General features: G+C 42.7%; 1 non-coding gene and 1 pseudogene across 1 annotated transcript; one reads left to right on the forward strand and one right to left on the reverse strand.

Annotated features, from left to right (window-relative positions):
* Window positions 1–124,518: 124,518 nt before the first annotated feature.
* Trnat-ugu lies at window positions 124,519–124,592 on the reverse strand. Its single transcript has one exon. It is a non-coding gene; the product is annotated as a tRNA-Thr (tRNA).
* A 148,132-nt stretch (window positions 124,593–272,724) lies between these two features.
* LOC124597179 lies at window positions 272,725–272,842 on the forward strand (annotated as a pseudogene).
* The last annotated feature ends 15,516 nt before the right edge of the window (window positions 272,843–288,358 follow it).

Raw genomic sequence — 288,358 nt, forward strand, 5'->3', positions numbered from 1 at the left:
AATGCGTTGGATTGTTCCAGATGTCGCAGCGCTCGTGTGTGGTCTGACATTGACATACTGAACGAGAGGGTGTTCCATGTGCGGAATAACTCTTCTAAACTCGATTATAGCATGCTGTTTCTTACTCACTCACTTACTTACTCACTCCGTTACACACCGCCATGTTACATGCTACAATTCGGAATCCTCTAGCGGCAGACGGCGGCAAATATGTAGACATGAAGGGTAAACATGTAGAATTTTAATAACGTATGTTTCATTTAAAAAGGTTTAAGAGTTTTTACATTAAGAAAATCAGAGGAATTACTTTTCAGCACGCCCTCCTAGTTCAAGAAACAAAGTTTTCTTAGAGAGATCTGTAATCTTGATCCGAGGTTTCTCTTTCGATATTTACACAAACCATTGTAGCTTCATACCTCGAAGACGGCTTGCAATATTTGTACCGTAACAGAACCTGATATTAAAAGACTATCGGCGAGACTAATTTAAAGCTAATTATTGTGTTCGGAAACTTGTAGCTTTGCGCAGGAGTGAAAAATGGAGGATATACAGTGTAGACCAGAAGTAAACCGAGTCTTTTGAAATGTGGTGCTACAGAATAATGCTGCAGGTTGGCTGGGTCGATGGAGTAACTGATGAATTACTGAATCGAATTGAAGGGAAAAGAAATTTGTCGAACAAGGTGACTAAAAGAATGGATGAGATGACAGAAGACATTGTGACATATTACGAAATCATCAAACTGGTAATGGAGGAAGCGAAAGTGCGGGACGCAAAAATAGTTGACTGACACCTAGGCTCGAATTCAGAAATGCACTACAATAGTTTAAGAGACATGCACAGAGTAAACTAGCATAGAGAGCTGCGTCAATCAACAACCTGTTTGAGGCAGAAGTTCGTAGTGTTTTTGTTCTTTTTTGCAGTTGTTAAGCGTTTATTTATCGATTGTCATTTTTTATCTGTAGTTTAGTGTTGCTATTTGAGATAACATATTGTCATTTTGTCATCTGGACATAGAAAGTGCAGTTTTGGACGACAGAAAACGGAGTGCCAACTGGAGAAATCGGAACATATCAGACCTATTCTTCTGTTTCGGTTCTGTTGAGTGTTAATTAAGTAAATAAATTAGTGAAATCAAAGTGAACTAAGAAATTAGAATATAAATGGAAAACTTGGTTTAGTTTAGAGAGTTACATACTGGCATTCAGCGGGCAGAACAGAAGAAACAATGACCGTGGAGTCAGCGAGTTCCACATAAGCGGGCGCTGTCGATTCAGCCGTCAGGGCATCGCCCGACCGGCTCACGTGTTTCTAAGTTGTCGCATGAGCAAAGGCCCTCGCCTACATTCCAAGAGCCAATGACCGACGTTAAGAAGATTCTTCGAGAAGCCTTTCAACGTGACGGAAGAAGCAATGACCGGCTCACGTGTTTCTCAGTCGTCACATGCGATCAGAGGCCCCCGCCTACATTCCAAGAGCCAATGACCGAGGTCAAGAAGATTCTTCGAGAAGCTTTTCAACGTGACAGAAGAGGCAATGGCCGTGAAGTCGTTCACCCCCAGTGAACTGAAGTGAATAAATACGCGAGACGCGGTGGGCCCGAGATGAAGACAGATGAAGACAGACGGAGACGAAGACGAGAGACGAAGGAAGAAAAGAAGAGTAGCAGTAGTTTTCAGTCAGTTTCGGTGCAGAAGACCGTCATGCAAGAAGAGACTGCATCATGCACAGACGCACCAAGTCCGCCGCTGTAATGGAATAGCAAGCAGCAGCCGCGGCGCCAGAAGACAGAAGTTAAAAGGTATTGGAAGTCTGGTTTTTACACACCCGGGTGACTCGTGAGGACGGGAAGGAGACGGCCTCACATCAGTAGTTACCTGTGAGCTGGGATGAAGACCTGACAGCCGAAGACTGGCAAGCGGGAGTCCGTGGTTCGAGTTCGGGACACTGGCCTTCCACCGCCGCGCCGCTCCGCTGGTCGACGCTCAACACACGCGGCCGCTTAGAGAAGAGAAACACTGGGACGCCACATTCAAGGTATCACCATCCGATGCACGACGTCGCTCGCAATAATTAAACGGGCCACCTCGCGCTGCGCGTCTCCGGTCAGCTGGGCGAGACGGCGACACGAGATACACACCGCTACGCGTAATCAGACGCCGCCGCCGCCGCCGCCGCCGCCGCTGTCGCAGCAGAAGGCTACGCAAACGACACGGCTGCCGCTCTCCGAACCAGAACGTCCCAGTAAGATACAGTTGTACGAAACTTTCAATAAAAGTTAACTTATGTAAAAATGATGTTTCATTCGACCTCATACCCGAGCCAAGGAAGAACCCACCCTGCCCACATGTTGTTAAGAGAGAAAAGTTAATTTATTTAATATTTTCACCCTGACAGAATGCTTTAGAATGCTCATCCTGACAATTGACAGCATCAAAAGAGAAAACACAGTTACATTGAGTGACAGAAGTGTCACATTTAGTAACACAATTGTTACATTTAGTGTCATAAGCCGTCATAGTTGTTACATTTGGTGTCAGAGAAAAACCCCTTGGCTCAATATGAGGTGTGAATGACAGTCACTAAAGGTCCACAGTTAGTATTTTTTAATGTGTGAAGGGATAGAGGTTTGCATAGCAGTCGTAATATTTTCGTTATTTAGAAGTGTATTTTCTCTCGTGATTTTAAGAGTTTGTCGGAAATATTTAAACATCTTTTAAATTCAGTATAGGAAGATTGTGTAACTAACAGTTTGTAAAATGATGACACGAAATCGTACAAAGTCAGAGTCAGCACCACAAGCGGTTTCTACTGATGAAGCTATTCAGAGCTTAGTTAATCAAATAGCACAGCTTAAAAATGATAATAATGCATTATTTAAACAGTTGAGTGAGGTTAGGCAAACCAGTTCAATCCCTCCCACCCTAGATTCCTCAGCAGCAGCCTTAGTAACTCCTTTTTCAGGTAAACCTGGCGAGGACATAACAGCCTTTTTTGATGATTTAGTAGCAGCTGCAAAGTTAGGATCATGGTCAGATGAACAGCTCTTACAAATGACAAAGTTAAGATTGACAGGAGAGGCTAAAGCACACGTCTTATACCATGAAGAATTACGGCATGCTCCAACATTTGAGGAATTGAAGAAAGGATTGCTTAAACGTTTTCAAAAACAGAACAGCTGTAGATTTTATAGGGAACAGTTACACACTATCACTCAGAGGCAAAACGAGTCGTTAGAAAGCTTTGTAGATAGGATTAGAAAAGTTAATATGAACACCTATCAGTTGACAACTAGTGATGAAGCAAATAAGGTTATTTTACAAGAGGCAGAAGATAGAGCTCTGGATACATTTTTACGTGGGTTACCTCCTGAAACGTCCCGTCGTGTCAGGGCAGAGTTTCCTAAAAATTTAGCAGAAGCTGTATCTGTGGCGACAGCTTTTGAAGAAATTGACATTGCCACCAGATACAAGGAGAAGCGAAATATATTTTCAGCAGGAGTACGATGTTTTAGGTGCGATCGACACGGACATATAGCAAAAAACTGCAGACAACCTCAGTGCACTAATTGTCAAAGAATAGGTCACACATTCAAGGAATGCAGGTCTAAGAAAGTTTTTGGAAATGGAAATCAGTTAAACTCAAACGGGAATGTCGGAGCCGCCGCCAGGCGTTCCCAATAAAATTTCATGCCATTAAGGCGAATGTGAAGGCGGAATGCTGGTTATCTGCTACTATACAGGATAAAGAGGCAAGGATACTGGTGGATACAGGCGCAAACGTATCAATAGTAAGTAATGAATGTATTGGAGAAAAGAAATATGACCCTCCAAGGTATAGATTGAGTGGAGTAGGAGGAGGTACAGTTAAGTCATTAGGATGGACATCATTGATTTTCTATATTCACGGTGTACAATTTCAGGAAGATGTAGAAGTGGTAACAAAGGTAACTGACGGGTACGACGCGATCCTAGGGTTGGATTTCCTGAATAAACATCACGCTAAAATCGACCTCAGACAGCAAACTGTAGAACTTAGCGGAATAGTGTTTCAGCTAGGTGACACCGCTGCAAAGGGCCCTCTGCCGCAAGATTTCCCTAACCGGAAGGCGAAATCAACTATACTGCGTGCAACGTCCTTGAAGGTTGATTCGCGGGATCAGATACCATCTGGCTCAGGAAAACTTCTCTGGATGACCGTTGACCACGAAGTACCTACAGATACAGTGTGTCTAATAGAGCCATTAGAGGAAAATGAGGAATTAGATGTATCACATTGTTTTGTACGCAGGAGTGTTGTACGGGTTCAAGACGTTGAGGGAGAAAGAAAAGTACCGGTACATATTGACAATTTCGGAGTGGAGGACAAAGAGTTGCATAAGGGAATATTAGTAGCTACAGTCAGTACTTTTGAAGAAGAAGATTTCATTTGGTCAGATATTAATGATGGTCAGAAACCAGACGCCTATAAAACCGCATTGCGCCAGAAGATTGAGCATTTGAAAGGAAAGGATAGAGACACGATAGAAGCAGTTTTAGTTGAGTTCCAAGATTTATTTAATGCAGATGGTCCATTGCCAGCAACAGACATCACACAGCATAGGATCCCAACAGGAAATAGCCCCCCAGTTTATAGGAAGCCTTATAGAGTTGCGCGTCACTTACAGCCAGTACTGGATGAATTTATAGAACAGCATCTAAAAGATGGAATTATAGAATATTCTGATTCGCCTTATAATTCAAATATCGTAATTATTCCAAAGAAGTCTCCCGACGGTACGAAACGATATAGATTTTGTTGTGACTACAGACACCTTAACAAACAAACTATCTCAGATGTTTATCCTCTTCCAAACATTACAGATATCATTGACAGTTTGGGTAACAGTAAATACTTTTCAACAATCGATTTACGTAGCGGATATCATCAATTGGAAGTTGCACCTGAAGATAGGCATAAAACAGCATTTTCTACCCCTGGAGGCCACTGGCAATTTAAAAGAATGCCTTTCGGTTTGAAAAATGCACCAGCAACTTTTCAAAGACTACTCGATGGAGTATTGCGAGGACTCAAAACTCAGCAATGTTGTGTATATCTAGACGATATTATTGTATTCTCCAGAGACATTGATGAACATGCTGTGCGTCTGCGTAACGTTTTCCAGAGACTTAGAAAAGCTAAATTAACATTAAATATGGAAAAATGTAGTTTTGCATTGACAGAGGTTACATACCTAGGGCATGTCATTAGTGAAAAAGGAATTAAAACAGATCCTCGATTAATTTCGGCAGTTAAGGACTTCCCAACACCACAACGCGTTAAGGAAGTACAAAGTTTCATTGGTCTCGCATCGTATTACCGAAAATATGTTCAAAATTTTGCTGAAATTGCCCGACCCTTAACCCAATTATTGAAAAAGGGTGCAAAATTTCATTGGTCTGAAGATTGTGAATCAGCATTTCAAACCCTTAAAGATAAGTTAACACACAGTCCTGTATTAGCCTACCCAGATTATAATAAAGAATTTATTTTATCCTGTGACGCAAGTGGTCATTCAGTAGGAGTTGTTTTGAGTCAGAATATTAATGGCACGGAACACCCCATAGCCTATGCTTCGAGACAACTAACAACGGCAGAAAGAAATTATTCCACAACGGAGAAAGAATTGTTAAGTGTTATTTATGGTATCAAATACTTTAAATGCTACTTGTATGGTAGAAAATTCAAGGTCATTACAGACCACGCAGCTTTAAAATGGTTACTTGGATTAAAGGATCCATCTAGTCGTCTTACCCGTTGGGCCCTATGTCTTTCCGAAATGGATTTCGAAGTTATCCATAAACCAGGCAAAAAACACACGAATGCAGATTGCCTAAGTCGGAAAATAGCACTTTTGGAAGCAACAGGCCGAGATACTGAGGACTGGAGAAAGGCACAAGATGAGGATACAGAATGCAAAAAATACGCAACTCAAAAACAATTTTGCTTTGAAGATGGTGTATTATGCCGTAAAACAAAACTTGGACCGCGAATTGTTGTTCCCCAACACCTTAGACAAGAAATAATGGCAGAGGCCCACGATCATATCCTTGCAGGACACGGTGGACAGCGGACAACCGAAAGACGAGTAGCAGAACGATTTTGGTGGCAAACCAGAAAGCAGGATGTTGCGCAGTACGTTCGTAATTGCATTGCGTGCGCACAACGAGCTGAACTTTCTCGTTCAAAAATACCCTTACAGAGGCTCCCCGAGGCTTCATGTCCATTTCAAATCTGCGGATTGGATCTCTACGGGCCATTTCATAAAACACCTGCTGGTAATAAGTATGTTCTTACAATTATCGATCACTTTTCACGCTATCTAGCTATGGTGAGTCTCCCAGATCAGCAAGGAAATCCAGTTGCCCAAGCTTTAGTTAACAACTGGATACTTAAATTTGGCGTACCTGAAGCTATTATCACAGATCAGGGATCTAATTTTATGTCTGAACTAATGAAACAGCTCTGCCACTTATTAAAAATACGCAAATTACGCACAACTCCGTTACACCCTCAGTGCAACGGGCGCACAGAAAGAGTTCATCGGACAATTGGCAAGATGCTTAGTTATTATATTAACGAACAACATTCTAATTGGGATACGTATTTACCAATAATCGTGTCGGTATACAACGCCAAAACGCATGAAGCAACTGGCATGTCACCTTATGAAGTGGTCTATGGAAAAAAAATGCCGTCCCCTTTTGATGTAATCAGGCAGAAAAACGGAAAAGTCGGAGAAACAGTAAGAGATTTCAGTCGAATGATGAAGGAGGTATGGAAAAAGGTTCAAAAATCTAATACAAAGGCTTTGGAACGACAGGAAAGATTAGGTAATACCCAAGCTAAATATCCAAATTACAATATCGGTCAGTGGGTTATGCTTTCAACTCCTTACATAGCTAAAGGAAAAACGAAGAAATTTGTAACAAACTACAGAGGTCCTTATCAAATTATTGAGATCACATCACCAGTCAACGTTAAATTGCAACTGCCCACCCGAACTACCATTGTCCATGCAAGTCGTTTAAAACCTTTTAAGGGCGCTCCAGATGTAATTCCTTCAACAATAGTGTCTGCTTTTCCGAAGGGTGGAGGAAGTTCCCGTAAAGGAAAAAGAGTGGCCACGCCAGCACAACATACAGACATGGCACCATACAATCTTCGTTCAAGGGTGCGAATGTCCTAGTTGAATCTTAGTAGACTATGGACAGTATACAAATGTAAATAATTAATAAATGATAATGGTTTATTTTTTAAGAAAAAGAAAGTTGAACGTAGAAACATGTAGATCTTGTAGTTAACAATGTATTTCCTCTTTTCTTTGTTTTTGTTTTTACTAGGTTGGTAGGTTCATAACCATGTTGTTTCCTTTTTTCAGAAAACGCCATGCAAGCATTTCCTACACAAAACCTGTCCTACCTCAATTACTCCCTTGATAGTTCCCTTCTGAAGTCATTAGATATGTCATAAACTCACAGCAAGGCAAAATTGATGCCAATGTTATGATGCAACATGTCTTAAAATTAAAAGGTGAACACAAAACTAAAATTATAATGCTAGGAACGGGTATATCTGGAACCTTTGTGTTGGTGTTTCTGCTTTGTACAGTTTCCTGTTATTTAAGACGAAAAAATAAGCCAAATAATAATATACCACTTCATCAAATCCCTGTTAACTGGATACCACACTCTTAACTGGTGTACTTCAGCAGTTACTTTTGAGCATTAGTGTATTAATTTTGTTTAAAGTACTTCATTCTTTATTAAACAGTCTCTTGTTAAAATAAACAATACTGTAGAATAGATATTCTTGCATTAGTATAGGGTAGATTAAACAGCTGTTGCTATGTAATTTTCTAAGTGCAAAATCTGTTTTTAGTTTATTCATTGTCATCAAGATTTGTTACACTTATTACAACCATTTATGTAAGAACTATGTGATTCATGACCGTACAGTGCTTTTGTAAAGTGATAAAGTATTTTCCACGTACTTAATGTGAAGCGTGTGCAATCTTCTAAGTCGAGAGTTTTCAGTGCTTGTGCTTTTTCCGTGTGAAGAGTGGAGGAATGTTGAGTGGTAAATTCGAGGGCGAATTTCTCCGAAGGGTTAGGAATGTTGAGTGTTAATTAAGTAAATAAATTAGTGAAATCAAAGTGAACTAAGAAATTAGAATATAAATGGAAAACTTGGTTTAGTTTAGAGAGTTACATACTGGCATTCAGCGGGCAGAACAGAAGAAACAATGACCGTGGAGTCAGCGAGTTCCACATAAGCGGGCGCTGTCGATTCAGCCGTCAGGGCATCGCCCGACCGGCTCACGTGTTTCTAAGTTGTCGCATGAGCAAAGGCCCTCGCCTACATTCCAAGAGCCAATGACCGACGTTAAGAAGATTCTTCGAGAAGCCTTTCAACGTGACGGAAGAAGCAATGACCGGCTCACGTGTTTCTCAGTCGTCACATGCGATCAGAGGCCCCCGCCTACATTCCAAGAGCCAATGACCGAGGTCAAGAAGATTCTTCGAGAAGCTTTTCAACGTTCAGTCAGTTTCGGTGCAGAAGACCGTCATGCAAGAAGAGACTGCATCATGCACAGACGCACCAAGTCCGCCGCTGTAATGGAATAGCAAGCAGCAGCCGCGGCGCCAGAAGACAGAAGTTAAAAGGTATTGGAAGTCTGGTTTTTACATACCCGGGTGACTCGTGAGGACGGGAAGGAGACGGCCTCACATCAGTAGTTACCTGTGAGCTGGGATGAAGACCTGACAGCCGAAGACTGGCAAGCGGGAGTCCGTGGTTCGAGTTCGGGACACTGGCCTTCCACCGCCGCGCCGCTCCGCTGGTCGACGCTCAACACACGCGGCCGCTTAGAGAAGAGAAACACTGGGACGCCACATTCAAGGTATCACCATCCGATGCACGACGTCGCTCGCAATAATTAAACGGGCCACCTCGCGCTGCGCGTCTCCGGTCAGCTGGGCGAGACGGCGACACGAGATACACACCGCTACGCGTAATCAGACGCCGCCGCCGCCGCCGCCGCCGCCGCTGTCGCAGCAGAAGGCTACGCAAACGACACGGCTGCCGCTCTCCGAACCAGAACGTCCCAGTAAGATACAGTTGTACGAAACTTTCAATAAAAGTTAACTTATGTAAAAATGATGTTTCATTCGACCTCATACCCGAGCCAAGGAAGAACCCACCCTGCCCACATGTTGTTAAGAGAGAAAAGTTAATTTATTTAATATTTTCACCCTGACAGAATGCTTTAGAATGCTCATCCTGACAATTGACAGCATCAAAAGAGAAAACACAGTTACATTGAGTGACAGAAGTGTCACATTTAGTAACACAATTGTTACATTTAGTGTCATAAGCCGTCATAGTTGTTACATTTGATGTCAGAAGCCGTCTAAGTCGTTACAGTTCAATAATGGGGTAACAGCAGCGTAGGAAGCCACAAACATTTTCACCGTGTATGAGGACAATGCCTTTGGATAGAGCACGTAAGAAAATGAGTTTCTCGTTTTAAGGAGTATCGTTTTCATATCAGTGGCTCTCAACGTTCTGGAAGATCTTTGTCGTTTGATGAAGACCGTTTTACCTCATAAATCCACAGTGATATACGTCAGTGTACTCGAGAACTGGCGAATGTGATGAAATGTGATCATTCCACCACTGTGCGGTATTTGCAATCAGTGTGGGAGGTTCAAAAATCGGGTGTATGGGTACCGCATGCTCTAAATCAAAATCACAAAAATCAGTGGGTACAGATTTGTGCATCTCTGCTTACTTGTCACCAATTGCCTCGTGAACAACACCTACCAATCCCATTCTGTATCGCTGCCGGTGACGAGATGTGGTGTCTGTATTCTAACATGAAGAGAAAAAAGGAATGGTTTAGCCAAAACAGAGTAGTAACTTGCTGTGGAAAGACCTGCACGCATCCACAAAAGAGAATATTATGGATCTGGTGGAACAGCGACGGTGTGGCGTACTACGAATTGCTTCCTCGAGGTAACCATCACTGCTGACATTTATTGCCAACAACAGAAACGTTATACAGACGCAATTCAAGAACAACGACCAGGAAGACTGCGTGAGAGGATGCTACTTCACGGCAACGCCCCGCCCCCATTCTGACAGACTGACAAGAAAGGCTGTACAGGAGTTGGGCTGAGAAATCATTCCGCACCCACTTTATTCATCCGATCTCGATTCTTCAGATTTTCACCTTTTCCGCTCTCTGTCGAACAACGTGCAATGAACTTGCTTTCCGCCTTCAAATGCGCTCCTAACATGGCTTGACGAGTTCTTAGCCTCAAAACCAGGTGATTTCTACAGTCGCGAAATCCAACAGTTACCTCTGATTTAGCATAATCTTGTAATTAGTGAAGAGGAATATACACACATCAAAGAAAGTTTTGCATCAGTCTGGTTCTCAGAACTCCTGAAGGCAGACGTTGAGTGTTGTTATTGTATCACAGACACAATCCCTTTGAAAATTCAGGGATGACTCTAAACCCGCCCAAAGATATAAACAAACATGCATGAGCAGCATGTATTAGACAGAGGGGCCCCGACAGCCGATCAGTTCCAGTCTTTCCACCAGGAAGGATGTACACAGCTCGTGTTGTCTGTAGTTCAACCATACGTAGACGGTCAATACCGCGGTTCGCTCGCGTCCGCATTGTTACTTTTTGCCAGGAAGGGCTCTCAACAAGGGAAGTGTCCAGGCGTCTCGGAGTGAAAAAAAGCGATGTTGTTCGTACATAGAGGTGAAACAGAGAGACAGGAACTGTCGATGACATCTTCGCTCAGGCCGCCCAAGGGCTACTACTGCAGTGTATTACCGCTACCTACGGATTATGGCTCGTAGGAGCCCTGGCAGCAACGCCATCGTGTTGAATAATGCTCTTCGTGCAGCCATAGGACGTCGTGTTACGACTCAAACTATGCGCAATGGGCTGCGTGATGCGTAACTACTCTCCTGACGTCCATGGCGAGGTCCATCTTTGCAACCACGACACCATGCAGCACGGTACAGATGGGAGAACAACATGCCGAATGGACCGCTCAGGATTGACATACACGCTCTCTTCATCGATGAGTGTCGCATATGCCTTCAACCAGACAATCGTCGGAGACATGTTTTGAGGCAAACCGGCCAGGCTGAACGCCTTAGACACACGGTCCAGGGAGTGCAGCAAGGTGGAAGTTTCCTGCAGTTTTGGGGTGGCATTATGGGGGCCGACGTACGCCGCTGGTGGTCAGGGAAGGAGCCGTAACGGTTGTACGATACGTGAATGCTATCCTCCGACCGATAGTGCAGCAATATCGGCAGCATATTGGTCGACAATTGACACCCCCATCGCGCACATCTTGTGAGTGGCTTCCTTCAGGATAAGGAGAGTGGCCAGCATGTTCTCCGGACATGAACCCTATCGAGCATGCCCGGGATAGATTAAAAATGGCTGTTTATGGACGACGTGACCCTCTATTCACTCTGATGGATCCACGCCGAATCTCCATTGAGGAGTGGGACAATCTGGACCAACAGTGCATTGATAAACCTATGGATAGTATGCCACGACGAATATAGGCATGCATCAGTGCAAGAGTATGTGATACTGCTTAATAGAGGTACCGGTGTGTACAGCAATCTGGACCACCGCATCTGAAGGTCTCGTATGGTGGTACAACATGCAATGTGTAGTTTTCATGAGCAATAAAAAGGGCGGAGATGATATTTATGTTGATCTCTATTCCAATTTTCTGTACGGGTTCCGGAACTCTCTTCGCCGAGATGATGCAAAACTTATTTTGATGTGTGTGTTACTGATAACTAAAGTGTCTGTCATGCGTACCTGTTGTGCGTCTTAAAATTACGAATACACGCTAAGATCTTAGCACCAACCGTAGACCACAACAACAATATCAGCTGTCGCAAACGAAACGAGTGGATGAATGGAGTAGCACAGTGGATTGAATCTTTATCACGAAGGTAATGACCGCTGTCAAAGCTGCGAGAACACACAGCATATACCTACGTATGACAACGCGGTATCGGGAGAAGACAGTCTCTGTTGTGAATTAGAAATGTCACCAGAAGCACTTCTCTGTGCTACGTTTAACGCTAGTCGGACGGTGGCAACGGGGCGAAGCGATCCCGAGCCCAGAGCTGAGAGCGTTTGGCACGTCACGCGAGTCTAGCGTCGGCCGCGCCAGCGAGCGGCGCCGTAGCCGTTAAAATATCGGTTATGGGCAGCAAATTGCGTGTTTTACCGCAGCACTGCCGGCCGGGTGATAATTGAATTGCATTTATTGGCACATTGCCCGCCGGCCGGCCGCCGGATACGCACGGGATGAAAGCAATACCGCACTGATGCGATCAAAAACTGATACATCACCGGCGGCGCTCCTTCGCAGCTCGTTACGCCAGCAGACCGCACACGCGCGTGCGTGCGCGATGCGTGTGGCCCGCGCCGCCGCCGCACCATCACCGTCCGCGCTGATTGGTTGGCCGCTGCGGTGCCAAAAAAGAGCGCAATAAACGCACCGTAGCGGTTTTGTTGTACTTTTTCTTCAATCTGTCGACCTAGTATTACAACGCCCCCCATAGTCGAGAATATTAAGTACTTGGTGCAGTGACACAACCCAGCACCGCGAATGAGTATGGGTGACCATTTCGCTGCGTCGCCAGTTACTGGCCTATCGAATGGAACCTGGGAGTCACGTTATTCAAGACAAGCCCTACAGTCGCACTAGGCATTAACCTTTCTTGCTGTATCCTTTTTGTTTCTGACTTATGCATGTAAAAGTGCAACTACGAGTAAGTGTGTGAACTATCATTGTCCTTTCATGCAGTGTGCGTTCTGTTCCTTTCTTATGTACTGTATGCCTGTGTGCACGTATGTGTTCATGCACCTCTCTCTCTCTCTCTCTCTCTCTCTCTCTCTCTCTGTGTGTGTGTGTGTGTGTGTGTGTGTGTGTGTGTGTGTGTGTGTGTGTGTGTGTGTGTGATTGTGTTTGTGTGTGTTTTTGCGTGTTTTTGAATCGATGCAGTCCTGGAAGAATTCTTTTTTTTCCCTCAGTCTTCTGACTGGTCTTTTGCGGCTCGTCACATCTTTCTCTCATATGCCGAACTTTTAATCTCAGAGTAGCATTCGCAACCTACGTTCTCAATGTTTGCTGCATATATTCCAGTCTCTGTCTTATTCTGTAGATTTTAGCCTCTGCAACTCCAAAAAATGGTTCAAATGGCTCTGAGCACTATGGGACTTAACTTCTAAGTTCATCAGTCCTCTAGAACTTAGAACTACTTAAACCTAACTAACCTAAGGACATCACAGACATCCATGCCCGAGGCAGGATTCGAACCTGCGACCGCAGCGGTCGCGCGGTTCCTGACTGTAGCGCCTAGAACCGCTCGGCCACCCCGCCGGCTCTGCAACTCCCTCTAGTACCATGGATGTTATTCCGTGATGTTTTAACAGGTGTCCATTATCCTATCTCTTCTTCTTGATAATGTTTCCCATATGTTCCTATCTATACCGATTCTCCGGAGGGAACCTCATTCCTTACCTTACAGTACACCTAATTTTCAACATTCCTCTGTAGCACGTCATCTCAAATGCTTCGATTCTCTTTTGTTCTGGTTTTCCCACAGTCGTTTCACTACTACAAAATGGTGTGCTCCAAACTTACAGTATCATAAATTTCTTCCTCAAATTAACACCTATGTTCGATACTAGAAGAGTTTTCTTCAGCAGGTATGCCCGTTTTGTCAGTGCTGGCCTGTTCTTCATGTCCTTCCTCCGTCAGTCATGGGTTATCTTATTGCCTAGGTACCAGAATTCATTAACTTCATCTAATTTGTAATCACCAACTCTAATGTTAAGTTTATCGGTAGTCTCGTTTATGCTGATCCTCATTACTTTCGTCTTTCTTCTATTTACTCTCAATCCACGTTCTGTACTCATTAGACTGTTGATTCGGTTCAACGCATCATGTAATTCTTCTTCATTTTCACTGAGGATAGCAAAGTCATCAGCGCATCTTACTGTTGATATCCTTTCACCTGAAATTTCATTCCCATTCTTGAATCTTTCGGCCGGCCGGAGTGGCCGAGCGGTTCTAGGCACTACAGTCTGGAACCGCGCGACCGCTACGGTCGCGGGTTCGAATACTGCCTCGGGCATGGATATGTGTGATGTCCTTAGGTTAGTTAGGTTTATGTAGTTCTAAGTTCTAGGGAACTGATGACCTGAGCAGTTAAGTCCCATAGTGCTCAGAGCCATTTGAACCATTTTTTTGAATCTTTCCTTTATTTCCGTTACTGCTTCTTCGATGTATAGTTTGAGCAGTAGGTACGAAAGACTACATCTCTGTCTCATACCCTTCCTAATCTGAGCGCTTCGGTCTTAGACTTCCACTCTTATTGTCACCTCTTAGTTCTTCTACATATTGGTTCTTTTCCGTATTTTGCTCAGAAATTCTAACATCTTGCACCATTTGACACCGTCGAAAGCTTTTTTCCAGCTCAACAAATCAGGTGAACGTGTGATGATTTTTCTTCAGTCTTACTTCGATTATCAGCTGCAATGTAAGATCTAACTGTCTGGTACCTTTACCTTTCCTGAAGCCAAACTGATAGTCATCTAACAGATCCCCAACTTCCCTTTCCATTCTGTGGTACATTAATCTTGTCAAAAACTCCTTAAAGGTAAGGTTGTCGCAGCTTACTTTCAAGGATGTCGCTCCTTCTGCCGCCACCAGCAGCCATAATGGCTGTCAGAAGCCGGAAGCTGGTCTGAGGAACCAACCGAAACCGGGTACAAACAAATAAAAAAATCTGAAAACGCGATCGAGTACGTTTTTATCTGATTTTTAGCATTTATACCGATCGCTGCCCTCTAGAATGGTTTCTAAAATTCCTTTAATACTTTCCAGTTGTTCGAACCTACGGGTAACAAAGTTAGCAGCCCGTTTCTGAATTGCTTCGATATTTTCTTTAATGCGAACAGATGTGCATCCCAGACATTCGAGAAGTACTTAAGAATATGTCATACCAGCGTCTTTATGTGGTCTCTATTACTGATGAATCACACTTTCCCAGATTTATCCCAACAAACAGAAGGCGACTGAGCAGTGGCGGCTTCAGTGTCAGCGCTCCGCTGGCGCCACAAACTACGTGGGCTGTCGGTATCAATACTGATCAAATGCCAGGAGCTAGAGTCTTCGGTCGACGTGTGTCTGGTCGGTTTGCGGCGGACCCCAATACTGGAGTTAGTTTGGGGGGGGGGGGGGGGCATGTGGCGTGCATGTTCTTGGTTTTGGAGGACTTCTGCTGTTCCTCCTCTCTGTATCTGCTCTTTAACTACTCGTTTCAACCTTGCACCATTATTTATAATTCTGGAGTGTGTTAAGATTTAAACCCTCTTACTTATGCGTGTGAACTGTTGAGTTTTTCCTTTTTATCCACAGTCATTAGCTAACACCACACATTGCAAAACTTGCCTGCTTGTTGCCCGTTGGTTGCGATAGCCGCCTGCTCTATTTGCCAGCTTAGCTAGTATTTTGCGTGGTTTTATATTTGCTCAAGGCTCATTGTCAATGTTTCTGCTGGAGTGTACCAGTTGGGAGTGTCTTGCACCTTTAAGTATGGTTTGTATGCTGTACAAAATTCATCGAAGGATCTCTCTTATTTATGAAGAAAAGTATACCTATAGCAACAAATGCTGCCATTAATAAGTGAAAAAAATGATGAAATTTCACATCAAAAAAATTATTTCGTTATTATTTTCGAAGTTACACTGCTAAGAGTGGGAATTCTGAATCCATCCTGGACATGCTGACAAAGTTTTACGAATTTATTTGTAAAAGTAAATACAGTGGAAATTAAAATGTCCTGTGGTGCCTCTCCTGCTCCAAGTCAGCCCGTTTGACGTCCTACCCCCCTTAAGGGAAGTTTTACTACCTTTTGGTTCAAAAACAGATTTTTTTTTTTAAATTGCATTTGTGGATCCATAAAAGTGTTTAGAATCTACCCTGAAACGGTGTTTCAGAATACGGACGGAAATGTTTGTTATTCGCTGTTGAACAAAAAAATGCACCTGCCTGACCTTCGTCTTTTTCACGCACCAGTTTTCTTCTTTCGGAGGACGAGATATTGCACCGGTGCTTGGGAGGAAACACACAAAATTCAAATGAAACTTCGAACGCGTGCTGCTTGGAAGTTAGCCCTCAAGCATTTGCATTCTGGTGCGAAGACTGTGGAGATTGCGACTTTCCTGGCAGTGAGCAGCTTCAGCAAAGCGTATTCAGTAATTCTGAGGACCATGACAAAGATGGACTTCTATTCGACGCAGTTCGCCAAGCATTCGGACGACCACCGAATTCAAGCGGCCGAAAACCGCTTGTCACCGGCCGTCGAGCGGCTCTGGAGCAGCACAGGATGGCCCAGATCAAGCAGTACGCCGTCTGTGAGGGAGAGGAAAGACTAGTTTATGGACTCGGAATAGCAGATTGAACGAAAGTTTCATAATATTGCATTTATATGTATTCAAAACTTCAAACGATTTTTTCTCGAAATGACCTATTTTATCGCGCGGTATGGTAACTTGAAATCTACTGAATGGATTGGCATGATTCTTTGTTTCCGACGAAGCTAACTAAATTGTCTAGGAGTTTTACCACTTTTATTCCGATCCATCAACTATAAATATTTTAACTTGGCCGACGAAGTCGAAAAATCGATGAAAAAACCCTATTGTTTTTCAAATGGCCACCATTCTGTTTCCTATGGTCCAAATAACTTAAGCGAGGTACTACTCCTAAAGAATGTTATATACTTCGCTAACGTCCACTCACTTTTGATTTCAGACGAGACGACTGACCTGTGACAGACCGCGAGTGGAGGTCTACATCGAAATTTTGTTTCGTTCCGTCGGCTCTTTCGCCTTTGCTCTTCAACATTCGCGGTAGAAAAAATTCCAGTTTGTAGAGTAAATATCAATAAACATTTTGACCAAATTTGACATTAACATCTATAACACATCGCGAGAAAAAAATTCTCAAGGAACATGCTTTTTCGGGTCAAAGACAGTAAACCTCCCCTTACGAAAATTTATTACATTCGAAGTGATAATACGTTCAAGAATTCCGTACCAAACTTGTTTTAATGATATCGGTTTGTAATTTTGTGGATCGTTTGTTTTGCCCTCCTTGTATGCAGGATTCACCTGCGCCTTTTTCCAGTCGCTGAGCGAAAGATTCGCGATAAATGCAAACTAGGTAAGGGGCCAATGGCGTAGAGTAATCTCTGTAAAAACAAATTGGAATTCCATCCCGAACTGGCGCCTTATTTGCTTTCAGCTCATTCAATTGTTTCTTTACGCTGTGGATGCTTATTATTATATTATATAACAATATGGGATATAGTGAAAGAGGAGACTGGTAGAACCAGAAAGGAACAGGAGCAAATAGCATTAAGGGTAGATGACACATTAGTAACCGATGGGCATAGTGCGGCAAATCTATTTAACAAGTACTTTACATCTGTTACTGATAGAATGGGATTGTCAGGATCAGTAAATAATGCCCTTGTATATCTGAAACTAGCCTTTACAAATAGCTTCAGGTACATGAATATGTCAGTCACTTCACCAAAAAAATAATAACTTCCATGATAAAATCTTTAAAAACAAAGCATTCTAGTGGTTACGATGAAATATCAACAAAGTTAATTAAGGCACGTTCTTGTGAGTTTACTACAATTCTAAGTTACTTGTGTAACCAGTCAATTATAACTGGGACGTTTCCTGACTGGCTAAAATATGCAGATGTTAAGCCACTATTCAAGAAAGAGGATCAAGAGATACCATCAAACAACAGACAGATTTCACTTTTGCGAGCATTCTCAAAAATTTTAGAAAAAGTAATGTACAGGCAGCTTCTCAACCATCTGACCACAAATAACATATTATCAAGAACACAGTTTGGATTTCTGAAGGGTTCTGATATAGAGGAGGTTATTTACACCTACAGTGAAAATTTACTTAATTCGTTAAATAACAAATTACAAGCAGCAGGTATTTTCTGTGATTTGTCAAAGGCATTTGATTGTGTGAACCACAACATCCTTTTAAATAAATTAGAATTCTATGGTGTCATGGGCAGTGCTGCAGAATGGTTCAAGTCATACTTCACTAACAGGAAACAAAGGGTGTCAGTGCAAGGGACTAGTGAATGAAGTCATCAGTCATTATCAGAATGGGAAGAAATTACATGTGGTGTCTCACAAGGATCCATCTTAGGGCCATTGCTTTTTCTTGTGTACATTAATGATCTCTCATCAGTTACACTGCCAGAAGCAGAGTTCGTTTAGTTTGCAGATGACACAAGTATTGCAATAAATAGTATGTCGAGTGTAGTTCTAGAAAGATCTGCTAATGATATTTTCATGGATTTTAATAAATGGTTTAAAGCCAACTCACTGACATTAGACTTCGAAAACACTCACTATATGCAATTCAGAACCTGTAAGAGGTTTCCACCCAGCATATGCATAAAAATGAAGAAGAGCAGATAGAAGAGGCTGAAAGTCTTAAATTCCTGGAATTACAACTTGATAAGAAATTCAGTTGGGAGGAGCACACCACAGAACTGCAGAAACGCCTTAACAAATCCGTATTTGCAATTCGAGTGTTAGGTGACATAGGCGACATAAAAATGAAAAAGCCTGCATACGTTGTCTACTTTCATTCCATAATGTCATATGGTATAATATCTTGGGGTAACTCTTCAAGTCAAACAAAAGTTTTCAGAGTCCAAAAGCGTGTAATACGTATTATTTGTGGAGTAAATTCACGGATGTCATGTAGAAACCTCTTCAAAGAACTGGGTATACTAACTACTGCCTCTCAGTATATTTACTCCTTAATGAAATTTGTCCTAAATAATATATCTCTTTTTCCAAGAAACAGCTCAGTTCATACATACAATACCAGGAACAAAAATGACCTGCACAAGGACTTAAAAGCACTTACTTTAGTTCAAAAAGGGGTCCACTACTCAGGGACACTCATCTTCAATAATTTGCCAGCAAACATAATCAATTTAGCTGCAAAAAAAGATCAGTTTAAAAGGAGCCTGAAAGACTTACTAGTGGACAACTCCATCTACTCAATTGACGAGTATTGTATATATTCATACTATTAGTAATGACATGTTCCACATCCACGAGGATCTCCTCAGCACGGATCTATGGAATGAAAAACTAATCTAATCTAATCTAATATTGTTCCTACGGAACTCTGTTCGACGGTCAAACGACATTTGTACGCCCCCAGAGGGACAAGCCTTCGGCTACAGGAATAGGCTTCCACTCTATCACTGCTGGACGCAAGGCCAGGGGCAGTACGGAGCGTGTCAGCCGGGCCGCCCCCGCAGCCGCCGCCTCCCCCCTGCCCCTGGAAGTCAATTGCAGCGGCGTCGGGGTGGCGGCGCCCTGCGGCGTCGGCTGATGGTGCTGTACGGCGTCGCGTCGGCGAGGCCGCACGGTGTCGTCCGCAGGTGACGCCGCGGCCGGGGGAGGCGTCTCTTAACGAGGCACGGGCACGTAACGAGGGGCGCTTCGGTGAAAATAGGTCGCTACCTGCACAGTTGTCAGGTGCCACTATCACGAACACCGGCGATCTACCGGAAGAAGGAAAATCGACAACTAGGAGAGCAGTCACAGAAGATAGGTCAGTGGCTTCCAACATTTCTTAGACCATTACTCCTGGGTGCAATCTGACGTTACCTACTAACTCTCCCTCCCCCTCCCCCCCCACCCGCTATCTCTTGTCTCCCCCTCCCCACACATAATCACTAAATTTAGCACCTAAATTCAGACTGATATTCATTGGAAGAATCCTAAGTAAATGCAGTCCGAAAACGAAGGAAGTAGTTTATAGTACACTTATTGGCTCACTGCTTGTATACTGCTTACCGGGGTGGGATGCGTACCAGATAGGGTTGATAGAAGAGATAGACAAGATCCAACGGACAGCAGCGCGCTTCGTTACAGGATCGTTTAGTAATCGCGGAGATGATAGATAAACTCAAGTGGAAGATTCTTCAAGAGAGACGCTCAGTAGCTCGGTACGGGCTTTTGTTGAAGTTTCGAGAACATACTTTCACTGAGGAGTCCAGCAGTATATTGCTTCCTCCGACGTATATCTCGCGAAGAGACCATTGGGGATAAAATCAGAGAGATTAGAGCCCACACAGAGGCATACCGACAATCTTTCTTTCCACAAACAATACGAGATTGGCAAAGAAGGGAGAACCGATAGAGGTTCTCGAGGTAGCCTCCGCCACACCCCGTTAGGCGTCTTGCGGAGTATGGATGTAGATGTAGATGTAGATGTATATGAAAATCAACAGTGGATGAAAGACTTTTCTTGGAACACTTCTATTTTTAAAATGATGAAAGACGAATGGTATTTAGTTTGTGCGTGTGTGTGTGTGTGTGTGTGTTTGTGTGTGTGTGTGTGTGTGTGTGTGTGTTTGTGTGTGTGTGTGTGTGTGTGTGTGTGTGTGTTGGAACAAATGAAAGAATTCGTGATGCATCGCAGAGGTACCCACAACTCCTTCTCAGAAAAAAAACTAACTATTCACAGTGAGGGTACACACTTGTTACAAAATATGCTTCCCCTAAATTACTCCTTTCCAATACTGCACTTGCTTCACCTGCACACTCCAGTCCCATTTAAAATCAACCAATAAAATTTCGTAAATCACTTGATTGCTGCACTCCTTACTTCTGAACAGGCAGAAACTGGAGGACTTCAGGTTGTTAATGCTCTGTGTGATTACAGCCACTAATAGTAGTAGTAATAGTAATTGTAATACTACTACTAATAATAATAATAATAACACTGTATAGAGCGCTATAGTAGCCGTTATGAAGTTACTTCTGTGTCGTGCTGTCAATTCATTTATCTGTTTCGAATCGAGCAATGAAGCTGATCTGGACCACTGCAGATACTATCTGCAGGTTGGAGAAGACATTTTGTTGAGATTTTTAGCATCTGTTAGGTATATGTCTCACTTTTATCATCAGAGATGTACGGGACAAATCACAACCTACATTGGTGTCCAAAATTAAAGCAACAAGCCGCTATTTCACCGTGTTGTGTCTAATTCTGGATATAATCATACAAAATATCAACTGATGTCCGTACAACCGAGTTGTTCAAGGAAGATGGCATTCCGGTCAATGGACAACCACGTCAACGACGACTTAGGGCATCTATCAAACGGGGTAGTTTTTGCCGGGTAGTCCTACATCCACCGTGTATACAGTCACAGGCGGTGCAGCTTGGTTCCAAGAAGACGTTTGCCAGACTCTCTGTGGTGGATTGCCACAGGAACAATAGAAGCAGGACAGTCACAAACTGATGTGGCCCGAGGGCTTAATGTGAGTCGTTCTGTTGTTTCTATGATGTGGCGACAATTTATAGAGACCGAAACAATATCCCAAAGGCCAAGGCATGGTCGACCACGTGTGATATCAAAAGGTGAAGATCGTTATTTGGGCGTAAGGGCATGACGGTACTACCTTAGTACTGCACGGCAACTGGTATCATACCTCGCAGCATCCACTGGACGTGTTATATCGGGACGAACGTTGCACGCAAGGCTTCGGCAGAGTAGCCCTTATTGTCGGAGATCTTTTGTATGTGTACTTGTGATGCGTCTTCGCCGAAGGCTACGTCGAGAGTGGAGCCATCAACATGTCGCTTGGACGGTCGAACAGTGGGCCAATTTCGTTTCGCACATTTCGATTTAGTCTGGAGAGTGATTCTCGACGCATTAGCGGCTGGAGGGAACCTCGTGCACGATTTCGGAATCCAAACGTTGTGGAAAGAGATCGATATCGAGGAGGACCCGTAATGGTAAGGGGAGGGATTGTGTTGACCACTGGAACACTACTTCATGAAATTGTACGGGTCAATCGGCAAGGTTTAACTGCCCTCAGGTATCACGACGAGGTCTTGGGACCTCACGTGTGATCGTTGCCAGACGGTGTGGGCCCAGACTTCGTACTGACGAAAGATAATGCTCGACCTCGCAGAGAACGGGTGGTTGATGTTTTCTTGGAAACGGAAGATATTGCACATATGGCGTCGCCTGCTCGCTCTGGCGATTTCAATCCCATAGAAATGTGTGGGATGCACTAGGTAGACAGGTTGCATCACATCAGCATTAACCAACCGCTGTCCAAGACTTACGAGCAGCACTGCAAGAAGAATGGGCGTTATTGCCTCAACGTGAGACTGATGATATCATTCACAACACGCCCCGTGGCTGTCAGGCCTGTACTGCTGCCAGATGTGGTCACACCCCATACTGAGCACATTAACCAGTTGCTGGAATGTGTGTGCAAATTCGTTAAGTTGGAAAAAAATACAACATTTTTGTCTACCGTTAAGCATATTGCAGTTGTTTACGTTCTGTATTCTTTACATCGTTTCTACTTTACTGTCACCTGTTTAAGCTGTTTTGTGACAAAATAAATACAACCTTGCAAAATGTCTGTTTGTTGCTTTAATTTTGGACACCAGTGTATGTGTTTAGTGGGTGGACTATGTGAGAAACCTGTAAACTCCACCACGTTAATGTCGATAATCGAGAAAAAGTAATTAATGAGAAAATATCTACTCAGTATTAGAGTCTTCGTTGAAAATAATTTACATTCGTGACTGAAACAGAATACAATCGTTTCGTTTTATCCCTCAAAAAATTTCATTTTACACTTTGTGGGGTAATTACCGGTAACTGGGAACCACTGAACTAGATGAAATGAATAGGAATGTGAACTACAGTTAACTGTCAAAGCAGAACTTCATCTTTTGTCCTTGTTTGATCTCTCACATTCTCCACACATAATCTGCAACTTGCAAAATTTTTATCACTAGGATCTTCTGGCAAATATATCGGTGACGAACTAAGTTCTTTAATGCAAGAGTATCACGCAGTACTACGGTTATCTTTGGTGATCGATTCCGCCGTAAGCTCTAAATGGAAAGTGAGGCGACTGCAGCCAATCATAGGACGGGACTGAGAACTCATAAAGCTGGTGTGGATGCGACGCAGAATCTGAGGAATGGTTAAGCAATGTAATGTGGCTATCTCCACAGCCAGCAGCTAGTTACTAAAAAAAAAAAAAAGAGAGAGAGAGAAATATAAAATCGACCACATGTATCCTACCTGGACTGACAAATTTTGCTTACCCTTGAAACGTCACCTTAGAAAAATTATAAATGACTGTGCGTAAATTGACACACAATATTTTTAGCCCAACGCAATCTGACTTTTAATAATCCCTACAAAAGAATGGCCCTGACTAACAATAACCTATACCCTTCATGAATCACTTACCTCACAAAAATCTTCGTTACTTGAACTACTTCAATACAGTGAGCGCCACTACTGCCAGCTAAATAAAAGATTCTAGCTACAGAAGGGACTAACTACTGATAGGCATAGTTAGCAAATGAAAGATTTTGATAACGAACAAACAATGTACTGTATTTACCTTAATAGTGTTCAAAAGTCATAATATATATATCAGTTCATGACATCCAGTCTTACAAATTTACTGTCTCTGATGGACACACATCCAGATCATCCACTCTCAAAACTCCGCCATCTCTCTCCCCACATCCACCACTGCTGCCAGCTCACCTCCAACTGCGCAACGCTACGCGCTGTTAACAGCCACCTGCCCAACACTACAATAGCGACTATTCCAACAATGCAAACCAGCCACAGACTGTACACAGCACAGTCAGTGATTTTCATATAGAGCGCTACATGACGTTACCAACATAAAAACCTAAACAGCCTACTTACATAGCCCCAATGCTCCCCACAAAAAATTTTACAAATTGTTTTGGGCAGTGGACAATACATATTTGTTAAAAAAATGTTATATTACCGCTAACAAATATACAAAATGCATACACTTATCGATACAATGTTGGTCAAAAGCTAAAATTTTCTCACAGTCCATAAAGACAGTCCTGATCATTCATAACAGTAAAATTTCAGTGTTTTTGTTCTCAAAGTCTGAGCAGTAAAAGAAAATGCACACGGAAGTAGTGGATTTCCATGCAGTATTGAAGAAGTAGCGTTGTCCTTCCAACGGAAAGACAGTGCTGACTCTTGACATGCAGAAAGGTAATGGGCCGCAACAGAGCAAACCCACAGCAGAGTCAATCGAAGTTTTAAAGAATATTGGTATATAGGTCATCATAGAGCAGACCTACTGTAGTCCTGGTAGAGATTATGGTATTGGTGTGCCACCAGAAGTGTAGACCCACAGCAGTCCTTGTAGAGATGGCCAGCAGCCAGCTGTTGTGACTGTGCAGGTGCACAATCACCATCGAAGAGTCTTGCGGACAATATAGCAAGTCCATAAACCACCACTTGTCCACTCACAAACCAGTTCCTTGCTGAATTATCAACACACGTGCAAACACTAACAGTCTCAACTTCTCACATATTGAGCATATACTATGACCAACAGAAATGTGTGCAGTGATATGTAACTTAATTTGAAGAGCTGGTGTCTATAGAATTACAAATTTACATCATAAGAATACAATTACAAAGGTAAGAAATACATCATTAAGGAACATAACAATACAGATAAGATTTGTAGTAATATGGGCTTTACAAAAGAATAGAAATAAACATATACATCAGTGTTACAGGAATTACGTCATACGTAATTACATCAAAGACCAGAATAGCTTTAGAAAATAATGTCTAAACATCTTTACAAAGTAAATAACATATTATTAATGCAAATTTGAGTATAACAGTATTCCTCATCATAGTGAATGTAGCTTAGTATTAGAAAAATTCTACAACATAAATCATGTTAGCTAAACACATAAAGACAGAAAAACACAAATGCACAAGGCTACACAAACACATAGCAGAACAACACAAAAGGAAAGGACAGGGTTTGTTTTCAGTGAGATGTCTGGTACTGCAGTCTGACGCAAAACTTCAATCCATAGATCTTTTCTCTTACTTCAACATTTGTTTCCAATAAAAAAAAAAGAAAAAATCTATCCAAGCATGCTTTCTGTATTCTATTCATATCCTCTTTGAAAATAGTTATTCTCCACTGTACACTACTTTTATGGCCAAACCATTTTATTATAGCTTCTCAATTCATTTCTTCCAATTCATCACAGTTAGTTTCTTATATAGTCCACCCCCTCTTAAGCTAATTTAAATCTACTGAGCTCATATATATATATATATATATATATATATATATATATATATATATATCAAGGGACGCCCCCCATGAACCATGGACCTTGCCGTTGGTGGGGAGGTTTGCGTGCCTCAGCGATACAGATGGCCGTACCGTAGGTGCAACCACAACGGAGGGGTATCTGTTGAGAGGCCAGACAAACATGTGGTTCCTGAAGAGGGGCAGCAGCCTTTTCAGCAGTTTCAGGGGCAACAGTCTGGATGATTGACTGATCTGGCCTTGTAACATTAACCAAAACGGCCTTGCTGTGCTGGTACTGCGAACGGCTGAAAGCAAGGGGAAACTACAGCCGTAATTTTTCCCGAGGACATGCAGCTTTACTGTATGATTTAATGATGATGGCGTCCTCTTGGGTAAAATATTCCAGAGGTAAAATAGTCCCCCATTCGGATCTCCGGGCAGGGACTACTCAAGAGGACGTCGTTATCAGGATAAAGAAAACTGGCATTCTACGGATCGGAGTGTGGAATGGCAGTTCCCTTAATCGGGCAGGTAGGTTAGAAAATTTAAAAAGGGAAATGGATAGGTTGAAGTTAGATACAGTGGGAATTAGTGAAGTTCGGTGGCAGGAGGAACAAGACTTTTGGTCAGGTGATTACAGGGTTATAAATACAAAATCTAATAGGGGTAATGCAAGAGTAGGTTTAATAATGAATAAAAAAATAGGAGTGCGAGTTAGCTACTACAAACAGCATAGTGAACGCATTATTGTGGCCAAGATAGACACAAAGCCCATGCCTACTACAGTAGTACAATTTTATATGCCGACTAGCTCTGCAGATGATGAAGAAATAGATGAAATGTATGACGAGAAAAAGATGTAGAGGCTTGTCTCACTAGGGGTAAGATAGATACTGCTTACAGGAAAATTAAAGAGACCTTTGGAGAGAAGAGAACCACTTGTATGAATATCAAGAGCTCTGATGGCAACCCAGTTCTAAGCAAAGAAGGGAAGGCAGAAAGGTGGAAGGAGTATATAGAGGGTTTATACAAGGGCAATGTACTTGAGTACAATATTATGGAAATGGAAGAGGATGTAGATGAAGACGAAATGGGAGATAAGATACTGCATGAAGAGTTTGACAGAGCACTGAAAGACCTGAGTCGAAACAAGGCCCCAGGAGTAGACAACATTCCATTAGAAGTACTGATGGCCTTGGGAGAGCCAGTCATGACAACACTCTACCATCTGGTGAGCAAGATGTATGAGACAGGCGAAATACCCTCAGACTTCAAGAAGAATATAATAATTCCAATCCCAAAGAAAGCAGGTGTTGATAGATGTGAAAATTACCGAACTATCAGTTTAATAAGTCACAGCTGCAAAATACTAACGCGAATTCTTTACACACGAATGGAAAAACTGGTAGAAGCGGACCTCAGGGAAGATCAGTTTGGATTCCGTAGAAATGTTGGAACATGTGAGGCAATACTAACCTTACGACTTATCTTACAACAAAGATTAAGAAAAGGCAAACCAACGTTTCTAGCATTTGTAGACTTAGAGAAAGCTTTTGACAATGTTAGCTGAAATACTCTCTTCCAAATTCTGAAGGTGGCAGGTATAAAATACAGGGAGCGAAAGGCTATTTACAATTTGTACAGCAAGCAGATGGCAGTTATAAGAGTCGAGGGGCATGAAAGGGAAGCAGTGGTCGGGAAAGGAGTGAGACAGGGTTTTAGCCTCTCTCTGATGTTATTCAATCTATATATTGAGCAAGCAGTAAAGGAAACAAAAGAAAAATTCAGAGTAGGTATTAAAATTCGTGGAGAAGAAGTAAAAACTTTGAGGTTCGGCGATGACATTGTAATTCTGTCAGAGACTTGGAAGAGCAGTTGAACGGAATGGACAGTGTCTTGAAAGGAGGATATAAGATGAACATCAACAAAACAAAACGGGGATAATGGAATGTAGTCAAATTAAGTCGGGTGATGCTGAGGGAATTAGATTAGGAAATGAAACACTTAAAGTAGTAAAGGAGTTTTGCTATTTAGGGAGTAAAATAACTGATGATGGTCGAAGTAGAGAGGATATAAAATGTAGACTGGCAATGGCAAGGAAATTGTTTCTGAAGAAGAGAAATTTGTTAACATCGAGTATAGATTTAAGTGTTGGGAAGTGGTTTCTGAAAGTATTTGTATGGAGTGTAGCCATGTATGAAAGTGAAACATGGACGATAACTAGTTTGGACAAGAAGAGAATAGAAGCTTTCGAAATGTGGTGCTACAGAAGAATGCTGAAGATAAGGTGGGTAGATCACATAACTAATGAGGAGGTATTGAATAGGATTGGGGAGAAGAGAAGTTTGTGGCACAACTTGACTAGAAGAAGGGATCGGTTGGTAGGACATGTTTTGAGGCATCAAGGGATCACAAATTTAGCATTGGAGGGCAGCATGGAGGGTAAAAATCGTAGAGGGAGACCAAGAGATGAATACACTAAGCAGATTCAGAAGGAAGTAGGTTGAGGTAGGTACTGGGAGATGAAGAAGCTTGCACAGGGTAGAGTAGCATGGAGAGCTGCATCAAACCAGTCTCAGGACTGAAGACCACAACAACAACAACAACAAAGGGACGAGGCAATGCAGCAACACAAAACAAATTAACACAAACAGCAATGACAAAAAGATGCAAATTGGCAAAGCAGGCAGCAGTACATCTAAATTAGCAAATCAAATGCAACATGTCGACTAATATGAGCCAATGTGCAGCAACAAGAAAAATAAATCAATAGTAAACCTGGCTTAACAGAGTAATACAAAGTGAAATTTAGTAGCACTATGCCTGGCAAACAGCAGCAGCAAATGCTATAACTTTTACCCAAACATGAAAAAGCTCAAGCAGAAGAAATATCACAGTGAAAATGGCAATGTCTAATACCTATGTCACATCTTAACACTAGAGTGATGCATCACAATAACTTAGACAAGTTACCAAACCGTTAAAAAATTATTTACGCAATTCCTGTGAAGGGAAATGTCTATTTGTGTTCCCTTTTTTTGAGAAAGTAGATCACAAAATTACAGTTTATTGGATCTGTAGACAGAAAATATTTACATTACTACATCTATTAAATTTTATTTTAACCAATGCTGCAGTGCAGCTAGAGACTAGATATTAAACAAAATGAGCAAATAAATAAATAAAGCAAGGTGTGAACGTCATTAACTAGGGAAATGGCGTCTCCAAAGACAGTAAAAAAATCTCTCGACTGGAAAGACAATAGATGTAAAATGTTTCTCATCATTTCATTAGGCATTTTAGTAAATATCATAAATTAAGAGCTCCACAGTGTAATCATATGTTTTCAAGTTTGAGTGTGTCGTGTTTGCGATGCTTTCTACAAAGAAATGTCAATAGCGAGGATAATGGCCTCCTTTTTTCTCCACCTGTGCCTCTGAAAGGCACACACTAATGGCTTTTTTTCCAGGTGACTGTCGTGCAGATGGGCCTCCACAGAACATTATGTCAAGGTCATCTACCTTCTTTACTGAAATATTTATGGCAGCAGTTTCTACTACAGTGACAGTCACATATAAAATAAAAAATTAAAGGTTAGAAATTTACATTAGAAATGTGTAGAAACAAAATCTCATATATAACAGTGCCCAAAAAGTTTTGTCAGCATTGTGGTAACTAACATTCACGCATGTACACACATCTCATAACTCTTAAAGTACGATTCTTGGTTTCCAACATCCTTTTCATAAATCAGAGTCCCTAACCACTACTCCTTATTCCTTACCTTATTACACATATACATATTAGTCGACACTTCTTCAATATTTCATCATAATAAATACGTAGCATAATCAGATTCCTCATATAGCATCATCTCATTGATCATAAACATACCTCAACAGCATAATACACATCGTCGTCATAATAATAACATCATAACACCCCAGTCAAATCCCAAAAACGTCGTAGCTTTCTGCAATAATTTCAAAACCTAAAAAAATTCTCTGCTCATTGCAATAGTGTAATCTACCTCAAACGTACTTTAAAAATCATGATTCCATACCAAACACATCATTCAAAGCTCTCATTGTATCACAATAGTTCTGAAAAATATGAACAGTACACAAAGTACAGACAAAATACAATTTCGTAAGTGTGAAGTTATCCAACTGTGTAATTAGATAAACATGTGTCACTGACGTAGTAAAAAAAATGTTTGTCTCTCTCAGTGAAATGATCAGATAGCTGTGTAATTATTTTTTAGAAAAATATGATACTAATGTGTAAAGTTGTATAAGCAAATACCGTATTAGCTAGGGCTCCATGTGCTTGACATCATATGGTACACAAAGTTGGCGTGTACCCCCTGAGGATTACTGTTAAGTAGGCTGTTTAGGTTTTTATGTTGGTAACGCCATGTAGCGCCCTATATGAAAATCACTGACTGTGCTGCGTGCAGTCTGTGATTTTCATATAGATCGATACATGGCGCTACCAACATAAAAACGCAAACAGCCTACTTACACCCTAAACTAGATTATTCTGCTTTATATACTGAAAATAAGTGAATACAATGAGACGCAGTGTTTGTACTGTTAAAGGAAAATGTATCACATGTTTATTCTCTTACTGAATTTGCATTCCAATTAGTGACGAAAAGTGGGGGCTATCAACATGGATATTTACCTTACCACGATACAGAATATTAAGAAGTAGATTTACAATTGACACTCACAAACTAGGATAGTTGTTTACTCTTTGGAATTTCAGATTTTAATTCAACTGCTGGACGAAGGACTTTGTGCAAGTGAGGAATATTGGGTTACTAGTTTAGGTCCTGGTCACATATGAAATGCAAGTAACGTTAGCTTTTTCCAGGGGTGTTTCTAGTGATGGCCCCTAAAAGCATATTTCTGTATACAGATCTAAGTTTTGTATCGAATATTAGCGCTTTCGGTTGATGTTATCCACGGAGAGTCGTTCAGTAAACGTTGCTCAGTTTTTTTCTCAGATTTATTCTTGAGGGTCAGAATCTGTGACAGTATCAGATAACATTTCTCTTAAGCGTACTGTTTTTGTGCATAGACTCCATCACATTCCCTGGTCTTGTGTACGAGTATGTATTCACCGTTGGTAAGAGCTCTTGTCCTGTGCTCGTAGCCATGTTTTCACTCCATGAATTACGCTCTCATCATATCCAAAATGTGTCCCATGTAGAGATTCCCAAAGTGGCCCAAAATGACGGAATAGGGAGTGCACTAGATCTAGAATGTACAATGGATTCTCTTTTGCGATGTGATCTCAGGCTCTGAGATTTGTATGTTGGTGTGCATTGTCCGGTTGGATCAAGATCTATTTTGGATTCTCGTCTGAAACTGTTCTTTGTTCATAGCCCTCCCATATGGCTCTTTATTACCACTATCTCGTAAGACTGCCACAATGACTTTGCCAGCATTTCTTCTTTTTTGTAATTACGAACAGCGTCACTCTGTAATGTAATAAAATAAAATATGGTCCATGACTTATATAAAAAGAAACACACATTGAAGCAATATCTCAGCATAAAAGAGAAATAACTAATGTAGGAATATTATTAAAAGTGTAATATGTTGTTTAATTTAGCCCGACGTGTATAAGCACTCAGTAAACCAGCTCAGTTCTCAGGGTAGTTACGTAATCATCGATACTTAATTGTCCTTTTCTTATTTATTCAACACTAGAGAATATTTTCCAAGTCTGTTCGATGTACACTACTGTAATACGTAACTAAATGTCGTGGTTTCGTCTCGATTCCACAATATAAGATAACAAGAGTAGCATCTACAAATGAAATCCTATAATAGAACTGGAATCCTGTGACCGAAGCCTGGGATGTTATCTCGTTATATAAAGAAAATCTGTAAGTAAAATTGTTAAATTATTAGTAGCTGCCTTTGATCTCGTGGGATCTGAAACAAAGTTAATTGTCCTAACCGACGGCACATTTAGTGGATGAGCTAAAAGAAAAATCTTAAAGATTTTCTAAGATGGCGCCTAACAATGAAAATTCTGTGTTAAGGTATCAGATTTACAATAGATTGACCACACACTCAAATTCTTTTGGCGAAATAACCATAATATTTTTCGGGTTTTAAGTACAACTTACATTATCAGCTGGTACAGTAAGATGAGCTTTAGACAAGAACGTCCTCTTAGGTCCGAATCCAAGCAGATAAGATAAGCGAATGACAAAGGAAAGATATTTCATGCATAGAAGCGCAAGAGTCCATGGAATATCATGTCCATTGTAGTTCTATCTCTTCTTCTTCGGCGTACTTGTCGATTATTTATAAAATTTGTCGTAATATTTAGTTTTCATTTTTTTAAACCCAAGTCCACCCATGAGAAACAGTACAATGGCCCCCTGGTATGGCTGTGCCGAAGGATGATTTTGGACCAGACATACCACAGTACTGTTCAGTTCTTCCACACGATTGTACATGCATGTTTATTTAGTTAATTTCTAAAAGTAGTTTGCGTATATTATTATTTAAAATGCATGTTTCTACAAAGGGTAAGGGAGAGCAAGTATAATCTCCTTATTTGTGTGACAGAAGTTTCTGTCCGGAAAAATGGTCACTAAACTCACCAGAAAACGACTTATGTTACCCCCCCCCCCCCGTCCCCCCCACCCCACCGCCCCTATTCGGGTTCACGGGCATGGGAAAACTGGGAGTCAAAAACCGGCGCAGGGTCTTCAGACTATTACAACATTTATCCAGTGTCTCAAAAAAAAATCAAAATCTGAATGTTGTTATTGCTTAAGGACATATTAATTGAATGTTCACCAAGTGAATTTGGTCAGAGAAAAGATACAGTCAAAGAAAATACAGTGACAGTAGTTACTTATTGATATATATTACATGCATTCCTCATATGTGATATTCGGAGCACACTTTTGACTTTCCCGTGACAGACAGATTAGATTAGATTAGATTAGATTAGATTAATACTAGTTCCATGGATCATGAATAAGATATTTCGTAATGATGTGGAATGAGTCAAATTTTCCAATACATGACTTAATTAAGTTAATTTAACAACATAATTAAGTTAATATAACAATTTTTTATTTTTTGTTTTTTTTTATTTTTTATTTATGTTTTTTTTGTTTGGTATTTTTTCTTTTTTTTCTTAATTTATATCTAAAAATTCCTCTATGGAGTAGAAGGAGTTGTCATTCAGAAATTCTTTTAATTTCTTCTTAAACACTTGTTGGTTATCTGTCAGACTTTTGATACTATTTGGTAAGTGACCAAAGACTTTAGTGACAGTATAATTCATCCCTTACTGTGCCAAAGATAGATTTAATCTTGAATAGTGAAGATCATCCTTTCTCCTAGTATTGTAGTTATGCACACTGCTATTACTTTTGAATTGGGTTTGGTTGTTAATAACAAATTTCATAAGAGAGTATATATACTGACAAGCTACTGTGAATATCCCTAGATCCTTAAATAAATGTCTGCAGGATGATCTTGGGTGGACTCCAGCTATTATTCTGATTATGCACTTTGTCCAATAAATACTTTGTTCCTCAGTGATGAATTACCCCAGAATATGATGCCATATGCAAGCAATGAATGGAAATGGGCTTAGTAAGCTAATTTACTAAGATGTTTATCACCAAAATTTGCAATGACCCTTATTGCATAAGTAGCTGAACTCAAGCGTTTCAGCAGGTCATCAATGTGTTTCTTCCAATTTAATCTCTCATCAATGGACACACCTAAAAATTTTTAATATTCTACCTTAGCTATATGCTTCTGATTAAGGTCTATATTTATTAATGGCGTCATACCATTTACTGTACGGAACTGTATGTACTGTGTCTTATCAAAATTCAGTGAGAGTCCATTTACAAGGAACCACTTAGTAATTTTCTGAAAGACATTGTCGACAATTTCATCAGTTAATTCTTGTTTTTCAGGTGTGATTACTATACTTGTATCATCAGCAAAGAGAACCAACTTTGCCTCTTCATGAATATAAAATGGCAAGTCATTAATATATTAAGAACAACAAAGGACCCAAGACCGACCCTTGTGGAACCCCATTCTTGATAGTTCCCCAGTTTGAGGAATGTGCTGATCTTTGCATATTATGAGAACTGCTTATTTCAACTTTCTGCACTCTTCCAGTTAGGTATGAATTAAACCATTTGTGCACAGTCCCACTCATGCCACAATACTTGAGCTTGTTTAGCAGAATTTCATGATTTACACAATCAAAAGCCTTTGAGAGATAACAAAAAATCCCAATGGGTGGTGTTCGGTTATTCAGATCATTCAAAATTTGATTGGTGAAAGCATATATGACATTTTCTGTTGAAAAACCTTTCTGGAAACCAAACTGACATTTTGTTAGTACTTCATTTTTACAGATATGTGAGGCTACTCTTGAATACATTACATTCTAAAAAATTTTGGATAAAGGTTTTAGAAGGGAGATTGGACGGTAATTGTTGACATCAGATCCATCCACTTTTTTATGCAAAGGTATAACAACAGCATATTTCAGTCTATCTGGAAAAATGCCCTGTTCCAAAGAGATATTACACAGGTGGCTGAGAATCTTACTTATCTGTTGAGAACAAGCTTTTAGTATTTTGCTGGAAATGCCATCAATTCCATGTGAGTTTTTGCTTTTAAACAAGTTTATTATTTTCCTAATTTCAGAGGGAGAAGTGGGTGGGATTTCAATTGTATCAAATTGCGTAGGTATGGCCTCTTCCGTTAACAGCCTAGCATCTTCTAATGAACACCTGGATCCTAGTGTATCCATAACATTTAGAAAATGATTATTAAAAATATTTTCAACGTCTGACTTTTTGTTCGTAAAGTTTTCATTCAATTTGATGGTAATACTGTCTTCCTGTGCTCTTGGTTGACCTGTTTCTTTTTTAATAACACACGTTAACTCCTTGCTACCATAACACACACACACTCATCACACGCAATAAATGTCGCCGATAGTCGATTCTCCGCAGTTGCGGCGCTGATGTAACGAAGATGGTGGCGCAGCGATGCTGCACGTGGCGAAGCTGCCTGGCGCCCCCCATCACGCGCGGACAGGCGATTGTTGAGCGGCGGCCGTTGGCCCCCCGGTCAGCTGTTTCGCCTCTGCTTGCGAGCCGCCTCCGCGTCGTGTTCGTTGAATGCGCATGAACATGAAATAACCCATACTTGCATTAGTGTTAACTAATTCCGTAACAGATGTTACCGGCTAGGGGAAAAGAGAGTTATTAGTAGTTCATTCATCCAATATTCATTCACGAGTGTTTGTTTCAATGTTCTGTAACGTATTCGAGTTTCCGAGTAACTTTTAGTTCAGTTTTTGGGACACGATGTGTTTTCTGTCAAATTCCTTAGAAAATTATACAGTTTATTACTCCGTGACTAGCGAAGTTTGGCGCTCTTGGGAACGTCCTGTGAACTTTTGTAGTCACTTTACATAAACTCCAACTCTGTACCGTCGTCCGCAACACGCATGTACACAGTTGTATAACACACACTGAGTTTTTTACCTTGTCACTATGGTTGGTGTCCAAACGTAGATTCACTTTGGTTCACACTTACTACCGCGTTCCCCGTGTAAAACATCTAGCTTCACACGATATTACCATTCATATTAATTTGTGAAGTCATCTTTGCTGCACAGCTATAGTCTTCACACATTAACTATTTAAAACCACTTTTTTTCTCTCAGAACAAAATAAGTTACTATGTCAGTCGTCAAACTCCAATTGTAGTCCTTTTCTCCTGAAATTGTTAACTGATAAATAAAATGCACATTGACACGTTCTTGATGCGTTTGCCAGTATTTTTTTGTTTTCTTACATAGCACACACTGATACTTCTACAACTGACATTGTTTCACATATATTGTCTATTGAAACATTATTTATCCTGTTAAGACTGACATAACATTTTCAGTTTGACAAGTAATGACATTAACATTTTGTCCACGTACAGCACAAAAGCGATCAGGCCGATCTCATCTGTTGACTGACAGAGATCACCGACAGTTGAAGAGGGTCCTAATGTGTAATAGGCAGACATCTACCAAGACCACTACACAGGAATTCCAAACTGTATCAGGATCCACTGCAAGCACTATGACAGTTAGGCGGGAGGTGAGAAAACTTGGATTTCATGGTCGAGCGGCTGCACGTAAGCCACACGTCACGCCGCTAAATGCCAAACGACGCCTCGTTTGGTGTAAGCAGCGTAAATATTGGACGATTAAACAGTGGAAAAACGTTGTGTGGAGTGACGAATCACGGTACACAATGTGGGTATGCTGAATCACCGATGGACGTCATTTGCCAGCGTATGTAGTGCCAAAAGTAAAATACGAGGCGGTGGCGTTATGATGTGGTCGTGTTTCTTATGGAGAGGGCTTGCACCCCTTGTTGTTTTGCGTGGCACTATCACAGCACAGGTCTGCATTGATATTTGAAGCACCGTCTTACTTACCACTGTTGAAGAGCAATTCAGGGATGGAGATTGCATCTACCAACACGATCGAGCACCTGCTCGTAATGCACAGCCTGCGGCAGAGTGGACACGACAGTAACGTCTCTGTAATGGACTGGCCTGCACAGAGTCCTGACCTGAATCGTATAGAACACCTCTGGGATGTTTTGGAACGCGGACTTCGTGCCAGGCCTCACCGGCCGACATCGATACCTCTCCTCAGTGCAGCACTCCACGAAGAATGGGCTGCCATACCCCAAGAAAACTTCCAGCACCTTATTGAACATATACCTGCGAGAATGGAAGCTGTCATCGAGGCTAAGGGTGGGCCAACACCATATTGAATACCAGCATTACCGATGGTGGCGTTACAAACTTGTAAGTCATTTTCAGCCAGTTGTCTGAATGCTTTTGATCACATAGTGTATCTAAAGAATTTACAGGATATAAGGCTGAGGCAGTTTTCAGTCCATGGCGGAATGAAATATCCCATGCTAGTTCGTGTGTCATCTGCAAAGCAAACTACAGCTCTCTCTCTCTGTATGGAACGATCTTTTCTTAAAATGTATTTCAGGTCAGCCTGCTGCTAGTTTTCTGACATCATCAATTTGTGTGTGTGTGTGTGTGTGTGTGTGTGTGTGTGTGTGTGTGTGTGTGTGTGTGTGTGTGAAATAGCTATGGCCTCGCCTTATATCCCTAATCCGATCATGTGACCAGGAATTAATTATTTATTTTCCGTTGGATATTCAGATCGATTCTCAGTTAGGCATTTGCTTTCGAAGGAAGGCATCTCTCGTGCGCTCTGGTATCTGACAGGTTGATTCATGCATACAGACTACTTGAGATGGTGGGGTGCGCCGACAGGAATTTCTCAGGTATCAAATACCAAAGGGTGGCTAGCATCTGAAGCTTTTGTTCCCAGGAGTTAACTCACTGCTGCTTGCAGCGGCTGGCATGGAGACCAGCGCTTAAGTCCTTCCAGTGGAATCCAGCTCCAGGCAGCCTCCACGGGTGACCAGACTCAAGAATTTTTTTCAGATATGTTTAAGCGATGTGTAACAGTGTAACTAAGTATTTTCTTACCTGATATAAACGAAAAGCTCTGCAGTTGCTTAAATATTCTACACAATGCAATGGATTTCCAGACAACTTCTTTAAATAAACTGTATTCCATACACCACAAAGTATCCCATAAAATGTTTAAATAAGCAGTATTCCCTGCCACAGTCTTTTTCCCACCAAATTTATTAAATAAACGAATAAACTATATTAGAGACGCTGCAACCTCTCAATCAAAATTTCCAAAAGGTAGGGTCAAGGAAAACTGAAGGATACCGATTTAATTAATTAGTCAATCAAATTGATACAGTTACAGGGGTGGGGCCTATTTTAATAACCTGAAGCAGCTCGTTAATACTGAGACGGTTCTGCGACCGTGTGGGCTGCAGATTCCTCGACTTGCGCCATAGGGTGGTGGGGTTTCGGGTTCCGCTGGATAGGTCAGGAGTCCACTACACGCAACAAGCGGCTACACGGGTAGCAGGGGTTGTGTGGCGTGGGCTGGGCGGTTTTTTAGGTTAGATGGCCTTGGGCAAGTACAGAAAGGGCAACAGCCTCAACGGGTGCGGGGCAAAGTCAGGACATGCGGGGACCAAGCAGCAATCGGTACTGTAATCGTCAACTGTCGAAGCTGCGTTGGTAAAGTACCGGAACTTCAAGCGCTGATAGAAAGCACCGAAGCTGAAATCGTTATAGGTACAGAAAGCTGGCTTAAGCCAGAGATAAATTCTGCCGAAATTTTTACAAAGGTACAGACGGTGTTTAGAAAGGATAGATTGCATGCAACCGGTGGTGGAGTGTTCGTCGCTGTTAGTAGTAGTTTATCCTGTAGTGAAGTAGAAGTGGATAGTTCCTGTGAATTATTATGGGTGGAGGTTACACTAAACAACCGAACTAGGTTAATAATTGGCTCCTTTTACCGACCTCCCGACTCAGCAGCATTAGTGGCAGAACAACTGAGAGAAAATTTGGAATACATTTCACATAAATTTTCTCAGCATGTTATAGTCTTAGGTGGCGATTTCAATTTACCAGATATAGACTGGGACACTCAGATATTTAGGACGGGTGGTAGGGACAGAGCATCGAGTGACATTATACTGAGTGCACTATCCGAAAATTACCTCGAGCAATTAAACAGAGAACCGACTCGTGGAGATAACATCTTGGACCTACTGATAACAAACAGACCCGAACTTTTCGACTCTGTATGTACAGAACAGGGAATCAGTGATCATAAGGCCGTTGCAGCATCCCTGAATACGGAAGTTAGTAGGAATATAAAAAAAGGGAGGAAGGTTTATCTGTTTAGCAAGAGTAATAGAAGGCAGATTTCAGACTACCTAACAGATCAAAACGAAAATTTCTGTTCCGACACTTACAATGTTGAGTGTTTATGGAAAAAGTTCAAGGCAATCGTAAAATGCGTTTTAGACAGGTACGTGCCGAGTAAAACTGTGAGGGACGGGAAAAACCCACCGTGGTACAACAGCAAAGTTAGGAAACTACTGCGAAAGCAAAGAGAGCTTCACTGCAAGTTTAAACGCAGCCAAAACCCCTCAGACAAACAGAAGCTAAACGATGTCAAAGTTAGCGTAAGGAGGGCTACGCGAGAAGCGTTCAGTGAATTCGAAAGTAAAATTCTATGTACCGACTTGACAGAAAATCCTAGGAAGTTCTGGTCTTACGTTAAATCAGTAAGTGGCTCGAAACAGCATATCCAGACACTACGGGATGATGATGGCATTGAAACAGAGGATGACACGCGTAAAGCTGAAATACTAAACACCTTTTTCCAAAGCTGTTTCACAGAGGAAGACCGCACTGCAGTTCCTTCTCTAAATCCTCGCACAAACGAAAAAATGGCTGACATCGAAATAAGTGTCCAAGGAATAGAAAAGCAACTGGAATCACTCAATAGAGGAAAGTCCACTGGACCTGACGGGATACCAATTCGATTCTACACAGAGTACGCGAAAGAACTGGCCCCCCTTCTAACAGCCGTGTACCGCAAGTCTCTAGAGGAACGGAGGGTTCCAAATGATTGGAAAAGAGCACAGATAGTCCCAGTCTTCAAGAAGGGTCGTCGAGCAGATGCGCAAAACTATAGACCTATATCTCTGACGTCGATCTCTTGTAGAATTTTAGAACATGTTTTTTGCTCGCGTATCATGTCATTTCTGGAAACCCAGAATCTACTATGTAGGAATCAACATGGATTTCGGAAACAGCGATCGTGTGAGACCCAACTCGCTTTATTTGTTCATGAGACCCAGAAAATATTAGATACAGGCTCCCAGGTAGATGCTATTTTTCTTGACTTCCGGAAGGCGTTCGATACAGTTCCGCACTGTCGCCTGATAAACAAAGTAAGAGCCTACGGAATATCAGACCAGCTGTGTGGCTGGATTGAAGAGTTTCTAGCAAACAGAACACAGCATGTTGTTATCAATGGAGAGACGTCTACAGACGTTAAAGTAACCTCTGGCGTGCCACAGGGGAGTGTTATGGGACTATTGCTTTTCACAATATATATAAATGACCTAGTAGATAGTGTCGGAAGTTCCATGCGGCTTTTCGCGGATGATGCTGTAGTATACAGAGAAGTTGCAGCATTAGAAAATTGTAGCGAAATGCAGGAAGATCTGCAGCGGATAGGCACTTGGTGCAGGGAGTGGCAACTGACCCTTAACATAGACAAATGTAATGTATTGCGAATACATAGAAAGAAGGATCCTTTATTGTATGATTATATGATAGCGGAACAAACACTGGTAGCAGTTACTTCTGTAAAATATCTGGGAGTATGCGTGCGGAACGATTTGAAGTGGAATGATCATATAAAATTAGTTGTTGGTAAGGCGGATACCAGGTTGAGATTCATTGGGAGAGTGCTTAGAAAATGTAGTCCATCAACAAAGGAGGTGGCTTACAAAACACTCGTTCGACCTATACTTGAGTATTGCTCATCAGTGTGGGATCCGTACCAGATCGGTCTGACGGAGGAGATAGAGAAGATCCAAAGAAGAGCAGCGCGTTTCGTCACTGGGTTATTTGGTAACCGTGATAGCGTTACGGAGATGTTTAATAAACTCAAGTGGCAGACTCTGCAAGAGAGGCGCTCTGCATCGCGGTGTAGCTTGCTCGCCAGGTTTTGAGAGGGTGCGTTTCTGGATGAGGTATCGAATATATTGCTTCCCCCTACTTATACCTCCCGAGGAGATCACGAATGTAAAATTAGAGGGATTAGAGCGCGCACGGAGGCTTTCAGACAGTCGTTCTTCCCGCGAACCATACGCGACTGGAACAGGAAAGGGAGGTAATGACAGTGGCACGTAAAGTGACCTCCGCCACACACCGTTGGTTGGCTTGTGGAGTATCAATGTAGATGTAGATGTAGATGTAGAAAGTAACACAACCGACGTATTTCCTGAGAGTTTTATTTCAATCAATTTAATTAATTAGTCAGTTAACTTTATATCAGAAGTGGTGCTGGGTTTCAGAGAGGGGGGAGGGGGGATGAGGGTGACATGGAAAACCACTTAACTGAACAATAGATTAATGATGGATTATCGTCAGAGGTCATAATCCTCTTGGCAGAACAATAGGTTAAGGACCTGTCAATCAAAAGAGAACAATAGGTTTGCCTCTGAATGTGTACTTGCCCCTAATGTAAGCAACCCGCAATATTGGGTGATGTTCCTTTTGCCCCACTATTAATTTTGTTCCCTACAGTTCTGCCATCTGTCGGAATTGTTCTAAACGTCTCACAAGTGCAGAATAAAGATAAAATTACAAGAGCCTAAAAGGATGTTTTTCTGTATAAAAGATGTAAACGATAACAGTTACACAACATCCCGGTGCCACAGTGGTGTAGCTGTGAGTGAAACGAAGAAATTTATGTAAGAAACTTGCAGTCTTTCTGATGTGCGGGCCATGGAAATAAAACATTAATAAGTTTATTTACACTATGTAGACTTAGTAGCTTAGTTATACATAACTGTAAAGTGCTGTGGATTCTAAAAAAAATGGCTCTGAGCACTATGGGACTTAACATCTGAGGTCATCAGTCCCCTAGAACTTAGAACTACTTCAACCTAACTAACCTAAGGACACGACACATATCCATGCCCGAGGCAGGATTCGAACCTGTGACCGTAGCGGTAGCGTGGTTCCAGACTGAAGCGCCTAGAACCGTTCGGCCACAGCGGCCGGCGCTGTGGGATCTCCTGGGGTACTCAGTTACATACAATGGCAGTATTCCAGAATGAGATATTCACTCTGCAGCGGAGTGTGCACTGATATGAAACTTCCTGGCAGATTATAACTGTGTACCGGACCGAGACTCGAACTCGAGACCTTTGCCTTTCACGGGCATGTGCTCCACCATCTGAGCTACCCAAACACGACTCACGCCCCGTCCTCACAGCCTTACTTCTACCAGTACCTCGTCTCCTACCTTCCAAACTTTACAGAAGCTCTCCTGCGAACCTTGTAGAACTAGCACTCCTGAAAGAAAGGATATTGCGGAGACATGGCTTAGCCACAGCCTGGGGAATGTTTCAAGAATGAGAATTTCACTCTGCAGCGGAGCAGGAGAGCTTCTGTGAAGTTTGGAAGGTAGGAGACAAGGTACTGGTAGAAGTACAGCTGTGAGTACGGGGCGTGATTCGTCCTTGCGTAGCTCGTTGCCGGCACGGTAGCTCAGCGTGTTCGGTCAGAGGGTTAGCTGCTCTCTGTAATAAAAAAACTGAGTTAATCGATCAAAAAAAAAAAACCGTGGCAGAGCAGTTGCCAGTGAAAGGCAAAGGTCCCGAGTTCGAGTCTCGGTCCGACACAAAGTTTTAATCTGCCAGGAAGTTTCAATGGCAGTATTGCTCTAGACAGAAAAAAAAGTTTGAATTCTGATACACTTTAATAGACTAAATATTAGTAATGTTTAGTAGCGTTGTGCTACGTCGATGTATTTTCTAAAAAATGGTTCAAATGGCTCTGAGCACAATGGGACTCAACATAAGTCCCCTAGAACTTAGAACTACTTAAACCTAACTAACCTAAGGACATCACACACACCCATGCCCGAGGCAGGATTCGAACCTGCGACCGTAGCAGTCCCGCGGTTCCGGACTGCAGCGCCAGAACCGCACGGCCACCACGGCCGGCGATGTATTTTCTCACTGCAGTCTTCTCCACTAATGTTGATAAGCGTGTAGGGACACTGAATATGGAGGAGATGCTCTCAGTGGGGCTAGTTGAAATTGTGCTTTGGCCAATCAGAGTCGCGAGCAATGAGGTCATGTCAATTTAGCGCTCTCGAGGTGTGTGTGCGTGGCTCCACTCAACAGATAATAGCGAGCGATGGATGAGCGAGCTATCCCGACTGTGGTGGTGCGCGATTTAAAAGTGCCGTCTCTCGTGTAGCAGTGAGTAACGAATGGCGCACCGGATGCAGTCGACGAAGCTACTGCCGATAACACATTATCAAGCCGAGAAACATTCTCAAAACTGCCTAAAAAAACCATCTAAGCTACAGGAATTTTGGCTACATTCATTCTTGAATATTAAAAATCAGTCGTCCTTGCACTTACAGAACATAAAATAGACGTTTCTACCGGGTGGAGCAAATAAAAGTTTCATCGAGAACAGATTTCCATGGTAGAAGGAAACACAGCAAAGGAAAGGAAATACAATACTAACCTGACTATAACTGACGGTGAAAGTGACAACCATTCATCTCTTGGCACTTTTGGGCCCAGGTGAGCAAGCTGCTGAAAGCGGATCGAAGCTGGACTGTTGGAATTGCTGCAGTGTCATCGGAATTGTTCTGCTGTAGTTTCCGAAGGCTATGAAGGTAGTTACGATACACCTTAGACTTGAGGGCTCCCCGCACGAAGTAATGGCACAGTTACATATTAGGTGACCTGGGAGACCAGCCATGGCCGCGACCAGACTGACCTCCACCAACAACAATGTCAGGCGTGAGGATTGTGTAAATGTGCTCCAAGTTTCGGCTGGCAGTGTTAGCAGTTGCTCAAACTTGTTGAAGTAGCTGTAGATCTTTTCCTCCTGCATTAATACGTTAATCCAATTGTATCCACTCGTACGGGTCACCTTTATTTCCCCCATCCTGTATAAACGTTATCTCAAAATATTGACAATTTTAACAGTCTCAAATTAAGGGCTAAATCGTTTTTTTGTCTGGTCTTATTATCAAGAAACTACTGTGCTGGTAAGGGTTAAGTTTAGATCGAATTGTAAACGTAATTAGTTATTGTACTAGCGTCATGGGAATAGTTAATCTGCTGATGTCATCGAAATAGCCGACTCAGCCGCTGGCATAAGAGATGGAGAGAGCTTTGAAAATCTCACGAGAAGCACATGCGTTGTAGCTAAGGTGAGCGAGGCAAATTTGACTTTGTTTCCCGTCTTCGTAGACCGCAAGCATCCTATATCAAGCTGTTCGTCTCGAAGTTCCCTAACCCACTATGATAAGTTGCAAACAATTACCGTTTCGCCCTCTAAACACGGCGATTCAGCTGTTCCTACCCTTGGGTTTTCTGCAGCCTGCAACGCCTTCAAATATAATGCACAGGAGTTTTATATTCTCTCGCTCGCTAGATGCAAACTACTGGACCTACAGAACAATCATCAGTATCTCTTTGTAGGAAATTTAATGTGCGAGAGGTTGAAAATACCGGTTCAGTTGTAAATTTCTTTTATTAACACGACCGGCTTCTGGCTCAGGTGTCCCAACTGTGGTGTGGCCCCCGACCGCCGCGATGGTCGTATACTAGGCGCGGTATGCTACCTATGAGCGCAGAACAGGGAGTTCTGCGCTCATTGGTAGCATACCGCGCCTATTACACGTCCACCGCGGCGGTCGGGGGCCACACCACAGTTGCGACACCTGAGGATGGGCTTATGAGAGCCCGAAACCGGTCGTGATAATAAATGAAATTTACAACTGAAGCGGTATTTTCAACCTCTGGTCTAATGCTCAGTTACGGATGTTCTTCCAACAGGAAATTTAATGTAGTTAATTTTTGTACTGGAATATGTTTTCGAATTATTCAAGGAAAGTGTACAAAAGTGACCTTCAAACGCGTTTTTGTCGAATAACTCGCAAACCGTGGCATCCAGCGAAAATATACTCCCGTACAAAATTTAAGTACATTAAATTTCAATCAATGTCTGCCCCCTTAGCTGAGGGGTCAGTGCGTCTGACTGCCATGCAATGGGACCAGATTCGATTCCTTTGGAGACTTTCTCTTCTGAGGGAGTGCGTGTTATGCTGTCCTCGTTGTCATTTCATCATCATCGATACGTAAGTGGCCCAAAGTTGCACAAACTGAAAGGACTTGCTGCTTACCTGCCGAACTTCCTCAGGTATGTATTCTTGGCCATCAATTCAATACGATAATTTCATTTTTCTACATTAAAAAAAGGTCCTGTTCATTTTTTCTGTAAGACCAAAATTTTGTGAGTAGCGAGCGAGACAATATTAAAATCTCGGTCGTGGTTTTTGAAGGTGTCGTGAATTCTGTAACATCTGAATCGCCGTGTATATTAAGGGCTGAAAAAATAAACAATTTTAGCCTTATGTAGTGGCTTGACTTACGGAACCGCCACAACAGGCACGTATTCACTTTACTCTGTGTGTCTAGCACTACTTTACTTACTTACTTTACATGTGGCAAGGGCCGTATCGACCATACGCCTGCTCTATGAGCCTCTTCCACGTCTGCCTGTCCAATGCGCTGTTTGTCCAGTTGCTGCTGCTGTTCATCCTCATTGTGTCCTCCCGAATGTTATCCCACCATCTGATTCTGGGTCTCCCTCTTCTTCTCGTTCCTTCTATTGTTCTGCTGAATGCCATTCTAGGTAGTCTATTCTCTGTCATTCTTGCTATATGGCCTGCCCAATTCAACCTTCTCCTCTTGAGCACTCCTCTTAATTCTTCATTTGTTCTTATTCTCCATTCCATGTTATTTTCGTCGCATACAGGTCCAAAAATTTTCCTTAGTACTTTTTTTCGAACATTAACAGTTCTTCTTCATCTTTCTTTCTAAATATTAATGTTTCACATCCATATAACATCACAGGTATAATGGTCGATTGCTATAAGCTGATTTTGAAGTTACTGTTAAGTGATCTTTTTCTTACAATTTTGATGAAACTAAAAAGTGTCTTGTTTGCTGTTGATAAACGGGTACCTGTTTCTATATCTGTTCTGTTGTTATTACTAAAAATACTTCCTAGGTACTTGAAGTGGTCAACAGTCTTGAAGTTGAATCCATCTACAGTCAGAGGTGCATCTTTTCTGGTTTTCTTACTTATGGGCAGGTATTCTGTCTTTTCTTCATTAACATGTAATCCTGTTTTCTCAGCAATTTTTATGGAATCTTGCATCATCCCGATTAATTGTCTTTTGGAACTACTTATTAGTGCTACATCATCTGCATAGGCAAGTCTTGTAATGTTCACATCCTGTAGCTGGATCCCTTGTGGACTGGTTTTAGGAAATTCTCTGTCAATCTTCTCTAGGACAAGGTTAAATAAAATAGGTGAAATGTCAGTCCAGTGTACACCTTAAAATCTTTAATTTCTCCTACCGGTGACTTTACGCGACATAAAGTTTCATCGATACTCATTTTAACTAATCTGATTAATTTTGATGGTATTTTAAATTCCTTCATTATGTTTAGGAGTGTCTGTCGGTGTATGCTATCATAGGCCTTTTTAAAATCTACGAATAATATGTGGACATCTACATTGAATTCCCACGCCTTCTCAGTTACTTGTCTTAGGGTGAATAAATGATCTAATATGGATCTGTTTCTGCGGAAACCGCATTGTTAGTCCCCAATCAGTTCTTCTGTTATTAGTATCAGTCTATTTAATAGGCAGCTTGATAAGATTTTGTAGGTGACATCCAGTAGGGCAATTCCTCTGTAGTTATCACAAACTAGTGGATCGTTCTTAAATATGAGGCACACAATTGCAGTTTTCCAATCTGCAGGAATGGTTTCCGTCTCCCAAATTGTTTCTATTAACGCCTGTATTTCTAATTCCAGTTGTGGGCCTCCATTCTTTAATAACTCAGCGTATATCTTGTCCTCGCCACAAGCCTTGTTATTCTTTAATTTCGTTATTACTTGCTGCATTTCATTTACTGATGGGGTAGTAACTGTATCAGCTGTATCAACTGTGTCAGGTTCTTCCAATTTAAAGTAAGAGTGAGGGTCATTGCAGTTGAGAAGTTGTGAAAAATATGTCTTCCATCTGTTTTTTATGTCACTTTTGTTGGTAAATATTTTCCCATACTGATCCTTTATAAACTGTTCCCTTTTATTGAATTTACCAAAGGATCTTTTTTATATTTTGATACATTTGCCTTGTCCTGTGATGTTGGAAATCATCCTCTGCTTCTCTGATCATATTTTTATAGTATTCCCTTTTCTCTTGTCTTAAGGTTCTTTGCGTTTCTTGGCGGAGTTTATAGTATCTTTCCTTCAATGTCATATTGTCCGTTTCTTTAATCCATGCATTCCTCGCATTTCTTCTCTCCAGCACTTTTTCTTAACACTTTGTGTTAAACCAAATTTTATTAGGTCGTTTTCTTTCACCTATGATTTTGGAGGCCCCGGGAGTAGACAACATTCCATTAGAACTACTGACGGCCTTGGGGGAGCCAGTCCTGACAAAACTCTACCATCTGGTGAGCAAGATGTATGAGACAGGCGAAATACCCTCATACTTCAAGAAGAGTATAATAATTCCAATCCCAAAGAAAGCAGGTGTTGACAGATGTGAAAATTACCGAACTATCAGTTTAATAAGTCACGGCTGCAAAATACTAACGCGAATTCCTTACAGACGAATGGAAACACTAGTAGAAGCCGACCTCGAGGAAGATCAGTTTGGATTCCGTAGAAATATTGGAACACGTGAGACAATACTGACCCTACGACTTATCTTAGACGCTAGATTAAGGAAAGGCAAACCTACGTTTCTAGCATTTGTAGACTTAGAGAAAGCTTTTGACAATGTTGACTGGAATACTCTCTTTCAAATTCTAAAGGTGGCAGGGGTAAAATACAGGGGGCGAATGGCTATTTACAATTTGTACAGAAACCAGATGGCAGTTATAAGTGTCGAGGGGCATGAAAGGGAAGCAGTGGATGGGAAGGGAGTGAGACAGGGTTGTAGCCTGTCCCCGATGTTATTCAATCTGTATATTGAGTAAGCAGTAAAGGAAACAAAAAAAATCGAAGTAGGTATTAAAGTCCATGGAGAAGAAATAAAAACGTTGAGGTTCGCCGATGACATTGTAATTCTGTCAGAGACAGCAAAGGACTTGGAAGAGCAGTTGAACGGAATGGACAGTGTCTTGAAAGGAGGATATAAGATGAACATCAACAAAAGCAAAACGAGGATAATGCAATGTAGTCGAATTAAGTCGGGTGATGATGACGGTATTAGATTAGGAAATGAGACACTTAAAGTAGTAAGGAGTTTTGCTATTTTGGGAGCAAAATAACTGATGATGGTGGAAGCAGAGAGGATATAAAATGTAGACTGGCAATGACAAGGAAAGCGTTTCTGAAGAAGAGAAATTTGTTAACATCGAGTATAGATTTAAGTGTCAGGAAGTCGTTTCTGAAAGTATTTGTGTGGAGTGTAGCCATGTATGTAAGTGAAACATGGACGATAAATAGCTTAGACTAGAAGAGAATAGAAGCTTTCGAAATGTGGTGCTACAGAAGAATGCTGAGGATTAGATGGGTAGATCACATAAGTAATGAGGAGGTGTTGAATAGGATTGGGGAGAAGAGAAGTTTGTGGCACAACTTGACCAGAAGAAGGGATCGGTTGGTAGGACATGTTCTGAGGCATCAAGGGATCACCAATTTAGTATTGGAGGGCAGCGTAGAGAGTGAAAATCGTAGAGAGGGACCAAGAGATGAATACACCAAGGAGATTCAGAAGGATGTAGGTTGCAGTAGACACTGGGAGATGAAGAAGCTTGCACACGATAGAGTAGCATGGAGAGCTGCATCAAACCAGTCTCGGGACTGAAGACCACAACAACAACAACAACATGATTTTGGAAGCTGCTTGTTGAATACAGCCCTTCAGGTGTCTCCATCTGATTTCGACACTACTACGGTACGTAAATTTTTGGGCCCACGTGCTTAGAGCGAGTGGAATAATAAGTTCGTACAAAAATCAGTGTTTTCGTAATACAAGTCGATCACGTTTGCGATTAGTAGACGATAGTATGGCGGCGGTGGGCAGCGAGCGTCAGCGCGCGGGACAGTGCAGGGTGGCGGGCAGTATTGTGACAGCTGCCAACAGGTTATCGAGCGGGCCGTGACAGCGGCGGTCCTCGCGCTAGCCGCACGGCGCGCGCGGCAAACCCGCCCACAATTACTGTCGCCGAAAATACTTTTCCCCGCTGCCTTAATTACTCGGGCCCCGAGCGCGCGGCCGCTCGGTCTCGTTTGGGTTTGTCGGTGGGCCGGCGCGGGCGGGGCGACAGAGGTAGCAGGCGCCAGCTGACATGGAAGTGAAAATTACAGTTTTCCTGTTCCATTGAGGGGGTAATTTGAGCGGCGGCCAGCGGTCAGGGCGCCTTGGTACCCGCGGGCTCGTGTGTGAGGAGACTCATTTCCGCTCACAAATGGAGTCCCCCCCCACCCTCCCCCCTCTTCCCGCTAATCGCTTCCCACGCTGCTGCGTCGCAAATATCCGCCCCCGCCGAGCAGCGGCGCCACGCCGAAACCTCGGCGCACCCACCGCCCCTCCGCAGCAGCTCCCTGCGCTCACCCCCCCCCCCCCCCTCCTCCCCCGCCCCACTCCATCCTACGCGCAATTTTCGAATTTCAGAGTTGGAGATATTCGGCTGTTGGTGAAATCGATTCTGGGACGCTTCCGGGTTAAATATGCGCTCTCCGCCGTTCGCCGCCAACTTTCAGCCTAAGCATTCCGCGCGCGCGCGCGCGCTCGCGTGTATATGTGTGTGTGTGTGAATGGGGGCGTTCGGCGGTTTGGGGTGGTGTGGGAGGAGCTCCGGGGTTTGCGGATGCGTGGTAAGTACCCTGGGCAGAGAGCTACACGTGTCCTTTTCTCCCCTCGGCAGGTAGGCGACACGTGCTGCTTTTTCCATTAGTCGTGAAGTACGCGTCCACTACGTGATTACGCCGAAAAATTTCGTTCGATCCTTCTTTCTGGTAACTGCGTCCATGCGCCTGTTAGACGACTGCGTGCCACAGACTACGCAGAAATATGACACATACTGTCAGTGTCATTGATTCTATTTAGCCTCTTGCTGCCGCCAACGCTTTGTACTTTCATATGGAACAATAGATCAGTGGCTTAGTGAATAACGTCGGAAGCATCAAGAGACTATTCTCGGATGACGCTGTAATATACTGAGAGGTCACAACGCTATAAAATTTGTTAGGAAATGGAGGAAGTTCAACGCTTGGTTCATGGCCAGATTGTTCTCATAAACAGACGGAAGGCGCACTATTGTATGACTACACGATTGTAGAGCAATAATTGGAAGCAGTCATATCCATTAAATGCCTGAAAGCATACAAAAGGATCGATTGCAAGTGGATCGAGCAGATAAAGCTAATAGCAGGAAAGACAGATGTCCAATGAGTTTGACTGGAAGAACCCTCAAGAAAGAAATCGTCTTCCGACTGTGCCCCAAAAAACGCTCTTCAGTCTTAGTTCCGTACCAGGTAGTATCGACGGAAGAAACAGAGAAAAACCGAGGAAGGACAGCACGTTTGTTGCAACAGGTTTCCTTAGTAACCGCAACAGGGTCACATAGACGCTCTTATGTCACCAGAGACAACTGCTAGAAGAGAGGAGTTCTGTAACAACGTGTAGGGTACTATCAAAACTCGGAGAGCGCACATTTTAGTAGAGAAGTTTACCTGCTTATTCTTTCCTCTTATGTGCATTTCGCAGAAACTCCATTAACGTAAAATTACGCAACCTGTTATACAGGGTGTTACAAAAAGGTACGGCCAAACGTTCAGGAAACATTCCTCACACACAAAGAAAGAAAATATGTTATGTGGACATGTGTCCGGAAACGCTTACTTTCCATGTTAGAGCTCATTTTATTACTTCTCTTCAAATCACATTAATTATGGAATGGAAACACACAGCATCAGAACGTACCAGCGTGACTTCGAACAGTTTGTTACAGGAAATGTTCAAAATGTCCTCCGTTAGCGAGGATACATGCATCCACCCTCCGTCGCATGGAATCCCAGATGCGCGGATGCAGCCCTGGAGCATGGCGTATTGTATCACAGCCGTCCACAATACGAGCACGAAGAGTCTCTACATTTGGTACCGGGGTTGCGTAGACAAGAGCTTTTAAATGCCCCCATAAATGAAAGTCAAGAGGGTTGAGGTCAGGAGAGCGTGGAGGCCATGGAACTGGTCCGCCTCTACCAATCCATCGGTCACCGAATCTGTTGTTGAGAAGCGTACGAACACTTCGACTGAAATTTGCAGGAGCTCCATCGTGCATGAACCACATGTTGTGTCGTGCTTGTAAAGGCACATGTTCTAGCAGCAGAGGCAGAGTATCCCGTATGAAATCATGATAACGTGCTCCATTGAGCGTAGGTGCAAGAACATACTGACGAAACTAAAATGAGCTCTAGCATGGAAATTAAGCGTTTCCGGACACATGTCCACATAACATCTTTTCTTTATTTGTGTGTGAGGAATGTTTCCTGAAAGTTTGGCCGTACCTTTTTTTTACACCCTGTATAAGTAGTAGTCAAACGAAAGCGAGACAAATGGAAAAAAGCAAGTAAACTGCTCATTATTTCAAGAGTAAACGCCACAACTGTTCATATGTTTATCCCATTGTGAGAGAAGTCGGTCAGGGCCTTCATGGAGAAAGGCTCGATTCCCGGCCGGGTCGGTGATTTTCTCCGCCCAGAGACTGGATGTTTGTGTTGTCCTCATCATTTCTTCATCATCCGGGAACATGGCGAGAGTGGACAGTGAAAAGAATGGGAGCTTGTACGGGCGCTGATACCCACGCAACTCAGTACTCCACAAACCAAAATCATCATCGTCATCGCTACCTACGGAACCAAGACGGTGCTTAGGGGCGCACCTCTTCGCCCTAAGCCAATCGACGCCCATGAATGTCTTTCTTCGGGGCTCCAAAAGTATGGGAACCACATGGGGAGAAATCGGCAGTCTATGGAGGATGTGTAAGGGTCTTCCAGTGAAACGTGTGCAGCGTACTCGAAACAACCTTGACCCTGGGTGAGCGGGCATTAACCTGCGACAGAATGATGTCTTCCGTCAACAGTCCTGGACGATTGGACTTAATACCGCGCTTCAGTTTTTGCAAGGTGTCCACTTACAGCTATGCACTGATTGCAGCGCTGTGCTCCAGAATGTCAGTGGGGAGCGGGCCATTTCAGTCAAAGACTTTCCTGATGCTAGCGAGCCTGTTGTTTCGACTACGCTGCAGAAGTTCCACTGGAAGCTATTGCACATTCACCACATGGTTCCGATCTCTCCAGAAGCGACTGCCGTGTTCTTACAGCCCTGATGAAAGACATTCATGGACGTCGATTTGCTTCGGACGAAGATGTGCATGCCTGCGTCCTATTATGGTACTGTAAGAAATCACATATATACACTCCTGGAAATTGAAATAAGAACACCGTGAATTCATTGTCTCAGGAAGGGGAAACTTTATTGACACATTCCTGGGGTCAGATACATCACATGATCACACTGACAGAACCACAGGCACATAGACACAAGCAACAGAGCATGCACAATGTCGGCACTAGTACAGTGTATATCCACCTTTCGCAGCAATGCAGGCTGCTATTCTCCCATGGAGACGATCGTAGAGATGCTGGATGTAGTCCTGTGGAACGGCTTGCCATGCCATTTCCACCTGACGCCTCAGTTGGACCAGCGTTCGTGCTGGACGTGCAGACCGCGTGAGACGACGCTTCATCCAGTCCCAAACATGCTCAATGGGGGACAGATCCGGAGATCTTGCTGGCCAGGGTAGTTGACTTACACCTTCTAGAGCACGTTGGGTGGCACGGGATACATGCGGACGTGCATTGTCCTGTTGGAACAGCAAGTTCCCTTGCCGGTCTAGGAATGGTAGAACGATGGGTTCGATGACGGTTTGGATGTACCGTGCACTATTCAGTGTCCCCTCGACGATCACCAGTGGTGTACGGCCAGTGTAGGAGATCGCTCCCCACACCATGATGCCGGGTGTTGGCCCTGTGTGCCTCGGTCGTATGCAGTCCTGATTGTGGCGCTCACCTGCACGGCGCCAAACACGCATACGACCATCATTGGCACCAAGGCAGAAGCGACTCTCATCGCTGAAGACGACACGTCTCCATTCGTCCCTCCATTCACGCCTGTCGCGACACCACTGGAGGCGGGCTGCACGATATTGGGGCGTGAGCGGAAGACGGCCTAACGGTGTGCGGGACCGTAGCCCAGCTTCATGGAGACGGTTGCGAATGGTCCTCGCCGATACCCCAGGAGCAACAGTGTCCCTAATTTGCTGGGAAGTGGCGGTGCGGTCCCCTACGGCACTGCGTAGGATCCTACGGTCTTGGCGTGCATCCGTGCGTCGCTGCGGTCCGGTCCCAGGTCGACGGGCACGTGCACCTTCCGCCGACCACTGGCGACAACATCGATGTACTGTGGAGACCTCACGCCCCACGTGTTGAGCAATTCGGCGGTACGACCACCCGGCCTCCCGCATGCCCACTATACGCCCTCGCTCAAAGTCCGTCAACTGCACATACGGTTCACGTCCACGCTGTCGTGGCATGCTACCAGTGTTAAAGACTGCGATGGAGCTCCGTATGCCACGGCAAACTGGCTGACACTGACGGCGGCGGTGCACAAATGCTGCGCAGCTAGCGCCATTCGACGGCCAACACCGCGGTTCCTGGTGTGTCCGCTGTGCCGTGCGTGTGATCAATGCTTGTACAGCCCTCTCGCAGTGTCCGGAGCAAGTATGGTGGGTCTGACACACCGGTGTCAATGTGTTCTTTTTTCCATTTCCGGGAGTGTATTATGTATAGTGAAGAGTTGAAGAAACTGGTACACCTGCCTAATATCGTGTAGGGCCCCGTCAGCACGCAGAAGCGCCGCGACACGACGTGGCAGGGACTCGACTAATATCTCAAGTAGCGCTGGAGGGAAATGACACCATGAATCCTGCAGGACTGTCCATAAATCCGTAAGAGTACGAGGGGGTGAAGATCTCTTCTGAACAGCACGTTACAAGGCATCCCAGATATGCTCAATAATGTTCGTGCCTGGGGAGTTTGGTGGCCAGCGGAGGTGATTAAACTCAGTAGAGTGATCCTGGAGCCACTTTGCAGCAATTCTGGACGTGTGGGATGTCGCACTGTCCACCTGGAATTGCCCAAGTCCGTCGGAATCCACAAGGGACCTGAATGGATGCAGGTGATTAGGCAGTATGCTGACGTACGTGTCACCTGTCAGAGTCGTATCTAGAGGTATCAGTGGTCGCATATCACTCCAACTGCATACGTTTCACACCATTAAAGAGCCTCCACCAGCTTGAACAGTCCTCTCCTGACATGCAGGTTCCATGGATACATGACATAGTCTCCATACCCGTACACGTCCATCCACTCTATACAATTTGAAACAAGACTCATCCGATCAGGAAACATGTTCCCGGTCATCAACAGTCCAATGTCGGTGTTGACGGACCCAGGCGAGGCGCAAAGCTTTGTGTCGAGCAGTCATCAAGCGTACACGAGTGGGCCTTCGGCTCCGAAAGCCCATATCGATGATTTTAGGGTGTAAGGTCCGCCAGATATGCAAAACACCGGTTTTTCTGAGTAGCCCAATATGTTTCAGCACCACTGTGCCATCATCAGTGGGTTTCCGTTTTATTTATTCTGTAAGGTGAACATTTTTTTAAATTATTACAAAATTATGAGGATGTTTATTTCAAACAATAATTCGTTTTCTTTGTTAATACCTTTACACTTGGTGCGCATAATTTTTCCAGATCAATTGCATATTATTTGCTACAGGTAGCTTGTCATGATGTTGTTGATAAATTTTGCTGGGAGTTAACCTATCATCTAGAATGTAATTTAGTTTGTCGCAATATACTAATACAGAGTTCCTGGCTTTGATTCCAACTAACCACCTTGAATTAGCTTATGGTGGAAAGCTATGGATCAGCTCTGTCACTCTAGCGCAGATGAAAAACTGATAGAGGAAAGAAAACAGTCTCAATATGCAAGCTGCCTGAGCGGCACCCTGTCTAAAGGTTCGTGTCGGATTAAGAACCGGAAAGACCTTCCACGACCAATGTCTTAGAATCGATGGTGCGATGCTTCTGACACGATTCCATACATTAGTGTAGGCACTGTGTACGATTCAGCCCATAACGACAGTTAGAGGGAGAAGAAGGCACAATCCTAGTACAATAGGAAAATTCCCGGCATTCGTGTGACGCCAGATGGCTTCCATACCTCCACTTGGGTACAGGCAACGTCAGTAGATACACCACTGACGCCACTAGAAAGAAGCGAGCTGTAAAGTTATCTGAATATCATGGAAATCATGTTATGTAAACTCTCAACCTTAATATGAAAGTAATCAAATGTATGAAAGGTATTTTCTGCTACGAATCGTAGTAACAGTTATCAAAAGCAATGAGCTTGTTACCTGAAAACTTGTAACTGCGCTAAGAAAGTAGTCTATGAAAGTTCTCCACCGGAAATCATAAACGATGATAATGAAACTACTCTATGAAATTATACACTCCCTGAACGGTATGAAAATATTAAATACCGTGAATTACGCTCAGGAACTGTTCTAACCAAAAAATGAACCTCGCTCTGTAGCGCTAACGAATATTTTGCGCAACAGAGAAGTGTAATCTGTTCAGCGGAGCAATTCGTGGTTTCATTCTGCAGAGCAATTTTTGGTCTCATTCTGCGGAGAACTTCCACTTTCAGCTGAAAGAAAAGGCATTCCCATTGATGCTTGTGGTAGTTGGAGCGTAATCTTCTGCCAGCAGGTATGACTGTGAGCGTCGGGACTACCTAGAATAAGTACGAAAGATTTTTAATTGACCTTGTCCAGATTACTATACTGGAAGGAACGTTAGCAAGAATAATGGGGCTCCAACATGCAACAAATTGCTTAATAATGCTTAATAAAAACCACCTCGGTTGTACTATCACACATTTATTTGTGTTACGATCGGTTCCGGTCGCTGATCATCTTTAGGAACTAGGTTAAAGCTACAGCATCTTAACGAATGGAATTTTGCAACTCACTTTGACAACAGCCTCATACTAAATTCTCACCGAGTTGAGCTGTAGCCGTGACATAAACTGTCTGGTTGTCGTATTTTACGTTAAAGACAAAACCACGTAAGTACAGAACTGATATTAAAGACTGCACAGTAATCGAAACTAATGCAAAGTAGAACTCAACAAAAGTTAACAATTAGGCAGAATAGCGTGGGAACACTTGACCGTGCTTACACCAAACTACTTCGTCATTTGACGGCTGTTACAGTGCGTTAACAACTGCAAAGCATAGTGGCACGATAAGTATATTAAATATATCAGGACAATAATCATGATCATAAGTCATTAATAACATGATTACAAAAGATGCATTGTATTCGAAAAATGTAAAACAGCTAAAGTAATAAATGCTGGTTATTGTATGCTGTTAATAACATTACAAGCGAGCTGCGTTAACGCTCGTGAACATACACCAGTACCTACACAAAGCTGTATTATTGTCAAGTTGATAACACCATACGACACGTTAAACAATACTGAAGTAAGACTAAATGGCTGTACGTGTTGTCAATAAGGAATTACGAAGTATGAGTTGTTACTATTTATGGAACTAGATAATGATCACTTTATTAATAACGCTACTATAAGCCCACTTTCCGTGGCTATAATGTCAAGTAATTGGAGTTGAATTGTGCCAGTGCTATAGGGCTTCTAGAAGTTACTGTTACTTGTGACAAGACCGTGAGCCGATTTGCATACAGCGCCTTGAAGCCCCATCGCTCGACCCCACTTTCATCTAGTGGGACGTCAGGGAAAGTGTTTCCAACAGAACCATCCTCGTTATCTTTGAATATCGATAGTGGACTGGTTCATTGATTATACAGTTATCAGATTCATTTTTCCCTTGATTGAAAGATACCAGATTTAACATTCAAATTAGGACGCAGGTGGCTTCAGAGTTCATAACTTTCCTCTAACAATGTTGTTTTGATTAATTTGGTGTAGGGTTAACATGTGGTTATAAGTTGGCAAATTAGCAGCGTCTTCGCGATCTTTCGCCGCGTGAGCTGACCCGTTGACCAGAAGGTGCAACACCTCTGGGGACCTATGTTCTCAGGTTCTAAGAGATTCATCGAAACAATGGGCAGCTCCACCGCCCACCACCCACCTCCGACCGGTGCCGGGAGTAAGTTCAAATGATTCAAAAGGCTCTAAGCACTATGGGACTTAACATCTGAGGTCATCAGTCCCGTAGAATTGTTGTTGTTGTTGTGGTCTTCAGTCCTGAGACTGGTTTGATGCAGCTCTCCATGCTACCCTTTCCTGTGCGAGTTTCCTCATCTCCCAGTACCTACTGCAACCTACAACCTTCTGAATCTGCTTAGTGTATTCATCTCTTGGTCTCTCTCTACGATTTTTACCCTTTACGCTGCCCTCCAATACTAAATTGGTGATTCCTTGATGCCTCAGAACATGTCCTACCAACCGATCCTTTCATCTGGTCAAGTTGTGCCACAAACTTCTCTTCTCCCCAATCCTATTCAACACCTCCTCATTACTTATGCGATCTACCCATCTAATCTTCAGCATTCTTCTGTAGCACCACATTTCGAAAGCTTCTATTCTCTTCTAGTCTAAAGTATTAATCGTCCATGTTTCACTTCCATACATGGCTACACTCCATAGAAATACTTTCAGAAACGACTTCCTGACACTTAAATCTATACTCGACATTAACAAATATCTCTTCTTCAGAAACGCTTTCCTGGCCATTGCCAGTCTACATTTTATATCCTCTCTACTTCGACCATCATCAGTTATTTTGCTCCCCAAATAGCAAAACTCCTTTACTACGTTAACTTAGAACTATTTAAACCTAACTCACCTAAGGACATCATACACATCCATGCCCGAGGCAGGATTCGAACCTGCGACCGTAGCAGCAGCGCGGTTCCGGACTGAAGCGCCTAGAACCGATTGGCCACTGCGGCCGGCCCAGGAATAAGTGGTTGGTCACCGGTCAGCTAAGCTTTGTGTTCATGGCCCCACTTTGGCGAGGCCGGGAGAATCCTTTCGCAGAAATTTGGTAAGCGCCTGTCACACGGTCTGCACAAAATAGTGTGGGATAAAGGAACAGCTCGAACTGCACGGGACCTGAGCATTTCTTTATGCTCTGTCTTATTCAGCCGAATTGCCCCCCCGTAGTACGTGATGATCATAGGACTGACACTAGTCGTAAAAGAACAGACTGCTGGTGGACAACCCCGTAAATAACACTGATAGTCTCGCTGGAGTGTGAGCCTTGTGGAACGCTTGGCCCGTTTTATTTTATTTAAAAAAAAAAAAAAAAAAGAGTCAGCGCTTCTTTCTGAGGCAAGGGTACGGAAGTTTTTTTGACCCGTTTTTTGTTTTATGGAGCGGAAAAAACTATGACTGGCTGGTGCCTAAAAAAGGAGTCGCAGTGGGAGTAAAGGCAGTTTTCTCCAATGAAACGAGGCCTGGGTTTGCTAACATTTGTCTGACCCGTAATCTGTATCCAGAAGGGGAGACGAGGTCTAAATTGTTAATACCTTGTTTAATTTGCAAAATTTAGGGATTGGTTAGCGGCTAAAAATCTCCATCAAGTTACCTCCCATTATGGAAGTGGAATTCGCTCAACGACTATGACAAGACTTTAAAACTGACAGAGAGGAACAAACAGTCGTGTTTTTCGTTCTATCTTTATTAAAGCACATCCATATTTTGGCAAAACAAACTTTCCAGCAATGTTTGTTTCGCAGCATCACACCGGAATCTCGTCTTACAAACCAGTGGGTTATAGAGAGACAATTTTCGGTGGCTTCTGCGAGAAGCTCTCTAAGTGCATGATTCTTCAGGTCGATTCCTTTTCTTATTCTATGTTAGTATGCTTAGACTACTACCTCCCACTGCAAATATCGTTTATTCGCTGACGATCTTCAGTTATACCTAAGTGCATGCCCAACAGATCTACCATCCAGAACGTAAATGCTGATTTACTTGCTTTATCAGAACGGACGTAGAATATACACACATCAAAAACGTTTAGCATCACCCAAGTTCCCAGAAATCCTGAAGATAGACGTTGACTGTGGATGTTGTATCACAAACACAGGCCCTTTTAACTGTTCAGAGACGTCACTAAACCCGCCGCAAGATGTAAGCATTCATGCATGAGCACCGCCTATTAGACGAAGGGGGTCCGACAGCCGATCAGTTCCAGTCATTCCACCAGGAAGGAGGTACACGGCTCATGTTGTCTGTAGTTCAACCATGCTAGACTGTCAATACCGCGGTTCGATAGCGTCAGTGTTGTTACTTAGTGCCAGGAAGGGCTCTCAACAAGCGAAGTGTCCAGGCGTCTTGGAGTGAAACAAAGTGATGTTGTAGGGTCAGGGAGGAGATACAGAGAGACAGGAAACGGTCGATGACTTGCTTCGCTCAGGCCACCCAAGGGCTTCTTCTGCAGTGGTTGACCGCTATCTACGGATTATGGCTCGGAGGAACCCTGACAGCAATGCCACCACGTTGAATAATGCTTTGTATTACGACTCAAACAGTGCGCAATAGGCTGCATGATGCGCAACTTCACTCCCGACGTCCGTGGCGAGGTCCATCTTTGCAACCACGACACCATGCAGAGCGATGCAGATGGGCCCAACAACATGACGAATGGACCGCTCAGGATTGACATCACGTTCTCTTCACCCATGAGTGTCGCATATGCCTTCAACCAGACAATTGTCGGAGACGTGTTTGGATGCAACCCGGTCAGGGACAACGCCTTAGACACACTGTTCAGTGAGTGCAGCAGGGTGGAGGTTCCCTGATGTTTGGGAGGATGGCATTATTTGGGGCCGAAGTATGCGACTGGTGGTCATGGAAGGAGCCGTAATGGCTATACCATACGTGAATGCCATCCTCCGACCGATAGTGCAAACATATCGGTAGCATACTGGCGAGGCATTCGTCTTCATGGACGACAATTCACGCCCCCATCGTGCATATTTGTGAATGACATCCTTAAGGATAACGACATCGCTCGACTAGAGTGGACAGCATGTTCTCCTATCGAACATGCCTGGGAAAGATTGAAAAGGGCTGTTTACGGACGGTGTAACCCACCAACAACTTGTAATATTCCTCCTTTTGGCTTGTGTGTGTTATTTACTGTCCTGATATGTGAAACCAGACGCAGTACCTGGGTGTATTTTGTATTCTCTGAATTGGTTTACAAAACATACTGTCATGCAAAGCCAACTGTAATATTCTTATACTATACTGTTAATAATAAGCAATGTAACAAACAGAAATACAGTTACCTCTCCGGAAAGCAAAGCCCACAAAAACAAATTTAATAACCATGTGTGTTAACCTAAGGAAAAAGCATCAGACTCTAACTCGTTTTTTCAAATAAGTCATTAGTTCAGAGCTATGGCAAATAACAGTAGTTAGACTACTATTCTGCATTGATAACAATATATGTGGTTAGTGGTACACTATTATTCGCCATTCTAATTAGGCACACGTAAAGGAAGTAGGACAGCAGAAAAGATTGCAACTCCCTACTTACCTAACAGACTTCACTTTAGATTTAGATAAAATATGGTTCAGCAATACAAGAAAAGTTTAGCCACTCGAAACAAAACTACAGCACCCAATTGCTTAAGCAAACAGACTGATTTCACGAAAGCAAAAGTAAATTAGGACAGGGGGGTTTCTACATCAACATATTTGGTACTCAACATTTCATTGATATACTGTAAACTGTTTAACGTTACTATTTATCACCATTAATCATCAACTTAGTATTTCCTTTCATCAATACGTAATGTGAAATCAGCAAACAATTTATCTAATGTGGTCTCTGAATCTGGCATAACCTTACGTTATCATTTTAACACAGAAAATAATAGCAATGTTAATTATAAAATTCTTAGTTATTCTTTCCATCAATTATTTCACTGATTAATCATTGATTTGCCAACAATATGTTAAATATTTCACAGTGTTGGCTGAATACAGGTCACGCACTATAATACATAGCTAAAATGTCGTGCCCTGTAAGCTGTGATCAGCGACGGTGCCTTTGGTGGCAACAACTGCATTAATATCAGAACGGCCAAGAGCAGTTATCCATGTCGGGTTTATTTCCTCTTCATAGCGATGATCCATCTTATAATCAGTAGCCCGTTTTTCTCCCCATACCAGGCCATGATAAACTGCAGTTTCCAACCGAGGCAAGATGCAACGATATGACGCACTCCACACTGTGCTGGCGCTGTACATGTGTAACGTCCCCTTTGAAGAATTATACAAGACTGTGCTTAAACTGACACACAATATTTTGTTAGCGCAACGCAATCTGACTTTCAAAATTCCCTACAAAGGAACGACCCTGACTAACATTAAACTATACCTTTCACAAATCACTTACCTCACAAAAATCTTCGCTGCTCAAGCTACTGCAATACAGCGAGCGCCACTACTGCCAGCTAAATAAAAGATTCAAACTATGGAAGGCACTAACTACTGATAGGGATAGTTAGCAAATGAAAGATATTAATAGAGAACAAACAATGTATTTACCTTGATATCATCATATATAAATATAGCAGTTCATGACAAATTTCAAAACTCCGCCATCTCTCTCCCCACATCCACCACTGCTGGCGGCTCACCTCCAACTGCGCAACGCTACGCGCTGTTCACAGCCAGCTGCCTAACACTACAATGGCGAGTATTACAACAATGCAAAGCAGCCACAGACTGCACACAGCACAGCGATTTTCATACAGAGGTGGCGTTACCAATAAAAAAAAACTAAACAGCCTACTTACATAGCCCCCATGCTCCCCACAAAAAATTTTACAAATTGTATTGGGCAGTGGCCAATACAGATTTGAAAAATTTTTTTCATAATTACAATAACAAAGAAATCAAATGCACACACGTATTGATACAATGTTGGTCAAAAGCTAAAATTTTCTCACAGTCCATAAAGACAGTCCTCATCATTCGTCACAGTAAAATTGCAGTGTTTTTCTCAAAGTCTGAGCAGTAAAGGAAAATGCACACAGAAGTAGTGGATTTCCATGCAATCTTGAAGAAGTAGTGTTGTCCTTACAACGGAACGACAGTGGTGACTCTTGACATGCATACAGGTAATGGGCCACAACAGAGCAAACCCATATTGTCCAAATACTATGACCAACAGAAACGTGTGCAGTGAAATGTAACTTACAAGTTAATAATATGATGAATGGTGACAATTACAATTTTATAACATGAGAATACAATTACAAAGACACAGAAAACATCATTAAAAACATAATAATACTGATAACATTTGTAGTAATGCAGGCTTTACAAAAGAATCGAAATAACATATACATCAGTGTTACAGGAATTATGACATGAGTACATACATAAAAGATCAGAGTAACTTTCGAAACATCAACTTCACACATGAGCATTAAACAGAACAGAACTAATAATATCTAACATCTTTACAAAGTAAATAACATATTATTAATGCCAATTATATTCGAGGATAACAGTATTCCTCATCATAGTGAATGTAGCTTAATATTAAAAGAAGAAAAAAATTCTATGAAATTACACAGAGACAGGAAGAAAACAAATACACAAGGGTACACAAACACATAGTGGGATAACACCAATAGGAAAGGACAGGGTTCGTTTTCAGTGTAACATGTGGTACTGCAGTCCAACCCAAAACTTCATATATCTTTCCTCTTATTTCATCCTTTGTTTCCACCAAAAAAAATTCTATCTAAGCATGCTTTCTGTATTTATATGTTCACACATTTCTTACCTCAACATTTATTTCCAAGAAAATCCTACCTACACCTGTTTTCTGTACCTTTTTTTCGTATAACTTCTCTATGCATTTCTTCCAATTCATCGAAACTCATTCTCTTAGAGGCTACCCCCTCTTAAGCTAACTTAAATCTACTGAGCTCAGATGCTAAACTAAGGAATGAGGCAATGCAGCAGCACAAAATAAGTAACACAAACAGCAATGACAAAAAAAAAAATGGAAAATTGCAAAGCAAGCCACAGTAAATCTAAATTACCAAGCAATGCAACATTACAACTAATATGAGCCAATGTGCAAGAAAAATAAATCAGTAGTAAAACTAGCTTAACAGAGTAACACAAAGTCAAATTCAGTAACACTACGCCTGGCAAACAGCAATAACTTATACCTAAACATGACATAGCTCAAGCAGAAAAAATATTACAGTAAAAACAACAATGCAGATAAGGGAAATGTATATTCACATCTTAATATCTATGTAATTAAAGTGGTGCACCACAACAACTGATTGTAAAAAGAAATATTACCATGTACTTGAAAAGAAAATTATGTGTTACTGTTACTAGTTCCTTCTTTTTGTTCTTTCCTTTCCAAGTGCTCCTTTTTTAAAGAACGTGGATCACAAAATAATTATTTAATAGATCTGTTGACAGAAAGTGTTCACATTAGCAAATGCATTTCATTTTATAAAAGCAATGCTGCAACACAGCTGGAAACCAGATATCAAATGAAATAAGCAATTACGCAAACCAAAGCATAAAAATATCATTCAATAGTCATGTGGCATTTCGTAAGTCAGTAGTTCTCAACTCTCGTAGAAAGACACTTGTCATAATCAGGTGTGCAGATGTACGAATATTTCCCATCAATTCATAAGCATTTCAGTAATTAGCACAAAGTACGAGTAATCATATGTTTTCAGGTAATGAGCGTGTAATATTTGCGATGCTTTCTACAAAGGAATGTCAATAGCAAGGTTAATGGAAGTAATGAGGGTGTCGCATTTGCAATATTTTCTCAAAAGGAATGTCAATGGTGAGGATAAAGGCCTGCCTTTTTTCTTCTTTTTTCTACCTGTGCTTCCGGAAGGGCACACCCTAATGGCTTGTTCTCCAGGTGTTTGACACAGCTGTGTGCCCACGACGCATTACGTGCAGGTGGTCACTTAACTTTCTTACGGAAATATTTACGACAGCAGGTTCCGCTACAGTGGCAGTCTCATATAAAATTTCACGGATCGAGAATTTGCGTGGCAAATGTGTAGAAACAAAATCTTATGAATATAACAGTGTCCAAAAAATTTTCGCCAGCATTGTGATACATTCACGCATTTACACACATTTCATAACTCTTAAAGTACGATTCTTGGTTTCCAACATCCTTTTTCACAAGTCAAGAGTCCCTACCCACTATTCATTACTCCTTACCTTATTACACATATACGTATCCATCGACACTCGTCAATATTTTGTCATTATAAATATGAAGCATAATCAAATAACTCATATAGCCTCAGCCTATTAATCGTAAACACACCTCAGCAGCATAATACACATCGTCGTCGTAAAAATAACATCATAACACCTCAGTCAAATCTCAAAATCGTCGTAGCTTCCTCCAATAATTAAAAAAATTCTCTGCTCATGTCAAAAGTGTCATCTGCCTCAAACATACTTTAAAAATCATGAATCCATACCAAATACATCATTCAAAGCTCTCATAGTATCACAATGGTTCCGAAAAAATATGAACAGTTTACAAAGTACAGACAAAATACAATTTCGTAAGTGTGAAGTAATCCAACTCTGTAATTGCGTAAACATATGTCACTGATGTAATAAAAAAAGTTTATCTCTCAGTTACATGATCAGATAGCTGTGTAATTTGTGTGTTAGAGAAATATGGTACCAATGTGTTAAGTTGTATAAGCAAATACCATAATAGCTAGGGTTCCTTGCGCTTGCCACACACATGGTACACAAAGCAAGCGTGTACCCCCCTGAGGATTAATGTAATTATACCCTCAGGTGTTACAGATTACACCAATGGAATGAAATATATCACGGAAAAATTTCTTTGTAATTCAAAAATCATTAAAAATAAATGTTTCAAGTATAAAATTGATCACTCAAATACGTGTACTGTAGCGCTAAACTGTGCATCTTGTAACATAATCTCTGTGGAAGTGTCGTAGTTATCGTCCTCCGAAAGCTAAGTTCTGCAGAAGTCAATGTACTTACCTCATGATAAACAAAAGTGAAATGCTTTGCGTATAGATATCATAGTTATTATGCTTATTGGCGTGATGAAGAAAGTACTGTACAGTAACGTATTATTGTGCCACGAAAAAGGCTGTCTCATTGTTGCTATACCACAAAAGTTACTACTAAAACATGTTTTTCTTTCCAGAAGAATTCAGAAAACTGTGCAGATATGAAACAGATACCGCAAAACCAACATTGTAAATTGTCACTCATTAGTAGCGTCGTGATATAGTCGTGTAGCTGTCAAATAAACTAACCACTGTGTCGTCTGGTATCTCACAGAAAGTACTTTAAACCCAGAATGTATTTTCAAGTAAACCAAAATGCTGCATTAAAATCTCATTAGCACTACTGGTAAATGTTCTAAGTATGTGAGCCTTATAGTCGTTATGTAATCGTGCAACTAACAAGCAAGAATGTACACACACAATAACATTGTGTCGTCTGTTCACAATAACAATGCATTCGTAATTTCTGTTTCAATAAGTTCTCTTGGTTCTTGACTGGATATTTAACTTCAAACATTGTTGCATGTTAACAGTTTCTTAAGTCTGGCAAAGCATACTAGAAATGTGAAGTGAACAGTTTTATGGCAAAGACAAAGTTAAAAAGCAGATTATCTTTCAATAAATGGTTTTACATGTGAAATGTGGTGTAAACCTTCACTCTTTCTAGTGCGCAGTGTTTCAACTTCAACGCAATTATCATGCGGTATACGTCGTTAAAGAATACTGGAATTTTTTCTTAATGTTAGCGTCTATGTTATTTTTTCCTGAGCCAGCCGGCGCAGGTGGCTGCCTGCGGCGCGGGTCATTGTCTGCCTCTTTGTTGGCGCGCGTCGTTATTGGGATTGGGAGACCTAACTTCTACAAATTCGCCTTGCCGAGAGGGCCCAGCTCTGTTAGAGTCCCGCCATTTCTGATGAAATTCACGTCTATCGTTATGATTATATCGTCTGTCGTCATGTCGGTAGTTCCTGTAGTTTCTTTCTTGTCGGTCATGTGGTGGAGAATTTCTCCCTGAATCGTAACTGCGCGCTGGACCGTTGCGTCTGAAATTATTCTGTCTCCCTTGATAATAACAGTTCTGGTTACCATATTGTCTGTTTCTCTGATTGTCTCTGTGATAGTCACTACCGCGGAGAGGTGATCTTTCCCTGTAATTATTACTACTCTGCCAACGGTTGTCGTACGGGTGGTGTCTGTTTTGGTCACGATATGTGTTGTGAGAATAGCTTTGTCGTGTCCAGTTATTATTTCTTTCATCGCGGAATTGCGACGGATGTGATCTGTAATTGTTGTGCTCCTGCGTTCCGCGATTGTCAGTGTCAATTTCCAGTTCTTGTAACAGTCCCTGAAATGCTTCGATGTCGTCTTTGCAACGTCCTGCCAAAATAATATGTCGTAAATGTTCAGGCAGTTTGATTAAGCAAATGCGGATGAGTTCTGAGGGGCTGTATGGGTTTGAAAGATACTGATTCTTATGCAACATGTCTTCAAAATATTTCACAAGACTGGAAAATTCAGATTGTTCGAAACGTTTCATCATTATGATGTTATGTTTTACTCGATCTTGTGTGGCTTGAGACCAATATGCTGAGAGGAAGGCATGGTAAAACTCTCCTTCACTGTGGCAATCGTGAATTACCGATCGCGTTCTTACAGCTGGTTCATTCTCCAAGTAGCCACACATAAATTCTAATCTGTGCTCTAATGACCAGTTGGGAGGAAAACAATGAGAGAATTGATGGAGCCATGCTTGTGGATGAATGTCGTTGCCAGAATTCTTAAATGTTTTGAATTTACGTGTAGTAATGAACAGCTTATAGTCAAAGTCATCATGTCGGCGAGTCGCATATCGGTCATTGTTACGTCGTTTCGGCGGTTCCATTTCAAAATTCGGTGCACCTTGCCAATTTCTTTCATAACTTCCGAAATGCCCTGTGTTACTATTTTGTGGCTGTTCCGTATTTCTGTGTCCCTCTTCCTTTATTGGGGCGCGAGTATCCTCTGAAATACGTAATTCTTGTATTACCTGTGTCAGCTGATCTTGTACTTCTCGGATTTCTCTTTTGTACTGTGTATTGATTTGATTTTGACTCTGTTTGAATTTTCTAATTTGTTCATACTCTTCTGTGTCAGTGAAGGCTACAGGTCTTGTGTCATTCAGATCATCATCTACCTTTGTAGATAAGTTAGTGACCTGATCCGAAAGTTCGGCTACTTTCTCCGATAGTGAACACATTTCCTCAGTGTGTTTTTCTGAACCAAGTTTCAGAGTGTCCATTTGTGTTGAAATCGAATCTACTGTGTCCTTTAAGTTTTCCTGAGTTTTTGCAAGTTGCGTAACCGAATCGGTAGATGCAACTGAGTCAATTTTAGCCCACAAGGTCTCATGATTTTCATGAACAATGGTTTGCAGTTCTTTTATGGCTGCTTCATGATTCTGTAACGCATTTTCATGCTGCGAAAAAATAGGTTGAAAATGCTCACAAATTTGTGTTTTTATGTCATTACAGACTTTTTGACATTTCGATTCAATGTTATGTAACTCAGTAGTTAAATCTTCACGTGTTTGTTCAAGTGTGGTATCTAACTTTTGAAGATTTTGTCCCATTGCGTCTAACTGTTGCTGTGTTTGTCTCTGGTGTTGCTCCATTGTGTCTAACTTTTGAAGATTTTGTTCCACTGTGTCTAACTTTTGCTGTGTTTGTCTCTGATTTTGTTCCATTGTGTCTAACTTTTCAAGCTTTTGTCCCATTTGTTGCATTAATTGTAATAACAATGCACTGGTGTCTGAAACATGTTCCTCAGTACTTTTCGGCAGTGAATTTGCACCGGCAACATTCACATTTTGACAAGCGGAAAATGTGTCTTGACTCATTTGAGAAAACGGTGAGAACCCAAAACCTGAGTCCGCAGTATTTGCAATATTGTGTTCTGTCATTCCCGATTCCTGAGGCGAGCTGTTGCCGACCAATCGATCGATAACGCTTCCCTGTTCACTACCTGTTTCACTGTCTACACCATTGTTTGCCGCCCGCTCCATTTCCCTATTCGCAATTACCAAATTACTACTTTGAACATTAGTTAATTCATTACCCAGTGGTGCTGGCAAGCTACGCTCGTCGTCACTATCATTTCTCAATTTACTTTGGAGCCTAGTGTTACGTTTTTCACACGCCATAATTGTCACAATATTTCACACGATAACACAGAAAAGCACAATTTGAAGTGCAAAAATAGGAGAACACATTAACATAGCACTGAAAATAATATCTAGTTAATTGCAAGCGTAGCTGCGAAATACTTGTTGCAAATCTATATGCATGCCACAACTGTTTTACTGTACAACAATGAAAGGCTACAACTACAAAGGGGATTCTCTCTACAATTACGCGCTAGCAATAAACAAAAGCTACACTAAATACACAAACTACAAGAAAAAATCAGAAGATTCCAGTGAGGTATCCTAGGCTAAGGGTCGACATATGTAACGTCCCCTTTGAAGAATTATACAAGACTGTGCTTAAACTGACACACAATATTTTGTTAGCGCAACGCAATCTGACTTTCAAAATTCCCTACAAAGGAATGACCCTGACTAACATTAAACTATACCTTTCACAAATCACTTACCTCACAAAAATCTTCGCTGCTCAAGCTACTGCAATACAGCGAGCGCCACTACTGCCAGCTAAATAAAAGATTCAAACTATGGAAGGCACTAACTACTGATAGGGATAGTTAGCAAATGAAAGATATTAATAGAGAACAAACAATGTATTTACCTTGATATCATCATATATAAATATAGCAGTTCATGACAAATTTCAAAACTCCGCCATCTCTCTCCCCACATCCACCACTGCTGGCGGCTCACCTCCAACTGCGCAACGCTACGCGCTGTTCACAGCCAGCTGCCTAACACTACAATGGCGAGTATTACAACAATGCAAAGCAGCCACAGACTGCACACAGCACAGCGATTTTTATACAGAGGTGGCGTTACCAAAAAAAAAAAAACCTAAACAGCCTACTTACACATGCTGCCTCTAAGATCCCTGGCCACCGACTGACTTTGTTTGCGCCCGCCAAAGCGCGCCAAAGGTTTCCGCCCCCACCTTTTCCTACGCTTACACAGCTTTCCATTCCTGACGGAACTACTCCATCTTTAATACTACACATATCTCATACAGCCCTAAGTGAGTGCCAGTAACTACTACATACATAATTACATTGTAGCACCTTCTTATACTTAATAATTATAACAAATATATATCTTTACAATATTTAAAAGTAAATATTACACCTTTTTTCTTGATATGTACGTTCACTTTAATCTTATCAAAGAGTTTCAGTATCGATTTCGCTCAAACAAGATGTCTCTACTTCTACTTTAACCGTTTCAATAAAACATTTACAAAAAATTTTTAAAAGATGTGATCGATTATGTCACACACTCTGAGGTATCTACGCCGAATCGCCGTTGAGGAGTGGCACAATCTGGACCAACAGTGCCTTGGCGAACTTGTGGATAGCATGCCACGACGAATACGGGCACGCATCAATGCAAGAGGACGTGCTACTGCGTATTAGAGGTACCGGTGTGTACAGAAATCTGGACCACCACCCCTGAAGGTCTCGCTGTATGCTGGTATTCCTGTTCACCAAGAACACAGCTCACATCCGCTGGAAGTAGCGCTCGTGTGCGATACATTTGTGATGTACGCTATTTCCTCTGTATCACCCCAGCCTACGAACAGTTATGATGGCTACGTGTCTTAAGTGTAGTGATTATCGTACCAAGTGTTTGCTACATCGTCTACTCAATAATTCCTTTCTACTTACCTTCAACCCTTACACTACGGACTTCACGCTTAGACTTGGACACACCAGCGTGGAATAGTCCGACTTGCTACAACTCTACTCCGTAAATAATTTTTTTTTTTTGTGTGTTCTAGTAGTTATGTTGATGAGATGAGTAGACTTATTTCAAATTGCTAAATTCTTATTCATGTAATATTTTACAATGCATTACCATTCACATGATAGTTGTCAGATTATTGATGACAGCAGTATACTTATTTTCTTTGGAATTACTCTGTTTAAGGAAACATTTGCACTCTCAGAGTAATGTAAACCACGTGCACCTAAAAATTATAGCACGCTAAAAAAATTGTTTGTTTCATAATTGACGTAGGTTAACTGAAAGCCCTCATTCTCCTGTTTCAGTCAAACGTTTTACTTCAAACGTTTTACTTTTAATAAAAACTTAATATTTCAAACGTTATTCCTATTCGTAAATTTCGTTTTCTAGAATTTCCCTGTCTCAAATTGTGTAACGATCCACCTATGTCGACCGTTAATTCGCCTGTTTTACTTCCTCTAATAAGTAATGTTGCTGAGCGATCAGATTAGAGGGGAACGACAGGGTGACACACGAAAATATTCCTCAAATACAACATTTTTTTCCTCCATACTGGATTTAGTAGACAAAGGGTTTACTGCAATGAATAAAGCGCATATTGAAGTTTTTATTGGTATTGTTATTGAAAAATATTAATATCTTCACTGTGTTATTGTGATTTTCCCAAGGCAGCTCTGAAAGGAGGTCGATCGACGGTTGTAGCTGTAACTAGGTTGTGGTTATCTGAAACATGAAATTACTATATCACCTTGATCTCTACAGATGTAATTTGAGTTTATCGTAGGGATGTGAAAAAATGGCGAAATTATGGGTACCTGAAAAAAATGTCAATTTTTGGACCCCTATTTCTTGACCAAAATAAATGCTGAATATCATTAAAAAAACGGCTACGTTGAATTGCAGAGAAATCAATTAGCTTCAAAGAAGCCCAAAAGTCATAAAAATCTGATGAAAATTGTAGCATGGGCGACGACGACCATTTCGAAAAACACGGTTTCGAGAAGAACGCGTTTAAAGTTTGTTGAGTATTTATCATATAAAAAGGGAACAAAGTTTGAAACTTACGGAATATCATCGATGTCAGGTCCGTAATAACTATCGCTCTGTCTAATGGCTAGCCGCTTTCTGCTGCTTTCAACTGATAAGCCTTCATTTTCGTCCTCAAAGCCCTCTTTGTTTCTGAGCGCACCGCCGCTGGCGTCTCTACCTTCAAAGAATCGGCCCATTTCATCACCGATTTTATTTTGAAGGGCATTTGACACGTGAGTTGATGCAGTTTCTTCTATATTGAATAGACATACGGCCAAATTTGAATCAATGTTGAGGCCGGCCGCTGTGAACGAGCGGTTCTAGGCGCTTCAGTCCGGAACCGCGCTGCTGCTACGGTCGCAGATTCGAATCCTGCCTCGGGCATGGATGTGTGTGATGTCCTTACGTTAGTTAGGTTTAAGTAGTTCTACGTCTAGGGGACTGATAACCTCAGATGTTAAATCACATAGTGCTTAGAGTAATTATAACCATTTTTGAAACAATGCTGACAGTTTCGCTTCGGCTGTATTTTAGGAGCGTATCTCCAAATGAAACAATTGAAACTTTCATTCATCTTTTGAGTGAAACCACCCGAACAACGCTCCAGCAAATCATATTTACTCATATCGGTATAAATAGGGACGATGGCATCGATAACGAATCGTGGCAACTATTTCTCTAGTCCTAGGCGCGCCATGCACACACGGCTTCAAGCGCTCTCAGATCGTTACTTTTTGGAGTTAGAGCATATTTTGGGGGATAATTCTTCAATGTACATACATTCGAATTCCGTAATAAAAGAAATTTCGAGTCTTTTCGAGCGTCACCCTGTCGTTCCCCCTTAAGTCACAAGTGGGGGAAAACATCGTGTGTTCATCTGTTCTGCAACCTGTCCTCGTAAGACTGATACGCCGTCACGCAGCAGTCCAAAGCTCTTGGGAAAGAAATAACAGGCCATAGCAACGTGCACAGTGACTGCAGGACGACAATGGACCGGTCGCCAAGGAGCATCGGAGCACCATTGATGCTACTGAAAAAATGTTAAAAACAGGGCAGATCATATAATGATTGATTCTTAATTTGAAATGAAACATTTGAATTTTTGAAAAATTAAAAAAAAATTATAAAATTATTATATTTATTTATATATTTTTAATCGCTAAGGGCCACATTAAGGTAACTGTTCACCTTTCTTTCTTCCTCTTGCTCAAGCACCTATAAGTTCTCAGAATGAGCTGATTTCCTCTCGTCTAACTATTTCATACCAGTTGTTTTTTTTTTTAGCTTCCTGAAAATCTTTGAATTTTTTGACTTATGAATTTGTCTCTACTGAGTGCTTAGTAAGGTGTCCCGCATTCTTCTATTTTTGTCTTCCCTTACCATCTATTTTCTTTGTCTTTTTTTCCTGTTTTGGAAGAGCATGCGTATCTTCCCTATTAACCTGTCTTCTTTCATTCTCTCTAGATGTCTACAGAGTGTAACATGTTCTTTTTCCTGATCTTGTCTTTTTTCAGGGCATAATGAGTATATGTTCAAATTTGGTTCCAAAACCCAAATGCCTTCTTTCTTCTTGATTGAAACTAATATTTTCGTAGGATTTTCCTTCTATCTTTTCCAAATCTTCTAATGCTCTTTTGCATCCGTATAAAAGTGGTACTTCCCACCCATAGAGTACCTCTGGTATCACAACAGTATTATAATCCCTTAATTTAATATTTTTAGAAAATAAGTCCATTGATAACATTAGAATTAAGGCCAAATCATATGGCTCACAAACTGTTCTTTTTGGATCCTCTGTAATTGTTGGTGGTATTCTGAATTTTGGTCTTATTGATGTCGAATTGGACCAGCATGGTAATGGTTCATTTTATATCGCATTAATACCATCTGTATATTAAGGGAACTGTTGGTTTAGAGAGTATTAATACGCGTGATGTTATTGCTTATCGTACTTTCCATGTTGGACAGGTTTATAATTAGGATATTGGCAGACAATTTTCATTTGCTTTCAGTCTCGACATTAACTGTTCCTTTTTCGCTTTTTACATTTGTATTTTCATGTAAATATTTACAGTTGTCCGCGTTCTTGATACTGCTAAACATGATTTATGAAAGTCTTCGTGGTTTACTTTCACTGGACTTGTATTTTGTCTTTTCAAACGATTGTGTAGACCGATCTTTTGTGTTACTTGCTTCAGAAAGTCTAGTCTTTCCTTTACATTCTTTAAAGTTCCATCTGTTATTGAAGTGTCGTCTGCAAACGCCACACGATTTCTGCTTTCCATTCGCTTAGCATTTTTTCCAGCACACAATTGAGTAACAATCGTAAGACGCTGTCTCCTTGTCTGATTCCTGATAGGCGAAAAAAATTATCTTTTAGGCACTATGTTTGTAAGGGTTTCATTAGTTATTTCCAGAGTTTTTCTGTCTACTGCAAATTCCTTATAAAGCTACTGAGAAGGAGTCTCTATCTATTGAACACCTTCTTGAAATCAACAAATATTAGTAGTATCTTTTTGGTTGATGTTAACATATACGAAATTATTTGTTTAAGTTTTTGAAAGTGCTCTGGACAGGATCTGTTACTCCTAAATATAGGTTGATGCTCCCCAATCTGCTTATCTAATTGAGGATATAATCTGTCCAGAAGAGTTTTCGATAAGATTCTTTATTCAAAGGGTAACAATGAAATTATTGATATCTATTTTGCACTCTTTTTTGTGAATTAATGCATCCCACTAGTTTTTTAAATATTTAGTCTCCCAGACTTTTCTTTTATAATTGTGGCACCTTGATTTTCACTAACTTTCAGAATTTCTGCTGTGAGATCATCTTCATCTGGGTCCTTGCTTGATGTAACTTTTAATAATATCGATATTTAGTCGGTTTGAAGTTTCATTTGAAATATTATCATGTAATTCCTGTTGTTTAGTCAGTTTTTCACAGATCAATAGCTTTTCGAAGAATGCTACCAGTAACCTACAGTTTTCTTCAGTATTAACTAGAAGTTTTCCATTTTCTTCCTGCACAGCGACTGCGAAATATATCCAGATGTACAGTTCTTGAATGTTTTATAATAGTCTCTTGTATGATATTTCTTAAAGTGTTCTTCTATATTTTTAAACTGCTGATTTACAAACAGCCTCTTTTCTACCATAACAATTATGCATGCTCGCTGCTTCTCAAACTGACAGATTTTCCAATTACTGCTTCTTTTCCTGTTATACCATTTGTTCCAAACTCACTTTTTTGTCACGTGGTCTTTCTTTGCTTCTCTCTCTGAAGCTTGAATGTACAATCCCTACCAGTAAACAAACATCACTTTCAACACGAAATTACGTCTTTTTAAATGACTTGGATTTGTTTTCTTTTTTCCTACCGAAATGAAAACTAGAGATACAGTTAGAGGTGGCGAACTTAGTTCCATTCCCCTAAACCTTATGTCTTCTGCCGTAGTGCTGAATGCCGTAATGTGGTTTGCCTGCCTTATCCTGCAGCGTGCTTTAGATAATTCTTCCACTGCGCAGTATGGTAGGAACTGTGACGTCGTTGCCATTGTTTAAAATATGCGTATTTCAGAAGTTAACAACAGTGAAAATAAGTTTGTGGACACTAATTGTACTTCTAGGTTTCATTCCCGTAGAAAAAACATACATGTGCCATTTAAAAAACCGTTACTATGTGTTGAAAGTGGTGATTCTCTTCAATTAGCAATTGTGCATTTCTGCCCTTGTGTTAGACCCTGACATAGGTAAGCCTCAGGGCAGTTGAACTTTTCACATTTTGTTTCTTTTCGGAAATATATTAGGTGGCAGAGTTATGTGGGACACCCTGTACAGCAAACAGCAATCAGGATAACATCATTATGTGTTTTATTTCCGTATATCTCACTTTTTCTGCCTTTTGTGGCAATGTTTTGTTATCTACATGTTACCAGCGTTGTGTGAAATCATGGTATTCTATAGAATGCATCTTTTAGGTGTGGAATGCCTGATGGTTTTAGGCAAACTATAAAACATAAGTTTTTTGTGAAAATGTTGGATAGCATTCTATACACATCCTAGACATTTACGGAATGACCTGCACTATTTACGCAAAGTGTTAAAGGAGTCCAATATGAGAAGACTTTATTAATTAATAAGCTTTTGAAACTGAAAGAATAAAACTACGAAATAAAGCACAGTATGTTCGTCCCGGAAAACAATGAAAGCAGAACTGAGATTCAAGTACTTGTTACTGTAAGCACTCATTTTCCTTCTTTACAAAAAAAAAAAAAAAAAAAAAAAAACAACACTTTACATTTTGGCAATTTTATCTTCCATATACATTTCACGACTTAAAGAAGAATGCAAAAAGAATATTTTTTCCGGTAAAACACAAAGCAGAGTCGGCATGATCTACTGTTGCGGCACGGAAGGCTAGAATGACATTTTGCAATGCACTTATTTTCTTTTGCGCTTAAAAGCACCTCGTATTTTGGCATTTGGTGTCACACATACACCTCACGAATCTTTGGCCGCTCCCTGTGGACTGAGAAGTAGCTGCAGATCGGAGAGGCATCTCGTAGTTAGGAACGTCTTCAGTTCTCATTAGGTTCTTTTGACATAGGTGAATTCTAATCTTGCGTAGAGCAGCTTCAGGATTCCCTCTGCAGTTCCAAGTCCGTAAAAGCCATTTTCCGTTACGTGCATAAGAACTGCCAACAGACTGCGTGAGTGACCCTGACCTAAGTGGACGTCGGGAATCGGAACTCGCGTAGTGGCACACAAAGGCACAGGATGAATTTTTGTTTGTCAGAATCGCTTTTCAACTTTTTGTCCTGAATCTCAAGGTTCACTTTCGATTACGTTTTACTTTGGATAGCTTTCTCAATACTGAAGCAAACACTGCTTAAAATGCTAACCCTATAACCTTCTACTTCGTCGCCGACAGCGTCTTTAGGAGAATGTTCACAGACGACAAAAACGTCTCGGCCACACTTTTGATATTTATGAGCACCGTTAATTTCTTTTAAGCAGACGTAACAGACGCCAGAAAAAGAAGGATTTTCGGTAACCACAGAAATGGAAGACTCTTCGATAACCATAGCTTCACCACTGTTTTGGTTTCCTTCATCATGCATTGTCTTATCTGTGTCTTCTGCAGGGAGCTGCGCTTCTTATATTTATTCATGTCGTCTTTATTTCTACTGTTGTCTTGTTTGTACACTCTCCATTATTTTTTCCGGCTGTTCCTCGGTCTATACGTCTTGCAAAACGTCGTCAGGTGGGGATGACGTCGAGAGACCTACTCTAGCTCTGCAGCCGAACAGAGCTTCGTATAGTGACCTTTTAATCTCAGAGCGAAAAGTTCTGTTTTTCACAAGTTGGACGGACCGCAGTCCTTCACTCCAACAGCCATTGTTTTTCATCTTGCAGCGAAGCACACAGCATATTTTCAGTGTCCTGATTTGCTCTTTCGACGCATCTCCGATTCTGTGAATGGCGCGTCTTACGATCTTCAAGGTGGGTCGATATTCCTTTAAGCTGCTTCCCACATTGTTTACAATTTTTCTGCCGTTATGGTACTGTAGAAGCGTTGGAGCACCAAGCAACGTAAATATGTCGATGAGGTTGTAGGCTGCTTCTTCCGCTCTCTTTGATTTAAGAGCCCTGGGAAATACTAACTTCGTGAGATGATCTTGGTAGACCATTACAAACTTGTACTCTCTATCAGGAAGGGACTGAAAATCGATGAGATCGTCCTGACAACGGGAAATGAATTCCGTAAAAAATCGTTGGCTTAACCACAACACCATCTTTAACAACTTTTTGCTTCTTCTGGAAAGGCTTATGTACAGCTCAGTATCATAAAGGGTAATGTTCTTATACTTATGTGATTTCAACATTCTGTCCTGCCCTGCATGATCAATAGCCAAATGGGCGTTAGGGAGTATGTCAAATAACTCAACCTAGTCTTATTCTCAGCCACCGTTACGTCATAGTGTTTCAGCAACCAATAGTCCAGTGGTTCCTTCTTCATTGTCACCTTAGCCCTTTTCACATCGTTGCTTGACTTTTGGTAACTGGTTTCGGTTATGAAACCACAGTTTTTAGCAGCAGTGGGTCAGCAAGGCGTGATTCCCGTCTTGGAGTTACACTCCCTTGCGACATGGCGATACAAGAACAACAGGAAAGGATGACAGGAGAGTGTCTGTGGAACTTCAGTCGGACGCTACACACTGGAGAACTATTGCGGTGATATCCGTGGAGTGATAGTTGAACGTTGTACAACAATACGCTGTCTTCGCAACTATTGAACAAAGACACGAACGCCACCGCAAATAGTAGTGGCGGGAAAAGATGGCAGGATTAGGCGCATTATATACTTTTCCAGCAGACAATCCGGCAAAGTATACAATGCTTAGGCAATATATAAAATATCGAGATGTTGACAATTTGGCGTTCGGTTTCAGGCCTCCGGTTCATTACCCAGGCTTTCTATAGAATGCTGGATTTCATACAATGCTGGTAACATACATAGGACACTTGTCTTTATAAAGGGTGTTTCAAAGCCTTTTCAACAGATGTATAGTGGTGCTAGGTATGTTCACGGGGAACAACTTCTGTCACTTCCCAGCGACACTAGATTTCTTTTAGCATTCGCGAGCACTGGGACGAGACTACACCAGCCTAGTAGGTTCCACTTACCTGGTGTACAGCATTCTATATACTCCAGGAAATTTCTAGAAGAAAGCCAAAAGAATGAGTGTCTCTAAGACGAGGAACAAATTCTAATATCGAATCAGGTACTTCCATTTTTCTCAGCCTAGTGCCTTTCACGTGGAGCAGACGGTCGGATAGTAGGCAACACGCATTGCACACAAATGCCGCAGAGTGCCTAAATCCTGCCACTTTTCAGCGGCATAACCGGAGTGAAAGTACTCTGAGCGTCGCCGGGAAGTGTCAGCGAATATTTTGCCTCTAACAAAAGTTATTCCCTATGATGTGATGTGTCGCCCTAGACGCTTGTTGCAAACACGCAAAGACTGTGAAACACCCTACTTAGGCGTCACACACATAATGTCATCGAAGACTGCACCTCTTACATTTGGTGTTTTGTTTTCATCAAGTAACTTTCAATCAGTAGTTGCCCGCAACCCATTAAGCGTACATCCATGTTAGTCTTCTCTGCTAGTAAATTTCTTAGACCACTGATAATCCGCGTAGGCTACCAATCTGTGTTACGAAACTGAGGTTAGCACTGGGTCGTTATAATGAACTGGTGCTACTCGCAGAGGTAAAGTGCGGGCATTAATTATCGTATGGCCGGAAAAAAAATTAGTTCAAATTTTGGCCACCATTTGCAAAACCGGCGCTGCACAGCATCTCGTCAACATCTCTGGTCGTCTTTGTAACCGTTCAATGTAATTCAATACGATCACGACGACACCCCTCGATCGACGTTAACACTCGTGGTGTCACTCGCCTTCATACATGGCAGTGGACGTTTGAAAATTCGTGACGCTAGCTCAATGGTCGTCAATTGAGTGAAATCTATTTCCCGGCTGACTCTTAATTCAATTGCTGCCACGGGGTTGAGGAGAAAGAACACATCCTGGTGGTACCAGCATTATGCGTATTTAGATGTTCGATTAATCTGAATGGTTTGCAATGTTCCAGCAATTCTATTCGAACTCTATGCTGATGTACCGACAAGGACCATTTTCGCAGATAAACATGCAAGTACGTAAAGGATGTTCAGTTTCTCAATATCGTTCGTCGCACTCACACATTATACATCAGCTGCAAGAACAATTTCATGCATTTACATTTTTGATGTCCCACAAAATTGGTTGGCTAAATATTATGACGATACGTTGCATGCAACTTCCACAGATATTGTTTATCATGTAGTCAAGACTACGTAATGAAGCCAAAATCGTGGATAAAATTGAAATGTAGTTTGTTTATTAGCACTTTTCTTTTCACTAATTAAATATGAAATATGAATCGGGATTGGAGGTGATGATCCTATCCTTCTTTTTTAGTATTTTACGTCCCCCTTAATTAATATCTGGCAGTTAATAAGAGAACTATTTTTTATGCTGGCGCGTTGTTTGTATCAGTTACCCCCGCAACCGTCCAAGGATAAGATTCTATTAATGTTCCGCGTACACGCGTTTCACCATTTTATAAAATGCAGAATTACGTAAACTATAGCTTTCCACAACCATAATAGTTTCCCAAGCGTATTTTCCCAGCTAACACAGAGTTCGAATTATGTTGTCGGATTCAGTTTCACTCCACCCGACAATAAACGTTCTGATCACTTCGTCACACGTAATGTATTTTAAACGTGCTTGAAGAGTCTTTAAATAATCTCCTTAACGAATTTCGCAGTCGCGTACCACTTTTTCATCGACTAGCCCGATCACGATAACCGAAGGTAGAGAGTTCAATAATGTGTTACATGTTCTTTTATATGTATTAAAAAACAAACGCGCCCCTTTATCTTTCTGTCCCGCTTGGTCTTTGCTACTTTCCTTTTTTATTACTTTTCATTATATTGCTTCTTAGTAATACTGTGCAGTTATTAAAGTTTCGTATTACTTTCCCCTTTTTAATGCTTCTAAAATAAAGTCTATTTATCCCCCATTTTAATTAATATGATGCTAATTGACACGCCTGCCCGCAAAGTACCGTTATATCTTATCGAACAAATTGTGTAAGCAGTGGTTAGGAATAAAATCAGTATTACGCCTTTCTGACTTGTTTGTCTTTTTTACCCTCAACTACTACCTAAGACATTAAATAAGGAAAAAATTTCTGCACGTCTTTCTTAACATTCACAGTGACAGGCTTGAACCGGTGGCCAAAATTGGAAATAATTTTTTTCCAGCGAAAATCCGTTCCGCATTAACGTATTAGTATATCTACCAAGTCTTGTTTCTATACCATAATTACAGCCAATACTGGACCTCTGTGAGTTGCTGCCCTTTCATTGTAACCGCCTGATACATTACAATCAAGCTGATCATCGAAACTGAATTTGGTGTTAATAAATGTAAAGAAAATGAAAAGTAAATTCTTCATTGTTGTGTACATTTATTTCATAACAGTTTATGACGGCGAATAATCATAAGACAAAGTAAAGAAGAATGTCAGCGACACTTCTGAGGCATCGGTAAGGCCGGTAACGTTCCAAGTTGGTTTCATGATGCCTTCGGAGCCAAATATTGACAGTGACACGTGGAACACGCGCAACAAAAGGCTTCTAGTCAGGAAACTCTGCCCTCCAACTCGCCCTCCCCAGCTTCACGTGCAGTAAGCCACGGCGCAATTTTTTTCTGTCACTGGCCGCCGCGCAACTGCTCTGGCCACACGACACAGCCCCGAGTGATAGCCGTCCTGTGACGTCACAGACACAGCGGTTGCTCCGGTCGGTCAAATCTGGGGGATTTGGGGTGCGGCTTAGCGCAAAAATTGCCCTTTCCCAGTTATTAGTGGATTTTTTGAGGGATTTAGCGAACAAATTGCAGCGATCGTTTGAGGGCTGCGTTTTTTGTTCCCCGGCCCACGTTCTGTTTCATTGTGACTGCTACTTTCCTTTGACGCAGAATATTAGACAGCATTACGGGCCGCGGTTAAATTCCGTGTTTTCTCTACCTGCCCCGTCGCTTTGATCGTTCACTTACTCCCTCGTTATTGGACGGTTCGTTTCGGCGGGGACGGCGGACGCACAAAGTGTCGGTGAAATTAGCGCTGCTGTTACTCTGTTTCTTTCTCAGTGTCGCAGCTTCAACTAATATACAATGGGAACCTACCAGTAGATAGCCATCATATTGTGGAGTCAGAAATTTAATTACACGGAAAAGACACCAGAGTGTTAAGAGTGCATGTCGAATAGAAGTTTCGCGCTGTTTGTAGCTTCATCTGATCTCGCAATTCGCTCACTGTGTCTGTCATTGCTTATAAACGTATGATGTCGGTATGCAAAAGCGTGAAATAGCAGTATTTACAGTTCCAGAACACGTGTTATAGACAGTTCGGTAGTCTAGTTACAGGCTTCTCTCTTGTTCCTACAACATCCGAAACTTTTATGGACGATTTAGTTCATATTTTGTAAGTTAAATACTGGATCATGTATGTGGGTGATGTACTTATGGACAAGTACGACTAGGGAATTAGATTATATTCCAACAGCAGTTGTACTCGTCACTTGATAAAATTTCGTTCGCAGCGTAGTTCAGAGCCTCTTACATAAATATCTTAGATCTTAATATGGACATAACTTCAAATAAATATTTAGCATTTCAAGTAAAACACCAGGCAGTGAGGCAGTAATCCCTGTAAACTGCCAACACCTACAAAGTCACAAGATGCTGCTTACCAATCCGAAGAGCATCGCCCTGTAACGAAACAAGTTGGTAGAACAATTTTTAGCAGTAGTATTGACCTCGCATGGTTGTGTGAGCCTCGGTCTACATCTACATATACATAAATATCTCTCAAGCTACTGCTTGGTGGGTGGTGGAGGGTATCTGTACCACTGCTAGTCATTTCCTTTCGTACTGCAATCGCAAATAGGGCGAGGGGAAAACGAATGTCTTGCCTTCGTGGTCGTTACGTGAAATTTACATTGGCGACAGTAGAGTCAGCAGCCGGTTCTCTAAATTTTCTCAATAGCATTCCGCCAAAAGATCGTCGTCTTCACTCCAGGGATTCCCATCTGAGATCACGAAGCATCTCCCCAACACTCGCGCTGTGTTAGAACCTGCCGGTAACAAATCTAGCTGCGCGCCCCTGAATCTCTTCGATATCTTCCTGGGGATCCGGGACACTCGAGCAGTACTCAAGACTTGGTCGCACTATGTGCTGTACACGGTCTCATGTACAGATGAACCATTCTTTCCTAAGTATATCCCAATAAATTGAAGTCGACCTTTCTCTTTCCTTACTATCAACACTTTGTGCTTGTTCCATTTCATTTCACATTTTGTGGTTTCCAGGAAGCAAAGGAAGATGACGAATTTCCCCGCCTAATCGTGTTCCCTGATGAGGCGACATTCCACCTAAATGGTAGAGTGAATCGTTACAACATCCGCTTATGGGAGACAGAACGTCCCATTGTTACAGTAGACACTAAAAGATATTCTCCACAGGTGATTGTTTTCTGTACTGTGTCAAGCAGCAACGTTTAAGGACCCTACTTTTTTCCCGGGAAAACTGACCGGTATGACGTACCTTCACGCGTTACAAGACTAATTGTCTCCGAGACTGATAGCTAATAATCCACACTTCACATTCCAACAAGAGGGAGTTCTCCATCATTGGCGTAGAGGAGGGCGTCGCTCTCTGGACATGGAACTTCCAAACAGTTGGGCTGGACGATGTGCTCAGGATGATACGGCACTATTCAGGTGAACCCCAAGGTCTCCCGATCTTTCAGTTTGTGATTTTTGTCTTTGGGGATACGCATAAGACAATGTGTGCGTACCACCTTTTCCGACAGCATTAACTGAGCTCCAGAACTCGCAGTACTGCTGCACTGGGTGACATTGACAGGACATTCTCGAACGTGTATGGTCTGAACTTGAGTACCACATAGATGTGTGTCTTGCAACACGAGGAGAGCACGTAGAACATTTACAATGATGTGTAAGAAACTTGCAAATGTCTTTTTTATACAACGAATCAATCACTATTTTGTATGTAGCAGTTTGTGAAGTACATTCATCAAAACCCGGTGAATCATTTGTAATCACCGCGTATGTGAACTGCCAAAGTTTTTAATATCCTGTACGTTTTCATAGTCTTCACAACGCGTCGAAATGAATGGTCGGCTTTTGCAATTTTTAGCATCTATAGTTTACGGTAACTAAGGACTTTACTGCAAATTTCCTGAAAATGTATCTAAAAAATTAAGAACATTTTTTTTCTTTCTTTTAAATTGAATCATCAGTCTTCTGGCTGTTTAGATGCAATCAGCCACGAATTCCTCCCCTGCGCTAACCTCTTCATCTCAGAGCAGCATTTGCACCCTACGTCCTCAATTATATGTTCGATGTCTTCCAGTCTCTGCTTCCACTACAGTTTCTCCCCTCTACTACAATGGAGGTTATTCCCAGATGTTTTACCACATGTCGTAACAACTCTCCCTACTTCTTGTCAGTGTTACCCACATCTTTCTTTTTTCACCGATTCTGCGGAGAACCTCCTCATTCCTTATCTTGTCAGTCCACTTAATTTTCAACATCCTTCTGTACCACCACATTTTGATTCCCCTCTGTTCTGGTTTTCCCTTTGTCCATGATTTACTACATACAATGCTGTGCTCCAAACGAACTTTTTCTAAAATTACTTCCTCAAATTAAGGCCTATGTTTGATACTAGTAAACTTCTCTTGGTCGGAAATTCCCTCTTCCCCCGCGCTAGTCTGCTGCTGAAGTCCTCTTTGCTTCATATGTGACCGGTATTTTGCTTCCAAGGGAGCTTCGTCTTATTCGTGATCACCACTTTTTATGTTAAATTTCTTGCTGTTATCATTTCTGCTATATCTCCTTTATTTGTCTCTTTCCGGTGTATTCTCACTCCATATTCTGCACTCATTATACTGTTGATTCCATTCAACAGATCCTATAATTCTTCCTCATTTTCACTGAGGATAGCAATAAACTTCTCTTGGTCGGGAATTCCCTCTTCACCCGCGCTAGTCTGCTATTGAAGTCTCCTTGCTTCGTACGTCACCGGTATTTTGCTTCCAAGGCAGCTTCGTCTACTTCGTGATCACCAGTTTTCCTGTTAATTTTCTTACTATTCTTATTTCAGCTAAATCTCCTTAATTTGTCTCTTTCCGTTTTATTCTCACACCATATTCTGTACTCATTATACTGTTGATTCCGTTCAACATATCCTGCATTTCTTCTTCATTTTCACTGCGGATAGCTATGTCAGGGAGGATAGCAACAGCATCAGCGAATTTTACCGTTGATATCCTTTCATCCTTAATTCTAATCCCAGTCTTGAACTTTTCTTTTATTTCCGTAATTGCTATTGTGATGTCTAGATTGAACGATAGGAGTGAAAGGCAGCACCTATGTCTCACACCCTCTTTAATGCGAGCAATTCGTTCTTGGTCTTCCAGCCTTATTTTTCCCTCTTTGTTCATGTACATGCTGAATGTTACTCGTCTTTGTCTATAGCTTACTCTCGTTTTTCTCAGAATATTGTCTATCTTGTAGCACTTTAGGTAGTCGAACGCTTTTTCTAGGTCAAGTATCCAACGAATGTGTCTTCATATTTCTTCATTCTTGCTTCCATTATCAAGCGCAAAAGTGAGAAATGCCTCTCTGGTCCCTTCATCTTTCCTAAAGCCAAACCGATCGTCGTCTAAGAGATCCCCAATTTTCTTCTCCATTCTTCTGTAGATTATCCTTGGATGCATGAGCATTTAAGCCGATTGTGAGATAGTTCTCGCTCTTACTTGTGTTTGCTATGTTTTGAATTGTGTGGATGATATTTTTCCGAAAGTCTAAAGGTATGTTGCCAGTCTCATATATTGTACACACCAGCTTGACTAGTCATTTGGTTGCCACGTCCCCCAAAGATTTTACAAAACTCGATGGAACCTTGTCTGTCCCTTCTGCCTTATTAGATCTCTTGCCTTAAAAAGCCCTTTTAATCATTACTCTAATACTAGATCCCTTACAACATCCATATAGACCCCGATTTCTTCTGCTATCGCGTCGTCAGATAAGTCCTTCCGTTCATAGAGGCCTTAAACGTGCTCTTTCCGCTCTTTCCTCTGCTTTTAGCAGCGGAAATTCCGTTGCACTTTAGATAATACTACCTTTGCCTTTAATTTCACCATAGGTTATTTTGACATTTCTATATGGTGAGTCAAACCTCCTAACGATCATTTCTTTTTCGTTTTTTTTTCTCCTCCTTCCTGCAGACATTTCGCCTGGCTGCCCGGCTCTTCCTATTTATTTCATTCCTATTGCATTTATATTGCTGTATCACTCAAAACATAGATACGTTTGTTACATTAGCCTCAAACTGCGTTTCACTTGTTATTATCTTAGCTGAATAATTCTATACGTTTCTGACTGCAGAGGGCTATGCAGTTTGACTGCTGTGAATCTCGTGTTTATAGCCGATGGCTACACGTGAGCAATTGACAGTGCTTTAATTCATTATCCTGTAGTTAATTCTGATCTGTAAGCAGCGGAGCCTTATCTGCATCCCTCGAAAGGTTCGTATCCCACTACAGCAGTTTATGACTAGGTTTAGGTTTTTATGTAACATTACTTTCAGCGGAGTGTATCAGTCAGTAACACAAAAACTGTTGTAATATATTTCACAATCCTAAAATTTCAAAATTATTTATTTATATTAAAAGTAAATTTATCCATGATATATGGATGTTATTTGAGGACTGCATGTGCCGTATAGATTTTTATGAAATAATATATACTGCAAAAGTCACTTCTTAGTAATATTTTATTATCACAACGCGTCGGCAGCTTGCTGCCATCAAGTGCATTTACAGTCACTTTCCATTGTAATTTATACGAAGTGATGTTAATTTCCTTCTCTGTGTGTCTCAGAGAGGTTATGCGTCGAAAATGACGCCTCTTCAAGAAGATAAACTACGATTAGTAATTTTGTTAGTGTATTTACTTACATTTTGTTGGCAATTTAGTTGTCTGGCACACATAGCATAGTAACAAGTACTTTCACAATTTTTCGTATATATCAAAACAAAGAGTCTTAAAAGCTAAGATAAACTAGTTTCTGTTGCTAAAACGGTAGTGTACGGTGAAGACGAAGCGTTTCTATCTAGATGCATTTATCTCATGGCCAATATTAGTTGAAAAGAAAATATTTTTTTTCTGTGAAATAGGCATTCAACATTAGAGTAGTTTTTAAAGAAGTTACTATTATTACTTTCAAGATTATTATTCAATAACGTTGGAACGCCCTTTGCTCGGCGCAGTGCGGCAACTCAAGTTGGAGTGGACTCAACAAGTCTTTGGCAGACACCTGCAGAAATACTGAGGCTCTATAGCCAACAGCGAAAGGTTCTTCACCAATCGCGAAGAATTGTAGCTCGGTGACTTGGCGTCCATAAAAATTCCTTCGTTGTTTGGGAACATGATGTCCTTTAAAGGCTGCAGATAGCCTCCATGTAGCCGAATACAACCGTTTCCAGTCAATGATTGGTCAGTTGGACTAGAGAACCCAGTCCATTCCATGTAAACACAGCCCACACCATTATGGAGCCACTACCAGCACATAGACTTCCTTGTTGACAACTTGGCTTCTTGGGGTCTGCTCCACACTCGAACCCTACAACCAGTTCTTACCAACTGAAATCGGGACGCATCTGACCAGGCCACGTTTTTCCAGTCATCTAGAGGTCAATTGATATAGTGACGAACCCATCAGAGGCGCTGCAGGCGATATCGTGTGTCAGCAAAGGTACTCGCACCGGTCATCTGCTGCCATAGCTCATTAATGTCAGATTTCGCTGCACTGTTCTAATGATACGTTGGTCGTACGTCCCAGACTGATTTCTGTCATTATTTTACGCAGTGTTACTTGTCTGTCAGTGCTGACAACTCAAAGCAAATGCCACTGCTCTCGGTCGTTAAGTGAAGGTCGTCGGCCACTGTGTTGTCCGTAGTGAGAGGTAACGCCTGAATTTGGTATTCTCGGTACACATTTCTGTCATTATTTTACGCAGTGTTACTTGTCTGTCAGTGCTGACAACTCAAAGCAAATGCCACTGCTCTCGGTCGTTAAGTGAAGGTCGTCGGCCACTGTGTTGTCCGTAGTGAGAGGTAACGCCTGAATTTGGTATTCTCGGTACACATTTCTGTCATTATTTTACGCAGTGTTACTTGGCTGTCAGTGCTGACAACTCAAAGCAAATGCCACTGCTCTCGGTCGTTAAGTGAAGGTCGTCGGCCACTGTGTTGTCCGTAGTGAGAGGTAACGCCTGAATTTGGTATTCTCGGTACACATTTCTGTCATTATTTTACGCAGTGTTACTTGGCTGTCAGTGCTGACAACTCAAAGCAAATGCCACTGCTCTCGGTCGTTAAGTGAAGGTCGTCGGCCACTGTGTTGTCCGTAGTGAGAGGTAATGCCTGAATTTGGTATTCTCGGTACACATTTCTGTCATTATTTTACGCAGTGTTACTTGTCTGTCAGTGCTGACAACTCAAAGCAAATGCCACTGCTCTCGGTCGTTAAGTGAAGGTCGTCGGCCACTGTGTTGTCCGTAGTGAGAGGTAACGCCTGAATTTGGTATTCTCGGTACACATTTCTGTCATTATTTTACGCAGTGTTACTTGTCTGTCAGTGCTGACAACTCAAAGCAAATGCCACTGCTCTCGGTCGTTAAGTGAAGGTCGTCGGCCACTGTGTTGTCCGTAGTGAGAGGTAACGCCTGAATTTGGTATTCTCGGTACACATTTCTGTCATTATTTTACGCAGTGTTACTTGGCTGTCAGTGCTGACAACTCAAAGCAAATGCCACTGCTCTCGGTCGTTAAGTGAAGGTCGTCGGCCACTGTGTTGTCCGTAGTGAGAGGTAACGCCTGAATTTGGTATTCTCGGTACACATTTCTGTCATTATTTTACGCAGTGTTACTTGGCTGTCAGTGCTGACAACTCAAAGCAAATGCCACTGCTCTCGGTCGTTAAGTGAAGGTCGTCGGCCACTGTGTTGTCCGTAGTGAGAGGTAACGCCTGAATTTGGTATTCTCGGTACACATTTCTGTCATTATTTTACGCAGTGTTACTTGTCTGTCAGTGCTGACAACTCAAAGCAAATGCCACTGCTCTCGGTCGTTAAGTGAAGGTCGTCGGCCACTGTGTTGTCCATAGTGAGAGGTAACGCCTGAATTTGGTATTCTCGGTACACATTTCTGTCATTATTTTACGCAGTGTTACTTGTCTGTCAGTGCTGACAACTCAAAGCAAATGCCACTGCTCTCGGTCGTTAAGTGAAGGTCGTCGGCCACTGTGTTGTCCGTAGTGAGAGGTAACGCCTGAATTTGGTATTCTCGGTACACATTTCTGTCATTATTTTACGCAGTGTTACTTGTCTGTCAGTGCTGACAACTCAAAGCAAATGCCACTGCTCTCGGTCGTTAAGTGAAGGTCGTCGGCCACTGTGTTGTCCGTAGTGAGAGGTAACGCCTGAATTTGGTATTCTCGGTACACATTTCTGTCATTATTTTACGCAGTGTTACTTGGCTGTCAGTGCTGACAACTCAAAGCAAATGCCACTGCTCTCGGTCGTTAAGTGAAGGTCGTCGGCCACTGTGTTGTCCGTAGTGAGAGGTAACGCCTGAATTTGGTATTCTCGGTACACATTTCTGTCATTATTTTACGCAGTGTTACTTGTCTGTCAGTGCTGACAACTCAAAGCAAATGCCACTGCTCTCGGTCGTTAAGTGAAGGTCGTCGGCCACTGTGTTGTCCGTAGTGAGAGGTAACGCCTGAATTTGGTATTCTCGGTACACATTTCTGTCATTATTTTACGCAGTGTTACTTGGCTGTCAGTGCTGACAACTCAAAGCAAATGCCACTGCTCTCGGTCGTTAAGTGAAGGTCGTCGGCCACTGTGTTGTCCGTAGTGAGAGGTAACGCCTGAATTTGGTATTCTCGGTACACATTTCTGTCATTATTTTACGCAGTGTTACTTGGCTGTCAGTGCTGACAACTCAAAGCAAATGCCACTGCTCTCGGTCGTTAAGTGAAGGTCGTCGGCCACTGTGTTGTCCGTAGTGAGAGGTAACGCCTGAATTTGGTATTCTCGGTACACATTTCTGTCATTATTTTACGCAGTGTTACTTGTCTGTCAGTGCTGACAACTCAAAGCAAATGCCACTGCTCTCGGTCGTTAAGTGAAGGTCGTCGGCCACTGTGTTGTCCGTAGTGAGAGGTAACGCCTGAATTTGGTATTCTCGGTACACATTTCTGTCATTATTTTACGCAGTGTTACTTGGCTGTCAGTGCTGACAACTCAAAGCAAATGCCACTGCTCTCGGTCGTTAAGTGAAGGTCGTCGGCCACTGTGTTGTCCGTAGTGAGAGGTAACGCCTGAATTTGGTATTCTCGGTACACATTTCTGTCATTATTTTACGCAGTGTTACTTGTCTGTCAGTGCTGACAACTCAAAGCAAATGCCACTGCTCTCGGTCGTTAAGTGAAGGTCGTCGGCAACTGTGTTGTCCGTAGTGAGAGGTAACGCCTGAATTTGGTATTCTCGGTACACATTTCTGTCATTATTTTACGCAGTGTTACTTGGCTGTCAGTGCTGACAACTCAAAGCAAATGCCACTGCTCTCGGTCGTTAAGTGAAGGTCGTCGGCCACTGTGTTGTCCGTAGTGAGAGGTAACGCCTGAATTTGGTATTCTCGGTACACATTTCTGTCATTATTTTACGCAGTGTTACTTGTCTGTCAGTGCTGACAACTCAAAGCAAATGCCACTGCTCTCGGTCGTTAAGTGAAGGTCGTCGGCCACTGTGTTGTCCGTAGTGAGAGGTAACGCCTGAATTTGGTATTCTCGGTACACATTTCTGTCATTATTTTACGCAGTGTTACTTGTCTGTCAGTGCTGACAACTCAAAGCAAATGCCACTGCTCTCGGTCGTTAAGTGAAGGTCGTCGGCCACTGTGTTGTCCGTAGTGAGAGGTAACGCCTGAATTTGGTATTCTCGGTACACATTTCTGTCATTATTTTACGCAGTGTTACTTGGCTGTCAGTGCTGACAACTCAAAGCAAATGCCACTGCTCTCGGTCGCTAAGTGAAGGTCGTCGGCCACTGTGTTGTCCGTAGTGAGAGGTAACGCCTGAATTTGGTATTCTCGGTACACATTTCTGTCATTATTTTACGCAGTGTTACTTGTCTGTCAGTGCTGACAACTCAAAGCAAATGCCACTGCTCTCGGTCGTTAAGTGAAGGTCGTCGGCCACTGTGTTGTCCGTAGTGAGAGGTAACGCCTGAATTTGGTATTCTCGGTACGCTCTTGACAGTGGATGTCGGCATAATGAATTTCCTAGCGTTATCCAAATGGAATGTTCCGTGCTTCTAACACCAACTACCATTCCGCGTTCCAAGTCTGCTAAGTCACGTCATGCGGCCATAATAAAGCCCGAAATATTTTCACATGAGTCACCTGAGTACAGGCGATAGCTGCGCCAATGCTCTACCCTTTTACATCTTGTGTATGCAATACTACCCCAGTCTATATATGCGCATATTGCTATCCCACGATATTTGTCAGCTCAACGTAAGTCCGCCGGCCGCGGTGGTTTAACGGTTCTGGCGCTGCAGTCCGGAACCGCGGGACTGCTACGGTCGCAGGTTCGAATCCTGCCCCGGATATGGATGTGTGTGATGTCCTTAGGTTAGTTAGGTTTAAGTAGTTCTAAGTTCTAGGGGACTTTTGACCTAAGATGTTGAGTCCCATAGTGCTCAGAGCCGTTTGCCCGTTCAACGTAAGTCCATTTTGCGCGCCTTGTCCATTTTAAGCAATAATATGAAGACCATGCGCTGTATCATGTAATGGGTGACGTGTGTTTTTTTGTGTGGGTGGCTATTGCTGATTTATTATTGTTGTTAGTGTGGTAGGCATTTATATGTTCGTTGTATCTTTTTTGGAAGACTTGCCCCGTTTGGCGTACATAGTGAGCTTTGCAGATACTACAAAGCATTTTACAAATGCCTGACTGAGAGTGTTTATGTATATGTGTGTTAACACTGTATCTCAGTCTGTGTTGCAGTTTCTTATGTGTGGAATGAAAATCTTTGCTACTTTGTAGGAGAGTTTGCCTATGAAAGGAGTGCAAGCTGCGAGTTTCTCTTTCATTTTCTTCGTGGTAGTTGGTTTAATTTAGTTTTTCTCTTTTTTCTTTTTTGCGTGAGGCTGTCAATTGGTGTGTCAATAGCCAGCAGCTACAGCACTGCCCGGCAGGTGTTGACGGCTACCGCCACACTTCAGCGCTGCTCAGTTTAGCTACTGTTCCTTCGTGTTCCACTGGCCATGTTAATACAGACAGATAAAACAAATATTGCACGAGACCAGTTTGGGATCACTCAGTCAAAAGGGTACGTAAATCTGCGCTTTGGAAACAAGCCGACGATCTCTCTCGCGCACTGGGAGTCGCATGAAAAAGTTGATGAGCAGTACTGGTATTTGTTTGGGCTGAGCCCAGCGACGCATTGCGAAAACGAGAGAACAAATAATTCCTAAAACACTAAACAAAATGCGCCTGGAGGCGCTTAGGCGACACGCTGTGTATACACATCGATGGTAGGCCATGAAAACCTCGTTACTCCATCAGCCTATAAAAACCTCGTACCTCCAGGAACCACTAACTCCATTATCAAAAACAAAACAAAAAAACAAAAAAATTGAAAGTGCATGGATTTCTCTAATCTGTAAAAAAGTAGGCTTCTACTATAGGTCACTCATGCTGCAACGTTACCTATATCACTTCATACATTTTTTTAAGAAAGCGTTTCTTCTTCTGCCATAAAATTTAACAAATTGAAGTTATGAGGTTTTCATTGCCTACCATTGATATTATCCTGTAACAGTAGACAACATAGGAGTTTGTGAGACCGTGATTTTGCCCCAGGAATAAGTGAAAGGAAAGCTAGCTACAAGACAATCTTATAGGTACGTTCTTTCCGCACTGAAGCGCCTTGTCCTACACTGCATCTGACTAAAGGGGCGTTACACTTTCAAATAATTTTGGTCAGGAATGTTTAGTTGTGAAGACGCTGTGGGCAATTTGGTAAAAGTCTGAGACAGTTACGTTGAACAAATGGTTCAAATGGCTCTGAGCATTATGGGACTTAACTTCTGAGGTCATCAGTCCCCTAGAACTTAGAACTACTTAAGCCTAACTAATCTAGGGAGATCACACACACCCATCCCCGAGGCAGGATTCGAACCTGCGACCGCAGCGGTCGCGCGGTTCCAGATTGTAGTGCCTAGAACCGCTCGGGTACCCCGGCCGGCAACATTGAACACTTACTATTAGTTTATCATAGGCGGTGAGACGAGAGTATTGGGTTTGGATGTCACAATCGTTTGCAGTAGGAGGTGTGGTGGTATGCTTCAACGATTTCAAAACTTAATTAAATTTGGGAATCACTTTTAGCAAAATGGTTCAAATGGCTCTGAGCACTATGGGACTTAACATCTGTGGTCATCAGTCCCTTAGAACTTAGAACTACTTAAACCTAACTAATCTAAGGACTTCACACACACCCATCCCGAGGCAGGATTCGAACCTGCGACCGTAGCAGTCGCGCGGTTCCGAACTGAGCGCCTTAACCGCGAGACCACCGCGGCCGCCTCACTTTTAGCAGTCCAGTACTTCAGAGTAGTAGTCTTTAAAGAAAGATAGGAATAGCTCCGCACGTTATAATACTGCCAGTCAGTTGATGAACGTATACATATTTTAAATAATTTTCACTTACAAATAAGATTTATGTATGACGGTCTGAGCCAGTACCTCTGGATTATGCATACTCTAACCATAGTGCTTATTTTAAATAGTCACTATAGAAAACTGTGATACTAGCAACTATGACAAGAACAGTGGTCACGTTTATTTTCCTAAGGATGAAGGAAGAGTAAGGAACTGGGTGAAATTTGTCCCTTAAAATATTTCAGAGCAGATAAATTACTAATTTACTGCATAACCTATCTCTAAGTTCTACATTTTGTGGATCATTTCACTTGTTCTTCCAGGAAGCCATTTCGCAATGCCGATGCAGCATGCTTTACTACAACAAAAATTTCAGTACAATCTTCTTTTCCTACAACAAAAAATAGCAACACAGGAGCTATGATACCGCCGCAAACAAGGGAAATGCCGTTCATTTTATTTGTTCAAAAAGAAACAGTCAATTATTAAGATATCTATGAAGCACATCTACAAAATCCGCAGAACATTCGAATGGAATCTGTCTGTAGTACCGATGTAATAACATTCAGAATCTGAAGAGCGCTTGTGGCAAGTACTTTGCGACGTTCGATAGTTATGCGTCTTTATCCGTTGTTGCGACATTCGGTTGTCATCTCGCACACACAGATAAAGCATTTCTATTTAAAGAAGGGTCATGGAGAGGGAATCAGGAAAAAATGAAAGAGAGTGGTCATTATTTTGTGGTGAATTAGTTTTCTGACATTGTCTCTCTATAAGAATATAATAAAGTTGGTGTAAAGTGATTCTGCATATTGATCGATATGCAATACACGGCTCCTTTGTGAGTGTGTGATGTAGCTTACTTACTGAAAATAGTCTGTATCAGCATCGAAGTGGAATCGAATGTGCGCTTGACAGCTTGCCCGTACGAATCATTGTTTTTTGTTTTAGTCTTTTTTTTATTTGCCGTTGGCTTACACCTTACCAATTACATCTTCCGCACAAAACATACAAATATTTTAATTTATGACCAATGCTACAAATTCTTTTCCATACACTCACACAGATATTCATAAGTTATTTTAATGATTGCAACTTCAGGAAAATTTACAAAGAACTTGGCATTAACAGTCCCCTTACCACTATGACCTTACACCCCCTCTGGCGGATGTGTATTCGTTTGGGAAAGGTGTCATATAAAGCCGTTGTATCCTCTTAGACAAGGTGCCAAACAACACTTGTAACTAGTCTTTGGTATCCTTGGTGCTGGCAGTGAGATGGAGTTGGCATCCCACTTAATCCAGCACGTGTTCTATTAAGGACAGACCTGAGGCTCTTGCTGGCAACGAGACTACCGTATTATCAAGCACACGGTTCATAGAGGCATGTGTTAAAAGCGTTACAGTTTCGAATGACTATCTCAGTAACACAGGAATAGCGCTCTTTCGCCTGAATAATGTTCTCTCATAAATACACCGATGATTCTCTTATCTCACGAGAATTCACTGAAAATTATTTTGAGCTGTTAATTCATGAGCTCACTAGAATAGTAAACGGTTGTGAAAACGCACTTGACCTCTTAGCGACAAAGAATCCTGAGCTAATAACAAACATCAAAACGGATACAGGCATTAATTTGGACCGATGACTTCACTGTTTGGTCCTCTACCCCAAATAAACCACCCAGTTAACCAACAGGATTAACGAACACAGGGTTGTCGTAGCGGCAGTGAATACCCTAGCTACCAAATCCCTCAAAAACAAAAAAGAACAATTGTCTTCAAAAAGCAAATAAAAATCCGCTCGAGAGGCAATCACCATTCCGCCCAAATTAACAATGTATTTGTAGACCACATATGGCTTTAATCCAAAGAAATAGTATCGGCAGAAATTGAGACATTTGCGCCAAATAAATTAACAAACGGCTACATGGTACATAAAACAGGTCAGAACACTTGAAAAAGCTTGCTAAATTTAACCGAACGCAAAATCTCCAGGTTAGCGATCTTTTACAGAAACTCGAAATTTAGCGGGGATTTAAATGCGAGATACTACACACATGAAAAAAAATTTTGAATCATCTCGTTTCCGAGAGTTACGGAACCTGTACAGAAAATTGGAATAGAGATCAAGATAAACATTATTTCCGCCTATTTTATTGCTCATGAAAATCACACTTTGCATGTTATACCACCATACATCGAGACCTTCAGACATGTTAATCCAGATTGCTGCAAACATCGGTACCTCTAATACCCAGTAGCTCGTTCTCTTGCATTGATGCGTGCCCGTATTCGTCGTGGCACTCTATCCATAAGTTCCTCAAGTCACTGTTGATCCAGATTGTCCCACACCTCAACGGAGATTCGGCGTAGATCCCTCAGAGTGGTTAGTAGGTCACGTCGTCCACAAATAGCCCTTTTCAATCTATCCCAGGCATGTTCGATAGGGTTCATGTCTGGAGAACACGCTGGCCACTCTACTCGAGTGATTTCGTTACCCTGAAGGAAGTCATTCACAAGACGTGCACGATGGGGGCGCAAATTGTCGTCCATGTAGACGAATGCCTCGCCAATATGCTGTCGATATGGTTGCACTATCGGTCGGAGGATGGCACTCATGCATCGTACAGCCGTTACGGCGCCTTCCATGACCATCAGCGGCGTACGTCGGCCCCACATAATGCCACCCGAAAACAGCAGGGAACCTCCACCTTGCTGCATTCGCTCGACAGTGAGTCTAAGGCGTTCACCCTGACTGGGTTACATCCAAACACGTCTCAGACCATTGTCTGGTTAAAGGCATATGCAACAGTCATCGGTGAAGAGAACGTGATGCCAAACCTGAGCGGTCCATTGGGAATATGTTGGGCCCATCTGTACCGCGCTTCATGGCGTCGTGGTTGCAAAGATGGACCTCGCCATGGACGTCGGGAGTGAAGTTGTGCATCATGCTGCTTATTGCGCACAGTTTGAGTCGTAACACACCGTTCTGTGGCTGCACGAAAAGCATCATTCAACATGGCTACGTTGCTGTCAGGGTTTCCTCCGAGCCATAATCCGTAGGTAGCTGTCAGCCACTGCAGTAGAAGCCCTTTGGCGGGCTGAGCGAGGCATGTCATTGACAGTTCCTGTCTATCTGTATCTCCTCCATGTCCGAACACCATTGCTTTGGTTCATTCCGAGACGCCTGGACACTTACCTTGTTGAGAGCCCTTCCTGGCACAAAGTAGGTATGCGGACGCTATCGAACCGCGATATTGGCCATCTAGGCATGGTTGAACTACAGAGAACACGAGCCGTATATCTCCTTCCTGGTGGATTGACTGGAACTGATCGGCTGCCGGACCCCCTTCGTCTAATAGGCGCTGCTTATCATGATTGTTTACATATTTGGGCTGGTTTAGTGACGTCTCTGAACAGTCAAAGGGTCTATGTCTGTGATGCCGGTCGCTTTGACCGAGCAATTCTAGGCGTTTCAGTCCGGAACCACGCTGCTGCTACGGTCGCAGGTTCGAATCCTGCCTCGAGCATGGATGTGTGTGATGTCCTTAGGTTAGTTAGGTGTAAGTAGTTCTAAGTCTAGGGGACTGATGACCTCAGATGTTAAGTCTCACAGTGCTTAGAGGCATTTGAACCATTTTGTGTCTGTGATACAATATCCACAATCAACGTCTGTCTTCAGGAGTTCTGGGAACCGTGGTAATGCAAAACTTCTTTTGATGTGTGTATAAAATATTCTACAATGAAACTTTGTCTCTAAATCCGGCAGATAATCGAAAGAGATTCTGGTCATATGTAAAGTATGCTAATCAATGCCCTCTCTGCCGTTAGCAGTAGAAATAAGTACTATCGATGGCAATACTGGTAATGTACAGTTACTAAACACAACCTTCCAATATTTCTTCAAGACGAAGTAAACATTCCAGAATTCGAACCAAGAGTAACTTAAACTAGATATCCACGGAGTAATGAAGCAACTTAGATGACTTAATGGAAACAAGTCTTCCGGTCCAGACTGTAGAAGAATTAGGTTCCTTTCAGAGTAAGCTGATACAATAGCTCCATACGATCATATGCAACAGGTTGCTCGATGAAAGATCCGTATCAAAAGCCTGGAAAGTTACACAGGTCACACCAATATTCAAGAAAGGCAATAAGATTAATTCATTAAATATCAGGCCCATATCATTCACGTCGACATACGGCAGGACTCTGGAACATATATACATATATTATGTTCTACATTATGAATTACCTCGAAAGAACGGTATATTGATACACAGTCAACACGTAGTTAGAAAACATCTTTCTTGTTGGAACACGACTAGCTCTTTACTCGCATGAATATGTTGAGTGCTATGGACAAGTGATTTCAAATTAATTCCTTATTTTAAAATTTCCAGAAAACTTTTGACACCGTGCCTCACAACCGGCTTGAAATCAAATTGTGTGCTTGTGGAATATCGTGTCAGTTACGCGACTGGATTCGTGATTTCCTGTCAGAGAGGTCACAGTTTGTAGTAACTGACGGAAAGTCATCGAGTAAAACAGAAGTGATTTCTGGCTTTCCCCAAGTTAGTGTTATAGGCCCTTTGCTCTTCCTTATCTATATAATCGATTTGGGAGACAATCTGGGCAGCTATCTTAGGTTGTTTGGAGATGAAGCTGTCTTTTATCGCCTAGTAAAGTCATAAGACGATGAAAACAAATTGCAAAACGATTTAGAGTAGATATCTGTATGGTGCGAAAATTAACAATTGGCCATAAATAACGAAAAGTGTGAGGTCATCCACTTGAGTGCTAAAAGGAATCCGTTAAGCTCCGTTTACATGATAAATCAATCAAATCTAAAGGCCTTATATTGAACTAAATACCTAGGAAATATTATTATGAACAACTTAAATTGGAAATTACACATAGAAAATGTTGTGGGGAAGGCAAACCAAAGACTGCGTTTTATTGGCAGAACGCTCAGAAAATACAACACATCTACTAAACAGCGTGCCTACACTACGCTTGTCCGACCTCTTTTGTGGACACTGCTGCGCGGTGTAGGATCCTTGCCAAACAGGGTTAGCAGAGCATATCGAGGAAGTCCAAGGAAGGGAGCACGTTTTCTATTGTTGAGAAATAGGGGAGAGAGTGTCACGGACATGATACAGGATTTGGGTTGGGCATCATTAAAACAAATTGGTTTCTCGTTACGTGTGGATCTTCTCATGGAATTTCAATCACCAGCTTTCCCCTTCGAATGGGAAAATATTTTATTGATGCCGACTTACGTAGGGAGACACGGTTATCATAATAAAATAAGGGAAATAAGGGCTCGCACGGACAGATATAGGTGTTCGTCTTTTCTGTGCGCTGTTCGAGAAGGGAGTAACAGAGAATTATTGTGAAGGTGGTTCCGTGAACCCTTTGCCAGGCAGTTAAGTATGATTTGCAGAGTATCCATCTAGATGTAACTGTAGATGCAGATCTGTATTCTTCGTTCTCTTGCTGTCTTCCACGTATATTTCTTTGGTAATCTTCGGTTCTTGAGACTTCTCTCTTCCTTGTTCTCTTCTCTCTTCCGGCTCTGCTGAGAATTTCGACTGTCGTTGCCTCTTCATAAGATTTGGTATTTAACTGCAGTGACTCCAAGATAAGCTTCTGGCAACTTCTTCGTTCTGTTAATCTCTAAACTTAAAAAAAAAGAAAGAAAATGAAGTGCTTCTACCGTCTCAGTACCTTAAATCTCCAAATAGATTGCTGTCTTTCTCAATGACCAGCACTCATCAAATTAAAATAGACTGAGTAAACTTCTATGTTGAACTAGTATGTTGTTATTCTGGATTAATTTGTGGTTATGTCTCACTCTAAATCTGAAGTACATATACAAATACAGGTATAAAATTACAATAACATTTATACAGGCAGTTAAGTTACGTCGTGGTTTAGACGGAGTTGCTGCTGATTACCGTTGCTGGTGTTATCTTTCCTAAGCAGAATTAAGACTGCTTAAGATATTATGGATTTAGTGGACCTATTTGTGATTTGTACATAAGCAAGAATAACCAGTCAGGAATTGTAGCACGAAATGGCTATTGCTAGGTTATTATTGCTGTGTATGAGTACTTACCTGTCAAGTGCTGTTTTTGCTAACGCATAATTTCCAATTTAGATTAAACGCCAAATCAAAGTTGAATTATTACATTAAACCAATTTTATAACTGAAACAAATAAGTAGGAGAGAGTTTTATGTCTTGGAACACTTTTCAGACTCCTTGTCTAGACGTTAATGAAACTCCGTTCATTTGGAAGTATCACATGTTCCATGGATAAATGGCTCCCAGGCGCTCAGTGTAAACAACCTGGGAGGACTGGACAGGGGTTCGGGTAAACATCATTCACCGTTTCACAAATATACACTTATATGCAATTTTCTTTACGTATATGTGTAGATAAATTCATAAATAAGTAAAAAAGAAGAAAAGAATAACTCAGGTACAAGTTGCTTTGAATCAGTGTTAAACTAAAAATACAGTACGTTAATTAGAAGTGGAGAAAATCTGTGTCACAATGCCATGCGTGAACAAGTACTACAGCATCTCAGTGTAGTTCACGGTGATCACTTAACATCTGACCTTGTTAACACTCCTTCTGTACCCTACCAAGCGTGGAAACAACACTAAACACGAACAACGTTAATGCACTCTGCTGGTCTTTCTACCTTTCACAGAGAATTGCTTGTGCTTAAATGGGTCTGGATAGTCACCCTGTGCCTAGAGCCGAAGGTGTTTGAGATTTCGCGGAATAGGACACTGACGGGTGATTTTTTTGTGTATCTCTTGCCTTTGTGTCCTATAGCCTGATCCTCCTACCTTTGTCAGTTATCAGTGAGATCACTATGTAGTAAATATCGGTAATACGTAATTAGAATTACAGTATACATTTACTTCTACAATCCCTAAATCACCATACAATGGCTGGCAGAGAGTATCTCTGGAACTATTACAATTTTCCCCCTCTCCTGCTCTATCCGTGATTAGCAAAAGACTGGTAGCCGTATGGACTTTAGAACTGTATGCAGCGGTTACAAAATTTAAGTATAGTCCCAATTTTCGTGATTACTGCTAACATAGTGGCTCAATATCTTCGAAATCGTGCTATGAACTCTGTCTGTTCTCCCATTGTCCGCAGCTCGTGGTCGTGCGGTAGCGTTCTCGCTTCCCAAGCCCGGGTTCCCGGGTTCGATTCCCGGTGGAGTCAGGGATTTTCTCTACCTCGTGATGACTGGGTGTTGTGTGATGTCCTTAGGTTAGTTAGGTTTAAGTAGTTCTAAGTTCTAGGTGACTGATGATCATAGATGTTAAGTCCCATAGTGCTAAGAGCCATTTGTTCCCCATTGGCATGAGGCTGCCATGGTCTTGCTCCCAGATTGTGAATTCGGAGCAATCGATACAACTGCTTCAAAAGATCAGACATGGAATTGGTACTCTGGTCTGAAATTAACGTGTCTGGAATGCCGGATATGAATAACCAGTCATTTACTAACGCTTGAGTAACTGTATTCGCATTTTGGTCAGGAGATGCAACCATTACTATACAGAGTGCACCTTAATGAAACCGACGAGTTGAGAGACAGGTTCCTGACTGGAAATGGTGGAAAAAAGGTCCTATGGACAGGTGTCCGGAAATGGGCGGTGTGCATACAACGACAACAAACCGTTACGGAACACACTACAGAGCTGCATCGCATACAATTCATAGCAGATCACAACTGCGCAGATCGATGGTGCCAGTTCTGGTAGAGGTTGCTTCGTCAGTAAAGAGGAGTGATGACAGAAATCCCATAATAGTGATAGTAGCCGGCCACTGTGGCCGAGCGGTTCTAGGCGCTTCAGTCTGGAACCGCCCGCCTGCTACGGTTGCAGGTTCGAATCCTGCCTTGGGCATCTATGTGTGTGGTGACCTTAGGTTAGTTAGGTTCAATTAGTTCTAAGTCTGATGACCTCAGATGTTAAATCCCATAGTGCTTAGAGCCATTTGAACCATTTTTGTGAAACTGTGGAGGGAAAGCCATTGACAAAATCCTTCCCACAGAAGGCAATCCGCAGCTGATGACACTTGTACTCATCGCAGGTGATAGGAATAGTAAGAGCCGTCATGCAGGAGACATATAATCTTACTTTGGCATACACCATGTTGGTGGGCCCCTTACCTGGAGTTTGTACTAGGGTTCAGCTCAATATCCTGTGGAACCCTGTCGTCCAAATCTGGTGCAAGCACAGTGCACAACCTCCCTGCATGATCGTCTGTCTGGAAGGACTCATGACCACGCAAAGCCCAAAAAGGGCTTGAAATGTTGTGTGAGGTGCTTGGTATCTGTAGGATTACTTGTTTTGGTGCAGCCATACTGCCTCTCGACCATTTCCATCTGCTTCGCCAAACACAAACACCATCTCGGCTTGTTCCCGACATGAATATGGGAGCACTTTGCTGCTTACAGCCTGCAGCGTCATCTCACAGCCTGCAACATACAAGGGACACGCGGGACTTGGGCAGAGAAACTTTCATTCGTCAGCGCCATCTACCGTGACAACGATTCATTTCTGAACACATATTCATAGGACCGTTTTTCCTCCATTTCCAGTAAGGAATTCGTCCCTGCGGTGTGTCGGTTTTGTTAATGTTCACCCTGTATAAAGCGATAAATGGTCAGTTACGGTCAGTATGTATTTATTTCCTGCTTGTGTTTTATTAAATGAGTCTCAAATGTCCAGTTGAAGCATTTCAAACAGTTTAGCTGCTTCCAGTAGAAGTTGTAATGGAATCGTCTAGTGGCTAAGATCAAATCCTTGCGCACAAGGTGCACGGTTCCTGAAAATTTGCTCGAGAACTCGTTTTCTAATCCTTCGTCAAAATTTTTCAGCGATTTCGTCTCTCAGATGCTCTTTGCCGACCATGGGCTGCCAACATATGGCCATGTGCTTGTGCTAAGACTTTGTTCCGGAAAGCTGCTGTTACTACCATTTTTAATCGGAATTTCTTTATTCCGACAGCAAGCCATCATGGGTCTCAGACCCTGTAGCCACAAACAGGCCGGACATTATCGACAATGTCAGTATATGGCTCTGAGCACTATGGGACTTAACATCTGAGGTCATCAGTCCCCTAGAAATTAGAACTAATTAAACCTAACTAACCTAAGGACATCACACACATCCATGCAGGCAGGATTCGAACCTGCGACCGCAGACTGTAGCGCCTAGAAATGCTCGGCCACCCCGGCCGGCGACAATGTCAGTACAGAAACGGAGATTAGCGGACATGATGTCATTATAGCAACTATGATTTCGAATGTTAATAAATCAGTCAAGAAGGCTAATAGAATATTCCTGCTCGATAGAGCAGATAAGCTGTTATTAACATCTCACTTAGATCGTGAATTGGCATTACTTAGTTCCGGTAGATGGAAGTAGAGGAATTATGGGCAAAGCTTAAACAGACTGCAAATTGTGGGCTGGAGGGTTATGTGCTTAGTAAGTGGATAAATGATTTAATAACGAAATTCCGAGGACGCTAAGGAAGCAAAGGCTGTTGCACTCTCAGTTCAAAATGGAACGCACAAATGATGACAAACGAAGATTAGTAGGGATTTGTGCGTCTGTAAAAAGATCTATGCGCGAACTATATAACAAGCCTTAGCAAAAGATCTGGCAGAGAATTCGAAATAATTCCAGTCTTATGTAAAGTCGATAATCAGGTATAAGGCCCCTATTCTGTCCCTTGCTGACCAATCCGGTGTGGCAGTTGAAGATAGCAAAACGAAAACCGAAGTTTTAAATTTCACTTTCAAGAAATTGTTCACGCATGAGAATCGTACAAACGTAGCGTCATTTGACCAGACTCCCGTATGGACGACATAATACACTGCTGGCCACCGTAAATGCAACACCCTGAAGGAAGCATCCGAATCAAGTGAAATTTACACCATGGGTTTGCAGCGATAAGATATGCAACTGATTAGAATTTCAGCGCAGACGCACATCACGCGCGCCTGTGGCGCCACCTCATAGCGCCATTTAAGGCTTGGCGATTTCGACGAGTGTACGTTCGGCACGTCTGTTTACCTTGTGGTTGTTTCACAAGACGATCAGTTGTGCCTCGTAGACAACAGCGAACATCGTTTGATCAAGTATCCGAGTTCGACAGAGGAAGGTTAGTGGCTTACCGAGATTGTGGATTATCATACAGAGAAATCGCTAGTCGTGTTGGACGAAACCAAACAACTGTAATGCGGATATGTGACCGTTGGATGCAGGAGGGTACGACGGACCGACGTGGTCGATCGCATTCACCTCGGTGCACCACTGCACGTGCTGATAGGCAAATTGTGCGCATGGCAGTGACGGATCGCTCAGTGACATCCCGAACCATAGCACACCACATTGCGTCTGTAACGCATCATCCAGTGTCTGCGCGTACCATTCGACGCCGTTTACAGCAGAGTGGTCTGTCCGCAAGACGTCCATTGCTTCGTCTACCATTGACGTAGAACCACAGACGTCTCCGTCGCCAGTGGTGTGATGACAGACGGATGTGGACGGCAGAATGGAATGACGTTGTCTTTACTGACGAGGCACGCTTCTGTCTGCAGCACCACGATGGTCGGATTCGAGGGTGGAGACACCGTGGAGAGAGGATGCTGGACAGCTGCATTATGCACCGCCACACTGGTCTTGCACTGGGTATTATGGTATGGGGCGGTATTGGATATTACTCTCGCACGCCTCTAGTACGCATTGCCGGTACTTTAAATAGCCGGCGCTACATATCCGAGGTGCTGGAGCCAGTTGTCCTTCCTTACCTTCAGGGCTCGGCCACAGCCATATTTCAACAGGATAATGCGCGACCACACGTGGCACGCATTGTCCAAAGGTTCTTCGTCAATAACCAGATTGAAGTGCTTCTCTGGCCGGCTCGCTCTTCGGATCTTTCGCCGATAGAAAACATGTGGTCCATGGTTGCTCAACGAGTGACCCAGATTACATCCCCAGCTGCCACACCAGATGATCTTTGGCAACGTGTGGAAGCTGCTTGGGCTGCTGTACCCCAGAAACACATGCAACGTCTCTTTGACTCAATGCCGAGACGTGTGGCAGCGGTGATTTCCAACAATGGCCGCTACTCTGGCTACTGATTCTGGCAGGAACCACATGTCACAGACGTCTGTAAACGTAATCATTTGATACTTGGTCAACATGTTACCTACAAAATAAATTTTGTTCTGCTACCTCTTGTCTTTCTTGGTGTTGCATTTACGGTGGCCAGCAGTGTAGTAAGAATGCCTGGCGTAGAGAAACAACTGAAAGATTTGAAAGCAAATAAATCACCAGGTCCAGATGGATTCCCAGATCGATTTTACAAAGAGTACTCTACAGCATTGACTCCTTACCTACCTTGTATTTATCATGACTCTCTCGCACAGCACAAAGTCCCAAGCGACTGGAAAGAAGTACAGGTGACTCCAGTATACAAGAAGGCTAAAAGAACGGACCCGCAAAATTATAGGTCAATATCCTTAATTTCTGTTTGCTGCAGAGCCCTTGAACATATTCTCATTTCGAATGTAATAAACTTTCTTGAGACTGAGAATCTTACGTGCATGCATTTGAACGGTTTTAGAAAGCATTGCTCATGCGGAACTCGGCCTGCCATTTTCTCACATGATATATTGCCAACTATTGATAAAGGGCAACTGGCAGATTCCATATTTCTATATTTCCGAAAAGCATTTTAGATGGTACTCCACTGCAGGCTGTTAACGAAGGTAGGAGCATATGGAAGAAGTTCACAGACATGTGAGTGGTTCGAAGACTTTTAAGTAATAGAAGCCAGTATGTTGTCCTCCAGGGCGACTGTTCGTCACAGACAAGGGTATCGTCAAGACTGCCCCATGGAAGTGTGATAGGACCTCTGTTGTTCTCTGCATACATAAATGATTTGGCGGACAGGGTGGGCAGCAATCTGCGGTTGTTTGCTAATGATGCCATGGTGTACGGTAATGTGTCGATGGGGAGTGACAGTAGAGAGATACAAGACGACTTAGACAAAATTTCCAGTTAGTGTTATCAATGCCAGCTAGTCCTAAACGTGGAAAAATCTAAGTTGATGCGGACGAGCAGGAAGATCAAACCTGTAATATTCGCATACAGTCTCACTTGTGCCCTGCTTGACACAGTCACATCATTTAAATGTCTGCGCGTAATGTTGCAAAGTGATGTGAGATGGAACGAGTACGTTATAACAGTGGTAGGGAAGACGAATGATCGACTTCGGTTTATTGGGAGAATTTTAGGATAGAGTGGTTCACTTGCAAAGGTGACTCCATGTAGGTCGGTGGGGCGACCAGTTCTTGTCTACTGCTTGAGTGTTGGGGATCCGTACCAGATCGAATTGAAGGAAGACATCGAGGCAATTCAGAGGCGGGCTATTAGATATGTACCGGTTGGTTTGAACAACACCTAAGTGTTACGGAAATGCTTCGGCAATTCAAATGCTAATCCTTGAAAGGAAGGCGACATTCTTTTCGAGAAACACCACTGAAATAATTTAGAGAACCGTCATTTTATAACTGATTGCCGAATAATTCTACTGCCGCCAACAAACACTGAACGTAAGGACCACGAAGATAAGATTCGAGAAATTAGGGCTCATATGGAAGCATATAGATGGTCGTTTTACCCTCGCTCTGTTTTCAAATGGAACAGGAAAGGAAATGACCATTACTGGTACGGGGTACCCTCCGTCACGCATCGTACGGTGGATTGCGTAGTAGCTGTATATGATTAGTTGTAGATGTTATGACTTGAACTGTTGACAGCATGAGCAGCTTGGGCCTCCTACCATTCAGCAAAGTTCCTGCGTAGTTTTTGTGTAGCTACAACTTTTGTACTCGAACTGTCGGCGTTAGTATGCGTTTTTCCTGGCTTGTGTATTACCTCATCAGCAAATTCGAGCAGATGGAGTGTCCAACTTGTTAATCTGCTGCGACAGCCCTTGAGTTCTAATTATCACTTGAAAGCAGTGTGATCTCTCACTACCTTAAACTTTTTGGCTACATATATATATATATATATATATATATATATATATATATATATATATATATACTGTATATATATGTATCAGCGGAAGTACGTAATACCATAGATTATTGCTAGCATCTCCTTCGGAGTCGTGGAATAGTTTTGCTCTGCTTTGTTCGACTCTCGTCATACGTACATTACAGGACGCTCTTTACCATCTATATTTTGTCCTAGGACACAATGAAGAGCGGTATCACTTGCATCACAAAACAGAATAAATTCTTTTCCAAAATCGGGGAATATAAAAACTAGACCAAATGTTTGTGCTCTATTTAAAGTATCGAACACCATCTGACATTTCATAGACCATTCAAATTTTGCTCCTATCTCTAAAAATGGTTCAAAGCTGAGCGCAATTTCATGATAGTCCTTTATAAATCAATGGTGATAATTACAAAGACGATGAAACACTGCAACTGCTTAACTGTCTTTGGTGGCAAAAAATTCTGAACTACTGAGACCAAACGTAAATCTGTCACCACACCTTCCTTCCTAATTATAAGGTCAAGCTAATTTCCTTCTTTTAATGTAAAATGTCATTTATTGACGCTTAGCATTAACCGTGCTGTTCTCAGCCTTTTAAATCGCACGCTTTATGGCCCACTTCCGCAGATTCATAACATTCGAGCTGCGACATTGTTTCCTGATGTGGCTCGTGCGCCCACATCCAAAACACTGCACTTTAGAAGAAAAAAAAAAGCACGGAAACCACTCTGTCTTCGTGTAGGAATGTCGATCTTCTCCAATTCGGTAGCAATCCTAACGGCAGCAGATAGGTCACTTGGGCTCTGCATTCTGATCCCCCATCACATCTCAGCAGAAATACCTCTTAGAAACACATCCAGAGCTCTATTCTCTTCTCACGCAGACTCACCCTATCGGCCCCCACCTTCTGCGTTAGTTCATACGTTTGCGAGTTCAGTTTCCTAACCCTTATGAGAGAAGGGTTCTGTGATGGGAAAGACTCGGTGACCCAAATTCACCAATAAGGATTTTAATGGAAGGACTGAACCAGAAGGTCTGGATTCTCATTCACAATTTATTGCATGCAAAATGATTTATTCACAAAAAATTTCAGGATTGAAACTAGCAATAAACTTAACAAGAGAATATAAAGGTTATATAAACTCAAACAAAGTTTACAATTTTGGAACTACGAGTCAATTCATATAGAAAAACAATAACTTAGTATATGGAAACATAAAAATTTATTTACATGAAGAAAGCTGTCGCTTACTTTAATTATAAATATATGTCGAGTGAAGCTACCTGTTATATCTTTACATTAAAAAAATATTATCTTGGCAATAACCTTCAAATCGTGTGCTATACCCTTAATTTGTTGCCCTATGCCTGGAATCACTTTCCAAAGTAAAATTAATAATCAAATAGACTAATTTGTTAAGATTGAACCTTCAATTCCTATTGTATCCATGTACCACAACAATAAAATAAAAACAGTGAATAGCAGAGGGAGTATGAATGACTACAGTAGTGTATTTAAATTTACAAAATAATGACAAGTTTCATTCAAGCTTTAGTGACTACAACTTTTTGGAGAACCAGCTGATCGGAGTGGCCGAGCGGTTCTAGGCGCTATAGTCTGGAACCGCGTGACCGCTGCAGTCGCACGTTCGAATCCTGCTTCGGGCATGGATGTGTGTGATGTCCTTAGGTTAGTTACTTTTAAGTAGTTCTAAGTTCTAGGGGACTGATGACCTCAGCAGTTAAGCCCCATAGCGCTCAGAGCCATTTTTAAGAACCAGAATCTTACACAAAAAAGAGAAATGCAAATCAGTTAAGGAATTGTGTTTGATAGGCAATGAATACGCTGGAGTGGAAGCTATACATGTTCATCCCTTAATTAATCCCTTTTACACCGCAATCTGACTTTGTTGACACGAGTCCACTGTGAGACACAACTCTATGCAGATGGAATCAGCTATGCCAGAAACTATGGTTCACCTGAGAAGAGGGAGCTGTGAGTTTCATTTAACGACCCTCCGCTGATACAGCAGTACTTGATTCAGGTGGCAGCAGGAAATAGCGCTCTGTGGGCGAGGAGCGGCGCGTTGCGGCAGCTTCCACGAAAATATGCAAACTATGCGACCTGGCATTCTGATTATCAGAACACAGGAAACTTCTCTTCTAGAGCCATGAAATCCCGGCCGATTTCAGTGTGAGATGCACCCGTTCGCTGGTCTGGCCAAACCAAGATGCTGCGGTCTAGCCTGACCATGAAAGTGTGTGCTGGAATTATCAAATGTCAGACAGCTAATCGAGGATGAGTAAGTTCACCCTCATTATACATAATACGACCAAGATAATATGCAGTTCCACAGTCAGCACAGCTGGAAACTGCCACTGGCTCTTAGTCCACCGCAAAATACAGACTACAAGCCTCAGCCACTAGGGAAAGACCTGAAGCTCTCCAAAAGGGGAGGGCCAGAAGACGAAGAAGCCAAAGAATAAAAACCACATTCCACCAAGCTATAGCGTTCCCAGCGAAATAATAATACTAAAAGACTTAAAAAACGGTATTTATAAAGAAGAGACATTTAAAACTTGAATGATATAGATTTTTTTATCATGTACACGTATTATAATAATTTCTCTGTGTAAGTTTCGAGTGCAAAGAAATATAACAAAATGATCTAAAGAGACGACAAGATACGATCTTTTGTTAATTTTTTAGTCGTCTTCACTTCTTCTCTTGTCTTAATTGCGTGTAGACGGACATCTTGCCTGTGCTGGCAAATGTAAGCATATTTGTACTAATTAAGCAGATAATATATTGATTTAATATTATTGTGCACTTTTAATTTGTAAGAGGTGATCCTGATTTCATGTCCGCCTTCCTCTGAATTAACCTGCATTCGAGTAATTTACAGTTCAACAATCGCAGCAGTCGATGCAGCCAACGACGCCATTACGTGGCGAAATTAACTTATAAAATTTAGCGGAAGCGAAATACTCGCCCGCTATTAACATAATATACATTTTTCTCCACAGCCGCCCGACGTTGCAGAAAATACGTAGCTTTAAGATTCTTATTTTCAGTACAACAGCCAGAGCCAGGACTCCGACTACGAGGCAATGGTTAACGGAGGTAAGGAAAAATACTCTCGCGCGTGTGTGGGCTGCAATCGTAATTAATAACTAAAGATTTTTTGCTTTAAAGTGAACTGACTAGCCGAGGAAATTAATATGAAAAGCTTATTCCATTGTTCAACTTATATGCTCAAATCTTAAGATTCAGCGAGTCTAACATTCATTAACGTAACAAATTATATAAGATTAATATTGTTAAAAAGGAGAACTTTACAAAAGCATTTAATCGTAAATCACAATTGAATGAAATATCATTTTTATTAATGCCCCCCACGTAAGTCGGCAACAATCAAAATAATAATAATAATAATATATTAAATTACGGCGGCCGACGGACGCGAGAAAGCCTTGGTACAGGAGCCAAATTAGCAAAATCAAGACCGCCTCCAAATTGCAGAAACCAATCAAACTATCCTCTATTCTATGAGTCTCCCCTCTTGACTGTTCTGTTTGCCTGGTAGCCAATCCAGACACAGCACTGGAGTTCCCACGCTGGGGCAGTAAGCCTCTACTTTGTATATCGTGAGAGGAACTAATCAGAGGCTCCAAATCTCTCTTGTCTCAAAATAGAAGATTTCAGACTAGGGAGGCATCGCTCTCATGGCAAGCATGGCCATGATTTGGCTAGAAACATCTACCTAGAGGGGATCACAGTTAGTCATTTGCATGAAGTTACCTAAACTTTACGGGCCGACCACTTTCACTTTCTGGAAAAACACTGTTAAGCCTCCAAGACAGTCGTGCCCGGTAGCGTTCTCGCTTCCCACGCCCGGGTTCCCGGGTTCGATTCCCGGCGGGGTCAGGGATTTTCTCTGCCTCGTGATGACTGGGTGTTGTGTGATGTCCTTAGGTTAGTTAGGTTTAAGTAGTTCTAAGTTCTAGGGGACTGATGACCATAGATGTTAAGTCCCATAGTGCTCAGAGCCATCTGAACCATTTTTGAACAGTCGTGCCCATGAAGTAAATGTTTTTTCGCTAACTCCTAGAACCTGACAACTTCCTGGCATCAGGGGGGATTACAGTCCTGCCTCCACCAAACATGTACACCAGCCACTCTGTCCGCACCGTCCCTGCTTCTAATATGAGAATTTGCGGGGTTTTATGACCTTCCCACCTCAGTTTAAGCAGTTTCTCTTAAATGGCTTCCTCCAACCACCCCCAGCCATCCGGCTGCCATCATAATTGACTGCAGCCAGGTCTAGGTAAAATGTTTTGTGAACCGGAACCCTTCTGTCTGACTCTGAGCAGAAGGAGGAGAGAGCTTCCACCGGATGTCCCTCTGCAGGTGAGATCTACTGAGAGCTGCTTCCCAGAATCACTCACATGGCCAGGTCGGTGCACTCAGCGTTAATGGCCCGCAATTCATCTCTCTCCCTCTCCTCCGTCATCTCCACTACGACCTCTTGGGTACAAGATCTCTACAGGTTACACATATATAAGAACATTCTGCCACAATCTCCCCGTGTAAAAAAATCATAAACCACAAATAGCAAATGTAGTACTGGGGAACACCGAGTTCATGACGTAAAATATGAATGTTAATGTGAATGACAATGTTGAAAGTTAGAGATTGGCGTCCCATCTCGCAGTGACCTTAACCGCTGAGTGGGCAAAAGATCAGTAAGCAACATTTCATTTCACGTGATCCAATTAATTACTTTTTTAGAAATTAACAAAGGGTCAGATCAGTAACAACAATTCCCAGAATTTATATACAACAGTTAACAAGCCCAAATGGTTGCAATCATACTAATAATAATTCTCCTGTGCAAGGGACAAGAGGATGGCAAGAATTTGATCCAGAAAATACGAGGTTATCACAACCATATAGGTTAACATAATTTTGAACAATACATGATACCGGCTGTTAGCGGGTACTGAGAAAACCATGCTTTTATTGAATACCATGAGCAAAATTGTTCATGCCCACCAATCATTTTAGAAGAGCATTAACATGTGAACTCTCTTCTTAAATATAAAAATACAACAACAGTGCAAAATATACCAATCTCAGTTTGCAACCCAAGGTTATGGCGATATAAAAAATTAAAACAGATTTCTTTAAGATACAATTTAATGACTGTTTGGAGATAACAGCCTATTAAAGCAAACACACCAAAATTGTGTCAAGGGCTCACTGGTAATACACACATCAAAAAAAAGTTTTGCAGCACCTCGGTGCCGAGCCGCGTGGGATTAGCCGAGCGGGCTTAGGCGCTGCAGTCATTGACCGTGCTGCTGGTCCCGGCGGAGATTGGAGTCCTCCCTCGAGCATTGGTGTGTGTGTTTGTCCTTAGGATAATTTAGGCGAAGTAGTGTGTAAGCTTAGGGACTGATGACCTTAGCAGTAAGTCCCATAAGATTTCATACACATTTGAACATTTGACCTCGGTTCCGAACGTTCATGAATCTGTACAGAAAATTGGAATAGAAATAAACATAAACATCATCACCGCCCTTTTTATTGCTCATGAGAACCACACATTGGACGTTGTACCACCATACAGCGAGACCTTCAGAGGTGGTGGTCCAGACTGCGGTACTTCTAACACCCAGTAGCACGTCGTCTTCCATTGATACATGCCTGTGTTCGTCGTGGCATACTATCCACATAAAGGCACTGTTGGCCCAGATTGTCCCATTCCTCAATGGCTATTCGGCTAGATCCCTCAGAGTGGTTAGTGGGCCACATTGTCTATAAACAGCCCTTTTCAATCTATCCGAGGCATGTTCCATAGGGTTCATGTCTGAAGAACATGCTGGCCACTCTAATCGAGCGATGTCGTTAACCTGAAGGAAATCATTCACAAAACGTGCACGATGGGGGACGCGAATTGTCGTCCATGAAGACGAATGCCTCGTCAGTATGCTGCCGATGTGGTTGCACTATCGGTCGTGGGATGGCGTTCACGTATCGTACAACCGTTACGGCGCCTTCCATGACCGCAAGCGGCGTAGGTAGACCCCACATAATGCCACCCCAAAATAGCAGGGAACCTCCATCTTGCTTCACTCGCTAGACAGTGTATCCAAGGCGTTCAGCCAGGCCTCCAAACACGTCTCCGACGATTGTCTGGTTGACGGCATATGCGACACTCATCGGTGAAGAGAACATGATGCAAATCCTGAGCGGTCCATTCGGTACCTTGTTGGGCCCATCTGTACCACGATGCGTGGTGTCATGGTGGCAAAGATGGACCTCGCCATGGACGTTGAGAGTGAAGTTGCGCATAATGCAGCCTATTGCGCACAGTTTGAGTCGTAACACGGCATTCCGTGGCTACATGAAAAGCATTATGCAGCATGGTTGCGTTGCTGTCAGGCTTCTTCCGAGCCATAATCCGTAAGTAGCGGTCATCTACTGCAGTAGTAGCCCTTGGGCGGCCTGAGCGAGGCATGTCATCGACAGTTCCTGTCTCTCTGTATCTCCTCCATGTCCGAACAACATCCCTTTGGTTCACTCCGAGACGCCCGGATACTTCTCTTGTTGAGAGCCCTTCCTGGCACAAAGTAACAATGTGGACGCGATCGAACCGCGGTATTGACCGTCTAGGCATGGTTGAACTAAAGGTAACACGAGCCGTGTCCCTCCTTCCTGGTGGAGTGACTGGAACTGATTGGCTGTCGGACCCCCTCTGTCTAATAGGTGCTGCTCATGCATGTTTGTTTACATATTTGGGCGAGTTTAGTGACATCTATGAACAGTCAAAGGGACTGTTTATGTGATACAATATCCACAGTCAACGTCAATCTTCAGGAGTCCTGGGAACCGGGGTGATGCAAGACTGTTCTTGATGTGTCTACAAAATAAATGCTGCTTATTTTGTATTCTGACAGCAACGATAAACACAACAACAGAGACAGCTAATGCCTTGCTAGTCCAGCAGAGAGTCAGACAGTGTATCGCAAGACTATGGACATGCTAAACGAGGGTCAGAAGTCTCAACCAGGCTTGAACAGTGACACCTGCACACAGCAGTACAAAGCCCACGAGCGATCAGATTTATCGTATGTACCTGGAGGACGGAGCATACATAAATAAATATTAAATTACCGAGACCCCAACCATGTGCACACAAAATCAAATACACACACCTAAGACCAGAGCATCCCAAGTGCGGTGAAATAACTTCAACTGATTATGCAAAACATACATTAAAACACAAGGTGAGGAGGGGGGCTACCACCAAATTAAGTGATGACCCAAGGAAACTTAAATCTAGAAACGCTTGTGTCAAAACCACGTCCAATTTTTCACAAAACTAGCTCATAAAACATTCAGTTACAAACCTGCCATACAGTCATTGCGTACCTGGTGCAGAGGCAAAGGCAACACCCGACATTCCCCAGAAAAAATCTGACGGAAGAACAAGGCAGACAAATACGATCTCTGCTCAGCAATACACAGTGCTGCCTGGAACAGACTAAATGCCAGTGCTGAGAGAGGGTAAAACAACAAATACCCACAATGATAACAGATTTTCAAGGAAACAATGTCAGTGAAACAACTCAAACTCTGGTGCAGATAACGTGAGTTACTTTTCACCACCACTCTGAAGATAACTGATTGTAACACCGACCCTTGCAATAAATCATGAATATGAATTCAGACTTCAGGAGCAAAAAACATCCTGAATTGAAAAGAACATCAAGGTAAACACACCTGCAGATATAGAGGCCAGAAAACATAGTCCAACAAAAGGACGTAAATATAAGAAAATAATCTTAAAACATTTCCAAGAGTCGACGTCTGACAGCATAAACTCCTCAGTTGGTAGATTTGTGAACCACGTTCACATAGTGACAGCCGTAAATGTTTCCAAGCTCCCAGGCTCTCCGGCTAGTCTACAACACATCGCAAGTACTGCCGACGCCGGCCAAATCCACGACCACTTCACGCGGCACTTGATAGGCCCGTGCTGCTCTCATCTCTCTCCAGCAAATCCTTTCCTTTCTGCCAGAGCGCGCCAACTCGCGCTCGATTCGCGGCCTATGACCAAAGTTCGAAACAGAGGGCAAGAGTCAATGTCCAGAGAGTTCCCAGGCTCGGACTCCACTAATACACAGTGCTTCTGCGATAGTCCATTGGATTTTTCTCTAAAGAACCTTGTACTGTTCCGATAGCCCTGTATTAGACCATCAGCCAGTCCATCAAACGTTTGGTTCTTACCGAGGATCTCGTGCTACATAACACACATTTTCGCATCATCCACTAATCTTAATCTAGCCGTATTCGAGAACGTTTCCTCCTACCATTTTCCCCAATTTGGGTGGGTACACTCAACAGGGTTTTATTTTCTCATGAATCAAGGAGTAATTGGCCACCAACGGCTTCTCACTACTCTATTGCCCTACGCCTGCTGCTTTGTAGTTCGTAACTGTGGTGTCACCGCCAGACACCACACTTGCTAGGTGGTAGCCTTTAAATCGGCCGCGGTCCGTTAGTATACGTCGGACCCACGTGTCGCCACTATCAGTGATTGCAGACCGAGCGCCGCCACACGGCAGGTCTAGAGACACTTCCTAGCACTCGCCCCAGTTGTACAGCCGACTTTGCTAGCGATGGTTGACTGACAAATTACGCTCTCATTTGCCGAGACGATAGTTAGCATAGCCTTCAGCTACGTCATTTGCTACGACCTAGCAAGGCGCCATTACCAGTTACTATTGATGCTGTAAAACCTATACCATCAAGAGCGATGTTCACCAATTATGGATTAAAGTTAAGTATTCCAGCAGCTACGTACGTTATTGGCTATATTAATTACCTTGTCCTGTTCCAGACCTCACGCCAGGCTGCGCGAGCTTAAACGCGTGCCTTTCGGCTTCCTGTCATAGTGGATTGGCTGTCTTGCCAGTCCACAACAGTTTGGCGACGACGCCACTTCGCGTTCGTAACTATACTGCCCTGATTTACTTGTGTAATGGCGTCGCCACAATCTCCAGATGTACTGTCCGAATTTTATCGCTTACAGAACCAGCAGACGCAGGCCTTACTGGATGCTCTAGGACAGTTTGTCCAGGGTCAACGTGCAATGCAAAACGATGCGGCAGCCGCCTCTTCACCGCTACCGCAGCCACAACACGCAGTAGCACCAACTTTTCGTCCTTTTGATGCGGCACTGGAAAGCTGGATGGAGTGGTCACGCCAATTTGGATTCCATCTCGCTGCCTACAGAATTCAAGGTAACGAGCGGCAGCCTTTCTTATTATCGTGCGTCGGAGTGTCCACGTACCGTGTGATAGTCACATTGTTTCCCCGAGGCGACGTAGCAACTCGGTCCTTCGAAGAAATTTTGTCTGCATTACACGCATATTTCAAAGAATCAGTCAATGTAGTGGCCAAACAGTATACGTTCTTTCGTACAAAACGTACGGCAGGTCAGACTAATAGGGAGTGGGTTGCAACCTTGAAGGCCTTACTAGGGATTGTACTTTTGAGTGTCAATGTGAACTCCCTTATTCAGATACTATGGTGTGTGATGCAATTGCACAGAACGTTTCTGATGTTCGTATACAGGAACAGATTTTGAAACTAGTCAATCCCTCCCTACAACAAGTGATGGACATATTAGATCGGCAGGACACACTTGACTTTGCTCAGGAATCATTTGACACTTCGCCACCCGTGTGTCACGTTAACCGGCCCGCCAGGCGAGCTGCACGGAACAGTAAACAGTCCTCGCGCCCAGCCGCGCCAAAGCCGCCTGGCTCTCAGCCACGTGTACCGCGCCGGCAAGCAAATGCAGTGCTAAAATCATGCCTGTGGTGTGCTACTAGACATTCGCATGTGAATTCCTGTCATGCCCGGCTATTTGCTTTTTCTGTAATAAAAAAGGACATGTTCAAAGTGTTTGCCAGAAAAAGCTCCGATCAGAAGCTCAAAACCATTCCAGGCCCTTTGCTTTGCGCCGGAATCGGAATCGAACCAAGGATACTCAGGCTCGCGACACTTCGCCCATGGAAATTCATGTAGTTCATTCCACTCCGCTCAGTGCTACTCTCTCTCACAGTGACTGTGTTTGTCCCACAAATAGTGTGCGTCGACATCGCCGGAAATTACGTCAATTCGCAAGTGATTCTGTACCAGTGTCAGTTCACGTTGCATGAGACAGCCGCTCTTGTCGTCAGCAGGACAATAAACTTTTTGTGGACTTGGACATTAACGGCAAAGTGATACCATTCCAGCTCGATCCCGGAGCTGCAGTTTCCCTGATCAATCAAGACACGTACCAACAGCTGGGCACACCTCCGTTGCGTGCCGTAAATGTTAAGCTAACTACATATTCAGGTCATGGGCTCCCTGTGTTAGGACAGTGCACCCTTCTTGCAACATACAAGGGACACACAAAACTTGTGTCATTGCACATCCTTCGTTCTTCTTCTGCAGTGTACTTGTATGGTTTCGATTTGTTTCAGTTGTTTAACTTGCATATAGTCAATCAGGTCCTATCAGTGAACCAGACTGTGCCATCAGACAGTGTTTCTCGTCTATGTGAAGAGTTTGCAGACATTTTTACACCGGGCCTTGGTTGCGCTAAGAACTATAAAGTACATTTGGAACTGAAAGTAAACGCGCAACCGAAATTTTTCAGAGCGCGCAATGTTCCCCACGCGTTGCGTGATGAGGTCGCAAAAACATTACACGATTTGGAATCACAAGGTGTCATTGAACGTGTGCAGGCGTCTCTCTGGGCGTCACCCTTAGTAATTTTGCAAAAACCTTCCAGAAAATTGAGACTTTGCGTGGACTTCAAGGCAACAGTGAATCCCCAACTAGTGACTGCAACTTTTCCTTTACCCCGCCTGGAAGATCTTTTTGACAAACTGTGCCCGGGTAAATATTTTTCGAAGTTGGACCTAGCAGATGCGTACTTGCAAATACCGGTGGACGGAGAATCCCAGCGGGTTTTGGTGGTTAACACGCATCTTGGTTTGTACCGATTCAACCGACTGCCATTCGGGTGTGCATCCGCCCCTGCATTGTTTCAGCAATATCTACAAACTGTTTGTGCGTCGATCCTTACTGCAGCAAACTATCTGGACGATATTGTGATCTCTGGAAAGACGGAAGAAGAACATTTAACCAATCTCAGAACATTAATTCAGGTCTTGCGACAAAATAGTCTTCGCTTGCGGAAGGACAAATGTGTGTTTTTTTTCTCGGGACTTACCGGGACTTACTCTACCTGTACTCAATGCCCAAGGCATACATCCCAGTCCAGGGCACCTCCGTGCCATACAAGACTTGCCTTCGCCGCAGAATTTGAAGCAGCTACAGAGTGTGCTGGGAAAAATTAATTATTATCAACGCTATATGCGCCACGCCTCTTCCATTTCAGCTCAGCTTCATCGCTTACGCCGTAAAGGTGTTCCGTTCGTCTGGACGACGGAATGCGAACGCGCCTTTCGCCAGTTGAAATCGGCGTTGCTTTCCAATACTTGCCTTACGCCATTCGGTCCCCGGAAACCCCTCTTGTTGATGGTGGATGCATCGGATTTCGGGATAGGTGCTGTGCTTGCGCACAAAGATGGTTCGCACGATCGCCCTATTGCCTTTGCGTCCAAATTGCTCTTGTCTGCGCAACGAAATTATTCACAGATCGAGAACGAAGCATTGGATCTCGTATTTTGTGTTACAAAGTTTCATGATTTCTTGTATGGTCGTCACTTTACCATCATGACAGACCACAAACCTTTGACATCGCTTTTTCATCCGACCAAGCCTGCACCTCCACGTACAGCGCAGAAATTCATTCGCTGGTCTATTTTCCTCTCGCAGTACCACTACGATATCTTGTATCGGTCCACTGCTAAGCACGGAAAGGCCGATGCGTTGTCCCGTTTGCCTGTTGCTGAGGATAGAGCATTCGATTCCTCCGAACTTGCTTGCATGTTCATTGATGCGGAAACCGATGACGTGGTCGAATCGTTTCCCATTGATTTTCGTCGTGTAGCTAGAGTCACAGCTGCCGACCCTGTCCTTGCTACCGATCTGCGTTTTCTTGCCACGCAATGGCCCTTGTCAAAGTCACGGATCGAAGATCCGTTGGTCCGCCGATTTTTTGCTCACAAGGAGAGACTTTTTGTACAATGTGGTGTTTTGCTGTTGCGTTCTGATAATGATCAGTCCAGGGTCGTGGTCCCACGTTCGCTACAGTCCTCTGTCTTACGGCTTCTCCACCAAGGACATCGGGGTGTAGTGCAAACGAAACAACTTGCTCGTCAGCACTGTACTTGGTTCGGAATCGATGCCGCGACTACGAAATTGTGCTCTTCTTGCGTGGTGTGTGCCGAACAACAATCAGCGCCACCGCGGAAATTCTTTGCATGGCCAAAAGCCGCTTCCCCTTGGCAACGCTTACACATAGATTTTGCTGGTCCCTTCTGGAATGCTCGATGGTTGGTTCTGGTCGATTCATTCAGTAATTTTCCTTTTGTTGTCCGGATGTCTTCCACGACGTCTTCTGCCACCGTCCAAGCGTTATCCGCTATCTTTTGCATTGAAGGTCTTCCACAGACTATTGTTTCCGACAATGGCCCACAATTCATGTCCGCAGAATTTCAGTCATTCTGCAAGGCCAATGGTATTCAACATCTGACGTTCGCGCCGTTTTCGCCACAGTCAAACGGTGCCGCTGAACGTTTGGTCCGGACTTTCAAGTCACAGATATTGAAGTTGAAAGAGTCTCATTCTCGGGAGGACGCCTTATTGCTCTTTTTGTCCTCGTATCGCTCTCAGCCCCGAGATGGTCGCTCGCCGGCTGAGTTGCTCCACGGTCGTCCTCATCGAACCTTGATGTCTTTGCTGCATCCGCCGCATCAGGTTCCTGTGCAGCGGCAGACTCCTGCTTTTGCCCCAGGCGACGTTGTCTACTACCGCAACTCTGGAGGTTCACGGCGTTGGCTCGACGGGCGCATTCTTCGCTGCCTCAGTCACGCTATGTATCTGGTTTTGGGGGCCTCAGGTGAGGTGCGTCAGCATCTCTATCAGCTGCGCCTCTGTCGTCGCACGGGCTCTGCCGCTCCCCGTCTGCTTTCAGCGACGGTGCCGTCCGGTCAGCGCCCATCTACTGGCTCGCCTCAGCCCCAGGTGTTAGCGACGCTGCTTTCCATTTTGCCCCATTGCGACGCGCCGCCGCCGCCGCCGCTGCCGCCAGGTCTCCCGACGGCGACGCCCGCAGTGGACTCGTCGCTGCAACCGCCGGGCGCCTCCCTGGGTCACGCGTCGCCGATCGCGCCCCGTGACCAGTTGTCCTCCGACATGGAACTCTTGCCCTCTCCGGATCATATGTCGTCTTCGCCCGTCGGGTGCCCCGGCCCGATGGAGGTCGACCCTTCGGCCCCTCCTGTCTCTCTACGGGCGCATACACCGCATGTTGGCGTGCACCCTGAAGCACATCTTCTGGCGTTTCACAGCTCCCCTCGGTCCGAATGGCAGGGTGCGGGAGGCACAGCCTCGCCTGCTGTTAGGCTCCCCACCTCGTCGCATACGTCAACATGGGGTCCTCCCCACGGCGGGCGGAAGCCTTATGCCACAACCGTACGCCGATTTGCGGGGGAGGAATGTGGTGTCACCCCCAGACACCACACTTGCTAGGTGGTAGTCTTTAAATCGGCCGCGGTCCGTTAGTATAGGTCGGACCCGCGTGTCGCCACTATCAGTGATTGCAGACCGAGCGCCGCTACACGGCAGGTCTAGAGACACTTCCTAGCACTCGCCCCAGTTGTACAGCCGACTTCGCTAGCGATGGTTCACTGACAGATTACGCTCTCATTTGCCGAGACGATAGTTAGCATAGCCTTCAGCTACGTAATTTGCTACGACCTAGCAAGGCGCCATTACCAGTTACTATTGATGCTGTAAAACCTATACCGTCAAGAGCGATGTTCACCAATTATGGATTAAAGTTAAGTATTCCAGCAGCTACGTACGTTATTGGCTATATTAATTACCTTGTCCTGTTTCAGACCTCACGCCAGCCTGCGTGAGCTTAAACGCGTGCCTTTCGGCTTCCTCATAGTGGCTTGGCTGTCTTGCCAAGCCACAACAGTAACAACATGGCTATTGTTATATAGCTAGGGAAGGCCGAAATGCACGCTATAAGCTCACGCAGGATGGCGTGAGGTCTGAAACAGCATACGTAATGAATGCTATAAAGAAAAGTACGTAGCTGCTGGAATACTTAACTTTAATCCATCATTTGTATACATCGTTCTTGATGAAACATGCTTCATACGATAACTATCAATTGCTATGGCGCCTTGCTAGGTCGTAGCCATTGACTTAGCTGAAGGCTATTCTAACTATCTTCTCTGCAAATAAACGAGGCTTCGTCAGTGTTGCATCGCTAGCTAAGTCGTCCGTACAACTGGGGCGAGTGCTAGTAAGTCTCTCGAGACCTGCCGTGTGGTGGCGCTCGGTCTGCGATCACTGACAGTGGCGACACGCGGGTCCGACATGTACTAATGGACCGAGGCCGATTTAAAGCTACCACCTAGCAAGTGTGGTGTCTGGCGGTGACACCACAGCTATCTTCTCCTTCAAAGCTTTTGCCGTTTCATTCAGAGTCACTGCTCATGTTTCTGGCTTTTGTGTAACTGCTCATGTTTCTGGCTTTTGTGTAAACTCCATCTGCTGTTATACCGGAAAAGAAGGAAACATCACACACTATACGCGAAACAACGAAGCAAACTACGTTTAATCTTTACGCTGTATCGTAGCCCAAAGAGATTCTGTGCACTGGTGTGCTTTGTGACCAGCCCTTCTACACATGGTGAAGGCAGCTGACACAGTTTGAACACATGACAAGTCACAACCAGATAAATTACAGTACAGACACCTCACTGGCTACATGCAAACTTCTCTGGTGTTCCCACAAAACTGAGGCAAGTCTGCAGGCTCCTGCTGTCTAGCAACTTTCACTTTAACGTATTGTGAACGTCCCTACAGCTCAACATTGTTATAAGATTGTTACGCATTTCAGATTGCAGCTATTGACCGCACGTCGGAGCTGCATAGATGGCTGCCTGCTGTTGTTCTAGATGTCTGGCATAGATGTCCCTACCACTGGCAACCACTTGCTGATGCGAGGCACAGGGGTCTGGTCCCAGACTTCTACAGTCTGGGACCAGAGCTGGATGGGATGAGGTGGTGAGACAAGTGAATGTTCTCGTGAGTTCCAATGAAGCAACAAAGATACACATCTTTATAGTGTCGTACAAAAATACTTACAATGTTCTGTTCAAAAAAATTGAGAAAAATTAAGAGGACATCATACAATGTGAGGAAAAACACATGACAGCTAAGTTCCACGTTCATCACTGTTTTGTCACACACATGCTTGCAGCAGCTGCACCAACATGGTAGGACGAAAGTATTAGTGGAGCAGACTCAGGGAGCACAGTATTTTGCCATTTGTTTCTCCACTGACAACCCACAGAGCTCGAAATAAGTATGTTATCCAGGCAGCCTCAGGGAGGATGAAGTGTCTTGTTACAATCTCCACTGACAACTCAGAATTTGAAGGGGTACAATCATTGCTATAGAATTTCCATAATAAACAATGTTTCCATTGGTCCATCTTTCATAAGCTGACACTCAGTGCCACTGCAAACTGCATAAAGCCAACCAGCATAATTCTTTCCATTAACATTTCTGGGTGCATGTTAACCAAGATCATGTGTGTCCAGATAATCTGAAATAAATTTACAGAGGAACTACATACTCAGCTACATATGATTTATTGCTAAAATGAATTGTCCTGAAAAATATGGCAATTTCTTGTATGTATGCCTTATTTGAAAATCCTTATCTGATATACGTACTGTAGAAATGTTTTCTTACAACATGGGAGTCACATAAATTGCATGTAAGGCTTGTCAGTACAGTTCTGAGCGTCATTTCAAGCAATTGCTTAAACATGTAAACACTTATTTGTCAATCTGGTTTCAAATGTCAATCTTGAATACGTATCTCCATTTTTAAAGTACCTCAAACAAATGAAAAGACTTGGATCCAGCTTCTTAAGTTACATACATTTATCTATCTGGCCAGAATAGTACCTACCACATATTTCAGGTTCAATAACATCATAAATTAGTATAGTGATCATCAAAATAGCTAATTGTTGTATACATACTCTTAAAATAAAAACCTTATTAGCATACAATAAATGTCGGTCAATAACTTATACTCTTGGTGCAAAAATCTTAGATGTAACATCACCTAAGCATTTGTCAAATTCAGTGGGATCATTACAACTATAAATCTGCTGTCATTCTTAGTGATAAAAGAGTAATATATGAATTATAGATTCATTAACAGTCTGGAAATTCCCTAAAAATCAAAAGTCAGGTGTCAACCACGAAGTAGCTCTTTTACCTGTTGAGTAAATTCCTCACAAAGACATACATACAGAGCAATTTTGGTTCTTGGTTTCAGTGCTACGCAAATGTACCTAAAGTTAATATTAAAGCACATAGAACTTCATTATGGAGACAAAAATTTTCCTTTAGTCTTCATTGGCTACCTCAAACAATAATTCATGGAAATATCCACATACAGCATCACTACTCACTACTGAAATAACATTATCTTCTACTACTCACTGGCTTCCTGAAATACCTGTTCTTAAAAACATTACTTCATCTAGATGCACATCGTAATTCAGTACACATTATTCCTTCATAACTGATCAGCATAAGTGCCATTTACGTTATTGCATAATAGCAACATCTTGCTTCATCACACAAATAAAGCTCCATCATATCATTTCTTACCGTTTCTTTTTTCTTACATAAAGGTCATACTATACTATTTCTCTGGCATTCTTTACATTGTGTCCAATTTTGTGCACTATACATAATCATTTGAAGTCGTTTCAAATGGCTGTGAGCACTATGGGACTTAACATCTGAGGTCATCAGTCCCCTAGAACTTAGAACTAATTAAACCTAACTACCCTAAGGACATCACACACATCCATGCCCGTAACGGTCGCGCGGTACTAGACTGAAGTGCCTAGAACCGCTCGCCCACACCGACCGGCATTTGAAGTTGAAAGGTCATTTTTCTGTATTACAAGTACTCTGTAGGTGAAGAATGTTAGCTCCATACAACTATTTTAAAACGTCTCAAAATGGCATCAATACAGTAGACTTCTGAAACATCTTTTACAAATTACCAAAAGTTCACAGTAAATTACATTAATTACAGTAAATTACATTAATCTGCCACTCTCTGGCAGAATTTCGAGAAACTTTAAACTTTCGAACAGTGAGGAAATGTTTGCATTCAAATGAATCATTCTGGTGGGAAGATAAATTATTTTTCGCGCTGTGTGAAGTACCCATTCTATCTCGTCTGCATAAAGCACTGTGTTTGCGTAAAAGTTCACCTAAATGTCACGAATCACAAATTTCGTTATAAGTATCAAAGCGCGCATTGTGAACATCGGTGTGATCATGGCCGTGACTAGTTATCCGCTCAGTGCCTGATAATCGATCATTCGTGTTCCTTTACATCAGACTTGTGCTGTTGGTTAATAGACATCTGTCAACTCTGCAAAGGGAACAGGCTTTGTAACATAAGACTTTTTGTCTGCATTGCATGTCAGTTGGGTCAAAGTTACAGAAAGTTCATCTACCTGTTTGGTAACTGTATTTAACATTTCTAGGATGTCTTTTTTGTTAGCCTTAAATGATGGACATTGCTCTTGAAGACACTGTATATGAGTTTCAGACTGACTATTCTGTGGTTTTAATTGTAAGATTTCACCCGTTTCAATGTCTTCAACTATCCATTTTAGATTATTTATTACAGCGTTGAACTCCTCACAAACATCTTGCCTAATCTGTCTTATCTTATCCTTGATGCGATTAATCTCTTCTCTAAACTTTCTTTAATCTCCTATTTAAAACTTTTATTGCCTTCCTTAACGCTTTTAAACTCTGATAATACTATCTTTGACACTACTACTAAATGGAGTAGAGACTGGTTCAGTTTGATCAACAGCTGTGAGTGCAACATCTGAATTTCGAACGACAGGAGCTAACTGTTGTAACAAATTTTGTCCTACCGACTCGATATTAAAGGCAGAATTTCTAACTGCACTTCCTTGATCCATGTTTGATACCTAAAGTTACTCTGATCAATACTGTCATAAATTGTCCTACCCTGTTCAATTCACCATTGTCTGTCTACAGAATTACTAAAGTTACATCAGCTGCAGCTCTACCATTTAACATAGCCCTGGTAGCTTATGGAAATTTAATGCAGTTACAGTAATACAGAAAACAAAAGTGAAATATCGCACACATTGATAAACTGCATTACATAAGTAACTGCTGAAAAAACTTCCTATAATGAGCGAATGTATTATCTTGAAAGTTGGCTTTTATCATTCTTCCGGTTATGTAATCTCATTTCCTCAATATCTTTAATCAAAACATATCATTACATAGCCCATTTTTCTAAATAATACTACCTCCACTCCACAGCAGACCAGCCTCCATCCTTTTTAAACCAAGTACACTGCCAGTCTTTTCAGCATACTCTGCTACTGCTACATTATGACTCACACTGACAAATCAACATCGGTGGTCTCAAATACAAACTTACAATGAATATAAGAGTATCGATATTACAGAGGTTGTGTACATTTATTAAATTCGCAACTTCATTCACGTTTATGGCCACAACTTCCTGACAATCGTCATGGTAAATAGGACAACTCCCTTTAAATCAGAAGGGTGACGGCGACCTCCGAGCCCCATCAGCGTTGCTTCGGAAGTTGGCAGTGCAGCAGACAGATGCAGTGCTCTTCCAGCTGGGCTCATGGTTCCATGGGCGATCGAAGACAGCTATGCGTGCCGAGGGTCAACCTCCATGACCTGCCCTCTCACTGGACAGCTGCACCTGATACAACGGCTGAGACTACGCAGTGGGCAGTCGGCAATCAGCACTCAGCAAACAGACATTCGATAAAAGAGGCGGGGTATTTACGTTGTCGCTTCTTTTGCGCTCTGCAGTGGTGACGATATCTCTCGGTTTCTCCTCACGTCAGCTCTCCTAGTAACTTCAGAGTTTCTCAATTTCACCTTTTAGGGGCTCTTTTCTGCTCTATTGGTTCCTGAGGTACGAAACTCTGCTTTGCCACTAGTATGGCGGTATCTCTCGGCTACTATGACGTTACTATCCATCGCCTGCAGAGTTGAGCGATTTATCGTTCCTCCGTGCTGTGATAGCTTCCACGTCTGCCACAAGTTCCTCAGCATTTTCCCCTAGCTGGCAATCTACTGGCCATTGACCGGGAGCTGCCAAGGTACAACTTATAGAATTTTTAGTTTCCGCTGGGGATCTATTCTGGTGCGAAACATTGCTTTCTGTTAAATGGTAATTAAATCGAAACCCTTAGCTGCCGACAGGTGTTGTTGATATACATCAATGGGGACAGCTGAAAATGTGTGCCCCGACCGGTACTCGAACCCGGGATCTCCTGCTTACAGGGCAGACACTCTATCCATCTGAGCCACCGAGGCACAGAAGATAGAGCGACTGCAGGGACTTATCCCTCTCACCCTTCCCGTGAGACCCACATTCCCAACTGTCCACAACCTACATTCGTAATGTTCCTAAGAGATATTTGCCTATTCACTCATTACTCGTGCCAAACTAAGCTGACGAGATCCCGCAAGAGTTCGGGCAAAGCATGCGTATTTGACAGAAGACGGTCAATGGTTCAAATGGCTCTGAGCACTAAAGGTCTTAACGTCTGAGGTCATCAGTTCTCTAGATTTAGAACCACTGAAACCTAACTAACCTAAGGACATCACACACATCCATGCCCTAGGCAAGATTCGAACCTGTGACCGTAGCAGTCGCGCTGTTCGGGACTGAAGCGCGTAGAACGGTTCGGACACCACGGCCAGTGAAGAAGGTCAATGGTTGGGTAGCCTCTAATTATATAAAGATGGTATCTCTTCCCAAAATACGCGATAGTATCTGTTCTTTTGGGAACAGATACCACCTTCATATTGCTTTCTGTTTCTCACACTGTTGTATGTTTACATTACTACCTTTCGTACCAACGGCCTTACCTCACTGTTAACAGCGGTACTATCCCAATCACCGAAGTAAAGCAGTATTGGACCTGGTTAAGACTTGGATGGGTGCCGCTGGTTTGAAGGACATGCAAATCGCTGAAGTGGCGTACAATTGAAACACTTACATCGGACCGTGGTGCCACATGACATTTTTTATTACCTTTCATAGGCGGAGACTAACTCTGGGACATTTCTGTGAATGAAATTACAGTTCACTGATACCATATGATTGCTTATTTCTTTCTTATCTACAACGGCGTGTGTTCTCCATCAAGAGTAACGTGGCTGGCCTTTTCCGATTATGGTAGGTAATTTAACATTGGCCCTACAGCGACGTCTTGCCTATATAAAAAACGAAGAAAGAAAGAAAGAAAGAAACGTGCCCGCCACATATATCGACGAAGAATCGCCTCTAGTGTACACCTTCCGCTCGACTCCAAATCAAAATATCGCGAGCGATTCTAGAAGCTGTTGTTCTCGTGAGTGCGAAGGCTGGTTTCATCATACAACTGTCCACGCTAGTGTATCATGTACAAGCCTCTCCATTTTTGAACAGCTGCAGCAACCTAAATCATTTTGAACCTACTTACTGTACTCTCGCTTGGCTCTTTCTCTACAATTTTTACCCACCGTACTTCCTTCCATTATCAAATCGACTATTTCACGATGCTAACAACCGATCGTTTCCTTTAGTAAAGTTGTGGTATATACTGATCAGCCAGAAAATTATAACCACCTGCCTAACAACCGGTATGTCCACCACTGGAAAGGATAACAGCAGTGACACGTCTTGCAATGTAAGCAGTGAGGTCTTGTTAGGTCTCTGGAGGAAGTTTGCACCTCATCTGCTCACACAAGTAACCTAAATCCGTAAATTCCAGGGAGGTGGTGATGAGCTCTGATGCCACATTCAATCACATCACAGGTGTGTTCGATCGGTTTGGGATCTGGTGAGTTTGGGGGCCAGCACATCAACTGGAACTCGCCACTGTGTCCCTCGAGCCGCTCCACCACACTCGTGGCCTAGCAACATGGCGCATTATCTTGTTGAAGGATGTCGCGGCCATCGGGAAACATGATCGTCATGAAGGGGTGACCGTGATCTGCAACTAGTGTACGGGCTAGTCCATGTGGCCGAGCGGTTCTAGGCGCTTCAGTCCGGAACCGCGCTACTGCTACTGTCGCAGGTTCGAATCCTGCCCCGGGCGTGGATGTGTGTGATGTCATCAGGTTAGTTAGGTTTAAGTAGTTCTAAGTCTAGGAGACTGATGACCTCAGATGTTAAGTCCCATAGTACTCAGAGCAATTTGAACCATTTCTGAACTAGTGTATGATACTCTTTTGGTTTCATAGTGCCTTGCGCCAGATCCACTGGATCCATGGATGCTCACATGAGTGTTCCCCAGAGCGTATTAGAGCCGGCCGCAGCTGGTCTCCGTCCCGTAGTATAGGTATCAAGGATCTGTTCCCCTGGAAGACTACGAACTCACACCCTCCCTTTGGCATGTTGCAGAAGGTATCGGAATTCATCAGGCCATGCAACGCTCTGCCACTGCACCAACGTCCAGTGCCGATAGTCACGAGCCCATTACAGTCACAGTTGGCAATAACGTGGTGTTACCATTGGCACATGCGTTGGCCGTCGGCTGCGGAGGGCCATCTTCAGGAGAGTTCGGTGTACTATGTGTTCAGACACACTTGTGCTCTGGCCAGTATTAAAGTCTGCTGTTAGTTCCACCACACTTCGCCACCTGCCCCATTTCATCAGTCTGCCTAGCCTACGACTCCCGACATATGTTATGGAGGTGGCTGCCCAACCCCGCGACGTCTGGATGTGATTTCATCTTGGTTTCGCCATGGGTTAAGACACTCACCATAGCACTCCTCGAACACCCGACAAATCGTGCAGGTTCCGAAATGCTCGTGCCGAACCTGCGGCACATCACAATCCGCCCTCAGACAGATCACGCTTCTTCCCCAGTCTGCATAAGGACAGAACGCTCACTGATACTACATGCACCGTACGTGTGTCTGACTAGCAGTCATTACTCGCCAGGTGACGCTGCTATCGGCTGGACGAGTTTATATCGACATAAGACCGGTGGTCATAATGTTCTGGTTGATTAATGTCTTTAGTACTTCCTCATTAGTTATTCTAACAACGCAACTGATGTTCAGCACTCTTCTGTAGCACCACATTTCGAAAGTTTTTATACAATTCGTATCTGGACTGGTTATCGTCCATGTTTCACTTCCGTATAAGACAGACCAAATTGCAGAATCCATCTACAGCTTTTAGTGACTAATTTTCTAATCTGATACCCTCAGTAGCGCTTGTATTACACTCCATTGACTTTATTTGATACACTTCCATTTTATAATCTCTTTTCAAGACTGGTCTCCCAAGTCCATGCCAAATCCGGCAGAACTACAGGCTGTTCTCGAAGTTTTTATTTCTTCTCGTGAACTTTAATTCCTGTTGCTAATATCTTCTTGGTTTTCGTCACTGCTTGCTCAGTGTACAGATTGAATAACATCGGGGTCAGAACCATATCTCATTTCCTTGTCAACACTGCTCCTCATTCACTCCCTTTAAAGGCACATTTGCATGCTGAGATTTTATTAGAGGAAATCGTAATTAAAAGCATTAAAATAAATAATTTGAGCCATAGATATAGTTCACGGCTATATAAATATTGTATGCAGCCACTGGAAATATTTGAAGATTTCTGATCGTCTTATTATTGGCAAAAGGGGAATTGTCACCTTTTTTTTCCTAGGTCTTGTCCAGTTCGGACGTACGTGGCACACCGCCATTAATACTACAAATATTTTATTATTTTATTCACGAGTTGCAACCAAACAGCACTGGTATTCATATAATGTAAGGCGCTTTTAAATTGTGTTTTTATTTCATAATATTGTCATTACTAACCTATGAATCTTTTATTTTGTGTCTTTAGTCGTTGTAAGATTGTTGGGTGACTTGGCATGGCAAAAGGTTCCATACTTTTGAGCAAAAAAGTCGTCCAGCTCGAACCAACGTCGTCTTCGGGTGTTGACTTTTCACGAAGTCCGATGCAAGAGAAATCACACAGAGAAGACAACGGTTAAAAATAAATGAAGGGACCTTTAACGAAGATACCTTGCTCCAGCGCTGAGAGTTTGTATAACTTTTCTAAAACTGAGTACTGTAATTCATTGTATAGTCTCGATCCAGTTACGAAGAGACCCCCCCCCCCCCCCCACCCCCCAAAAAAAAAAAAACAAAACAACAAACAAAATTAGCGACTTTGTGTCTGGACGCATCGTTACATGTACTATATTGTCTTCGTTTTGTTACATGTTTATTGCAAACGACATTCGAGATGGGAAGACAATGAAGTAAGACTAATTACTGGAATGGATGTCGACACCTGAAATTACGCTTCAATCCCGGATACAAGGTAAGACACCGCATCTTTAAATCACCTATTTTGTCCAAGCGCTTTGTTTTATCATAGTTTGCTTGGTAGATCCATCACAGTTTTCCGTTTCCGTAGCAATGATTTTAAGCTACATCGCGGTATCCAAAAATATTTTCATTATTTGTACAGTGCAACAATAGAGTTTTATCAGTTTACAGTATGACTGACTTCAGTTCTGTGCGACGTAATGTAGCGTCCAGCCATTAGTATTCCAAATTCCACCATTACTTTCGACAATTAATTTTCTTGTTCAGTCATTGTCGCACAGCGAAATTAATTTTTTTTTACATTTATTCTGATTACACATACAAGTTTAAATTTCTATTGTATTATACATAACGTCTGGTATGCTATTGACCAGAAAACAATTAGCAAAGATGGAAAACCAGAGACTGCAAACACAGACGCAATCCGACTCTGACATGCCATTAAATAATGAAAGCGACGTTACGGTTGACTCTGACACCAACGAGCGACATATTATTGACTATTCTGGTGAAGTAAATTTAGAAAATAGACCTGCACCAGTAACATGACTAAGTCTAGTTCCGAAGCAGTTTTGGTGTCTGACGTCATGTATAACGACGTGGCGCGGGCGGAACAGTTGCACATCACTAGTATTGCCAGTATGTTCGATGCTATTATGAAACAGATGAACGAACAAAGACACATGATGACTGACAACAAAAAGCAGATGACGCATATAAACAGGACATTGACGCACGTATCGACCAACAGATGACGTCTATACGCGGCGCTTTGAAAACAGTTCATGACGAGATAAAAACACGACATGACGAAATTAAATCAGGTTTAGCTGCACTTAAAACGTCAAACAACACTTGGTGTAGCCGTGTTGAGGATATAAATAACAGGCTGACTGGACAAGCGTCCGAACTCAACGCGAAATTTTCTGAGCTTTCATTACAACAACAAAACACAAAGAAAGATGTGACAGATATTCAAACACAAGTAAACAATCTCAGCAAAACATGCGAGTCTGTAGTAACTAAAATTAAATCTTATCCAGCAGTGCATGACGATATAAAAACGCGTTTTGCCGATGTCGAAAACAAGGTTGACATAATTGACAAACAGTTTTCTGATAAAGTAAGACTACGCACTGACAACCATTTGTCATGCATCAGTAGAGAATTTCACAGATGGATGGAGCAAAAAGACAAATATTCTGACGATTACTTACAAGAAAAATTGCCTACTCTTGTCCACGACACTGCCACGGAATTTATAAATAACAAAAAACACATAATCAGTCAAGCAGCACAATCTGCCGCTGTGCAGTCGAAACAGTTTGACAATTTCGTACAACCAGAGTGCAATGACGGTAATTGCAATCAAAACACAGAGTTTGTCAATGAATACAAGTACATTAATGGCGCGGTCACACCGCACACTACGTACTCCCAACAACAACAGTACGCACCTCAACATGACACACTGCATTGCAGTCGTGATACTTATCAACATTTTCCTTGCCATTTCCCAGTTGAACGTTATAGTAATCATTTTGAAACGAAACATTATTATGATGCCAAGGGAGAGGAGAGCCTCATAAAGCATAGACAATTTCAGCCATTTATACCTGAAAAAAGAACAGTACATCCTGTCATCTTTCTTAAAGCAGTCAGATATGCATTCCCTCGCAAGTGGAGTGACCATAAGAGGATATCTTATGTTGTCGGTTATATCCAAGACGACGCAGCTGTATGGGCGTGTAATGAAGCCGACAGATGCGTCACAAACGAACAATTTGAGAGAGCCTTTCTATCTAAATTTTTGTCACAATTTATACAGGAACGGCTTCGTAGGCAGACTATGGATCCTGAACCATTCCAATCCTAAGCACGGCAATTTGCGCCGGTATTTCGAGAAATATTTAAATGTGGGACAATTCCTTGACGAGCCGGTTGCAACGCGCGACATCCTCCGTGCATTGAACGCAAGACTGCCGTTTAATGTCAAAGAAAAACTTCTGCACATCCTAGACGAAGACGCAGAGTATTTTCTCACAGTGATCTATTCTATTGATATGCTGTACGAAGACCAGCGTTCCGTATGGCAAAACAATTGCTACAATGTTTACACCAGCGTCATGCAAAATACGCAGGGTAGCCAACCCAATTACGGCGTGCCGGCTGCTGTCGGGTACGCAAGCCAACAGAATCAACCGCTTCACAAGGCAAATGTATGTACACATCAGAACCAACGTGTTCAACACAGCACAAACAGTAATTAAATACTTCTTATTCTACTGGCGGCTATCCAAATAAGAGGCCGCGCAACAACAACTACAAAGGTAATAATACACTACTCGCCATTAAAATTGCTACACCAAGAAGAAATGCAGATGATAAACGGGTATTCACTGGACAGATATATTATACTAGAACTGACATGTAATTATATTTTCACGCAATTTGTGTGCATAGATAATGAGAAATCAGTACCCAGAACAACCACCTCTGTACATTGAGTCAAACAGAGTTTGGATGGCGTGTACAGGTACAGCTGCCCAAGCAGCTTAAACACGATACCACAGTTTATCAAGAATCGTGACTAACGTATTGTGACGAGCCAGTTGCTCGGCACCATTGACCAGACGTTTTCAATTGGTGAGAGATCTGGAGTAAGTGCTGGCCAGGGCAGCAGTCGAACATTTTCTGTATCCAGAAAGGCCCATACAGGACCTGAAACATGCGGTCGTGCATTACCTGCTGAAATGTAGGGTTTCGCAGGGATTGAATGAAGGGTAGACCCACGAGTCGTAACACATCTGAAATGTAACGTCCACTGTTCAAAGTACCGTCAGTGCGAACCCAAGATGTGACCGAGACGTGTAACCAATGGCACCCCATACCATCACGCCGGGTGATACGCCAGTATGGCGATGACGAATACATGCTTCCAATATGCGTTCACCGCGATGTCGCCAAACACGGATGCGACCATCATGATGCTGTAAACAGATCATGGATTCATCCGAAAAAATGACGTTTAGCCATTCGTGCACCCAGGTTCGCCGTTGAGTACACCATCGCAGGCGCTCCTGGCTATGATGCAGAGTGAAGGTTAACCGCAGCCATGGTCTCCGAGCTGATAGTCCATGCTGCTGCAAACGTCTTTGAACTGTTCGTGCAGATGGTTGTTGTCTTGCAAACGTCCCCATCTGCTGACTCAGGGATCGAGACGTGGCTTACCCTCCTGAAACCACCGATTCCATATTCTGCTAACATTCATTGGATCTCGACCAACGCGAGTGGCCATGTCGCGATACGATAAACCGCAATCGCGATTGACTACAATCCGACCTTTATAAAAGTCGGAAACGTGATGGTAGGCATTTATCCTCGTTACACGAGGCATCACAACAACGTTTCACCAGGCAACGCCGGTCAACTGCTGTTTGTGTATGAGAAATCGGTTGGAAACTTTCCTCATGTGAGCACATTGTAGGTGTCGCCACAGGCGCCAACTTTGTGCCAAAGCTCTGAAAAGCTAATCATTTGCATATCACAGCATCTTCTTCCTGTCGGTTAAATTTCGCGTCTGTAGCACGTCATCTTCGTGGTGTAGCAATTTTAATGGCCAATAGTGTAATTATCAGAATGGTAAGAAAAATTTTAAGAGAAGCAAAAATAACAATCCCCACCAAACCAGCAACGGAGCTGGAGTAACAACAACTCCGCCGCCCAGTGTCAAAACACTCCGGCACCACCGCAGCAAAACAATAATACAGGCCAGTGGCAATTGCCGACGCCGCAAATGCAAACTCAGAACTGGAATGCATCTACGAACCCGCAGGTGAGTCAAAACATGAAAACGCAACGACCGCCACAGTTCGGAGACTGGAATAAACAATGCCGAAACGTAAATATTATCAAAGTAACTATTGATACTCCACCTCCATCTGTGCTTGCACCCACTATAAATGTGACGACGTCAAACTAAAAACAGTCACTACTGTGTCCCAGGTCGTGGCTGTAGAAGAGTTGGGGGGGTGGGGGGGGGAGGGCAACTTCAATTTAAATTTATTATTTGACCCACCCACCTTGCAACGGCACAATGATCATGTTCCTGACAGTTGTATACAGCAACCATTATTATTCATAAGGTATAATCATGACGAAAACTTGTCTGATGAACTGTTACTTGAGAACACACTATGTCTTTCATCATCCAATGAAATTGTTTAGGCGTCAACTACTGGTGTTGTGGGTAATATTCCCACTACTATTATTCTGGACACAGGAGCGGCTGTTAGTGTCTTGTCCTATGATTTTTACAAGAAAATATGTGAGTTTGAACCCGTACCAGAGTATCCTGTCCAGAACTGTAAAATTTTAACCTCCGTAGGCAATAAGTCTTCTAGGGTTGAGCTACAGCTATTTTTGACAGTCAAGGTAGGTAATAGAATCGTACATTGGCGATTCCTCCCCGTCCAAAACCTGGTCATTAATTGCATTTTAGGTTTAGATATATCGTGCGAGAAGGACAACGCTATTGACTTCTCCCAACGTAAATTTATACTTAGAGATACGGGCAGTGAAATTTCAATTGACCTGGATACCAGGACTTCGAAGCACGATAAACATTGTGCAGGGTACAAGATTCAATCGATACAGGACACTGATGATGTTGATACACAGACACACACACACCTGATGCCAAGTTTGAGGACTTGAAAACTTTCATTAGTAATAAGTTATCAGAATCCACAGCTGTCACACATGATGAACGTAATGAACTTTATGTTGTTTTATCCAAGTATATACAGGTATTTAGCAAACGACCAGGTGTGATCAACACATATGCGTATAAAATACAAGTTAAGCCTCACCAGATTTTCTTCCACAAAACCTATAAGGTGCTACTATCTCAGTGGCTTGCTGTGTGAGTTGAAACAAATGTTAGAGTGGAAAATTATCGAACCTTCCACGTCACCTTACTGCCGCCCTTTACTGTTGTAAAGAAACCCAACGGGAATATCAGAGTTGTTTCGGATGCTCGTGCAATTAATGAGATTATTTTACCCGTTCGCACAAAACCTGAGAATTTAGACGTGCAACCCCAGAAGTTTTTAGATTCTAAGTATTTTTCTACGATAGACCTGAACAATTCCTTCTGGCAAGTCCCAATCACGCCATATTATAGAAAGTATAGAGCAATTATATTCTGGGGGCGAACCTATCAATTTTGTGTCCTTCCCTTCGGTGTGAACGTCAGTTCAGCGGTGTTTATCACCGCATTGGATACTGTACTTGGTGATGAATTGGTTGAATCAGTTACTCACTACGTTGATGACCTGCTAATAGCTAGTAAGACTTGGTCTGAACACATTGATACTTTGCAGAAGATTCTACATAAATTAGCACAAGCTGGGGTGGCAGCTGATCTCAAATAGTCGAAATGTGCTTGCAGTGAAATTAAGTATCTTGGACATATTATTAATGCTCAAGTAAGTTAGACGCAATGAGGAATTTTCCTAGTCCACGGACTAGAAAGCAATTGAAACCTTTCCTTGGACTTCGTTCTTTCTTTCGACGATTTTTACCACACCATCTTTTAAACAGCAAACATCTATGGAACCTACTCAAAAAGAATCAGATACGAATATGGTGAGACCAGTGTCACAAAGACGTTTTTAGTATTGAGCATGTTTTGGTTAACGCCAGCATTTTGGGTCACCCTGATTTTAATTTAGATTCTTTTATGACATGTGACGCCTCATCCTATGGTTTACGCTGTTGTTTGTTTCAAGTTGTAAAGAATGGAGAACAAGAACATGCAAAAACTATTGGTTTTGCGAGCAGCACACTTAGTGAATGTGAACTCACATACTCTACCACAGAACTTGAACACTCTCTATAGTGTGGGCATTTAAGAAATTCAATTATTATTGGTATGGTAAGCACACTAAAATTTATACTGAGCACCAAGCTCTCACATTTCTGTTAATTTGTAAGCTTTTACATCCCAGGTTATCACGTTGGGCTTTATCTTTGCAAATCTATTCCTTTAAAATTAATTAAGGGCAAAGACAACATCATTGCCGACGCTTTGTCTAGTTTACCTCAAGGCTTGAATGAGTGTAACTCTGACCTGGATAAAGTGAATGATTACCGAATACTTCTTATGCAGGATTAGCTATATCACCAGTATTAAACGACTTACGTAGAAATATGTCAACGTTGTAGACATCTGATCCTCGCTGGAATAAGGTAAGAGTTTTACTCACAGATCAACCTGACCATTCTCTGTCCAACCGATATTTGATACATAATGATGTGTTATTTTATCGTCGTCATCCTGAAGCCACTGCTTGGTGTGTTTATTTTCCTAAGGATTCTGAACGCTACCTGATTTGGCACACACGTTTTTTTGGGGTCATTATGGTACAAAGACGTGCCTAGTAAAGCTTAGTACCTATTGTTACTTTAGCGATATGAGACGTAAGATCCACAGTATACTCAAAACTTGTACGATTTGTCAAAAATCTAAACCGCTGAACTTGTCTACGAAGACTGATTTGCATCCTATTCTACCCAGTAAACTTCTAGAAATTGTAAGTTCTGACATAAGTGATCCACATCCCACAAGCAGTGGTGGTGTGAAATATATTCTTGCATTATACGATTTATTCTCCAGTCATGTTAAACTGTATGCTATAAGATCTGATACTGCCGCTGCCCTCATTCGTCGTTTCTCGTGTGACTACATTCCTCGTGTGGGAAAACGGAAAGCTATTTTATCCGTCAATGCTGCATACTATACTGGGTACAAGTGGCGTAAATTTCTCAAGGACAATGGTATTAAGAGTATTTTTATCTCAAGGTATAGTCCGCAGTATAATCCCACTGAAAGTGTGTTCCGTGAGATTAACTGATTCATGAGAACCAACATTTCTGTCAAACACGCCAATTGGGTAACATACTTGTCTTTATTTGAAGAGGTACACAAAACCTCAATGTTTATGAAACTCTGTACACTCCTAATGAGCCCATGTTCGATCGCAATGAAGACAACGATTAGACAACGCCGTTACCAAAACTTTCTTTCCAGCGAAAGACACGCAACGAAAAGGTAAGGGAAGTCAGGGCGACGCTGACTGCTGAAGCCAAAATGAGGAACAAAACTTATGTGCGCACTGTCAAGAGGAAGCAGGAGTTTAAAGCTGGTATGTCTGTGCTTTTGCGTACTCACCGTAAGTCGTCTGCTCTTCAGCGGCGCAACGCTAAGTGTCGTCTGCTGTTCGTCGGTCCGTATGTTATTGTCATCATTGCACATCCTGATGCATATTTGCTATTGTTGTGAGCTTGGTCTTATTTACTGGTGTGGGATGTCGTGTCTAATCCTCCTCTATTTCAAGTGACATCATTTGAAAAAGCAAAACATGTATCTAAACTCGTAATGATTGTAAATATTGTAAACTTATGTAAAGCTATAAGAAAAATATTTCTATGTGACCAATCATACTTGTGTGAAGACAAGAGGAATATGTCTCTATGTTTATGCAAGGCCAATATATAATATGTTTGTACGTATTTGTATCTATGTAAAAAAAACTATATGTAACATGTTTCCATGTGACATGTGGAATAATCGGGTCTACTGCTGGATGTTTGTGTCGCTCTGGCACAGTATTTCGGCCACGTAACTCGTTGCCTTCTTCAGGTGCTATCTGAGACTGCCGTATTGGAGGATCTTGTCCAGTATTTATGCCGAGGCTACCTTCTCTTCAGTAAACAGTTACACTCGAACAAGCTGCTTCCTCGGTAAATTCTCTTTCAATTACGTAGGCGTATCCGCTGATACTCTCTTCTGCAATACACATCAGTCAAGGTTTGAATACGAAATGGCAAGTGGACGTACATTACCGAACGTTAAGGAAAAGCATACGTACGCTGTAATGAAATCTATTCAACCTGTAACTCATTCTTATATTATCCAACTTCATACGTCACCTATTGGATTAGTTGGTAGAAATTTGCACATTTGTTTTCTATAATAATATGGCCAAATCGGACCAAGAATAAGGCATTTAATAACAACAGGTAGCTCCTTTTAAAATGGTTCTTGATGCTAGCGCATCCGGTAAACTTTCACTGAAGCACGTTATCTGTTGACTAGAAAAATTTTCGTTCCAGATTAAAAAACAACACTTTAGTGTTGCTTGACTCTAGGACTGGTCAAATCGATGGAGCTATATTTCAAGAACCGGAAATTCGGAAATCCTTGAATGAAAAATGTATTCGAAAAGAAATAAACTTCCCACGAACCAATGAATACATCCATGTGTTACAAGTCTACTTTTTCAGGAAATGTAAAGTTTTTATTCGCAGACCTGAGGAGTGCATTAGAAATAAACTAATTTTGGAGGCAGCACAAGATACATTACGTGACCGAGTATTAATAATCAAACTTCATTGAGTTGTTTATTACCAGATGTCGTCGCCAGTTTCCAAGGATATTCATTTTTGCTTAGCAGACTTGTCGGTATGTGACAGGGGAAATGTAACGAATTTCAGTAGCGCATTAGAATCAATATTACGATTAGGGAATAGTAATGATGGTATCAGATATCGTGAAGACGGTGCTGTTATTTATTGTCAGTACTGTTCTCAAACGTTCTTCCCAGAACATTTTGTAATAAGACCTCATTAGTACATATGACAACGGTCTTATGATACAGCAAAATACATCAGTATTGAAATACCAGGTAGTAATAGAAATGTAGAAGTCCAGTAGAAACGTGATACCTTATCCTGATCGTACACTGGGGGGACAAAAGTCACGGGATGGTTCTAATATCGTCTCGGGCCTCCTTTTGCCCAGAATAGTGCAGGAACTCGACGTGGAGTGGACTCAACATGTCGCTGTCGTCCATTAAAATTACATCATTGTTAGGGAACTTGAAGTCCATGAACGGCTGCAAAGATCTCCTAGTACCCGATAATATCCATTTCCAATCAATGATCGGTTCAGTTGGACAAGACTCCATTATTGAGCCACCACCAACTTACACAGCGCCTTGTTGACAACCTGAGTCCATGGCTTCGTGAGGTCTGTGCCATACTCGAACCGTACCATCAGCTCTTATCAACTGAAATCGGGACTCATTTGACCACGGCACGGTTTTCCAGTCGCCTAGGGTCCAACTGATATGGTCAAGAGCCCAGGAGAGGCGCTGCAGGGGATTTGCTGTTAGCAAAGGCAGTCGCGTCAGTCGCCTGCTACCATAGCCCATTAACGACAAATTCGGCCACACTGTCCTAGAGGATACGTTCGTTGTACTTGCCACGTTCGTTTCTGTGGTTATTTCACGCTGTGTTACCTGTCTGTTAATAGTGACAACTATACGCACACGCCGCTGCTCTGGATCGTTAAGACCGTCGGCCACTGAGTTGTGTGTGGTGAGAGGTAACACTTGAAATTTGGTATTCTCGGCACCCTCTTTACACTGTGGATCTCACAATATTGAATTCCGTAACGATTTCCGACAGCCGCTGAGCCGAGCGGTTCTAGCCGCCTCAGTCTGGAACCACGCGACCGCTACGGTCGCAGGTTCGAATCCTGCCTCGGGCATGGATGTATGTGATGTCCTTACGTTAGTTAGTTTTAAATAGTTCTAAGTTCTAGGGGACTGATGACTTCAGATGTTTAGTCCCATAGTGCTCTTAGCCATTTGAACCATTTGAACCTAACGATTTCCGATGTGAAATATCCTGTGTGTCTACTTCCAACTAGAATTCCGAGTTCAAATTCGTTATTTCCCGTCGTGAGTTGTATTCACGTCGGATATCTTTTGCTGGCCGCTGTGGCCGAGCGATTCTAGGCGCTTCAGTCTGGAACCACGCGACCGCTACAGTCGCAGGTTCGAATCCTGTCTCGGGCATGGATGTGTGTGATGTTCTTATGTTAGTTAGGTTTACGTAGTTCTAAGTCTAGGGGACTGATGACCTCAGATGTTAAGTCCCATAAGGCTTTGGGCCATTTGAACCATTTTGATATATTTTCACATGAATCACGTGACTACAAATGACCGCTCTACCGGTGCACTGACTTTTTGTACGTCGTGTACGCGTTTTCGCAGCCATACGTATATTTGCATATTGCTATCACATGAGTTTTGTCACCTCAGAGTATAATTATGCACCTAATTATGCATGTTAAAGGATGAAAATTAATGTGTGCGTTACCGTTCAAATTGTTTTTTCGTTACGTTCTTTGCAGCATATTGCGGAGTTTATGTTCTTTAGGGAATAACACTGCAGTTTGCCAGCAAAGCAGACGTATGGCCAATCACTGCATGGCCTTATTGCTCTAAAACTACACTGGTGTCCAAAATTAAAACAACAAACGACCATTTCCCCATGTTGTTTCTAATTCATAGTATAATGCCAACAGATGTCAATGCAATTGTGTTCTTTACGGAAGATGGCATTCCGGTCAATGGACAACCACGTCAACAATGCCGTCCGGGCACCTATCAAACGGGATAGGATTCGCAGGGTAGTCCCACATCCGTAGTCACTGTGTATGCAGTCACAGAGGGTGCAATATGGCACAAAGAAGGCGCCTACCAGACTCTTGCGGTGGAGGGTCATAAGAAGACTAGAAGCAGGACAGTCACAAACTGATGTGGCTCGAAGGCTTAACGTGAATCGTTTTGTTGTCTCTTGGATGTGGTGACAATGTATAGACAGAAACAGTATCCCGAAGACCAGGTCATGGATACAGAAAGGAGAGGACCCTTATTTGGCCCGCATCTCGTGGTCGTGCGGTAGCGTTCTCGCTTCCCACGCACGGGTTCCCGGGTTCGATTCCCGGCGGGGTCAGGGATTTTCTCTGCCTCGTGATGGCTGGGTGTTGTGTGCTGTCCTTAGGTTAGTTAGGTTTAAGTAGTTCTAAGTTCTAGGGGACTGATGACCACAGATGTTAAGTCCCATAGTGCTCAGAGCCATTTTTGAACCCTTATTTGGCCGCAAGGGTACGAAGGTATCGCCTTAGTACTGTACGGCGACTGGCATCTGGCCTCGCAGCATCCACTGGACGTGGTGTATCGAGGCAAACGGTGTACAGAAGGCTTCGGGAGACTCGCCTTTATTTTCGGAGACCTTTTGTATGGGTGCCTCTGATGCGTCATCACACAAGGGAATGTGTAGAGCAGAGTCGTTATCATGCCAACTGTGCGGTCGAACAGTGGGCCAATGATCTTTTCGCACATTTCGATTTAGTCTGGAGAGTGATTCTCGACGCATTCGCATGTGGAGGGAACCTGGTACACGATTTCGGAATCCAAACATCGTGGAAAGTGACCGATATCGAGGATTATCCCTAATGATACGGGCAGGGATTACGTTGACCACTAGAACACCTCTTCATTAAATTGTACCGGTGAATCGGCAACATTTAACTGCTGTCACGTATCGCGGCGAGATCTTGGGACCTAAACTACGGTTGTTGCGAGATGGTGTGGGCCCAGACTTGGTATTGGTGAACGGTAATGCTCGGCTTCATAGAGCACGAGTGGTTGATGTTTTCCTGGAAACGGAACACACTGCACCTATGGCGTGGCCTGCTCACTCTCTCAATTTGAATCCCCTAGACATGTCTGGAATGCGCTAGGGCGAGAGGTTGCATTGCATCAGCATCCACCAACCACTCTCCAAGACTTACTCCCAACTCTTCAGGAAGAATGGGCGTTATTGCCTCAACATGAGACTGATGACATCACTCACATCATGCCCCGTTTTTGTCAGGCCATATTGCAGCCAGACGTGGTAACACCTCATGCTGACCACATTAGCCAGTTGTCAGAATGTTTGTGGAAATCTGTTACGTTGAAAACCGCGAAGAACTTTTTTGTGCTCAGATGGTGCAAATGGCTCTGAGAACTGTGGCACTTAACATCTGAGGTCATCAGTCCCCTAAAACTTAGAACTACTTAAACTTAACTAACCTAAGGACAACACACACATCCAAGTCCGAGGCAGGATTCGAACCTGCGACTGTAGAGGTAGCGCGGTTCCAGACTGAAACACCTAGAACCGCTCAGCTACACCGGCCGGCAACTTTTTTGTCTACCGTTATGCATGTTGCAGCTGTTTACGTTCTGTGTTCCTTATATTGTTTCTACTTAGTAAAGTCTACACTGTTTTGTGTCAAAAAAAAACTCAACCTTGCAAAATTCGTGCTTGTTGCTTTAATTTTGCATACTGGTGTAGGCATATCGTACTTCCTTAACAGAGTGTCTTTACCACTGCGTTCACCCACTCGAAAGGAGCCTGACTTATGAGTTTTACCTTAATGCGACACATAAAATTGAACATCGACCTTGTGAGTCCTCAGTCACAAAAATCGAACCAAGTGGCTCGGTGATTACCACACTGGACTCGCACTCAGGAGGTCGAAGATTTAAATCCCTATCTGGCCATCCTCATTTAGGTTCTCGGAGATTTCCTTAAATCGCTCCAGGCCATTGCCGACGTGGTTCCGTTGAAAATTTCATTTCCCATCACGTCGTAATCTGATCTTGTGCCGCACTATGGACAGGAAGTCAAACTGTAACCTTCCTTCCTTCAAACACAAAATAAATTACCACAAGGAATCATCTCGCTCCTGAGTCACCCGTCAGAAAAATTCCGCATTTCCTGGTCCGTTCATCATGTAAAAATCTCCGAAATTTCTACAAACTGTAACTACACCACTGGCCATTAAAACTGCTACACCAGGAAGAAATGCAGATGACAAACGGGTATTCATTGGACAAATATGTTATACTAGAACTGACATGTGATTACATTTTCACGCAATTTGGGTGCACAGATCAGAGAAATCAGTACCCAGAACAACCACCTCTGGCCGTAATAACGGCCTTGATACACCCGGGTATTGAGTCAAACAGAGCCTGGCTGGCGTATACAGGTACAGCTGCCCATGCAGCTTCAACACGATACCACAGTTCATCAAGAGTAGTGACTGGCGTATTGTGACGAGCCAGTTGCTCGGCCACCATTAACCAGACGTTTTCAATTGGTGAGAGATCTGGAGAATGTGCTGGCCAGGGCAGCATTCGAACATTTTCTGTATCCAGAAAGGCCCTTACAGGACCTGCAACATGCGCTCGTGTATTATCCTGCTGAAATGTAGGGTTTCGCAGGGACCGAATGAAGGGTAGAGCCACGGGCCGTAACACATCTGAAATGTAACGTCCACTGTTCACAGTGCCGTAAGTGCGAACAAGAGGTGATCGAGACGTGTAACAAATGGCACCCCATACCATCTCGCCGGGTGATACGCCAGTATGTCGATGACGAATACACGCTTACAATGTCACTGGATCTTGGCCAACGCGAGCAGAAATGTCGCGATACGATAAACGCCAAAGTCGGAAACGTGTTGGTATGCATTTCTCCTCCTTACACGAGGCATCACAACAACGTTTCAGCAGGCAACGCCGGTCAACTGCTGTTGATGTTTGAGAAATCGGTTCGAAACTTTCCTCATGTCAGCAAGTTGTAGGTGTCGCCACCGGCGCCAACCTAGTGTGAATGCTCTGAAAAGTTAATCATTTGCATATCACAGCATCTTCTTCCTGTCGGTTAAATTTCGCGTCTGTAGCACGCCATTTTCGTGGTGCAGCAATTTTAATGGCCAGTAGCTGATTTAGGCCAGTAGACGATTTGCAGCTATGTTTCGTTCTTGTTTTACATCATTATGCAGCGAGTCTTTGTTCAAGTCTAGAAATTTCACTTCACTACTCTACTTGTCCTAACGGAAAGAACCTTTTCCTCTGCGAGTTTCGTTTCTTTTGTTGGTTACTGGTGCCAGAGGGGAAAGTTAGGCCCTCGTGTCATTCGACCCTCCGATGAGCCGTTAAGCCTCTTCTGAATTCCAGAAAATTATTGCCCCGTATACCCGTAACACCGCACGTCTCCTCAAATTCCGCTCTCACTCGCAGGACAGACGAGAAAATATTGAATTTCCAGCAGGTATTGTAATTGCGCGCGTCCTTGCGTCATTCCAATTAAGTTTTAATAACAGCCCAACATCCATTACTTTCTCACAGGCCTCACAATTTTTTTTTCATCTACCACTGAGGCGACGTCCGACAAGTATCGCTAACTCGTATGACTTTAACCGTCTCTGGCGAGCGAGCGCGCACCAGGAGGGTCGCCTCGGCGGTATCGGCAGTCCTGCCGGCTGCCATTTTAATGCTGTAAGCCAATAATTTGTCAAAGCCTTTCTCTAAACGTAAATAATGGATGAGGCGCGCCTGGAGACCGGCCGGCCCGTATTACGCAGATCAGCGGGCTAAGCCGCGGCCCGGACGGTCGCGCTAATCCGCCCGCATCTGGGCTGGCGACGGTGGCGCCGCCGCCGGCGCGCGACATGAATTATTCTTGGCGGAGCGGCGGCCCTGCCGGGCGCCGCCCGATCGGCGTTGTGGGATAATTGTCGGTTAATCCGCGGGAGATCAGAGGCTGATTCTGAAAAAAAAGAGCGAAAGAGAGAGAGACAGAAACGACACAAATATTTTTTTTTTATCCGGCCGCTACTACAACTGGCGCCCAGAGACTCGTGGTGGCGGGATGAGTGCGAAAAAGGGCTGGGACGTGGCAGTGGGAGGGAGGGGGTGAATTGCAGCTCACGGGCGCGCCAACAAGTTGAAAATCCACGGTGACAAACAGAAGTGGACGCGGCCCCTGGAACAGGCGCGCGGATGGCTACCGCCAAAGGCGGGGCCCCGTTGTCAGTTCGACTGACGGCCGCTTCTCCCCTTTTGAGCACACATTGACAGCCCGGGAGCGATACAGGGCGTGTCTCTGATGGAGAGGGACTTGCCTGCTCACTGACACAGTCAATTCCCAGGTCCTTTCGGCGCACCAGATAAACGTGTCACACACAGAATTTCTCTTTTGGGTGTAAGGAACACGTAGTCGCTTCACCGATAGTACCCAGAGAATTTCTGACAGCGTTTCCTGAACATAAGAGGGATACACTGCCAGTTGTGCTGTAACTAGTCCTAAGCTTGATCTGTGTTCTTGCTCTAGATCTCGCCGCCGTCTAATAATGTAATAATGGCATTCAGTAAGTGACGCAACAAATGTTTCGTTCTCGGCCAATTTCGGTTGAAAAATGCGGTATTTACTGTGGGGCGTCGTGGAATATTCCCGCCTCAGCCCGTATTGTTTCATGTTTGAGCCAACACTATACTCGGTACGGGCTTTTGTTGAACTTTCGAGAACATACCTTCACCGAGGAGTCAAGCGGTATATTGCTCCTTCCTACGTGTATCTCGCGAAGAGACCATGAGAATAAAATCAGAGAGATTAGAGCCCACACAGAGGCATACCGACAGTCTTTCTTTACACGAACAATACGAGACTGGAATAGAAGGGAGAAACGACAGAGGTACTCAAAGTACGCTCCACCACACACCGTCAGGTGGCTTGCGGAGTATGGATGTAGATGTAGATGTAGATGAAGTGTAGAAAGGTGGTGGCGCTATACGTAGCATATAACGGAGGTGCTTTCCAAGTACAGAGGTGTCATTGCCTTTCTTTCAGTGGTAAATCAGAGCGTCGTAAAAATCCATAGGCGCTTGTAGAAAGTCTACGGAGACCTGGCAGTGAATAAAAGCACCGTGATTCGTTGTCATCATCGAAATAATGTCGCGCAAACCTGATCGATCTCCCACCCGTCGGCCAGCTGCACACAGCTGTAACTTATGCAGTTTTGGAACGTGCGGACACTCTTTTCGAGGTGATCGACGAATTAAAACCTAACACCTCGCTGCACAACTAGACGTCTTTGTTGGTAGTGCTGACACTCTCGCCCATCACTTGGGGGTTTTCAAAGGTATGTGCTACCTAGGTTCCACGCCGCTGAACAGAACACCAAAAAGAGCAACGAAGGACCTTCTGAGAGCAATTTCTTCCGCGCTACGAAGCTGATCGTAACATTTTTGCTGTCGAAGATTATTGGTTGATTTAGGGAAGGGGACCAAACAGCGAGGTCATCGGCCCCATCGGACGAGAGAAGATGGGGTAGGAAATGGGCCGTGCCCTTTCAAAGGAACCATCCCGGCATTTGCCTGAAGCGATTTAGGGAAATCACGGAAAACCTAAATCAGGACGGCAGGAAGCGGGTTTGAACCATCGTCCTCCCGAATGCGAGTCGAGTGTGCTAACCACTGCGCCACCTTGCTCGGTCCGAACATTTTGAAAGGCGATGAAACATGGGTTCATCACTTCGGACCGGAAACAAAACAGCAATCCACGGAGTGGCGCGACACCGCCTCTCCTCCGAAGAAAAGGTTCAAAGCTGCACCCTCAGCCGGTCTTCTGGGACTCTGAACGGGTTATTCAGTTTGATATCTTCTCTCATGGTGCAACGATCAACTCTGAAGTGTATTGTGCTACCCTCAGGAAACTGAAGGAAGAACTTCAGCGTGTTCGTAGCCACAAAGCTTCCTCTCCGTGACAAAGCAGGGTCTGAAAGAAGTCTGCGCAGCCGAGAGGAACTCACAGAACTTCATTGAACTGTTTTTCCTCATCCACCCTACAGCCGGATCTCGCGACTTCCTACCACTATCTGTTTCGTCCAATAAAGGATGCACTTCACTGAAAGCAGTATGTGGATGATGGGATTATTGATTTATCAAGACGTCGGCTCCGACATTGATCAGTAGAGTGGTACTATGCAGTCATACAGGTTCTCCGAGGAAGGTGACGTAATGTCATCGCACTGAACGGAGATCTTGCTGAGAAATACAGTTTTGTAGCCAAAACGTGAGGAATAATATAGTGTATTGGAATCCTGAATTAAACCAACCGGCTTCCAGAAAGAAACGTGTTGCATTAGTTCCTGAACGTCCTTCACAATGTACTTGCGTGCACTCAGTTACGAGTCCTGGTACTGAATAAGAAGTAGGTGTAAACTGACTGAAATCATCTCACTGAAAATAAGTAGATTTTGGCTCATTTTAACAACTGCTTAAAAGCCTGTAATACCGATTTTAAAACCTGGAAAGTCGGCAGCTGAACCAGAAAGCTACACGCCAATATCCTAGCCATGCCGTGTGCCTAAAATCTTAGAGCGAATGTTGCTGAACCGTTTTATTCATGTTACAGGGCCAGCTCTAGCACAAGAACAAGCAGGTTTTAGACGAGGATAAAGCTACACATCTCACCTCCTCAGTTTCACACCGTCTACTGAAGATACCAATGATAAAATCAGCTACATTTGTAAGAATTATTTATTGCTAAAAGAAAAGAGCGACCCGGTTTCAGGACATATGTCCCATCTTCAGGTGCAGCTGCAACAATATTCAAAAGAATAACAATGTCTATCCCCGTGGTTATAATGAAGCTACAGAGAAAAAAGAGAGATTCTAAAAAACGCAAGTATACAAAAATGTGAGTCCATAAGAATGCATAATTAGGGTTAAAAGAGTTAAAATATATTGGAGGAATGCATCCCTGCTACATTACGTGTAAGAGAATATTCTCTTCAGCATAAGGTTCGCCAGTAAGCCTCTCGCAGAAGAGGATCTACATAAAAGGATAGAGATCCCCAATAAGAAGAGCGAAAACCACAGTTAAATGGAATAAAATATAGAAACAATTAACGGCTTGACATCTCAAATACCTCATTAAAAATCTTATAATGGTCCAGGGGGAGGGGGGGGGGCGTCACACGTCGACCCCCAAGAAGACAGACGAGCCTTTTTTCTAACACGAAAACTTCCAAAAAAAGGGGGTAGTATAGGCGGTGTTCCTGCATGTGTGTGAAGAAAACAATGTCACCTCCTGAGTGAAGTTTAAGAGTCACCATTGCTTCATACACACGCATCACACCAGTACGACATACAAACCAAAGCTGAAACGCCGGCAGGAGCGGCCGTGTACCCGTAAAATTAGCGAATGCACTGCTTACGCCATCTGACTCTCAAAATTTAGATTAATGTGGACTCCAACAACAGGTCTAATAAATCAACAACTATCATTCGCCGCAGTGAAAGCTAACTGTAGCTTCATGTACGGGCGAGGCACTAATCGCTCTGAATGTGAATACATTGCCGCGCAGCCGAGCAGTCTTGGGCGCTGCAGTCATAGATTGAGGGGCTGGTCCCGGCGGCGTTTCGACTCCTCCCTCGGGCATGGATGTGTGTGTGTGTTTGTCCTTAGGCTAATTTAGGTTAAGTAGTGTGTAAGCTTAGGGACTGATGACCTTAGCAGTTAAGTCCCATAAGATTTCACACACATTTGAACATTTTGTAAATACATTGCAAGCGAACCACTAGGGTCCAACCAAAGTAAACCGACATAATTGCTGCAAAGTCACGCTAAGAAAGCCTAGTCCCAAATCGTCACTAATTTGTATGTGTACGAAGTTGCAGAACAGCTAATAGCCGCGCGGAGTGGCCGCGCGGAGTGGCCGCGCGGCTTAGGGCGCCATGTCACTAATTGCGCGGCCGCTCCCGCCGGATGTTCGAGACCTCCCTCGGGCATGGGTGCGTGTGTTGTTCTTAGCATAAGTTAGTTTAAATTAGTTAAAGTAGTGTGTAAATCTAAGGACCGATGACCTCAGCAGTTTGGTCCCTTAGGAATTCATACACATTTGAACATATATGAACAACTAATACAAATGGAAGGAAACCTATAAATCACTTACAGCAATTACAGCGGAACGCATTAAATTAGTGACTATTTGAAACTATGCTCTCTAAGCGTGCTATATGAATTTTTCAATGACATTTCAGGAATTATGCACAGTTTACTTTCGTTTGACCCTGTTGGTTCGTTTGCAATACACGCAGGTGCAGACGCGGTTATCTACAGGGTGTCCGAAAAGTCTTTCCCTGATTACATAAATTGATAACTCAGGCTACAAGTAAGACACAAATATGAAACTTGTGACGAATTCTTTACAACTATCAAAGTTTTTTTTTCTGATTTAGGTTCGCAGTACGTAAGTAGTGGATGAGGTGCAGTGCCCAAGAAGCCATGTAAACCAATCAGAAAAAGGCACAGTGTGTCCTGTGGTACCATGAGACACGATCACAAACCACTGTGCAGAGACACTTCCAGACAACATGTGGAAGGAATCCACCTGATATAATAAGTACCTCGCTGGTACATGAGAGAAGTTAGCCCTAACTGCAGCGGATGCAAGATTGTGGTTTATTATACCTGTTGTTGGTGAGCACATGAATTTTAATTTTGAGCGTCAAATGGCGTGAGCAGTCCCTTCGCTAACTTTAAGAATACACGGCCGCTCAAGCCGGCATTCCAACTTTGGCTTGTGTCGTACTGATCTGATGGGCCCGCAGCTCGTGGTCTAGTGGCAAGCGTTGCTGTCTCTGGATCACGGGGTACCGGGTTCGAAATCCTGGAAGGGTTGAGAATTTTCTCTGCCAGTGACTGGATGTTTGAGTTGTCCTCATCATTTCATCATCGTCTTCATCATCATAATCATTCGTCACAGTGGCTAGTTTGGAATGTGTTAAATTGAGACTTTGTACTGGTGCTGATGCCCGCGCAGTTGAGAGCTCCACGATCCAAACTATATAAACTGATCTGATGGGCGTCTATGAAGCACTGGTGAATCGCAAATTTTACCCAGCGGGTTATGATATTACTGGTATTTTTATTTTAAATAGTGTAATATTGTACTTATCACTTTTCCTAGTGGCAAGCTCCTGAAATGTTAAAATGGTGCATAGAAAATTTTTATCTGTGGGTAATGAAATTACATCTTCCCCCAACCAACATCAGATTCCCATCAGACAGACGAGAATGTTGAGCGACGGCATTGTTTAGAAGCCAGTGACCGATCTAAAAACTACGCAGTTTGCGTAATTACATTGCCCGGATACTGATACAAAAGACCGGTAAAAGATGTCTCAGGGACACTGAAATAAAAGTTTGATAAAGGAATAGCCGACTGAACACTAGTAGCGTTCGGCTGTGACCAACAAACAATTCGTCAGCAACTTTCCTTCGCTGCAACCGGAAAAAGGTATAAAATGCAGCATAATAATTTGATATGGAGAGTTAATAAAAAATGAAAGTTGATTGTTAATTTAAATACGGCTATTTTAATATAATTAGTATGATTATTGAACCGAAAGTTATAGATACGAGAGCGACTCTTACATTTCGTGAAACAGCCATCTAAAACAAACAAGAAAGAGAGAGAGCTTACGGCTCCTGCTTTTATATAATCAAAAACAACTTACGGCGACTGCCTTCAACTTTCTTTAGAGTTTCGCTACAAAGACACTTCTGTCGATCTTTCTGTACCGGAACAAAAAAAAAAAAACCATAAAACCTCCTTTTTTTTGGAAGTTTCAGCGTTCACAAGAACGCCCATCTGTGTTCATGCGGATCCATGTGCAGCTTGCCCCTCAGCTTGGACCGTTGTAAATTTTGTAATGGGGGATTTGGGATGTCAGGCCGTTAATTCTTTATATTTTTTCCCATTTAACTGCGGCAACTGCACTAATTGGGTTCCTTTATCATTTTATGTAGATCCTCTTCTGCGAGTAGTTTCTGGCAGATCTAGGACTAAAGGGTAAATTATCTTGCCTGTCATGTACTAGGGATGCATTATTTTAAATATTTTAATCTATTTTTAACCTTATGTAGGCATTCTTGTGGACCCACACTTTAATGTACGTTTGTATAGAAACCAAATGGCAGTTATAAGAGTCGAGGAGCATGAAAGAGAAGCAGTGGTTCAGAAGGGAGTGAGACATGGTTGTAGCCTATCCCCAATGTTTTTCAGTCTTTACTGAGCAGTAAAGGAAATAAAGGAAAAATTTGGAGTAGGAAATACACTCCATGGAGAATAAATGTAAACTTTGTGGTTTGCCGATGACACTGTAGTTCTGTCACAGACAGCAAAGGACTGGGAAGAGCAGTTGAACAGAATGGACAGTGCCTTGAAAGGAGGATATAAGATGAACATCAAAAAGAGTAAAATGAGGATAATGCAATGCAGTCGAACTAAATCATGTGATGCTGAGGGAATTAGATTAGGAAATGAGACACTTAAAGTAGTAGATGAGTTTTGCTATTTGGGGAGCAAAATAACTCATGGTGGTCGAAGTAGAGAGGATATAAAATGTAGATTTGGGGAGAATTGGGGAGAAGAGGAATTTGTGGCACAATTTGACTAGAAGAAGGAATCGGTTGATAGGACACTTCCTGAGGCAACAAGAGATCACCAGTTTAGTACTGGAGGGAAGCGTGGAGGTTAAAAATCGTAGAGGGAGACCAAGAGATGAATACACAAAGCAGATTCAAATGGATATAGGTTGCATTAGTTACTCAGAGATGAAGAAGCTTGTTCAGGGTAGAGTAGCATGGACAGCTGCGTCCAACCAGTCTCTGAAGACCACAACAGCAACAGGGAGGGGGTTCTCTGAATTTCCGTTTGTTCTCTTAAGCTTCATTATAACCATGAGGATAGGTATTATTATTCTGTTAAGTATTGTTGCAGATGCACCTGTAGATGGGATATCTGTCCTGAAATCGGATAGTGCTTTCCTCTTTGAAATAAATAATTTTTACAACTATAGTGGGTTTTCTTATTGACAATGAGTAACAGTTGTGGATGTCCCGTGAAGAGAAACGTGTGTATTGAAGAGGGCTTTGAAGCCTAGAAAGTACAGGACTAGCTCTTGTCGACATGATGGCTGATTGTGATACCGGAAACCATCGTGCAGTTTCACAGAAGATCTATGGTATGACAAAAGACCTTCGTTTCACCTAAATTATTTAAAGTTTACTCCAAAACAGGAAATGTTATGTGGACTTCCAGGTTCAGCGTAGTCAATAGAGATATCAAAGAAGTGGTTTACCACAATTAAGTGTTCTTTCACCTAAGATATTTAACTTCTGTGTCACTGACCGCCCACATCCGGTGAATGCAAGGGATTTCCCTTATGTCAATGATACGCCGCTAGCGTATCAAGAGAAACCATTAGAGATGTTGCAGCCCACCTGACGGACGCGGTGAGGCAGCCGAATGCCTATTACTCCAACAACCAACATCAAACAAATCCGGTTAAAGCACACTTGTGTGCCTTACATCTTAAGCACAACCAGGCACGTCGCAAACGTGATATTACGAGGCAAGGGATGCAGTTAATAAATTCTAACCATCCAAAATATGTGGGAGTCACTCCGGGTCGTAATCCGACCTAAACGTAAATCTACATCCTCGTGATTACTCTGCTATTCACAATAAAGTGCCTGGTTGAGGGTTCAATGAACCACCTTCAAGCTGTCTCTCTAGCGTTCCACTCTCGAACGGCGTGCAGGAGAAACGAGCTCTTAAATTTTTCTGTGCGAGCCCTGATTTCCCTTATTTTATCGTGATGATTATTTCTCTCTGCATAGGTGGGTGCCAACAGAACGTTTTCGCAATCAGAGAAGAAAATTAGTGATTGAAATTTGATGAGAAGATCCCGCCGCAGCGAAAAACGCCTTTGTTTTAATGATTGCCACTCCAATTCACGTATCATGTACGTGTCACCTTCTCCCCTATTTCGCGATGATACAAAACTAGCTGCCCTTCTTTGAACTTTTTCGGTGTCATCCGTCAGTCCCAGCTGATGGGGATCCCAGACCGCACAGCTATGCTTCAAAATAGGGCGGACAAGCATGTGTAAGCAATCTCTTTAGTAGACGTGTTGTACCTTATAAGTGTTCTGCCAATGAATCGCAGTAGTTTTTTTGCTCTGTCCACAACATTAGCAGTGCGATAGTTCCAATTTACGTTGTGTGTAATTGTAATCCCTAAGTATTTGTTCATCATTTTGATTTGCAGCCATCAGGTTTGTGTGATTACCGTGTAATCGAAATTTAGTAGCACAGGGAGAATACGAGAGTGGAGGTAGAAGAAAGCAGTAATATCCTCCGCAAGATCACTGGTAGTACGTGACGTTCTTGATCACAAACCCTGAGAACGACATCTGGGACAAATTTCATGGTGCTGCAGAGTATGTGTGGCCAGTCTGGTACAAGTGCAAGTAAGCAAACGTAGTGGACAAGGGGCTAAACGAAACGTGTAGACTTATTACAAAAAATGGTTCAAATGGCTCTGAGCACTATGGGACTTAACATCTGAGGTCATCAGTCCCCTAGAACTTAGAACTACTTAAACCTAACTAACCTAAGGACATCACACACATCCATGCCCGAGGCAGGATTCGAACCTGCGACCGTAGCGTAGGCTTATTACAGGTTGTCTTAAACCTACGCCACTTGTAAAGCTCGCTGGCATAGAGTCACAAGATATTCGTCGTGAAGTAGCTGCCAAGGCGGAAAGAACAGATTAGGCTCATCAAGAAAACCGTCCACTGCATGTCCACGTTCCAGCATCCCCAAGGTTGAGGTCCCGAAGACGTTTCCTTAAGACCACTTCAAAGGACAGCACTGGATCATGTGGAGATCACTCAACCGCCTGCGTTCTGGAATTGGAAGGTCCAAGAGTAACCTCCAAAAATTGCTGCTCTGGATACCATGTACTGTGAGTGCAGAGAACTACATACTATGAAGCACCTAGCCAACTGGATTGTCTACTACGTCCTGCATCTTGCACGGAGGTAGATCTTCTGCTTGGAACAATAAGTGCAACTGAAGTTCAAATAGTTCAAATGGCTCTGAGCACTATGGGACCTAACTCTTGAGGTCATCAATCCCCTATAACTTACAACTATTTAAACCTAACTAACCTAAAGACACCACTCACATCCATTCCCGAGGCAGGATTCGAACCTGCGACCGTAGCAGTCGGGCGGTTCTGACTAAAGCGCCTAGAACCGCTCGCCTACCGCCGCTGGCGCAACTGAAAGATTTTGGTCAAGAGTAGTGGAGCTTGCTAATTCTTACTTTCATCTGTTTCTAATGGTAATTACCATGTATTTTATTAGTTTCCTGACTCAAATAAGTAACTGCATAAATGAGTGAACCATAGAACGAAGCTTTCACTAGGTTGTTGTAAACCCAACTACAAGGTACCAAAGAATAAACAGAAACTAAGCAAGACTGCTCATTTATCTACTAGAAATTACTGTTGTTGTTGTTGTTGTTGTGGTCTTGAGTCCAAAGACTGGTTTGATTCAAGTCTCCATGCTACTCCAACTTGTGCAAGCCTCTTCATCTCCGAGTAATTACTGCAACCTACAGCCGGCCCGTGTGGCCGAGCGGTTCTAGGCGCATCAGTCTGGAACCGCGCGACCGCTACGGTCGCAGGTTTGAATCCTGCCTCGGGTATGGATGTGTGTGGCGTCCTTAGGTTGGTTAGATTTAAGTAGTTTTAAGTTCTAGGCGACTGATGACCTCAGATGTTAAGTCCCATAGTGCTCAGAGACATTTTTGGCCACCTACATCCCTCTCAATCTGTTTACTGCATTTATCTCTTGGTCTCCCTCTACGATTCTACGCCCCCCCCCCCCCCCCCACCCGCCTCCTCACGCTTTCCTCTAGTACTGAACTGGTGATCGCATGACGTCTCACAATGTATCCTACCAACCGATCCCTTCTTCTACTCACATTGCCACAATTCTACTCAGTACCTCCTCATTAGTTACGTGATCTACCTATCTAATATGCAGAATTCTTCCGTAGCAACACATTTAAAGCTGCTGTTCTCTTCTTGTCTAAACTATTTATCGTCTATGTTTCACTTCTACACATGCTTACTCTCCGCACAAATACTTTCAGAAAAGACTTCGTGAAACCTAAGTCTATACTCGATGTTAACAAATTTCCGTTCTTCAGAAACGCTTTTATTACCATTGCCAATCTCCATTTTATACCCTTTCTACTTCGTCCATCATCAGTTATTTTTCTGCCCAAATAGCAAAACTCATCTACTACTTTAAATGTCTCATTTCCTAGTCTAATTCTCTTACTATCACCTGATTTAATCCTACTTCATACCGTTATCATTCTTTTTGCTTTTGTTGATGTTCATCTTATATCCTCCTTTCAACACTCTCCATTCCGTTCATCTGCTATTCCAAGTCCTTTTCTGTCTATGACATAATTACAAAGTCATCGTTAAACTTCTAAGTTTTTATTTCTTCTCCCTGTACTTTAATTCCTACTCCATTTTTTTTCTTTCCTTCACAGTTTCCTCATTATACAGACTGAATAACCACTGACTCCCTTTCACGGCACTCGGCTCTTATAACTGCAGTCTCGTTCCCTTACAACTCGTAAATAGCCTCTCGCTCCCTGTATTTCACCCCTGTTACCCTCAGAATATGAAAGATAGTATTCCAGTCAACACTGGCAAAAGTTTTCTCTAAATCTAGAAATGCTTCAAACGTAGATTATCCTTTCCGTAACCTATCTTCCACGATATTGCTTTGCGTATACCAACACCTCTTCGGAATTCAAACTGATCTTCCCCGAAGTCGGCTTGTATCAGCTTTTTCATTCTTCTGTAAAGCATGCGTGTTAATATTTTGGAACCGTGACTTACTAGACTTATTGTTATGTAATTTTTACACCTACCAGCACCTGTTTCCTCTGGAATTGGATTTGTTATATTCTTCTTGAAGCCTAAGAGTATTTCGCCGGTCTAATACATCTTGCCCAACAGATGGAAAAGTTTTGTCATGGCTGGCTGTCCCAAGGTTATCAGTAGTTCCAACGGAATACTGTCTGCTCCCAGGGCCTTGTTCCGACTTAAGTCTTTCAGTGCTCTATCAAATTCTTCATGCAGTACAATATCGCCCATCTCATCTTCATCTACGTCCTCTTCCATTTCCATAATGTTGCCCTCAAATACACTTCTCTTGTACAGACTCTATATACTTCTTCCATCTTTCTGCTTTTCCTTCTTTGCTTAGTACCGATTTTCCATTTGAGCTCTTGATATTCGTACAGGTAGTTCTCTTTCTCCAAAGGTCTCTTTAATTAACCTGTAGGCTGCATCTACATTTCCCCTCATGATATTTGCTTCTAAATTCTTCATTTGTACTCTAGCCATTCCTGCTTAGCCATTTTGCACTTCCTGTTAATCTCATCCTTTAGACATTTGTATTTCCCTTCGCCTGCTTCATTTATTACATTTTATATTCCTTTCATCGATTAAGGTCAATATCTCTTGTGTTACCCAAGATTTCTACTAGACCTCGCCTTTTTAGCTACGTGGTCCTCTGCTGCCTTCACCACTTCATCTCTCAAAGCAACCCATTCTTCTTCTTCTCTATTCCTTTCCCCTTTTGATGTCACTAGTTCTCTAATGCTCCCTCCGAAAGTCTCTACAACCTCTGGTTCTTTCAGTTTATCCAGGCCCCACCTCCTTAAAAATCTACATTTTTGCAGTTTTTTCAGTTTTAATCTACAGTTGCTAACCAATAAATTGTGGTCAGAGCCAAACCTCACCTTGGATGTGTCTATCAGTTTAAAATTTGGTTCTTAAATCTCTGTCTTACCATTATATAAACAGTCTAAAACCTTCCGGTGTCTCCAGGCCTGTTCCACGTACACAATCTTCTTTCATGATTCTTAAACCAAGTGTTAGCTATGATTAAGTTGCGCTCTGTGCAACATTCTACCAGTCGGCTTCCTCATTCATTTTTACCCCAGTCAATATTCGCCTACTGCTTTTCCTTCTGTTCCGTTTCCTACTATCGAATTCCAGTCCCCCATGACTTAAATTTTCGTCTCCCTCAACTACCTGAATAATTTCTTTTATCTCGTCATACATTTCTTCAATCTCTCCATCACCTGCGGAGCTAGGTGGCATATAAACTTGTACTACTTCGGTATGTGTGGGCTCCGAATCTAACTTGGCTACAGTAATGTATTCACTATACCGTTCACAGTAGCTTATGCTGTTTCTATTTTTTTTAACATTACTAAACCTACTCTTGCATTACCCTATTTGATTTTGTATTTATAATCTTGTATTCGCCTGACCAAAAGTCCTGTTCCTCCCGCCATCGAAATTCACTAACTCCCACTACATCTAACTTCGACCTATCCGTTCCCCTTTCTAAATTTCCTATCTTACCTGCCCGATTAAGGGATCTGACATTCCACGCGCCGATCTGTAGAACGCCAGTTCTGTTTCTCCTGATAACAACATCCTCCTGAGTAGCCACTCAGAGGATGCCATCATCATTTGACCATGCAGTAGAGCCTCGGGAAAAATTCCATTTGTAGTTTCTCATTTCCTCCAGCTGTTCGCAGTACCTGCACAGCTAAGCCGTTTTGGTTGATGTTATAAGCCCAGATCAGTCAATCAGCCAGACTGTTGCCCCTGTAACTACTGAACAGGCTGCTGCCGCTCATCAGGAACCACACGTTCGTGTAGCCTCGCAACAGGTACCCCTCCACGGCTGCACCTACGGTACCGCTATCTGTATCTCTGAGGCACCAACGACAAAGTCCATTGTTCACGGGGGGAGGAGAAGTTGCTATGACATTAACATTATTCCGTCAATCATTCTTAATACATGAAGTCCTGAAATTACCAAATACGATGAATCTAGCCACAATAGTGACCAGCGCAACGTAACCTCTCTGCATCTCTGCTCCGCGCCTTGTAGAGTGCGGTGGAACTTAACTTGGGAGCTCAGATGTAAGACATGTATCTGTATACTTTAAACTGATTCGTCATAGTATACTGGAGATATACTTCTATCCACATGATGATGATGATGTCCTCCTCGCCGTGTCCTGCGACAGCGACTCTGTCAGTCTTCTCTGTCCTTTGTTGTCGTAGGCTCGGATGTGGCTCGCGAATCCGAATTTCGCTTTGAATATCCTGTTGCATTAAGCACAGTGAAGTTGACCAGCAGAGTTGTAAGTATACGTGTAGACAGGCTTGCTGTTGTTGTTGTTGTGGTCTTCAGTCCTGAGACTGGTTTGATGCAGCTCCCCATGCTACTCTATCCTGTGCAAGCTTCTTCATCTCCCAGTACCTACTGCAACCTACATCCTTCTGAATCTGCTTAGTGTATTCATCCCTTGGTCTCCCTCTACGATTTTTACCCTCCACGCTGCCCTCCAACGCTAAATTTGTGATCCCTTGATGCCTCAAAACATGTCCTACCAACCGATCCCTTCTTCTAGTCAAGTTAGACAGGCTTGAGCTGAGATTTTCGGAGCTCTATTTTAGCATCCAGGTTCATTAGACGCTTTTGCTCGAATTGTTCGATGCTCTTATGTACAGTTGATCGCCACTCCGATCGGCGCAATGCTAGCTCCTCCCAACGGTTGCTTGGAATGCCACAGGCTGCAAGGTGGCGTTTAATGGTGTCTTTATATCGCAGGTGTTGACCACCTTTCCTCCTCTTCCCGCACGAGAGCTGCGAGTAGAACACCGCTTTAGGCAGCCTACTGTCATCCATGCGTACTATGTGACCACTCCATCTCAATTGATGTTTCGTTATTAAAGCTTCAATACCAGCCAGTTTCACGCGGCGCAAAATCTCCGTGTTTGGGACACGGTCTTCCCATTTCATGCGCAGAATTGATCTCAGACATCGAAGATGAAATTTATCTAGCTTCTTAATGTCAGCTTTGTAACAGCACCAGGTTTCCGAGGCATAGAGTAAGGTGGATAATACTACTGCTTTGTAGACTGCAATTTTTGTTTGTAGTTTGAGATCATGTGATTTCCATACTCGGTCATTAAGCTTACCGAAGGCTGAGGCTGCGCTGGCTATACGCGCTGCGATTTCCGTTGTCGGCTGTTGTCACTTCTAATTTGGCTTCCCAGGTATTTGAAATTTGACACATTTTGCAAGGGTTTGTTATTTATCTCAATACTGGAGTCATCTGCATTAAGACCTCTAAGTGGCTGTTTGAGAATTTGCGTCTTAGTGATGCTAATGGCTAAGCCAAATCTTCTGCAGGAGGCATTTAGCCGATTTATGTAAGTCTGAAGAGTTCCGCAAGAATTTGCCATCATGCATACATCATCCGCGCAGAGAATCTCTAAGATGGATAGTATGGTTACGCGACTTTTTGTTCTGAGGCGAGCGATGTTGAAGACACTTTTGTCTGTCCTTGTGTCGAGACTAATTTGATTACTACAGGCTTTGGTCACGTCTCTCATAACAACTGCGAAGTAAAGTGAGAAGAGTGTGGGAGCCAGAACACAGCCTTGTTTTACATCACATGTCACGGGAAACTGTTCTGAGAGCTTGTCCTCATGGCGGATTTTTGCCATTGTGTTTTCGTGAAACTGCCGAATCAAACTGACAATTTTGTCAGGGCACCCAGTTTTCTTTAGTATGATCCAGAGAGCTTCCCGTGGGACACGATCAAAAGCTTTTTCCAGGTCTACAAAGCACATGAACAAAGGCCGATGTTGCTCTAAGCTTTTCTCTTGCATTTGTTTGACAACAAATATGGCATCCACTGTGCCTCTGGCGAAAGCCACACTGGGTCTCTGGTAGCAGTTTTTCTGCAAAGTGTGTTAACGGGGTGTTAATTATGTGGGCAAGGACTTTTCCCGCTGCTGAGAGAAGAGAAATGCCCCTGTGGGAGTTGCAGTCTGATATGTCACCCTTGCCTTTATAGATCTTGGAAATACAAGCATCTTTCCAGTCTTGTGGAATCATTTCATACTCCCAAATCCTTAAGATCAGAGCAAACAATGGTTTCTTGACGTTTGGCCTCCTATATTTATATAGCTCTGATGGCAAGTTATCTAATCCTGCTGTTGTGTCATTTTTCAGCTTAGCCAGTGCTGTAATGAATTCATCGTAGGAAGGGGCATCCGCAAGTTGTTCCTCAACTGGCAGGTCTTCAAGTGCTTCTATGTATGGAATATCGGTTGTCTGATGGTCGGGATTAAGAACGTCATTAAAATGTTCCGCCCACCGAGACAGGATGTCACTCTGTTGCGTCAGCCGACAACTTTTATGTTTGTTATAGACTGGTCTATCTTCCCAACTCTTGGACCAAAGATAGTTTTCAGGGACTCAAAGAATCTGCCCGTTTGGTGTGTGTCGGCATATAACTGTATTTCATTTGCTTTATTTGCCCACCAACTGTCTTTGAGAGCACGTACCTTCACTTTCAGATTTTAATGCGCTGCTCTACGCTTGTTATCATCAGGGGTGCGAAGAGAGGTTCTGAAATCATTAATTAGCTTTCTGATCTCTGGATCTGAGTCGTCAAACCAGTCCTGGTGCTTCTTCTGAGGCTTTCCCAAGTCTTCTGAAGCACAGCCACGCAGTCTGTTAGCGTATGCACTCCACTGTTCATCTACAGGGGCAGATTCAGATATCAAAAGGCCATCGACACCAAATTTTTCATCCAGTATTGCTCTCATAGTCTGATCATTGGCCAAGATTTTGCAGGACAATTTTGTTGGTATTTTGTGTGAAGCTCGGCGTGGTGCCTTCAAAGTTATCTTTAATTTGGACCTCACGAGTCGATGGTCTGTCCATCCCTGAGCGCCTCTCATTGCACGTGTGACCAGTACGTCACCAAGATCTTTTTTCCGTACTATCACATAATCCAGAAGGTGCCAGTGTTTAGATCGCGGATGCATCCATGTCGTTTCATATTTTTCAGGCAGACGAAAATATGTATTTGTCAGACAGAATTCAAACTCGGCACATAGAGTTAGAAGATCCAAACCATTCGAGTTGCATTTTCCAATCCCATGGCGACCGAGGACTCCATTCCAAGCACTGAAATCATTCCCAACACGAGCATTAAAATCACCAAGTAACAAAAGTTTATCTGCAGAAGGAATATCCCTAAGGACATGTCGGAGGTCTTGGTAGAACTTGTTCTTCTCTTCATCCGGAGATGGCAATGTAGGTGCGTATACATTGATCAAGTGAAGATATTTCTTGGATGCCAGGTGAAGTCTGAGTGTTATTATTCTGTCACTGATACCTTTTGGGAGTTCTGTTAGTGAACATGCCAATTTATTGCGTATGGCAAAGCCTACCCCACTTTCCGCCCTTTCGGTGGATGATTTTCCACCCCAGTAGTAGTAGGTATAACCTCCTAGCGGTTCACATAACTGTCCAGTCACTAAGATGTGTTTCACTTATGGCGGTAATGTCGATGTTATATCTAGCCAATTCCCTTGCGATAAGTCCTGTCTTTCTCTCTGGGCACTGATTATGGTCGTTATCCAGTAAAGTACGGACGTTCCAGACTCCAATCATTAGATATTTAAGGTAACTGTTTATTTTATTATTTTTTCGACCGCATATGTTAGTGAACAAGTGACCGCAGTTTGCCACTTGTGCTGGGTTGAGACGGGCTATGTTTAGGCCACCTTTTCTAGGCCCCTCCCTGGATTAGGGAAAGCAGAGCGATCCTAAATAGGGCTGCTTTGTCGTCTGACGAGCTGCCGAACCAGTCCTCCCGTCTCTCACGAGTACCAGAACGACCATCACCGTCTGACCGCCTAACGTGCAGAGCACCAACTAAGGTTCAGGTACACCAAACCCTTGCCTCACCATCAGTACTCCATCGCCGCAGGACTTTCAAAGCTCATAGTCCATTGAAACTTTGCCGGAGTCATCTGCGCGTGAAGCTATTTAAAGTGGACAAGCAGCTGTGCAGATGCAGATCCACTCTCTCGTCCTCTCCCTCTGGTTGGCAGTGGATCGTAGGGCCGATACGACTGGCAAGAGGCAGGGGATGCAGTGAATGGCCATATTCCACTGGAAGTATCCTGACATACGCCCTTAAGGCACATCACAGGTGCCTTGCTTCGTCGGTACAGAAGCCGTGAGTGTTTACCTATCGATATTACCCGCCTCCTGCACCGATGAATAGACTGACAGAAGGTAAGAAGGAAAGGGAAGGGACTGGAAGGGAAAGGGAGGAAAGGACGGTAGGTCGTTGTGAGGCACACTTCGTCTGGCTCCTCTGCTGAGACCTGACCGGCTAGGTTGAACCTGCCAGTAGCTACGCTACCACTGGTATAGCTCTCAGCATCACAGGAACACGCCAACTCTCCCACCCGTACAGACAGTGCTACGATAAGGTGGTGCCTCCAGGGAGGCAATGCACTGGGAAAGATTCTGGATTGATTGCGAGAAAGTAGTTTGTAAACGGAGGCAGGTAGTAACGTCTGTCGGAAGAATTAGTCGTATATTCATTTGGCGGCGTCTCTCATTTCTTTCTTTCCAATGTAATAACATCGTCACAGGTTAAGCATAATTTGTTGCATTTTACCAAGTGTTTCGTGACAGGGGGAGGAAAGAGTATAACCAGTTCTACTATGTATAAAAGAAGGCAGTTTTACATTTGCTATAATATTTTGTGCATCCACATCTGTAATTCCGTAGTGCTTAGTCAATTTTATCTAAATTCATGTTTAGATCTTTTATTGTAGTATAATTTTGGAGCAAGTTAATAAAAACAATATGTGATAGGAATCACCCCAATTTTGTTAGAGTGTAAAAAACATAGGAAGTGTCATAAGCAAGTACAAGATAATATGCAGATCCAATCCTTATAAAAGGATGAAGCACGAAGATATTGTTAGAAATTTTATAGCCCAAGATGGAACTGTAAATCTATACTGGAATCTCCACATAAGACACATGTTATTAGGAACATACTATTACATACATGAGGCAAATTCATATACATATCAGTTAATGACTTGAATGCATACGTTAGTTCTTACATTTCTAGTGCTAACATGCAACAGTGTTGTACAAAAGGAGTAATTAAAATATGTTAGGCCTTACATTTAAAAAAATTAAAAACATAATATGGAAACAATAATAACTACTGGTTGCAGTATGAGTTATTGTTTTAGTATGTAAAGTATATGTATGTATAATTTAGTATGGCTAAAAAGCTTTGTATTTACAATTGTAAAGCAAATGAACCAGAAAAGATACATACTCATCATTCAATATGTGGATCTATACTAGTTTAAAAACCTATTGCATCCTTTTAGTACAAACTCAGATTCTTGCATGGGGCACAGCATCTAAATAAGCAGGTGTATTCATCAAATTCTGTTCAACTATCTTAAATTCCAATAAAGGCAACTAAGTGAATCAATTTCTTGACAACATTGGTCTGAAGTTACCTAAAAATTTTTCGTTTCTCGATTCCAGCTGGTCATTCAGTAACTTATCAGATTTTTGTTACTTCACTGTGGATTAAAATTTCTTCAAGGATGTTCATTTTCTTATTTTTGGCTAGGTATGTACGATACTTAAAGCCTGATTGATTTTTTTCAATTGATGGTTACTATCTCCAATGTGCATGCCAAATTTTCAAGTATTGCTTCCTGTTCTCTTAATGTGTTCTTTATACCTATCTTGAAGGAACGTCCTGTCTGTCCAATGTGATATTTGCCACAAGTGTCATACATAACCTTATATATATATGCCTGATTTACTCATTTGATTATTTTTGTGTGAGCCATGCTTAAGGATATTACCTAAGTTGTTATTTGCATTGGAACTAATCTGTACACCAGTTTTGTAAAATATTCCTCCAGTTTTGTCCAAAATAATACCAATACAAGAAATAGAAAAGAATCTACACTCCTGGAAATTGAAATAAGAACACCGTGAATTCATTGTCCGAGGAAGGGGAAACTTTATTGACACATTCCTGGGGTCAGATACATCACATGATCACACTGACAGAACCACAGGCACATAGACACAGGCAACAGAGCATGCACAATGTCGGCACAAGTACAGTGTATATCCACCTTTCGCAGCAATGCAGGCTGCTATTCTCCCATGGAGACGATCGTAGAGATGCTGGATGTAGTCCTGTGGAACGGCTTGCCATGCCATTTCCACCTGGCGCCAAAGTTGGACCAGAGTTCGTGCTGGACGTGCAGACCGCGTGAGACGACGCTTCATCCAGTCCCAAACATGCTCAATGGGGGACAGATCCGGAGATCTTGCTGGCCAGGGCAGTTGACTTACACCTTCTAGAGCACGTTGGGTGGCACGGGATACATGCGGACGTGCATTGTCCTGTTGGAACAGCAAGTTCCCTTGCCGGTCTAGGAATGGTAGAACGATGGGTTCGATGACGGTTTGGATGTACCGTGCACTATTCAGTGTCCCCTCGACGATCACCAGTGGTGTACGGCCAGTGTAGGAGATCGCTCCCCACACCATGATGCCGGGTGTTGGCCCTGTGTGCCTCGGTCGTATGCAGTCCTGATTGTGGCGCTCACCTGCACGGTGCCAAACACGCATACGACCATCATTGGCACCAAGGCAGAAGCGACTCTCATCGCTGAAGACGACACGTCTCCATTCGTCCCTCCATTCACGCCTGTCGCGACACCACTGGAGGCGGGCTGCACGATGTTGGGGCGTGAGCGGAAGACGGCCTAACGGTGTGCGGGACCGTAGCCCAGCTTCATGGAGACGGTTGCGAATGGTCCTCGCCGATACCCCAGGAGCAACAGTGTCCCTAATTTGCTGGGAAGTGGCGGTGCGGTCCCCTACGGCACTGCGTAGGATCCTACGGTCTTGGCGTGCATCCGTGCGTCGCTGCGGTCCGGTCCCAGGTCGACGGGCACGTGCACCTTCCGCCGACCACTGGCGACAACATCGATGTACTGTGGAGACCTCACGCCCCACGTGTTGAGCAATTCGGCGGTACGTCCACCCGGCCTCCCGCATGCCCACTATACGCCCTCGCTCAAAGTCCGTCAACTGCACATACGGTTCACGTCCACGCTGTCGCGGCATGCTACCAGTGTTAAAGACTGCGATGGAGCTCCGTATGCCACGGCAAACTGGCTGACACTGACGGCGGCGGTGCACAAATGCTGCGCAGCTAGCGCCATTCGACGGCCAACACCGCGGTTCCTGGTGTGTCCGCTGTGCCGTGCGTGTGATCATTGCTTGTACAGCCCTCTCGCAGTGTCCGGAGCAAGTATGGTGGGTCTGACACACCGGTGTCAATGTGTTCTTTTTCCATTTCCAGGAGTGTATTCTTTTTTATTTTTAATTGTCCCTCTAATGTGACTTCCTTCCCTTCATGATGATTACAAGTCCTAATTATATTATGAAAAATTTTTGTAATTATGTCTGGAATATACCCATTTGCAACTGCAATATCTTTTAGAATCTGTAACCATTTCTCAATTTCATATTTTGCAAAGGGAGATTACTAGGTGATAAACAATGGAGTTGAAATATGTTTTTTTGTGATTCATTGGGTGAGTGGAATAATTATTAATAATACAATTTGTGGTTGTGGGTTTCCTCTAGATTCCAAAAGTGCATTTATTGTTGATATGAGTGACTTTCAGATCAAGGAAATTCGTGGTTTCTTGTTCTTCAATTTCTTTTGTGACTGCATTTTGTTATGGAGATTGTTTAATTGGTTGTGAATTATGTCTATTTCCTTTAGAGGAACATCAAATACTACAACAGAATCATTATCACATCCCTTATAATAGGCAATGTGATTGTAGACTGTTATAGTTTCTTGAAAAATTGTTGTTGGTCGTTGTTAGTGAAGATGTCACCTGGAGGTCCTGTTGAACATTTCCCCATGGCTAGTCCATCTTCTTGGATATAAATTTCACATTGTAAAGTAAAGCAGTTGTTAGCTATGACAAAATGTAACAACTCTATGATGTCAGTGATTTCAGCTAGTGAGAGTTTTTTTATGTTTAATCATGTTACTCCATATTACATCGACAATTTGTGTTATAGCTATATTGGTGTAAACATTGGTATGTCAAAAGAAAAAAGCTTAACATTATCAGGGATTATGAGATCTTTCATTTCATGTGCTACCTCTTATGAATTATTGGGTGTGTAATATTTCTCATATGTATGGAATTCTTTGAATAACCTGTCAAGCTTTTTGCTTATCTGTTAAGCTGAGTTATCTGTACAGTGAATATTTGGTCTAATGGAGATATTTTTTGTGTATCTTAGGTTGAGCTCTTAGTTTTGGATTTGTGTTAATATATTCTCTATCTCCTTGTTGGTAAAGATAAAGTTACAGTCTCTGACTTTCCTTTTTAACAAATAGTAAATTTGGTAGTAGGGTGTTTGTTTAAAATTCTTATTTCATTTCTGTCAAAGAAATCTTGTATTTTAGCTATGTATAGGCCCAGAAATGAAAGTCCGCAAATTATTTAGGTGTTGTAGAGAGTCTCACTTTTACTAATGACAGATCTCAACTGTATGACCAGATATACTGGCCTGACAAGGACTTGTATCTCATACGAGTCATTTGACACATAAATAAGGTATAGAATCATGGTATTTATAGAATATTTTTCATGGTTGCCCTATTTCTTGCTTTTGTGATTTTTATTTCCGTTGTTTATTCCAGTTCTTGTATTTGAAAAAGGCCTAAGCCCGAAATCTGGATTCTATAAAAATAAAATAAAAATTATTACAGTAAAATGGCACCATCTTTCAAAAAGAGTCACTGTAGCTGTCTTTTACTGCAACGTATGTTCATCAGTAAAGGTCCAACTTGCAGAAGGTCAACAGAAAAGATGTAGTGTAATTCCCATATAAATTATTAAAGTAGTGAATTAATACAATTAAGTGACTGATTGTGGCCTTTCTTACACAGTGTGCAGGAAAATCTAATAATATGGTTACATCATGATAGGAGACATCAAACTGAAAATAATTTTCCAAGTAACCATAGGTCAGAGAAGCAGCACTTTGGAGCTACATAAGATGAAATTTAACAGTGAGAAGTGCACACAATTTGACAATCGTGAAGAGTTAATCTCAACAGTATTTGAGGTTGCAACAAACATATGGAACACACTTGGAATTACGGGAGGGCGAGCCAATCAGAACTTCGAGGAAAAGCTATTTTTGCGATAGAGACTTCTGTTGTTTACTGTAAAAAATATGTTGAAGTACCATAATTAATTTATTTTGTGTTTTTTGTCTCCAGTGTCTTACTCTATAGCTACTGTTGTTCTTAGTATTCGCTTCACTTCTTAGTACAAAACAAAGCAAATTGCCTTTAAAATTACATTATTAAAAGTGCACCTTCCAGTGTAAAACATCTACAACTTTACTGCAATACTGTTTGTAGTGCAGGGTCTAATCTAAACAAATTAATGGAATTAGATACTATTAGTGAAATTGGTTTAATCAGGGGACCCATGTGAAAGTTTTGCACTTTTGTATTTTTAAGTAACGACAGTATTCAGAACAAGTGTAGGCGTTAGTATAAGTGCAGTTGTGGGAATGAAGAGAAAACGTCTTTAAAAGTGAACCGAATGATGAGAAACAATAACCATGAATTTATGATACATACATTCCCATGTTTCCAAAAATGTGTTTTGCATGTGCAATGGTTGTGCTGGCTGGGCCGAGGCCAGGGATTGTCAGTAGCCCCACTAATATATATCTTTAACTTGACAAACATTTTCAGTTACAGTAATTCATGGCATCAAAGAGATATATGTCGGTTTGAAAAGTATATTCGTTTAGAATAGTCAGCTTGTACGACAGCCAGAGATAATGGAGGACCACGATAGCTGTGGGTATTGTCTATAACAATACTTTATACAAATTATCCATTTAATAAATAATTTCAAACAAATAAAATGGTATTTGTAATAAGATAGTACGAAAAGCGAGTTCGTTATTTCACTATTCTAAGGAGCAGAGCGGAATGTTTATTATAGACTCATTAATGAGTTGTTCATTTGCGAATATTTGGGGAGGAACTTCCAGTTCTGGCACTTGCCTGATAACCAACGGAAACCTTCCGAAAATATTTATCGGAATCTGGGGATAGGGACCATTTTAATATAATTCTATAACTATGCTGTCACAGACAACAGTTTAAATTGTCTATGGGGAGGAGGCTGCCATAATAGACAAAGAAGAGGCAGTAGATGAAGACAGGTGGAAGACATAATACTGCTATAAGAATTATTTAAAATAGCAGTGAGACATACAACCTGAAACAAATTGCGGTTATGGAAAAGTCTTGAGTGCACAGTTCTTTGTTACATGTTATGCGTTTCGAAAAATTATCGTCAAACATAAGCTGTGGGACAGTGTACAGAAATTATAAGAATGAGTAACACAAAAAATTATAAATTAAGATCGTGATAAAGGCTGTATGCTCTATTATTTCGATCTAGATCTAGTTTTACGCTCAACAGACTAATCATATGGACTGTATATGCTAATACAATTCTCATTTCATAAAGAGTGCATATGGTAATACAGCTGTCAATTTATTGAAATCATGAGTTAAACTGGCTGTAGCGTATTAGACTGTCTCAGTAGTAATCTACGCCGACAGATAGCGCGAGCATTAATTAAAGACAATTCGCGTCGACGAATAAATACAATAAAATTGCTGTCTCTCCAAAGGATGTAAGAACTCTTATGAAAGAAAATATATCATAAATGGCAACGTTCGATGAAAGTTACTTGACAATAAAATGTGCGTCGAGAAAGACCAATAACAGATAAAAGTTAAATGAGAATAAAATGTACATCTAAATGCAACAGTAATACAACAGGTAAAACTTATTTAAGTACACAGGATGTCAGTTACATGATGAGCTGCAGCACCATTTAGTACAATAATACAGGGAGTTACAAAACATATGCGATAAATTGTGTTATACGTGACATAACGTGGGAAAAATTCATATTAGTTTCTATTTGTCAACAGCATCAGGGGTATTTTCTTTATTTTTCTCTGATTCTGTTGACAACTAGAGACTAATATGAATTTCCCTATTTTTTTAATGTCAAGTACGAGTTATCGTAGAAGATATATCGAAGAAAGGCAAACCCATGTTCACAACATTTGCGGACTTAGGAAAAGCTTTTGCCAATATTGACTAGACTACACTCTATGAAATTCTGAAGACAGTAGGGACAAAATGCATGCAGCGCAAGGTTATTTCTAATTACTAGAAAAACGGACCGCAGATAGTATAGCAGTCTAAGAAATGAAAGAGAAGCAACAGTTGAGAAGGGAGTGAGAAAGGTTTGTAGCCTATCTACGATGTTATTCAAGCAGTACATAGCGTTAGCGCTAAATGTAACCAAAGAGAAATGAGGAAATGGAATAAGAGTTCGGGGAGAGGAAATTAAGTGCCTGAGGTACATCACAAAGTACTCAGAAGAGCAGGTGAATGGAATAGACGGTGTCTTGAGAAGAGGTTGTAAAATGAACATCAAAAGTAAAGCAAGCATAATGGAATGTAACTGATTTAGATCAGGTGTTACTAAGGAAATTAGGTTAGGATATGGGCGGCAAAAAAGTGAAGTGTAGAGGTTATAAAATGCCGACTGCCTTGACAAGGAAAGCGTATCTGAGAAAGAGGTGTTTGTTGACGACGATTAGATATTTAATATTGGCAAGTATTTTCTGAAGATATTTTTGGAGTGTAACTTAGGACGGAAATGAGACTTGGGGGTAAAAATTTTTGAGAAAAAGACAATAGATGAGGCTGAAATGGGGGCACTACAGAAGAATGACGAAGATAAGCATGTCCTTCACTAGTTTACAGGTAGTGACTCAATGAGAGGAGAGTTTAGGGCACAACTTGTCTAAACGAAGGGATCAGTTTTAGAACACGTCTGCAGATATCAAAGAACTGTGAGCTTGGTAGTGGAGGGTTGTGTGAGAGGTAAAAACTGCAGTGGGAAATCAGTAAGCTGGTTCAAATCGATGTAGGTTGCAGTAGTGATTCAGAAGTGAAGAGGCTTGCACAGGATAGACTGAAGAGGAGAACTGCATCGCACCAGTCTTTCGACTGAAGACGAGAACAGAATCAATTTAAAGTTATCCATGCTTTGTGTATTTGGAGCTGCTTGGCTGTCGTTTTACGGTCATAGCTCCACAACGGGGCATTTGTGACCCATGGTTCCGAGTCAAAATATCATGCTCTCTTCACTGTCCACTACAGGACCACGCCACACATTCGGCATTTACGGACAATGAAGAGGAAATATTGCTCACTACATTTTCGGTGCAAGACTTGTTTCTGTTTTTGCAACTACGTAGACAAGAGCTTAATCCTCAATATAGGCTGCATAGGAATGTGGGCGGTGCATCTGATATTAGTTTCACGCGAGAGGGGAGGCATGTAACAAAACTAATTACAATTTATTACAAAGTAAAACCCAAATATTCTCAGACATAAGAACTATTAATGCTCCTAGTTTTTGAAGCAGGGTCCCACATATTTCGTTCTTAACTGAACTAGTATAGTTTGTATAAAATTTTTACATATTATTGTCCTATTGGACAGGTAGATTCCAGGTACATGATAATACTTTCTGCGTTCGCATTTTTATTATATTTCGATATCAGCCGGTAACACGAGAAGAGACGTCGTGACGTCAACACAACACTACTGAATACTCTTATAATCGAACGTCTTCTCACATTTTCAGCAGCAAACAGAATAGCGGCGAACGGCTAAATATTTTTGTGATTTTACGACAAATGGCTTTGAGTAGACTTGCCCGTACTCAGAATTCATATACATGTCTGTATGATAGCTAGTTAGCTTTTTACTTAGTTAAATACATGTTTCATCGATCATTTTGCACTAAAGATCATAAAGATATGGAAAGAGTCATTTTACATTCTCATCGCAGATTAATTTGTGCATATTATTGTATAATGAAACTTTAAGTGCTTTTATACTACAAAAAGAAGAAACATGTACAGATATCTGTTATTAACTCCTACATACCAGCTTAACACATTACAGTAATGGAAATTCTATCATGCAACAGAAGGAGTTGTCAGCGAGAAACTTTCTCAGACAGTTTTAAAATATTTTTTTATTGTCTGCCTGTCACTGGATAAGTGACAAAAAGTTTTTTATAGCGTTATGCACCACTTGTTGTGCTAAAGAAATCCGCAGTGTGGAATAATGAGTGTTATTTCTCCTTTGGTATAGTAATTATTATGTACACCATTATACTTTATAACTGTAGTGGGTTATTTCCAACAAACTCCATATGGGAATCAATATAGTGTGAAGCGGTAGTCAGAATACCCAACTCCTTAAAGAGATGTCTCCAAGATGATCGTGTTTTAGTACCACATATTATTCTTACAGAACGCTTCTGCGCTGTGAAGACTTCCTTTCTTAAAGATAATTTACCCCAGAACATTGGTCTATCTGACATTACTGAGTGAAAATATGCAATATATGTCAACGTACTCATTTGTCTCTCTTTGCAATGATTCTAAGTGCAAATGGGACTAAACTAAGTTGTTTTAGAAGCTGAAAATGTACTTTTCCGAATTTAAATTCTCATCAGTATGGACACCCAAAGATTTTTATGTTTCTACCCTATTTATTATTTCCTCATCATGTGTTACACTTACCATTGGTGTAGTACCCGTAGATGTGAAGAACAGAATATTTTGTGTCTTTTAAAATCGATGGTGAACCATTCGCAAAAAAACCAGTCAGTTTTACTTTTAAAAACTTTGTTCACTATTTCTTCTATACTTGGATTGACTTGAGTCACATGCATTCCGCTTGTTGTAGCGTAGACGGAAGATCGTTTAAATACATGAAGGACAATAGTAGACCTAAGACTGAGCTTTCGGGAACGCCATACGTGATCCCCCTCCCCAGTCAGAATTAAGTTCCCAGACTACATTGGTTGAATTACTAAGTACAATTTTCTGCATTCTTTTGGTTAGATATGACATCCGTTGGTTGACTGTAGCATCAACCAAATAGAACTTCAGTGTATCTAGTAGAATACTGTCATTCAGACAGTAAAATGCCTTAGAAAGGTTGCGGAAAACACCAACCGTCACTATCTCATTACGTAATACTTGTAAAATAAAGTGAGTGAACATGTAAATTGGCTTTTCAGTGGAGCAACCCTTCTGAAACCCAAACTCTGTTTTGCTGAAGATATTTTTGTTGCTAAGGCGAGAACTATTCCAGAATACATCACCTTATCAAAAATTTTGCAAAATGATGTCAGCAGTGCAGGGTATGTATTCTGTTTGCAAAGATAACCGTTCTTCTTTAGAAAGGGACGAGCGGGAGAGGGGTAGATTTCCGACGGCTGCTGTTGTCCCCAGCCGCTAGCTAGTTACGGACTGGTACGTAAGAATAATTGTGGGTGTTAAAACGCAAGTTAAATCGTGTGCAAAGGCGGCCCCACGAATAGGTTATTTTTAATATGATACGCACATGGAAAGGCATGGAACTAGGCAGCTGAGATACGTTTCCAGGCCTGTCATGGTAACACTTATTTGGAATGATACCGTGGTATCTTTGATTGGAAAATAGACTATACCAGAGAGCCTTTAGATTTATTTGTTCTACGAACAAAGAGTCGACGACACAGACCACACAGATACTTTTGCGTTAACGACGGATAGCTTGTTGTTCGTTTTAAGCAGATTTTACATCCTCTGCAGGAATAACACTCTCAGAACGCCTCAGGATGATTAATAACAATGAGCGGTGAGACACACATACATGCATGTTGCCCGGTGCGTAAACGCACCCCTGCGTGAGCCCTCAGAGGAAGTGCGTATGGTAACAGGGTAGCAAGAGCAGCGAGGAGGTGGCTGACGCAGGGTCGCTGCGCACGCATGAGGGGGAACAGACGCAGGGCGCACGCGCTGCGTTGTCTGCGGGCTGCGTAACGCAACGTCTGAACACTACGCGGCAAACTAGTAGGATTATCAGTCACGTCAAAGTGTCCCCCGATCTTCGATAGGTATGAAATACACGTGATTCAACGACCGTAAAAGAGCCGTAATGTTCAGTAAACTAGAGAGACGAAGAAAAATCTCTTTTACCAGTACAAAAATAGGCTACACATGCAGAGGCCGAGTCAAGTTATTTAGAGCTCCCTGAGGTGTTATTAGCTGTTTCACTTTGGGAAGTCATCTGTGGTTGTTTTGAAAGCGAGATAGTAGGTCTGCGAGCTTGTAGGATAAGCAGTTGCGGAAGTGCATTCCGAAATCATACTTAAACAATTGCGCTGCGTATAACTTCACACACAGCAGCAATAAAACAGAGAATATTTCTTATTTCAAGTGAGTACTGGTTAAAAATATTATGTTAGAAGTTTTGTACTCTTGAGCTATACATCACCACAGAATGTAATTTTATGTGCCTTCTTTGTGAATTTATTATCTTACCCTAAATTTTCATTGAACAACAAGCTGCCGACGAATAAATGGTTTATTGCAGTGAGAAGAGGCAATTGGTTTCCGAGAGAAAACAATCGCATTCATCGTCGCATTTTGAAGCCAAATTTGTGTATGAAGTGAATAACAAAAGACGACTGTATAACAATGCTATGCCTAGTATTTTCGGTTGTACTAGTCATTTGTAAAAACGTAAAGTACAGAGACGGCCACTTGCAGAAATTGTGTCAAACGAAATATGTTTACGGGAAAATCACGCCAGTGTGAATACATCGAAACCGTTGTCAACATCACTTGCATCTTGTAAGTAAATATTTTTGTATTCGCAAGTGTTTCTAAATTTCTGCCACACTTTCGTGCTGAAATTTGTTGATCACGTTGGCAGCATGGATCAAAGCATTAACATCAGAGTCTTTCACTCGTTTTATCAATTTAGGTATTGTTCTATTATCAATTTCTATTTTGTAATTGTAAGACAGCGTTTATCTCATTCGTTGTCATTTCGATTCTGTGGTGATGTACATGAAACTGTTTGGTTTTGATAGAACTTACATACCTTGTTTGTAATTGTCTATACTGTTGCTTAAAATAACCCCCTGTTGTCTTAGAGTGCTATAAATTATAGGAATCAACAACTCTATCAGATTATGTTCTGCTTTTTTCTCTATGGGTTTGTACTGAAACTGGGTTAGATGCAAAAGGTTCTTCTTTGGCCACTTGTTTCACAAATTTACGAGGGCTGTCCAGAAAGTAAGTTACGATCGGTCGCGAAATGGAAACGACTATGAAAATCCGATAAAGCTTTGCAAAGATGTGTTGGGCAGTGTCTCTAGTATGACCCTAGGTAGAATTATATCGGTCTTTTCATTCCTGAGCTCTCAGTGAGCGCGTAAAGATGTTATAGAAAATAGTGTCTCCCGCCAAGTACGAGGGCCCGGTGAGAATTTACCCTGAAACTATGCAACCAACATTACATAACTGTCGTGCGGTTTCTTCCTCAAGACAATTCTCAGCCTCATTCTTCAGGGGCAATGAAGATGTTCCTGCATCGTTTCAATTGGAAATGTTTGGTTACCCACAATACAGCCCGTAATTGTCTCTCACTGAATTTCATCTCTGCTCAAACGAACCGCTGGCTATGAAGACAACATTTTGGCACAGACAACGAGCTTTAGGCCAGCGTAGAGAATTGGCGGAAAGCACTGGCGGCTGCCTTCTATGATGAGGGTATTGGAAAGTTGGTACAACGCTACGACGAATGTCTGAGTCAGAACGGCGACTACGTAGAGAAGTAGGTGAAAGGTGCAGCTAACTGTTACAAGTGAAACATTTCTGATTTTCACTGTGATTTTCATTTCGCGATCAATCGTAACTTACTTTCTGGACTGCCCTGGTAGATACTTAATTGCGAGTCATTTTTATGATAACAGCTTTTACAATACACTTTAAAATTTGATACACAAAAATCATAAATGACCTCAGGGCTAAAAGTTTGTAGTGTGTGTTAATCACATATAATATGACGAAATGAATATTTACTTGCATGTATCATTAGTCTGTACCACCATATTTTCATTTATAATGTAATTAATTATTTTCAAATTCGTTGCTTTGTAGGCATCAAGCAGACATGACCATACTTATAGACTGCCCAGTCTCCGCAAAATGAAAAACAGATATGATAAGGGTGTGGGGAAGTGGCATTCTCTGTAAAAGAAATACAAGAACTCCAGACAGGCAGCAGAAAGACAAAAGAGGAGGGCATCCGAATATCAATCTGTAATCATAGGACTTGAGAAGAGGCTTTCTGAATCCGGAAGCTTTGCAATACTAAATTCCTTTACAGGGGTTGTGAAAGAACTGCTAGATCTTCAGGCGACGAGCCATGTCAGTCAGTATCCTACCTGTGTCAAGAAGTTTTCATTTTCATTCGGCACATGCATATCGTTACCTACGAAAGTTTTTTAAGCTTCCTCATCCAAGGACCTTTCGATACTGGGCAACAGTAGTGGGTGTAGATGCGGGATTCACAAGTGAAAGCCTTAACAAACTAGAACGTCAGGTAAAGGACAGTTCAGACCCAATACTTAATGCATTAGTTTCCATGAGATGTGGAGAAAGGGGTGTAAAGTGGGATGGCAATGACATTTGTAGCTATTTTGATTTAGATCATGAGTACAAAGACAGTGAATGCTTTGATTTAGCAAGGAAGGTGCTGGTTTTCACGGTTACTGCACTACAGCGAAAGCGGGAAATAGCTCTTGAGTATTGTTTAATTAATGACTGGTTCATCGCCCAGCCCAGACCACTATCCGGTGATGAAAAGTTTTTTTTAAAAAAATATGTTGCTACTATGGCAATTTTCAAGCTAGATTACGAAAATTGGTATTTGTTTTCTCGGTCGGAAATAAAGAAATTCGTATTTCAGAACTTTTGGAAATTGAACCCCTTGGGGGGGAGGGGGTGAAACAGTGGGTAAAGTTTTTGAAAATAAATCATATTAAAGAACTGTCAAAGCGTTTTTAAACTTTATCTATGAAAAGTGGTTTTTAATTTCCCGGTTACAAATAAAAAAATACGTGTTTTATTGTTTTTGGAAATTGAACCCAAAAGGGGGAGAAATAGAGAGTGAAATGTTTTAAGAAAATGTTTCATTACGAAAACATTTTTAAAGCTAAAGCTATGATAATCTGAATTTGGCTTATCGGTTGGAAATTTAAAAAAATATGTGTTTCACTTTTTTTTGGAAATTCAATCCATAAGAGGATCAAATATAGGATCCTGATTTGTAAGAAACTATTTCGTTACATTAAAAATTTTTAAAGCAAAATCTATGAAAACTAATATTCTGCTTCTCGGTTAGATATAAAGAGATGTGTTAGGAGATTAAAGTTTTTATGGAAATATAATCATGAGAACGCAAAATGCATGATCAACAAAAACCTTGGATTCTTGCTACCAGAATCGCTTTTTGGTTGGAAGTACATTTGAAAAACACCATGTTTCCTTGGCCTTAATTAGCATGTAAAGTGTAGAAGTTGTTGCAATTGGAACAAATTAAAAATTCTAGTAAAGATAAACAATCTGTGTAGACCACATACTCTATGAACGCAAAGCAGCTGGTGCTAAGCTAGTAAATATTAAAGGGAGTAAAGAGAATAAAAGCTATCTCTGTGGCCAGTCCCGGATGTTCAGGGCTATGCCTCTGCTGTATGATCCTGTGCACGTGGGAACATTCCAGATCAGCATGAGAGGGCTCGTTGTTAGCACACTGTCTCTCCCAGTTATTCACGTTCACTTTTGAAAACCAGAGCCTTTAGTTACTCTTCAAGTCTTCTTTATTACAAGGACGAGTGCTCCCTGTGCTAGTCCTCTCACAAATCAAATATCTTTCCCAATATCTCAGATCGAACCAGTGACCTTACGGCAAGAAAGGAAGTTTGAACTGATTGTTGGTGTTAATAACGATCATCCTCCTTTACCTCCTCTGCATTACTGCAGACGACGTGTGACTGAGCACATTTGTTCTGTGCATGCAGTACACGTGAGGCGCCTAGTTGTTTCCACTGCACTGTGTGGAATACGAAGGTTCTGTTATAGTTCACTAACCTGCTGTCTTTAAGTTGATATCCCCAGCGCAGAAAACAGCACGCAGGTCGTAGGTTCTGTATATGAGGCTGAAACTGACTTTTAGCGAGGTTCTGTTCTGAAGTAATGTATCACTTCTTTGGGATGCCATTCGCATATTTTAATATAGCCACACGAGAAGGCTACATGATCTTAATACAACACCTTCTGATACAGCAAAGTACATGATCAGAGACAATGTTTACGAAAATGAATCTTTACACTATTTGTGGCATGTGTCTGTGCCTCATGACTACCGGAGTGAATCTTTTAATACTGAATACTGGCAAACACATCCTGCCACAGACAACATGACTGTACATCTCGACTGCCTAATCCAGAGTGACGAGCAGGAACTTAAATAAAAATTGGAAACACATCCTACGACAGACAACATGTTTGTTTTTCTCGACTGTCTAATCCAGCCTGACGAACAGCCCTTAACACTTCGCGCGCCATACCAGAAAAGGCGTGACCCGAACGGTTCCGAAGTGCTTCGTCTGCAATTTTGTCAGTCTTTTGTTTTTGATTTAAATGGTTTTTAATAATTCTAAAATGACTGATTGATAGTCAGCTGTTGAGAGATATTTATATTAAAAATTGAAGTCATTCCAATGAGTAGTTTAAGTAATGGTAGTAACTATACGTTAACGTTTTGGCGCCCTTGCTCCGAACACAGCAGCCAATCACAGAGCAGTAGCATTATGCAGGCGGTCTTTCTCACGGGAATGGTACCGAATCTAACATCTGTCACAGGTACCTCACACCACAATTCGTCATCTATATACATCTCCACTGCTCTGGAAACAGCTTCTTGGAGCCTAATATGATGGCTGACTAGGCCAGAAATATTACAACTTCCATATATAGATCTATGTGGTCGGAATCGCACAAAGGTAATACAGCAAAGCGTAAAGTTAATGCCTTACGTTGGGATGGTACCGAACGGTTGCTGTGTGAGTGTAGTTGCTCTTCCAGTCAGCATCCCATATGAATAAACCAGTTGAATCTTTACCTGTGGTTATCCACAGTTAAGGTTCTTGGGCTATGCACAGCTCTGTTTAAAAAGAATATGTCGATGTAGTCATAGGGTCGAACCATACACATCTGCTTTCATGCCCTGCTGCTAATTCACTGCAAATAATAACCTGCAGCTGTGAACCTGCACTCAAATAGTCTAGGTATTGTTTCGAATTGCAAGTTTATAAAATATAAAACAAAAGTTTAATGAAAATTTAATAATACGGGTTATATTCTACCATCTGTAATTGACAGAATTATGTTGGATGATGTTTCTTCATGAAAGGACATCTCAAATAAATTGGAAGTGGTGTTACAATATTCACTTAAAATACATACAGAAAATACTATTGTTAAATGCAGTAAAGCTACACTGAGAGTGTTACGAGAATGGTAGCAAAAAACCCAAACTAAATACTAACCACAGGAACACAAGAAAGAAGTTCATTTCATAACCACAACACGAAAATTCACCAGTTCAAAATAGTTCAGAGTTCAACATGAATATTCACAAATAAACACCTATGACACAAAGAATAGTAATTCATACTCAGTCTGTCCTCAGTTCTACAACACAAGTGGAAAAAATTAGAGTCATATTCTGAAGCACATTCAGCTCTCTCTTGAGTCCCTTCAGAAGGTGACGTATAGTAGCGGCAGTTCACCGCACAGAATCAGTGACCTATATGACTGAATCAAGCGCCTCTGGCAGGTTTGCCTTCATGAATTCGACATAGTGCCATAATCGCTCTCTTGAGCTCTTCACTCGGAAATTCCCAGGTCCCAAAAATGGCTCAGAGCACTATGGGACTTAAAATCTGAGGTCATCAGTCCCCTAGAACTCAGAGCTACTTAAACCTAACTGACCTAAGGACATCACACACATCCATGCCCGAGGCAGGATTCGAACCTGCGACAGTAGCGGTCGCGCGGTTCCAGACTGAAGCGCCTAGAACCGCTCAGTTGGTCGTCATTATCAAAATAATTGCCCCGCATATTGGGACAAATAGCTACATTTCCTATCCACAATTTTTTAAAATTCGAAGTTAGACTAAATTCTGTAATTTCTTGTTTAACTTTGTTTAACAGTCCTGTGAAATAGTTTTTAAATTGTTAATGAGTTTTTTAGTTTCACTCTATTTTAAATTTATTGGCATATGCTGAAAGTTTGCTTAACGTGAAATTAGAAATTTGCACATTATGATTTTCCTATAAGTTCCATCCCTGTAATCTATGTATCTGTGTCTACTGTACTTATTGATTTACAGCGTCAATTACATATTTTTCATTTTACAAATGTTTCTTGGAACATTGTACACTCCAGAATTACACAACAATAGAATATAGCATGAATACTTTATATTTGGTCATACTAAGGTATTTACATAATGAACACTTTACTATTTTTTAAATAACGTTATTCAGATGTTGACTGCAAGTGCTATTAAAAAACTTTGCTAATTTAAAAGTGGTCAACTGCGTGTTTAGCCGACACCACAGTTGAAAAGAGAACTAAGACACTTTAGTGAAGAAGGCATATATAACTGTTCAAACAAAATTTAACGACAATTCGTTCTCATTCAATGTGAGCGCGCTTGCACAAGAATATTAGCTTATTTATTTATGAGCAAATCTTTATTTGTTATTACTGTGAATGACTTGATTGTGACCATATATTTAAAACATTTCTTTATTTAAATATTGTTGTAATACATTCAGTCTAGTAAGTGGTCAAGTTAAATCAGTTCATGTCTGTAGATCATAAGAACGATGTATTTTTGATGGGGACGGCCTTCAGCCAATGGAAAAGCAGACACTATCAGAACACTACGGGAATCATCTGGAAACTGGGGCCGGCCGGAAATGAAGAATTTGTTACTTTACTTGTTAGGTATCTATTTTAGAATCTAGGGATGGAAATAATCGTTTGGCGTTATTGGCCCGTATGCCCCTTACGGGACAGGTCCGGCAGCCTTGGTGCAGGTCTTATTACATTAGACGCCACATTGGGCCCCTTACGCGCCGGATGGGGTTGAAATGGTGATGAAGACAACACAACACACAGTCCCTGAGCGGAGAAAATCCCAGACGCAGCCGGGAAACGAACACGGGCCCCTTAGGACGGCAGTCCGTCACGCTTACCATTCAGCTACCGGGGCGGACAGAATCCAGGGATATCTGGGTTGGGTATGAAGTAAGCAAATTATGGAAACGAGAATTTCAAACGTGTCAGGCTGGAGCCAGCTGCTCACTCAAGTGATAGATTTTTTCTATATACATGCGTGGTGTCCGTTCAGTCGGCCATGTCAAATGGAACATATATATGGCATATCTATACGCATTACTGCCATGTTAACTCCAGTGGGAATACAAGAGTTGCTGCGAGCTAGTGTGTGAATGGACAATGGAACTCACTTGCATGTGACAAATTGAGAATTTGGGTCGAACAGGAAGCGTGTCCAGATGGCGGAGTCGCCAGCCGTCATAGTTCACTGAGTCCACTGGTGGGACATCAAGCAAGGCACAGTAGCTCAACGTGTTCGCATAGAGGGCTGGCTGCACTCAACAGAAAATAAATGAATAAAACTGAGGGAAGTATTCAATGAGGAGGTTGACGGGGTGCAATATGACGCACGCCCAGGCGAATTGATGTCAACAGTGGCAAACAAAACGAAAAGAATAGGCGCGTAAGACAACCGCACGCGTTAAGTCGGAGAACCGGGTTCAAGTCCCCTATCGGCAAAAATTTTCAACTTTCACCATCGATTTATTTCGATAACCGATTGTGGCTGATATTGAACTCTTGTTTTTATTTTAGATTTTTTTCCTTTTTCTTGGTCATATAAGGTGGGTTTGGTATTCAAATGAAACATAGACGATAATAGTGGATGTTTCAATATCCCTCTAATAATGCACACATCTAAAACAGTTTTTCATCACCCACGTTGCCAGAACTCCTTAAGATAGAAGTAGACTGTGGATATTGTAATACACACACAGTCCCTTTGACTGTTCAGAGATGTTACTAAACCCGCCCAAAAATGTAAACACCCATGCATGAGCCGCGCCTATTAGACGGAGGGGGTCCGACAGCCGATCAGTACCAGTCATTCCACCAGGAAGGAGGTACACGGCTAGTGTTGTCTGTAGTTCAACCATGCCTAGACGGCCAATATTGCGATTCGGTCGCGTCCGCATTGTTGCTTTGTGCCAAGAAAGGCTCTCAACAAGGGAAGTGTCGAGGCGTCTAGGAGTGAACCAAAGCAATGTTGTTCGCGCGTGGAGGAGATACAGAGAGACAGGAACTGTCGATGACATGCCTCGCTCAGGCAGCCCAAGGGCTACTACTGCATTGGATGACCGCTACCTACGGATTATGGCTTGGAGGAACCCTGACAGCAACGCCACCATGCTGAATAATGCTTTTCGTGCAGCCACAAGACGTCTTGTTACGAATCAAAGTCTGCGCAGTAGGGTGCATGATACACAACTTTACTCCCGACGTCCATGGCGAAGTCCATCTTTCCTAATGCGGCACCATGCAGCGCGGTGCAGATGGGCCCAACAACATCGAATGGAGCGCTCAGGATTGGCATCACGTTCTCTTCAGCGTTGAGTGTCGCATATGCCTTCAACCAGAGAATCGTCGGAGACGTGTTTGGAGGCAGCCCTTTCTGTCTGAACGCCTTAGACACACTGTCCAGCGAGTTCAGTATGGTGGAGGTTCCCTGTTGTTTTTGGGTGGCATTACGTGGGGTCGACGTACGCCGCTGGTGGTCATGGAAGGCACCGTAACGTGTATGATACGTGAATGCCATCTCCGACCGATAGTGCAATCACATCGGCAGCAAATTGACGCGGCATTCGTCTTCATGGACGACAATCACGCCCCCATCGTGCATGTCTTGTGAATGACTTCCTTCAGGTTAACGACATCGCTCGATTAGTGTCGCCAGCATGTTCTCCAGACATGAACGCTATCGAATATGCCTGAGATAGATTGAAAAGGACTGTTTATGGACGACGTGAGCCACCAACCTCTCTGAGCGATCTACGCCGAATCGCCGTTGAGGAGTGGGACAATCTGGACCAACAGTGGCATGATGAACAAGTGGATAGTATGCCACGACGAATACAGGAACGCATCAATGCAAGAGGACGTGCTACTGGGTATTAGAGGTACCGATGTGTACAGCAATCTGGACCCTCTAAAGCTCTAGCTGTATGGCGGTACAACATGCAATGTGTGGTTTTCATGAGCAATAAAAAGGGCGGAAATGAAGTTTATGTTGACCTCTAGTCCAGTTTTCTGTGCAGTTTACGGAACTCTCGGAACCGGGGGTGATGCAAAACATTCTTTGATGTGTGTATTTCCAGTTAATTTGTACACAACCTCTGGTTCTGTCAGTTTATCCAGGTCCCATCTCCTTAAATTCCCACCTCTTTGCAGTTTCTTCAATTTTAATCTACAGTTCATAACCAATAGATTGTGGTCAGAGTCCACATCTACCCCTGGAAATGTCTTACAATTTAGAACCTGGCTCCTAAATCTCTGTCTTATCATTTTATAACCTATCTGAAACCTTCCAGTATCTCCAGGCTTCTTCAATGTATACAGCCTTTTCTCATGATACTTGAACCAAGTGTTAGCTATGATTAAGTTATGTTCTGTGCAAAATTCTACCAGGCGGCTTCCTCCTTCACTCCTTATCCCCATTCCATATTCACCTACTACGTTTTCTTCTCTTCCTTTTCCTACTATCGAATTCCAGTCACCCATGACTATTAAATTTTCGTTTCCCTTCAGTATCTGAATAATTTCTTTTATCTCATCATACGTTTCAATCAGTCTCTTCGTCATCTGCGGAGGTAGTCGGCATGTAAACTTGTACTACAGTGGTAGGCGTGGGCTTCGTATCTATCTTGGCCACAATAATGCGTTTACTACGCTGTTTGTAATAGCTTACCCGCATTCCTATTTTTTTATTCATTATTAAACCTACTCCTGCATTACTCCTATTTGATTTTGTATTTATAACCCTGTATTCACCTGACTAGAATTCTTGTTCCTCCTGCCACCGAAATTCACTAATTCCCACTATAACTAACTTTTACCTATCCATTTCCCTTTTTAAATTTTCTATCCTACCTGCCCGATTAAGGGATATAACATTCCACGCTCCGACCCGTAGAACGCCAGTTTTCTTTCTCCTTATAACAACGTCCTCCTGAGTAGCCCTCGCCCGGAGATCAGAATGGGGGACTATTTTACCTCTGGAATATTTTACGCAAGAGGACGCCATTATCATTTCACCATACAGTAAAGCTACATTCCCTCTGGAAAAATTACGGCTGTAGTTTCCCCTTGCTCTCAGCCGTTCGCAGTACCAGCACAGCAAGGCCGTTTTGGTTAGTGTTACAATACTAGATCAGTCAATCATCCAGACTGTTGCCCCTGCAACTACTGAAAAGGCTGCTGCCCCTCTTCAGGAACCACACGTTTGTCTGGCGTTTTAACAGATAACCCTCCGTTGTGGTTGCACCTACGGTATGGCTATCTGTATCGCTGAGGCACGCAAGCTTCCCCACCAACGACAAGGTCCATGGTTTATGGGTGGGGGGGGGGGGGCGATAGATAGAATGAAAATAGATAGATACACGAGGAGGCAGTAACCGCTGCGCACAAGCAAACCCATTTCTGACGTTCTGCGCATGACGTCACTGAGGAACAGCTCTTGGCGCGCGCGAAGTGTAAATTTGAGCTTTGTGTTGTGGTTCGTGCGTGTTGTGTTTCGTGCGTGTTGTCGTTTCCGTGTGGTTATCTTTGTGCAGTGAGTGTTTTTCGGAAGAATTTGAGTGTGTGGAAGCAATGCCAGGTTGTGCTGTTGTTGGCTGTAATTCTCACAATCGCAATACAAGAGGGACTGAAATAGTGTTGCATTGTTTCCCACGTGATTAAAGTTTGCAAAAGGTTTGGCTTTCAAAATGCTTTAGGAAAGATCCTGTGAACGTAGGAAACGCAAGAATATGCTCTCGTCATTTCAAGGAAACGGACTATATCCGGGACTTACGTTCAGAACTGTTAAATTTACCGCGGAAACTAATCCTTAAGAGTGATGCGTATCCGTCTTGCAATTTGCCTAGTGGTAGTAGCGCCAGTGATAACACACCGATTGCAATAGAAGAAAGGAAAGAACGTTTTAACAAACGTGAAATTCGTAGAAGAATCCTAGAGACTTTAACGAAGCTCTCACCATTGAAGAGGAATGTTGACAAGTATACATTTACAGATGAAGTTCTTTGTAGTGATCCACATAAAGTCACTACAGAATTCTGTAGCGTCACTACAGAGCAGAAATGCTCATCTAAGGAACATGTGCATGAAATTGCGAGCACGTAATAAAGATCTTAGAGGTCAGCTGCCCTCAATGAAACGACGTCTGCACGAAGAAGAATTTAATAAAAAGGAACTTGTGTCTCGTGAAACTAATCGAATGCTGGGCAAAATATTTTCACCCAATCAAATTAGAAGTTTGTTGCATGGTTCAAAATGGGTTCGATGGGGCAGAGTGGACATTTGTAAGTCTATTACTTTACGTGCTCTTTCGCAGAAGAGTTACAATTTCCTCAGAGAAAAACTCGGATATCCTATACCTGCAGTGTCAACCTTGGGTTTTTGGATTAATCGCAGTTTCAGTGGCCAACCAGGAATTTTGAAGGATGTTTTAGTGATGATGAAAATGCAGGCTGCAACACTGACTGACAGGGAACGTATTTGGGTTTTGTCATTTGATGAAGTGAACATTGACAGTAGAATTTGTTACGATCAGCAAGATGACAGGATTCTTGGACCTCACAGCAATGTCCTCGTTGTCATGGTCCGAGGCTTGTTTGCAACGTGGAAGCAGCCTATCTATTTCAGTTTTGACGTTCAGATGACAGCAGCACTCTTGAACGAAGTAATTGTTTCCCTGGCCAGCATTTGCAACAATGTTGTGGCGGCAGTAGCAGACATGGGTGCAAAGAATAGTTCTGTCTGGAAGGAGCTTGGCATTACTCATGAAAACACTTGTTTTCCACACCCGTGTGATTCTCTGAGACGTGTGTGGGTGTTTGCTGACGTTCCCCATTTGCTCAAACTCTTAAGGAACCACTTGCTGGATCAAGGAATAATGTTGTAAAACAAGGCTGTGATAAAAACTGTGTTCGAGAAACTGTTAGTTTTGGACAGTGGCGAGATGAAAATATGTCCTAAGTTATCTCAGTAACACATTACAGTGAAGGGCAGAGAGCGACAGCGAGTACGCTCAGCAGCTCAGCTGCTATCAAATATAACTGCACAGGCGATTCGGTATTTGATGCCTGAAGAAGGACACGCCAGTGATTTCATACAGATGGTGGATGAGACGTTCGATGTACTTAATTCAAGGACAAAAAAAAGTAATAAATCACTAGCCTGTGGATTTGGTGTCCATTTTCAAGCCCAATAACAGTGCCTACGTAAAATTTATAAGTGTTGTGAGAAGATGCGTGTTAGCAACTCAAAGCATCTCCTACCATTCCATAAAGGGTTTTTGAAAACTGTTCGGTCACTTTTGGGTCTGTTCAGTGACTTAGCTGTTTATAATATTGAATATATTCTTACAGCAAGATGAAATCAAGACCGGTTGGAGAACTTTTTTTCTCTTATAAGTGGCCTCGGCCATTTTTATGATCATCCATCGCCAGTCGAGGTAAAGAGCCGGATAAGACTGTTGTTGTTGGCAGCAAACGCTCATGATATTCCTCTTTCAAATGCATCGTCTGTTGAGCCAGATGAAGAAGGAAGATTCGTGACTGCAACTGTTTTTGGCAATATCCTGCCTGATATGTCTGAGGCGTTGGCAATAGTTGAAGGAGAGAAGGAGATAGAAGACTTAGATTTTGGAGTAGGAGAGTCTGATGTGCCTCCAATGTCACTGGCTTCTGATTGTAGCACTGAAGGATTTAAATATCTTGCTGTATATGTAGCTTATTGATGCAGACAGTATGACAGATCACTGGCCACACCCACAGGAGAGTTACTGACACTGCCTGAGGAGACATCGAGAGGATGGCTGGGCATGGTTTCTCGTGGGGGTGTGCTTGTGCCTTCAAAAACATGGCTCGAAACAGTTAGCAAATTTGAATTAATGTTTGCCCATATCCATGGACACGACAGTTTTTCCAGGGAAACTGGTGTCATCAAGAACCTGTGCGCTATACTTACCGAGCGATTCCCCACTATTCACCCAGAAATCATTAAGATTTACGCTAGGACGAGAACATTTATCCGACTGCGTTGGCTGTCTGCAAAGGACAAGTCGAAGAAAGCAGTTGCAGTTCAGCAACGGAAAGCAAGGAAGTGGTATTTGTCATCGCTTTAGAATGTAAATAAACACTATCCGTGAAAGTTGAATTATATATAAACTTAGTGATAGAAGTGAAGGTCCTCTGACTGTGTTTGTTTCACAACTAGCAAAACTCTACACTGACAGTTCAAGGATTGGCTTATTGTTTCCCACACTACATACCAACTTTGTTGAACGGCGGACTCAGTAAGTTAATTTACCACTACTTCCTGTAAATCGTATTTTGCAGCATTTTTTTGATTCAGTGCCCTTTTATATAAGTGAATTTTAACAACTAGGGCAAACATTATACAGCCACCTTGATAAAAATATAAGCCAAAGGTTTAAGGTGCGGCCGGCTGATGTGGCCGTGCGGTTCTAGGCGCGTCAGTCTGGAACCGCGTGACCGCTGCGGTCGCCGGTTCGAATCCTGCCTCGGGAATGGATGTGTGTGATATCTCTAGGTTCGTTAGGTTTATGTTGTTCTAAGTTCTAGGGGACTGAACCTCAGAAGTTAAGTCCCATAGTGCTCAAAGCCATTTGAACCATTTTTGTTTTTTTTTTGTTTAAGGTGTGAGAAAATTAAGAATGAGTGTGTGTGTGTGTGAGTGTGAGTGTGTGTGTGTGTGTGTGTGTGTGTGTGTGTGTCAGTTCAGGTAGGTAATTGAAATGCTTCCTACAAATAAGGCAATTGCATAATTTCTTGAGTGAAAACGACAGTGTTTTTGTAGACATGATGTAAACAGAATATAAACGAGCGTCACATGGAGCTTGTCTACAAGTTAACATTTTCCCCAGAGCCAAAGTTAGAAAATTGAATGCTCATTTCGAACGTTTACTTAGTAGAGAACTGCAACACAGACTGTACTTTGCACTTATTTTTGTATGGTTTGATCTATAGACGCTTGATTTTATTAAAGTCAGCACTCAGCAGTGTCTGTTTAAAAGCTGGACAAGTTACAGAATATAGCAGTAACTTTCTAGAAATAGCAGAATAACAATTTACCTTTTACTATTTCTCTAGAAACTGACACATTCCACAAATACGTCGATAAATGCGTGGGCTGCGCCTTGTAGCGCTGTTCCAGAGGCAGCGGCAGTTCCTTCGTGACGTCACAGCCTCAGCCAATGGCAGGACAGAGCGCTTACTGCTCAACCTTATTTTTTTAAGGACCTTGGACAGATAGAATAAAAATTCCTGGGTTAGGTCAATGGCTCTCTACGACTTATCCTTGGTAGCGCAGTATCCCGTGTTTTAGAGCAGAGGAAACGTTAAAGAATAATAATGCTAACAACGTCTCCTCCCTCCTCCTTTTCTGTGTTCATTTAGACTGACGTTTCGGTCCATAGTTGGCAGTTCACTGAAATAGCTATTTTCTGCGTTACATCGGTTCGTCTATTTTTAATTTTTAAATTTCAAGCTATTCCATCATTTTAATTCGCTCTTTTCAGCATTTACTTTGTTTCAGTTCCCAGTTACTATCGGCGCCGCTATTCAGCGCTTTCACTAAATTTCGTACTCACGCCTATTTACTGCGCGGCTCACGTCTTTAGCCTATACGTTATCTACAGCAGCATTTGTTTACCGCTGTGATTCATGGATCTGATCAACCTACCTTCACACAGCGTATTTCCATGGTTTGGTGAGTTTCCTTTAGTTGTCTAATCATGTGCCCACACAAATTTAATTTTTTAGTCATGTCGTATTTTACGCCATTAACTTAGAAGCTTTCATTTGCATTTTAGGCTTTCCTATGTTCATATCTGACTATTGCGATTGCAATAAAACTGGTTATAGGGAGATAAAATGCACAAGCCGATCTTGAATAATATGAAATAACTGATTTCCAAGTTACAGACCCAAAACCCAGAAATCCACTGCCAAATAGTTATACGAAAATGTATAAACGTCGACATACAGGGGATAGCCAAAGTAGAGTGAACAGTGGTAGTAATGGGATGGCTGTGTTTGACGGTCAACAACGCAGGTAAGGCACGTGTCGCGCTGGACTGTGTGTGTTCAGTACGGACTATTCATCAGTGCCGGTTGTTTACGAGTAGTGCATGAGTAGTGCATTCAGGGGTCGAGGTCGACGTGCAATGAAAGACCTGACAGAGTTAAAAAGATGGCAGATTGTGGGGGCCCGATTAGCTGGAGCATCAGTAACCAATACAGCCAACTTATTGAATATTTCAAAAGGAACTGTTTCAACAGTCATGACAGCCGCAGCCTACACAAAACATGGTAAGACATCATCGTGCAAACGTAATAGTGACGCAAATCAAAATAAATGACAGAGGTCGTAGTACGCTAACACGAATAGTGTCCAAAAAAAAATCTACGGTGGCTAAAGCGACTGCAGAGCTCAATAGCCATCTTCGGGACCCTGTATCTATCGACACTGTCCGCCAAGAACTCCATAAAGTTAATATTCATGGACGAGCTGCTATACCGAAACCATTAGTGACGACAACCAACGCAAAAACACGGTGTCAGGAGCATAAATCCCGGACGTCTGATCAGTGGAAACACGTCATGCGGTTGAGTCAACGTTCTCGTTATTCCCAACATCGGGCCAGGTTTACGTCTGGAGAACGCCAGAAGAAGCCTACAATCCTGATTGCTTGATTCTAACGGGTAAGCATAGTGATGTAAGTGTGATCGTGTAGGTAGCCATATCATCTCTCAAAGGCCGTCTTACAGTCAACGATTATGTGAACATTTTAGGTGATAAGGTGCACCCTATGATTCAAATGTTGTTCCCCAAAACTGATGACATATTTCAGGACACTAATGCAACCATTCACACAGCCAGAACAGTGCAATCGTGGTATGAGGAGCATGCAACTGAACTGCAGCGTCTTCCCTGGCCTGCACAGTCTCCAGACTTGAACATTATCGAACCCTTGTGGGCGATATTGGAACACAGGCTACTTCGTCACTACAGAAGTTAGAAGAAGTTCTGATCGAAGAGTGGCTTAACTGGAGACTATACATCTACATCTACATTTACATCTACGTGATTACTCTCCTATTCACAATTAAGTGCCTGGCAGAGAGTTCAATGAACCACCTTTATCGTATCTCTCTACCGTTCCACTCTCGAACGGCTCACGGGAAAAACGAGCACTTAATTTTTTCAGTGCGAGCTCTGATTTCTCTTATTTTATCATGATAATCACTTTTTCCTATGTAGTTGGGTGCCAACAAAATGTTTTCGCAATCGGAGGAGAAAACTGGTGATTGAAATTTCATGAGAAAATCCCGTCGCAACGAAAAAGGCCTTTGTTTTCATGATTGCCACTGCAATTTACGTATCATGTCTGTGGCACAGTCCCGTCTATTTCGTGATAATACAAAACGATCCGCCCTTCTCTGAACTTTTTCGATGTCATCCGTCAGTCCCAACTGATGCGAATCCCACACCGCACAGCAGCACTCCAGAATAGGGAGGACAAGTGTAGTGCAAGCAGTCTCTTTAGTAGATCTGTTACAGTTTCTAAGTGTTCTGCCGATGAATCGCAGACTTTAATTTGCTCTACCCACAACAATATCTATGTGATCGTTCCAATTTAGATAATTTGTATTGTAATCCCTAAGTATTTAGTTGAATTTACAGCCTTCAGATTTGTGTGACTTACCGGACGATCGACATTTAACGTATATCTTTTAGTACTCATTTGATTAACTTCACACTTTTCTTTATTCGGGGTCAATTGCCACTTTTCGCACGACGCAGATATTTTATCTAAAACATTTTGCTATTCGTTTTGGTCATCAATTGACTTTACAAGACGGTAAATGACAGCACCATCTGCAAACAATCTAATTCGGCTACTCAGATTGTCTCCCATGTCGTTAATATAGATCAGGAACAATAGAGGGCCTATAACACTTCCTTGGGGAACGCCGGATATTACTTCTGTTTCATTCGACGCCTTTCCATCTGTTACTAAGAACTGTGACTTTTCTGACAGGAAATCACGAATGCAATCGCACAACTGAGACGATACCCCATAGGCACGCAGTTTAGTTAGAAGACGCTTGTGAGGAACGGTGTCGAAATCCTTCTGGAACTCTAAAAATATGGAATCAATTTGACATCCCCTGTCGACAGCACTCATTACCTCGTGAGTATAAAGAGCTAGTTGTGTTTCACAAGGACGATGTTTCCTGTATTCGTGCTGACAATGTGTCAATAAATCGTTTTGTTCGAGGTAATTCATAATGTTCGAAAACAGTATATGTTCCAAAACCCTTCTGCAAATCGACGTTAGTGATATGGGCCTGTAATTCAGCGGATTACTCCTGTTTCTCTTTTGGGGTATTGGTGTGACTTGAGCAATTTTCCAGTCTTTAGTTACGGATCTTTCTGTGAGCGAGCGGTTGTATATAATTGCTAAATATGGAGCTATTGTATCACCATACTCTGAGAGGAACCTGACTGGCATTCAAACTGGACCAGAAGCCTTGCCTTTATTAAGTGATTTAAGCTGCTTTAAAACACCGAGGATATCTACTTCTATGTTGCTCATCTTGGCAGGTGTTCTTGATTGGAATTCAGGAATATTTACTTCATCATCTTTGGTGAAGGAGTTTCGGAAACCCGTGTTTGATAACTCTGCTTCAGTGGCACTGTCATCACTGACTTCACCGTAGTTATTGCGCAGTGAAGGTAGTGATTGCGCTTTGCCACTGGTGTGCTTTGTGTATGACCAGAATCTCTCTGGGTTTTCTGCCAGATTTAGAGACAGAGTTTCGTTATGGAAATCATTTGAAGCATCTCGCTTTGAAATACGCGCTATATTTCGAACTTCTGTAAAACTTGGCCAGTCATGGGGATTTTGTATACTTTTAAATTTGGCATGCTTTTTTCGTTGCTTCTGCAACAGCGATATGACCCGTTTTGTGTACCATGGGGAATCAGTACCAACACTTATTGATTTATGTGGTATATATTTCTCAACTGCCGTCGATACTATCTCTTTGAAATCATTCCACATCTTTTCTACGCATACGTGATCAGATCGGAAGGAGAGGAGACTGTCTATTAAAAAGCGTAAAGAGCATTTTTGACAGCTTTTTTTAGTAGATGTATTTTGCGTTTCTTTTTGATGGTTGTGGGTGTTACGGTATTCAGCCTAGCAGCAACGGCCTTGTGGTCGCTAATCCCTGTATTCGTCACGATGCTCCCTATTTGCCCGCATCTCGTGGTCGTGCGGTAGCGTTCTCGCTTCCCACGCCCGGGTTCCCGGGTTCGATTCCCGGCGCGGTCAGGGATTTTCTCTACCTCGTGATGGCTGGGTGTTGTGTGCTGTCCTTAGGTTAGTTAGGTTTAAGTAGTTCCAAGTTCTAGGGGACTGATGACCATCGATGTTAAGTCCCATAGTGCTCAGAGCCATTTGAACCATTTAGCTCCCTATTTGTCAAGGATTATTTGTTGCTAGGAGGTCAAGTACGCTTTCGCAACCATTTACGCTTCGAGTGGGCTCACGAAATTATTGTTAAAAATAATTTTCTGATAAAGTATTCAGTACAATTTCGGATGACGTTTTACGTCTGCCGCCGGCTTTAAATGTATAATTTTTCCAGCATATTGAGGGTAGATTGACGTCGCCACCGACTACAATTGTATGAGTGGGGTACCCATTTGACATGAAACTCAAGTTTTCTTTGAACTGTTCAGCAACTATATCTTCTGAGCCGGGGGTCGGTAAAACGATCCAATTAGTAGTTTAGTCCGATTGTCAAGTATAACCTCTACCAATACTATTTCGCAGGAACTATCTAATTTAATTTCACCACAAGGTAAATTACTTCTGACAGCAATGAGTACTCCGCCACAAGCTGTATTTAATCTATCCTTTCTGAACACAGTTGGGTCATTTGAAAAAAATTTGGCTGAACTTATTTCCAGCTTCAGTCAGCTTTCCGTATCTATTTGAGCTCGAGTGCTTTCTATTAGGGCTTCGAGCTCTGGTTCTTTCCCAACCCAGCTACGACAGTTTACAACTACAGTACCGATCATTTATACAACTACCTTACTGTGTTTTACCTGCCCCCTTTTTGACGGACGCCATTTCTGTGGTTCCCTGAGACCCTCTAACCTTAAAAATCTCCCAATCCATTCCACACAGTCCCCGCTATCCGTGTAACCGCCTCCTGTGTGTAGTGGACTCCTGACCTATTAAGCGGAACCCGGAAACCCACCACCCGATGGCGCAAGTCAAGGAAGTCGCTCAGTGGAGTGATCGGGGGCACGTGGGTCGTTCTGGACGTCCCTCGCATCCCTGCATCTGAGCCTCCTCAGTGATGCCCCTTGGCAGCAGCCTCAAGCTGTGTGACGGAAGCCAACGCTGCCTGGCGCTGTGAGTGATGGATCACCAACTCAGCTCTCATCTGTACACAGCAATCACAGTGCATATCCATTTCTGAAGTCGCTCCTGTTTGACACTCGGAAAAATATGTAATACACTAATGGTGTACTCGCTTTATTAGCAGCAGAACACAGGCGGCTCTGTCACTGACGGTCTAACTGACATTATACGTCAGTATTCCAAGAAGAATCACAGCTGTATTACGGGCAAATAGGGGTACAACCCCATATTAGTGAACCATTCCCAAGTAAGTACATGTTTTCACATTATTATGCCTATCCCTGTACATAAACACTTTATGTAATTACTGTGATTATTGTGGACTTCTTAAAAATATAGACAATGATAAACAATTATCTGTGCTTTATGTTTGTAACGTATCTTCCAGAGATCATTTTGCATTAATAGATGGATACACGATAGCATTTTCTTTGCTACGTGTGTTTGTTCTTGTTCAAATGGCTCTGAGCACTATGCGACTTAACTTCTGAGGTCATTAGTCGCCTAGAACTTAGAACTAATTAAACCTAACTAACCTAAGGACATCACACACATCCATGCCCGAGGCAGGATTCGAACCTGCGACCGTAGCGGTCGCTCGGTTCCAGACTGTAGCGCGTAGAACCGCACGGCCACTCCGGCCGGCGTTCTTGTTCACTATGAGTATAGAGTATGAGTTATATATATGCTGAGTTAGTGTGAGGGTTGGATTTAACTTTATCGTGTAGTGAAATAACTAAAAATATACCTATTTGACAACAGAATCTCAAACAGTATTCATATAATTTAAGAAAATGAAGCTGAGCATCCCCTATATGCTGCATCCCCTATATGCTGTATTTCAGGATGTAGCACGGACATGGATTACGAGCCTACAACTTTAGACAACAATGAAGAACAATAACAGGTGAGTACTATGAAAATTGTTTATTTAAATTATACTGTTGCTACCTCTCTCTGCAGCGTGTTGCTATCTCAGTGTGCCAAGGGCTATGTAATTTTGACCAGCCGCCCAGGTTTAAACTTACTTCAAAATGGCTTTTAAGTCTAACTAATGTGGTATCCGCTGTTCAAGGCAGTTGGATCACATTACTTCTCATTTTTAACTTAGCAATCGCATTGATCAGTGCTAGACCGGTTTGTGAATAAGTCGTTATGTAACAAGATTGTTATCAATAACTACATATAATCTGAGGCTGTGCTTAACGGCGAGAATTGCGTCATTATTTTTTTATAAAGACATGCAATACTATGTTATTAAAAATTTCTTTTAATTATCAGTGCCTTTAGGTTGAAACCACTAATGCTATTGTTAAGACATAGACATCTACTGGTACACTGAGGTGCTGCTGTGAATGTAGCGCATTGTAGCGGTCAGTCACAGTGTTAAAAACAACAATCGGCGTGGAGTTCTGCTATGTAATTGTCAGAGACAGAGACATGTATGTTTTTTATTTATTTATCTATTTTGTTAACAGAGACCGGATTGAGGAGATCTTTGACAGTGAAAAGAAGTATATCTAAAATTACTGTGAGGTAAATTTGAGTGTGTACTACTGCTTTTAAAAGAGGTTTCACAATGAAACCAATAGGGCAGTAGGTACTTTTGAAATAAATTTATTTATCTTTAGGCCCATTATTACTTATTGTAAGGACTATAATTTGTATGTGGCATTATTAATTCATGGAAGCTTCGAGATGTGGGACTGTGTCTAGGACAAGTGCGAAATTGAATTCAAATATATCTAACGAAAATGGTATGTCCCAGCGGTTACAGAGTAAAAAAACCACAGCGTTAAAACAATTAATAGTTTACTTTTTGCCCCTTCCTTCCTGTATTCGTTGCTTACCATGATCATAAAGGTAAATTTTGTGAAAATTTTTAACAATATATTCCAAAATGAAACTAGATCCTTAAAACAACAGTTTTTTACGTTTTGACTATTTCTTCTTGTATTCCTTGATTACTATGATGATAGAGGCCAATTTTCTGAAAAATGTTCATACCAAATTTTTTGTAGTATCAGGACTCAAAGAGTTAAGGATGCAAGTGGTCTCGGTGGCTAAACAGTGTGAGTTATTATTCACTACAACTCAGATCGTTATTGTTCCATTTGCTGACGTAACCAAAGATATTATTATTTACATTAATTTAATCTTCAAATGCTCTCTTATTCTTGATTTAGGTGCAAACACTTTTTATATACTTTGTTTTAACGTCCAGTCATCCAGGTTTAGGCATTCCATTGATTCTGTATCACTACAGGTGACTGCTGGTATGGCTTCTCTGAAGAGAAAGCGGCACGTTTTGTTCCCCACGCTGACCCATCCAAGTTTGATACACGAGAAAATACTGGGAAGAGCCCAACAGAGTCTCAATATCAGGAATCTGTGTTCAACAGACAGAGGAGCAGTTGAACCTGTAATAAACTAGAGTCGTGTTCACTGGATTTTTGAGGAGAAATCTCTAACAGAAACTGATGTAATACTAATATTGAGGGAATGCATAACACATAAAGCCTGAGTGGTTAATAAAAAACAAGAGAAAAGTCGTGGACATGATTAAAGAAAACAGTTTCATGTGATTTGGAAATTTGAAAAGAATAAAATAAGGAAGGTTTCTTTTGATGCTGCAGGATGACCAAATAAGGATGGGAGGGAAAATGAGGTGAACATTACAACACTTGAGCAACAAAGGATTGAGGACAATTATACATGAACAGTAGTAAAACGTTCTCTAAATTATATTGGTGTTCTGCTCTGTCTTCGACCGCATATCAACACGTCCTAAATTACATCCTTATTAGTAAGTAGAGAGGAACGAAAAAATACTGATAATACCTGGTAGAATTCTAACAATGAAAGCAGCTGAAAACACATTTAGTAAAAAAGAAAAAACCTCTGAGGCACTAAAAAAAAGAAAAAAAGTTGGAGAACGATTGCAACAGTTACTATCAATTACGAAGACCAAACAGTCTACTTCCGTACCACTTTTCTTACACACAATCTTTAAAGTGTAAAGAGGTTCCGAAGTTTTAAAAATGGCTCTGAGCACTGTGGGACTTAACAGCTGTGGTCATCAGTCCCCTAGAACTTAGAACTACTTAAACCTAACTAACCTAAGGACATCACACACATCCATGCCCGAGGCAGGATTCGAACCTGCGACCGTAGCAGTCGCGCGGTTCCGGAATGCGCGCCTAGAACCGCGAGACCACCGCGGCCGGCCGAAGTTTTAATTCCTTGTGCCATTCTTGTAGTGTATTTTACCAAAACACAGTAGGAAAATATTCGTGAGGATCCACGCGTCTGTCGAACACCTACTGTGATTTAAAATATTTTAGATTAAACACATTTGGAATTTTATTTTGGACAATGCGTCAGGCAATATTGCCGCTACAATACATAGTAGGCTCTCGCCAATTCCAGTTTCTGACAGTAAATATAGTAAGTAAACGTCATGGCTGTTGGGTCTTATGCCTTTTTGAAGTCTACAAAAGTAGATGAATACTTTATTCCTCTCAGAATATAACATCTTAGTAATGTTTTCAGATTCAGTTTTTGTTCTGCTGTTGATCGACTTTGATATTCTTCCAGTTTATGATGAAATCGTTCTAGTCAATTTCAGATGGATCGTAACTTGCTGCAATGAGATATGAGGATAATTAATGATCCCTGTAATGCTTTCGTTCTTCTGCAGAAGATGAATCAATGTTAACTTCCACTCATTGTAGTTCGTCTTTCTCCCATATGTTGACTATGGTTTATGTTAAACATTTGCCCAGTATTGCCATAATGGAGGCTTATCCAGCAGACCTGTTGCTTTTTAGTCTCTGGATGTTATGTTTGATCTCACTGTCGACCGAGAGAATGGATCTCTTGATTTATCAGTTACGACGGGATTAATCTGTTTCGTCAAGAATTTCACTGCTGTTTTCGTTTGACGTTAATAAGATATGACTTTGCCTTTGAAAACAGAGGGAGGACGTTTTTTATCCTAGTATCATCTTTTTTAAAATTATTGTAATATTTGCGGAACTGATTTCGTTTGAAAGTTTCGTTCTATCACGTTCAATAGCTTGTTCTTGTACTTGTACTTCTTACTACAAATTTGATTCACTGTTTGTGCTCATCAGATATGATGTATGTGCCAGTCTTCTTTGTACCTGGTTGAGTGACATTTTCTCCAGTCACTCACATTTTAGTGGGTGCTCACAGTTATCATTCCACCACGAGCACTGCTTTCTCTTTTCAGTCCTCAATATTTCTCTTGTCGCCTGTACCGAACGTCTTTCTTATTTTATTCACGGCTGTAATTTTCAGCAACTGTAATATTTATTTTCAGAACAAAATTCACTCGCCGCTTGTAAATATATATTTTAATATGCCTAACCGATTGTGAAAAATTAACTTCTGATCTTCATAAATTTACTATTAGTTTAGCAGATCTCAATATCTTCTTACAAGAATAATGCCATGATATGTACAGAAATGTGCATACTGTATGCAATTATTGTAAACACAGAAAAACAATTTATAGAAACAGAAGCACATGTGTGTATTTTCCAAGCTGATGTGCTAACCAGTACTAAGCTTCTGAAGTCAACATATTAATTTGTCGAAACTGGTAAAGCATATTAAAAATACACTCCTGGAAATGGAAAAAAGAACACATTGACACCGGTGTGTCAGACCCACCATACTTGCTCCGGACACTGCGAGAGGGCTGTACAAGCAATGATCACACGCACGGCACAGCGGACACACCAGGAACCGCGGTGTTGGCCGTCGAATGGCGCTAGCTGCGCAGCATTTGTGCACCGCCGCCGTCAGTGTCAGCCAGTTTTCCGTGGCATACGGAGCTCCATCGCAGTCTTTAACACTGGTAGCATGCCGCGACAGCGTGGACGTGAACCGTATGTGCAGTTGACGGACTTTGAGCGAGGGCGTATAGTGGGCATGCGGGAGGCTGGGTGGACGTACCGCCGAATTGCTCAACACGTGGGGCGTGAGGTCTCCACAGTACATCGATGTTGTCGCCAGTGGTCGGCGGAAGGTGCACGTGCCCGTCGACCTGGGACCGGACCGCAGCGAGGCACGGATGCACGCCAAGACCGTAGGATCCTACGCAGTGCCGTAGGGGACCGCACCGCCACTTCCCAGCAAATTAGGGACACTGTTGCTCCTGGGGTATCGGCGAGGACCATTCGCAACCGTCTCCATGAAGCTGGGCTACGGTCCCGCACACCGTTAGGCCGTCTTCCGCTCACGCCCCAACATCGTGCAGCCTGCCTCCAGTGGTGTCGCGACAGGCGTGAATGGAGGGACGAATGGAGACGTGTCGTCTTCAGCGATGAGAGTCGCTTCTGCCTTGGTGCCAATGATGGTCGTATGCGTGTTTGGCGCCGTGCAGGTGAGCGCCACAATCAGGACTGCATACGACCGTGGCACACAGGGCCAACACCCGGCATCATGGTGTGGGGAGCGATCTCCTACACTGGCCGTACACCACTGGTGATCGTCGAGGGGACACTGAATAGTGCACGGTACATCCAAACCGTCATCGAACCCATCGCTCTACCATTCGTAGACCGGCAAGGGAACTTGCTGTTCCAACAGGACAATGCACGTCCGCATGTATCCCGTGCCACCCAACGTGCTCTAGAAGGTGTAAGTCAACTACCCTGGCCAGCAAGATCTCCGGATCTGTCCCCCATTGAGCATGTTTGGGACTGGATGAAGCGTCGTCTCACGCGGTCTGCACGTCCAGCACGAACGCTGGTCCAACTGAGGCGCCAGGTGGAAATGGCATGGCAAGCCGTTCCACAGGACTACATCCAGCATCTCTACGATCGTCTCCATGGGAGAGTAGCAGCCTGCATTGCTGCGAAAGGTAGATATACACTGTACTAGTGCCGACATTGTGCATGCTCTGTTGCCTGTGTCTATGTGCCTGTGGTTCTGTCAGTGTGATCATGTGATGTATCTGACCCCAGGAATGTGTCAATAAAGTTTCCCCTTCCTGGGACAATGAATTCACGGTGTTCTTATTTCAATTTCCAGGAGTGTATATTCGCAGCTGACGACTGAACTTTATTCTGAAAATGCTTTTCTTTCCTTTTTTGGCGTTTCCGAAGATTATCTCTATTCGTCGAGCTAGATCTTGGAACTGATATCACTTTTCTTTTAGTTTATTGGCAGCGAATGTTGAGTTTCTGCTTTTGTTACGAGGTGTGTGCAAGTATAGTGATTATAGGCCATATTTACTCCATTACTTTGAATCTGTCATTCATTACTTCTGACAATCACAATAATATATATAAAATGAAATGGGTTTTCGTAGCCTGAATACTGACTGCCGCGTCGATACACTCACAATCAGTGGTATTAGATATCCAGAAGACCTCACAAGCGACTCCTAATCAGATTGCGTGCCTATGGAGTATAGTCTCAGCTGTGCGACTGGTTTCATGATTTACTGTCAGAAAGGTCACAGTTCTTAGTAACTGACGGAAAGTCATCGAGCAGCCTTCTTAGATTGTTTGCAGATGATGCTCTCGCTTACCGTCTTATAAGGTCATCAGCTGAGCAAAACAAATTTCAAAACGATTTAGACAAGATATCTGTTCAAAAATGGTTCAAATGGCTCTGAACACTATGGGACTTAACTTCTGAGGTCATCAGTCCCCTAGAACTTAGAACTATTTAAACCTAACTAACCCAAGGACATTACACACATCCACGTCCCAGTCAGGATTCGAACCTGCGACCGTAGAAGTCGCGCGGCTCCAGACTGTAGCGCTAGAACCGCTCGGCCACTGTGGACGGCCAAGATATGTGTATGATGCGAAGAGTGATAATTGTTCCTACATAATGAAAAGTGTGACGTCACCCAAATGAGTACTTAAGCGAATTTCAGTTACAAGGTAAACCACAAAAATCTACAGACTGTAAATTCAACCGAATACTTAGGAACTAAAATTACAAAAATTACTAAAACGGAACGTTCCCGTAGATAATGTTGTGGGGAAAGCAAACTAAAGGCAGCGATATATTGCCACAACACTTAGAGAATGCAAAAGAGACTGCTTGCACTATGCTTGTCTGCTCTCGTCTGGAGTACTGCAGAGCGGTGTAGGACCCGCATCAGATAGGGTTCACGAAATAAGGGAGAGATTGCCACGAATATGATACGCGGATAGGACTGGCACTCATTAAAGCAAAGGTGATTTTCTGTGCAGGATGATCTGAGGGTCTTCTCGCGAAATTTCAGTCACCGACTGTGTGAAAATATTTTGTTGACGCCCACCTACATAGGGAAGAATGATGACCATAATGAGAGAAACCACAGCTCATAGAGGAAGATTAACTTAACTTTGTGTTCTGCCTTACAAACAGGTCTTGTCATGGGGGAAGCTTCGTCAGAGAGGTCCACCGCATGAGCGTCTAGGGAATTTATTCTAGTGGTGGTTTCCCGTTGCCGTCCACTGATGATGATGAAATGATAATGAGGACAACACAACACCCAGTCCCTGAGCGGAGAAAATCTCCGACCCAGCGAGGAATCGAACCCGCGCCCTTTGGCGTGACATACCGCCACACTGACCACTTAGCTGAGGAAGATTAAAAGGCTTCGTTTTTCCCGCTCCCTGTGACAGATTGGAACGGTAGAGAAATAGTGTGAAGATGGTTCGGTGAACGCCTGGCACTTAATTGTGAACTGCAAAGTATGTAATGATTTAGATGTAGATGAACCACCGCGCCGGGCTACTGACTGCGTGCGTTCTGTTGCCGCGCCCTAAGTGGAGTTTCGCCCCGATACTACAGCTGGTAGCAAAATTTTAGTGTTTCGACGGTTTCGGAGATTTTGTGCGTGAGTGGCATGTGTGAGGAGCCGGCGGCTGCGTGGCACGCACGCGGCGACACCCCGCGCAGCCCCTGGGCGCGGTGCGTGTGCGACCAGGGCGGCAGGGCGCGCGAGGAGGTGGATTTCCACACATGCGGCGCCCATACGCGAGCGCGCATGCGTACACAGCCCCAGACGCGGAGAGGCAGCCGCCCCCGCGCCAGCCGTCCACCTGCCGCGGACGCCCACGTGTTCCGCGTAGGGAGGGCAGGCAGCTGGCAGTGCCTGGCGACCATTTACTGCGACACTCGCTTGATGCTGTAACGTTTGTACAGTAGTATTAAGAAATACCCTGCCCTTCATCACGCAAGAACACTATACAAGCGTATCTATCCGTAATTCTCAATACTCGTTAACGATGGTGTGTTTGAATTTTTGTTTCTGTGACTGCATACTGAACGTTGCTCATGTTACTGATTTGGACTCTGAATTGTTTGTTCAACACTGATCATTCCTCCTTGGTATCTCAATAATTTATATGCTGAGGTGACGGAAGTGATGGGATAGCGATATGCACATATGATGGGCTTATTCCAGTAGTGGTACAAGTCCATTATCTCCACTATTCTGTCTATAATGCTTCTGAAGGTAATGATCCAAACAAACAGAAAGAAAGGTTCATCTCTAGCAAGGAGCCATATTCTTGAATATTTCTGGCATCTCAACTGTAGATTTTTCAGCTCTCATTTATCTTTAGGACTCTGTATTTCACAATGAACAATAATGGACTTCTACCACTATTGAAATAAGCCCTTCATATACAGATGGCGGAAGTAGTGCGTACACAAGGTATAAAAGAGCAGTTCTTTGGGGCGGAGCCGTCATTTGTACTCAAGTGATCCATCTGAAAAGGTTTCCGCCGCGATAATGGTGGCACGACGCGAATTAGCGAGCTTTGAACGCGGAATGGTAGTTGGAGTTAGACGCATAGGACACTCCAATTCGGAAATCGTTAAGGAATTCCACATTTTTAGATCCACAACGTCAAGTGTGTGCAGAGAATACAAAATTTCAGGCATTACCCTTCACAATGGACACTGCAGTAACCGATGTCCTTCATTAAACGACCTAGAGCAGCGGTGTTGGCGTAGATTTTTCAGTGCTAACATACTCCGTGAAACGGCCACAGTAAACAACGTGGGACGTACGACGAGCGTGTCCGTTACGACAGTGCGACTAAATTTGGCTTTTATGGGCTATGGCAGCAGACGACGGACGCGAATGCCTTTTGCTAACAGTATGACATCGCCTGCAGCGCCTTTCCTGGGCTCGTGACCATATCGGTTGGATCCTAACCGCGGTTGGATCCCAGGCGACTGGAAAACCGTGGTCCGTTCAGATTAGTCCCTATTTCCGTTGGTAAGAGCAGATGGTAGGGTTAGAGTGTGGTGCAGACCCCACGAAGCCACGAGCCAAACTGCCAACAAGGCACTGCGCAAACCAGTGATGGTTCCAGTTCCAGATATGGAAAGGACAGGGTCTTCTGATACAGCTTCACTGATCATTGGCTGGGAACAGTTATGTTCGGCTACTTGGAGACTATTTGCAGACATTCATGGTCATCATGTTGCCAAACAACGATGGAATTTTTATGGATGACAAAGTTGTCATGTCACGGTTCCACAACTGTTCGCGACTGATTTGAAGAAAATTCTGGACAATTAGAGCGAACATGAATCACATCGAACACTTTTGGGATATAATCGAGAGGTCAATCAATGCGCAAAATCCTGTACCGGCAGCCATTCCGCAATTTTGGATGGTTATAGAGGCAGCATGACTTAATGTCCCTGCAGCAGAGTTCCAACGACTTGTCGAGTCTACGTCACGTCGAGTTGCTGCACTTCGCTGGCTAATGAGAGGTCCTACACGATATTGGGAGGTATCCCACGATTTTTGTCTACTCAGTGTACACTGGAGATCAAAACGCAAGGACGAATGGAACTTGCGCATGTCCCCCCCCCCCCCCCCCCCCCCCTCCCCTGCCCAAGTTACATAGCTCGATGAAACTTGGACATAAAAGAGAAAGAGCTGCTGCAGTCAAGTGCAGAAGCGAACTTAAAGAAGTTACCGTGATTGATGGTCCCCTGGACATTACAATAGGCGGAACTCGGTTCTTAAAGGGATGTGTGATCAAAACGCACAACAGTGTGTGCTCTGCAACGTGCTGCCACGCTGACCACAAGATTGGCAAGGAGATAAGGTGTTCCATTTCCCCACCAGCGCGGTTGACAACCACGTATAGTCTTTGGTGCTGTGGTATCAACGATGTCACGGCATAGTTTCAAAGGTTGACACTACCACCAGACACTGACGACAGCGCCCTCTAGCTGGTGCTGTGCAGCTCCACGAGCATCGCTACAGATTCAGCACATTTCATCAGGTGCAACCAGTCAGGACACTTCGCCTTCAGCTTCCCACCTTACAAATTATGTAATATGTTTTCCATATGGTTATGCACTAGTAAAGGTACTTTTAATAGTATCGGCAGTACCGAGAGATTAGTACCTTTTCCTGATCCAACCCACGCGCCGCCTTCCAGGCGGGATACAAAAGGTGCAGGTGTATATGCTGCAGTACAGCTTTCCAACGCATCCCATACCTTCTCGATGCGATTTAAGTCGGGATAACGGGCAGGCCCATCCAGTTGCAGAATATCCTATTGTTCCTAGAGTTCCTACAACTTCACTGGTCGATGTGGTCGCGCACTGTTATCTACAAAAATAAAATCAGGCGCAAATCCAGCTTTGAAGAGACGCACAAGAGGAAGCAGTACAGTGTCACAATAACATTGACTGGTCAGTGTGCTGTGTTCAATGGTTTTGGGGTCAGTTCGCCAATGCAAAATTATCATTTTCGACAATGTTCCTTGGTGCATTGCATCTTCCCACCTCTCGACACTTGCGGATACGACCACAATCACTACTCACTCCGAATTTGCTCTCATCCGAGAAGAGCAGGTGACTCTCCAGTTACGTCGAGTCCCTATGTTCCTGGTAGCATCGCAAATGGGGTCGCTGAAGAGGGAGTGTCAATGGAGCTCGGCGAACTGGTCTTCCAGCAAACAGGGCACCACCATGAAGGCACCGTGTCACTGTCGAGCGTGAGATTTCGTACCTTTCAGTCGCGTTAAAGGTCGTTGCTGCTGCCTTCGCTATTTGAGTTGAGTCCCTTCTCGTTTGTAGCATAATGTAGCTCTCTTTTGCTCCTGTAGTTGATCGCAGTCGACCACCCCTTCTCCTTCGGACAGCAGTGCCTGTGGTTCACAATGCTCTCCACGCACGAGAAACAATGCTGTGAGCAATAACGAACTCCAGGGCTACGTTCGTCACACTTGGTCCTGAGCCGTGGCGTTTTGCTGATGCGCCAGTGTATTTACAAGTACCTCGCTTCGCGCTGTTGCGGCCACATGTAGTAAGCGTTGCTTCACGTAGTGGAGATTGGCAAAACACAGGCACGCTGGCGACCGAGGCGTAGTGAAGTAAGCGCGGCACAGATAGCCTTGCTGACAGCAGCATTCTACCAACAAGCTGACGAAAGGACGCACAAAGACCGAACGCCGAGCGAAGCCTGGAGAGTGCTGAGTAAGGGGAAGTGAGGCCAGCACGCTAAGTTACGCTGAAATATACTGCAGGAGTAATAACAAAAAGCTACCACCGAGGGTAAAAAACGTCCTCCTGCCGGATATAATTAGTGGAGCGCAGGCAGCAACAGACAGAAGCCATTAGGAAGCAGTTCGGATCTGAGGACGGACATGGTCCTTGTCCGAATGTTCAATCTTCGTAGGTGGCGATTCCAGAAGTCTGTTCCAGCTCGCAGGAGTCATCCGTTCGCCACCAGATGTCAGCTTCAGCTCTGGGGGTCGGCCCGAGTTCGGTTGGCACCATGGCTGACAAACTATAGCGACTAACTTCCAGTAGGACCGGCCGCAGCGTGGTCTTGGTCACAGGCGTCGCCGGGCACTGACGCCCGGACTTCATGGCAACCCTGCCCCACGGCGCGTGGTCCGTCCATGACAGGACCTCGCGGACATAGCGACTGACGGCTTCCCAGCGTCGGCAGCTGACCTCACGGCGACGAGTTCATGTCAACCACAGGGCATCCTGGCTTCAGCGGAGCACTGGTCGCCTGAGGCTTCCAAGTGCGATCAGCGGCGCGCGTTGCGCTCATTGTCGGAGAATCTACACAGCAGCAGCCAGGCGGAGGGATCCGCAGGGCTGGACAGCCACGACGAGGGAGAAATTGTAAAGAAAGTTCAATAAACAATTTTAAAACTCCACGCCGTCTCAGTCTTTGGCGCAGCCACTGTGTCTGCTGCTAACAAGTACTGCAGAAAGAGTAACAAGTGATGCAGAAGTCGTAACAAATGGAAAACGGCCGTAACAGCACTCTTATCGTTGCGTGTGGCGCGTACTGAGTCTTGGCTGCCTTATCTTTGCCGGAAGTTTAACTGGAGGCTCTCGCCAAGGACGTGACAGTTGGCGTTCTATGTTACCTGAGGCCGTAGTGCGCTCGTAGATGGACGGGAACCAACCACTTGTATGGGCAGCTTGGTGGAGAGCCTTTCCTGTCGCCTGTAAGGAGACTTGTTGCTGCTTTGCGTTGCGTGCTGCTAGTTCCGGACACGGCTGTCTACGGTCGTCCGCTGCCTTATTTCCGCCTGCTGTTGCAAGCCATCTGGGACGTCCAGAGAAAAGTAAAGTGAGATTGTACTAAGGACATGTGTGTAAAGGTGATGAGGGTTGCTAGTTCACTTCTGGTAACTGTAAGCGCATGGGTGTTACCATGTAAGTAAAGGTGTGCCTATGAAGAGTTCATGGTGTTTAAGACAGGTGTTAAATATTAATATAATGCACTATCGTGCCTCTTCCAGTTCATGGGAAATTGTCGTTTGATGTAATACGTAATCAGCTACAAGGCCATAATCTGTTTATCAAATATACTATATTCGAGTGTTTGGTAGCCTTAGCGTAGTGAGCCCCAGTAAAGCTTATAATGAAATTTTCAGAATTGTGCTCGTTGCGGTTTTCACTGAACAGTGTGGCATAAGAGTTCACGTAATTTAATTGTGACTAAGACTGGAGTGCCCGCTGGCCTTGCTAGTATAATTGTAAGTTTTTTTTTAAAAATATGTTAATAGCAGGCAATACTCCTTAAGGTTGCTGGTAAGATTTGCGCTGTTGGTTGTACCTTGCCTTTGTAGTTCATTCGTAGTGGGCCAAAAGCAGTATGCCGTTTTATTATTGAATAATTTAATCTGTTATTTAATATCTTTTGGCGGTTTTTTACATTGTCTCTGCGGACCTGTTCTGTGTGCGTGTTAAATGTTACAGCTGGCTGGCTGGTGGTCTGGAGTAAGCGCTATCTATCCACCTATGGGTACCGAGGCTGTGAAACCCTGGATAGCGGGAGGTGACTCCGGCTCGAAGTTCGAGAAGTGGATCTTGTACGAACTGCCGCCTTCCGCCTTGGCTTCTCCAAGCGAAGTTTTCGTTCTGTCTTCGAGCAACCTGGCGTCACTCCTCGCTAATTAATTCTGGCGCTAACTATGTTTACTTCGATATTTTTTATATTTAGTGTATTTATTAAACTTTGTCTCAAGAGCAACACACAATTGTGAAAGGTTGTTGCGGTGCTACTCTTTCTTAGTAAGACCTTGCGCTGACTAATTGTGTTACTGGGCCTTGGAGACGAAGTCTAAAACCTTAGTAAGCCTTAGTGATATTGACTGACTCTTGAGTGTGAAACAAATACCTTTGTATTAACTTCATCTTACTATTTATTGGGTGCAATCTCTGGCAGGTTGTTATTTAGGTAAATGTTTTTGAGAACATCAGTTCTCAGTGTCCGAAGACTTGTCAGAAATATTGTGTGTCTTAATTTAAGCCGTCAGGCGCATAATTGTCAGTGGTTTTAAAATTTTCTTATATGTGAGATAGACATTGGTAGTAGATTCACTAAATTCTTGTGACTTACTATTCTTATTACCTGAAGTAATCAGGATGTAGATATTGTTGTTTTTAAGGAATTTGTTGACATGATCGTTAAATAAAACGAGTGATAACAAAAAGGGTCCAGTCCTTCCTATTGTTTCCCTGTTCCCATGTAGAAGAATGTCATCTGCTGCTGTAGTTATTCGAGGTCGATAACCCCCTCTCCTCCGGGCAACGGTGCCTGTGGTTCAGAATGCTCTCCTCGCACGAGAAACAATGCTGTGAGCAATACCGTACTCCAGAGTTACGTTCGTCAAACTTAGTCCTTCTTCCAGTTTGCAGATGTTGTCACCGGGAAATGTTGCAATGAAGAACACCACAGTGCACCGTAACTTGAAGCCTTCCTGAGAGACAATCTCCACTCCTACCGAATTAACAATGTAAGCATCAACCAAATGTGGCTTGCATTCAGAGAAAATGAATCGACACCAGTTGAGAGATTTATGCCAAATAAACTAATAAACGACGGAACTCATACCCCGTGATACATAAAACGGGTCAGAACACTGTTGCAGAAACAAAGAAAAAATATGTCAAATTTAAAGGAAAACAAAATCTATATTATTTGTGATTTTTTACAAAAGCACGGAATTTAGAGCGGACCTCAATGCGAGATGCTTATAACAGTTTCCACAACAATACTTTGTTGTCTCGAAACCTGACAGAAAATCCAAAGACATCCTGGTCGTATGTAAAGTATGCTACCGGCAAGACACAATCAAAGCCTTAACCGGCTTGGTATGGAGTGCTAGTTCTGCAAGGTTCGCAGGAGAGCTTCTGTAATGTTTGGAAGGTAGGAGACGAGATACTGGCAGAAGTAAAGCTGTGAGGACCGGGCGTCAGTCGTGCTTCGGTAGCTCAGATGGTAGAGCACTTGCCCCCGAAAGGCAAAGGTCCCGAGTTCGAGTCTCGGTCACTGCACACAGTTTTAATCTGTCAAGAAGTTTCATATCAGCGCACACTCCGTTGCAGAGTGAAGATCTCATTCTAATAACCTATACATTTCATAAGTCACTTACCTCACAAAAATCTTCATTGCACGAACTACAGCAATGCCGCAAGTACCGATACTGCCAGCTAAATAACTGATTCTAACTACTGAAGGCTCCAACTACTAATAGGCAAGTGGTTAGCAAAGGAAAGATTTTGTTTTAGTGCAAACAATGTATTTACCTTAAGAATGTGACAACCAGTTCAAAATTATATAATCATCAGTAATATATCTCAATGACGGATATACATTCAGACCGTCCGCTCGTGCTAGAACTGCAAACCTCCAACACTGCTAATTATTAATCTCTAACCTCCATCACTGCTGACTATTCACTTCGAACTTCCATCATTGCTGGCTGTTCACCTCGAACTTCCATCACCGCTGACTGTTAACTTCAAACTGCTAGTGCGACCAGCCACAGAGTCTCTTACAGAGTGCGCACAGCACTGTCAGAGTTATTAATACAGAGCGCTAAATAGCAGTGCCAACATACAAACACATAAACAGTCTACTTAAATCTGGTCTCTGTACAAGTTGTAGATAACCTTTATCTTGTCCTTTCTACCTTTAGAGTTTCCAAGACTGTTTTAACACTGTGGAGAGCTTTTTATAAATGCTTTTGTATGTTCTTTCTTCAGTGCATCTTTTGACAATACAACGCAACCAACTGGACGATATAATTTCGAGAGAAGAAAGCACATTTGCAAGGTATCAGTCCCAGAAATCGTCTACGCGTGAAGATTTTGCCCATAATTCCAGCAGTAGGCATTTATGACCTTCTGAATGTACAGCTTTTAAACTTTCACGTTCACCGCTTGTCTGTCAGTCGCTGCACCCCACTGCAGCCGTCTAATGTCCGAAACGCGAAGTACTATGTAGCGGAGTGACAACCAAGAGTCCACCTATTTCCGGAATGCTGAAGGCGAGGGAAGAGGAGGGGGAGAGAGGTACACATTTGCCCAACGTGTGTTAAGATCTTTTTCGGGAAACAAGTTATTCTACGTGAGAAACTGGTACTTAATACGTGTTTGACTAAGTAATATGTAAAACCCATGCACCTATACGTTCAATCAAATGGCTCTAAGCCCTATGGGACTTAACATCTGAGGTCATCAGTCCCCTAGACTTAGAACTACCTAAACCTAACTAACCTAAGGACATCACACACATACATGCTCCAGGCAGGATTCGAACCTGCGACCGTAGCAGCAGCGTGGTTCCGGACTGAAGCGCCTAGAACAGCTCGGCCACAGCGGCCGTCCATACGTTCAATATTGTTTTGTCAAAACTCTCTTATTTATATTCTTCAGCTATAAATACACCTCAATATCAAAATGAGGAAAGCTAAGCAAGTGAGGAATTATTATGAAATGATGTTCGGTTTTCGATTTACCATTTAATCGTGCCAGTCACATGGAATAGTAGCACATACCCTGCAAATGTACTTCACTTTAAAATTATCAGCTTTAAAATACAAAGAAAATATTGCATAGCATCGATATTGATAATGAAGTAGCTCTACGCTACTTGATTAGTGACACACTCATTCGTTTTATTCATATACACTGCATTTATGAATCACAACAGGAAAATGTTCAGAGCAAAGAGAGCTCTTTGGCACTCTGACACAACGAACGAAGAACGCCCCAAATGCAAAAAACTAAAAGTAGTATTTCACAAGACTCTTAACTTAGTCCGATGTATAGTGCTCCGCTCGCGGGCGTTATGTGTCCGCAATGAGCCATAGCGAGAGACTGACGACCGTAGCGTGCGCACGATTAAAAGCTGGGCTTTCAGAAGGTCATGATTGCGTGCTATCAGAACTATGGCAGAAATTTTCGTGCGGGAGCAATCGGTAGGGCTCATATCTAGCACCCGTAGTTTTTTTCCTTAAAAGGTGAGGTGAAGTTGGTAATGCTTTCTTGTGATATAAGTCATAGAGTTCGAATTCCCTCCCATGTTCGTACAAGTCTCTGGAAAGCGAACTGATATTTCACCAAATCGGCTTCCACCCGTCGAGCATTTCTTCCATAAATCAGGAACTCTCGTATTCTCATATCATTTTAAGAGAACACGTGAAAATCTTTTGACGATTTTTAGTACGTCTCGATACTGTGTTATGGAAAATAAGCCAGAAAAACTCTGCATCAGTAAATGTGCATACGAGATGTAGCTGTATAATAATGGACATTTACTGTACAACATTGTGTTTAAAAAACATACATATTTAGTTAATGTTCTCCTCAACAGCCGAGCGGTTCTAGGCGCTTCAGTCCGGAACCGCACTGCTGCTACGGTCGCAGGTTCGAATCCTGCCTCGGGCATGGTTGTGTGTAATGTCCTTAGGTTAGTTAGGTTTAAGTACTTCTAAGTCTAGGGGTCTCATGACCTCAGATGTTAAGTCCCATAGTGCTTAGAGCCATTTAAACCATTTCTCCTCAATACACTGCCCCCCCCCCCCCCCTAACCTACAACGCTCAATGCAGATTTTTCATTCATGGAAACGGTGCTGGAACTCTTCCTTTGAGAGCGCCTTGATGACGCACGCCGCCGTTTCTTTCATTGCTTCAGCGGACGTAAATCTCGTTCATTTTAATGCAGATCTGACCTTGGGTAGCAAATAAAAGTCAAAATCGTCAGCGCTTTGAATCTCGATTTGCTCATTCGAGCACTTTGCGCTCTCGGTAAAGCTGAGCGCTTCCAGTGCCTGACTGGAGTTTAGTCTCTGGATCATTAGTGAAAAATCGAAATTCCCGAGATGTTTTCACTCTTTCCAAGAAATTATTATCATTTTCTGCCGTATTCAAAGTGACAGTACAAACATTTTCGCGTGGTTCGTATTCTTCGATCGTGAAAATTTTCGGCACCGGTTCGTACAAACTTTTCTCATTTGTAACTGAGAATGTAAAATTTGCCTTACGCGTTCTTTCTGAAATCCTGCAGTTTCAAATGTCGATCGAATACTCAACCGACAGTCGAATCGAAACAGATTACCTACCATTTCGATTTTTTCATCCGCTTATTATGTTGATGTGCGTCCCAGCCGTGAATCATCTTCATTGTCTTCTCGGCCATCTTGGAAACTGTTGTGTTGTACAATATATTTGATAGTAATCACAGTTTAATTTTTCATCTCCAACATTCACTGTAAAGTTTTCAATATTTCGTCGCGTGTACATTGCATCTTACGGCACACGCCGTCATAGACTGTTTCTGATAAGAAACGAAAAGTTTAGTGGTGAGTAGACTATTTTTCTTTAGCTGCTACATTTGCTAATTTCAATTCGATTTTGAGAACATCAATACCCCAGACACAAAGTAGCATGCGGAGCAAGAGGTTAAGTTACTTTTCTTTCAGGGCAGATCTTACTTTGCATTCTTGTCAGCAAACGGTACACAGTAAGAATTTTCAGGTGTTGTGTTAAGTAAACAGATTAATTTACAGTAAACAGTAAAGGTAATTTTAAAAAGAGTTATTTTCTTCCGAGTTGTAAAGTATTTTGTTTTGTGGATATTTCAAGTAAGATCTTGCCCATCACGTTACGTAACTTTCATGACGGACTTAAAAAAAAAAAAAAGGTTCAAATTGCTCGGTCGTTTCAGGAGCGAGGTCCCTTATCTGAAACTCATACATTTACTCCTCTCCATCATTCGGGATAGTTTGTACCATCACCACAGGCTCACAATGCAGAATGTTGTCGACCTTAATCTACTCACTATTCCCTGGTCTGTGATGAGAATTGTGAAATATGCTGTCGTACCAGCATGTTGGATGCACGTTCCCTCAAGTATGTTCAGTGACTTCCAGAACTTAAGCAGAAAAGGATGGTGTACGTTTTAATCAAACCGCTAATGATGATTTTATCTCATCTACACTTTAAACAGAGGGAATCGTATGGTGTCGGTCTGCCCAGTCAATATGGGTAATCTGATACACAGAAAAACTACAGGAAAACTCAATATTAACGAAAAACTGAAAAACAATAGTTTATTTCCGTTTCCTTGTAACATGAATGGGATATAACGTAATTTCGTACAGCACATTCTGCCTAGTCCCAATTACGATTTCCAGAAAATACTGGCAGAACCAGTACACGGATGTTGGTGAAGGGTACCTGCAATAGCAGACATCGTTTACATCAATATAGCTACGAGTATTGCCATTAAGACGGTCCTAAACCTACCTTTCAATTTGTTGAGCAGATTAAGATAGTTCAAATGGCTCTAAGCACTATGGGACTTAACATGTGAGGTCATCAGTCCCCTAGAACTTAGAACTTCTTAAACCTAACTAATCTAAGGACATCCCACACATCCATGTCAGAGGCAGGATTCGAAACTGCGACTGTAGCGGTCGCGCGGTTCCAGACTGAAGCAGCTAGGACAGCTCGGCCACACTGGCTGGCTGATGTACTTCAGTATTGAGACTGAGTTAAATAGTTTACACTGAGTACACATATAGTTCCTTTTGAAATTTAATTAGATTCGTTTTCATTATTTCAAATTTAGCGATTCACTAAGATTAAAGTGCTCTTCCACGATACTGTTTACAAACGCAATACAGGGCCAGCCAAGAGTCAGCATTGGTCAACGGTTGAGTACGATATCTTAAGGAAACATTACACGGCGACAAAGCTTTTTGAAAAAGAATATTCATTGTTTCGTATGTCGACAAATACCATAGAAATCTTACACATTCTCTCGTGATTAATGATAATTAACCCCTAAGAATTCGACGTGCAAACATTCCATTTTAGATCGGCCTTAATACTGTCGACATATGGCGCTATCACGTATCTGACGCAGACAAACAAGGGGGAGGAGAGAAGAACTGGGCCCGTACGCAATGACCTCCCCCAGGCTGACGTCTCCGCCGCCTGCCCAAGCCCGCGGGACTGGCCAGCGCAGTACAGTAGCAGCTGCCGCTGCGCATCACAGCTGAGCGAGCGCCCTCAAAGCGGCGACTCGGGGCGGCGCGCGCCTGCCTCCTGAAGAAGAGCCCGCACTCAAAAGCCGGAGAACCGCCGACCAGGACCAATCGCCGGGTTGGCAGCACCACCGCCATCGCCGACACCCTTTGTGCGGCCGCGCCACAACAAACCTGCACCCGCAGCTGCGTCTCTCCCTCTCCAGTTGCTAAAGCCCACATTTTCCTCTTGCGTTATCATTTCTTCTATGAGAGGTACTCATAAACTCCTGCAATAACAATATGGAAAGAAGAAAAATCAAGCGGCAAGTATGTAAAGCGGCAAGTATGTAAATTGGTTACAGCTTCAGAGCTTGTCTACATACACTACTGGCCATTAAACTTGCTACACCACGAAGATGACGTGCTACAGATGCGAAATTTAACCGACAGGAAGCATATGCTGTGATATGCAAATGTTTAGCTTCTCAGAGCATTCACACAAGGTTGGCGTCGGTGGTGACACCTACAACGTGCTCACATGAGGAAAGTTTCCAACCGATTTCTCATACACAAACAGCAGTTGACCGGCGTTGCCTGGTGAAACGTTGTTGTCAAGTCTCGTGTTAGGAGGAGAAATGCGTACCATCACGTTTCCGACTTTGATAAAGGTCTGATTGTAGCCTATCGCGATTCCCGTTAATCGTGTCGCGACAATGCTGGTGCACGAATGGCAAAACGCCATTTTTTCGGATGAATCCAGGTTCTGTTTACAGCATCATGATGGTCGCATCCGTGTTTGGCGACATCGCGGCGAACGCACATTGGAAGCGTGTGTTCGTCATCGCCATACTGGCGTATCACGGGCGTCATGGTATGGGATGCCACTGGTTACAAGTATCGGTCACCTCTTGTTCGCATTGACGGCACTTTGAGCATTGGATGTTACATTTCAGATGTGTTACCACCCGTGGCTCTACCCTTCATTCGATTCCTACGAAACCCTACATTTCAGCAGGATAATGCACGACCGCATGTTGCAGGTCCTGTACGGGCCTTTCTGGATAAATAAAATGTTCGACTGCTGCCGTGGCCAGCACATTCTCCAGATCTCTCACCAATTGAAAACGTCTGGTCAATCGTGGCCGAGCAACTGGCTCGTCACAATACGCCACTCACTACTCTTGATGAACTGTGGTATCGTGTTGAAGCTGCATGGACAGCTGTACCTGTAAACGCCATCCAAACTCTGCTTGACTCAATGCCCAGGCGTATCAAGGCCGTTATTACGGCTAGAGGTGGTTGTTCTGGGTACTGATTTCTCAGGATCTATGCACCCAAATTGCGTGAAAATGTGATCAATGTCAGTTCTAGTATAATATATTTCTCCAATGAATACTCGTTTATCGTCTGAATTTCTTCTTGGTGTAGGAATTTTAATGGCCAGCAGCGTATTCATCCTTCAATGCGACACATTTTCCCCCAACGATGGATGACATGGCGGAGGGCTCGGTTTCAGAAGTCAGTATTTTCTCTGTTTAGCGAACGTTCCATATCAAAAATCACCTCGTTGTCATTCTGGAAATGCCTGCAGTGCAATTCTTTCTTCATCCGAGGATGGAGAAATTAATTACAGGGTGGTCTTCCACATAAGTAAGAGGGACACACCATAAGTTTCGCAACACATTTTTTTTCTGGAAGCAGGTCGGCTTTATTCAGGATTACAATACACCTCACTCTGTTGGCTACAAAACCCTATTTTCCAACATAATCACCGTTCAAAGCGACGGCTTTACACCACCTTACAGGGAAGGCCTGTATGCCCGCAGGTACCACACCACTAGTCACATCGGAGCCAACGTCTTGCTGCATCAATAACCTTCGCATCATCCAATTACAGCTTTCCGCGGAGTGCATCCCTTATTGGGCCAAACATATGGGAGTCGGAAGGTGACAGATCCATCGAATCCTTCCAAACTGACGCATTGTACAGGGGACCGAGCGGGGTGGCGCAGTGGTTCGGCACTGGACTTGCATTCGGGAGGACGACGGTTCAATCCCGCGTCCGGCCGTCCTGATTTAGGTTTTCCGTGATTTCCCTAAGTCACTCCAGGCAAATGCCGGGATCGTTCCTCTGAAAGGGCACGGCCGACTTCCTTCCCCATCCTTCCCTAATCCGATGAGACCGATGACCACGCTGTCTGGTCTCCTTACCCAAACCAACCAACCAACCATTGTACTGTATGTGTCAGTTTGTATTGTATGTAATATAGTTATCTCTGCCATGTTCCTTATCTCCTTCCCCTACCCTTCCAATGTTTTACACAAAAAATATTGATTCACTTATGCAGGCTTTGCGCGTGACCTTGAGAGGGACTTAGTCGCCGGCTCTGTACCGGCTGGACTTTATCTCAATAAGATAAAAGATAAAACTTTAAACATACTCACAATACACTCGAAAAACTTTTACATATTCTACTGAAACTTCATATGCTTTCCTTTGCCTGCTTGGAGTATTCATAACGTTTATAAATGCTACCTGCTTCAAACGTGAGGATTCGGTCCCATACGTTTTTCAGACCCTTGCGGGCTTGGGAGGATTCGCGGTTGCGCCCGTAGAATGAGGAAGAACAGCACAGTGAAGTTTCGTGAGCTCTTCTCGTATGCGCAGGCTTCTGTGAGGCCTCCCATTCTAACGGAGAACGAGATATGCCTTTGCATTTTTCTTCAGCTTCCTGAGGGTAGCACAATATATTGCAAAGTTGATGGTTGCATGATGAAGCAGGCGGTCGAGTAGAAAAATACCTTCAGAGTCCCAGAACACAGTCGCCATGACTTTACCGGCTTTTTCGGAGGAGAATTGGTGTGGAGCCACCCAATAGGTAGCCGTTTTGCCGAGCGGAGTGGCCGTGCGGTTTGAGGCGCCGTGTCACGGACTGAGCGGCTCCTCCCGCCGGAGGTTCGAGTCCCCCCTCGGGCATGTGTGTGTGTTGTTCTTAGCATAAGATATGTTAAGTAGTGTTTAAGTGTAGGGTCCGATGACCTCAGCAGTTTGGCCCCATAGGAATTCACACACATTTGAACATTCGAAGTTACGAACCCAAGTTTCATCGCCTGTGGTGATGTGGTGATGTTCGATAAGCAGTTCCCGCAATCAGCGACGTAAGGAGCAATCAATTCCGCACAGATGGTCCTTCATTGCTCTTTATAGTGTTCTGTAAGGCGGCGAGGTATCCAGTGGGCGCACACATTTGAGTAGCCCAACAGAGACGTCCAGTTGTGCGGCGATGTGTTGGGTTGTAATCCGTCGATCACCTCGAATGAGCGTCGGCACGTTCCAACATTGCAGGAGTCGCAGCTGTGTGCGGCCGGCCGGCACGCTGGATGCTGAACAGGTTCCCGCGATTTCGTTGCCACGATGACAGGCGCCTCGTCCAACGACACACCACGCTTTTATTCCTGCCAGATCTCCGTAGACATCCTGCAAGCACCTATGAATATCTTTGATTTTGTATCTCGCCTGGATAGGCAGCGCGTGGGTCTGCTCCCGTGAACTGCTTCTGTAATATAGGCCGAGAGTGAAGGAAGCGAGTAGGAGCAGGAGAGGTGAAGCACTTCGGTACTGCATGTAACTAATACTTTTTTGCTGAAGTCAAAAAACACAAGTAAATAGCAAAGGCTTACATAACTTTGGCTAGTATGAGCACGTAAGTGTGAAGCCGTAGTCCATATCGGATCAAAGTCTCAATAGCAAGCTATTCCACTCGGTAGTCGAAGCGATGTTTCCAGGCCGTCTGCTCTTGATGAAATGGGCAGAAATCAAGACGGCACTCGCTGAGCTCCACAGCGTCGGCGAGAGGGCGCTGTGGTCGACGTAGTCAGTCTCCTCTCGGAGTGCCAACTTACGAGAGCGTGCACCTACGTTGTGGCATCGTAACAATCCACGCCACATTTGATGCTCTGGTTTTGCGGAAAAAGGATCTCAGTGACATTTTTCTGCTTGGAACACGCCTCCGTATAATCCCATCACCTGTCGGAATTTTATAAGACAATGGGAACTGAAGTGGGAATATTCCATTATGTCCCACAACAAATTTTGCATTTTTTCAACAAAAATGTGCTGAGAAAATAGATGTGCAGCATTACCTGTGGAACGCTCCTCGTTGTATGCCTGCTTGTGTCCTGCGGCGTTATCATAGAGCAAAAACATACACTTGGACAGCTTCCGACGATGCTCACCGTTACCATCATACCGTAACTATGGAGATTTCTGTAGTATTCCCCTTTGACGCTCTGCCCCTTGCGAGCATAATGTTAGCACTACATCAAAAAATACTCAGCGTCACCTCCTCTCTGTGATGGTTGGGTCTCTGCCATTTTCGATGGTATTGGTGAATTTCCATGTTTGCCTTGCTCTTTTATCTTTGTCTCACAGCGATACATCTAGCACTCGTCCTTAGCGAGTAGGTGGCCAAAGATGCCATTTGAAACTGACTAAAAAACCTGCAGCATTTGGTTTGGTGGGCTTTTTGAATAGGTATGAGAAATCGCCGGACCCAACGGATGACGACTTTCGTGTACTATGGACTCAATTACGATACGCTACTCTTCGATCACCACGTCCTCAATGTCTCTTACGGCTGAGCATTTTTCGTGAAGAATGATCTGCCATTACATTCTTAGTCATTTCGAGTTGCTTCACCATAATGGGAGCGTCTGTGCAACTTGCTTCTTATTCACGTTCCTAAGAGCAAAGGCGCGGCAACTGTTGAGAGACGCTGTTTCGATAGAAGTCGAACAGCCTTAGTAGATAGCAATAGCTGTTTCAGCGCAGCCAGCGTAGCCAACCACAGCTAGCAGGCGACAGTGTGTTTCTCGCACTTGTAAAGCAGACGTACCACACGGAGGTCGAATTACAGAAATGTTGAATATATTTGAATTTTATAATTTGTTCAGTGAATCTACTCTTTGCTACAAAATGGGCCTACGTAGCAGTTACTTCATAAATTCACCGGGATGAATATACTAAATTTCAGGATCCCCTTTAGGATGGGTACGTTTTTTCCTGCGTAAGCATCAGCTCGCTTTCTAGATTAAGCAAACTGTTGTAGATTTGTTCTGCTGCTTTCCAATGTAACAACATTTTGCGAGCCTGACTCCGAATCACAACTCTCTTTCCACGAACAGAAATGGCAGGAGTTGAAGGTGTCACCCAGGACGAAGAGCCATCAGACACATCACTCATCACTCGTTTTCGGAAATAAGTACAAATCACCTCCCAAGTCACGGCGAAGTCAACACGTTAACACTCTGTCCATGCTAGGGACCAGAAACAAGCGAATGACAATCCGTAATCACATAGAGTCTGCCGACTTTAATCGAAAGACCGGCTCCTATCAGTTACCATGACATAGCTCTTTAGAAAGTGAATAGGTGGCAATCACTGTGCTATATGATGGTCGACCGCTATTGTAAACTTCCTCCAACTCAGCATGGATTGTTGCAGGCTCGTTCCCCTGAGTCACCGCACGTTACCTCACATTACCAATAGGCTGACACATTTTGTTTTGGCGCCTCTATCGGTGTGCTGCGGTACTGTGATGGGTGGGTTTCAGTGTGAACTAGAACTGCAGACGCATATCTGCAAACAAACAAAAAAATTAATTGCGTATTGCCCAGCGGGATTAGGCGAACTGTCTAGGGCGCTGCAGTCATGGACTGTGCGGCTGGTCCCGGCGGAGGTTCGAGTCCTCCCTCGGGCATGGGTGTGTGTGTTTGTCCTTAGGATCATTTAGGTAAAGTAGTGTGTAAGCTTAGGGACTGATGACCTTAACAGTTAAGTCCCATAAGATTTCACACACATTTGAACATAGTTGCGTATTCTTTCGTGTGGAGAAATAAAACTTTAAAGCTACCCCTACAAAGTTTTTTAAAGCTATATGTGTTTCTAAATCATTAATACATATGCAACAAGCATTTAGCCTTCAGCGGTAGCTCTCAAATTGAAAGTTAGACTTTGGATGTACTGCTCTGTGTAACATGATGAATTTAAATAAATAAAAGACCACAAGATTTTTTTAAAAAAAATCACAAGTGTGTTTCTTCTACATAAGTGAATATAGACTCTAAGAAAAAAATTGCAGCACAAAGAAATTATACGAACAGAACGGAAATCGGTAGATGTGATGTGCATGCAGGGACAAGGAAATGATTATACACTCCTGGAAATGGAAAAAAGAACACATTGACACCGGTGTGTCAGACCCACCATACTTGCTCCGGACACTGCGAGAGGGCTGTACAAGCAATGATCACACGCACGGCACAGCGGACACACCAGGAACCGCGGTGTTGGCCGTCGAATGGCGCTAGCTGCGCAGCATTTGTGCACCGCCGCCGTCAGTGTCAGTCAGTTTGCCGTGGCATACGGAGCTCCATCGCAGTCTTTAACACTGGTAGCATGCCGCGACAGCTTGGACGTGAACCGTATGTGCAGTTGACGGACTTTGAGCGAGGGCGTACAGTGGGCATGCGGGAGGCCGGGTGGACGTACCGCCGAATTGCGCAACACGTGGGGCGTGAGGTCTCCACAGTACATCGATGGTGTCACCAGTGGTCGGCGGAAGGTGCACGTGCCCGTCGACCTGGGACCGGACCGCAGCGACGCACGGATGCACGCCAAGACCGTAGGATCCTACGCAGTGCCGTAGGGGACCGCACCGCCACTTCCCAGCAAATTAGGGACACTGTTGCTCCTGGGGTATCGGCGAGGACCATTCGCAACCGTCTCCATGAAGCTGGGCTACGGTCCCGCACACCGTTAGGCCGTCTTCCGCTCACGCCCCAACATCGTGCAGCCCGCCTCCAGTGGTGTCGCGACAGGCGTGAATGGAGGGACGAATGGAGACGTGTCGTCTTCAGCGATGAGAGTCGCTTCTGCCTTGGTGCCAATGATGGTCGTATGCGTGTTTGGCGCCGTGCAGGTGAGCGCCACAATCAGGACTGCATACGACCGAGGCACACGGGGCCAACACCCGGCATCATGGTGTGGGGAGCGATCTCCTACACTGGCCGTACACCACTGGTGATCGTCGAGGGGACACTGAATAGTGCACGGTACATCCAAACCGTCATCAAACCCATCGTTCTACCATTCCTAGACCGGCAAGGGAACTTGCTGTTCCAACAGGTCAATGCACGTCCGCATGTATCCCGTGCCACCCAACGTGCTCTAGAAGGTGTAAGTCAACTACCCTGGCCAGCAAGATCTCCGGATCTGTCCCCCATTGAGCATGTTTGGGACTGGATGAAGCGTCGTCTCACGCGGTCTGCACGTCCAGCACGAACGCTGGTCCAACTGAGGCGCCAGATGGAAATGGCATGGCAAGCCGTTCCACAGGACTACATCCAGCATCTCTACGATCGTCTCCATGGGAGAATAGCAGCCTGCATTGCTGCGAAAGGTGGATATACACTGTACTAGTGCCGACATTGTGCATGCTCTGTTGCCTGTGTCTATGTGCCTGTGGTTCTGTCAGTGTGAACATGTGATGTATATGACCCCAGGAATGTGTCAATAAAGTTTCCCCTTCCTGGGACAATGAATTCACGGTGTTCTTATTTCAATTTCCAGGTGTGTAATTTCATAAAAACTGGCAGATTCACTAAGGAGAAAGAGATTCACAAACTGAGCAAGTTAATAACGCGTTGGTTCAGCTCTGGTGCTTATACAAGCAGTTATTCGGTGTGGAGTTGATTGACAGAGTTTTTCGTGCCAAATTCTGTCCAATTGGCGCGTCAACTGGTTAGAGGGCCTTTCCATAACACTCCAAACGGTCTCAGCTGGGGAGAGATCCGGTGACCTTTCTGGGCAAGGTAGGGTTTGGCAAGCACGAAGACAAACACCAGAAATTTTCGTCATTTGCGGACGGGCAGTATCTTCCTAGAATGTAGGCCGAGGATAGCTTACCATGAAGGACAATAAAATGGGGCGTGAAGTATCATCGACATACCGATGTTCCGTATGGGTACGTCGAATGACAACCAAAGGGGTCCTTCTTGAAAAGAAATGGCATCATCGAACATCACTCCTGGTTCTCAGGCCGTATGGTGGACGGCATTCGGGTTGGTATCCCACCGCTGTCTGGGGTATCTCCAGACCCGTCTTCGCTGCTCATCGGGGCTCAGTTCGAAATGGGACTCACCACTGAATAAATTCTACTGCAGTCAATGGGATTCCAGGCCAAAAAAGAGTGTGGAGACGTCCAGGGCAATAGTGGGATAATCACCAGATTGTCGCCCGCCACACCGCCGGGCGACCACTACTGACGGTCTGGGCAGCCATTTTATTTCGTACCAAGACTCCTTTATAGCCATCCGTGACACCCTTACAGCATAGTGGTACATCGATGATATTCTACGCTTCGTTTTGTAGCCCTTCATGGCAAGCCATCCTGGTCTAACATTTCAACATAATAAGGCCCGCCCGCACAATTCTACTGCTTGTCTTCGTGCTTGCCAGACCCTACCTTGGTCAGAAAGGTCACCGGATCTCTCCCTAATTGAGAAAGCCACCACTTTCCCCAGTCGCTGTAGTTGGTGGAGGGCATCGTGGGTGGTCTGAACTATTTTATCTGCTGGATACAAACGTTGCAATGAGTGAAGGGCACTTAGTGAATCGGAACAGACAAGAAATTTAGGACAGGAAGAATGTCTCATCTGCTCCAGTGCCCGCAAGATCGCAGACAATTCTGCATCAAATACAGTAAAAGTCTGAGGTAGTCGAATCTTGAGGACACGATCCGGAAAAACAGCAGAGCAACCAACGGAATCCCCTTCTTTCGACCCATCCGTAAAAACAGCTACATAGTCGTGGTGCTCTTCTGGTTTCCAGGGCAAGCCGGCATTGCTGGAAATGAAAGGGTGGATCTCGCAGCCAAGGAGGCGAGTCTCGATCAACAAGTATTTCAGTGTGCTATCCCCCAGCAAGCACTCACCTCGCTGTTGAGCTCACGAGCCATGCGTCGGTGGGAGGATGAGTGGCTGGAAGTGACTGACAATAAGCTCCGTATAGTGAAGCCCACAACGCGGGTGTGGTGTACTTCCTTTCAGCCCCGTCGACGGGACGAGGTTCTCCTCACTCGGCTCCGGATAGGCCACAGCCCTATGATGCATGGCTTCCAGCTCCGGCGAGAGGACCCTCCAATGTGTGGTGCTTGTGGCGCCCAGGTCACTGTGCGCCACGTTTTATTGGATTGCGTTTTATTTTCTGACCAGAGGGCCGCAGCTGACTTGCCAGCGGACCTGCCGTCTCTTTTAGGCAATACTCGGATGAATGTGGTTGAAGTTTTAAAGTTCTGTGCCATATCAAATGTTTTTACAAAGATGTTAGGGAGAGGATCTTAATTTGCCCACTGTCTGACAAGCTCACCCATATTTTATGTAAGTGGCCAGCCAATGACAATTTCCGGTGGCATTCTTGCTGCTATGTTTTCCCTTTCCTTATGTTTTACTTCTTTCTGTAGCATTTTCCTTCTTTTCCTGCTTTCTTTGCCTGTGCGCTTCGGTTTTATTAGGTCTGTCCACATTCTTTCCTTTTAATGTGTGCCAGGTCGCTGATGACCTCGACGTTGAGTGCCCATAAGCCCCAACACACACACACGCACCCTAATGGAGAAATTTAGGAGCAGTATGGGCAGGGACCCCCAACCAGCTGGGGATTTTGACAATCTGACGTGTCAACTGGATAGAATTTGGCACTGTATTCCTCTGGAGGACATATCCAACAACTCTATCAATCAACGCTAAGCCGAATAACTGCTTGCATAAGGTCCAGAGGTGCGCCAATGCATTTTCGACTTGCTCAATTTGAGAAGCTCTTACTCTTGAATAAATATCCAATTTTTTCTCAAATTGTTAACGTTTGCTTGTCTGTTCATGTACATCACATGTACCTATTTCCATTCCAATTTTACAAGGGTAGCTCATTTTCATCCATGTACATTTAATTTAGAATGATTATAAAGAATCCACCTTGATTGCAAATAGAAACCGGATGTTGACCTAGGTTTCGGCGCGGATAAACACGCCTTCTTCGGAACACAGTAAAACTACAAACTGCCTAAAGAGGCATGGCCCAACAGTAATAAAGAACGCCCAAAGGTGCAAAAGACTCGCATAAACTGTAAAATAAACGGTACGTGTGTACCACGTCAATAGCTCTACTTATAACGTCAGAAGCACGTTCGGTGGGCCGCGGGCTCTCAGGTAGAGGTATGTCAGTAATTAAGTTTATGTTCGAAATTTTCCTTGACTCTTCACCCAATGTACTCTCCATCACACGCACGGCAAACATCCAAACGATAGTCAAACAGGTCACACACTTCTTGGAGGATGTCTGGAGCATGCCTGCAGTTACGTAATGCACTGCTGGCGCCACAGTTAAGCTAAAGTTGTTAAAAAGGGGATGTGCGTACAAGGTGTCTCACAAAATCCTATCAGAAAGTAATCACATACTGGGAGATCTGGCGACACTGGATTCCAATGGTGCCAAGCGGTATCTTTACGGCCTCTACGATCGATTTGTCGTCGGGGTTGCTATTACATGCAGTTGCCTGTGTGATGGTCCTCCAACGTACTGAAATTCTCTGTATGTTCTACCAATAACAGAAAAGCCAGATCTCCATCGCATTCAGATTCGTGATATCTTTAACCATCTTTTCCTTGAATAAGCAAGGGTGGCAGATCTTTTCTCTCAGGGAACGGCGGCGAATGTTTCTCGTACTTGATTGTGATATTATTACATTGAGGCGGTTCACTTTTCTACTTAAACGGTACGCAGCCCAATTACTGGACACTAACCATGAAAGGAAACTTATCTTTGAATGAACTCTATACATTGTTATTTATCACCATCAAGAAGTGCAGGGTGTCACACGAAAAATCGGCCACGAGTACAGACTGCTCGTCAATTACGCAAGAATTGTTGCCCGCCACAAGCAGATACAACGACAAAAAGTTAAAAATATAATAATTAAATAATAATGAAATAACAAATAGGCTAATGAAAAGGTCTATATGTACTGAACTGGTTTGGTCCTGTACATTACATTACATTAGATGCCGAAAGTAGCCTCGTTATGCTTCAATGCACTTTTACACGTATCTTGACATGTTAATATACGCGTTGTGCAACTCTGCCGCATCATTCTCAAAATTCCATTACGAATATTGTTCTTCATGTTTTCTAACGTTTATTGGGTTCTTTGCGTACACTTTTCCCTTCAGACTGTTCCACAGGTAAAAGTCACAAGTGGTTAGGTCCACGAACTCAGGGGCCACAATACTTTGCTGGCAGTCCTTTCTTCTGTGAATCTGTTATTAATAATTAAGACTGACTCGGGTGAAGTGTAACATATTGGCCCAGCCTGTTGAAAGACAGCATATGTACGTTCATGCGGTTCAACTGTGCGTAAAATTCGTGAAAGATTCGCACATATGCAGCAGTGTTTACTGTTGTTTCAAAAAATATGGGTCCCATAATCCGACTTGCTGACACGGCAGACCACACTCCAGTTTTTTGATGGCGAAGAGGTTCATCATTAATCGTATAGGGATAGTTTGTTGGCCAGTATCTGGTGTTCCGGAAATTCGCACGACATGTCAGATGAACCAGGCTTCTTCATCACTCATGAGATACAGCAGCGGATCTCACATTTCAATCTGAATTATTGTTTGACATAGCCACGTACAGTAATTTACACATTCTGACGTACCTTCCTCCTTCAGTTCTTGGACACATTTCATTTTGTAGAACTTCATGCTTACATGATGTAAAACATGTTGACCAGACCAACGCGAAACGTTCACTTGTTGCGACAAGTTACGTGTCGACTTCTTTGAACTCTGGATCATTCGTGCTCGAATATTCGCGATCACACCACGTGTATGAACGGACGGGGCTTGTGCTTGCAACTGACCCTGTAGTACGCCACTCCGTCACCAAATCATGTACACTGCGCTTTGCTAGTATAGAAATACCAGGAAACGTTTTAGCACAAAAGTGCTGCGATTCCTTAAACGAACCTGTAGACATTTACGCCTCCGCTATTGCGATTCTTTCTTGAAGGGGATACATTTCGCTCAGGTATTTACTTTACGCGTCTTAATCAAGTCCGACGGCTTTCGTACTGACAATACAACTCTAGTCGCAACAGCTTCTAAACAATAAAGGATGCAGAAAATGAGTACTCTACTATCCTGTTGAACTTGCTCTACGTCTTGGACGAGCACATACGGGTGACCTGTGAATGCCCTATTACGTAAACAACCAGTGACTTGAAACTGCACGTGCAATCGTCGATTTCTTCCAGTTGCAGGAGCTGCAGTGCCATACTCTCGACGCAAAACTCACTTACAGTTATTACTGAATTTCACCTGTTGAAACGAGGAATTTAAAACCTCTTTCGCAGTTTTCATACCCCCATCTCGACACGATGCACTTTGGGTAATGAAAGAGCAACCGAAATGCATCGTGGAGTCTGTGGTGTAACCGCCAGACACCACACTTTCTAGGTGGTAGCCTTTAAATCGGCCGCGGTCCGTTAGTATGCGTCGGACCCGCGTGTCGCCACTGTCAGTGATTGCAGACCGAGCGCCGCCACACGGCAGGTCTAGAGAGACGTCCTAGCACTCGTCCCAGTTGTACAGACGACTTTGCTAGCGTTGCTACACTGACAAATACGCTCTCATTTGCCGAGACGATAGTTAGCATAGCCTTCAGCTACGTCATTTGCTACGACCTAGCAAGGCGCCATTACCAGTTTATATTGAGATTGTAATTATGTATCAAGAGCGATGTTCTCCAATTATGGATTAAAGTTAAGTATTACACCAAAATGCATCCGTTTTTCTAAGTTCTCAAATACTTGTCCTGTTCCAGACCTCACGCCAGTCTGCGTGAGCTTAAACGCGTGCATTTCGGCATCCTCGCATAGTGACTTGGCTGTCTTGCCAAGTCACAACAGAGTCCCCTAGCAATACTCACATGAATCGACAACTCCCAATTGGCACCAAGGTATACTTTTACTTTCTAAAGTTATATTCCACATCTTCAATGTGTTTTGAGAATGAAAACGTGGTTGAAGTAGGCTGTATTCTTTTTATTACTCGTGCAGCTGGCCACTTTCAACGTCGAGTCATTTTCAAACGTCTGTAGATCATATTTCTGTGCGTATGTGGCACATAAACAATAGTGTACACGAATACGTCCATTAGATTTCACAAACAATAAGCTGACATATCACTGTATAGACACAGGTAATGTGGTATCACCAAATACGTTTAGAACCCTATCTGTGGATGGTGGACAACACTAAGTAAGCTACTGGCGCAATACTCACAAGCATGTTATAATCGTTACTCTTACATGTGCTGTCTTATTAAAAGTAGAGGATCTAAACTCATACATCATATGTCACGTCCCAGTTAATATTAGAAATTGTAGTACAACGTCCGTTATTCTCACGTATACTATCTTATTAAGAGTACAGGATCAAAACTCATAGATCATAGGTCAAACCACATGTAGTACTACAAATAGATGTACAAATTTCAAGTACAAAAGATTATGTCGGGCCTTTTAATGACGTGTGCCAATCGCTAAAATAGAATAATACAAATGTAGTAACAGATATATCATGTGGTACATTAGAACGAATAACATACGGTACACACTAGACTCATTATTTTCCTACGGTGTTATAATAAAACTGGAGAACCATAGTTAGATTACAGCGTGTCAGTACAGTTATTTCAACAAGACATTACAGCACAGATACTGGAAACCATAGCTATTAGCGAAGGATAAACGAACCTACTTTGGATTGCCAGTACGGGCCATTTAAATTACTGTACAACTTAATGCGAAATGAAAGTATTATCTACATTTTTGGGGAGAATAGCCTCATTTAGAGCTCATACTTGCGTGACTTATAGTACAGGCTGATTAATGTCTCATACATTCTACATCTACATCTACGTGATTACTCTGCTATTGACAATAAAGTGCCTGGCAGAGGGTTCAATGAACCACCTTCAAGCTCTCTCTCTCTACCGTTCCACTCTCAAACGGCGCGGAGCAGATACTAGCACTTAAATTTTTCTGTGCGAACCCTAATTTCTCTTATTTTATCGTGAAGATCATTTCTTCCCATATAGGTGGGTGCCAACAGAATGTTTTCGGAACCGGAGGAGAAAACTGGTGACTGAAATTTCATGAGAAGATCCGGTCGCAAAAGTCTTTGTTTTCATGATTGCCAGTACAATTCACGTATCATGTCTGTGGCACTATCTCCCCTACTTCGCGATAATACAAAACAATCTGCCCTTCTTTGTACTTTTTAGATGTCATCCGTCAGTCACATCTGATGCGGATCCCACACCGCACAGCAATATTCCAGAATATGGCCGACAAGAATGGTGTAATCAGTCTTTAGTGGACCTGTTGCACATTCTACGTGTTCTGCCAATGAATCGCAGTCTTTGGTTTTCTCTACCCACAACATTATCTTTGTGATCGTTCCAATTTAGGTTATTTGCCGTTGTAATCCCTAAGTATTTAGTTGAGTTTACAGCCTTCAGATTTGTGTGACTTATCGCGTAATCGAAATTTAGCGGATTTCTTTTAGTTTTCAAATGAATAACTTTACACTTTCCTTTATTAAGGGTCAATTGCCACTTTTCGCACTATACAGATACCTTATCTAAATCATTTTGCAATTCGTTTGGATCATGTATTGAGTTTACAAGAAGATAAAAGAGAACATCATCTGCAAAAAATTTAAGACGGCTACTGAGATTGTCTCCTATGTCGTTAATATAGATCAGGAACACTAGAGGGCCTACAACACTTCCTTGGAGAACGCCGGATATTACTTCTGTTTTACTCGATGACTTTCCGTCTATTACTACGAACTGTGACCTTTCTGACAGGAAATCACGAATCCAGTCGCACAACTGAGGCGACATTCCATAGGCACGCAGTTTGGTTAGAAGACGCTTGTGAGGAACGGTGTCGAAAGCCTTCTGGAAATCTAAAAATATGGAATCAATTTGACATCCCCTGTCGATAGCACTCATTACCTCATGAGTATAAAGAGCTAGTTGTGTTTCGCAAGAACGATATTTTCTGAATCCGTGCTGACAACATGTCAATAAATCGTTTTTTTTTTTCCAGGTACTTCATAATGTTCGAATACAGTATAGGTTGTAAAACACTATTGAAAATCGACGTTAGTGATATGGGTATATAATTCAACGAATAACTCCGTTTCTCATCTTGGCAGTTTTTCTTGATTGGATTTCAGAAATATTTATTTCGTCTTCTATGGTGAAGGAGTTTCGGAAAATCGTGTTTAATAACTCTGCTTTAGTGGCACTGTCATCAATGACTTCAATGTTGTGATCGCTCAATGATGATATTCATTGCGTCTTGCCACTTTACGTATGATCAGAATCTCTTTGGGTTTTCTGCCAGATTTCGAGACAGAGTTTCGTTGTGGAAATTATTGAAAGCATTATGTGTAATGTTACACGTACAACTGTGACATTCAGAGTCACGTTAAACCATGTAAAATAGTCGGACGTCCCCACGGGGCATATTAGTCAGACTAAAAATTAAAATCTCAAGTAGTAAATTATTAACTGGAGGAACAGCATAATTTAAACCACCACAAACATTCATACGTAATACACTAAATAGAAGTTCTAATTCGTTGTACATACACCACATATCCAAACCCCTTGTATCTCCTATATGACGCTATGGCGATGTAAGATAAAACAGCGCATAAACCTTTAGTTTCGATGTGTAAACAAAAACTCACTCCTAGTTTACATCTTCATACATGTAGAAGATGTTGTCTTCTCATTTCATATGAAACAATGAATCGTTTTTGGAGAGAGAAACATAAAAGAGTGTCAATGGTTACGGAGGAGTTGATGGCACGTACTCTCAAAATGATTATGTTGATTATGCCGACGACTAGGGGCAGGAGAGGTTTGAATATATACTCTCAATGATGAAGAATCTCACAACAAACATTCCTCTCCCGATATGCATACATGTCATTTTAGGCAGCAATCTCTGCGATACCATGAAAAAAATAAGAAATAAAGCAAAACTTTTCCGGCACACTATTAAGCTGCATTGTAAGTAAAGGAACTCCTAAAAAATTCTACCAGTGGGATGCTTTTTAAAACGTGCCACATAATATGAGTAATCATGTTTTAACGTTACACACTACTGGCCATTAAAATTGCTACACCAAGAAGAAATGCAGATGATAAACAGCGATTCATTGGACAAATATACTATACTAGAACTGACATGTCATTACATTTTCACGCAATTTGGGTGCATAGATCCTGAGAAATCAGTACCCAGAACAACCACCTCTGGCCGTAATAACGGCCTTGATACACTTGGGAACCGCGGGACTGCTGCGGTCGCAGGTTCGAATCCTGCCTGGGGCATGGGTGTGTGTGATGTCCTTAGGTTAGTTAGGTTTAAGTAGTTCTAAGTTCTAGGGGACTTATGACCTAAGATGTTGAGTCCCATAGTGCTCAGAGCCATTTGAACCAATTTTTGACACACTTGGGCATTTAGTCAAACAGACCTTGGATGGCGTGTACAGGTACAGCTGCCCATGCAGCTCCAACACGATACCACAGTTCATCAAGAATAGTGACTGGCGTATTGTGACGAGCCACTTGCTCGGCCAGCATTGACCAGACGTTTTCAATTGGTGAGAGATCTGGAGAATGTGGTGGCCAGGGCAGCAGTCGAACATTGCTGATTCCAGAAAGGCCCGTACAGGACCTGCAACATGCAGTCGTGCATTACCCTGTTGAAATGTTAGGTTTCGAAGGATCGAATGAAGGGTAGAACCACGTGTCGTAACACATCTGAAATGTAGCGTCCACTGTTCAAAGTGCCGTCAATGCGAACAAGAGGTGACCGAGACGTGTAACCAATGGCACCCCATAGCATTACGCCGGGTGGTACGCTAGTATGGCGATGACGAATACACGCTTCCAATGTGCGTTCACCGCGATGTCGCCAAACACGCATGCGACCATGATGATGCTGTAAACAGAACCTGGATTCATCCGAAAAATGACGTTTTGCCATTCGTGCAACCAGGTTCGTCGTTGAGTACACCATCGCAGGCGCTCCTGTCTGTGATGCAGTGTCAAGGGTAACCGCAGCCATGGTCTCCGAGCTGATAGTCCATGCTGCTGCCACGCCGTCGAACTATTCGTGCAGATGGTTGTTGTCTTGCAAACGTCCCCATCTGTTGACTCAGGGATCGAGACGTGGCTGCACAATCCGTTACAGCCATACGGATAAGATGCCTGTCATCTGGACTGCTAGTGATACGAGGCCGAAGGGATCCAGCACGGCGTTCCGTATTATCCTCCTGAACCCACCGATTCCATCCTCTGCTAACAGTCATTGGATCTCGACCAACGCGAACAACAATGTCACGATGCGGTTTATCGCAATAGGCTACAATCCGACCTTTATCAAAGTCGGAAACGTTATGGTACGCATTTCTCCTCCTTACACTAGGCATCACAACAACGTTTCACCAGGCAACGCCGGTCAACTGCTGTTTGTGTATGAGAAGTCGGTTGGAAACGTTCCTCATGTCAACACGTTGAAGATGTCGCCACCGGCGCCAACCTTGTGTGAATGCTCTGAAAAGCTAATCATTTGCATATCACAGCATCTTCTTCCTGTCGGTTAAATTTCGCGTCTGTAGCACGTCATCTTCGTGGTGTAGCAATTTTAATGGCCAGTAGTGTAGATATATTTAAACGTTATTCGACTGCACACAGAGAAACTTGTTCTGTTAGTACAGAGCCTATCTGCATCTCCGTCTACGTGAGTACTCTGTAATTCACACTTAAAGGATTTGGCAGAGAGGTCACAGTACCACTGACAGTCTATTTCTTGACTGTTTCACTCTTAAATAGCATGTAGAAAACCCGAATATAATTTTCTTTCCTGGAAAAGCCGAAAACAATGTGCTTTTCGTGCGAGCTCTGATTTCTATTATTTCATTACGAAAGTCATTTCTCCATTTATAGGTGGCAGTCAACAAAATATTTTCGCATTCGTCGGAGAATGTTCGTGATTAAAATTGAATGAAAAGGTCTCACCATAACGAATAACCCCTTTGTTTTGAGGGCTGCCATCCCAGCTTGCTTATCATATCCGTGATACTATAAGCACTGTTCTCTAATAATACAAAACGAACTGCCCTTTTATTCCAGAAAAGACGGATTAGTGTAGTGTGGGCACTCTTTTTAGTAGATTTATTACATCTTCAAACCGTTCTTTCTATGAAACGCAATCTTTGACCCATCTTCGTCGCAATAATTTCAGTCATCGTTCCAATTTATTGTGTTCTTAACAGTAATCCTCATGCATTTAGTCAAATCGATAATCTTAAAATTTCAATTATTTATCGTTTTAGCTGTTCGGCCAATGAATACTCTTTGGTCGTAGTCGTATTGAAAGTTACAACATACTTCAATTTCAGAAAAATTGGAAACGTTTCCTGGCCAATTCCAATGAAAATCAATCCTATAGAGACATCGATCGCACACCTACCCCCTCCAGGTTTCTGAAAAAACTCAGTACACCGATCTTTGTCAGAGAAATTAGAAATTTGATTACATATTATATTGTATCAACATGTATATTTCTAGAAAATGTCACGGACAAGCGACAGGATCTGTGTCACAATGCGTCATAACAAAAACATTGAGATAATGTGATTCAAAGAGAACAAAATGTTCAAAAGAAATCTACCAAACCCACAAAGTACAACCATATCAAATTGTTATTGCATATTTTTAAAATATTTAAAATATTATTACTTTAATTTCAACAGGAAAATAGAAATGTCTCTGAAAGCGATGATACTTATAGGGCACATTCAAATAAGTAAAAATGTTTTCAGTTTCGTAAGTAAGTGTGTAAAATCTCGAATTATCCTTTTCACAACTGTTTTATCAAGCCCCTGCTGGTATTTAGCTCTTCAGCCGTAAGAATGGTTAGGAGCACACCTCCATTGTCATCGCCTACTCGCATCCTCTTCAGTTTCAACGAAAGTGATGCATCCTACGGCGTCAGCAACCTGCCATGCATTCACATCTAAGTGTGCTCCAACTGTTATTTCCCTTTAACTACAGTTTTCTGTACTGTAATGACTAATATCGACACATGTGCTATCTGTGTGATTCATTATTCCTTATCACTCGTAAGTGGTTTTTAATCCGTCGTGGGCAGGCATCGTCATTCTTCACTCGATTAATCCAACTGATCTCCAACAGTCACTGTAACACCACATTTCAAATTCTGATTACCTCTCTCTTTTCTATCTTGCTTTTTGTTCACGTATCGCACCCTACAGGGCAGCGACATAGCGAAGTGTGACAATTGTACGATACTGGGTCTCGAATTCTAATTCCTATCTGGCCACTTAGATATAGGTTTGTCATGCATTTTCTAAATCTTTAAAATGAAACAGTTATTAATTTTAATTAAGTAATATGTGACCAAGACAGTGAATGGTTTCGGCTTTGCAACCATCATCAGAACTGTAAATTTTAGTAACGACACGCAAGACTGATTATGCGCCTACGTGTCGCAACTTTAATTTTTATCTCTGATGATAGGTGCAAAGCCAGTTCTGTTTTTCGATTTTTAGTGAAGTAGCTTGTGAGAAAGACCTTGCTGTTTATAATCTAACGCGATACAAATGGCCATCTGTCTCCTTTGCAGGTACACATGGCCTCATTTCAAGTTCGATTTCAGCATTTCCAAAGATCACCGAACTATCCGCAAATAATCTGCAAAAGTGTAAGTAGGCTGTTTATGTTTTCTCTATGTAAGTAGGCTGTTTATGTTTTCTTATTGGCAACGTTACGTAGCGCTCAATATGAAAATCACTGGTTGTGCTGTGTGCAGTCTGTGGCTAGTTTGCATTGTTGTCTGCCATTGTAGTGTTGGGCAGCGGCAGCTGGATGTGAACAGCGCGTAGCGTTGCGCAGTTGGAGGTGAGCCGCCAGCAGTGGTGGATGTGGGGAGAGAGATGGCGGAGTTTTGAAATTTGTCATGAACTGCTATATTTGTATATGATGATATCAAGGTAAATACATTGTTTGTTCTCTATTAATATCTTTCATTTGCTAACTATCCCTATCAGTAGTTAGTGCCTTCCATAGTTTGAATCTTTTATTTAGCTGGCAGTAGTGGCGTTCGCTGTATTGCAGTAGCTTGAGCAGCGAAGATTTTTGTGAGGTAAGTGATTTGTGAAAGGTATAGTTTAATGTTAGTCAGGGCCATTCTTTTGTAGGGAATTTTGAAAGTCAGATTGCGTTGCGCTAACAAAATATTGTGTGTCAGTTTAAGCACAGTCATATATAAATTGTTCAAAGGGGACGTTTCATATGTCGACCCTTAGCCTAGGATACCTCACTGGAATCTTCTGATTTTTCTTGTAGTTTGTGTAATTGGTGTAGCTATTGTTTATTGGTAGTGCGTAATCATAGAGAGAATTTCCTTTGTAGTTGTAGTTTTTCATTGTTGTACAGTAAAACAGTTGTGGCATGCATGTAGATTTGCACCAAGTATTTCGCAGCTGCGCTGGCAATTAAGTAGACATTATTTCCATTGCTATGTTATTTTATTTTGCTCTTCAAATTGTGCTTTTCTGTGTTATCGTGTGAAATATTGTGACAATTATGGCGTGTGAAAAACGTAATACTAGGCTCCAAAGTAAACTGAGAAATGACAGTGAAGACGAAGGCAGTGTGTTAGCGCCGCAGAGTAATGAATTAACTAATGTTCAAAGTAGTAATTTGGTAATTGCGCATAGGGAAATGGAGCGGGCGGCAAACAATGGTGTAGACAGTGAAACAGGTAGTGAACAGGGAAGCGTTATCGATCGATTGGTCGGCAACAGCTCGCCTCAGGAATCGGGAATGACAGAACACAATATCGCAAATACTGTAGAGTCAGGTTTTGGGTCATCACCGTTTTCTCAAATAAGTCACGACACATTTCCTGCTTGTCAAAATGTGAATGTTGCCGGTGCAAATGCACTGCCGAAAAGCGTAGAGAAACAGATTCCAGACACTAATACATTATTATTGCAATTAATGCAACAAATGGAACAAAATCAGAGACAAATGGGACAAAATCTTAAAAAGTTAGACACAGTGGAACAAAATCTTAAAAAGTTAGACACAATGGAACAACACCAGAGACAAACACAGCAACAGTTAGACACAATGGAACAAAATCAGAGACAAACACAGCAACAGCTTCAAAAGTTAGACTCATTGGAACAAACTCTTGAACAAACGCGTGAAGATTTAACTACTGAGTTACATCACATTGAATCGAAATGTCAAAAAGTCTGTAATGACGTAAAAACTCAAATTTGTGAGCATTTTCAACCTATTTTTTCGCGGCATGAAAATGCATTACAGAATCACGAAGCAGCAATAAAAGAACTGCAAATTATTGTTCATGAAAATCATGAGACCTTGCAAGCTAAATTTGACTCAGTTGCATCTACCGATTCGGTTACGCAACTTGCAAAAACTCAGGAAAACTTTAAGGACACAGTAGATACTCTGAAACTTGGTTCAGAAAAACACACTGAGGAAATAAGTACACTATCGGAGAAAGTAGCCGAACTTTTGGATCAGTTCACTAATTTATCTACGAAGGTAGATGATAATCTGATTGACGCAAGACCGGTAGTCTTTAATGACACAGAAGAGTACGAACAAATTAGGAAATTCAAACAAAATCAGAATCAAATTAATACACAACACCAAAGAGAAATCCGGGAAGTACAAGATCAGCTGACACAGGTAATACAAGAATTACGTATTTCAGAGGACACTCGCGCTCCAACACGAGAAGAGGGACTTAGAAATACGGAAAAGCCGCAAAATAATAACACAGGGCATTTCGGAAGTTATGAAAGAAATTGGCAATGTGCACCGAATTTTGAGATGGAACGGCCGACACGACCTAACAATGACCGATATGCGACTCGCCGACATGATGATTTTGACTATAAGCTGTTCATTACTACACGTAAATTCAAAACATTTAAAAATTCTGGCAACGACATTCATCCACAAGCATGGCTCCATCAATTCTCTCATTGTTTTCCTCCCCACTGGTCACTGGAGCACAGATTAGAATTTATGTGTGGCTACTTAGAGAATGAACCAGCTGTAAGAATGCGATCGGTCATTCACGATTGCCACAGTGAAGGAGAATTTTACCATGCCTTCCTCTCAGCATATTGGTCTCAAGCCACACAAGATCGAGTAAAACATGGTATCATAATGATGAAACATTTCGAACAATCTGAATTCTCCAGTCTTGTGAAATATTTTGAAGACATGTTGCACAAGAATCAGTACCTGTCAAACCCATACAGCCCCTCAGAACTCATCCGCATTTGCTTAATCAAATTACCTGAACATTTACGACATATTATTTTGGCAGCACGTTGCAAAGACGACATTGAAGCTTTTCAGGGACTGTTACAAGAACTGGAAAGTGACACTGACAATCGCGGAACGCAGGAGCACAACAATTACAGATCACATCAGTCGCAATTCCGCGATGAAAGAAATAATAACTGGACGCGACAAGGCTATTCTCACAACACAAATCGTGACCGAAACAGACACCACCCGTATTACAACCGTTGGCAGAGTAGTAATAATTACAGGGAAATATCACCTCTCCGCGGTAGTGACTATCACAGAGACAATCTGAGAAACAGACAATTCGGGAACCAAAATAATTATTATCAAAGGAGACAGAATAACTAGACGCAACGGTCCAGCGCGCAGTTACGATTCAAGGAGAAATTCTTCACCACTTGACCGACAAGAAAGAAACTACAGGAACTACCGACATGACGACAGACGATGTGATCGTAACGACAGACCTGAATTGCATCAGAACTGGCGGGATTTAAACAGGGCAGGGCCCTCTCGTCACGGTGAATTTGTAGAAGTTAGGTCTCCAAATCCCAATAACGACGCTCGCCAACAAAGAGACAATAGGCGATGACTCACACCGCTGGCAGCCACAAAACGTTCTTATGACACTAACGACGCAGCTGCCGTAGCTAGTAATTACGTAAAAATGGAAGACATTAGGGACATCTTACTCCAGGAACACGACATAAAACATAACAATATTGCATATCCTGTGATTCACATTACAGTAAATGATGTAAAATTTACGGCAGTACTTGACTCTGGCAGTCCCATTTCAGTAATTAGTGAAACAGCCTTTAGCAAATGCAACAAATCGAACGATTGTCCCACACTTCCGTTACGTAAGATTAAATTACAAGGTGCAATCTTTGGAAAAAGTGTAGATGTACGCCAACAAACCAACTTAGAATTGTATTGTCAAAGCCACAGCTTCTCTATGAGCTTTCTCATTGTTTCATTATTGCCGACGGAAATTATATTGGGAGTAGACTTTTTGAATGAATACAAAGCAATCTTAAACTTTCACGATGCTGAAATAAGTTTAGAGAAAGAAGGTAAGTCAATAGCTTTGAAATTTGAAGATTGGCTCTCAAACCATGACGAGGAAATTAATCGGCTTTACCTTCTGCTAGACAACAGTTCGGACTTTTCTACGGAACTAGACACTAACAATCACTCTGCAAGTACTGACAGGGATGATATCGACGGCGCATTTGACACTAATAAGTTAATTCAGAATAAAATTCAAACAATTGAGAATTGTAATGACACTGATAGGCAGGACCTTTTTGAGATTTTACAAGCACATTCCACAGTTTTTACTCATAAAACAGGAACAATCAAGGGATTTCAATACCAATTTCGTGTTCGTGAGCATACTAAATTTTGTGTTAGACCATATGTAATTCCAGCACATTATAGGGACCGTGTTAGAACAGAAATACAATCTATGCTCGACGAGGGCATTATTGAGCCTGCAGTAAGCTCATACAACAATCCATTACATGTTGTTGAGAAGAAAAATGGATCGATCAGACTTGTCTTAGATTCGAGACAAATCAATACTATCATTATTCCTGAAACAGACAGGCCGCAAACGTTGGAAGAACTTCTTCAAAATTTTAATGGTGTAAAAGTGTTGTCTTCCATTGATCTCAGATCCAGCTTTTATCAGATTGAACTTCATCCAGAATGTAGAAAATACACAGCTTTCCTTCGTTTCGGCGTTTGTTATCAGTTTCGGAAACTTCCCTTTGGTTTGAACATTTCTTCAGCAGCATTCATTCGCGGGCTAAATTCCATATTACCTGAGTTCTTAAAACGTCACATCACCTTATATGTGGACGATATTCTAATAGCAGAAGCTTCATGGGAACTACATAATCGCATCCTCAACAGTTTGTTACGTATTTTTGCAGAATCTGGAATTACAGTTAACTTGGAAAAGTCTGAATTCGGTCGGTCAAAGGTGAAGTTTTTGGGACATATTATTTCTTCTAAAGGCATTCAGCCGGATCCTGAAAAGTTAGATGCAATCAGAGCCATTCCAGTTCCATCCACAAAAAGACAAGTCCGCAGTTTTCTAGGTCTCGTAAATTTTTACCGTCGTTTTCTGAATATGCAAATTCTTGTTACACCAAAACTTTGTTCTCTCACTGGAAAAAATACTATTTGGAACTGGGACGAACAAGCACAGTTGGAATTCAATTCTTTGAAAGAAGCGTTACTTCATGCGCCAATCTTAGCTCATCCAGATCTGTCACAAGATTTCTGCCTTAGCACGGATTCTTCTAAAGTCGGTCTTGGTGCCCATTTATTTCAAGAAGCCATAGAAAATGACACTACCATTCAGAAAACCATTGCTTTTGCTAGCCGAGTGCTAACAAAATCTGAAAAAAATTATTCCGTTACTGAATTAGAAGCTTTAGCTATCGTTTGGGCATTTAACAAATTCCGTTTCTTTCTTTCTGGTAAGCACGTAAAAGTATACAGTGATCATTGTGCATTACAATTTCTTATGTCTTCAAAATTAAATCATGACAGGTTAAAACGTTGGGCATTGTTTCTGCAAGAATTCCGCTTCACAATAGTCTACATTCCCGGCAAGGAGAACATTGTTGCGGACGCACTGTCACGCGCACCGGCTGGGCTTGAGAAAAGTACCACAGAAGGCAACCTCGAGAAAAATTGCAGTATTCTTTACATTCAGAAAATCGCCTTTGAAAACTTCATCACCACATCTTTAAAGGACATTGCTCATGAACAAGATAAAGATCCGATTTGGAAAGACATCAAGAGCAAATGGCATGAAAAGACACACACACAGATTCGGCATTATTACCTGGTTAGAAACAACATACTCTTCAAACGCTGCACTGTTGATGACAAGCTATGGGTACTTTGCATTCCAGACGATTTTGTTAATAAGCTCATTTGGTACATTCATTTCAGCTACGCACATTTTGGCCCACGAAAATGTTATCATATTCTTCGAACGACTTGTTATTTTAACAATATGGAAAAGCGAATTCGAAGAGTCTTGTCTATTTGTAAACTTTGTCAAAAGGCGAAACCATCTACTGTCTCACATCGTTCTCCGTTGTTTCCTGTCATTCCTTCTAAATTAAAAGAATTTGCTGCTGTTGATCTCTTGGGACCGCTTGTCAGAACATCTAATGGATTTTCGTACGTTCTAGTCGCTGTTGAACTTACTTCAAAATTTGTTTCTTTCACTCCGTTACGTAAAGCCACTGGACGGTCTGTATCCAACGCCTTTGTTAAAAATTTCTTACGTGAAGTTGGACACGTTAGTAAAGTCATTTCAGATAACGGACCGCAATGCAGATCTGCTGTTTGGTCACGCATGCTTCGCAACCATAAAATCAAACCTGTTTTTATTTCATTGTACTCACCACATTGCAACCCGTCTGAACGGATTATGAAAGAAATCAATAAGCTTTGCAGACTTTATTGTCACAGAAAGCATCAGCATTGGGACAGATATTTACACTTATTTCAAAACGTGCTGAATGAAATGCCTCACGACTCCACTGCTTTACCACCTACTCTTGTACTGAAGAATGAAGAACCACCGAACAGAATCAGAGAGCTTGTACCTTTCGCGAATACACGTAAACTTCGACACAAAGACATAATTGATTTGGCTCTTAAAAATATAAAATCTGCAGCAGACAAAAGGAGAAAACTACACGGTAAAGCAAATGCAAAGAAGTTGTATATTGGTCAGAAAGTTCTCATTAAAGCTCATTCATTGTCACATAAGAAGAAACACTTGAGTCACAAATTCTTTCTAATTTACAATGGACCTTACAGAATCCGACGCATACCACATGATAATTGCGTTGAAGTTGAAACTCTGCGTACTAGGAAGAGTAAAGGTTTACACCACATTTCACATGTAAAACCGTTTATTGAAAGATAATCTGCTTTTTAACTTAGTCTTTGTCATAAAATTTTTCGCTTCACATTACTAATATGCTTTGCCAGACTTAGAATCTGTTAACATACAACAATGTTTGAAGTTAAATATCCAATCAAGAACCAAGAGAACTTATTTAAACAGAAATGACGAATGCATTGTTATAGTAAACAGACGTCACAGTGTTATTGTGTGTGTACATTCTTGCTTGTTTGTTGCACGATTACGTAACGACTATAAGGCTCACATACTTAGAACATTTACCATTACTGCTAATGAGATTTTAATGCAACATTTTGGTTTATTTGAATATACATTCTGAATTTAAAGTGCTTTCTGAGAGATACCAGATGACACAGAGGTTAGTATATGTGACAGCTACACGATTTTTATCACGACGCTACTAATGAGTGACAATTTACAATGTTGCTTTTGCGGTGTATCTGTTTTATATCTGCACAGTTTTCTGAATTCTTCTGGAAAGAAAAACATGTTTTAGTAGTAACTTTTGTGGTATAGCAACAATGAGACAGCCTTTTTCGTGGCACAACATTACGTTACTGTACAGTACTTTCTTCATCACGCCAATAAGCATAATAACTACGATATCTGTAAGCAAAGCATTTCACTTTTGTTTATCATGAGGTAAGTACATTGGCTTCTGCAGAACTTAGCTTTCGGAGGAAAATAAGTACGACACTTCCACAGAGATTATCTTACAACAAGATGCACATTTAGCGCTACAGGACACGCATTTCAGTGATCAATTTTATACTTAAAACATTTATTTTTAAAGATTTTTGAATTACAAAGAAAGTTTTCCGTGATATATTTCATTCCATTGGTGTAATCTGTAACACCTGAGGGTATAATTACATTAATCCTCAGGGGGGTACACGCTTACTTTGTGTACCATGTGTGTGGCAACCACAAGGAACCCTAGCTAATATGGTATTTGCTTATACAACTTTACACATCGGTACCATATTTCTCTAACACACAAATTACACAGCTATCTGATCATTTAACTGAGAGATAAACATTTTTTTACTACATCAGTGACAGATGTTTACGCAATTACAGAGTTGGATAACTTCACACTTATGAAATTGTATTTTGTCTGTACTGTGTGAACTCTTCATATTTTTTTGGAACCATTGTGATACTATGAGAGCTTTGAATGATGTATTTGGTATGGATTCATGATTTTTAAAGTACGTTTGAGGCGGATGACACTTTTGACATGAGCAGAGAATTTTTTTTAATTATTGGAGGAAGCTACGACGATTTTGAGATTTGACTGAGGTGTTATGATGTTATTATTACGACGACAATGTGTATTATGTTGTTGAGGAATGTTTATTATGCTACGTATTTCTCATGATGAAATATTGAAGAAGTGTCGACGAATATGTATATGTAATAAGGTAAGGAATAATGAGTAGTGGTGACTCTGATTTGTGGAAAAGGTTGTTGGAAACCAAGAATCGTACTTTCAGAGTTATGAAATGTGCGTAAATGCGTGACTGTATCACAATGCTGACGAATATTTTATTTGGATACTTATATTTATAGGATTTTGTTTCTACACATTTGTAACGCAAATTTTCGACCTGTGAAATTTTTATATGAGACTGTCACTGTAGCGAAAACTGCTGTCGTCGTAAATATTTCCGTAAGAAAGTTAAGTGACCACCTGCACGTAATGCGTTGTGGGCACGCAGCTGTGTCAGACGCCGGGAGGACAAGTCATTAGTGAGTGCCTCATCAGAAGCACAGGTAGAAAAAAAAGAAAGGGAAGGCCATTGTCCGCGCTACTGACATTTCCTTGTTGAAAGCATACTGTGGAGCTCGTAATTTATGATATTTACTGAAATGCCTAACAAAATGACAAGAAATATTTTTACATCTGCACACCTGATTATGACAAGCGTCTTTCTATGAGAGTTGAGAGAATTTCTACTAACTTATGAAATGTCACATGACTACTGAATGATATTTTTATGCTTTGCTTTTCATAGTTGCTTATTTCATTTGATATCTGGTTTCCAGCTGTGTTGCAGCATTGCATTTATAAAATCAAATGCATTTGCTAATGTGAACACTTTCTGTCAACAGATCTATTAAATAATTATTTTATGATCCACATTCTTTAAAAAAGGAGCACTTGGAAAGGAAAGAACAATAAGAAGGAACTAGTAACAGTAACACATAATTTTCTTTTCAAGTACATGGTAATATTTTTTTTTTTTACAATAAGTTGTTGTGGTGCACCACGTTAATTAGTTAGACATTAAGATGTGATTATACATTTACCTTATCTGCATTGTTATCTTTAGTGTACTATTTTTTCTGCTTGAGCTATGTCATGTTTAGGTATAAGTTACTGCTGTTTGCCAGGCATAGTGTTACTGAATTTGACTTTGTGTTACTCTGCTAAGCCAGTTTTACTACTCATTTATTTTTATTGTTGCTGCACATTGGCTCATATTAGTTGTAATGTTGAATTGCTTGGTAATTTAGATTTACTGTAGCTTGCTTTGCGATTTTCCATTTTTTTATCGCTGTTTATATTAATTGTTTTATGTGCTGCTGCATTGCCTCGTTCCTTAGTTTAGCATCTGAGCTCAGTAGATATAAGTTAGCTTAAGAGGGGGTAGACTATAGAAGAGAATGAGTTGCGATGAATTGGAAGAAATGCATTGAGAATCTATACGAAAAAACGTACAGAAAGCAGGTATAGGTAGGATTTTCTTGGAAATAAATGTTGAGGTAAGAAATGTGTGAACATATAAATACAGAAAACATGCTTAGATAGAGTTTTTTTGGTGGAAACAAAGGATGAAATAAGAGGAAAGATATATGAAGTTTTGGGTTGGACTGCAGTACCACATGTTACACTGAAAACGAACCCTGTCCTTTCCTATTGGTGTTATCCCACTACGTGTTTGTGTACCCTTGTGTATTTGTTTTCTTCCTGTCTCTGTGTAGTTTCATAGAATTTTTTCTTCTTTTAATATTAAGCTACATTCACTATGATGAGGAATACTGTTATCCTCGAATATAATTGGCATTAATAATATGTTATTTACTTTGTAAAGATGTTTTGACATTATTTATTCTGTTTTGTGTTAATGCTCATGTGTGAAGTTGATGTTTCAAAGGTTATTGTGATCTTTTATGTATGTACTCATGTCATAATTCCACTGATGTATATGTTAGTTCGATTCTTTTGTAAAGCCTGTTTTTTACAAATGTTATCTGTATTGTTATGTTCTTTAATTATGTATTTTGTACCATTGTTATTGTATTCTCATGTTATAATATTGTAATTGAGACCACTTCATCAAATTAAGTAACTTGTAAGTTACATTTTACTGCACACGTTTCTGTTGGTCATAGTATATGGACAATATGTGAGAAGTTGGGACTGTTAGTGTTTGCACGTGTGTTAATAATTCAGCAAGGGACTGGATAACAGCATTGCTGGTTCTAAGGACAATTCCAAAAACTTTGTGAGTGCACAAGTGGTGGTTATGGACTTGCTATATTATCCGCAAGACTCTTCAATGGTGATTGTGCACCTGCACAGTCACAACAGATGGCTGCTGGCTATCTCTACAAGGACTACAGTGGGTCTGCATCTTTGATGACCCACCAATACCACAATCTCTACCAGGACTCCAGTGGGTCTGCTCTGTGATGACCTACCTACCAATATTCTTCAAAACTTCGAATGACTCTGCTGTGGGTTTGCTCCATTGTGGCCCATTACCTGTCAGCATGTCAAGAGTCAGCACTGTCTTTCCGTTGGAAGGACAACACTACTTCTTCAAGACGGCATGGAAATCCACTACTTCTGTGTGCATTGTCTTTTACTGCTCAGACTTTGAGAAAAGAAACGGCAGTTTCACTGTGATGAATGATCAGGACTGTCTTTATAGACTGTGAGAAAATTTGAGCTTTTGACCAACACAATATCAATAAGTGTGTGCATTTGATTTCTTTGTTATTGTAATTATGAAAAATTTTATCAAATCATTATTGGCCACTGCCCAAAAAAAATTTGTAAAATTTTTTGTGGGGAGCATGGGGGCTATGTAAGTAGGCTGTTTATGTTTTCTCTATGTAAGTAGGCTGTTTATGTTTTCTCTATGTAAGTAGGCTGTTTATGTTTTCTTATTGGCAACGTTACGTAGCGCTCAATATGAAAATCACTGGTTGTGCTGTGTGCAGTCTGTGGCTAGTTTGCATTGTTGTCTGCCATTGTAGTGTTGGGCAGCGGCAGCTGGATGTGAACAGCGCGTAGCGTTGCGCAGTTGGAGGTGAGCCGCCAGCAGTGGTGGATGTGGGGAGAGAGATGGCGGAGTTTTGAAATTTGTCATGAACTGCTATATTTGTATATGATGATATCAAGGTAAATACATTGTTTGTTCTCTATTAATATCTTTCATTTGCTAACTATCCCTATCAGTAGTTAGTGCCTTCCATAGTTTGAATCTTTTATTTAGCTGGCAGTAGTGGCGTTCGCTGTATTGCAGTAGCTTGAGCAGCGAAGATTTTTGTGAGGTAAGTGATTTGTGAAAGGTATAGTTTAATGTTAGTCAGGGCCATTCTTTTGTAGGGAATTTTGAAAGTCAGATTGCGTTGCGCTAACAAAATATTGTGTGTCAGTTTAAGCACAGTCATATATAAATTGTTCAAAGGGGACGTTTCAAAAGTGAATAATTAAACACAGATGATCGGAAGTCTGATGTATTAAATAGTTCTGAAATGTTCTGTTATATTTATCTCTGCGTCGTGTTTGTCGCTTGCAACGCTAATCAAGAAGGTATTATCTACAGTCTTATGTCACTCACTTCTCCACTTATCACATATAATGAATAAAATACCCGATTAGCCTGGCGTGGGCAGTATGTATGAATAACGGCTAGAAACTCCAATGTGGAAACTGTACATCATTCGACGATATCCTCTGTGGCCCTGACATAGTTGTAAAAGCGAGCTTTTCTGGATGCAGTTCCAGATTCTGTATCGCGCAGTATAAGTAAGTCGCTGGGACTAGGATTCCGCCTTGTGTCATGTCTCACAATATGGGAATACAGACGTAAAAAGAAGGAGGAGGATAAGTGTGAATATGCAGACTTTTACCGGCGTTTAAAAATTCCTTGTTAGTGTGCCAAAACGTACATTGATCAGGCAGTTTGCACCGGCCGCGACAGATATGTTGAGCACCATCGCTATACACTCTCACCACAACCTGTGAAATCTAAACGAGGGATACGGAAGGATGTTCTGTATAAGGTGCATTTAAAAAGCAACAGGCCAGAGGCTGCAGAACGAATACCGTTGAAGGGCACGTAATGCTTCTGCCTACGGAAGGAAATGCGGTCCTATAAGGGCGCCGAGGGCCCAAACTCGCCGTTGGAGGAATATGGAACCACACAGGAGGCTCGTGCACTTGCTGACCGTCCACTACACTCACAAGGAGAGGTCCCCAGCGGTGGGACCGCGAATTTTTGAAACGATCTGTATGCTGATGTATGTTGAGATCCCAGGTATCAGAAAAAAATTAGGAATTTTATGTGATGCTCAGTAGCTTTAAAAGAGTAGATTTATGTAGACCGTATGCGTGGTGTAATGGCTACAGTAAGGCCTTCACATACTGAAGGTGGTGGGTTTGAATCTCATCATGTGTCTTAAATATTTATATTTTTAAACCTTTCTGTGATCATTGTTTTTCCTCAATAAATTAATTTAAGTGTAACTTCTTATTTCTAGACCTTTGTCACATTTTAATCATTATATGAATTTTTTCTTTTGTTCTCATTTTTCCTTTGTATCATATTTCTGCAAGTGCAATTTTGTAAATATGAATTTAATTATATTAATAATTGTTGCATTAATATTTTAATTATGTTTAATAATTTGAAAACGCTGTTCTATCGAGTTAAAAAACAAAATACGAAATAATCCGTTGATACTGACTGTGCGATAGGATCAAAAATGTATTTTTCACCACAAGACGTTTGTTTGGATGATAATCGTCGTACACACATTTAAAACACAGTCTACATTCCCATTGCATTGTGGACAAACTAATGGAGATGAAGATTTAAGCGAAAGAAGGGATTATAAGTAAAACGAAATTCAAGAAAAGTGAGGAATTTAAACTAGTTAATTGAATAAAAAATTACAAAAGTAATTTCGATAAAAATTTAAAAATAAAAGAAATTAAAGTACCTGAAGTGACTCGAGTTCATGACGTTTTGCATGTCAGGGCGCTACCCTAATCCATTACACATCGCACTCAACCAGTACCGGCGTACTAAATTAATGGTGTTGAGCTTTACGCAAAATTTCTAAATTTTTCTTCGTCAGTAACTCGAAAATGAGGACGTCCCGGAGTGAATGGCTGCAGGGTGTGATAGCTGGAATATTAACCAGCATCACAGTACAGACTGTTTCAAAAAGTCAGTCCCACCGCTGGGGAGCTCTCCTTGTCAATAGTGCTGAAAACAAAGAAATTGAAGCATCAAAAGAAGAGGAAATGGATGTCAGAGCGTTTCCTTAGACTGGTAGAAGTGCAGCGTACGGAAATTCATCGAAGAATGAGACAAGTGTGTAGTGTTCCACGTCCGTTGCAGTTCCGACGTTCAGTCCCACGTCTGGGACAATAGGTACCATCGTAACTCACCGGTCTTCAATAGTGAGGGCATTTATCTGCTGGACAATGGTATCGGTAATGCGGTATGGCGTTCCAGATGGTACCTCATCGGCCAATGACATCCGTCCTTCCTTGAATCTCTTGTCCCACGCCTTGACTCTTCCAACAGACATATGGTGCTCTGCTCTTCGTACACTTGCTCCATTCTCGGACGCGCACTTCTTCAGCTGTAATGAAACGCTTTACACCCCTTTGCTCTTCTTTTGGAGTCCCCTTTCTCTGTTTTCAGAACTACTGAATGCTGTTTACGAAGAGCGCGTTTACGTGCGCGCTCTTTCCTCATATGGGTTCGCGTCCATGTTTTGGGCTTCGGCGCTCATTTAGGGACGGCAACTTCTTCTATCGGCAATGGTGTTACGATCGCTTCAGCGGTTTTCATTTTACAGTCTCTCCGCCTCGTTTCTTTTTCAGTGTGCCTTATGTTATAAGACGCAGATAGCTGGTCCTGTATCTGATTGTTGGGTCAGTATCTTAAGGGAATCAGTCGAAATTAGACTGGCAGACGACATTAGAAATAGAGACAAGGGCCACTCCTTAAGCAAAATGTGGGTTCCTGCTTTATCTGACATTAGAAACAAAAGCCTTTGACTCGGCGGGCAGAATGCGATGACAGAGGTACTAGACAGCAATTTACATGTCTGCTAGCTTACAAGACTGGGGTGCTCTATTTTCATTTGCGTTAGGGGGCAGGAGCGGAGTGTTCTGACACGGCGGCGTATACTAGAACCACCGTTTCCGGTATGAATCAGTTCCGGCAAGATTAGCACACAACGTTCTCAACTGAAGACAGCGACCAGACTGACCGCTAAAACATCGTGTCTAGATGGTTGTACGATACGGCTGCAGACCCGACAAGAATACCACCATGGAAGATTGGTTTCTAGAGTCCCATGAAAAGCGGGGTCATTAGAGACGGAGCACGAGTTCCGTTCAGGGAAGTAAGTCAACTGTGGTAGTTCAGAGGAACATTCCTGGCAATTGCTATTACAGAAAACCATGAATCAGGATGGTCGGCTGGCCGGCCTCTGTGACCGAGCGGTTCTAGGCGCTTCAGTCCGGAACTGCGCTGCTGCTACGGTCGCAGGTTCGAATCCTGCATCGGGCATGGTTGTGTGTGATGTCCTTAGGTTAGTAAGGTTTAAGTGGGTCTAAGTCTAGGGGACTGATGACATCAAATGTTAAGTCCCATAGTGCTTTGAACCAGGATGGTCGATCGCGGATTTGAACTGACGTCCTCCCCAAAACTAGTCCAGTGTGGTAACCACTGCTCGCACTCACTCAGTACATATGTTAATAAGAACGAGGGTTTAAGGAAGATACTATTTTAAATTCCATTCACGGTTTCAGGTTTTCGAGGAGAGTCAGTGTGGCTTTGATGACAATAAAATAATTATTAAGACTGTAGTGCAAGAGAAACGTCACTGGAACCTGTTCCAGCACTCCTGCGGCTGCAGCTCTCGATCGAAGAGCGGCGACTCAGTTTCGTCGGCAGATACCGCTAGCATTGTGCCACCCCTCGCCGTGTCTCCCGGCTACCGGGTGCACTTGGCGAGTATTGTATAGCATTGTCGGGCGGGAGCCTTTGTGCCTGTTTACCAGCTGGGCCGCCGCATGCCCCCGAGCCCTGTGGAGCCGCATCTTTTCCGCTTAAACAGAGGGGAAGAAATCTACTTTGCTTTGCCCTCGGAGGGCCATAGACGTCACGGGGGTGCGTCTCTTTTTCGGCTGCCTGTGCGCCGAACACGCATACTTGTTCGCAGCTGGCGCGGACCTTACAAACAGGATTTAAGCTCCTTAAGATTTCGTTTCAGTGAGACCACGAGCCCCTTGATTCGAAAGCATAAAATAAATATCTGTCTTGATAGGTAGCGTAACTTCCATCGTGAGTAAAACACATACGTAACTTTGGTTCAAAAATGGTTCAAATGACTCTAAGCACTATGGGACTTAACATCTGAGGTCATCATTCCCCTAGGCCGGCCGGTGTGGCAGTGCGGTTCTAGGCGCTTCAGTCTGGAACCGCGTGACCGCTACGGTCGCAGGTTCGAATCCTGCCTCGGGCATGGATGTGTGTGATGTCCTTAGGTTAGTTAGGTTTAAGTAGTTCTAAGTTCTAGGGGACTGATGACCACAGATGTTAAGTCCCATAGTGCTCAGAGCCATTTGAACCATTTGAACCATCATTCCCCTAGACTTAAAACTACTTATACCTAACTAACCTAAGGACAACACGCACATTCTAGTATGATAAAAGGAAAAAATAAGTAAATATATTTCAATATCTTCAATTTTAATCTGATAATTATGTATATATTGTGTTTCATACTAGAATGTCGTGTTCCCAGTTTGGCACAGCTTTGCCACAGGAAACACGAAAGCGGCCGAAGACGTCCGTCTTCTGGTCGGCTCCTGATCGTTGTCAGAAGGAGGCTAGTTTTTGATTACGCAAAGGCTTCTATTATTTGGAAAAGAACAACCCGGATTTCTTTACGTAATCAGTATTAATTTTATAATTACCTAAGGGACCTTTAACAATGAACAATAAAAAAATTGCATTTGCAGACGAAATCAATAATAAATGGGGCAGCTATGAGTTGTATAGATGACAAGGAGCGGCCTTCTGTCTACGACCAGGATGCCGCAGTATTCTCTGCTGCAGTAAAGGCTGTTTGACATTTATAAAAATAATATGGTTCAAATGGTTCAAATGGCTCCGAGCACTATGGAACTTAACATCTGTGGTCATCAGTCCCCTAGAACTTAGAACTACTTAAACCTAACTAACCTAAGGACATCACACACATCCATGTCCGAGGCAGGATTCGAACCTGCGACTGTAGCAGCAGCGCGATTCCGGACTGTATCTTTAGTTCCATTGCGCTGGATGCAGTCCTGTACAGTGTGTTCCTATTACTCAGTAATCGAGACTGTGTTCGGTTATGCTCGAAGGATTTCCTGATCCTACTGCTTTCACACAATTCTCCTGTGTTGTAGACCGCGTCGTTGTGAAAAATGGTGAATTAACGTTTGTGCCAATATTCTAAGATACTACCGCCAAAGAGCAGTCATCGAAGAAAAGTCGCACTGGTAGACATTATAAGGACACGAGTGTAAGACTTCTACTTTTTTTGTGCTCTTAAAGTGCTACTCGAAACTTGCTGTATCTGATCTTTGGACACTTCTGTGACAGAATACGAGCTACAATTGTCGCCGCTTTCAACTCAGTATTTCTCTAAGTACCCGTGTGCCCTTTTGTTTTAGCCTCCTTTGCCACCAAAAGCATTCCTGACGAGGCTGGAGTTAAATGCACTAAAGATGCATAAAAAAGCGACGCTCCACGAAAGCGTAATTCGAATAGTATGGAAATTGGCAGATGGGATGTGCAATTTCAGAACAAATCGATTATTTATTCAAGAGAAAGAGCTTCACAAAGTGAGCAAGTCAGTAATGCGTTGGTCCACCTCTTGCCGTTATGCAAGCAGTTATTTGACTTGACATTCAAAAAATGGCTCTGCGCACTATGGGACTTAACTGCTGTGGTCATCAGTCCCCTAGAACTTAGAACTACTTAAACCTAACTAACCTAAGGACATCACAAACACCCATGCCCGAGGCAGGATTCGAACCTGCGATCGTAGCGCTCGCGCGGTTCCAGACTGTAGCGCCTACAACTCCTCGGCCACTTCGGCCGGCTTCACTTGACATTGATTGACAGAGTTGTTGGATTTTCTCCTCAAGGATATCGTGCAAAATTCTGCCCAACTGCTGCGTTAGATCAGAAAAATCCCGAGCTGCTTGTATTGCCCTGCTCATGGCGCTTCAAAGTTTCATGATTGCGGAGAGATCCGGTGACCTTACTGGCCAAGGTAGAGTTTGGCAAGCACGGAGACAGGCATTAGAAATTCTCGTCATGTGCGTACGGTCGTTATCGTGCTGAAACGTAAGCCCAGGATGGCTTGCCATGAAGAGCAACAAAACGAGGCGTAGAATATCATCGACGTACCGCTGTGCTGTAAGGGTGACGTGGACGATAATCAAGGAGCACCTGGTTGTCGGATCGTATGACGGGCAACATTCACGTTGGTATCCCATCTCTATCCGGAGCGTCTGCAGACATGTCTTCGATGGTCGTCAGAAGTCATTTCGAAGCGGGACTCATCACTGAAGACGATTGTACTTCAGTCTTATTAGGACCCTTTTTGGTTTTCCTTTGCGGCACCCTTACAGCATTGCGGCACGTCGACGATATTCTAAGGGCCGTTTAATTGCCCTTCTTGGCAAGCCGACCCGGGCTTATTTTTCAGCATTCCAGCAAACGGCGAGAGTTTCTAGTGCTTCTCATCGTGCTTGCACTACACTTGTTCGTCCTATTCTGGAGTATTGCTGTGCGGTGTGGGATCCGTATCAGTTGGGACTGACGGATGACGTCGAAAAAGTACAAGAAGGGCACCTCGTTTTGTATTATCGCGAAATAGGGAAGACAGTGTCACAGACAAGATACGTGAATTGGAGTGGCAATCATTAAAACAAAGGCGTTTTTCGTTGCGACGGGATCTTCTCATGAAATTTCAATCACCAGTTTTCACCTCCGATTGCGAAAACATTCTGTTCGCACCCACCTACATAGGGAGAAATAATCATCACGCTAAAATAAGAGAAATCAGGGCTCGCACAGAAAAATTTAAGTGCTCGTTTTTCCCGAGCGCCGTTCGAGAGTGGAACGGTAGAGAGACAGCATGAAGGTGGTTCGTTGAACCCTCTGCCAGGCACTTAATTGTAAATAGCAGAGTAATCACGTAGATGTAATCACGTAGACGTAGAAATAACTACTCAATGATTGTTATGTAATGTACTATAAATGACTTGTTCCACAATTAGAGAACATAGGGTTAAATGTGAAAGATGTTGGGAAGCCCCGCACCTACGGAAGTAGCCTGGCGGAGTGGAAAAGGTGTGGTTCGCGCGCAAGTGGCAACTCGTCCTTTGTGACGAGTGTGTGGGCTGAGCAGTGCTGCGGTTGACAACTGGCTAGCAGTAGCGGATCATAGTGGCTCATATTCGTGGAGTTTTGAAGCCAGAAGAGCTTAAGGGCAGTGTTTACGGGCCTCTAATGCTGCATTTGTGATACCATTATCATGGCATGGGTTTTGGCCCTATAAATATAACTCCGACGCCAAGAAGATATATGTAACAGGGCGAGGCCGGCAGCACTGCTATGATTGCATCGCCGCCAGGTTAACAGCCACTGTAAATAGCGCCACCAGTGCCACCAGCCCTCCACTAAATTGTTTATATTTGGCACTCTGTTAATGGACCAGATATTTGTGAAATTTGGTTGATTTTATAACAACAATTGTGGTGTTGCTAAAAACTCTATCTTACACCCGTGATTGTCCCAAATCACAAACCCGGACAGGAATCCTATCCTAGCGAATTTAATTCCGAGTGTCCTGATTTATTCTGAGAAAGTGGTTAAACTTGAATTAAATATTGTGTTGTCATTTGCACAGCCAGTTATATTTATTAGAAGGTCAAAAGACTGCTTATGAAAACACATTTGTTATTTAAAGACTTATAGTTTGTTGTGCTTTATGTAATTAATAATCAGTGATAAGAATACTTGCAATTTGTCATACACACTGGTGCAGTTTTGTTAATGAGCATGGTTCTCCAAACCATGAAAGTTCAAGGGTCCTCATGTACTAGGCTAGTTAGTTAATGAAGCAATGCAAAGGCTCCTTCAGAGCCAGTGTAGTTAGATTTGCATTCTGTTTAGTTGCATCAAACCGAGTTTAAGAAGGAACTATTTACTGTCTTATCTATTCTATCGCAACCTGGTTAATGCACAGACGTAGAGACCCTGTACTAACCAGTGTAGTTATAGATTATGACAATTAGCAGACCCCCTGATTTAAATTCAGAATCATATCAAGCTTTTCCCTGTTCAGTGTTGCTACTAGTTTCATGTGTGTCGGTGATCGGTTCTATACTGTTACACCTAGTTGGTTTAAAGTGTGTGTTGTTGAGAGGCATATGTTACTGTCTGCTATCTCATTGGCCATTTGTTTGTTAGAAGCACATTTATCTGCAAAGTTAGGTTGCTGTGTTGTAGAATGAACAGTTTTAAGGAAATAGTTTAGAGTGTGTGTGTGTCAAAGAAAGTGAGGTTATCCTTAGCACTGCCTTCTGCTTCATCACTTTGCTTGACACAAGAATGCCTAATTAGGCTGGCGACCGTTTTTAATATGTAGTGTTACAACTTACTTTTGTGCCGGGAGAACGACTGTTCCTGACCTACTTCTTTACTGTTAGGTGTACTCTGCTGAAGTGTTTCGGAAACGAATCCCAGTATGATTGTTCTGTTTCCATTGGGTTATCTCACGGTCAACTTTTCAAAAATTCCTCGCAGAGCTATAACTGTAGGACCTATTGCCGTTTAAGGTGGTCGGTGGTACTAACTTCTGCATAACGAAAAGGATCACCATGGGTACTATAAAAGGCATAGCTTCAACTCTTATTTCATCAATCAGTTTTACACCAGTCTAATGTTTAGGTAAACTGGAGCATTATAGTATTTATAAGAAATTCGTAATTAGACATTCATTTTCATGTCTTATAATGTAATATGTTTTCTCAATTTCCTACATTATTCCGAAAATATAATTTTTTAGTAATTTCTGAGTAGTCCGACACTTTCGTCGAGTAGGAAAACTTCAATCTGTGATAAATTTCGTTAATGCGGAAGTAACAAGTGAAAAAAGTCAGACTTGGTCGGGACTCGAAAGTGTATGGACAGACAGTCGCGAGCGTGGAATTAATTAGTGAAAGAGTGATTATATTGCCGAAGATTAAGCAGCGTTCATTGTGATCTAAATTGGTGAACATTCCAGAAAAGTAGAGTTGTGAGACAGCAGAAGGGGTTTTAACGTGTGAAGACGAGTAGAACGTAGTTCTTTCTACAAAACGATTTCTTCAGTATTTTTGCAATAGCTCACCTAAATTTTCGAGAAGATAGCAGAGAAGAAGATTTAGAAGAGAGAAGAGGGCAAGAATCAAGACCTAGAAGACTGAAAATTTTTCAAGATTCAACGCAGAAGACTGCGAGAGGCCTAAGCGAACAACACAATCCATCTTGTCAGTTGACAAGAGAGCAACCACCATCTTGTTTCCGTACTGCGATCGTGAAATATACCCGGCAGCGAAACCAATGGGCTTTCGACTCAGCGATGACGAAACGAGGCGAGACAAGTCAATCTTCTAACGACGTATGCATAGAGATGCTTCAAACATACTAAAGGAGTAAAAATCAAAGCAATTAACTAAAGAAACCAGAAGAATATTATTACATATTAATTTTTTATGGGTTCAAATCATTCTTGCAGCTAAAACCTTGCATCTTACCTATTAAAACGACTGTGATAATGTTGGCAGTTGTTTATATTGTAATGTTAACACTGTGTAAGTAGTGCGTACTGTAGATAACACTGTGTGAGTTGGCCACTTCAATGAAAGTGCATACAGTTGTCTGTCGTGAATATTTACCGCTCGTTGTGATGGCTTTACGTATAGACGCAACACTCAAAGAAGCGGTTGCAGTGCGTTTCCCTTTCCTGAGTCACCATTGTATCTGTTTAGTACGTTAGCGACAAGAGACATTCAATGCCTTCTCTGCAAGATAGCAATGGAGATAGTATCGAACAGTGCTGCCAAAGCAGAGTTACTAAACACAGCCTTCCGAAATGCCTTCACAAAAGAAGACGAAGTAAATATTCCAGAATTCGAACCGAGAACTGCTCCCAACGTGAGTAACGTAGAAGTAATTATCCTCGGAGTAGTGAAGCAACTCAAATCACTTAATAAAATCAAGTCTTCTGGTCCAGACTGTATACCAATTAGGTTCCTTTCAGAGTATGCTGATGCATTAGCTCCATATTTAACAATCATATACAACCGTTCGCTCGACGAAAGATCCGTACCCAAAGACTGGAAACTTGCACCGGCCACACCAATATACAAGAAAGGTAGTAGGAGTAATCCACTAAATTACAGACCCATATCGTTAACGTCGATATGCAGCAGGATTTTAGAACATATATTGTGTTCGAACATTATGAATTACCTCGAAGGAAACGGTCTATTGACACACACTCAACTTGGGTTTAGAAAACATCGTTCCTATGAAACACAACAGGCCCTTTATTCACATGAAGTGCTGAGTGCTACTGACAAAGGATTTCAGATCGATTTCGTATTCCTGGATTTCCAGAAGGCTTTTGACACTGTACCACACAAGCGGCTCGTAGTGATATTGCGTGCTTATGGGATATCGTCTCAGTTATGTGACTGGATTTGCGATTTCCTGTCAGAGAGGTCACAGTTCGTAGTAACTGACGGAAAGTCATCGAGTAAGACGGAAGTGTTTTCTGGCGTTCGCCAGGGTAGTGTTATAGGCCCTTTGCTGTTCCTTATCTATATAAGCGATTTGGGAGACAATCTGAGAAGCCGTCTTCGATTGTCTGACGCTGTCGTTTATCGGCCAATAAAGTCATCAGAAGATCAAAACAAACTGCAAAACGGTTTAGAAAAAATATCTGAATGGTACGAAAAGTGACATTTCACCCAAAATAACGAGAAATGTGAGGTCATCCACATGAGTGCTAAAAGGAACTTGTTAAACCTCGGTTACACGATAAATCAATCTAATCTAAAAGCCGTAAATTCAACTGAATACCTAGATACTACAATTACGAACAACTTACATTGGAAAGAACACATAGAAAATGTTGTGGGGAAGGTTAACCAAAGGCTGCGTTTTATTGGCAGGACACATAGAAAATGTAACAGACCTACTAAGGAGACTGCCAACACTACGCTTGTCCGTCCTCTTTTAGAATACTGCTGCGCGGTGTGGGATCCTTACCAGATAGGACTGACGGAGTACATCGAAAAAGTTCAAAGAAAGGTAGGACGTTTTGTATTATCGCGGATTATGGGAGAGAGTGTCACAGAAATGATACAGGATTTAGGCTGGAAATCATTAAAAAGAAAGGCGTTTTTCGTTGCGACGGAAACTTCTCACGAAATTCCAATCACCAGCTTTCTCCTCCGAATGCGAAAATATTTTGTTGACGTCCACCTACATAGGGGGAAACGATCACCACGATAAAATAAGGGAAATCAGAGCTCGTACGGAAATATATAGGTGTTCATTCTTTCCGCGTGCTATACGAGATTGGAATAATAGAGAATTGCGAAGGTGGTTCGATGAACCCTCTGCCTGGCACTTAAATGTGATTTGCTGAGTATCCATGTAGATGTAGATGTAGACATATAACGTCAGCCAGTGTCTTTAAAAAGACAAGTCGTAACATATAACGGTCATATCAGTAGCAGTATTTCACACGTAACCGGAATTATTGCAGAGAGCGCTCATTATTAACTTCAGGCAGAATATCCTGCAAAGTTTCAGTTAATCGACATGTTGGTTCACATGCTGACAGCTTTGCAAGATATCAGACGTAGTAAATACACTTATCTGCGAAATGCTTTCAAGATAAAAGCGTGATCTTTTTAAAAATTAACAAATGCTCTTCAAGTAGATTCTCCAGAGACTTCCATTTAGCTCTGAACTGCTTTGGTTAGACTGAAACAGGCTAAATGGGCGTGTCATTTTGAGATAAGTTCCAGTTCGGAGTCCTGATCGTAGCTGAATGTCGGTGGACGCCCCAGGACAATGGAAAAACTAAACGGGCATGTGAAATGTGCAAGCCGTTTATCACAGGTTATCTGTTACAAGAGTCCAAAAATCTTTTATTGCAGAGATACCAAAACACTTACAAGATACAAATCATAACAGCTGCTTGCAATGAACGTAACTAAAAAGGCGCAACTAATGAGTGACGATAATTAGCACCAGCAACAGATTTAAAACGTTAAAATCAGCTCAAATTTCAACAGAAAATTAGATAAAACTACTACGGAGAGACATTCAGGCAGTTACTCCACAGTTTCTTCAGTTAAACTGATTTATGATTAATTAGTTAATTTAAACGAATAAGGTGCACGAATTTAGGAAAGACTAACAAGTAAGTTTCCTACTCTCGAGAGTAGGAAAAGGGAGAGAAGGAAACATAGTAGGTGAATATGGATTGTGGGACAGAAATGAAAGAGGAAGCCGTCTGGTAGAATTTTGTGCAGAGCATAACTTAATAATAGCTAACACTTGGTTTAAGAATCATGAAAGAAGGTTGTATACATGGAAGAACCATGGAGATGCTAAAAGGTATCAGATTGATTATATAATGGTAAGACAGAGATTTAGGAACCAGGTTTTAAATTGTAAGACATTTCCAGGGGCAGATGTGGACTCTGACCACAGTCTATTGGTTATGAACTGTAGATTAAAACTGAAGAAACTGCAAAAAGGTGGGAATTTAAGGAGATGGGACCTGGATAAACTGAAATAACGAGAGGTTGTACAGAGTTTCAGGGAGAGCATAAGGGAACAATTGACAGGAATGGGGGAAAGAAATACAGTAGAAGGGGAATGGGTAGCATTGAGGGATGAAATAGTGAAGGCAGCGGAGGATCAAATAGGTGAAAGACGAGGGCTGGAAGAAACCCTTGGGTAACAGAAGAAATATTGAATTTAATTGATGAAAAGAGAAAAAATACAAATGCAGTAAATGAAGCAGGCAAAAAGGAATACAAACGTCTCAAAAATGAGATCGACAGGAAGTGCAAAATGGCTAAACAGGCATTGGCTAGAGGACAAATGTAAGCATGTAGAGGCTTATCTCACTAGGGGTAAGATAGATACTGCCTACAGGAAAACTAAAGAGACCTTTGGAGAAAGGAGAACCACTTGCATGAATATCAAGAGCTTTGATGGAAACCTAGTTCTAAGCAAAGAAGGGAAAGCAGAAAGGTGGAAGGAGTATATAGAGGGTCTATACAAGGGCGATGTACTTGAGGACAATATTATGGAAATGGAAGAGGATGTAGATGAAGATGAAATCGGAGATATGATACTGCGTGAAGAGTTTGACAGAGCACTGAAAGACCTGAGTCGAAACAAGGCCCCCGGAGTAGACAACATTCCATTAGAACTACTGACAGCCTTGGAAGAGCCAGTCCTGACAAAACTCTACCATCTGGTGAGCAAGATGTACGAGACAGGCGAAATACCCTCAGACTTCAAGAAGAATATAATAATTCCAATCCCAAAGAAAGCAGGTGTTGACAGATGTGAAAATTACCGAACTATCAGTTTAATAAGTCACAGCTGCAAAATACTAACGCGAATTCTTTACAGACGAATGGAAAAACTGATAGAAGCCAACCTCGGGGAAGAGCAGTTTGGATTCCGTAGAAATGTTGGAACACCTGAGGGAATACTGACCTTACGACTTATCTTAGAAGAAAGATTAAGGACTGAGAGAAAGCTTTTGACAACGTTGATTGGAATACTCTCTTTCAAATTCTGAAGGTGGCAGGGGTAAAATGCAGGGAGCGAAAGGCTATTTACAATTTGTACAGAAACCAGATGGCAGTTATAAGAGTCGAGGGGTATGAAAGGCAAGCAAACGTTGGGAATGGAGTGAGACAGGGTTGTAGCTTATCCCCGATGTTATTCAATCTGTATATTGAGCAAGCAATAAAGGAAACAATAGAAAAGTTCGGAGTAGGTATTAAAATCCATGGAGAAGAAATAAAAACGTTGAGGTTCGCCGATGACATTGTAATTCTGTCAGAGACAGCAAAGGACTTGGAAGAGCAGTTGAACGGAATCGGCAGTGTCTTGAAAAGAGGGTATAAGATTATCATCAACAAAAGCAAAACGAGGATAATAGAATGTAGTCGAATTAAGTCGGGTGATGCTGAGGGTATTAGATTAGGAAATGAGACACTTAAAGTAGTAAAGGAGTTTTGCTATTTGGGGAGAAAAATAACTGATGATGGTCGAAGTAGAGAGGATATAAAATGTAGACTGGCAATGGCAAGGAAAGCGTTTCTGAAGAAGAAAAATTTGTTAACATCGAGTATAGATTTAAATGTCAGGAAGTCGTTTCTGAAAGTATTTGTATGGAGTGTAGCCATGTATGGAAGTGAAACGTGGACGATAAATAGTTTAGACAAGAAGAGAATAGAATCTTTCGAAATGTGGTGCTACAGAAGAATGCTGAAGATTAGATGGGGAGATCACATAACTAATGAGGAGGTATTGAATAGAATTTGGGAGAAGAGGAGCTTGTGGCACAACTTGACTAGAAGAAGGGATCGGTTGGTAGGGCATGTTCTGAAACATCGAGGGATCACCAATTTAGTATTGGAGGGCAGCGTGGAGGGTAAAAATCGTAGAGGGAGACCAAGAGATGAATACACTAAGCAGATTCAGAAGGATGTAGGCTGTAGTAGGTACTGGGAGATGAAGAAGCTTGCACAGGATGGAGTAGCATGGAGAGCTGCATCAAATCAGTCTCGGGACTGAAGACCACAACAACAACAACACGTAAGTGGTATAATCAAATATAACTCAAACATGAGCTTAGCGTTGGGCAAACAATGACGGTAAAGATTACTATCGCAACATTTGGATGGTCAAAAGAGGTGATTGACATTAATGAATATAACTTAAAAGGAGTGTGGGAACAAGAAATTTTACAAATCTAGTACCTGACGAGATGAGGCCTGTTGCGTTTATTTTATGCAACGAGCATAGGAACAATTGTTAACGCAAAAATCCAATATTTTATCAATTAGAGAAGCCCCTTGGACATAATCGAGATACTGACTTGAAAAAATAATAAAATACCTTTTTAAAATTGAGCATCACACCAATATTAAAACTATTACCTTGAAACGAAACTTAAAACAGGTAAAAGATGGAAGCGGCCTACGGCTGGCTAGGTCTATGTACGATGGTGTAGAATAACGGGCACTTCAGTTTAAATTACGAGACAGAAACTCAACTTATGAGGGATGCCTTAGCAAACCAAGAGACCGTAACGTCTCAGAGGCTACGGTGAGACGGGAAGCGTCGCACCGCCCACGCACACGTACACAGCCGACGCAGACAGGCTACGTCCGACGTGTCGGTGGGTAACAGATAACACACCGGAGCAGCGCCTCCAAACGTTACGAACAACTCGGAAAGCGGAAAGCTAACAAGCATACATATCATTCACATATAATAATCAAGCAACATGTGAAAATGCTCAAACCAAGACAAGAAACTCAATGTGAGTGTGGCCCCAAGCCTCAGCAAACCTAATGTATTACAACAAGAACATTACAATAAGAATCAGTAAGAGGGTTATTCCCTTAATCTTACAATAAAATATAACAAGTTAATGTAATAGCCAAGAAACCACAGGGATAAACAAACACACTAACTTATGTGACTTAAAAGGTAACAGGCAATCTTGAGGGCTATCGCTCAAACAACTACAATAGTAGTTTAGTAATTAAGAACAAGAAATACGATATTTTTTGAAAGGGCTAAAATATCACCAGAGGTATGGAACTTAATTACCCATATAAGCCACGATTCACTGGACCGCTAGCGTTTGCTTACCATGGCCGTAGGCAATATTGTAGACGTTATTTCAGTCAGGCAAGCAACAACTGCCAGTAGAAATAAGACTCAATTTCGACCTCAGTGGTCACTAACATACCTGGCGGTCTACAACATATGACACAACTAATTTCAGGCCTGAATGACAAGGTAAGCAGACATTGAACAAGCTGCAATTAAAAGAAATTTTAAAACACATCAAATACGGCACTCAGATAATTTCAAACAGAGACACAAGAAAGTAAATTTAGTACTTGAGACATAGTGACGGAGAACCGCAGGCAGTCCAACTTAGAGGGAGCAACTTCAACACGGTAGCACATATGTCTATCAAGTAACGAATACCTACCCCCAAAGTGCAGAATAGAGGGCACCAGAAAATGAACAGCACGCCAACACCAACATGAGCAATTATGCGCCCTTAACACAGAGTAAACCGGCTGCATCGACATTAGACCCAACTATTGTTGACCAACTCAACTCTACCGACCACCGGCAGCTTAGACGATCGTGCGAACGTAAGCTCCGCGAGCAGCTCACTGTACGTCACATGTGCCTCTTGTCTCTCTCTCATCGGCAGCGACCGACTACCTGCCCATGTGGTGAAGAACCGTCTCCAAGAAACTGCAACAAAAGAGTCAACAAACAGGCGACCGAAGCACCACATGCCGACTACACAGACGGACTGCGCCAGCAGGCAAGTGTACCAACATAGAACGAGCTAACACGGCTCAGTAGCACTGAAAGGTTCTTGCGTACGAAACATTTATGAAATCTCGTTGAAAATTAAACATTTAGTTATTATATACAATTGTGCGATAGTTTTGGGGTTAGTTGGCATCATCAGTTCCTAGAATCCGCATTCTGGCATACAGCGAAGACATTCAAGCTTATCAAAACTGTTAAAACCATCTTAATCTGCTCCGCACAGTGAAAGGTAGCTTTAGGACCGTCTTAATGGCAATAGTCGTAGCTGTATTGATGAAAACGATGTCTACTATTGCAAGTACCCTTCATCAATATATGTGTGTTGGTTCTGCCAGTATTTTTTGGAAATCGTATTGGGGACTAGGCAGAATGTGCTGTACGAAAGAACGTTATATTCCATTCATATTACAAGGAAACGGAAATAAACTATTGTTTTTAAGTTTTTCGTTAATATTGAGTTTTTCTGTAGTTTTCCTGTAGTTTTCCCGCGTAGCAGGTTACCCATATTGATTGGATAATCCGATACCACACGATTCCCTCTGTTTAAAGTGTCTGAGATGATATCATCATTAGCGGTTTGACTAAAACGTACACCATCCTTTCCTGCTTAAGTTCTGGAAGTCATTGAACAAACTTGAGGAAACGTGCTTCCAATAGGCTGGTACGACAGAATATTTCATAATCCCGGTCACAGACCATATCGAGGTAACGTGCAGGGAAAAGTGAATAGATTAAGGTGGACAACATTCTGCATTCTGAATCCGTGATGATGGTACAAACTTTCAGGAATGATGGAGAAGAGTAAAGTATGAATTTCATATAAGAGACCCCGGACCGGAAATGACCGAGTCGAAAGTTATTAGCTAAAATCGCTCTCATACCTCTGACAGTGGAATACATGTACGGGTACTGGTGTTACTAGGAGTGTAGTGCATGCAACTTTCAGAGGTGGTAGTATGGGTCAAAACAAGAGAAAGTGTCTAGTAAACATTGGCTCAAAAATGTGTATCGTACAGTTATGAGCAATTGTTGTTCTTCGATACTGTGAAACACACCTCTTCTGCTTTATGCTCTTTGGTTTCCACATTTTTGGAGGCGGCAGTATGGACCAAAACATGAAAAAAATTACCAGTAAGTATGAGCTGTGAAACATATACCTTAAGAGCTATGACCCAATTGTTCATCTTTGCTACTGTGCCAGCCGGGGTGGCCAAGCGGTTCTAGGCGCTTCAGTCTGGAACCGCGCTCCCGCTACGGTCACAGGTTCGAATCCTGTCTCGGGCATGGATGTGTGTGATGTCCTTAGGTTAGTTAGGTTTAAGTAGTTCTAAGTTCTAGGGGACTGATGACCTCAGATGTTAAGTCCCATAGTGCTCAGAGCCATTTGAACCATTTGCTACTGTGAAATACATCTCTTCTACTAAACAAGTGCTCATAGGTCTGAAGGTAAACATTTGAAAGCCCATGTACACTAACACTTTTTTTCTTGTTTTGGGCAATACTGCCATCACCTCTCAAAGTTGCCTATCGTACAATCTACAGCAACAACAGTACCAGTACATGTATTCCACTGTCAGAGGTAGCAGAACTATTTTCGATTATAACTTTCAACTCAGTCGTTCAGGACCAGGGTCCCTCACCTGAAATAGGTATATTTACCCTCCTGCATCATCCTTGATAGTTTGTCACATAATCATGGACTAACGCTGTAACACTCCAAAGTCCAGGGTTTGATTCTTTCAGATTTATCCTGTGCTGCTATCATCGGGACCCATGTTTACTAAGTCCGGTAAGAGTGGAGTAAACTTGGTTGTACAAGCTGCGAATGCAGCAAGTATTTTTACTGAATATATCTTGCTGAGAAGTTAGAATTTATGTGACAAAAATGATATTCGTAAGTTTAGTAACAGACTTAAAGGGTAGATATGATCCTAGCACAGTGTCAATACTGTACCTAAAACTCAGAACGGCCGTTGCTAAGTTAAGGAAAGTAGCTCGTGGACATCTGTACTCCGCATGTCCCTTTTCGTATTTGATGATGTCTGTTCTAAATCTGATGGGTACAGTGAGAGGTTTAACTTCAGTTTCTCTTCTTTCAGTTTCTTTAAAATTCTTCCTTCTGCTGTAGAGTAGTAAACAATACTTTCGTTATTCAAGAACTTTCAAATCTATCATATACAAGATGACAAACCCGGCATCGCCCGGTTATCCACTTTCTCAATTCTATGTTAGTAAAGAAAAAAATGAACTGTATTTGCGATACAATATCGAAAAAATTTCATTTACGTGTATTCGTGAAAGCGCTTTTGATGTTATGAAACAGTTTCTGTACCGATGGCGCAGCTGCTTCTCGTGGCTACAACGCGATTTTGTGAACGCCTCTTCATAGCTTTGTCGACGGCTATCGTTTTCGCCTAGAGCCATTTGCGCTCCCCAGTTGAAAACTGTCAAAAGCGCTGCCAGGTGTCAAGGATTACCTTTATAACAAGAACAGGACTGCAGTGGTTGTGGGTGGTGCTGGATTGAGAGGAGAATATATTTGTGAACAATTTTCATTTATTTCCTTTTGACAACCTTGCTTTCCAGGAATACGCTACAGCTAGCATCAAATTTGAAACAGTTGCAATAATGTAAAAATAAAAAGTACAATACATAATGTCAATGAACATCCGGTATAACAATTAACTATCAATCACTTGTTTTCCTGCTTAGGACATGAAATTTGAAAAGTTGCAATAATTAAAAATTAAGAAAGGAAGTATATAAAATCAATGTATATCCAGAATATCAATAAAATATTAGTCACTTGTTTTTCCTCTTAGAAACCAACAAGCACTAGATTTTAGCCACGTTTGGCATCAGTTTCAAAAATATTACAATATAAGTCACCCAGTTACAGTTCAACGTCTGTACCATACTAGTTGGTACCTAACAGCTTTCCTTAGAACAATTTCAACGTATCTCAACAACTCAACTTTACACATTTTTCTGAAGTCTGTTACAAATGGCTACCAATGCCAAAACAATATTTCATTAGAAATAAGCGCTCGACAGTTCAGATTTTTAGCTCTAGAACAATTACCAAAACTAGCAGGAAAAAAGGTTACAAATGACAATCCGACAATAGTGATTTGGTCGGAATTTCATTCGTCACCAACACAGCGACGTGAGCTAATGTTTCTAATTACACCCTAACCGCTGATCGACCAAACCACAAATACATTAAATAAGGCCTAACCGCCCAACACAACTCATGTGCTAGGAGCACCCAAAATCACAATTTCCTTGTTCAGACCTCCCCACCAGAGACGCTACGGTCGCAGGTTCGAATCCTGCCTCGGGCATGGATGTGTGTGATGTCCTTAGGTTAGTTAGGTTTAAGTAGTTCTAAGTTCTAGGGGACCGATGACCTCAGAAGTTTAGTCCCATAGTGCTCAGAGCCATTTGAACCATTTTTTTCATAAACAACTGTAAGTAGTCCGTATCAGACACATGAAAAAAGACCACAGCAGTCGATAACTTAATTAAAAAGCTCAATTAGAATAACAACCTAATCAGTTAGCACATATGTGGACAATTTCCGTTCATCAAGTCACTGCTTCGGCGCAACTGACAAGTGCCGTAAAGGCTTCACTTTTATTTTCAGTGCAGTGCTTGGTTCCTTTTCCCACGTAGAAACGGAGTTACCGCTCAACACTAGGGACAAGGAAGCCCTACAATTTCAGAAGACTCTAACTATCGCAGCAGGAAATTTCGTCAGACCACACCGAGTTTATAAAATCCTCAGCGCCTAGGACAAGATTTTCAGACACAGAAATTAAGTACTCAATGCAATATTTCATCCCAAGAGAGCAGTTGCAACTAGTTGCAACAAAAACACTCCTGTAAATGGAAAAAAGAACACATTGACGCCGGTGTGTCAGACCCACCACACTTGCTCCGGATACTGCGAGAGGGCTGTACAAGCAATGATCACACGCACGGCACAGCGGACACACCAGGAACAGCGGTGTTGGCCGTCGAATGGCGCTAGCTGCGCAGCATTTGTGCACCGCCGCCGTCAGTGTCAGCCAGTTTGCCGTGGCATACGGAGCTCCATCGCAGTCTTTAACACTGGTAGCATGCCGCGACAGCGTGGACGTGAACCGTATGTGCAGTTGACAGACTTTGAGCGAGGGCGTATAGTGGGCATGCGGGAGGCCGGGTGGACGTACCGCCGAATTGCTCAACACGTGGGGCGTGAGGTCTCCACAGTACATCGATGTTGTCGCCAGTGGTCGGCGGAAGGTGCACGTGCCCGTCGACCTGGGACCGGACCGCAGCGACGCACGGATGCACGCCAAGATCGTAGGATCCTACGCAGTGCCGTAGGGGACCGCACCGCCACTTCCCTGCAAATTAGGGACACTGTTGCTCCTGGGGTATCGGCGAGGACCATTCGCAACCGTCTCCATGAAGCTGGGCTACGGTCCCGCACACCGTTAGGCCGTCTTCCGCTCACGCTCCAACATCGTGCAGCCCGCCTCCAGTGGTGTCGCGACAGGCGTGAATGGAGGGACGAATGGAGGCGTGTCGTCTTCAGCGATGAGAGTCGCTTCTGCCTTGGTGCCAATGATGGTCGTATGCGTGTTTGGCGCCGTGCAGGTGAGCGCCACAATCAGGACTGCATACGACCGAGGCACACAGGGCCAACACCCGGCATCATGGTGTGGGGAGCGATCTCCTACACTGGCCGTACACCACTGGTGATCGTCGAGGGGACACTGAATAGTGCACGGTACATCCAAACCGTCATCGAACCCATCGTTCTACCATTCCTAGACCGGCAAGGGAACTTGCTGTTCCAACAGGACAATGCACGTCCGCATGTATCCCGTGCCACCCAACGTGCTCTAGAAGGTGTAAGTCAACTACCCTGGCCAGCAAGATCTCCGGATCTGTCCCCCATTGAGCATGTTTGGGACTGGATGAAGCGTCGTCTCACGCGGTCTGCACGTCCAGCACGAATGCTGGTCCAACTGAGGCGCCAGGTGGAAATGGCATGGTAAGCCGTTCCACAGGACTACATCCAGCATCTCTACGATCGTCTCCATGGGAGAATAGCAGCCTGCATTGCTGCGAAAGGTGGATATACACTGTACTAGTGCCGACATTGTGCATGCTCTGTTGGCTGTGTCTATGTGCCTGTGGTTCTGTCAGTGTGATCATGTGATGTATCTGACTCCAGGAATGTGTCAATAAAGTTTCCCCTTCCTGGGACAATGAATTCACGGTGTTCTTATTTCAATTTCCAGGAGTGTAGCACTTTTCACTCCAACTAACTCAACTGTCATTCTGCCCTATCCTCTGTACCGACCATTTGTTGTCACATGTCCACGACCCGGACCGCCACAGCCAGTGTCCGCACATGTCCTCCGTTCGCCTCACGTCAGTGTGCAGGGACTGTTTACTCCTTCCTGGACGGACGACCATAATCGCCATGAGCTCCTCCCTGTTGAGCGCCGAACTGGACTCGTCTCATCCACCACGGCGCCCTCTTCCGCCGCTGGTGGACAACAGCTGCTCCCCGGATGCGTGCTCTTCTCCGCTGCCGGACGCCACGGTAAATTCAAACACCAGCACTCGGTGTGAAGCCATAACATCACAACTTTCAGCTGACTCGAGCGACTTAGTAGTAAAGAATAAATGTATTAAACGTCATGCATGTAGTGGCCTTTTTTCAATCATCTCAGTGTTTATGACGTCATATCCCTTGAAGTATGTGTCGAACAATGGTAGATCTACATCTACATCTACATGTATACTCCGCAAGCCACCCAACGGTGTGTGGCGGAGGGCACTTTACGAGTCACTGTTATTACCTCCCTTTCCTGTTCCAGTCGCGTATGGTTCGCGGGAAGAACGACTGCCGGAAAGACTCCGTGCGCGCTCGAATCCCTATAATTTCACATTCGTGATCTGCTCGGGAGGTATAAGTAGGGGGAAGCAATATATTCGATACCTCATCCAGAAACGCACCCTCTCGAAACCTGGACAGCAAGCTACACCGCGATGCAGAGCGCCTCTCTTGCAGAGTCTGCCACTTGAGTTTGCCAAACATCTCCGTAACGCTATCACGCTTACCAAATAACCCTGTGACGAAACGCGCCGCTCTTCTTTGGATCTTCTCTATCTCCTCTGTTAATCCGACCTGGTACGGATCCCACACAGATGAGCAATACTCAGGTATAGGCCGAACGAGTGTTTTCTAAGCCACCTCCTTTGTCGATGGACTACATTTTCTGAGGATTCTCCCAATGAATCTCAACCTGGTACCCGCCTTACCAACAATTAATTTTATATGATCATTCCACTTCAGATCGAAAATGGTTCAAATGGCTCTGAGCACTATGGGACTCAACTGCTGTGGTTATCAGTCCCCTAGAACTTAGAACTACTTAAACCTAACTAACCTAAGGACATCACACACATCCATGCCCGAGGCAGAATTCGAACCTGCGACCGTAGCAGTCGCACGGTTCCGGACTGCGCGCCTAGAACCGCGAGACCACCGCGGCCGGCCCACTTCAGATCATTCCGCACGCATACTCCCAGATATTTTACAGAAGTAACCGCTACCAGTGTTTTTTCCGCTATCATATAATCATACAATAAAGGATCCTTCTTTCCATGTATTCACAATACATTACATTTGTCTATGTTGAGGGTCAGTTGCCACTCCCTGCACCAAGTGCCTATCCGCTGCAGATCCTCCTGCACTTCGCTGCACTTTTCTAATGCTGCAACTTCTCTGTTTACTACAGCATCATCCGCGAAAAGCCGCATGGAACCTCCGACACTATCTACTAGGTCATAAATATATATTGTGAAAAGCAATGGTCCCATAACACTCCCCTGTGGCACGCCAGAGGTTACTTTAACGTCTGTAGACGTCTTTCCATTGAGAACAAGATGCTGTGTTCTGTTTGCTAAAAACTCTTCAATCCAGCCACACAGCTGGTCTGATACTCCGTAGGCTCTTACTTTGTTTATCAGGCGACAGTGCGGAACTGTATCAAACGCCTTCCGGAAATCAAGGAAAATGGCATCTACCTGGGAGCCTGTATCTAATATTTTCTGGGTCTCATGAACAAATAAAGCGAGTTGGGTCTCACACGATCGCTGTTTCCGGAATCAATGTTGATTCCTACAGAGTAGATTCTGGGTTTCCAGAAATGACATGATACGCGAGCAAAAAACATGTTCTAAAATTCTACAACAGATCGATGTCAGACATATAGGTCTATAGCTTTTGAAATCTGCTCAACGACCCTTCTTGAAGACTGGGACTACCTGTGCTCTTTTCCAATCATTTGGAACCTACCGTTCCTCTAGAGACTTGCGGTATACGGCTGTTACAAGGGGGGCAAGTTCTTTCGCGTACTCTGTGTAGAATCGAATTGGTATCCCGTCAGGTCCAGTGGACTTTCCTCTGTGAACTGATTTCAGTTGCTTTTCTATTCCTTGGACGATTATTTCGATGTCAGCCATTTTTTTCGTTTGTGCGAGATCTGTGTAAAGACATTCAGCGTCGTATGTGGATACTATCTACGAAATACTCTATGTGAGCAAAGTAACCGGACATCTGGCTGAAAACGACTTACAAGTTCGTGGCGCCCTCCATCGGTAATACTGAAATTCAGAATGCTGTTGGCCCACCCTTAGCCTTGACGACAGCTGGCACTCTCGCAGTCATACGTTCAATCAGGTGCTGGAAGGTTTCTTGGGGAGTGGCAACCCATTTTTCACAGAGTGCTGCACTGAGGAGAGGTATCGACGTCGGTCGGTGAGGCCTGGCACGAAGTCGGCGCTCCAAAACATCCCAAAGGTGTTGTATAGAATTCAAGTCAGGACTCTGCGCAGGCCAGACCATTACAGGATGTTTGGACAACATGGTTATGGAGTAACAGCGATTAGTATAAATTAACTTATTATTAAGAAAACAGTCTTAATCGCGTTTTTTATTTATTTAGTGCCGACCGGTTTCAGCCCATCGCAGGGGCCATCTTCAGGGCGAATATACTGTGAAATTACAATATATATCCTAGACAAGATTAACTATAACTCTGATGATGATATCCATACCATAAACCAGTAATGGACGTAGCTGATACGTCTATCAGCGTAACGTATAATGGTTCAAATGGCTCTGACAAGGGAACCTCCCCATCGCACCCCCCTCAGATTTAGTTATAAGTTGGCACAGTGGATAGGCCTTGAAAAACTGAACACAGATCGATCGAGAAAACAGGAAGAAGTTGTGTGGAACTATGAAAAAATAAGCAAAATATACAAACTGGGTCGTCCATGTGCAATATAGGCAATATTAAGGGCAATGTGAGACGAGCAGAGCTGTGGTCACGTGGTTAGCGTGAGCAGCTGCGGAACTAAAGGTCTTTGGTTCAAATCTTCCCTCGACCGAGAATTTTAACTTTTTATTTTCAGTTTATGTGACAAACCCTTATGTTTTCGTCACTTTTTCTGGAGTGATTATTACATCCACAAGAAAACCTAAATCGGGCAAGGTAGAAGATTCTTTTTACCCATTCGCCAAGTGTACTAGTTAGGTGGGTCGACAACATATTCCTGTCATGTGACGCACATGCTGTCACCAGTGTCGTATAGAATATATCAGAGGTGTTTTCCTGTGGAGGAATCGGTTGACCTATGACCTTGCGATCAAATGTTTTCGGTTCCCGTTGGAGAGACACGTCCTTTCGTCAACTAATCGCACGGTTTTGCGGTGCTGTCGCAAAACACAGACACTAGACTTATTACAGTGAACAGAGACGTCAATGAACGAACGGACAGATCATAGCTTTGCGAAAATAAAGAAAGCAAAATTTTCAGCCGAGGGCAGATTCCAACTAAAGACCTCTCGTTTCGCAGCTGTTCACGCTAACCACGGGACCACGGCGCTCCGCGCCTCACATCCCCCTTAATATTGCCTATCTTAGGCATGGACGACCCAGTTTGTATATTTTGCTTATTTTTTCATAGTTCCACACAACTTCTTCCTGTTTTCTCGATTGATCTGTGTTCAGTTTTCAAGGCCTATCCACTGTGCCAACTTATAACTAAATCTGAGGGAGGTGCGATGGGGATGTTCCCTTGTGAGCACTATGGGACTTAACATCTATGGTCATCAGTCCCCTAGAACTTAGAACTACTTAAACCTAACTAATCTAAGGACACCACACAACACCCAGTCATCACGAGGCAGAGAAAATCCCTGACCCCGCCGGGAATCGAACCCGGGAACCCGGGCGCGGGACATAACGTATAGTTTGACAACTACATAACTACTTAGAAAACATTTTCTTGTATGTAGCTAACAGCAATACGACAACCGACATCCATTAAAGTAAAAATCAACACACCGTCACTCACTAAATATCGATTATACAATCATACTAAATACAGAAGCAAAATGTTCGTATTTTTGGCGGATGCCTCTATACACAGTGGAGGCTGCCAATATCTTTTGCACTATGACGGTGGATTCCCTGCAAAGTTTGTATCGATCCTATCGTTGCCTAGCCAAGGGACAGCAGCGTAGCAAAAGAGGCAGGCACATTGCGCCGCTGCCACGAGAACAGCGTCCATAGGGCCTGGACTAGGCAATAGATAACATCGTTGCAGAGAGGACAGCCATGTTGGGCCGCTACATGGCAACGGCGTCCATAGTACCTGGACTAGAGGGCTCTGTATATATGATTACAGATAGGCGCACTTGATCTTATTACGTTATTAAATAATAGAAATATGATATAAATAAGCACAAAGTAAACAAATACAGACAAGAAATTGTTATCCTTCTTCCATAGTATATTACGAATTAAGATAAGGTAACTTACTAACGTTCTTTTATAAGTTTGACGTTGAAAATTTTTTTCTCGTACTTTTTTATGTTTATTTATCTAACAGTGTTTTTTTTTAAAAAATGAACATGGTTACCTTACATTGTAATTTTAACACAAATTTTATTTATACTTCATTTTTAAGCCGAGACGTCTACCATTGGTCACCGCTGGAGGCGTTGCTTATGCTCACGTGCTCACAGCTTGCTATATAAACCCAGACATAAGGTAAATTCCTTACAGTCTCCTGCCACACCTTGGTAGATGTGATGCCACCAGCAGTCGACTAGTGGGTAAAACTTTATATTTATGTAATCCACTCTTTTAAGATAGTTATCGTTAGTCTTGTCTCAGATACATATTGTAATTTCACAGTATATTCGCCCTGAAAATGGTCCCTGCTATGAGCTGAAACAGGTCGGCACCAAATTAGTAAAAATCACGGTTAAGACTGTTTTCTTAATACTAAGCTAAACTACATTACAGGGATGTTATTGACGTGTATCATTTCGCCATAGGCCGTGCAATATGAAGAGGTGCTCGATTGTGTTGAAAAGATTCAATCACCATCCCTGAATTGCACTTCAACAGTGGGAAGCCAGAAGGTGCTTAAAACATCAATGTTGGCCTGTGCTGTGACAATGCCACGCAAAAGAACAAGGGGTGCAAGCCCCCTTCATGAAAAACACAAGCACACAATAACACCACCGGCCTGTGTGGCCGAGCGACTCTAGGCGCTACAGTCTGGACCCGCGCGACCGCTACGGTCGCTGGTTCGAATCTTGCTTCGGGCAGGGATGTGTGTGATATCCTTAGGTTAGTTAGGTTTAATTAGTTCTAAGTTCTAGGGGACTGATGACCTCAGCAGTTAAGTCCCATAGTGCTCAGAGCCATTTGAACCATTTTTGAATCATTACACCACCGCCTCCGAATTTTACTGTTGGCACTACACGCGCTGGCAGATCATTCGCCATACCCACACACTACAATTGTATGGCCACATTGTGTACTATGTTTTGTCTCTCCACACAACGTTTTTCCATTGTTCAATCGTCCAATATTTACGCTCCTTACACTAAGCGAGGTGTCGTTTGGCATTTACCGGCGAGCTTATGAGCAGCCGCTCGACCATGAAATCCAAGTTTTCTCACCTCTCCCCAAACTGTCATAGTACTTGCAGTGGATCCTGATGCAGTCAAATTCCTGTGAGATGGTGTAGATAGAGGTCTGCCTAATACACGTTACGACCCTCTTCAACTGTCGGCGGTCTCTGTCAGTCAACATACAAGGCCGGTGTGTACGCTTTTGTGCTGTGCGTGTCCTTTCACGTTTCCACTGCACTATAAAATCGGAAACAGTGGACCTAGGGTTGTTTATGAGTGCGGAAATCTCGCGTACGGACGTATGACACAAGTGACACCCAATCACTTGGCCACGTTCGAAGTCCGTGAGTTCCGTGGAGCGCCCCATTCTGCTCTCTCACGATGTCTAATGACTACTGAGTTTGCTGATATGGAGTACCTGCAGCAGGTGGCAGCGGAATGCACCTAATATGAAAAACGTATGTTTTTGGGGGTGTCTGGATACTTTTTATCACATAGTGTATGCTACAATTAGAGCTGGTTAAAAAATAAATAACTTTAACTCCATGCATGATGCGGCAGCTTTTCACGCATCTCACTGTTTATAACGTCATACCTCCTGATCTATATGTCAAATACTGTGCGGATACTGTCTGCAAAATAGCACAGAAATAATAAATTTAAAATCTATGCACAATGCAGAATTTTCTCACTTATCTCAATTTTTATGACCTCATGTCTCCTGAAATATGAATGATACCAAAATATAATTTTTTGTGCGCCTCGATAGCTGCAGTAGCTCCTAACTGAAGAGGACCGAGTTCGATTCCCGGCCGGGTCGGAAGTTTTCTCCGCTCAGGGACTGGATGCTATGTTGTCCTTAACTTTGTATCGCCAAAACTGACTCAAGACTTGCCTGAAAGAAACACAGTCTTATCGCGGTCCCACTATTGAGATGACTATATGGGCACCAATCGAAAGTCAGTACTGCATCTTCTATGGTGAAGAAATTTCAGAGAACCGCGTTCAGTAACTCTGCTTTAGTGGCGCACACACACAAACATAAACACGCACACGCACACGCACACGCACACGCACGCATGCGCGATTTCTGACGCATCTCATTTTTTATGACATCGTATCGTCTGTACTGTGGTAGGTAGGTGGTTCTTACCCCCACAGCGATTGTTGCCTGACAGTAAGGGATGTGTGTACCAATTTTGGTTGAAATCGGTCCAGTGCTTTAGGAGGAGGTATGAAAAACACACACACACACCACACACCACACACCACACACATGTACATCCATTTTTGTAATACGAGTGTATGGATTTCTGAGTAAGGTGCAAACCTCTGAAAATACGCCAGAAAATGAAATAATTCACGGTCGCAGGTTCGCATCCTCCCTCGGGCATGGATGTGTGTGGTGTCCTTAGGTTAGTTAGGTTTAAGTAGTTCCAAGCTCTAGGGGACTGATGGACTGATGACCTCAGAAGTTGAGTCCCATAATGCTCAGAGCCCTTTGAAACTTTTTTTTTTTGTACCGATCGAGGTGGCGCAGTGGTTAGACACTGGACTCGCATTCGGGAGAACGACGGTTCAATCCCGCGTCCGGCCGTCCTGATTTAGGTTTTCCTTGATTTCCCTAAATCGCTCCAGGCAAAGGCCGGGATGGTTCCTTTGAAAGGGCACGGCCGACTTCCTTCCCCGTCCTTCCCTAATCCGATGAGACCGATGACCTCGCTGTCTGGTCTCCTTTCCCTAAAACAACCCAACAACAAATTTTTTTTTTTTGAAATAATTAAAAAAACATTACGTACCAAAGTCTCAGTTTCGTGCAACGTTTCGCTTTTTTCCAGGATGGCCATCAAAGTGATATGAGGGAATAAACAAATGGAAACAATATTCTTAAAAGCCTACCAATTCAATAGCAGGTGTTGTTGAATATTTAATGCATCTTTTCTGGTGAAAAAAAATTAGAGAATCGTGTTTAGTAAGTCTGCTTTAGTGGCGCAAAGATATCGTCAACGGGACATTACAACTTCACAGAACAGTGATATAATGTGGGACACTCATCAGGCATTGGCGATTCGAAACGCGTTTCGTCCGCTCGCAGCAGCGCCTGCGGGATAACGAAGAGTGAATCAGCACGCGCAGTGGCTGATCCCCGCTGCGGCGTACCAGTCGGACCGTAGCGCACCCTGGGGGCACGCGTCGGCCACTTTGAGCGCTGCCCGTGACGGCGGAAGCCGCTCTCCAGAGAGGCAGCCCGGCTGGACCACGCGGTCGCGCCGTTGCCGAGTGATTTCCGATGCAGCCTTCCCCGGCTGCCATTGTGGGGGCGTCCGGCGGAAGAGAGAGAGATGGGGAGGATGGGAGGGGGTTGGGGGCGTGGGATGGAGAGCCTAAGCGTAGCGCAACCCCCGCGAACCTGCGCCGCTGGTCTGAGAGGGGCGCACCACATAATGCGGCCAGCCTCGGGGGAGGAAGTATCCGTGACCGTGGGCTGCAGCTTGGAGCCGGTAGCGTGGGGAAACAACAGCGGCCCGTTTCTTTACATTATTCTCAGGTTTCTTGACGGATGTTGTGGCGTGTGAGGTTGCTCCATAGTTTCTTAGCACTAAACTGACTTGTTATAGCGCCCTAATTGAACCTATTATTTCATCAGATAGAATGTTACATTTCATGGTGTAGCACCTCTTAGGTTTCATGCTTCGAACGTGCAATTACTCATCTCTATATATAGGTATTAAATATATTTTACCACCTATATGATAAAGCAGAGGCAATGCCAGAGAATTTAGTTCTAGCTCTTCCTTAAAAAGCAGTAAGATACTTTTTATTACTTTACAAAACAACTCCTACAGGAAATCTGCGACAGTATTATGCGTTAATAAATTACTGTTGTGTTGGTGGCCAAAACATTTCTGCTATTTTCACTTCTAACGTTCACTCTTCAGGCTAGTGGTGAGGGGACTGGCCGTAGGTACGTGCAAGTGATTTGTTTAAAGTAACGGATGTTATAACGCAATGTGGTGGGTGCTCTGACACTTATATGTATTCCCAGTAAGAGCTCGTTAATCTTATTTGTATTAATGTAGCAAATTGCCTGTGGTTTGCCTACCCGTTTCCTAGAAATAACCTTCGGCTAATCAGCTATTCAGGATCCTCTTCAAACTGGCTCAAAAGTTATGATAAGTATAAATTACTATCTGCCAACGGCCTTGCCTCAGTGGTAACACCGGTTCCCGTCAGATCACCGAAGTTAAGCGCTGTTGAGCTAGACTAGCACTTGGATGGGTGAGCATCCGATCTGCCAAGCGCTGTAGGCAAGCGGGGCGCACTCAGCCCTTGTGAGGAGAACTGAGGAGTTACATGATTGAAAAGTAGCGGCTCCGGTCTCGGAAACTGAGGTACGGCTGGGAGAGAGGTGTGCTGATCACATGCCTCTCCGTATCCACATCCAGTGACGCCTTTGAGCTGAGGATGACACGGCGGCCGCTCAGTACCGTTCGGCCTTCATGGCCTGTTCGGGAGGAGTTTAGTTATAGTTTAGTTTAAATTACTATCTACGAAAGAACAGATGCAGTTATCTTCATCACATTTATTTAAGATTATACTCAATGATATCAGTGACAAATTTAATAATCTCTGTAATAATACAGGGTGCGTCGAAAAAATGTATACACACTTTCAACTGTCAGACAATTAGTTCCCGTTCTACAAAGTTAAATATCTGGCAGGTGGCAGCAGTGGCAAGGACGTAACTGCAACATGGCGGACGTGCGTTTGAGCTTTGAAGCGCAGAAGCAGACAATTAAGTGGTACTGGAAGTTTGAGAATGTAGCTGCGGTTCGTAGACGGTGGAGAAGTGAGTATGGTACAGAACCACCTTCAAGGTTAACAATTACACGTCTACGAGACAAATTCGAAATTCATGGAACAGTGTGTGATGTGCATAAAGGTCGATCAGGGCGACCTCGTACAGCTACAAGTGATGATTCCACAACTGCGGTCTTGGAACTGTTTCAGCGTTCGCCTCAAAAATCTTCAAGGCAAGCGGCACGTGAGAGTAATGTTAAGTGCTAGTAGTGTGCTACGCATTCTGAAGAAAGGCAAGTTTCGTCTGTACATTCCAAGGCTGGTGCAACAGCTAAGTGACGTCGATCCTGATCGAAGGTTAGAATTTTGTGAATGGGTTCAGGAGATGGTGAGACGTGAACCGGGATTTATGGGTAGCATAATTTGGTCGGATGAAGCCCAATTCTAACTCAATGGAACTGTCAATAGGTACAATTGTGTGTACTGGGATGAAGATAATCCTCACATTACAGTTGAAAAGGCTGCGAATTTGCCTGGTGTAAATGCGTGGTGTGGTTTGTCTGCAAGGGGACTCATTGGGCCTTTTCGCCTTGAAGGTACTGTTACTGGAGAAATGTATCTAACAATGCTTGCTGACTCCATATTCCCTGCCATTCGTACGTTATACGGTAATGATTTCTTCTTAGGGGGCATAGTAAAAGACGAGGTGTACAAACGTAAACCACGTAACCTGGACACACTTTGGAATGAGATTCAGGCGGCGTACGCAGAAATCTCATTGGACACTTTGGTACTATGTACGGAATCAGTGGTGACTCGTACTCAGAAATGTATTGATGCTGAAGGCCACCAGTTTGAACATTAACCACATTTGCAAAGTAAATTTATTTTTCCAATAGAACTTTAAGCTTTCCATTTCCAGAAATTTAACATTGTAGACGCATCCTGTATAGGGTACAGATTTATCCTGTGTTGGTATTGGCCCTTCATTACTTAGCTCTTACCTGCTTAACGCACAAAATCTGTTAATACACACGGAATGACTGACATCACCATTGTACGAAATATCAGAAGAAATTAATACCCCAATAAGTAATGCGAAATCTCAGTGCAGAAAGAATAGCAATTTATCATTACGTCGGAGCATATGCTGTATCACCATAATAGTAGAAATGCGACAATACAGAGCGCTGCTTCTCGAAGATGTCGGCGGCAACAGCACTGCTGGAGCCCCTCTGGAAAATGACTCCAAAATCTTGGACGGCGGCTGACTGCGTTCCGAACACTGCTAAACGAATATTATCTTATAACTTCACTGTACCACAGATGAAGTGCTCTCCATCACTGTTTGCTGAACCAGATGCGAACTTCCAGCCGTAGGGTGAAGTTCAGATAAAGTGTAAGTATAGCAGCAAGTACACTGTCCGAAAAGCTACCTGTTACAAAACATCACAAGACAGCAAGTCCGTCCATCATCTGCACAGAACGCGTCCGATCTCAACGAGCTCTAAGACGGAATGCGGCAGAATGATATCGTTTCTCTACTGCGTTTCCTATAGCAAGTCTCGGTTCCCCTCCCCTTTAAACGTGGGTGGCGTGCCATATTTCTGGATGTCGCTTTCTTCAGCACGCCGACCAGTCCCCGACTTGAGTTTGGTTTCGGCATCGAAGCTTCTGGAATATCTCCCTACTTTATCGATAAAATGTGAGTGTGCTAATCCGCATCAAGTCAGTTACACTTTCCACTGAAACACGCCGTGCCTATGTGCTCAACAAGTTAACGGCTAGCGGCGCCGTGGTGGCGGGTCTCAAGCCGTGCGGAATCGGCTGTATTGTCTACGGTCGCAATGGACGGGCGCCGGACGCCAACGCGTCTCAGAGTTCGCGACTCTTAAGCTGCTGCCTCTCTGGTCTTACAATGGCTACACGTCTCAAGAGCTTCTCAAGAGCTCCCCACAAGCAAAACGGGCTTGGTATAAGCAAACGCTCCCATTCTTTCTTACACTGAGCTACTACAACATTTCTTCTACCCAGCCACCCAACATGCACAAAAAATATGAATTAAACGAAGTATACTTGACGATATCTGTAACACTGATGATTCAATAGCGGGAATTAAAACCTATTTGATACCTCCTTGTAGTCGCTTAATCAAGTAGTATTGGAGGGAAAGGCTCCTTGGAAAGGACCGAGATACTGCCACCTTACACGTTCCTTATGGCGCCTTTCGTTATCACCATCATCAGAACTATTGTACTATATATAAGACACGACAAGGTGACAACAATTTTGTGTGCAATGACACAATGACCTTAATCGATACACCGTCTCTAATCAGTTGTAAATGTTCTACCTTAATATCAGTGCCCAAATTGGCTACCCCGTACAACATGTTACAAAATAAACATCTTTTTCTACAATGTGGCTTTAGAGGCATCATCAGTATCAGAACAAAAAACGTCTGTGACATGTGAATGCCGCGCGGGATTAGCTGAGCGGTCTGGGGCGCTGCAGTCATGGATTGTGCGGCTGATCCCGGAGGAGGTTCGAGTTCTCCCTCGGGCATGGGTGTGTGTGTTTGTCCTTAGGATAATTTAGGTTAAGTAGTGTGTAAGCTTAGGGACTGATGACCTTAGCAGTTAAGTCCCATAAGATTTCACACACATTTGAACATGTGAATGCTTAACTCCAACAATATGCATTATTTATATTTCTACAGTCACTAACAATACATTACATTTTAAAAGAAGTGAGTACGTATATACATACGAATCTATACAACATGTACAGCTAACATTGGCATCACATATGTGACTGTAGGCTTTCCCTCGTCTTTGGTTGGTGGTCGGAGAACGATTTTGATATTGTATTTGCCCAGAAGTCGTGTGCACGCCGCCGGTCCACCTCAGCCACCCGAGGTCTAGTGGAGGGGGGTGACCGCGCATATAAATAGCTCGCTCTCAGCGAATCTCGACACTTAGCCTTAAAATGGGTAGTATGACACATCCCGAAACGTCGCGGGATATCAACGCTACCACCCGGCTGGAGACCCGAGAAACCTTCATCAATTGGCATCAGATGTTTGAAGATACATCTACATTTACAAGCCTACTCTGCAAACCACACGTAAGTGCTTGGCAGAGGGTTCGTCGAAACACCTTCACAATAATTCTCTGTTACTCCACTCTTGAACAGCGCGTGGAAAGAACTAACACCTATACCTTTCCGTGAAAGCTCTGATTTCCCTTATTTTATTATGATGGTCGTGTCTCCCTAAGTAGGTCGGCGTCAAAAATACATTTTCGCATTCAGAGTAGGAAGTTGGTGATTGAAGTTTCGTGAGAAGGTCCCGTCCTAACAAGAATCGCCTTTGTTTTAATGATATCCACTCCAAATCCCGTATTATCTCCTTGACACTCTCACCCCTGTTTTGTCGATAATACAAAACAGTGCTTTGACGAGCCGTCAAGATACTCAAGGATTGCAATTTTTAACGAAGTAGAAAGGAACTTTTCTCATTTAAAATCTATAACGAAGAACAATACGTATCATCAAGAGTTACGGCGAAACTGCTGGGACGCTGCTCACAGATCAAGATGGAGTGCGTTACAAATATGTCCCATATGCTTGAACAATGCATAATACAATTATTTCTTTTATTTTACACACATTTGCTGTCCTCAACAAACTCAACCAATGCATGACTTCTTCTGAAGAATAAAACGGTCTAAACTGAAGTACATAATTACTGAAACAAACGTAAAACGTATTAATAAATTAGTTAAGTCAATATTTACTAAATTAATGTCATGAATTAATAATAAATAGGTTGTGAAATATTATAATTTTTATAGATTACTTGCTACTGATTCAGTATCAAATAAATTATGGGCAGCTAATGAACGGCTATGTCTGTTGCGCTTCAACTTAACGTAAGTAAACCGAAGAAAGCACATGTGAAGAATTCGTGCACTAAAATAACATAAAACTATACTCATTAACAGTCATATAAAAAACTAATTATGTAAATAAGAACTCTACGAGATTATGGCTCTTCCTCTTCAAAGCAAAATGGTCACCCTGCGGTTTCACGATAATTTACGTATAACAGTAACGAGAGAATAAACGATAAACAATTGTGTTGTGTACGTCGTGAGAGTATTAAGATCAACACACAAAACACTGGTACGTCTCATGTGGGACTCTTAGGCGCGAGACGTGTATAATAGAAATTCAAACTGCTGCCTTCCATCCACACTACTGACGGAATTGTTTACCACTAAGTTTTTCAAATCAACGGTATTGCATCTCCTGCGACAACTGTTGCTCATTGTACTACATCAGAGGTTTTGCGTCTTTGTACGCTCATATAGCCTCACGCATTTCTATAATAACAATTATTTTTGATACTGTAAGACATTAAGACTGTTCATATCCATTATTTTATTAGCGCACGCTGTCAATGAAACTGGAACAATTTAAGAATTTAAAAATGGGTTGGTAGAAAGGTTCACAAAGCAGAACAGTGTCATTTTAGGGAACAGATGAACGTGGTAATGAATAGGCATATGAAATCATTGGAAGAATTGGCGGATAGATATGGAAGATCAATGGCTGTACTTAAAGAGTTCGGCAGAATGGCAAAGAGAAAGAAGTAATTTTGCATGAGGTCGAGCAGAGGGCGCTTGAAGCTTTGCAGAGTGTTCCCTTCAGAGATGTCCAGGAGAGTGTGAACAGGGGTACCAATTGATTTCCGCACAGCCGTCAGACTGGCAGCAGAATGCAGTGGAACTCATGTGTCAACTGGGTTGCAAGCTAAACGAACAGTGTTTTCGCCAGTATAACATGTTGTCGATGTGGACTGATCGGGAATGTGTGGAAGCAATGTCGCCAGTTATGGGACAGTGGAAAGAGGGGCAGAGATCAGAGTAATGGCAACGGTAGTTCCAGCGTAGGGGACCAAGGATGAAACAAGCATTAAACACCAAAGGGAATCTAAGGTCCACCTATGGGCATACCCAGCAAAATTAGATGGTACGAAGCATATGCAGAGGTGGACTGTGCGGTCAAAGGAATAGTGGAGAGGACGATCTGCAAGGACGCATCTACCGGTTGCAAGTGGAGCTCCAATGGAACATAGGCAATGGTATAGACGGCATGAAGTGGTGGACAGCGATATCATTCCTTTGGGATGAGTGGATGTAGATTTTTGTCTGGGTACGTTTCAGTTCCGACAATGTGTAGAGATTGTGCCACCCGTGAGTGAGGGTTATGACTTGGATCTGAGGTGGAATTTCATGCATCATCATTGTGCCGGAAACGATCTTCGGCAATATATAGTGAAGCCCGACGGAAAAATGCTTCAGTTGGACAAAACAACTGCAGTTGTAGGGATGCCATGTTTATCAAGTATAACAAACCGGTTAAATCACAAACAATCACACCGAAGCTCGATTCAAACTACTGTGTACCTAACGGTAGCGAGAAATCGCCATGGGTTAATGTTAAGTCTAATTTACCAGAAGAGCAGGCGTGTGTGGTGGAACTGTTGGAAGTAAATGAAGTATTGGATGTGGTTGGATGCTTAGTGAAGAGAAGTGTTGTTTGAGTACTGCCCGAGGCAGGATTCGAACCTGTGACCGTAGCGGTCACTCGGCTCCAGACTGTAAAGCCTAGAACCACACGGCCACTCCGGCCGGCGATGGAATTGTCGTTGTGCCCAAAAAGATCAGCGGATGGGTCATGAATATATAGGTTTTGTTGTGATTAGCGACACTTCATTGCCAAGACATTAACAGATGCCTACCATATCCTATTTAGGCCAGTGTAAGTATTTTTCGGAGATGGACTTAAGATGTTTCTGCCATCAATTGGAGGTCGTTCCAAAAAGTAGCCAAAAATCCATTTTCTTCGCCATAGGGGAACTATCAATTCAGAAGGATACATTTCGGATCCCGCCGTCAACTATGGACCTTGCCGTTGGTGGGGAGGCTTGCGTGCCTCAGCGATACGGATAGCCGTATCGTAGGTGCAACCATAATGGAGGGGTATCTGTTCAGAGGTCAGACAAACGCGTGGTTTATGAAGAGGAGTAGCAACCTTTTCAGGAGTTGCAGGGGCAACAGTCTGGATGATTGACTGATCTGGCCTTGTAAAACTAACCAAAACGGCCGTGCTGTGCTGGCACTGCGAACGGCTAAAAGCAAGGGAAAACTACAGCCGTAATATTTCCCGAGGGCATGCAGCTTTACTGTATGGTTAAATGATGATGGTGTCCTCTTGCGTAAAATATTCCGGAGGTAAAATAGTCCCCCATTCAGATCTCCCGGCGGGGACTACTTAGGAGGACGTCGGTATCAGGAGAAAGAAAACTGGCGTTCTACGCATCGGAGCGTGGAATGTCAGATCCCTTAATCGGGCAGATAGGTTAGAAAATTTAAAAAGGGAAATGGATAGGTTAAAGTTAGATATAGTGGGAATTAGTGAAGTTCGGTGGCAGGAGGAACAAGACTTCTGGTCAGATGAATAGAGGGCTATAAATACAAAATCAAATATGGGTTATGCAGGATTAGGTTTAATAATGAATAAAAAAATAGGAGTGCGGGTAAGCTACTAGAAACAGCATAGTGAACGCATTACTGTGGCCAAGATAGACGTGAAGCCCACACCTACTATAGTAGTACAAGTTCACATGCCAACTAGCCCCGCAGATGACGAAGAGATTGATGAAATGTATGATGAGATAAAAGAAGTGAATGGAGACGAAAATTTAGTAGTCATTGGTGACTGGAATTCGATAATAGGTAAAAGGAAGAGAAGGAAACGTAGTAGGTGAATAAGGGAGGAGGTAAGGAATGAAAGAGAAAGCCGCCTGGTAGAATTTTGCACAGAGCGTAACTTAATCGTAGCTAACACTTGATTCAAGAATCATGAAAGAAGGTTGTATACATTAAAGGTTTCAGATAGATTGCATAATGGTAAGACAGAGATTTAGGAACCAGGCCGGCCGTAGTGGCCGAGCAGTTCTAGGCGCTACAGTCTGGAGCCACGTGACCTCTACGGTCGCAGGTTCGAATCCTGCCTCGGGCATGGATGTGTGTGATGTCCTTAGGTTAGTTAATTTTAAGTAGTTCTAAGTTCTAGGGGACTTATGACCTCAGCAGTTGAGTCCCATAGTGCTCAGAGCCATTTGAACCATTTAGGAACCAGGTTTTAAATTATAAGACATTTCCAGGGGCAGATGTGGACTATGACCACAATTTATTGCTTATGAACTGCAGATTAAAACTAAAGAAACTGCAAAAAGGTGGGAATTTAAGGAGGTGGGACCTGCATAAACTTACAGAACCAAAGGTTGTAGGGAGTTTCAGGGAGAGCATTGGGGAACGATTGGCAGGAATGGGGGAAAGAGATACAGTAGAAAAAGGATGGGTAGCTTTGAGGGATGAAATAGTGAAGGCAGCAGAGGATCATAGGTAAATCGACGAGGGCTAGTAGAAAGCCTTGGGTAATAGAAGATATATTGAATTTAAGTGATGAAAGGAGAAAATATAAAAATGCAGTAAATGAAGCAGGCAAAAAGGAATACAAATGTCTCAAAAACGAGATCAACAGTCAGTGCAAAATGGCTAAGCAGGGATTGCTAGAGGACAAATGTAAGGATGTAGTGGCATATCTCGCTAGGGGTAACTTAGATACTGCCTACAGGAAAATTAAAAAGACCTTTGGAGAAAAGAGAACCACTTGTACGAATAACAAGAGCTCAGATGGAAATAAAGTTCGAAGCAAAGAAGGGAAAGCAGAAAGGTGGAAGGAGTATATAGGGGGTCTATACAAGGGCTATGTACTTGAGGACAATATTATGGAAATTGAAGAGGATGTAGATGATGATGACATTTATATATGGTACTGAGTTTGACAGAGCACTGAAAGGCCTAATTCGAAACAAAGCCCCGGCAGTGGACAACATTCCATAAGAACTACTGACAGCATTGGGAGAGTCAGCCCTGACAAAACTCTACCATCTGCTGAACAAGATGCATGAGACAAGCGAAATACCCTCAGACTTCAAGAAGAATATAATAATTCCAATCCGAACGAAATCAGGTGTTGACAGATGTGAAAATTACCGAACTATGAGTTTAATAAGTCACGACTGCAAAATACTAACACGAATTCTATGCAGACAAATGGGAAAACTGGTAGAAGCCAACCTCGGGGAAGATCAGTTTGGATTCCGTAGAAATGTTGGAACACGTGAGGCAATAGTGATCCTACAACTTATCTTAGAAGATAGATTAAGGGAAGGCAGGCGGCCGCAGTGGCCGAGCGGTTCTAGGCGCTTCAATCTGGAACCACGCGACCTCCACGGTCGCTGGTTCGAATCCTGCCTCGGGCATGGATGTGTGTAATGTCCTTAGGTTAGTTAGGCTTACGTAATTCTAAGTTCTAGGGGACTTATGACCTCAGATGTTAAGCCCCATAGTGCTCAGAGCCATTTGAACCATTTTGAAAGGCAAACCTACGTTTCTAGCAATTGTAGACTTAGAGAAAGCTTTTGACAATGTTGACTGGAAAACTCTCTTTGAAATCCTGAGCGTAGCAGGGGTAAAATACAGGGAGCGAAAGGCTATTTACGATTTGTACAGAAACCAGATGGCAGTTATAAGAGTCGAGGGGAATGAAAGGGAAGCAGTGGGTGGGAAGGGAGTGTGACTGGGTTGTAGCCTATCCCCGATGTTATTTAATCTGCGTACTGAGCAAGAAGTAAAGGAAACAAAAGAAAAATTTGGAGTAGGAATTAAAATCCATGGAGAAGAAATAAAAACTTTGAGGTTCGCCGATGACGTTGTAGTTCTATCAGAGACAGCAAAAGACCTGGAAGAACCGTTGAATGGAATGGACAGTGTCTTGAAAGGAGTATATAAGATGAACATCAACAAAAGCAAAACGAGGATAATGGAATGTAGTCAAATTAAGTCGGGTGACGCTTAGGGAACTAGACTAGGAAATAAGACACTTGAAGTAGTAGATGAGGTTTTCTATTTGGGGAGCAAAATAACGTATGATGGTCGAAGTAGAGAGGATGTAAAATGTAGACTGGCAATGGCAAGAAAAGCGCTTCTGAAAAAGAGATTATTGAATGAAGTTTCAGAGGTTGTTGAACGGAGTTCTAGGAGAGTTGAACAACGTCAGTGCATGCTGTACCTTGTTGATATAATCGTATTTGCAAGTGATGTGGAGCAGTACATACAGTGCCTAAGTTAGGTATTCCTGAGACAGAAGATCGCGAATTTAATGTTGTGAATTTTCTGTACCTTATTCAGTGAAGGAGCTGCAATCATTTCTTGGAGTCACTAATTATTGTAGAAGGATCGTAAAAGGAACTGCACATGTTGCCAGACCATTGACACAAAGTTTCAAAACTTGTTAAGTCAGAGGACTGTCAGCGTGCTTTTGAAAAATTGAAACAAGCTTTGATGTCGAGTCTGATCTTAGTTTTTCCAAATTTTAATAGGGCACTCATTCTGTCATGTGACGCGTCCAACCATGCACTTGGTTGTGCGATATCTCAAGAAATCGAGGTAAAATGGAAATGCCGTGTGGCTAGGGCCTCCCGTCGGGTAGACCGTTCGCCTGGAGCAAGTCTTTCGAGTTGACGCCACTTCGGCGACTTTCGTGTCGATGGGGATAAAATGATGATGAAAGACACACAACACCCAGTCATCACGAGGCAGAAAAAATCCCTGGCCCCGCCGAGAATCGAACCCGGGACCCCGTGCGCGGAAAGCGAGAACGCTACCGCAAGACCACGATATGCGGAGTAGAACTCGAGGTCATAGAACATCTAGTGTCCAATGCATCATGGCAGATTGATTCAGTGGGAAAGGAAATGTTGAGTCGTGTCTATGGAATCACCTACTTCCGGTGTTATCTTGACGGGGAAAAGGTCTGAGTGATAACAGACCACGCAGCGTTAAAATGGTTGCTGGGTTTGAAGGATCCATCTAGTAGGCTGACATGATGGGCAGTACGACTGAGCGCATTTGATTCTGAGGTCCCAAAAAACCCAGAAACAAACACGAAAATGCAACTGGCTTGAGAAGGAAAGTATTGGTACCAAAAATTGGAAGACAGCACAGAAAATGGATGACGAACATAAGCACTTCATGAGGAATCTTAGTTTTGTGTACAGGTCGGGTTGCCGTGCAGAAAAACTAAAGTGGGACCACGAATGATGGTGCCAGCAAACCTGAGGGATACAGTGTTACAGGAGACACATGATCCCGTGTTAGCAGGCCATGGGGTATGAAAGTCTACGAACTGAGATGGGGAGGTACTGGTGGAGGAAGAGGAAGACGGCATGGACCAGTACGTGCAGAATTACTTGCGTTGTGTACAAGAGAGCGGATTAGTATCGGTCAACAATGCCACTGGTGAGGTTACCTGAAGCATTAGCGTCATTTCAAATTCTTGGGATTGATGTCTTAGGTCATTTCCACAAAACACCTGCAGGGAATATATGTGCACTCACAATTATACTGTAGACCATTTTTCGAGATACGTGAAAATTAAACATTACGCTACCAACAGGCATAAATAGCGGCGCAAGCAGTAATAAACAAGTTCGGGCTACATGAGATGCAAGTGACAGGGTACCAACTTAACGTCGAATCTGTTCAAGGAATTGTGTATCCTACTGTGGGTGAAGAAATCTGAGAACGAGTCCTCTACATCCACAAGCTAATGGAAGAACGGGAAGAGTTCATAGAACTATAGGGAAGATGCTAGGATACTATGTGAATGCACACCATACAAATTGGGATTTTTGTTTCAAGCATGTAGTCTCAGTATACAACTCGAAACAGCACACGAATACAGGATTTTCCCCTTATAAGGTAGTATTTGGTCGTAAGGTGTCACCCCCACTGACCTGCCAAGAGTTAAGAAGACTAAGACGGAAGAATCTGTTAAAGAGTTCGTGAGAGTGATAAGTGAAATATGGAAAAGAGTGCGCAAGAGTAATACGAGGATACTAGAAAACCAAAAGAGCCAGTGAGCTCTAGAGCAAGAAAGCCGTAATGCGAGTATGGTCAAAGAATAATGTTATTAACTTCTCACACTCCAAAGGGGAAGACGAAAAAATTTTATGTAAAATATTCAGGACCATTTCAAATTGTGGAATCTGTTACCAGTGAACATCAAGATCCAGTTTCTGACAAGGACAAATGTACTGTACATGTGGGACGTTCGAAACCGATTCATAGGAAGGAGTCCGGACGTTATTCCAAGAATTGTAGGGTTGTATCGGAAGCAAAATGTGAAAAAGAAGTCACGGATGAATGAACGAGAAGTTTTAGAATAACCATTTTGACGTAGAAGATAAGAACATACTTAGTATGGTTCATATATTAGGTACATAAAGTATATTATACGCAGCATGAAATGCCGCGGAGCAGCAAGAGACTTATGGAACAGAATGGGTAATCGGTATCTCTTTCCTCAGGTTGGGCACGTCAGGAGGTAAGATCAAGACGGTGCGGACCATAGCTGTGTTATGGGTCACCAATCGAATAAAAGCTCTACAGAACCAGCACCTTGAAGGGGGATGTATTGTCCATGAAACAAGGAGATGCGATGATCATCAGTACAGGCGGTGTATAATGCGTAGGAAATGCGGGACCGAGATGAGAGGACTATAGGAAGCATTTGACAATTTCGATCGGTCTGATGAGAATCACAGACTGTTTAAAGGAGTCACGGGTGTATGGATGAGGATAGATGGGACTTAAGAAATTGAGAAGGGAGATGATGCAAGTTCTGGGGATTATATCGCACACAAGAGGCCGACTCCTGAATAGCATGTGTGGGCCATCTGATGAGGACGTCATGAGGATGAACGACACTGTAGTAAAGCAAAGGGTATAAAGAAACAAGGCAGCAAATGAGCGTCACACAACACATATTGCAAGTTTGTGGAAAGATGTTATAAACAATGCTTGGTTATTATGCCAGCTGACCAAGAAAGTAAGGAATTAAGCGAAAACTGTGGCAGCATCAGTGAACCAGAACATCAAGAAGTTACAAGCCGAAGTAGAAATACTACATAGGGCAGTAGTGTTAACAAAGTGGTTACAGTCCTTGAAGAGCAGGTATTGGAATTTTGGGAAGTTATGCATCCGGCTGTGCGAGGACAACTGGAAGTAAACCTGTTACCACCAGTACAGTACCTGGAAGACCACGGGAAGTATAAAACGAACTTCCACTCGAATTTAAGTTGGTCTCGGAATCTAGCCATAAAAACTTACCTTTTTACTTTAACCTAGTCATGGTGGAAACAAGGACTGATGGAGCAAAGGTGTACATTCCAATCTCCTTTTCAGTAACAGGGAAACAGGCACGGTGTGAATGTTACATAGTCCACACGAGTCCCGTCAAGTGAGGGAGGTCAGAAAGTTCGTAAGGGTAAGGGCGGCGCGGTTGTTACTGATTGTAGAGGACAAGAACATGCAAATGGAAATGGAAGAAGCGAATTTACAGAATCGTTAGAGCGATGAAGTTACGGCTTGTCCAAACGCTGTAGGGTTAGAATTCCTGTGCAGTGAGGTTATTGCTTAGTTAGAGAACGGAGAAGGATGGCAAGAAAGACGTGATTAGGTCATAGTTGTATTTCCGGCAGGCTCAGGGGCATTGGTTGTACTCTACTTTCGATGAAGTGATAATAGTAGCCAGTTGCTATGAACAAGAGAAGCTTATGGCAGCAAAAAGATGAGAACCAGATGGAAGTGGACTGATAACAAACGGCTCATCACGTGAATTATTTGGTCCTACTGGCCGTCTACCTACGACAATTTGAGAAACAATTCAGCTGAGCATTTTGTATTCTGGGTTGTACTGGACAGAGAAACCTATGAATGTGTTACAGGCCGCGAATTTGACTACGTTGAACCAAACTTTAGGATCCCCGTTAATTCAGTCCATAGACAAACTCGTAAACTATCAGGAGAGGGGAATCTCCTTGGAGAAGTTTATGCACTACGTGGATGAGTATAGGGAGAACCATTATCACAGAGAAACTATCTTGACCATTGTCGTACCAGGTACCACAGTGTCACTTCGTCTGCTGAACTTAATCCTTGTCAACACGTACAAGAACCGAAACACAAGATGAACATCAGAACCAGCCACTGGAATCCCAGAGTCTGAGAGACAGTACCCGCTGAAACCAGGTTGGCTGGTACTCAGAGAACGGACAGGATAAGGCTATGATTGTGGATTGGGCCGTAAACAGTTACTGTGAGTTGCACAATCAAACACACAACTTTATTTCTCTAGGAACCACTCATTTACACAATGCTTTAAAAGATCGCAACTAAACAATACACCTAAAATCCTAGTTACAGCACTTGAGATGCTTTCTGGGCTGAAAGCCCAAAACCATACCAAAAACAAGAAGGGCTGAAGGCCTGGCTTAGAAATCAAAAGCAATTAAAAATAGAAGGTAAAAATTTTATTTCCTCTTTAAAATAAAATCAATCTTCAAAATTTTAATTTAAAACGGCTGAAGGCCTTTATGTAAAATTTAAAAAGAACTGAATTAATACAGAGCCGAAGGTCTCACACTATACTTCAAACTAAAGTGAAAATCACAATCTAAAACAAACAGAACAAGTGGTGCTCCGAAGTGTTCCAAGGGTCAGCCGGAGAAGATAGCTCAAACGTAAGGTGAGGTCAGACAGGCAGCCAAGAGTTGAAGTTAAATAATCGGATGGCAGCCCAAACTAGGGACGGTCCAAGGATTGACCAACAATGTAACCAATTCCCTTCCATCCGAGTAACGGCACAACGATGGAAAATGTCGGTCGAGGACGAGGATACAAACAACACTACTTCTTCAGAAATTAGCTTCTACAAACAGCCAAGGGAACAACAACCACTCTAAGCAAAATATGAACCAAACAACCTAAAAGGCTGTCGAACTACACGCTGTTCTGGACTAGAGAGCCTGTATAGGGAGAGAGTGGCCAACCGGACGATACGGCCGCCATTTTTCTGCCAAACTGCGGGCGGGACTTTTGAATGGCCAGTAGTGGAGTAGTGGAGTACACTCTCACCGAAACAAAAGCACAAGACAATGTAACGAAATCATTCGTGAAATGTCTTTCTTTACAGCTATAATATACTCATAGTAGCCTACTACGTACAGCACAGGAAAATTTGATACAGTGGCTGTTAAAATTATTCGTTACTTGCATTTATCTCCTTTAAAGTTCGTTTATTAGACATATAGCAATGAAAGTAAAGTAAATAAAGAAATATAGTGTATAGCATTTGTTTTGTATCGGAAGTGCATAACGCTAAAGATTTAAACACCTCTCGTCGATAACAAACGAAAAAGATTACAAAAATCAGGTAATGATAAATGTAGGCTGCTGTAATAACGACCAACTTCTTCTTCTTCTGCTTTTACGGCCTCATTGGACCACTTCAGTCAATCATTTCTGGTCCTCTTCTTTGGTATTTTCCCCTTCCGAGTGGCCCAGTATCTCTTCATTCTTTCCGATGCTTTTCGTCGTTCCTCATCTGTAAATACCCTTTTCATTGTATGTCGTTTGTCAATTTTTGGTTTAAATCTTATTTCTGTGTCCCTCAACTTCATTAAATTTGGCGTTTTGTTCTGCAAATCATCCAGAGTTATTTCCAGTTCTTCCATATCCTCTCTTATTTCCTTAAGCCATCCTCCTTGTTGTTTCAAATTCCAGAGTTTCTCAATAATTTTCCTTGATAATCTGGTTTCTGGTGTCCTCAGAATGTGACCACAAAAAGAGATCCTTTTCTTTCGTATAGTATCGGTGATGGGCTCCAGTTCTCTGTATACCACTTCATTTGGAACTATCCGCCATTGCCCAGCTTTTTGATATTTCTTATTTATGCATGTTCTAGCAATTCTTCTCTCTACTTTTAAAATTTTGTCAATTCTGTTTTTCTGGGTGACTTTAAAAAGAGTTTCACTTCCGTATGTAACC

This window comes from Schistocerca americana, chromosome 2 (assembly GCF_021461395.2).
Source record: "Schistocerca americana isolate TAMUIC-IGC-003095 chromosome 2, iqSchAmer2.1, whole genome shotgun sequence".
NCBI classification, from domain to species: Eukaryota; Metazoa; Arthropoda; class Insecta; order Orthoptera; family Acrididae; genus Schistocerca; species Schistocerca americana.